At 46.4% G+C, this 288,358-nt stretch overlaps 1 protein-coding gene across 5 annotated transcripts; it reads left to right on the top strand.

The window, feature by feature from the left end:
* The first annotated feature begins 113,039 nt into the window (after positions 1-113,039).
* On the top strand, positions 113,040-287,601 carry LOC143957707 (cytosolic phospholipase A2 gamma-like). Of its 5 annotated transcripts, XM_077467401.1 has the most exons (19): positions 113,040-113,097; positions 113,179-113,236; positions 132,657-132,679; positions 159,589-159,673; positions 167,377-167,522; positions 169,937-170,138; positions 180,570-180,678; positions 200,272-200,412; positions 208,506-208,556; positions 211,654-211,689; positions 240,398-240,436; positions 250,140-250,178; positions 253,040-253,078; positions 260,733-260,771; positions 266,599-266,649; positions 270,479-270,553; positions 271,671-271,828; positions 280,127-280,298; positions 287,034-287,601. In XM_077467401.1, the coding sequence occupies exons 2-19, from the start codon at positions 113,222-113,224 to the stop codon at positions 287,210-287,212; spliced, it is 1,599 nt and encodes a 532-aa protein (XP_077323527.1). In that variant the 5' UTR covers positions 113,040-113,097; positions 113,179-113,221; the 3' UTR covers positions 287,213-287,601. The 5 variants fall into 5 exon arrangements, with proteins under 5 accessions (XP_077323527.1, XP_077323526.1, XP_077323528.1 ...); XM_077467400.1 differs by having other exon boundaries at positions 113,052-113,236; XM_077467402.1 differs by lacking the exon at positions 253,040-253,078 and having other exon boundaries at positions 113,052-113,236.
* The last annotated feature ends 757 nt before the right edge of the window (positions 287,602-288,358 follow it).

Raw genomic sequence — 288,358 nt, 5'->3', positions numbered from 1 at the left:
AGATGTGTAATTTGTGCTCCTAGAACACGTGATGGCGCTCCCTGCTTGTTGGGCCTCTCTATGTGGTCAGGCTGTGGAAAAGTCCCACACACGTGGTATCGTAATACTCAGGAGGAGTAGCAGAATATATTTTGGGGAATTATTTGTGGTATACACATGCCACGTGAGAGAAATAACCTATTACAATGACAATTTTGTGGAAAAAATTAAAATAAAATAAAAAATCTTCATTTTGCAAAGAATTGTGGGAAAAAATGACAACATCAAAAAGCTCACCATGCCTCTTACTAAATACCCTGGAATGTCTACTTTCAAAAAAGGGGTCATTTGGGGGGTATTTGTACTTTCCTGACTTGTTCGGGTCACAAGAAGTGAGATAGACCACCAGTACATCAGATGTGATCAATTTTGTGCGATTCGCACCACAGCTTGTAGACTCTCTAACTTTCACAAAGACCAAATAATATCCACGAATTTTGGTTATTTTTACCAAAGATATGTAGCAGTATAAATTGTGGCCAAAATTTATGAAGAAAAAATAATAATTTGAAAAATGTTATCACAGAAACAAAGAAAAATGTGTCTTTTTTCATTTATAGAGCAAAAAAAAAAAAAAAAACAGAGGTGATCAAATACCACCAAAAGAAAGCTCTATTTGTGGGGAAAGAATAACAAAAATTGTTACATAGTTAGTAAGGTTGAATAAAGACACCAGTCCATCCAGTTCAACCTGAGTGAGTGTCTACAATTGTCCCTATCCCTGTACATTGCACACTCACATCTGTCCCTACCCTCAAGGAGCCCACAATCCAAGGTCCCCATTCATATATTATGGCCAATTTGGGACAGAAGCCAATTAACCTACCTGCATGTCTTTGGAGTGTGGGAGGAAACCGGAGTACCTGGAGGAATCCCATGCAGGCACAGGGAGAACATGCAAACTCCAGGCAGGTAGTGTTGTGGTGTGGTTGGGATTTGAACCAGTGACCCTTTTTATTGTTAGGTGAGAGTGCTAACCACTACACTACTGTGCCTCCCCAACTGAGTAATTGTCATTCAAAGTGTGAGAGCACCGAAAGCTGAAAATTGGTCTGGGCAGGAGGGGTGTTTAAGTGCCCAGTAGGCAAGTGGTTAAAGGCTTATATGCATGGTATTGTCATAAAGTGTTTGGGACCCGGGTCCTGCCCCAGGGGACATGTATCAATGCAAAAAAAGTTTTAAAAACGGCAGTTTTTTGGGAGCAGTGATTTTAATAATGATTAAAGTGAAATAATAAAAGTGTAATATTCCTTTAAAGTTCATACCTGGGGGGTGTCTATAGCATGTTTCCTGGTCTCAGTCTGAGAGCAAAATTGCATTTCTAAAGGAAAAAAAGTCATTTAAAACTACTATAATGAATTATCGGGTCCCAACAATACACATAAAAATCAATGAAAAAAACGGCATGGGATTCCCCCACAGTCAATAACGAGACCTTTGGGTCTGGTACAAATATTAAGGGGAACCCTGAACCAAAACTGAGAAAAAAATTGCGTGGGGATCCCTCCAAATTCCATACCAGGCCCTTCAGATCTGGTATAGATTTTAAGGGGAACCCCGCACCAAAATTAAAAAAGAATGGCGTATGGGTCCCCCATAAAAGTCAATACCAGACCCTTATCCGAGCACGCAACCCATCGACGTCGCTGTGTGGCCCCGCCCCCCTCTGACACTACAGGAAAGCCATAGAGATGTCCCTAAGAAGACTTTGTGGGACAGTTTCATTTTTTTAATTTTTTTTATAAAAAGACTTGTCCCTAAGCCGTGTCACACGGGGGAGGCCCAGATCTGAGAGTCCTCTTGTTAAAGGCGAATTCCAGATTCCAATAAGCCCCCCCGCCCGCAGACCTCCACTACCACCGGGCATGGGTTGTGGGGATGAGGCCTTTGTCCCCATCAACATGGGGACAAGATGTTTTGGGGGGTACCCCAAAGCTCCCTCCCCATGTTGAGGGTATGTGGCCTGGTACAGTTCAGGAGGGGGGCTCTCTCTCTTCCCACCTCTTTTCCTGTGGTCTGCCAGGTTGCGTGCTTGGATAAGGGTCTAGTATGGATCTTTGGGGGGGACCCATATGGCATTTTTTTACATTTTGGCGCGGGGTTCCCCTTAATATCCATACCAGACCTGAAGGGCCTGGTATGGAATTTGGGGGGATCCCCACGCATTTTTTTTTCAATTTGGTTCCGGGTTCCCCTTAATATTCATACCAGACCCTAAGGGCCTGGTAATTGACTATTGGGGAATCCCATGTCGTTTTTTTCAATGACTTTTATCTGTATTGCCGGGACCCGACAATTCATTATAGCCACAAGTAGTTTTAAATTACTTTTTCCTTTAGAAATGTCATTTTGCTCTCAGACTGTTCTAAACATGGGAAACATGCGCCACTTTACAGGCATACTATAGAAACCCCCCAGGTACGATAGGTAAAGGAATATTTCTCTTTAAGCATTATTGCAATCACTGCTCTCAAAAAAAACAGCTGTTTTAAAAACTTTTTTTGCATTGATACTAGGAATGAGCTTCGAGTTCAGCGAACAATTTGGGGTGTTTGCGGCAAATTCGAAAAGCCGCGGAACACTCTGTACAAGCCCTCTAAAGCAGTAAAGGTTACTGAAGGGGATGTCGGCCATTGGGTGGTTGTCGTCTGGCATCCTTCGAGTTGTTAGGTTCATTGTTCGGGATGCTGCCAGAAGTGTTCTTGTCTGCATATGAGGCCATGTTTCAGGCAGGCTTTTCCTTTGCATTTCGAGGACTTGGTTTCTTCTTCCAGAGGGGGTCTGATGGTTTGCAGTCGGCTGATGTGCAATGCAGCAGTAATTCGTTTTTTTTTTGGATAAGAAAATCCAAGACCGACCAAGTCAGGTGGGGGGGCGGGGTTCTGGTGGAGTTGTTTAGTGTTACCGGGTCACTGGCTTGTCCGGTGCAGATTGTTTCACATTTTTGTAGTTGCACCCAGACAGGGTTGGACCCCCTGCTATTGCATGTGGATAGTTCAGCTTTGTCTCAGTATCAATTCTCGGCAGTGTTTAGGAGGTGTTTGGGGGTGTTGGGTTTTTGTCTGTCAGATTTTGCTTGTCATACCTTTCACATTGGGGCCTCAACAGAAGCGGCGCTCTGGGGTTTGAGTAGGGTTGCCACCTTTTCTTCAAGCCAAACCCGAACACTTTAGTGGCACAGGGCACATTTTTTTCTGTAGTATAAAGTACAGGAAAGAAGACCCAGGACAGCTTTAGGTGCCCTATGAAGAGTAGTAACTATGTACGCTACGGTAAACAGTGGGTGTGGCCAAACTACTCTTGCTGACATCATTGTTCCGCTCCCCCAGTTATGCCGAACCCATAGCTCCCAACTGTCCCTGATTTTGAGAGACTGTCCCTGACTTGGAACAAAGTCCCTCTGTCCCAGTTTTTGGTCTGATCTACAGAGTTGTATATAAAATGCACTTTTTATCTTTCGAAAAGTGTTTCCCAAAACCTTTCATCCAGTTTATAAATTGCTTCATTTTTAAATTTGAAAAGTCAATATAAAGGAATAGTAGTGGTAAAAAAAAAAAAAGCATGTGTGGATTTAACCAATCATTTTTCTGCGTAACTCTCCTTTAAGGGGACGTAGCATGGGGCATGGTATGGCATGGAGAGTGTCCTATGCCTACATACTTTTGCTAATAAGTGTCCCTCATTCCCATCCCCAAAAAGCTGGGAGGTATGCAAACCTGCCCCCAGATGCCACAGCTCCTGGACAGTAACAGATTTGTGTGTGAGTAGCCCACAGCCCAGTCTGAATATTGTGTCCGGGTTTCAGTCTGCCTGACACCAGGACACATTATTCAAAACTCGAACTGTCCAGGTGAGTCCTGGACAGGTGGCAACCCTAGGTTTGATTGAGGGGGCCTTGAGGCACATTGGTAGGTGAGGAACCCGGCGTTATCAACTGTATGTTCGTCCTCAGTTGTTATGAGTAAGTTAATTTATGTGGGGTTTGTGACTGTATGCTGTCCTGTCCCCTCTGTTTTCTTAGGGGGGAGGCTGGCTTGATGTGTGTGGTGTTGTTGTTGTTTTTTCTTTACAGAGATGGGCTCCTGCTTGATCTGGATATTGGGCCACTCGTGTCCACTGGGGAGCGAGAAGAGCTGATGTTCGGCCTGATGGACATCAATTGGGCATGACATTTGTAGGACTTAAGCCCAGTGAAAAGTATATCTAAAAACCTTCCGCCCCATGACCGTCACCCCTCCTCCAAATCCCATCCCACCTTAATAAATGACTGGACTAGGTTTTGGAGTAAATGGTCATCCGGCCATAATTTATTAACAAAATATACTTTAATCAAATATCATAAATAACTTTTTAAACGACTGTAAACATTCCCAACCTTTTTAAAACGGGTCATGGGTAAAACATAATGAACACACTGGTCACTGTGAATGACATACAACTTTTGACCTCTTGCCCTCTAGACGGAATCCCCTGTCTCGGAGGCTATACCCAAACCATCACAGTGACCTACCCCTTTTAACCCTTCCAGGTTAACCCTTCGTAACCTGGAAGTACCATTAACCACCCCCATCCCATTGATGGGTAATACAGTTTTTCTAACTTTACCTCACATTACCTCTTCAAAATCCCCAAGCACCGCCACAGCCCGAAAGTGGTAAAGCCTTACCCTTTTGAGCACCTCCAAATGCGCAGCCCTCCCTGAATGCCCTCTTGAAGGCCTAAAGCCCACAAGTCCGTGCCCACATCATTTAAGTGGACCCCATCGCTCCTCAAATACCGCCAGGTGTCTGTTTCCAACTCTCTATGTCTTATCGCAAGGCCCCCATTTCTAATGAAGAACCTGCTCACTTCTTTGTTCACCTTCACCCTGGCCTGGTCCACTTTCTTATCTGATACCACCCATCTCCATGACAACCTACCCACCATGTCGGACCAAACCATAACCATATTAGAATTAGCTGATTTTTAACCTCAAGAAATCACATTTTACATTCCTAATAAGGTCCCTCATGGACCTGGCCCCCATGTCATTTCCCCCCACATGTAATAGCAGCACATCCGGTGGCCTGTCAAGGCAAGAAAACCTGTGCACCTGGCCCAACACCCTGTTCCATCGCATGCCAGGAACCCCGATCTACCGAACCTGTGCTTCCTGCCTGGGTATGCGGAGTTGTCTGTCATTCGGCCGTATGTACGCTCTCTTCACTCCCCAAAAAACGTAAGAGTGGCCCAAGATCCACACCAGGCCCACTTCATAACCTACAGATAAAATTAGATTAACACACAGAAACCAACCATAAGAACCCTACATACCCCCCACAACCTAAGGAAAAAACATCAAGATTACCTCTAAGCTAGCAATTGTGGGTGGACATACAGTTTAAACCTATCCGAATCCCACCACCCAATTCTCCTATCTGCCTCGGCACTCAAACCTGCCCTGGATGCCTCCGTAGCTGCCCCAATCCTGAAGGAGTGAGATGAAAAATTTTTCTGGTCAAAACCCGCTTCCACCACACACGAACAACAGCGATAAACTGAAACCTGGATAGGGACGAGCCGTCCAAGTACATGAAAAAGGGGCCTGCGACCCACGGTCGTGCATCCAAAAATCGTTCCACTGCTTTCACTGGGCAGATGTCGGATTCCCCGATCCTAGCCACCCATACCTGTAATCCCCTGCCCGCTTGGTCTCTCTTAGACCACCGGATCCAGATTATAACCATGTCCCGGCCTAGCTCCACGTCCTCCCTTTCTAACCCCCCTACTGTCTGTTTCGACGGGCTGACCAGTTCGTTGATCCTGAACGCTGCCAAGGAACGCCAGGGCGGATGCCACCCAGAACAGAGCTTGTTCGTAACCCAAGCTACAGACCTTCCCCACTGCCCAGCACAAGCCCCGAAGTAAGTTAAAAGAGACTGGTCGTCTCCCATCCCTCTTCTTGTGTGCCCTCCAGTAGCCTTTTACCGCTTGCCTCAGCCAAAATTCCTTTGTGTAGTCCCATTGTCCCTGCCATTTAAATAAAAACGCCAATCCTGCCAATTTCCGATCAATTGTTGCCACCGATACCCCCTTTTCCATAGCGTTGCTAAGAAAGTAAAACACTGCCTGAGCCATGCCCGCATCTCCCAGGGCCATGCCGATCGCTGCCAAGCAAGCTGACCATTCCTGCCAAACCCTCGAGTAGGCACTCCATGTAGCCTTACTCACAGTCTGTACGATCCATCATGCCGCTATTCCAGAGCTATGTTCCACAACCACGTGGGGCAGTCGATCCCGTGGCGCTCCGCCTCTGGTGCCAGCCCCCAGAACTTGTCCCACTGAAAACGAGACAAAGCATCAGCTAGTGTGTAGTCCACCCCCTGGCAAATGCACAGCATAGATGAAAGCATTCACCTGTAAACACCGCAGCACCAGATGCCGTAAGAGCTTGACCACCGGCCCAGAGGCTGCCATCAACCGATTAACCACCTGTACCACACCTAGGTTGTCACAGTTAAACCTCACCTTCAGGTTATGGAAAGACTCTCTACCGCCACTACGATAGGAAACTGCTCCAAAAGAACCAGGTTTTTCAGCAGTCCTACCTTCGGCCACTCCGAAGGTCAACTAGCTGCGCACCATTGACCTTTATAGAAGACCCTGAAACCCGTGGACCCAGTCGCGTCCGTGAATAACTCTAGGTCACAGTTGCTGATAGGCCCGAACATCCAAATGGCTCGGCCATTAAAAGACTCCAAGAAACCCTGCCATACCTTCAGGTCCTCTCTGTGGTCCTGGTTGAGGGTGACAAAGTGGGTCTGAGCCCGGATACCCGCAGTAGCGGCTGCTAGGCGGCGACAAAACACACGGCCCATCAGAATAATCCAACAGGCGAAGTTCAGTTTCCCTAGTAACGATTGCAACTGACACAGTTGCAACTTGCGAACCCCGACCGTCCTGCGGATTCCCTCCTGAAGCCTCGTCAGCTTGTCCAACGGCAATCTGCATTCCATCCTTACTGAATTGATCACGATTCCCAAGAATGTGATACAATCTGTGGGCCCCTCCGTTTTTCCAGGAGCCAAAGGGACCATTCCGGCAGGTGTTGCAGCGTACCCAAGAGAACTGCACAGACATTAGTGCCCGCTGGACCAACACATAGGAAGTCGTCCAGATAATGGATGATCGAGTTGATGCCCGACACATCGCGGATGGCCCATTCCAGGAAAGAGCTGAATTTAAAGAAGGCACACAAAATCGAACAACCCATTGGAAGGCAGCGGTCCACGTAAAACCCCCCTCCCACGTGCAGCCCAGCAGTCGAAAACCCTCTGGGTGCACAGGCAGCAACCGGAAGGCCGATTCGATGTCTGATTTCTCCATCAACGTCCCCCGGCCATACCCAAGCCACCGCCGCATCAAAGGAAGTGTACGTCACCGCACATTCTTCTGGAGCAATGGCATCATTAAGGGAACCAATCTATACCTACGCTTCTTCTCGTCCTCCTTCTTCCGCTCCTCGGGCTTCCACCTGTCCAGGTTGAACTTCTCCAGTGGCAACAACGGTGAAGATTTTGACATACCTTTCCATATCTTTTCCTTCACTTCAGGCTTAAGATGCGCACGCAACAGGCCCTCGAAGCAGACATATACCTCACTCTTACCTCAGTCCGCGCTTTTTTCAGTAGGCTTTCTCCCCCCCTCGGACGTGGTTCTGGCCGAAGTCGTCAGCGCCTCAGAGGCTGTGCCCCCTCCGGAACTAGCCGCAGAAGCCTGCACCCTGGTAACCCCCCCAGCCATGGCTGCAGTAGGCCCAGTCGCCTGTGGCCATGCTTTAGCCGGCCCACCCGCTGCCCCACGTTCGCATCTCTGAACCAGCTCCTTCAGCCCTAGTAACAAATCCCCCAGGCCCTCTTGCCTTATCCGTGGTTCTTGCTCTCTTGCAACCGGGGGGTCCGCTGCCGTTCCCTCGGCTCTGTCTCCCCCCCCATAGCTCCTGAACCCTGAGGACTATCCCGTGACAGCAATACATATAACAAGGATGAAAAAGAATTAGAAGGATCACACTCACCAGGCTGCCCAGGACCGGGCCTCACAGACACCTCCTGCGGACCCACCATGGTCTTCTCCTCTGTCAGAATCTGACAATTCACCTTCGGATCTGCTACTGTCGACTTCCGGCTCCAGGCATGGAGTGCGACTCCCAGACGTGCCCACTCCCATGGTCAAGGGTCTGTGGTGCTGAGATTCCCTCTGCCTTTGTCCGCCAGCCCCGCTCCCGCACTTCGGTGAAGGGGTCCTGCGCCTCCCATCTGCCCGACTTCTCCCCACCTGTGTCTCCGTACTGACCCCCCCCCCGGCCTCCGGTCCACTGCTCTGTCCACCTCTAGGGTGCCTAGGACTGGGGGCCGTGCTGGGTGCTTGGTCCCCCAGCTGCTGGACCTCCTGCCCACGCCGCCTGGGCTGGCTGCCACCATCCGCCCCTCTTGCATCCATTAGCCGCCCCCCTGCATTGGCGCCACGCCGGGGGCAACCATTCCTGATCCGTGCCTGTCTCCCCCAGTGCCACTTCCTGGCCCTTCCTCCTCGCCACAGTCCGCCTGTCGTACCTGGTCTCCGCGACCCCCCCGGGGTGGAGGCTGGGGTCTCCTGTCAGTGCATGGAAGCTGCCACACTGATGTCCCTCCTAGACGTGCCTGGCGCCACTCTCTGGGGCCCCCCCGGGCTGGCATCTGGGCTCTATACCACTCGGGTGGGCAGGATCGCTGCGCCCGAGGTGCAGACATTGTTCCCCTGATGGCTCCTGTGCCCCCCTCTGCCGCCATGGCTGTAATCTGCTCTTGAAGCCATGCCGCACCCTGGCTAGCCACTGCCGCTCTCAGTTGCGCCATGAAGCCATCACTTGCTGCCATTGCTGTAACGCTGAGAAGCCGAGCGGGAGGGTGCGACTGATCTTTTCCTCTTCTGCTCTCCGAGTAATGGCATAGCATGCTACTATCACGTACCATGCCGTGGCTCCGCCCCCACGCCCCGCCCATCCCCAGGCTCTTAAATCGGTGCTTTAATCTGCTTAAAACAGCAACTGTGGTCTGATATAGTGGCTCATACACAATGGAGGTGGGCTAGGTCGGTTGCAGGCATTTACAAGTCAAGGGTTAAGGTAAATCTGGAGGTGGCAAGATTTCTGATGCGCAATGGAGGTTTGGCGGTGCGACACCACAAGTTGGAGGTTGAACCTTGGAGATATTTATGTGGGGACAGTGTTCATTTGAAAGCCGTTGGGATCGGCATGTGGTGTCTTGATTTGGAGGAGGGTATCCAGAGGGCCCTGAGGGTGTGGAGGTCCACTCAAACGTAATGTGTCATAGTGTAAGGACCCATCTAAGGTACGGCTCAAAGTTGGTATATGGGTACCTGCTAGTTGTCTCTGAGACAGTGGTTTCATGACTGGAGGCCTGAGAAGTGACTGGCAGGTACAGTTCTGGTTTTATGCCTATTGGGACCTTGTACTCTATTTTAGTGAATAAACAGTTATGTTTGAAACAGGTGATTATGTTACTTATTATGTTAATTAATTTGAGCTTTTTATTTGGTTAAAGGCTGCTATGGCCAATTTACTCCATTTCAGTGTTGTGTGATCACTAGAGGGAAGGATGGGGTTATTGGTATAACAGGTAACAAGCCATAGTTAATACCATAGTTAAGGATTTCTTTACTTCTGTGAGATTTCCACTTACTTTTTTGTTAATCCTACAGGACAGGAAGTGAAGGGAAATCAACCCAAAGATGACAAAGCATTTTTATATAAAGGGAAAGTTTGGCTAAATTTACCAAAGTACAATACGCTGTGCAATAAAAAAAATCAATGTGGGCAACTACTGCTAAGCCTCAATCTTAGACCAACTTTACTATTGGTGGCATCCTACACATGAAAAAATATGGTCCATCATAGAATCCCCTTACCCACATCCTGCTACCCTATCAAATTACCTCTTACTAACGACAGCTGGATACTCTATATCTCTTTGGAAAATGAACCCAATGATCTCTGCCTCAATGTTGGCCTGGAGAAAACTTTTAAATGCATACCTTCAAAACTCACCTAGTAGATCACTACCAATACCACTAACAGCCATAACTTCCTGCATCCCTGATTTGAACCTCTCCCAGTGGCACTCCACTGGTATCCTGACCATTGGCGACATGATAGGCCATGGTTCGCTGCATACATTTGAAGCTCTCCAAGATAAATTCAAACTCCCAAGCTCAGAAGCTTTCACATACACGAGAATCTCCCACTTCCTAAACATATCTAAACTGCCCTCCATAGTAAATATCATCGTACCACTATACCATGCCCCAGCAGAGGTATTTCCTTTATGTACTGGTGTCTTAGCGACACCCGACCCTACTCCCAAGAACATTCCTAAAGCAAATGGGCTGAAGAATTGAATGTCCCTCTCACCCAAGACCAGGGGCAACGAGTATTTACAGAAACCTTTAAAGCATCTTGCTGTACCAGCCACTGGGAATCCTACCAAAAGACCATCTACAGATGGTATTTAACACCCTACTGACTATCTAAAATGTACCCAGGCCACCCGCCATCCTGCTGGAGAAACTGTGGCAGTATAGGCTCCATCATACATACCCTATGGTTTTGCAAATCCTTAAGTTCCTTCTGGAACCAAGTATTCGCATTGGTCTCCTCCATCACTGGGACTTCATGGTCCCCAACTCCTGCACTAGCCCCCCTACACATAGGCATAGAAACATTTCCACCTCAATCTAGATGTGCAGTCCTCCACCTACTATATGCTGCCAAATTAAACATTACCAGACTGTCAGGAAGGGCAAGCCAGCAATCAAGATGGCGACCTTAGATGTCCCCCTGTTCTACATGTTCCACTGAAAAGGGCTGTATGGGAACATTTGCGTGCACCTGCGCACACACACATCTATGCACGCACCTGCACCTATGCTCACACGCCTGCGCACTAGTGTTGCAAAAATCGCTGACACTGGCGCACGCTGTTGTCCAGTTGACCCTACCTGGCTTGCTCCTGATGACCCCTGCTATCGTCCTGCGTCTGACCTCAGCCTGTTTTACTACCTTCCCGCCTGCTCCTTCTGCTACCTCACTGCCAGCCTGCTGCCAAACCTGCCTGTACCCAAGACCACGTTCCTGCCTGCTCCTCCTCCTACCTCGCTGCCTGCCTGTTGCCTGCACCTGACCCTGCTCCAGAGTTCATCTGCTTGGACTTGTTTGCTGATGCTTCCAGTCCAGCAGCTGCCTGCACCTGCCTGAGCTTCAGCTTCCTGTCTGACAGCTGTTCCTGAGTCAATTCCAGTTACTGCTGCAGTTCCGGTCCAGCTCGTCTACTAGCAACCTTACATGACACAGACTATGGAAAACGGCTACAATCCCCTCCATTTCAAGCACTATCGCTGATCTCAACTTTCAGTGTGAAATGGCAAGCATAATAGCTAAGAAAAACTTGCATGTAGGACAATTTATGGCTATGTGGTCACTAGGAATGAGCCCAATGTTTGAATCGAACGTAAGTTCAACTCGAACATCGGTGTTCGCCTATTTGCCGAATAGCGACCACTTTGGGGTGTTTGCGACCAAATTTGAAAGCCACGGAACACCCTTTAAAAGTCTATCGGAGAAATCAAAAGTGCTAATTTTAAAGGCTTATATGCATGATATTGTCATAGAAAGTGTTTGGGGACCCGGGTCCTGTCCCAGGGGACATGTATCAATGCAAAAAAAGTTTTAAAGCAGCTGTTTTTTCAAGAGCACTGATTGTAATGATGCTTAAAATGAAATATTCCTTTAAATTTCGTACCTGGGGGGTGTCTATAGTATGTCTGTAAAGTGGCGCATGTTTCCTGTGTTTAGAACAGTCCGAGAGCAAAATGACATTTCTAAAAAAAGTCATTCAAAACTACTCGTGGCTGTAATGAATTGTCGGGTCCTGGCAATACAGATAAAAGTCATTGAAAAAAATGGCATGGGATTTCCTCACAGTCAATTACCAGGCCCTTAGGGTCTGGTATGAATATTAAGGGGAACCCTGAACCAAAATGTAAAAAAAAAATGCGTGGGGGTCCCCCAAATTCCATACCAGGCCATTCAGGTCTGGTATGGATATTAAGGGGAACCCCACACCAAAATTAAAAAAAATCTGCATGGGGGTCCCCCTCAAAATCCATACCAGATTTTTGGGTCTGGTATGGACTTTAAGGGTAACCCCATGCCAAAATTTAAAAAAATGGCGTGTGGGTCCCATCAAAAATCCATACCAGACCCTTATCCGAGAACGCAACCTGGCAGGCCACAGGAAAAGAAGGGGCGACGAGAGCGCCTGAACCGTACCAGGCCATATGCCCTCAACATGGGGAGGGTGCTTTGGGGTACCACCCAAACCACCTTGTCCCCATGTTGATGGGGACAAGGGCCTCATCCCCACAACCCATGCCCGGTGGTAGTGGGGGTCTGCGGGCCGGGGGCTTATTGGAATCATGAATTACCCTTTAAACAGAGAACCCCCAGATCTGGGCCTCTCCCTGTGTAAATGGTAACAGGGTAGCCCTACCATTTCACAAAAAAAGTGTGAAAATGGTAAAAATGACAAGACGCGGCTTGGGGACAAGTCCTTTATTAATTTTTTTTTTTTTTAAATGGTCCCACAAAGTCTTCTTCTTCTTCTCTTGCTTCACCAACGGACCGAAAAGAAAAAAGAAAAAACGCGACCAACCTGCCTCCATGTAAGGTGCCAGGTTTACATCGCTGGGGCCACACGGTGACATCGCTGGGTGACACCGCCCCCCTCTGACGCATGGGGACATCCCTATGGCTTTCCTGTAGTGTCAGGGGGATCAGGGCCACACAGCAATATCAGCGTGTGGCCCCGTCCCACTCTGACACTATAGGAAAGCCATAGGGATGTCTCCGTGCATCAGAGGGGGGCAGGGGTCACCCGGTGAGGTCACCGCGTGTTTCCGCTCCCCCCTGACACTCCAGGAAAGCCATAGGGACAGCTAATTGACACCTAAGGCTCTGGTAATTGACTGTGTGGGAATCCCATGCTGTTTTTTTCAATGACTTTTATGTGTATTGCCGGGAACCGATAATTCATTATAGTAGTTTTAAATAACTTTTTTCCCTTTAGAAATGTAATTTTGCTCTCAGACTGGGACCAGGAAACATGCGCCCCCTTTACAGGCATACTATAGACATCCCCCAGGTACGAAGTTTAAAGGAATATTTCACTTTTATTGTTTCACTTTAAGCATTATTAAAATCACTGCTCCCAAAAACTGACATTTTTAAAACTTTTTTTGCATTGATGCATGTCCCCTGGGGCAGGACCCGGGTCACCAAACACTTTATGACAATATCATGCATATAAGCCTTTAAAATTAGCACTTTTGATTTCTGATATTCATGTCCCATAGACTTTAATGGTGTTTGAACAATTTTTTTTCCTGTTCGCATGTTCTGCTGCGAACTGAACCCCCGGGTTTTCGGATCATCCCTAGTGGTCACTCTGGTTACAACATCCAAAATGTACTGTTCAAGTATAACCATACCAATATGAAATGTTCATTGGTCATCGATGTCTTTATCTCTGGTCCTCTGGTGCCATTCTTCCTCCTCCTTCCTTATACCCCTATCCTTTACCCCCTCCTCCTTCCCACCCCTTCCCCATTTAGATCCTCTCCCTACTCGACTACTTTGGTTTACCCCCCCCCCCCCACTTAGAATATTACTGTTTGCATTTAACACATTATTACTTGTTAGAAGAGCTTCTTTCTAGTTGGAACATCTGTTTCTGTTACTGCAGTTATGGCTATAACATGTATGTACCTTCTCTGAAACTCCAATAAAGAACTATATTGGGGGGGGGGCGTGGCTACCGCACTTGTGGATGGACGTGTGAAGCAGTAGCTCCGTACCACCGAGAGCCTACATCGCATACCGGGACCGCTAGACAAGCTGAGACTGGCATCGCCGGGCACCGTAACCCCCACTCATCGCAGCGAGATGACCCGCAAACGTAAGGGTCTGCCTCAACTTAAAAAACTGCCTCAGTTCTTCCCGAGGAATCCCCGAGGCCTAATCCAAGATGGCGCGGGCGAAACCTCTCCCTCGGCTTCCAGCGGCTCCGGATCGGCAGCGTCCAGCCCAGGAGCGAATAAGCGATCGTCGAATAGATCGCCGGAGGCGTCCACCCCACTGTCCCTCAGCCCAGCGAAATCCAAGCTGCGGATGGCGGACCTTGTCAACGTGGAACAGGTTAGTGGAGACGGTGATCAACTAGAGGACACTAGGGAGATTACGGACACCATAGACTCATTTCCCACATCCAACCAGCCTGTGTCTGATACCACGCTCAAAGACATGTTAGTCTCACTGCGTAGCACCATACACGTGGATATTATGGACTGCATGAGGGGGTTCAAAGCAGACATCACTGCAATAGGGACCCGCATCGACCATGTCGAACACAAAATGGGGGAATTTGCAACCACCATAAACTCAGTGGTGGATGCGCATAACAACCAATCGGAAGAAGTGGAATGGCTTAAAATTAAGGTCGCAGACATAGAGGACAGATCTAGACGAAATAATCTCAAATTAAGAGGCGTCCTTGAACTGATCCTACCAGGACAACTACTGCAGTATGCCCAAGAATTGCTGGGAGCCTACCTTCCAGACCTATCGGTCTCCGACTTGGCCATAGACAGAATTCATCGCCTGCCAAAGCCTCCCCATATTCCGGACAACATCCCCAGAGATGTTCTCATGAGGGTCCATTTTTTTCAAGTAAAGGAGAAGTTTGCTTCAGCCTTTCGGACCACCAAACAACCGCCTGAGCACTATGCCAGTCTGCAGGTATTCGCTGACCTGTAGCAGCACACAATGCAGAAAAGGAAAGCACTACTGCCTATTACCAAAGCCCTCTGCAACCATGCTATCTTATACAGATGGGGATATCCATGTAAGCTCTCCATATCTAGAGAGGGCCAAACAACCTCGAGGATGGTTTGGACTTACTCAGGCTTTGGGATATCCTCCCTGCCCAAACAGAAGGTACTCCGACCCCACTGACCAAACCGCCAATACATGATACTTTGCAAGTAGTATCGCGCAAAAAGAAAGCTGCAAATCGCAATATATGAGTCCTGGTATGCGTTTTCACTTAAGTTTTCATCTTTGTTACATGTTTTTATTATGCTCTCGGTGATTGTTTGCTGAACTTTGTGAGCTCTTTGTCCCCCTGCTAGTTTTGTGTTAGGCAGGAAACCTGCCCACAGATTCTCAAGTGAATCGTCCTTTTTATACATGTGGCCCAAGCCACAGTTTCGAAACTGTTTTTTTCCTAGTTGCTTTTTCTCTTTTTACGTTTTTTTCTGCTTTTTCTCTTTTTGGACTTACCCCTGTGTTCCATGTCCTCTCCTTCTTTATGCCTCCTGTATCCCCGGAAGTCCACGCACTTTTTCTTGAGATGGAATCTGCGATATCGAAGTCTTGCTGTCCAGGAAAATACAACAAGCTGAACTTGCACGTTCGTGCTCATTTGGAGACGCTCCCAGGGCAGTGAAGGTATGCTGGCCAACATACACCTCATTTTATACTGACTCACGATGTTGAACTTTGTCTCATTTAATGTACACGGTTTGAATCACCCAGCAAAAAGGGCATCTGCATGGAAGGAGGCTCAGAAGCTCCGTGCAGATGTGCTTTGCCTTCAAGAATCACACTTCCTTCCGTCTGATCCACCGCCATTTCGTAACAAGCATTTCCCACACCTCTTCTGTGCCTCTGCCGCCCAAAAACGTAAAGGCGCCCTGATCGCTATTAGGGACATGGTTGCTTTTTCCCACATCCATACAGTGTCGGACCCGGAGGGCAGGTACCTTATTGTGGTAGGTTCACTCAACTCAAAAATCTATACTATTGTTAGCTTGTATGCCCCCCAATTCCCACCAGATAAGATTTTCAGCGTCTGCTCAAGAGAGTCAAGGAAATTCGTCAAGGAGCTTTAATACTATGTGGGGACTGTAACATTACCGCTGACTTTACTATAGATACTACTACTAGGTCCCGTAGACCCCTTCCCTCGTTGCAACGTTTACTTCATGAGGAGGGACTGTACGACATCTGGAGATGTCAACATTCTAATGAGAGAGACTATTCGTTTCATTCCTCCAGGCACAATACTTATTCAAGAATTGATATGATACTTGTGGATAAATTCTTGCTTCAGGCGGTGTCTTCCTCCGCTATCCACAGCATTTCTTAGTCTGATCATGCCCCAGTTTCTGCTGTGGTGGCGGAGGGGAACAACCGCCCTGTATCTGGTGTTTGGAGGACGAATACTGAGGTGTTTGGGTCTCCAACCCTTATGGGAGAAATCACTAACAGCCTTAAAGAGTTTTTTCTATTTAACACCAATTCGGTGTGTGATCCTATGGTTCTCTGGTGTGCACATAAAGCCTTTATGAAGGGTTTGTTACTACAGGCTAGTGTTAGACTTAGAAAAGCAAGATCTCTAAAACTGGATGGTCTCCTAAGGGATATCAAATTATTAGATACACAAAATAAAATAACCCCCTGCCCTACAATGCACTTCGGTCCGAACTAAGACTCTTATTGTTAGAAAACCACACCAAGACCCTTGCTTACTTTAAGCTGACACACTACTCAGCGGGTAATAGGGCAGGTAAACATCTAGCACGCCACTTGAAGGAACATAGAGCTCGAACTACCATCCCTTATTTAATCAATCCTGCAGACAAAAGTAAGATATATAACCCTAAAGATATAGCAGACTCTTTCGCCCAATATTATTCCTCCCTATACAATATTAATTTAGACCCCACAACCCCTCAGCCCACTGTAGATAATATTCAAAACTTTCTAGATGGCGTTTCACTTCCAAGGCTATCCGAAGACCAACTTCTTAGTCTCAATGCCCCAATAACGCAGACAGAGATCCAGAGAGTCATTGGGTCCCTGCCAATGGGCAAGTCCCCAGGTCCTGATGGCCTCCCAAGTGAATATTACCGTAAGTTTGCTGAAATTTTATCCCCTACCTTACAAGATGTCTATGCCCAGGCGACTGCTTCCTCCTCATTCCCCCCTGAGATGCTTAGTACCTATATTGTCACTATTCCTAAGCCAGGCAAATCCCCAGATACCCCACCTAATTTTCGCCCAATCTCACTTTTAAATACTGATGTGAAAATATATGCAAAAATTCTAGCCCAAAGACTACTTCCTATACTCCCCACACTTATTAACCCGGACCAGTCGGGGTTCACCCTGGGACGGCAGGCATCCGATGCCACTAGAAGGGTGATAGATATCGTGTGTCATGCGAGGATCTGTCGGGCGCCTTCTGTGCTCATCTCTTTGGACGCGGAGAAGGCGTTCGACAGAATACACTGGGGCTACATGAGGTCCACTCTCGCTAGATTTGGATTCGGGGGCCCTGTCCTGTCTGCTATACTTTCCCTATACTCAACTCCTTCAGCGAGGGTATATACATCTAATATTCTCTCCGAGTCCTTTGATATAACTAATGGTACAAGACAGGGGTGCCCCCTGTCTCCCTCTATTTTTAATTTGCTAATAGAACCTTTGGCTGAGAGGATCAGGGCCCACCCGGACATTCAGGGATTTTCCTTCCGAGACAAACATGATAAAATAAACCTCTTTGCAGACGATATCATCCTATTCATTACTTCCCCCATAACATCTTTATGACATACCCAATCTCTATTAGATCAATTTAGTAATATCTCATATTATAAAGTTAATGATTCCAAATCTCTTATACTCCCCTTAGTTATCCCACAGGAGCTTCAATTTAACCTGCAAAAACTCTCCCCATACTCGTGGAAATCAGATAGCATAACTTACTTGGGACTTCAGATAACAGCAGACCCTAACAGATTAGCAGATATAAATTACTCCATACTACTCCAAAAATTAACCTCTGAGACTAAGCGTATCGCTAAAACTGAATTGACTTGGTCGGGACGCTTAGCCTCTTTTAAAATGCTCCTGCTCCCGCAGATTCTATATGTGTTTCGCACCCTCCCCATACCACTTAAAGCCATCCATCTCAAGTCACTCAACACCCTTCTACAGGGTTACATATGGTGAGCACAAAAACCAAGGTGCTCTAAAACTCTCTTAATCAAAAAATAGGAGAGCGGGAGGTATGGGACACATCGAGCTACAGGATTACTTTAGGGCGAGTATGCTCACTCAACTCAAGACTTGGTTTGATGTGCAGTCATCTTCCCCTTGGCGAGACATTGAACAATACATGTCTACGACCAAAGACCTTCCTGCTCTCTTGTGGCTTGACCGCTGGAGGCCTTTCCCTCTACGACAACTACCTCTCACACTACAAGCCTCTCTTTGGGCGTGGAGGAGCCTCCCGCGGATTGGCACACTGGAGTTGGGGGTGATAGCGGTCCCCCTGGGGGTTGAGCTGCTCACTAAAGCAATTCCTAACCTCAATCTCCAAAGCTGGCAACTTAAGGGCATCACCCTAATATCTGACTTACTCTCTGAGGGACAGATTAAAGATTTCAAGGTACTTCAAGCTGAATACTATCTTGGGCGGAGTGAGATCTATAAATTTGGTCAAATATCCCATCTCCTGCGTTCACTACCGGTGCATCAGATATACCTGAACAAAGATGTTTGGAAATTCTGTATGAGTAAGAATGCAAATGTAAGGGGTGTCTCTTTCTTCTACGGCCTCCTCCAGCACAAGAACGTGTTCATTAGATCCTCCCCATATTTGAAGTGGGAAGGAGACCTGGGGAAGTTTTATTCACCAAAACAATGGCAACTAGCTGTTAACTCGATTTACAAGGCCTCCAAATGCGTAAATCATTGGGAGCTGTATAAAATAGCCCTGAGATGATATCTCACGCCATACCGGCTGTCTAAATTCTCCGATGGGTGTTCTAATCTGTGCTGGAGGGGTTGCGGAGGAGTGGGTACCCTTAAACACATATTTCGGTCTTGTAGACACTTGACTAGTTTCTGGAATAGTATATTTAGATTGATCTCCTCCATTACGGGTATTATATCATCCTCTGAGCCTGGACTGGGCCTAGTAAACCTGGGAATAGAACTCTTCCCTCCCCAATATCGTACGATTGTTACGCACATTCTACTAGCTGCCAGATCACTAATAACTAAAAAATGGAAATCTGCTGAAGTACCAAATCTCTAAGAAGTAATTGCGATTGTTAAAACCAACTGTGTATTTGAAACCCAATTGCTTCAAAGGTCAAATAATGGTATGAAACAAACTAACGTGTGGAAAGCGTGGAAAGTCCAATTCCATTAACAAGCCTCAATGTCCATAACAGATTTTGTCGTCCAGGTCCATCTCATTTTCCAGAACCCTCTTATCCTCACCCTCCCTTCCCTCCTTCTTTCCTTTTTTATCCCCTTTCTCCCCCGTCTGTAGACTAGCTGCTTCCCTTAATTTCTTTCCCTCCATGTAAATCATAGTATGATTAAGTTCGATGGTTACTACCTGACTCACCTTCCCTTCCTCTTTATACTCCCTTGTCTTCTTGTTATCCCTCTAACTCAATTGATGGAAAGTTGTTGAAGACTATCTTGATTTTATAGCATTTGATACAATGACATGTAAAGAGTATTGTTGTCGACCCTGTACTAGAGTGGATGAAAAATTTGTTTACCTTCTTTTTATTTTTATTTTATGGTCTAACTTGATTACCACTTGTTGTATTATTGTCTATGATGTCCTTCTCTTTTTTTTTTCTACAATGGAAAATGTATGTTCATATTTTTGAAAAACCCAATAAAAATATTTGAAGAACTATATTGAGAAAAAAAAAAAATCAATGTATGTATGTGAGTGTGCATTTGTCCTTCTGTGTGTGTCCCCCCAGGGATTCTCCTCTTCATATCCCAGCCCAGTATTTCTCATACACAGACACACACAGATCACTGCCATGCAAAGTTATTTATTTCTATAGAGAGAAAAGTAGAAGAAAGAATTACATTGTCTCAATAAACATGTTACAGGAGAAGATCACACATCTGATCTGATCAATATGAAGATTATTGATGAACCTCCAACTAATCAATGTCACTTTCCTGTGATCAGAAGAATGGAATTCCAGAATGTGTACAATGGATGATTTATATAGAACTAAACCTTTATATAAATAAACTGCAGGAGGTTTGAACCCAATTAAACTTTTCTTTTCCCAACCTGGCTATGGTGTCTATTTCTAAAACATTTGTTGCACGAATATCAGAAGTATTGGTCAAGTTGAACAAAATGTCCCGTATTTTTTTGCAATAGATAAATGTCTGTATCATTAGCTCCATCTAGTGGCCAAAATGCTGATTATTTTCCCCGTGGAGGTATTTCAGAAAAGCGCTGTATACTGCATGGTGGCCACTATATGGGGCTGACGATACAGGAATTTATCTGTTAGAAAAAATACTGGACATTTCCTTCAACTTGCAACGATGCTTCTGATTAGGGATGAGCTTCGAGTTCGAGTTGAACATTGCCTGGTTGCCTGTTCAAGAAACAGTGAACAATTTGGGCTGTTCGCGGCAAATTCGAAAAGCCGTGGAACACCCTGTACAAGTCTATGGGAGAAATCTAAAGTGCTAATTTTAAAGGCTAATATACAAGTTACTGTCCTAAAAAGTGTTTGGGGACCCGGGTCCTGCCCCAGGGGACATGTATCAATGCAAAAAAAAAGTTTTAAAAACGGCCGTTTTTTCGGGAGCAGTGATTTTCATAATGATTAAGGTGAAACAATAAAAGTGTAATATTCCTTTAAATTTCATACCTGGGGGGTGTCTATAGTATGCCTGGAAAGGGGCGCATGTTTCCCGTGCTTAGAACTGTCCCTGCACAAAGTGTCATTTCTGCAGGAAAAAAAGTCATTTAAAATCACTCGCGGCTATAATGAATTGTCGGCTCCCGTAATACAGAGAACACTTATTGAAATTCATTGATAAAAAAAAAACTGTGGGGTTCCCCCAAATTCAATTACCAGGCCCTTCAGGTCTGGTATGGATTTTAAGGGGAACTCCACGACAAATTAAAAAAAAAAAAAATCATGGAGTTCCCCCTAAAAATCCATACCAGACCCTTTATCAGAGCACACAACCTGGCAGGCCACAGGAAAAGAGGGGGGATGAGAGAGCGGCCCCCTTCCTGAACCATACCAGGCCACATGCCCACAACATTGGAAGGATGCTTTGGGGTCCCCCCCAAAGCACCTTGTCCCCATGTTGATGAGGACAAGGGCCTCATCCCCACAAGGGGACCCCCAGATCCAACCCCCCATTTCAAACGGGGGGCCCGGGATCTGGGGGTCCCCTTGTTAAAGGGGGCTTCCAGATTCTGATAAGCCCTCCGTCCACAGACCCCCACAATCACCGGCCAGGGTTGTGGGGATGAGGCCCTTGTCCCCATCAAATGGGGACAAGGTGCCTGGGGCATCCTCCCCATATTGAGAGCATGTGGCCTGGTACGGTTCAGGAGGGGGGATGCTCTGTCGTCCCCCCTCTTTTCCTGCAGCCTACCAGGTTGCGTGCTCAGATAAAGGGTCTGGTATGGATTTTGGGGGGAACTCCACACCATTTTTTTTTCAAATATGGCGTGGCATTATCCTTAAAATCCATACCAGACCTGAAGGGTCTGGCATGAACATTTGGGGGGAACCCCATGTCATTTAAAAAAAAAAAAGATGCAGGGTTCCCCTTAATATCCATACCAACCCTGAAGGGCCTGGTAATTGAATATGGGGGAACCCCACGCTTTTTTTTATCAATGACTTTCAATAACTGTTCTCTGTATTACGGGAGCCGACAATTCATTATAGCCGCGAGTGATTTTAAATTACTTTTTTTCCTGCAGAAATGACACTTGCAGGGACAGTTCTAAGCATTATTCTTATATTAGACCCCAGTATAATTTTATATTAGATATATTTTATATTAGACCCCAGTATACCAGGTAGGACAAATTATCTCCAGCACACCTTTCTCCTTCCTTACTCTGCACTGGGCAGAGGGTGTAGCACACAAGCACTTTAATGACCATTTTCCCATTTATTCCAATACAGATTTCTACCTTGGATTCTGCAGTCGGCGCAGGTCTCCAATCATTTTTTTTTTTACTACTACTTGGTTTCCATTTTTTATTTTTATTTCTATTTCAAAAAGAGGAATAGCGCCACATCTACACCTTTTTTCCAATCCATTCTCAGTATTATTATCACTGATCTTATTTTTTTTTTTATATCATTTTTCATGCACATTCTATGAGTTATATACATATATTTTTTTTAATTTGTTTTTTTCTTCTTTGGTCAATTTATTAGAGACTGTATCATTTTAATAGTAGTGATTATTATTATTATTATTATTATTATTATTATTATTATTATTATTATTATTATCATTGTCATTATTATTATTATTATTATTATTATTATTATTATTATTAATATTATTATTATTATTAGTAGTGTTATTATTATTATTGATTTGTTTATTTGTTGTATTGTTATTACAATGGAAACTCAGGTTGTATAATGTGTGGTTCAAGTTATACACATAGCATTTTTTATACAACTTTTCTTCTTAGTTAAAATAATACAGTCTCGCTAATAAATTTAACAGTAGTGTTGATTATTATTACTGTTATTGATTTTTTTTTGTTGCATTGCGAATTCAGGATGTATAATGTATGGTTCAAATTATACATGTATAATTATTTTATACTTTTTTTTTCTTTTTAGGTAAATTTATTACCAAGGCTATATTATATTACTAGTGATTATTATTATTATTATTATTATTATTATTATTAATTAATTGATTGATGTTGCATTGTTTTATAATTGTAAACTCATATTGTATAATGTATGGTTTAAGGTATATTTGACATGACATAATATATCATTTTTTTATACATTTTGTTTTTTAGAGCAATTTATTACTGAGACAGTATAATTGAAATAGTGATTATTATAAAGATTGCTATTATTATTATTATTAGTAATACATTTATTTTCTTGCATTGTTTTACGATTGTACAGTCAGATTGTATAATGTATGGTTCAAGTTATAAAAAAGTCATTTTATACATTTTTTTATAACATGTTTTTTTACATAAAAATAAAGCTTTATTGAACAATTCTCACAGGATACAATTAATCAGCATGTATAAAAATCCAAAACAAAAAATAATAATTTAAAGTGATTGTAAAGTCTCATTTTATTAGTTAAAAATAACAGACATGTTATACTTACCTCCTCTGTGTAATGGTTTTGCACAGAGCAGCTCCGATCCTCCTCTTCTTGGGTCCCCCGCTGGAGCTCCTGGCCCCTCCCTCCTGTTCAGTGCCTCCCCCCCCAGCAAGCAGCTTGCTATGGGGCACCCAAGCCGAGCCACAGCTCCCTGTGTCCATTCAGACATGGAGCCGCTGTCCGGCCCCACCCCCTTTCTCTGTTCATTGGCTGGCTGACTTTGACCTACAGCAGTGGAAGCCAATGGCGCCATGCTGTTGTCTTAGACAATGAAGAGGGAGAGTCCCAGGCAGCCAACATTGCTGGATGGAGAGGGGGCTCAGGTAAGTATTAGGGGGGCTCAGGTAAGTATTAGGGAGGCTGAGGTAAGTATTAGGGGGCTGAGGTAAGTATTGGGGGGAGTAGGTAAGTATTGCTTAAGTATTACTCATTTCACCCTCAGATCTCATAACTGTACAGCAAAATGACTCTTATCATTGGCGCACGGATTCCCTCAAATACTTAGGAATTAACCTAACAGCCTCATATTCAAGCCTCTATCAGGCCAATTTTCCTCCACTCTTCTGTGACATTCACTGACTCTTGCAACAATGGGACTCCATTCCATCACTTTCCCGGGCCGCATCAATCTCCTGAAGATGTCTATCCTGCCGAGACTCCTCTATCTATTTGAAACTTTTCTGATCCTTGTCCCAATGTCCCAACTTAAAACTACCCAAAGGTCATTCCTCAATTTTATTTGGCACTACAAAGCCCATCGGATAGCTAGTTCAGTCATGCTCTCCCCTGGATCCAGGGGTGGATTGGGAGCCCCAGATCTCATTAAGTATTACTTTGCTACCCATCTAAAACCGGTCATTGTTTGGTCACACGGAATGGCATCCAGCATTTGGTCAGAAATTGAGATGAGCATTACTACCCCGGTCCACCCCTGCTCTATAGTTTGGACGAACTTAGAAACATCCATAAACCAACTTAGAAATGTACAGTATGCCTACACCCAATGACCTTCACTCTTTCTATATGGAGGAAATGCTCACAGCGGTTTTCCCTTTCATCCCCATGTCCACCCCTATTAAATGTACTGTTTAACCCTGACATACCGGATAGTCTATGTTACACTCGGATGCTCCCTTGGACATAGGCTGGAATCTTTCAGCCCTGAAACATTTGTGTGCAGTGCAGTGCATTGCTGTCCGATGATTGGCCAAGCATGCACTATGACCCACATGCTTGGCCAATCACAGAGCTGGCAGCGAGGAGAGCCATAATTGGCCACAGGCAGAATGCCTGTGGCCAATTATAGCTCCAGGGGTTTAGTACACGCCCCACAGTATATATTGTTTATATCATTTTAGGTCTGATTAATACCCAAATATAACATGTAATAATTAGATCACCCAATATAGAAATTCCCCCTCCTTCCACTGGGCTAATCGCCATGGGATGGGGCCCTTTTTACCTCCCACCCCCATATTAAATTGTTTAATATCCCTGGCAGTTGCATGTGTCACGTTTTAGATAGGAGCAGTCGCTCCATCACCTTGGGAGCGGCGAGGCACAGCGCGGGTCTTCCTCCTCCCCTCCCTGCAGCCCCTCACAGATACTCTAGTCGGAGCGCAGGAATGAGCCCTGCTGCAAAGTATTGCATCAAAAATTGTAATTACACACCCCTGTTAACCACTTAAGGACCGCCTCACGCCGATATACTTCGGCAGAATGGCACGGCTGGGCACAATCACGTACCGGTACGTGATTCTTTAAGTGCCCAGCCGTGGGTCGGGAGCACGCCGCCAGCGGCGCGCTCCCGACCCGGTCCTGTGCTCCGTGACCGTGGCCGTGGGACCAGCAGACCCGATCGCCGCTGGTGTCCCACGATCGGGTCACAGAGCTGAAGAACGAGGAGAGGTCTGTGTAAACAAAAATCTCCCCATGCTTCCCTGTGTGGCTGTCGCCGATCGTCTCTTCCCTTTTATAGGGAAGGGCGATCAGTGATGTCACATGCCAGTCCACGCCCCCCCTACAATAAAAAAAACACATACGTCATACATAACACTACACTGCCCCCTAGTGGTTAACTCCTTCACTGCCAGTGTCATTTACATAGGAATCAATGCATTTAAATAGCATTGATTGCTGTATAAATGACAATGGTCCCAAAAATGTGTCAAAAATGTCCGATGTGTCCGCCATAATGTCGCAGTCACAATAAAAATCGCTGATCGCCGCCATTACTAGTAAAAAAAAAGAAAAAATGCTATAAAACTATCCCCTCTTTTGTAAACGCTATAACTTTTGCGTAAAGCAATCAATAATCACTAATTGTGATTTTTTTTTACCAAAAATATGTAGAAGAATATTAATATAAATGGTGCAGCGCAAAATACAAAAGTCCACACGTATTGGTCATATATGACAACAGAAGAGCATGTAGAGCGGGAACACCACGTGGAAAGACCGCTAATTGCTTGTATGTGACACTCCTTCCACCAGTAGGAATAAACTCTTACCAGCTCTGATGGAACTCTGAATTTTCAGATGGTCAAATGTGCGTGTTCACACTCTCGGTGTGCAGGAGTCTTTATTTCCACATGCGAATAGAGCAGTAGTCCGAATCCTTTGATCACATGCAGCCGACTCCAGAAAAAAACCCCAATTGATTCACTCCAGATGTTAGTAGGTAGGTATATGTGAACAGAAAAATCCAGGAACAACTCCAACGAAAGGGGAAAAACAAACAAAAAAAAAAAACGATTATTAAAATATTCATTTAAAAAATAAAGAGAATTAAAAAGTTTTTATATAGCACAAAAAAATAAAAAAATCTTTCAGTTTCAAAGTCCACAGTTCTGTCAATGAATTACTGAATAGCAGTGAATTGCTGTCAATACTGCTTTACACCACAAGATGCCAGTAGTGGGCAATAAGCATATCGAGACAAAAGCTGAGTCATTTACAGCACGAGATACACATATGCCGCGTACACACGAGCGGACTTTTCAACATCCAAAGTCCGACGGACTGATTCCGTCAGACTATTCGATCGTGTGTGGGCTGCAACGGACTTTTGATTCACCAAAGTCTGACGGACTTTAGAATATGGAACATGCTTCAAATTTTCCCGAAGGAACTCCGCCGGACCCGGTCCCCTTCGAAAACTCCGCTCGTGTGTATGCTACTCCGACGGACTAAAACCGACGCTAGGGCAGCTATTGGCTACTGGCTATGAACTTCCTTATTCGAGTCGGGTCGTACGTCATCACGTTCGAATCCGTCGGAGTTTAGTGTGATCGTGTGTGGCCAAGTCCGTTCGGCCGAAAAGTCTGTCAGAACTCCGTCGGAACTCCGGCGGAACTCCGGCGGAACTCCTTTGGAAGTCTGTCGGACATAAGTCCTCTCGTGTGTACGGGGCATTAGAATGAAATCAATGTGTAAAGCAAAAACAAACAGCACAGGGTGGACGGCGGGTGACGTCCACAATAAGCTCCTCCCCCGTACGTACGTTACGTCCTATCAGGACTTCGTCAGCGGTGGGTGGAGCTATACAGCGTCACCCTTCATACTAATATACTGCTCTGTTGCCATGGTGAGCCTGGAAGCTTATCAGACGGCGGTGGCCAGAAACGGAAGACCGCCGCCATGTTAGTGCCAGAAAAGCTTGCTTAACACCCGGGGACACCTAACCAGAGCGTCCATACACAGTGCACCGCCATAGATTTCTTAGAAATTACTTATAAAAAAGAAACAACAAAACAAGCATTGGTAACTGCATTAGCCAATTGTATATGCCTTGCTGAATAGTTACCATTGCCAAATTGCTATATAAGCATTATCTTATACAGTGTATATGTGTTAAAAAAAATTATAAAAAATTATAAAAAAATATATAATAATATATGTATATTTTTAACAGGTATATACAATTTTAATAAAAATTACTGTGGACACTTCACCCGCCGTCGAGAAAAAACAAAAAAAAACAAAAACAAAAAAAAAAACATCATAAATAAAAAACAAATATATCATTTATCAGAAATAAAACAATTTAAGTCGAAATCGACATTCAGTCCTCCCGGAATGAGAACCCTAGTCTCGTGAATCCAAAAAGATTCGCGCTGACTTAGGCTTCGAATAAAATTACCTCCCCTCCAATGTTTTTTCACTTTTTCCACGCCCCAAGACTTAAGGCATCGGGGGGTCCCTATCACGAAAATGTCTAAAATGTTTAGACACATTGTGGGAACGTAGGCCTTTTTTAATGTTGTTTACATGTTCTGCGACGCGGACTCCAAGGGACCTAGAAGTCCTCCCTATGTATTGGAGACCGCAATCGCATTCAAGCATGTAAACAACCCATTCAGGGTTGCAGGTTATGAGACTTTTAATTGGATACATTATCTCCGTAGTAGAAGCTCCTTACGTCTCTTGATATTAAATTTATTAAAAGTGCCCCTGGAATGGCGCAATTTTGTTGCGAAACGCGTAGGGCTGAACGGTACGCTACTTATCACCTCGTGTTTGTGACGGGTCCCAGGAGAACGGGTCTGTCTGTGTGCGTCCGGCCTTCGCCACGGACTTAAGGCTTATTTTCTTTTATATACCTGTAAGTGCATTTTTACTTTTTTTATCCTTATAAATAAAGGGTTTTACACTATTTCGAGCTCCTCTTTTTCCCTTTATGATCTTTGGTGCCCCTGCCTTTGAGTTCTTCCTCTGGACCTCAGAGTGAAGTATCTGGGAGTGAGTCCCCTTCTCAAGATCCTTTGGAGCAGTGGAATCAGGAGGATATCGAGGAACCCCTCCTTGGCTGGAAGTGGCGTCTAACTCCATAAGCCTCGTGTGACCTTCTGTAGTGGGGGGTCATGCCTATCTGGTAAGCAGTAAACCTTACCGTATGTTGGTGGTGGATTGAACACAACGTTTTCCAGTTTAGATCTAACAGTGAACCTCTATGAATATTGTGGTTTATCTATAGAAGATTTCTATGTACAGCTCTACGTCAACTATTTCGGTGGCTCTTATACACGGACTTATTATTTACACACTGGGTGTTTATGTTTTTCTTTAATTTTTCATGTTTTTAGAGGTTCATGCTAAGAAACTTTATTGTATATGCTAAATTATATTAGCTAGATTCTGGGTTTTGAAATATCTACACATGTGTTCTTTGTATCACGTATATATATAGGGTTGCTATACCCTGTATAATATTCATTCTAATATTATTGCACATTGCCTCTTTAGTTGCTAGCATTTGTTTAGCGCGGCTTATGATTCTTTTGTTTGATATTAAATTTACACTGTTTGCAGGCAGGACATTTGCCACATGCATAAAACCCTCTGAGAAAGGAAAAAATCCCATTTTCCTTCATAACGGGCGGATCGACTACACTTGGGGCCAATATGTCCCTCAGAGTGGGAGCTTTCTTATAGATAAATCTCAGACAGGGTGGTAGAACTGGGCCTAGAATACGGTCTTTCTTTAGAATATCCCAGTGTTTCATGATAATTTTCTCAAATTTTCTATATTGAGTGTTGTAATCCAAGATCATCCTGAATTCATTATTCTTAGGCTTTTTGCGATAATCATCGCTAGTCTTAGGAGGATTAGCGACCAAGGCCGCTCTATCTGAAATACCTACACTTAGTTTTTGGCTATCTATAATTTCTGGATTATATCCCTTCTGCAAAAAACGATTGGCCAGGACATTGGATTGTGCGCAATAATCCTCTATGCGGGAACAATTGCGCCTCAACCGAATGAACTTACCCCTAGGAATGTTACATAACCATGAGTGATGGTGCCAACTATCTAATGGTATGTATCCATTCCTGTCTGTCGGTTTGAAATAGTTTTTGTACGTCCTATTTTTGAAGAGGGATATCCCGGTAACGGCAGCAGCTGCTGGCACAACCGAGATATCTATCTCTTCAGGCGGTGTTCGGCTGTATGATAACGGTGGTCTCTTCGGTGGATTTGCCGCGCGATCACCGCTATCGGCGGCGGGAGAGGTGCCACCCCCCCTCCCACCGCCCTCCCGCACCTTCCGCCGCTTACCGGAGCCGTCGGTAGCGGCGGAGGCGATCGGGTCCTCTTCTTAGCTGGGCATAAAGACAAGTGAGGCTAAGATGGCCCCCCACTCGTCTCTATACCATAGGAGGGCGGAAGTGACGTCAAAACGTCACTTCCGCCCATACCTCTTAAAGGTATATTTTTTTTAAATGTTATTTTTTCTTTTTTTTTTTTTTTTTTTTTTGCATTTTAGCCCAAATATGAGCTCTGAGGACTTTTTGACCCCAGATCTCATATTTAAGAGGACCTGTCATGCTTTTTTCTATTACAAGGGATGTTTACATTCCTTGTAATAGGAATAAAAGTGATCCATTTTTTTTTTTTTTTTGAAAACAGTGTAAAAATAAATAAAATCAATTAAAATAAATAAGAAAAATGTTTTTTAAAAACACCCCGTCATGACAAACTTGCGCACAGAAGCGAGCGCACACGTGAGTAGCGCCCGCATATGAAAACGGTGGTCAAACCACACATGTGAGGTTTCGCCGCGATCGGTAGAGCGAGAGAAATAATTCTAGCCCTAGACCTCCTCTGTAACGCAAAAAATGCAACCTGTAGAATTTTTTAAATGTCGCTTATGGAGATTTTTGAGGCTAAAAGTTTGACGCCATTCCACGAGCGGGCGCAATTTTGAAGCGTGAAATGTTGGGTATCAATTTACTCGGCGTAACATTATCTTTCACAAGATAAAAAAAAATTGGGCTAATTTTACTGTTTATTTTTTTATTCAAAAAAGTAAATTTTTTCCCAAAAAAGTGCGCTTCTAAGACCGCTGCGCAAATACGGTGTGAAAAAAAGTATTTCAATGACCACCATTTTATTCTCTAGGGTATTAGAAAAAAAACAATATAAAATGTCTGGGGGTTCTAAGTAATTTTCTAGCAAAAAAAACTGTTTTAAACATGTAAACACCAAGTCTGAAAAAGAGGCCTGGTCCTTAAGTGGTTAAAGACCTCTAGATCTAGAAAAGTAATACTCAAAGGGTCTGCATTCCAAGTAAGTTTGATGTTCTTAGTGTTCCCATTGAGCCTGGACATAAACATCTTCAGGCTCAATAAGTCACCTTCCCACACCATGATCAGATCGTCTATATACCGTTGGTAGCATTTCAATTGTGTGGGTCTATTCTTAAAAAATAGTATCTTCCTCCCATAAGGCCATAAAGAGATTTGCAACACTGGGTGCAAAACGAGCACCCATAGCAACTCCACGGACCTGTACATAGAATTTATGATCATACCAAAAATAATTTTTTGTTAAACAAAACCCAAGAGCTTCCAAAAGAAAATTCTTTTGTGATGCTACTAGGTCAGAGCCTTCCAAGGCCCATCTCGCTGAGAGAATGGCCTCTCGATGACTAATAATGGTATACAGAGAGCCAATGTCGGCCGTGACTAGGAGACACCTATCACTGGCCTGCGTCGACTCAATAATCTGTATAGCATGTTTGGTGTCCTTAAGGTATGCCAAAGTTTTGCACACTAATGGTTTCAGAAAAAAATTGATATACTGACCCAACCGGGCGGTGACCGAATCAATGCCATTGACTATGGGTCTGCCCGGTGGCTTCTGGGCATCCTTATGGATGTTGGGTAAAAAATATATAATCGGTCTTCTGCACTCACTAGGGTCCAGGTAAAGGGATTCTTTTTTATTGAGAACCCCGCTATCCTTACCACGTTGTACAAAAGCATGTAGTTCATTTTTATATTGAAACACTGGATCATTGGTAAGAACTTGGTAGGTAGACCGATCGGCCAATAACCTATCCATTTCCTCCTTGTAGAATGTCTTACTCATGACTACCAGCCCACCCCCCCTTATCGGTGGGGCGAACGACCAGATCTTTATTTTTTTTACAAGGAAGCAATGCCTTTCTTAAGGAATAAAGGATCAAGTTTTTTTTTTTTTTTTCATGGCCCCAAGGTCACTGACCACCATATTTTTAAATACCTCCACATGCCTATGATCATTTTTGGGTGGGTTAAAAACCGATTTAGTGGCCAGATTAGAATATCTGACTCCTGGTACTGTTCGTACAGAGGTCAGGGGGGGTTACCCAGGTGTAGACAGAAAATATCTTTTGATATTAAGTGATCTTACAAATTTCTGTAAGCTGACATAGGTCTGAAATTTATTAAAATTTCTGACTGGAGCGAACTTCAGACCCTTGTCGAGAACCCTAAGTTCATCCTCCGTAAGGTCAATACCACTAATATTATAAATTCCTGTACCAATCACAGTTTTTGTCTTTTGTATTCTTCTTCCTGCCCTTCTTCCTCTCTTAACCTTCTTTTGCCCCCTTGTTTGTTGTTTGTAGGGGTTTGGCCCCACGGGTCTTGCCACTGAACCTGGCGCAACCCTAAAAAACCTTCTTCTTGAGTATTTGCTTCCTGTGTAAGAGGGGCAAAGCGGTTATATGTAGGAATAAGGGCCTGGTCGGAATGCCATTTGTTATTTACAGGAAAGTCACACCTTCCCCCTTGTTGGTTATGATAGGTGGCATGGGAATTTCCCTGAGAAGCATTATTACCACCATGACCCCTTGGGGGTTTGAAAAAAACCCTCTGTTCCTGCCACTGAGAAAATCCCCTCAGTGGTACATTATGGTGATTATATCCTCTCCCTCTACCCCATTTACCGGAATTGCCCCTACCCCTATGGTTAGGGTGACTCTGACCCCTCCCTGGGGCATTCCATCTATTCGGGGAATTAGATACAATCGGAGTGGAGACTAAAGGGACAGAGGGAGCCCTACTGGGGGGGACTACAGGTGTGTTTTCAACACCAGGGGACTTAGATTGCCACCTAAAGATCTCTCCACGTGTGAAGTCTCCCGAATCCCTGATGTATTTTGATTTCTTCTTATCTCGTGTTTCTTTATCCCATTTAGTCATTTCATTTTTCAAATCACCAGATAATTTATCAAAATCAGAAGATTTCTCAAAGGGCTCAATTTTATTTTTAAGGTCAGCTATCGATTGATCCAAGAGTTTCATTTTTGTATGTTTTCTAGCCAGTAGAAGATCTATAAGTTCCTGACCCTTATTAAGAAAGAAATTCTGCCATTCTAACATGGATTCCTCGTCCATAAGACCATCATTAGGTGGAATATCCCACCTTAACCTTCAGGGGATAAGTTTGCATTTACTTTATTGTTCAAATGATGCAATATCCCACCAAGTTTTAATTTTCTTTTCAAACAGGTATCCTAGTTTTTTGAAACATACAGATAAATCATCAGGATTAATAGGGAGGGGTACATCAGAGAAAACTTCATCAAGTTTCACCTCCCTCTTGTCAAGAAAATTAAATACATCCATGTGTGCTGCTAAAAGACGTATGCATTGGTAAACAGATATTTAAATCAAGAGAAAACAATCAGCGCTCACATGTATAATACAAAACAAACTAATTGCAAGCTGAACACCTAAAGGAGCAATACAAAAAACACCTTTTTTTTAACACATATACACTAAAATTGTCGCTCTATTTTTGTTTATAGCGCAAAAAATAAAAAATGCAGAGGTGATCAAATATCACCAAAAGAAAGCTCTATTTGTGGGAAAAAAAGGACACCAATTTTGTTTGGGAGCCGGGTCGTACGACCGCACAATTGTCAGTTAAAACGACGCAGTGCCGAATCGCAAAAAGGGGCCATGTCCTTTGGCTGCAAAATATTAAAAGACCCACACCAAAGAACAAGGCGGACCTCTCCTTCGTCCTCATCAGCTGGGATCTCCAAACCCACTATACCTTCAGTCCTCTCAGAAACCTGCACTGAGAGGAATGAAGGTGTAGAATTAGATGTGCCAAGTACTTGCGGACAATCTGCTATCACTACACCAACATCCGATTGTAACAGGCAAATTTCCCTACCCCAGTTGCTAAACCATCAAAAGAAATTTGGTCTCAGCCATCCATATGCTCAGTGGCTGAATGCTAGCCTGGCTAAATTGTTAGCACTCCTACTGTTGCCTTTTCAGCTGGTAGACTCTGCCCCCTTTCGTGAATTTATGGAATGTGCGGTACCTCAGTGGCAGGATCCCACCAACACCATTTCTTTTCACGGAAGGCCATTCCGGCTCTTTACCGGCATTGGCCTCGTTGGACAGGGCAGTCAGCGGAAAGGTGCATATTACCGCTGACTCATGATCCAGCAGGCATGGACAGGAACGTTACCTTTCTTTCACGGCACACTGGGTAACTCTGCTGGCAGCTGGGAAGGATGCAGGACAGGGTGCAGTATTGTTGGTGCTTGTTCAGCCACCACACCTCCAAAATGCTAGTAGTGGTGATTCTGCCATACCTCTCTCCTCCCTCCTTTTCTTCTTCCTCTATGGCCTCCTCCTCTGCAGATTTCTCCTCAGAACCAGTGGTGCTCCATAGGCATTCAAGGGGCTACACAAGCACTCAGGCAAAGAGATGCCATGTGGTGCTTGAGTTGGTCTGCTCTGGGGACAAGAGCCACACTGGGTCAGAGATTCTGTCAGCTCTGCAGGGGCAGATTCAGAGGTGGTTAATACCATGCCAGCTTCAGCCAGGAATGGTGGTTTGTGACAATGGCACCAACCTCCTCTCCACCCTCCGAAAGGGACACTTGTTCCCTGTTTGGCTCACATCCTTAATTTGGTGGTGCAGCGGTTCTTGTACAGGTACCCGGGCTTTCAGGATCTCCTGATGCAGGACAGTAAAGTCTGTGGGCATTTAATTCCAGTCATATAATTCCATTGCTCAGCTGGCTGACATTCAAAGAGAATGCAACCTGCCGAAGAACCACCTCAATTGTGATATGTCCACCAGGTGGAACTCAACTTGGGCAATGCTGCAGTGGCTGCACATGCAGCAGAGGGCCATCAATGAGTACCTGTGTGAGTATGGCACCAGGAAAGGGTCAGGGGAGCTTTATTTTTTGTTTGCCACGCCAGTGGCTACTGATCAAGGATGCATGCACTGTCCTGTCATGATTTGAGAAGGCCACAAAGTTGGTGAGCAGTGACAGTGCATGGATCAGTGATACTGTCCCTCTTGTCGTCCTGTTGGAGCACACGCTTTGTGGAATAATGGACAGGGCACCTGAGGCTGAACAGAGGGAGGAAGAGGAGGACTTCCTTACCTCTCAAGGCCCCCTTTATCCAGACAGTATTTCTGCGGGCCCGCTGATCACAAGGGAGGAGGAGAAGGAGGAGGAGGATTGTGTCAGCATGGAGGTGGAGCCTGGCACTCAGCATCAGCAGCAGTCTTCAAGGGATCGTTTTCAGTACCCAGAAACCCATGGACCTGTACGTGGCTGGGAGGAGGTGGCTGTGGATCATGTCATCCTTAGTGACCCAGAGGACTCTGGACCGAATCCCTTGGATTTGTGGTATCAAGGAGAGGGATCATTACTGGTTGGTAACCCTTCTTGATAGACATTACAAGGGTAAGGTTTTAGAATTTATCCAGCCTTCATAGAATGAGCAGAGGATGAAACATCTTTGGGAGGCCTTGCAGAAAGGTTTTTGCAATGCGTTTCTAGACCCTGGGAAGTTACAATTTCCTGGTCCTTCTGGACAACGTATTGCTGAGGCTTTGGTTAGTCACAGAAGAAGTGGTGGTGAAGGTGGCCGTCTGACACCGATGCATTTTGAAAATTCTTTAGTCTGCAACCCCAAGGTCTGATTCCAGCAACCATTGCCAGTGCCTGATTTACATGGTTCAGGAATACCTAGGGGCAAGATCAGACTTAGAGACCTTTCCAACTGAAAATCTACTGGGTTACTGGGTCTTGAGGATGGATCACTGGCCAGAGCTTGCAAAATATGCAACTGAGCTACAGGCCTGTCCTGCATCCAGCATTCTTTCTAAACGCACATTCAGTGCTGCTGGAGGCTTTGTAACCGATCACAGAGTGCGCCTGTCCAAAGACTCAGTTGATCGGCTCACCTTCATAAAAATGAATCAGTCTTGAATCTCCAGCTACCAAGCACCTGATGCTGATGTAACCAATACATTTTTCTATAAATGTGAGATCCCTTGAAGACTGCCTATGCTGAGTGACTATCCTGTTATGCTGAGAGACTATATTATTCTTCCTCAATGTTCATGTTGATAGCTTCTAAGAACATTTTTATTTCAGGGCACCACCAGGGGCATGTAATTACAATGTTTGCTCTAATATTTCACAGCAGGGCCTGTTCCTGCGCTCAACAAGAGTATCTGTGAGGCTTTACAGTGTTGTGCCACCACGGCCAACACCACCACCACCTAAGGCCCAATTTTTCTGCCCCTGTTTAACAGGGGGTGTATAATTACAATATTTGCTCTAATATTTCACAGCAGGGCCCGTTCCTGTGCTCAACAACAGAATATATAAGGGTTTACAATGTTTCTGAGACAAGGATTGTCTGTTCCAAGACTGTTTGGATTGTTTCCGAGACAAGAAAATTGGTTTGCACTGCGACAGTATGGCAGTGCTGAAAGTTTTGAACCGGTGTCTTGTCATATAACGTCCTCCATCCGATAGTGTCCGCTGCGTACTGCGCATGCACAGTACACAGCAACACAGATTCCGAAAATTGCCAAGGATGAACGGCGCCTGCGCCGTGAGTCCAGGTTCTAGCCCCACCATCCAAGTGGACATAGAGCAGGAATAAAAAAGAGCCGAGCGCAGCGAGGCCGAGCCCGAAGCGTGGCGAGCGAAGCTCGCCCGCGAGGGGCCCTCTAATATTCACAACCCTATGTCCGCTTGGATGGTGGGGCTACCACCTCCACTCACGGCGCAGGTGCCATTCAGCTTCGGAGATTTTCCGAAGCTTCGTCTGCTCCGTACTGCGCATGCTCAGTACGGGGCGGACACTATTTGATGGCCGGACACTATACGGCAGAACACCGGCTGTCTGCTGCTTCAATGCCGGTTGTATGTTTATTATGACATCTGGTGTTGTGCTGCTTATAGTTGTAAACTAATGTAATGTATGTCATTTTACAGTTTTCACGGTGCATAAGGAGTTAAAAGGATTAACCTCTGTGGCGTTCAACCCTACTGCAATAGCTTTGAGGCAAAAGAATGAAAGTACCGCACCCGTCAGAAGCTCTCCTCTCCTTATTTACTCAAAGCCAATGGGGCCGCTACACTTCTATATTTACCAAAAATATGTAGCAGAATACACATTGGCCTAAATTTTAAAGAACTTTGATTTTTTACATTTTTCATTGGATATTTTTTATAGCAAAAACGAAAAAATATTGTTTTTACTTTTTTCTAAATTGTCGCTTTTTTTTGTTTATAGCGCAAAAATTAAATATTGCAGAGGTGATCAAAGACCACCAAAAGAAAGATCTATTTGTGGTAAAAAAAAAAAGGGACATAAATTTTATTTGTGTGCAACGTCGCATGACCGCGCATTGGTCAGTTAAATCGATGCAGTACCGTATCGCAAAAAATGGCCTGGTCTTGAAGAGGGGTAAAGCTACCGGAGTTGAAGTGGTTAATAATGCAATTTCCTCCCCTTTTTATTTTATTACAGGTATAGTCATAGAGATAAAGAATTGCTAACATTCATTTGCTAATGATTTTCATTGTTTTGTTTTATTTTCAGTTAGTGTTAGTGATGGCCGAACGGTTCGCCCGGCGGTCGTTTCGCGGCGAATTTCCGACATTCGCGGTCCGCACGTTCGAACGCCTTTTTCCGTCGTTCGCCGCGGCGGACTTACGTGTTTAATGTATACAAGAACTTTAACCTTTGGTGACACGTTTATCATGTGATACAGGACAGCCAATTGAGACATGACAGCACATGGACACTTGTACATTCCCCCTAACCTATAAATACACCCGATCCGGTGGCCATTTTACATTCTTTCTTCTGTTAAGATAGGGACAGGTTCCTGTGTGGAGTAGGGAGAGATAAACCACTAGCTATTTGGTACACAAAAGTTCTTTTCAGGACTGGTATAGGTGTTAGGTGTTGATAGGTTTGCTGTGCTGCTGATTCTTGCAGCAGCCTGAGTGTCTTTTGTTAGTTTAGAGAAAGGGAAAGGACGGTGTATGCTACAGGGACAGCCAGATTAGTCTTTCATCATCATCATCATCATCATCATCATTAGCTGTTACTATCAAGGTCCACAAAAGAGCTGTTCCAGTAACCACTAATCGTTCTCTTTTTTTGCCAATTTGTATAGGGACAGGAAGGAAGCAGTGTTGTCAGGCAGTGAGGGTAATTTTAAAGACTTGCTGTTATTATTAGTTCCACAAAGGTTCTTTTCAGGACTGGTATCAGTGGTACAGTAATAGGCTTGTACATGTATAATATTCTTTCTTCCAAATATAGAAAGGATATTATACTTGACTGCTGCCCTTCTGCTGCAGTCTGCTAAACATTCACAACTCACTTGTTCCACAAAAGTTCTTATAAGGACTGGTAACTTGGTATAGGGTGCTACGGTACATAGGCTTGAGTGCGGTACAGTCTGCTGTTCTGTAAGGACCGCTATCGGTCCACAATAGATAGGGTTGACGTGCACCACTGCTGACCGCTGCCCTATACTGCAGCAGTCCTTCAGCGGTATAGGGACTGACGTACAGTCTGCTAATCACTAACACACAACCTGCTTGTTCCACAAAAGTTCTTATAAGGACTGGTAACTTGGTATAGGGTGCTACGGTACATAGGCTTGAGTGCGGTACAGTCTGCTGTTCTGTAAGGACCGCTATCGGTCCACAATAGATAGGGTTGACGTGCACCACTGCTGACCGCTGCCCTATACTGCAGCAGTCCTTCAGCGGTATAGGGACTGACGTACAGTCTGCTAAACACTAATACACAACCTGCTTGGTCCACAAAAGTTCTTATAAGGACTGGTAACTTGGTATAGGGTGCTACGGTACATAGGCTTGAGTGCGGTACAGTCTGCTGTTCTGTAAGGACCGCTATCGGTCCACAATAGATAGGGTTGACGTGCACCACTGCTGACCGCTGCCCTATACTGCAGCAGTCCTTCAGCGGTATAGGGACTGACGTACAGTCTGCTAAACACTAATACACAACCTGCTTGGTCCACAAAAGTTCTTATAAGGACTGGTAACTTGGTATAGGGTGCTACGGTACATAGGCTTGAGTGCGGTACAGTCTGCTGTTCTGTAAGGACCGCTATCGGTCCACAATAGATAGGGTTGACGTGCACCACTGCTGACCGCTGCCCTATACTGCAGCAGTCCTTCAGCGGTATAGGGACTGACGTACAGTCTGCTAAACACTAATACACAACCTGCTTGGTCCACAAAAGTTCTTATAAGGACTGGTAACTTGGTATAGGGTGCTACGGTACATAGGCTTGAGTGCGGTACAGTCTGCTGTTCTGTAAGGACCGCTATCGGTCCACAATAGATAGGGTTGACGTGCACCACTGCTGACCGCTCACCTATACTGCAGCAGTCCTTCAGCGGTATAGGGACTGACGTACAGTCTGCTAATCACTAACACACAACCTGCTTGTTCCACAAAAGTTCTTATAAGGACTGGTAACTTGGTATAGGGTGCTACGGTACATAGGCTTGAGTGCGGTACAGTCTGCTGTTCTGTAAGGACCGCTATCGGTCCACAATAGATAGGGTTGACGTGCACCACTGCTGACCGCTCACCTATACTGCAGCAGTCCTTCAGCGGTATAGGGACTGACGTACAGTCTGCTAATCACTAACACACAACCTGCTTGTTCCACAAAAGTTCTTATAAGGACTGGTAACTTGGTATAGGGTGCTACGGTACATAGGCTTGAGTGCGGTACAGTCTGCTGTTCTGTAAGGACCGCTATCGGTCCACAATAGATAGGGTTGACGTGCACCACTGCTGACCGCTGCCCTATACTGCAGCAGTCCTTCAGCGGTATAGGGACTGACGTACAGTCTGCTAAACACTAATACACAACCTGCTTGGTCCACAAAAGTTCTTATAAGGACTGGTAACTTGGTATAGGGTGCTACGGTACATAGGCTTGAGTGCGGTACAGTCTGCTGTTCTGTAAGGACCGCTATCGGTCCACAATAGATAGGGTTGACGTGCACCACTGCTGACCGCTGCCCTATACTGCAGCAGTCCTTCAGCGGTATAGGGACTGACGTACAGTCTGCTAAACACTAATACACAACCTGCTTGGTCCACAAAAGTTCTTATAAGGACTGGTAACTTGGTATAGGGTGCTACGGTACATAGGCTTGAGTGCGGTACAGTCTGCTGTTCTGTAAGGACCGCTATAGGTCCACAATAGATAGGGTTGACGTGCACCACTGCTGACCGCTCACCTATACTGCAGCAGTCCTTCAGCGGTATAGGGACTAAGAGTTTTGTCACAGGGTCATTTAAAAAATGACATGCAGAGGAAGAGGCAGGCCCTTCCGCAGGGGTGGTAGGGGTAGGGCAGGAGCAACAGGCTTGAGCCAAAGTGGGAAGTTGCAGAAGGTGCGTTCAATTACTTTAAAGGATGCACCAGACTTGGTTGAGTGGCTCGCTCAGCCTTACTCTTCTGCACCCTCCTCATCCTCTCGATCTGCACCCTCTTCTTCACTCTCTGCTATGTGCACCCCCAAAGACACTACCACCAACAACACGACCACCACCACCACCACCACATACCTTCCGCTTGAGTCACTGGAATTATTTTCCGATCCATATCAAGAGGACATTTCTGATGCGCAGCCACTCTTGGTATTGGATCAGGAAGAGGAGGTAGCAACAAGCGCTACTCAGCAGTCTGACGCCAGTACCCAGATCAGCCCAAGGAGGAGGTTGGTCCCCGGTGTTGCTGCCTACTCCGAGATCTCTACTTATAGCGGTGGGGAAGGTGACGTTGATGATGACGTGTCTAGTGATGTCACGTGGGTGCCCACAAGAGAGGAAGAGGAGGGGAGTTCAGAGGGAGATATGGACCAGCAGATAGGGAGGAGAAGCAGCAATGACTTACATTGCACAGCAGGGACAAAGCAGACTGCAAATGTATCAGGAGCGAGTCATCGACCATGTACGGTCACATCTGGCGCTCCCAGGACACCGGCACATGGCTCCGCAGTGTGGGCTTTTTTTAACGTGTCCGCTGCTGACAATAGCGTTGCCATCTGCAATCTTTGCAGTCAACGCGTTAGTCGCGGTAAGCCCAATACTCACCTAGGGACGACCGCCTTAAGAAGGCACATGAGCAGCCATCACCGAGCCCAGTGGGAGCAACGGAACACACAAAGCCACACTGCAGGCTCTCACCGTCCAGCCTCGTCTTCTACTTCTCCTTCTCCTCTCTCCTCACAATTGTCCTCCACTCCACCTTCCATCACGCCAAGCTCACATTTTTCTGCAAAAAGGCAGGCTTCCGTGGGCCTAATGTTTGAGCGTAAAAAAATGATGATGCCGGATAACCCTCTTGCCCAACGGTTGGCGGCTGGCTTGTCAGAACTCATAGCCCGCCAACTACTGCCATATAAACTGGTGGACTCGGAGGCCTTTCGCAAATTTGTGGCCATTGGAACACCACAATGGAAGGTCCCAGGAAGGAAGTATTTCTCAGAGAAGGGCATCCCAGAGCTATATGGCCATGTTCAGCGGCAAGTGAATGTATCTCTGGCACACAGTGTCGGTGCCAAGATACATCTGACCACAGACACGTGGTCTAGCAAACACGGGCAGGGAAGGTATATCAGTTTTACTGCCCACTGGGTGAACCTTCTGACGGCCGTCAAGCATGTAACCCGTGGCACCCGTGTAGATTTGGTTTTACCGCCACGGATTGCATGCAGGCCTGACTCTTCTTCTCCTCCTCCTACTCCATCCTCCTCCCTCTCCTCCTCAGCTGCCTCCTCCTTTTCCGCTGCTAGCGTCTCTTCCACTGCACCGCCCAAGCTCCCCAGAACCTATTCCACATGCCAGGTGAGACGTTGCCATGCCGTGCTGCGTCTGTTGTGCCTGGAAGCAAAGAGCCACACTGGCCCGGCACTCCTTTCAGCTTTGCGTTCACAGGCAGATGAGTGGCTAACACCGCTCAATTTGACAGTTGGTAAAGTGGTGTGTGACAACGGTGCCAATCTGCTTAGCGCATTGAAACAGGGCAAAATCACGCACGTGCCGTGCATGGCACACGTCTTAAACTTGGTCGTGCAGCGATTCCTTGTCAAATACCCTGGGGTCCAGGACATCTTGCGGCAGGCAAGGAAAATCTCGGCCCATTTCAGAAGATCTTACACGGCCATGGCTCGCCTTGCTGACATTCAGCGGCGACACCATCTGCCGGTCAGACGTCTTATTTGCGATTGCCCGACGCGATGGAACTCAACCTTCTATATGCTTGATAGGCTGCTCCAGCAGAAACGTGCAGTTAACGTCTACCTGTATGAACTCTGCGAAAGAAACGGTTCTGGGGAGCTGGGTTTTTTTTCACCGCGCCAGTGGCTGCTCATGCGCGACACATGCAGACTTCTGCGGCCATTTGAGGAGATCACCAAACTGGTCAGTCGCAGCCATGGCGCCATCAGTGACATGGTACCTTATGCCTTCTTTCTGGAGCGTGCATTGCGTCGTGTCATTGATCAGGCTGTGGAGGAGCAGGAGCGGGAAGATGAGGAAGTCGCAATGCTGGATGAATTCCCAGGGGGGGCTACTCTATCTGAGACAAGTCAACAACAGGAGTCTGATGAGGAGTCAGAGGAGGATGGTGCCGGGGCGGATGAGCAGGAGCAAGAAGAGCATGCTTTAAACCTTTCTGGGATCCCTGTTGTGCGAGGATGGGGAGAGGAGAATGAAGAGGACGACATTATCCTGGATGATGAGCAGGAGCCAGGCCACCACACCGCTTCCACTTTAGTGCAAATGGGGGCCTTCATGCTCCAGTGTTTTAATAGGGACCCCCGTATAAAAAGCATGAGGGTCAAGGACCAGTACTGGGTGGCAACGTACTTAGACCCCCGGTACAAACACAAAATGGCGGAAATGTTACCGCCGTCGCAGAGGGCTGTCAGAATGCAGCACTTCCAGGCCTTGCTTCGAGAAATGCTGCATTCTGCTTTTGCGTGCGCTGGCAGAGGAGCAATTCCCACTCCCAGAGAAGGATTTGCGGGTACCAATCCAACAGCGCCTGCAAGAAGAGGCCGGTTTGAAGATGTGTTGGTGACTTCGGATATGAGGTCATTCTTTCAGCCGACCCATCGACAGGTGTCATCCGGATCCAGCATCAGGGAACGCCTAGACCGTCAGGTGTCCGACTACATTGGGTTAACGGCCGATGTGGACGCTCTGAGGAGTGATGAACCCCTAGACTACTGGGTGGGCAGGCTTGACCTCTGGCCAGAGCTTGCCCAATTTGCAATCGAACTGTTGGCTTGCCCCTCATCCAGTGTCCTGTCCGAAAGGACGTTCAGCGCAGCAGGGGGGATTGTGACCGATAAGCGTACTCGCCTAGCTCACCACAGTGTTAACTACCTCACATTTCTAAAAATGAATGAGGCATGGATCTCGGAGGAATTCAACACATGTGACCAGTAGACCATGTATATGTCTATAAACTATTTTTTTAATCAAGCACACAGACCTTCTTAATTCATTTGGCTCACTTCCTTGACCCAAAAAAGCACACCGTACTATATGCCCCTACCCTCCTCTTTGAAGAGGTTGAGCGGTGTCATATTTCTACTGGGGCTGCTTATGATATCCCTGTGCTGTGCTGACTTCCTCCTGGGGGTTCTTATTATGAAGGGATCACACTATCCCTGTGCTGTGCTGACTTCCTCCTGGGGGTTCTTATTATGAGGGGATCACACCATCCCTGTGCTGTGCTGACTTCCTCCTGGGGCTGCTTACGGTGCTGCTGTCAGTGCTGTATGTCACGGTGCTGCTGTCAGCGCTGTATGTCACGGTGCTGCTGTCAGCGCTGTATGTCACGGTGCTGCTGTCAGCGCTGTATGTCACGGTGCTGCTGTCAGCGCTGTATGTCACGGTGCTGCTGTCAGCGCTGTATGTCACGGTGCTGCTGTCAGCGCTGTATGTCACGGTGCTGCTGTCAGCGCTGTATGTCACGGTGCTGCTGTCAGCGCTGTATGTCACGGTGCTGCTGTCAGCGCTGTATGTCACGGTGCTGCTGTCAGCGCTGTATGTCACGGTGCTGCTGTCAGCGCTGTATGTCACGGTGCTGCTGTCAGCGCTGTATGTCACGGTGCTGCTGTCAGTGCTCTGTATTACGGTGCTGCTGTCAGATGCCTCTATCACGGTGCATGTGTCATTCCGGTATGTCACGCTGCTGGTGATCATCTCCTGCACCCTCTTCTTTGCCTACCCTGGTCCCTGACCTTCCCTCTCCTCCATTGCCTTCATTAGCTCCATAGTCCTGAATTGTTAGAACAATTTCCCAAATAAAATAAAAATGCTTGTAGTTATCGATCCCAAATTCACCTCATACATGTATTATGTCATTGTCCAGATGGTGGGACTACGTTTTACCCCCTAATAATTACCACGTGGCCGCAAATTCGACATGAAGGTTTGCAAAGTTCGCCTCCCATTGAAGTCAATGGGGCCCGCGGCGAACGGTCGGTTTCGCGAACGTTTGGGTCCGTTCGCATTTCGCGTTCGCGAAACGTCCCGTCGGAAGTTCGTCCATCACTAGTTAGTGTATAAAAAACTTTTGGAATGTTTTACATTGGTAGTCTGGTGATAAGATGAACTGTCCTGGGCTCAGCTCAGAAGGCGTTCCGTGAATTTCAGACACCAAACCCTTTTTTTTTCTTAGAAGGTAAAATGATCCCCGATAAGAATTAATCTATTTCTCCATCCTGAGAACATTTCTCACAAGTCATTAATCTTTCCCTTTCATGCACACTGGGCGTGTTTACAGCGGCTGTTTTTGTCTTCAGACTTTTTCACCTCCATTACTAGTCAAAAAAAATAATAAAAAATGTCATAAATCAATAACCTATTCTGTAGATGTGATAACTTTTGCGCAAACCAATCAAAATACGCTTATTGCAATTTTGTTTTCCTTTACCAAAAACATGTAGAAGAATACATATCGGTCTAAACTGAGAATTTTCTTTTTTTAATTTGGGATATTTATTAAATATAGCAAAAAATAAAAAAAATATTGTGTTTTGTTTAAATGTCACCTTTTTTGTTTATAGCACAAAAATTAAAAAGCGTAGAGGTGATCAAATTCCATCAAAAGAAAGCTCTATTTGTTGGAAGAAAAGGATGTCAATTTTGTTTGGGTACAGCATCGTACGACCACGCAAGTCATTCAGAATTTTACAGTTTTATGGTATTTGTATTATTATTATTTTTATTTATTTTTTAACAGAGACCCTGAAGAATAAAATGGAGATCATTGTAATATTTTATGTCACACAGTATTTGTGCAGACGTCTTTCAAATACAATTTTTTGGGGAGAAAAAAAACATTTTAATGAATTAAAAAACGAAAAAGAAAACGCAATAGTTACCCCAATTGCATGGATGAGTGAGTTTGGGGTGGAGTAATTTGACTGGCCTGCACGGAGTCCTGACCTCAACCCGATAGAACACCTTTGGGATGAATTAGAGCAGAGAATGCGTCCCAATAACTTTGGTAATATAGTGTTGTTTTATTACTAGGTGATCCTGCCAGTAAGTCTATTATTTTTTCAAAAGTGGCAGTTAGAGGGTTTAGAAAAAACATTTAACACTAACAGCAGTGCTTACAACGGTCAGCGTTTATCCATATAGTTAGCTGGAGAACCCCCCTCCCCCACCATTGCCTCTTATTAGTGTTCACCTGTGTCATGGTGGAGTCCTCTAGTTCTCCCATATAGAGGAGTGTATGGCTCCCTTGGTCCGATGAAGCCAGATCTCCCAGTCTATGGATAGTGAAGGACCCACTAACCATGGGGTACTTTGATGCAGTAAGTGGGCTTAAACACCATTTAGCAATATGTTGTGACCATAGTTACACAGTTACATAGTTAGTCAGGTTGAAAAAAGACACAAGTCCATCCAGTTCAACCACAAAAATATATATATATAATAATAATAATAATAATAATATCATACCATCCCATATATCCAATTCTATAAACACAGTTGATCCAGAGGAAGGCAAAAACCCCAGCAGAGTCATGATCCAATTTGCTAAAGCAGGGGAAAAAATTCCTTCCTGATTCCCCGAGAGGCAATCAGATTTTCCCCGGATCAACTTTACCTATAAATGTCAGTACCCAGTTATATTATGTACACTTAGAAAAAAATCCAGGCCCTTCTTAAAGCAATCCACTGAGCTGGCCATAACCACCTCTGCAGGGAGTCTATTCCACATTTTCACAGCTCTTACTGTGAAGAAACCTTTCCGTATTTGTAGATTAAATCTCTTTTCCTCTAGACGTAAAGAGCGCCCCCTTGTCCTCTATGATGACTGTAAAGTGAATGACTCGACACCAAGTTCACTATATGGACCCCTTATATATTTGTACATGTTGATTAAGGATGAGCCGAACACCCCCCCCCCCCCCCCCGGTTTGGTTCGCACCAGAACCTAAACTTCGTGTGAACGTTAGAACCCTATTAGAGTCTATGGGACTCGAACGTTCAAAATCAAAAGGCTAATATGCAAGTTATTGTCATAAAAAGTGTTTGGGGACCCGGGTCCTGCCCCAGGGGACATGGATCAATGCAAAAAACTGAATTGTCGGCTCCCCGTAATACAGAGAACACTCATTGAAAGTCATTAATAAAAAAAATTAAAAAAAGCGTGGGGTTCCCCCAAATTCAATTACCAGGCCCATCAGGTCTGGTATGAATATTAAGGGGAACCCTGCATCAAATTAAGAAAAATTACATGGGGTTCCCACCAAATATCCATACCAGACCCTTCAGGTCTAGTATGGATTTTAAGGGGAACTCTGCTCCAAATAAAAAAAAAAATGGCATGGAGTTCCCCCTAAAAATCCATACCAGACCCTTTATCCGAGCACGCAACCTGGCAGGCCGCAGGAAAAGAGGGGGGGAGAGAGAGCGCCCCCCCTCCTGAACCGTACCAGGCCACATGCCCTCAACATTGGGAGGATGCTTTGGGGTCCCCCCCAAAACACCTTGTCCCCATGTTGATGGGGACAAGGAGCCTCATCCCCACAACCCTGGTCGGTGGTTGCGGGGGTCTGCGAGCGGGGGGCTTATCAGAATCTGGAAGCCCCCTTTAACAAGGGGACCCCCAGATCCCACCCCCCCATTTGAAATGGTAACGGTGTACAAAAGTACCTCTACTAATTCACAAAGAAAGTGTAAAAAATAGTTAAAAATCACACACACACCGTTGGGAAAAGTCCTTTATTAAAAAAAAAAAAAATAAAAAAAAAAGATTCCAGCGGTGGTAATCCACTCTTGCTATCCAGCGATGGATGATCATCTCTCTGGGGTCCAGTGATGGTTGATCCGATCCAGCGATGGGTGATCTCTCCCTCCAGTGCAGCGCAGTCCATCCTCTGTTTCCACCGGAGACACTGCGGGGATCCCAGCAGCCTGACACTTCTTATCTGAGGAGGGCGGGGCCACCCGTCACCTGACTCCGTCCCCATCTGACACAAGGGGAAAGCCATACTGTGATGTACGGGTGACATCCCCCTTAATCTCCTCTTATCAAGAGTGAATAAATTCAGTTCTTCTCATCTTTCCTCATAGATGAGCTCCTCCATGCCTCTTATCAGTTTGGTTGCTCTTCTCTGCCCTTTCTCCAGTTCCCCGATATCCTTTCTGAGAACTTGAGCCCAAAACTGAATGGCATATTACAGATGAGGTCTTACTAATGATTTGTACAGGGGGGGGGGGCAAAATGATATCTCTCTCTCTGGTGTCCATACCCCTTCTAATACAAGAATGGACTTTGCTCGCTTTGGAAACCGCAGCTTGGCATTGCATGTTATTATTGAGCTTATGATCTACCAAAATCCTAAGATCCTTCTCCACTATGTGTAGCACTTACCCCCGAAGGAGATGCTGAAATTTGATTGGGCTTACCAATTACCTCCTCCGGCTCGTACTCGTTGTCCTTGTCTAGAGGTTCCCGGGGTTGATGGCCCAGTAACTGCAGAGACCGACACTTGAATTCCTTGTTAGGATTTTTATTTTGCATGAAACTAATGAACAAACTCCGTCTCTAAGTTGGGAATAGAGGGTATCAGGGTAAAAATTATCTCAGCTGCTTGGAACTGCTGACTTCAAATAAAGTCTCTTTCTATGTACACAATCCAGGGAACAGCCACTCGCAACTGGATCCTTTAACTGTTTAACTGTTGGATAAATCCTTAAGTTTTGAGTTTAGCAGCCAACAGGTAATTCTAGCTTTTCAAAGTCTCTCACATAGACTTGGTTGAAAACTTAGTTACAACTCGGGGGGTAGAAGTAGGAACCTTTCTTACTGTACCAGAGTCTTTCAGCCGGTCCGGCGATACCGTAAGAATTGTGGATTCAATCAATATCCATGGCAGCTCTGCTTCCAGGTTCTTACCGAGTAGCCAGCCTTGTGCGTAGTTCTTACTGAAGAGTCCTCCCCTGGTCGTGTGTAGAGTTGCTGGGCCTCTCCAAAACCCGAGAAGGCACCAGAACACCTTAGAATCCTCCCTCCAGTTACTGTGCCTCGAACTAGCCAGTTTTGAGGCTCGGGAATGGATGGATCCGCACCCCAGGCCATGAGGGCCCCCGGGGGCTGGTCAGGAGGACCAGGACCACGGAGTCAGCAACAACTTCTGGAACGGAACCCAGAACCACGTGACTTCGGCACCTTAAGTACCCCATCCCGGACTACGCAGTGAGACAAACGCGCCCACTGATTGGTTCCGAGATAAGGATTAGTACCCAATGCGTCCAACCAGACTACGTTCTATAGCCTCCCACAGGTGAACACCCCACCTATGACCAGGCAGAACTTCTATACAGCCCAGCCAAACTGATGCCAAAGTGCAATTTAACAAAATGAACCCCAAAACTCACTACAGTTTAAACACATAGCATGTACTCGTTAGAAGTACCGCCGCTACATATGGATCCCCCCAGTAGTACCCCCCTATTCTTAGCCCCCAAGTGCAGAACTTTACATTTATCAACATTAAACCTCATCTGCCAAATAATCGCCCAATTAGACAGAGCATTGAGGTCGGCTTGTAAATTGGAGACATCCTGTAAGGACGTTATTCCACTGCATAGCTCGGTGTCATCTGCAAAGGCGGAAATGTTACTTTTGATCCCAGACCCCATATCATTTATAAAGATATTAAAAAGTAAGGGTCCCAGCAAAATCCAAGTATACCATGTCCACCACCACTCCTCTGTCCAAGTACACCACGTTCACCACCACTCCTCTGTCCAAGTATACCACGTCCACCGCTACCCCTCTGTCCAAGTATACCACGTCCACCGTCACCCCTCTGTCCAAGTATACCACGTCCACCGCCACCCCTCTGTCCAAGTATACCATGTCCACCATCACCCCTCTGTCCAAGTATACCATGTCCACCATCACCCCTCTGTCCAAGTATACCACGTCCACCGCTACCCCTCTATCCAAGTATACCACGTCCACTGCTACCCCTCTGTCCAAGTATACCATGTCTACCATCACCCCTCTGTCCAAGTATAACACGTCCACAGCCACCCCTCTGTTCAAGGTTTTACTTACCTCCTCATAAAAAGAAATCAGGTTTGTCTGACAACTTCTGTCTTTCATGAATCCATGCTGTCTTTTGCTTAAAATATTTTTCTTCAAGAACCCGTCTATGTGGTCTTTAATTAATCTCTCCAGTATCTTCCCAACTATAGAAGTTAAACTAACAGGTCTATAGATACTTGATAAAGATTTTGTTCCCTTTTTAAATATAGGCACCACATTGGCCCTCCGCCAATCCAGTGGTACTATTCCTGTCATTAATGAGTCCCTAAAAATTAGATACAATGGCTTTGAAATTACAGAGCTCAATTCTTTTAGGATCCGTGGGTGGATGCCATCAGGTCCAAGTGCTTTATCCACCTTTATTCTGTCTAAATATTTCTGGACCATATCACTTTTAGTGATGGCCGAACGGTTCGCCCGGCGGTCGTTTCGCGGCGAATTTCCGACATTCGCGGTCCGCACGTTCGAACGCCTTTTTCCGTCGTTCGCCGCGGCGGACTTACGTGTTTAATGTATACAAGAACTTTAACCTTTGGTGACACGTTTATCATGTGATACAGGACAGCCAATTGAGACATGACAGCACATGGACACTTGTACATTCCCCCTAACCTATAAATACACCCGATCCGGTGGCCATTTTACATTCTTTCTTCTGTTAAGATAGGGACAGGTTCCTGTGTGGAGTAGGGAGAGATAAACCACTAGCTATTTGGTACACAAAAGTTCTTTTCAGGACTGGTATAGGTGTTAGGTGTTGATAGGTTTGCTGTGCTGCTGATTCTTGCAGCAGCCTGAGTGTCTTTTGTTAGTTTAGAGAAAGGGAAAGGACGGTGTATGCTACAGGGACAGCCAGATTAGTCTTTCATCATCATCATCATCATCATCATCATTAGCTGTTACTATCAAGGTCCACAAAAGAGCTGTTCCAGTAACCACTAATCGTTCTCTTTTTTTGCCAATTTGTATAGGGACAGGAAGGAAGCAGTGTTGTCAGGCAGTGAGGGTAATTTTAAAGACTTGCTGTTATTATTAGTTCCACAAAGGTTCTTTTCAGGACTGGTATCAGTGGTACAGTAATAGGCTTGTACATGTATAATATTCTTTCTTCCAAATATAGAAAGGATATTATACTTGACTGCTGCCCTTCTGCTGCAGTCTGCTAAACATTCACAACTCACTTGTTCCACAAAAGTTCTTATAAGGACTGGTAACTTGGTATAGGGTGCTACGGTACATAGGCTTGAGTGCGGTACAGTCTGCTGTTCTGTAAGGACCGCTATCGGTCCACAATAGATAGGGTTGACGTGCACCACTGCTGACCGCTGCCCTATACTGCAGCAGTCCTTCAGCGGTATAGGGACTGACGTACAGTCTGCTAATCACTAACACACAACCTGCTTGTTCCACAAAAGTTCTTATAAGGACTGGTAACTTGGTATAGGGTGCTACGGTACATAGGCTTGAGTGCGGTACAGTCTGCTGTTCTGTAAGGACCGCTATCGGTCCACAATAGATAGGGTTGACGTGCACCACTGCTGACCGCTGCCCTATACTGCAGCAGTCCTTCAGCGGTATAGGGACTGACGTACAGTCTGCTAATCACTAACACACAACCTGCTTGTTCCACAAAAGTTCTTATAAGGACTGGTAACTTGGTATAGGGTGCTACGGTACATAGGCTTGAGTGCGGTACAGTCTGCTGTTCTGTAAGGACCGCTATCGGTCCACAATAGATAGGGTTGACGTGCACCACTGCTGACCGCTGCCCTATACTGCAGCAGTCCTTCAGCGGTATAGGGACTGACGTACAGTCTGCTAAACACTAATACACAACCTGCTTGGTCCACAAAAGTTCTTATAAGGACTGGTAACTTGGTATAGGGTGCTACGGTACATAGGCTTGAGTGCGGTACAGTCTGCTGTTCTGTAAGGACCGCTATCGGTCCACAATAGATAGGGTTGACGTGCACCACTGCTGACCGCTCACCTATACTGCAGCAGTCCTTCAGCGGTATAGGGACTGACGTACAGTCTGCTAATCACTAACACACAACCTGCTTGTTCCACAAAAGTTCTTATAAGGACTGGTAACTTGGTATAGGGTGCTACGGTACATAGGCTTGAGTGCGGTACAGTCTGCTGTTCTGTAAGGACCGCTATCGGTCCACAATAGATAGGGTTGACGTGCACCACTGCTGACCGCTCACCTATACTGCAGCAGTCCTTCAGCGGTATAGGGACTGACGTACAGTCTGCTAATCACTAACACACAACCTGCTTGTTCCACAAAAGTTCTTATAAGGACTGGTAACTTGGTATAGGGTGCTACGGTACATAGGCTTGAGTGCGGTACAGTCTGCTGTTCTGTAAGGACCGCTATCGGTCCACAATAGATAGGGTTGACGTGCACCACTGCTGACCGCTGCCCTATACTGCAGCAGTCCTTCAGCGGTATAGGGACTGACGTACAGTCTGCTAAACACTAATACACAACCTGCTTGGTCCACAAAAGTTCTTATAAGGACTGGTAACTTGGTATAGGGTGCTACGGTACATAGGCTTGAGTGCGGTACAGTCTGCTGTTCTGTAAGGACCGCTATCGGTCCACAATAGATAGGGTTGACGTGCACCACTGCTGACCGCTGCCCTATACTGCAGCAGTCCTTCAGCGGTATAGGGACTGACGTACAGTCTGCTAAACACTAATACACAACCTGCTTGGTCCACAAAAGTTCTTATAAGGACTGGTAACTTGGTATAGGGTGCTACGGTACATAGGCTTGAGTGCGGTACAGTCTGCTGTTCTGTAAGGACCGCTATAGGTCCACAATAGATAGGGTTGACGTGCACCACTGCTGACCGCTCACCTATACTGCAGCAGTCCTTCAGCGGTATAGGGACTGACGTACAGTCTGCTAATCACTAACACACAACCTGCTTGTTCCACAAAAGTTCTTATAAGGACTGGTAACTTGGTATAGGGTGCTACGGTACATAGGCTTGAGTGCGGTACAGTCTGCTGTTCTGTAAGGACCGCTATCGGTCCACAATAGATAGGGTTGACGTGCACCACTGCTGACCGCTGCCCTATACTGCAGCAGTCCTTCAGCGGTATAGGGACTGACGTACAGTCTGCTAAACACTAATACACAACCTGCTTGGTCCACAAAAGTTCTTATAAGGACTGGTAACTTGGTATAGGGTGCTACGGTACATAGGCTTGAGTGCGGTACAGTCTGCTGTTCTGTAAGGACCGCTATCGGTCCACAATAGATAGGGTTGACGTGCACCACTGCTGACCGCTGCCCTATACTGCAGCAGTCCTTCAGCGGTATAGGGACTGACGTACAGTCTGCTAATCACTAACACACAACCTGCTTGTTCCACAAAAGTTCTTATAAGGACTGGTAACTTGGTATAGGGTGCTACGGTACATAGGCTTGAGTGCGGTACAGTCTGCTGTTCTGTAAGGACCGCTATCGGTCCACAATAGATAGGGTTGACGTGCACCACTGCTGACCGCTGCCCTATACTGCAGCAGTCCTTCAGCGGTATAGGGACTGACGTACAGTCTGCTAAACACTAATACACAACCTGCTTGGTCCACAAAAGTTCTTATAAGGACTGGTAACTTGGTATAGGGTGCTACGGTACATAGGCTTGAGTGCGGTACAGTCTGCTGTTCTGTAAGGACCGCTATCGGTCCACAATAGATAGGGTTGACGTGCACCACTGCTGACCGCTCACCTATACTGCAGCAGTCCTTCAGCGGTATAGGGACTGACGTACAGTCTGCTAATCACTAACACACAACCTGCTTGTTCCACAAAAGTTCTTATAAGGACTGGTAACTTGGTATAGGGTGCTACGGTACATAGGCTTGAGTGCGGTACAGTCTGCTGTTCTGTAAGGACCGCTATCGGTCCACAATAGATAGGGTTGACGTGCACCACTGCTGACCGCTCACCTATACTGCAGCAGTCCTTCAGCGGTATAGGGACTGACGTACAGTCTGCTAATCACTAACACACAACCTGCTTGTTCCACAAAAGTTCTTATAAGGACTGGTAACTTGGTATAGGGTGCTACGGTACATAGGCTTGAGTGCGGTACAGTCTGCTGTTCTGTAAGGACCGCTATCGGTCCACAATAGATAGGGTTGACGTGCACCACTGCTGACCGCTGCCCTATACTGCAGCAGTCCTTCAGCGGTATAGGGACTGACGTACAGTCTGCTAAACACTAATACACAACCTGCTTGGTCCACAAAAGTTCTTATAAGGACTGGTAACTTGGTATAGGGTGCTACGGTACATAGGCTTGAGTGCGGTACAGTCTGCTGTTCTGTAAGGACCGCTATCGGTCCACAATAGATAGGGTTGACGTGCACCACTGCTGGCCGCTGCCCTATACTGCAGCAGTCCTTCAGCGGTATAGGGACTGACGTACAGTCTGCTAAACACTAATACACAACCTGCTTGGTCCACAAAAGTTCTTATAAGGACTGGTAACTTGGTATAGGGTGCTACGGTACATAGGCTTGAGTGCGGTACAGTCTGCTGTTCTGTAAGGACCGCTATAGGTCCACAATAGATAGGGTTGACGTGCACCACTGCTGACCGCTCACCTATACTGCAGCAGTCCTTCAGCGGTATAGGGACTAAGAGTTTTGTCACAGGGTCATTTAAAAAATGACATGCAGAGGAAGAGGCAGGCCCTTCCGCAGGGGTGGTAGGGGTAGGGCAGGAGCAACAGGCTTGAGCCAAAGTGGGAAGTTGCAGAAGGTGCGTTCAATTACTTTAAAGGATGCACCAGACTTGGTTGAGTGGCTCGCTCAGCCTTACTCTTCTGCACCCTCCTCATCCTCTCGATCTGCACCCTCTTCTTCACTCTCTGCTATGTGCACCCCCAAAGACACTACCACCAACAACACGACCACCACCACCACCACCACATACCTTCCGCTTGAGTCACTGGAATTATTTTCCGATCCATATCAAGAGGACATTTCTGATGCGCAGCCACTCTTGGTATTGGATCAGGAAGAGGAGGTAGCAACAAGCGCTACTCAGCAGTCTGACGCCAGTACCCAGATCAGCCCAAGGAGGAGGTTGGTCCCCGGTGTTGCTGCCTACTCCGAGATCTCTACTTATAGCGGTGGGGAAGGTGACGTTGATGATGACGTGTCTAGTGATGTCACGTGGGTGCCCACAAGAGAGGAAGAGGAGGGGAGTTCAGAGGGAGATATGGACCAGCAGATAGGGAGGAGAAGCAGCAATGACTTACATTGCACAGCAGGGACAAAGCAGACTGCAAATGTATCAGGAGCGAGTCATCGACCATGTACGGTCACATCTGGCGCTCCCAGGACACCGGCACATGGCTCCGCAGTGTGGGCTTTTTTTAACGTGTCCGCTGCTGACAATAGCGTTGCCATCTGCAATCTTTGCAGTCAACGCGTTAGTCGCGGTAAGCCCAATACTCACCTAGGGACGACCGCCTTAAGAAGGCACATGAGCAGCCATCACCGAGCCCAGTGGGAGCAACGGAACACACAAAGCCACACTGCAGGCTCTCACCGTCCAGCCTCGTCTTCTACTTCTCCTTCTCCTCTCTCCTCACAATTGTCCTCCACTCCACCTTCCATCACGCCAAGCTCACATTTTTCTGCAAAAAGGCAGGCTTCCGTGGGCCTAATGTTTGAGCGTAAAAAAATGATGATGCCGGATAACCCTCTTGCCCAACGGTTGGCGGCTGGCTTGTCAGAACTCATAGCCCGCCAACTACTGCCATATAAACTGGTGGACTCGGAGGCCTTTCGCAAATTTGTGGCCATTGGAACACCACAATGGAAGGTCCCAGGAAGGAAGTATTTCTCAGAGAAGGGCATCCCAGAGCTATATGGCCATGTTCAGCGGCAAGTGAATGTATCTCTGGCACACAGTGTCGGTGCCAAGATACATCTGACCACAGACACGTGGTCTAGCAAACACGGGCAGGGAAGGTATATCAGTTTTACTGCCCACTGGGTGAACCTTCTGACGGCCGTCAAGCATGTAACCCGTGGCACCCGTGTAGATTTGGTTTTACCGCCACGGATTGCATGCAGGCCTGACTCTTCTTCTCCTCCTCCTACTCCATCCTCCTCCCTCTCCTCCTCAGCTGCCTCCTCCTTTTCCGCTGCTAGCGTCTCTTCCACTGCACCGCCCAAGCTCCCCAGAACCTATTCCACATGCCAGGTGAGACGTTGCCATGCCGTGCTGCGTCTGTTGTGCCTGGAAGCAAAGAGCCACACTGGCCCGGCACTCCTTTCAGCTTTGCGTTCACAGGCAGATGAGTGGCTAACACCGCTCAATTTGACAGTTGGTAAAGTGGTGTGTGACAACGGTGCCAATCTGCTTAGCGCATTGAAACAGGGCAAAATCACGCACGTGCCGTGCATGGCACACGTCTTAAACTTGGTCGTGCAGCGATTCCTTGTCAAATACCCTGGGGTCCAGGACATCTTGCGGCAGGCAAGGAAAATCTCGGCCCATTTCAGAAGATCTTACACGGCCATGGCTCGCCTTGCTGACATTCAGCGGCGACACCATCTGCCGGTCAGACGTCTTATTTGCGATTGCCCGACGCGATGGAACTCAACCTTCTATATGCTTGATAGGCTGCTCCAGCAGAAACGTGCAGTTAACGTCTACCTGTATGAACTCTGCGAAAGAAACGGTTCTGGGGAGCTGGGTTTTTTTTCACCGCGCCAGTGGCTGCTCATGCGCGACACATGCAGACTTCTGCGGCCATTTGAGGAGATCACCAAACTGGTCAGTCGCAGCCATGGCGCCATCAGTGACATGGTACCTTATGCCTTCTTTCTGGAGCGTGCATTGCGTCGTGTCATTGATCAGGCTGTGGAGGAGCAGGAGCGGGAAGATGAGGAAGTCGCAATGCTGGATGAATTCCCAGGGGGGGCTACTCTATCTGAGACAAGTCAACAACAGGAGTCTGATGAGGAGTCAGAGGAGGATGGTGCCGGGGCGGATGAGCAGGAGCAAGAAGAGCATGCTTTAAACCTTTCTGGGATCCCTGTTGTGCGAGGATGGGGAGAGGAGAATGAAGAGGACGACATTATCCTGGATGATGAGCAGGAGCCAGGCCACCACACCGCTTCCACTTTAGTGCAAATGGGGGCCTTCATGCTCCAGTGTTTTAATAGGGACCCCCGTATAAAAAGCATGAGGGTCAAGGACCAGTACTGGGTGGCAACGTACTTAGACCCCCGGTACAAACACAAAATGGCGGAAATGTTACCGCCGTCGCAGAGGGCTGTCAGAATGCAGCACTTCCAGGCCTTGCTTCGAGAAATGCTGCATTCTGCTTTTGCGTGCGCTGGCAGAGGAGCAATTCCCACTCCCAGAGAAGGATTTGCGGGTACCAATCCAACAGCGCCTGCAAGAAGAGGCCGGTTTGAAGATGTGTTGGTGACTTCGGATATGAGGTCATTCTTTCAGCCGACCCATCGACAGGTGTCATCCGGATCCAGCATCAGGGAACGCCTAGACCGTCAGGTGTCCGACTACATTGGGTTAACGGCCGATGTGGACGCTCTGAGGAGTGATGAACCCCTAGACTACTGGGTGGGCAGGCTTGACCTCTGGCCAGAGCTTGCCCAATTTGCAATCGAACTGTTGGCTTGCCCCTCATCCAGTGTCCTGTCCGAAAGGACGTTCAGCGCAGCAGGGGGGATTGTGACCGATAAGCGTACTCGCCTAGCTCACCACAGTGTTAACTACCTCACATTTCTAAAAATGAATGAGGCATGGATCTCGGAGGAATTCAACACATGTGACCAGTAGACCATGTATATGTCTATAAACTATTTTTTTAATCAAGCACACAGACCTTCTTAATTCATTTGGCTCACTTCCTTGACCCAAAAAAGCACACCGTACTATATGCCCCTACCCTCCTCTTTGAAGAGGTTGAGCGGTGTCATATTTCTACTGGGGCTGCTTATGATATCCCTGTGCTGTGCTGACTTCCTCCTGGGGGTTCTTATTATGAAGGGATCACACTATCCCTGTGCTGTGCTGACTTCCTCCTGGGGGTTCTTATTATGAGGGGATCACACCATCCCTGTGCTGTGCTGACTTCCTCCTGGGGCTGCTTACGGTGCTGCTGTCAGTGCTGTATGTCACGGTGCTGCTGTCAGCGCTGTATGTCACGGTGCTGCTGTCAGCGCTGTATGTCACGGTGCTGCTGTCAGCGCTGTATGTCACGGTGCTGCTGTCAGCGCTGTATGTCACGGTGCTGCTGTCAGCGCTGTATGTCACGGTGCTGCTGTCAGCGCTGTATGTCACGGTGCTGCTGTCAGCGCTGTATGTCACGGTGCTGCTGTCAGCGCTGTATGTCACGGTGCTGCTGTCAGCGCTGTATGTCACGGTGCTGCTGTCAGCGCTGTATGTCACGGTGCTGCTGTCAGCGCTGTATGTCACGGTGCTGCTGTCAGCGCTGTATGTCACGGTGCTGCTGTCAGCGCTGTATGTCACGGTGCTGCTGTCAGCGCTGTATGTCACGGTGCTGCTGTCAGTGCTCTGTATTACGGTGCTGCTGTCAGATGCCTCTATCACGGTGCATGTGTCATTCCGGTATGTCACGCTGCTGGTGATCATCTCCTGCACCCTCTTCTTTGCCTACCCTGGTCCCTGACCTTCCCTCTCCTCCATTGCCTTCATTAGCTCCATAGTCCTGAATTGTTAGAACAATTTCCCAAATAAAATAAAAATGCTTGTAGTTATCGATCCCAAATTCACCTCATACATGTATTATGTCATTGTCCAGATGGTGGGACTACGTTTTACCCCCTAATAATTACCACGTGGCCGCAAATTCGACATGAAGGTTTGCAAAGTTCGCCTCCCATTGAAGTCAATGGGGCCCGCGGCGAACGGTCGGTTTCGCGAACGTTTGGGTCCGTTCGCATTTCGCGTTCGCGAAACGTCCCGTCGGAAGTTCGTCCATCACTAATCACTTTTGAGCCATTGTGGATTTGGGGCTGTTTCACTACCACCCCCATTATGGACATGAGCTCCCCCATGCTCCTTTGTATACACAGAGCTGAAGAAATTATTTAATAAATTAGCCTTCTCTTTGTCCCCAGTCACCCACTCCAGATTATTTTGTAAAGGGCCTACATGCTCAGACGTGACCTTTTTACTATTAATATATTTGAAGAATTTTTGGGGGTTTGTCCTACTATCTTTTGCAATCTGTCTTTCATTTTGAATTTTTGCATCCTTGATTTCCTTTTTACATATTCTGTTATATTCTTTATAACATTTACATTACAATAGTGTTCCTTAATTTTTATATTTTTTAAAAGCTCTTTTCTTATAGTTTATAGCTTTTTTAACTTTGGCCGTGAGCCACATAGGTTTTATTTTTAGTTTTTTAAACTTATTGCCCATGGGAATATACTTTGCAGTGAGATCACAAACAGTCTTTTTGAAGAATTCCCATTTCTGTTCTGTGCCCATTGATGCCCATATTCTCTCCCAGTCTAAGTCCTGGAGAGCGGCCCTCATCCTTGCAAAATTTTCTCTCTTGAAATTAAATATGGGAAACAAATCCCCATATTTTTTTTAAATGTTCAGGTGTTTTAAATAGCCTTGTAGGAGGTGAATGTCATTTTTGCATGTGTGCGCTGTAATATTTTGTTCTGTTTATATGGTCTTATGGCTGCACCATCTTTAATGCATCTTTTAGGGTGTGCCCCTTAAACCTATGTTTGTGACTTTTTTTATGTCACATTTTATGTCGTATTTGCACAGCGGTTTTTCAAACACAAAATGTGCAAAAATACAATATACAGTGGGGGGAAATAATGATTTGATCCCCTAATGCTTTTGTAAGTTTTCCCCCCTACAAAGAAATGATCAATTAAATACATACATTGAGTTTTTGACACAGCAGTCTAGGACTGATAGACCATTAACTAAATTCCAACAATTATTAATAGAAGAACAAAAACCGACCCATAAACTAAAAAAAAAGATGATACTTGGTTTTTCCTTTTTTAACGATTACACTCTGATTTATATTTTCTTTGATCCTTTCTGTGTTCCTTAGGTTGGATCTTGAGCACTGAAGCTCTTTCTTCATTACCCTCATTTGGTTTATTTGCAATAGCGTTGTCCCATCTAGGGGATTTATACATCTCCAACGGCCCTTATTAGGCTTGTTTGTGAAACTTAAAGTTCGGGTAAGGCCCCCTTCTCCCTTCTCTCCTTTTTTCTTCTTTTTTTCTTTTTTGAACTATATAAATTAAAAAATACATTTTTTTTTTTTTTTTTTTTTTAGGACTTCAACTCTACTGTTGTTCACTTCTCTATTGGTGCCTCTGTATCCTATATTTGTCTTTGCTTTTAATAGGGTAGGTAAATTTAGAAGGCCCTGGTGGCCTCTTGCTGTGTTTGAGTATATCCCGTTTTGGGTTCTTTGCTTCTTGATGTATATACCCCACAAGGGTACACTGAGTATTGATAAAATTACCTTATTTGTTTGTTTTAGACTACCCCCTGCAGTTGCACCTAGGTGGTCCTGCCACTTGGGGGCTCGTGCGCTGGTTCCGCGCCGGGTTTGTCCCTTCCGTACTGGCTCTGGAGGTATGTACTTGGCCCCCATGGGTTACATGTATTATCCATCTAGGATGGAAACTGTGGGACATTTGGCGGTTTATAGCACTGTTGGGATTACTTTGATTGATGCAGTACTTACTGGTGCTTATTTAATTTTTTACTAAATAGTTTTTTTCTTTCTTCCCTTTTTCTTTTTATTTTAGAATTTGTCTTCATATGGTGGTCTCACTCCATTTCCCCTGATGAAGCCGTTTGTACGGCGAAACATGTAGGGAGGATTTTGACCCATCTGCACACCCAGGCCTATATCATCTGGGCCCTACCTCATTGGATGTGCTTTTGTCTATTTATGATTGTAAAAATCTTTATGATACCATTGTGACTTTTGTATTTTGTTTTATTATGTATTAAAATTGTTCTTTTTAAATATATTTCCTTGTCCTTGATGAATCTAGGCACCATAATAATCCCCTTCCCCTCCAACTACCTTTTTTGTCTCTAAAAAAAAATGTAAAATGTATAAACTTCTACTTCCCGCGGGACCCCTTAATGAAATACCAAATATTAGGAAATGGGAAAGTCAAATAGAGAGTGCGATATCACTAGTAGAATGGGATAAAGCATTTTTACTAACACATAATCCGTGGCAGTCAAGCATCAAGAACGCAATTATAACATTTTGATGAGATGGTACTGGAGCCCAGGAGATTTGAATAAGGTGAATAAAGCCAATATAGAGAAATGTTGGAGAGGGATAAAGGAACAAGGACACCTATTTGGTACGAATGTCATGTGGTGAAGGAATTCTGGTGTAAAATTTTTGAAATATACAAATTGGTGTCTGGAAATGAGATGCAACCAAGTGTAAAGGTCTCGATATTGTCTATAATACCGGGATCATTGAAATCTATAAAGACGGATATCTTATGATAAATGCAGCTAGGACAAGAATAGCTTGAAAATGGAGAAAAACAAATGTCCCTACAATAACTGAATGGATAAGTGAAATATACGAAATACAATATATGGAAGAACAGATAAGGAGAGAAGGGTTGGAAAAAGATCAAAAGCCCATAATGTGATATCAATGGGATAAGATTCCGACCTCGATAAAAATGATACAATTTTTGTGAATGGGAACAAACCACCCCATAGAGAGGGGGAAAGAATTTTTTTTTTATGAATGGGAAAGATAGTGGAAAATGATATGGATGGAAATAAATATAAGAGTAATTGTATAGAATGTATCTAAAATAAGTAAGATAGGGATGAATGGAGTATGGACATGGTAAAGAAACATATATCAGATTGTTCAGATTAAAATAGGTCATTAGAAAGTAGGACAGAAAGATGATATTTTAAGGAAAGGATGATATATAATAATATAAAGTTCAACTTGATGATGAAAGATATTTATATGTATTTGTATACCGTATATACTCGAGTATAAGCCGAGATTTTCAGCCCCTTTTTTAGGGCTGAAAGTGCCCCCCTCGGATTATACTCGAGTCACCGCCGTCTGCCTACACGATCAGCGTATCGTGCAGACAGACGGCGGCCATTCCACTATTCAAAAGCCGCGCCTCCCTGTCTGTGATAGGCGGAACACTCAATTTCCCAGCAGTCAGTGGTCCGCCTATCACGGACATCCGCTCATCCTCATACTACGGACGAGGATGAGAGGATGTCCGTGATAGGCGGGACACTGACTGCTGGGAAATTGAGTGTTCTGCCTATCACAGACGGAGGCGCGGCTTTTGAACATTGGAATGGCCGCCGTCTGTCACAGACGAGAAGAGGTGCGGCGATCCTGGCATGTTTTTACATGCAGATCGCTGCAGAAGGACAAAGGCACAGGACACAGGTAGGACGGACACAGAGGGATGGACGGACACACAGGGATGGACGGACACACAGGGATGGACGGACACACAGGGATGGACAGGCATGTCTCACCCTCGGCTTATACATGAGTCAATAAGTTTTCCCATTTTTTTTGTGGTAAATTAGGGGCCTCGGCTTATATTCGGATCGACCTATACTCGAGTATATACGGTAATAGTTTTACAAAATAATAAGGAGGATTGAAAACAGAAATGATCAGTCTATCATTTTTATCATAGGTGTATTTTATATGATGGAGACAGAATATCAACCAAAAATCCAGAAAAAAAAAACACACATGATATAAATGTTATACATTGAGATGCAGTTCAATGAGTGAAATAACTATTTGATCCCCAAGCAAAGCATGACTTATGCCCCGTACACACGATCGGAAATTCCGCCAGCAAAAGTCCGATGTAAGCTTTTGCTTGGAAATTCCGACTGTGTGCACGCTCCATCGGACTTTTGCTGGCGGAATTTCCACCAGCAAAAGATTGAGAGCGGGTTCTGTATTTTTTCGACGGAAAAAGTTCCTATTAGAAATTTGGATCCCTTGTTTGCAAGCACAGAGGTAAGACGTTTCTTGCCTCTGGTTGGTGACCAGTAGGGATGAGCCGAACACCCCCTGGTTTGGTTCGCAGCAGAACATGCGAACAGGCAAAACATTTTTACGAACACCGTTAAAGTCTATGGGACCCCAACGTGAAAAATCAAAAGTGCTTATTTTAAAGGCTTGTATGCAAGTTCTTGCCATAAAAAGTGTTTGGGGACCCGGGTCCTGCCCCAGGGGACATGTATCAATGCAAAAAAAGTTTTAAAAACGGACGTTTTTTCAGGAGCAGTGATTTTAATAATGCTTAAAGTGAAACAATAAAAATGAAATGTTCTTTTAAATATGATGCCTGGGGGGTCTCTTTAGTCGGCCTTAGTACCGCATCTTTCCCATGTTTAGAACATGTTTAGAACAGTACCACAGCAAAATTACATTTCTAAAGGAAAAAATGTCATGTAAAATTTCTTGCGGCTGTAATGTATTGTCCAGGAAATATACTGTAGATAAAAATCATTGAAAAAAAAAATTATGGGTCCCCCCAGTCCATTACTGAGCCTTTTGGGTCTGGTATGCACATTAAGGGGAGCCCCACACCAAAAATACCAACAAAAAAAAAAAGGTGTGGATGCACCCCCAAAATCCATACCAGGCCCTGCAGGTCTGATATGGATATTAAGGGGAACCTCGCACCAAAATTTAAAAAAAAAAATGGTGTGGGAGTCCCCCAGGCACTATATACTCTGAACATTAGTATTTATACTATACGGCCTGCCCTATACTGTATACTCTGCAGAAAATTGGGCCTTAGGTGTTGTTGGTACCAGAACACGCTGTAAGCCCTCACAGTTACTCTTGTTGTTTGCAGGACAGGCCCTGCTGTGAAATATTATATCAAAAATTGTAATTACTTGGACATGTTAAACAGGGGCAGAATAATTAGGTCTTGGGTGGTGTTCGTGGTGCCCTAAACCAAAAATATTGTTGAAAGCTAGCATCATCAAGATGGAGGAGGAATAGGGTAGTCTGTGGACAGACGCACTCTTTGATCCATTACAAACCCTCCAGTGCTGAATGTGTGTTCAGAAAGCAAACTGGATGCAGAACAAGCCAGTAGCTCAATTGCATATTGAGCAAGTTCTGGCCAATGGTCCATCCTCAAGAACCAGTAAACCAGTGGATGCTCTGTTGGAAAGGTCTCCAAGTCTGCTATTGTCCCTAAATATTCCTGCACCATGTAATGCAGACGCTGGCGATGATTGCTTGAATCGGTCAGACATTGGTACTAAGGACTGAAAAATTGTTTAAAGGCATCGGTCAGCCGGCCACCTTCTCCACTGCTCTTCCTCTGACTGAACTAAGCCTTAGCAACACGTTGTCCAGTACCAGAAAATGGTAACCTAACAGGGTCTGGAAATGCATTACAAAAACCTTTCTTCAGGGTCTCCTGAAGATGTTTTATCCTCTGCTTCCTCTGTAAAGGCAGGAATCAGGATGCGTTCTGCAACTTTACCCTTGTAACGTGTATCAAGAAGGGTTGCCAGCCAGTAATGATCCCTCTCCTTGATACAAAAAATCATGGGGTTCTAGGATCACATTATCCGTAACTACCTCCTCCCAGCCACGTACAACTCCTTGGGTTTCTGGGGAATGAAAACTATTCCTTGAAGGCTGCTGAGTGTTATCCCCTACATTCATGCTGACACAATCTCCCCCTCTTCATCCTCTTCTTCCTGTGTGTTTAATGGGCCTGCGGGAATGCTATCTGAATAAAGGGGGGCCTTGAGAGGAAAGGAAGTCCTCCTCTTCTGCCTGATGTTCTGCCTCAAGTGCCCTGTCCATGATTCCACAAAGTGTGTGCTCCAGCAGGAAGACTAAAGGGACAGTATCACTGATGCATGCATTGTCGCTGCTCACCATCCTTGTGGCCTCCTCAAATGGTGACAGGAGAATGCATGCATCCTTGATCAGTAGCCACTGGTGTGGCAAAAAGAAACCAAGCTCCCCAGACCCTGTCCTTGTGAATACTCTCACAGGTACTCATTGATGGCCCTATGCTGTGTCTGCAGCCACTAGATATATGCGATTAGTTTCGTACAAATCGGAAATTCATACATTCGTACGAGTCCGAAATACGAATTTTTATGCATACCAATTCTGTACGAAATACAAAATTTTGTTTAGGAATTTTGGATCCAAATTCATAACGAACATTCAGAATTGTTAAGAAAAGTTAACAAACCTAAAAGTTAAAAACCCAAGAAGTCAGCACAGCACAGGGATGGTAGGAGCCCCTCATAATGGGCACAATGGGTGTACAGACCTGGGAACTCAGCACAGGGATGGTGGGAGCCCCTCATAATGGGCACAACGGGTGTACAGACCTGGGAACTCAGCACAGGGATGGTAGGAGCCCCTCATAATGGGCACAATGGGTGTACAGACCTGGGAACTCAGCACAGGGATGGTAGGAGCCCCTCATAATGGGCACAATGGGTGTATAGACCTGGGAACTCAGCACAGGGATGGTAGGAGCCCCTCATAATGGGCACAATGGGTGTACAGACCTGGGAACTCAGCACAGGGATGGTAGGAGCCCCTCATAATGGGCACAATGGGTGTACAGACCTGGGAACTCAGCACAGGGATGGTAGGAGCCCCTCATAATGGGCACAACGGGTGTACAGACCTGGGAACTCAGCACAGGGATGGTGAGAATCCCTCATAATGATAAATTCATCATAACGAAAATTCATAATTGTTACGAAAAGTGCAGGATTGAGGGGTCCAGGAAGTCAGCACAGCACAGGGGATGGTGGGAGCACCTCATAATGATAAATTCATCATAATGAACATTCATTATTTTTACGAAATGTTAAAGAAACTAAAGGTTAAAAACCCAGAAAATCAGCACAGCATAGGGATGGTGGGAGCCCCTCATAATGATAAATTCATCATAAAAAAACTTTTGTTATTTTAACGTAAAGTTTACAAATCTAATGAAAATTCATATTTCGTACCAATCCGGATTATGAAATACTTTTTTTAATACGAAACGGAATGAAACAAAACAATTTTTTGACGGTGCGCATGTCTAGCAGCCACTGCAGCATTACCAACGTTGAGGTCCACATGGTGGGCATGTCACAAATGACGCAGTTGGTGGGCAGGTTGCATTTCCTTTGAATGTCAGCCAGCCGAGCACTGGCATTGTATGACTGGCGGAAATGACCACAGACTTTTCTGGCCTGCCTCAGGAGATCTTGTAAGCCTGGGTACCTGGTCAAGAACTGCTGCATCACCAAATTAAGGACGTGTGCCAAACATGGAACAGGGGTCGAGTTTCCTTGTCGGAGGGCGGAGAGAAGGTTGGTGCCATTGTCTCATACAACCATTCCTGGCTGAAGCTGCTGCCTCAACCATCTCTGAGCCTGCCCTGTCCAACGAGGCCTAGGAGGCAAAAACATTGCCTTCCACATGCCGATAGTGAACCAGAATCAGGGATGTCTTTACCGCGGGGCATACGGGGCAGCTGTCCTGGGCCCAATCATTGTTAGGGGGCCCAAACAGCTGCCTGCCGCCCGCTGGGGTTCCTCCACCTCTGGCACTGGTCACGCTAGCAGCTCGCTACTGTAATCCGGGAGAGGAGCACTGCTTCTGTATTTACAAGTGACAGCGCTCCTCTCCATGCGGCCATTCAGACCCCTCCCTGCTCCACACATCGATGTCTGTGAGAGCAGAGGAGGGAGGGTGGGGCATCTACTGTATACATGCGGAATCTCCTCCAGAGACCGGCAGCCTGCACAGACATGCACGGCTCTTCTGCCAAACCACTCTGTTTGGGTGAGGTGAGCTCTAAAAACATTATTCCGAGGGGAGGAGAGCTTTTTTCTCTGGGGGGGGTTGGAGTCAGACTTGGATGTACAGCACACTCCATCAACCATGCATTATGCACATAGTACACCCCTTAATGCTGCACTCTGAACATGTAGCTCACCCCTCAATCCTGCACTCTGCATGTAGTGCACCCTTTAATCCCACACTCTGCATGTAGCGCACCGATCAATCCTGCACTCTGCATATAACGCACCCCTGAACTCTGCACATAGCACGCCCCTGAACCCTGTACTGTGAACATAGCGCACCCCTCAATCTGGCACTCTGCACATAGCGCACCTCTCAACTCTGCATGTAGCTCATCCCTCAACACTGCACTTTGTACATAGCGCACTCTTATGTATATAGTTCACTCCTGAACTTCTAGTATGTAATAATGCCTCAATGCTAGTGAAGTTTGGCCACACCCTCAATTTGATGCAGAGATAAAAAAAAGTGTAGTAACCTCTGGCAACCAATCCGTGAACATTAATGACCTGCTTTAATCTTTAGCAACCAATCAGTGACCAAAAATGGTTTGTAGTAACCGCTACAAACCAATTATCAGTAATGCTGTATGGTAACCTCTAGCAACCAGTCAACGGTAATGATGTGCAGTAACCACTAGCAACCAATGAGCAGTAATGATGTACAGTAACCTCTGTCAACCATTTAGCAAGCAGAAAGTATGTGTTGTAACCTCTAGCAACTAATCAGTGAGCAGTAATGATATTCTGTAACTTCTGTTAACCAATCGCAGTCGCTGCCTGATCTGCTGCAGTAAACTGATTTGGGGGAGCACAAGGAAATGTCTGCCCAGGGTCAAATCAATATTAAAGACAGCCCTGGCCGGAATGGCCTTCCATGAAAATAAATGGAGTTTTGAAACCTGCCACGAGGTACAGCACATTCCACAAATTCACGAAAGGGGGCAGAGCCTACCAGCTGAAAAAGCAGCAGTTGCAGAGCTAGCAATTTTTCCAAGCTAGCATTTAGACGCTGAGCATGTGGATGGCTGGGACCAATTTTTTTTTATGGTTCAGCAACTGGGGTAGGGAAATTTGCCTGCTAAAATCAATTGGTGATGTACTGCTAGCAGATTGGCTGCAAGTACACCTATTGCTATACCTTCATTCCTATCAGTGCATGTTTTTGAGAGGACTGCAGGTATACATTTTCTATGATGTGGCTCTTTCAAGTACTGTTGCCAATGGACTGCATGGCAGGTCGTCATATATCTTGTCAAGCATGTGGTGCCCAAGCGGCTGCTGTTTTGGCTACACTTGATCGGCTTCAGACATAGGTTGCAAACTGCAAAGGTGCGATCTGCTGCACCCCATGTCGAAAAAGGCCCACACCAAGGAACTTTTAAAATTCAGCGGGAAATTAGCAACGCCCTGTACCTGTGGAGCTCTGCAATGTGATGCAATAGGGTGGCTGCCCTTAAGCTGCTCCCTAGAGGACATCCTGCCTTGTTGGAGTTGTGCCACAGTGATTTTACGGGCGGGAGCATTGTCATTCAAAGACAGGCAGGTCACTTCCGGCTTTCGGCTGCTTCACAAAACCCGGAAGTGACGTCGGCAGCTCCGTTCCTCAGCCCGAGAGGAGCTGCAAGATAGTGAGGTGAGTGGCATAATTGCTGTCTCTGGGAAAAAAATGAAATAATGAATTTACAAATAATAATTAATTACCAAATGCACCCCGGCCGGCCTAAGCCTTTACTAGACCACTCTCTGCTGTGTGCTGTGCAGGAATTATTATTAGAGCAATAAGCAATTTGTAAAAGAAACAAATAATTTCATGCTTCTTGCAGGAGGATCACATCATGCCATTTGGTATTCTTATTCAGCAAAGTGCAAAGTAATGGTCTGCTCTGTTGCTTGTTACTCACAGTTAATTTGCTGGCAAAGACATTTTTATAAACCTTTTTTGTATTTTAGTGTAAATATGAGATCTGAGGACTTTTTGACCCAGATCTCATATTTAAGAGGACCTGTCATGTTTTTTTCTATTACAAGGAATGTTTACATTCCTTGTAATAGGAATAAAAGGGACACCATTTTTTTTTTTTAAACTGTGAAAAAATAAATATAATAAATAAGAAAAAAAAATGTTTTTTAAAGCACCTAGTCCCGACGATCTCGTGTGCATAAGCGAACGCATACATGAGTACTGCGCCCGGCCGCCCGCATATGAAAACGGCGGTCAAATCACACATGTGAGGTATCGCTGCGATCGTTAAACTGAGCTCAATAATTCTAGCCCTAGACCTCCTCTATAACTTAAAAGATGCAACCTGTAGAATTTTTTAAACGTTGCCTATGGAGATTTTTGAGGGTAAAAGTTTGACGCCATTCCATGAGCGGGCACAATTTAGAAGCGTGACATGTTAGGTATCAATTTACTCGGCGTAACATTATCTTTCGGAATATATCTAAAAATTGGGGTAACTTTACTGTTATCTTATTTTTTTATTAGGTGGATTACATAAGGGGCGTGGTTTATGAGAAGTGGGATGGGCCAAAAATGATGGGTGGGGTCATGATGGGCGGGGTCTGGCACCCCCCCATCCAAAATCTTCACCAGCCGCCACTGCAGCCAAGCAAGTCTTCAACAGGTCCACAGTTGACCAAGGCGAAGGCAGAGAGGGACTGAACTGAACAGCTTAAGTAACCAGCAGGACTGACGAACAGAATATCATCATTAGTTGAGTCACGATGGAAAAGATCGGAGCTGGCAATTAACCAAAAGCTGAGCTGCATGCTCTTAGAAGCAAGGGCTGAGCCCAGCCCTGACACAACAGCACCTGAAGGACATCATAGAACAAGGAAGACTTCTCCTTGTTCCTCATCTGGGATATCTAACCCTACTATACTGTACCTCCAGTCCTCCCAAAAACCTGCACTGAGAGGAATGAAGGTATAGGAATAGGTGTCCCAAGTACTTGCAGCCAATCTGCTAGCAGTACACCACCAATTGATTTTAGCAGGCAAATTTCCCTACCCCATTTGCTGAACCGTAAAATGAAATTTGGTCCCAGCCATCCACATGCTCAGCGTCTAAATGCTAGCTTGGCCAAATTGCTAGCACTGCAACTGCTGCCTTTTCAGCTGGTAGACACTGTCCCCTTTTGTGAATTTGTGGAATGTGCTGTACCTCAATGGCAGGTTCCGAAACACCATTTATTTTCATGGAAGGCCATTCCGGCTCTCTACCGGCATGTGGAAGGCAATGTTTTGGCATCAATGGACGGGGTGGTCAGCAGTAAGGTTTATATCATTGCTGACTCATGGTCCAGCAGGCATGGGCAGGGACATTGCCTTTCCTTCATGGTGCGCTGGGTAACTGCTAGCAGCTGGGAAGGATGCAGGACAAGGTTCAGTGTTGGAGCTTGTTCCGCCATCACGAAGGCAAAATGCTAGTAGTGATTCTGCCGCAGATCTCTCCTCCACCCCTCCTCTTCTTCTTTCTATATGGCCTTGTCTGAAGATTTGTCCTCTGAACTAGCAGTGCTCCGTAAGCATTCAAGGGCAAGCAGTCATGCTAAAAGATGCCATGCAGTGCTTGAGTTGGTCTGCCTAGGGGACAGGAGCCACACTGGGGAAAAGATTCTGTCAGCTTTGCAGGGGCAGGCTTAGAGGTGGTTGACTCCATGCCAGCTTCAGCCAGGAATGGTTGTATGCGACAATGGCACCAACCTTCTCTCCATCCTCCAACAAGGATACTTGACCCATGTTCCATGTTTGGCACATGTCCTGAATTTGGTGGTGCAGCAGTTCTTGACCAGGTACCCTTACAAAATCTGAGGCAGGCCAGAAAAGTATGTGGTAATTTCCCCCTGGACATAGAATGCCAGTACTTGGCTGGCTGACATTCAAAGGGAATTCAACCTGCCCACAAACCGCCTCATTTGTGACATGCTGTCATGAACAGGTGTGACCAGATTGTGTGGACTGCAAAGAGGAAACCAAAACGCATGTAAAGTGAATAAGAATAATGTTTACTTAAGATAAGTGATATAAATAAGTAAACACCCCATATACAAATAGTTCTCAACCAACCAACAGAAACCCACAGCCAACAGATAATATATACGGTCAAAGGGAAGCACCAAAATCAAACACGTTAGCCAGGCCAGGGTCGTAAACAGGGGATCAGCAAATGAACAAGGGCAGGACAGGAGAGGGAGATAATGGATGGGATCAGGCTACAAGGGAACAGGAACACAGGAGGGACAGAATCAGGATGGAATTGGGTACAGGCTCAGGTTACAGGGTTCAGGATACAGGTCACAGGTACAGTTCAGGGCACAAGGAAGACAGATACCAAGGCAAGCATGTGAGGGCTTTCCGGTATTTATGGGTCTGCCAGTGATTGTCCTTATGTAGCACCTGAGCACAGGGAGTGTTGTCTGCTCCATACTGCCAGGATCCATCCACTGGTGGACATCAGTACTGCGGCCCAATGATGACATAACACCAACAAGGAAAGACTCTCCTGACAGTTCCAAACTGCCAGGAGACACCTGCTGGTGGTCCTCAGTACTGCACAACAAATGATAGATCTGTCAGGGATGCACTGCCCGCTCCAGAAGACGTGCACCTATGCGCACGCGCAAACCACAGACTTTGTGCATAGATGCGCGCACACGCAAATCACAGACATCGCGCACAGATGCGCAGACTGGCAAATCACGGACTTTGCGCACAGATGCATGCAATCACGGATTGCGGTCCTTGCGCACGCATGTTATTAGCATGCATTGGCGCCCAAACAGTCTATAAAAGATGCTTTCAGTATGCCGCACCTTGTGATTTGATCTGCTCCTGTTACCCGTTTTCCTGACTCTGTGCCTGTATCCTGTTCCTGTGTTTGACCTGGCTTCCTGACCTTGCTTCTGTCTCCAGTCCCGACCTCGGCTTGTTTGACCCTGCTATTTCGTCTGCCTGTTTACTTGTTGCCAAGACCCAGCCTGGACTCCGACTACTCTCTGCCTGCCGTCTGCCTGTTTATGCTGTTTACCCTAATATGTATGACCCGGCTAGTCTGACTCCACTTCTGCCTGTATCTGCCGACTTGCACCCGCTGTTCTGCAAACTTGCTCCTGTCCACCGGTACCCATTGCTCTGGAAACCTGCATCTGCGGATCTGCATTCATCGCACTGGCTGGCCTGCATCTGCTGCTCCCCGTGTCTGCTGTTCCAGCTTCCACTCCAGCTCCAAGCAGTAAGGACCAAACAGGCACCTTTACCTCACCATGCTCCTACCACCACTGTCTCCACTCCAGTGGTCTCCAAGCCGGGGTGGTACGGGAGATCTCCCTCCGCATGTCAGGCTCACATATGAGGTACGTTACAGTATCAAACCGCCATGCCTGAGCCTGCAGGAGGGACCTCGCCTATAGACGATATCAGTCAACATCTTACAGCCCTCAGACCGGGTCATCACATCATCCTCATCTGGAATTATACAGTTTCCTGAGCCTAGAGTACCTGTTCCGGAGAGGTTCTCTGGGAACCAAAGCAAATTTCGTGCATTCCGCAATTCATGTGAACTTTATTTTTCATTGGTACCCCAGACTTTTTCATCCAAAACCACCAAAGTGGGTTTTGTTATAACTCTACTGCAGGGAGAGCCTCAGGCCTGGGCTCACCACCTACTTGAAGTTCGCCATGAAATTTTGGACTCTCTGTCATCCTTCCTTGATGCCATGGCCCGACTCTATGATGACCCTCAACAGACTTCTACCGCTGAGGCTGCCCTCTACACACTCTGGCAAGGCCACCGAGTGGTCGAGGACTTTGTGACCGATTTCAGTTGCTGGAGCACAGATACTCAGTGGAACGAGGCAACCCTCCGACATCAGTTCCGCCTCGGCCTTTCTGAGGGTTTGAAGGATGAGTTAGCCTGGATTGGGGTCCCTGACACTCTAGAGACTTTAATTACAGTATCTATCCAGATTGACCGATGTCTCCGGGAGCGCAAGACCGAAAGATCTACTCAGCAGCTCTGCCCAGCTTGGATGCTACCCCGGATGCCAGCTCCAGAGTATCCCATCAGTGCCAGTCCAGCTTCAGCTAAGACTTTGCCTCTTATCCAGACTTTTGTTCCTGCTACACCAAAGCAACTTGGACTGATTAAGCACTCCCTGTCCGCCCAAGAATGACTTCACCGGCAACAGAATTACTTCACCGGCAACAGAATTACTTGTGCCTGTATTGTGGGGAAGTTGGCCATTATGTCTCTTCTTGTCCTGCTAAATTGTGCAAGGTCCTGGTTACCTCTTCTCCAAACCAGGCACCTCCCTCTACCAGTGCCACTCACCTGGCTCTATCTATCTCATTCCAGTTTCCAGGAAGGACATTACCAGTGACTGCGATAATAGATTCAGGGGCTTGTAGTTGTTTCATCGACTTAGACTTTGCAGCACAACAACACATCCCACTCCAACCTAAGACCCAGGGACTTTCCATCTTCCTGGCAGATGGATCCCATAACAAGTCCGGAGTGGTGACCCAAGAAACCTCTCCTCTGCCTGTAATCACCTCCGTGGAACATAAGGAACTATTAAGTTTGGATGTCATTGCCTCTCCCATGTTTCCAATCATCTTGGGCCTTCCTTGGCTTCAGGCACACAATCCACAGATAAATTAGAGAACCGGAAGTATCAAGTTTCAATCACCTTACTGCCTGCATCACTGCCTGCCTTCCTGTCCCAGCAGCTCTGGTCCTCTGCTTTGCCTGGAACCAGATCCAGAGATACGTTCTGCTGTGCCCGAACAGTACCATGAATACTTGGATGTCTTTAGCAGACGAGGGGCTGAAGTTCTTCCACCTCATCGTCCATACGATTGTCCGATCGAGCTTCTTCCTTGTGCAGAAATTCCTTTCAGACGGATTTTCCCCTTATCTGAACGAGAAGTTGGAGTATTAAAAGACTATGTTGATGAGAATCTCAAGAAGGTATTCATCCACCCTTCCACTTCTCCAGCAGGGGCAGAAATCTTTTTTGTGGAGAAAAAGGATAATTTTCTTCCGCCCTGTGTTGATTACCGGGAATTAAATAAAATTACGGTCAAGGAACGGTACCCTCTGTCCCTGGTACCTGAACTTTTTCAAAGACTCAGGACTTCCTCTGTGTTCACCAAGTTAGACCTGCGGGGGGCGTATACCCTGGTCCGCATCCGTGCAGGAGATGAATGGAAGACCGCCTTTTGCACTAGATTTGGTCATTACGAGTATCTATTAATGCCGTTCGGACTATGTAACGCTCTTGCTACCTTCCAGCATCTAGTTAATTATGTTTTCAGAGATTGTGTGGACATTTATGTAGTTGTCTACTTGGATGATATTTAGATTTTTTCCTCATCTCTTGAGCATCATCGGAAACATGTCAAGGATGTACTCTGTCAGCTCCGCCAACATGGACTATTCGCAAAGCCGGAAAAGTGTGAGTTTGAGCAACAGAGTATCCAGTTCCTTGGTCTAGTGATCTCAACAGAGGGATTCAAGATTAATCCGCAGAAAGTTTCAGCCATTCTGGATTGGCCTGCACCTTCGGACAAGAAGGGGGTGCAGCGCTTTATTGGCTTTGCAAACTTTTATCTGAGGTTCATCAAAGGATTCTCCACCATCATTGCCCCAATTATGCAGCTAACCAAGCAAAATGTCCAGTTCCATTGGATCCCCGAGGTGCAGGCCGCCTTCACAAACCTAAAAGGACTTTTTACATCGGCTCCTATTCTGAGGCATCCTGATCCTACCCTTCCTTATCTACTCGAGGTAGATGCTTCTGAGACTGCGGTTGGAGCTGTCATCTCCCAACACCAGGGCCCCAAGGACTTGAAACACCCAATAGCCTTCTTCTCCCATAAACTTACCCAGTCTGAGAAGAACTATGAAGCTGGGAACCGGGAGCTTCTGGCCAGTAAATCTGCCCTTGAAGAGTGGAGGTACCTATTGGAAGGAGCAGCGCACCCTATACTCATCTACACAGACCACAAAAACCTACAGTATTTGAGAGCTGCCAAACATCTGAGACCACGCCAGGCACGATGGGCATTGTTCTTCTCTAGGTGTTTCATTTCACATAACCTACCGGCCAGGCTCCAAGAACACAAAACCGGACACCCTTTCCCTAATGTTTGATGATCCAAATGAAGTTCCAGTCCCTGACACCATTCTATCAGAAGGTAACTTCTTACTTTTGCAAACTGGTCTAATGTCTGGCTTGAAGCAAGCCTCTGTTGGTGTGTCCGGTTCACCCGAAGTTACCCTATCACCCCGGGATGGATTGCTGTGGAAAGAGGAAAAGATCTTTGTGCCCGAAGAAGTCTGGGTCACAGTGTTAAACTTGTGCCATGATCATTCCCTGGCAGGCCACTTCGAAGTGCATAAGACTTTGGAACTGGTTCAACGCATGTTTTGGTGGCCGGATCTTGAGAAAAATTTCAGAGACTATATAAGTTCTTGTGCCACCTATATCCGTAGCAAGACCACTAGAAGCAAGGCCTGGGGCCTACTCAGACCCCTACCAGTTCCTGATCGTCCCTGGAAGATGATTGCCATGGATTTTATAGTGGAATTTCCCCCGTCAGAAGGTTGCTCAGCCATTTTTGTTGTGGTTGACCGTTTATCTAAGATTATCTTTATCTATTTTTTACCACTGAAGAGCACACCCTCTGCCATGGAGACAGCCCAGGTCTTCATTAAGGAGTTAGTCAGGTTACATGGGATCCCTGCAGATATTGTTTCAGATAGAGGGGTGCAGTTCACCTCTCGCTTCTGGAAGGCCTTATGCAGTGCCCTGAAGATTGAATTGTCCATGTCCTTGGCTTACCAGCCTCAGACCAATGGGCAGACCGAGAGGATGAATCAAACACTCAAGCAATATCTCTGATGCTTTACCTATTTTGTGCAAGACAATTGGGTAGCATTACTACCCCTTGCAGAATTTGCCTTCAATAATGCTCCACCCGACCTCATTCCAGATTCAACGGCCCCAGCGGTTCAGAGTATCATCGATTTTTTTACCCATAACAGCAAGATATTGCAGGAAGCCATGTCCAGGGCACAAGCAACCAGTAAAAGAATGTTTGATAAGAGGAGAGGAGAATTATGCCTGAAACAAGGCGAAGCCATCTTAAGATGGCTTGACCCGCAAGGAAATTGGCACCCAAATTCATTGGTCCCTTTCTGGTGAAACGGAAATTAAATTAAGTTTCCTATGAGCTTGCCTTGCCAGAATCATTGAAAATCCACCCGGTATTTCATGTATCGTTGTTAAAACCTGCGGTGACAGATCCCTTTCCCAGACAGGGGATCGGGACCACCTGAACCTGTGGTCATTGACGGAGACAAGGAATTTGAAGTGGAGGCCGTCTTGGGTTGCCGAAGAAGAGGGAACCAGCTTCAATTCTTGATCAAATGGAGGGGGTACGGTCTGGAAGAGAACTCCTGGGAACCCCAACGAAATGTTAACGCCCATAAATTGATTCATGCTTTTTTTTGCAGTCACCCCCATAAAAGAGTTCTCCTGAGCACCCGGAGGTTGCCCTTAAGGGGGGGGCACTGTCGGGGGGGCACTGCCCGCTCCAGAAGACGTGCGCCTATGCGCACGCGTAAACCACAGACTTTGCATATAGATGCACGCACTCGTGAATCACGAACATCGCGCACAGATGTGCGCACTCGCGAATCACAGACTTCGCGCATAAATGTGCGCACTCGTGAATTGCGGTCCTTGCGCACGCATGTGCACATGCACATGCATTAGCGTGCATTAGCGCGCATTGGCGCCCATTGGCGCCCAAACAGTCTATAAAAGATGCTTTCTGTATGCTGCCCCTTGTGGTTTGATCTGCTCCTGTTACCCTTGTTCCTGACTCTGTGCCTGTATCCTGTTCCTGTGTTTGACCTGGCTTCCTGACCTTACTTCTATCTCCAGTCCCGACCTCGGCTTGTTTGACCCCGCTATTTAGTCTGCCTGATTACCTGTTGCCAAGACTCAGCCTGGACTCCGACTACTCTCTGCCTGCCGTTTATGCTGTTTACCCTGATGTGTATGACCCAGCTAGTCTGACTCCGCTTCTGCCTGCAAGCCTGCATCTGCTGACCGGCACCCATTGCTCTGCAAACCTGCATCTGCAGATCTGCATTCATCGCACCGGATGGCCTGCATCTGCTGCTCTCCGTGTCTGCTGTTCCAGCTTCCACTTGGCAATACAGCTCTAAGCAATGAGGACCAAACAGGCACCTTTACCACGTGCTCTTACCACCACTATCTCCACTCCAGTGGTCTCCGAGCCGGGTTGGTACGGGAGGTCTCCCGCTGCATGTCAGGCTCACATACGAGGTATGTTACAAGATCTTACCAGCGCACTGACCCTTTCCTGACAGTACCCCCCCTTAAAGGAGAGGCCTCTGGACACTCCAACTAGTTTTAATTGTCCATAGTTTATGGCATCAAGCTGGTCATCAGGCACATCCGGGCAGACAGCGGGCTCCGGGTCATTGAGCTGAGCAGTGGGCTCCCTACTGGCAAGCTGTGTAACAGGCACTGACTCGGCAAGCAGAGTAACGGGCATAGGTTTGACAGACTGGGGCACCAATATCAAGACAACAGGCTGGAAGGCAGGCACCTCAGACTGGACAGCGGACACTGAGACATCAGACCGGTCAGCAGGTACAGGTGCTGGCACATCAGGCAGAACAGCAGATGCTGGCACAACAGGCTGAACAGCAGATGCATCGGACTGGATAGCAGGTACTGGAACTTCAAACCAGGCAGCCAGTACTGGAACTTCAGACTGGGCAGCAGGCACAGGCGCTGGCACATCAGACAGAACAGCAGATGCTGGCACAACAGGCTAAACAGCAGATGCATCGGACTGGATAGCAGGTACTGGAACTTCAAACCAGGCAGCTGGTACTGGAACTTCAGACTGGGCAGCAGGCACAGGCACTGGAACAACAGGTAGAACAGCAGGTACTGGCACAACAGGTTGAACAACAGGTACATTGGACTGGACAGTAGTTACTGGAGTGTCAGGCTGGAACATGGACACTGGGATATCAGGCTGAGCAGCAGGCACTGGGACCTCAAACTGGACAGTGGGCACAGGCATTGGCACATCAGGCTGGGCAGCAGACAGGAACACATCAGGCTGGGCAACAGACAGGAAAACTTCAGGCTGGGCAGCAGACAGTGGCACATCAGGCTGGGCAGCAGACGGTGGCACATCAGGCTGGGCAGCAGACAGTGGCACATCAGACTGGGCAGCAGACGGGAACACATCAGGCTGGGCAGCAGATGGTGGTACATCAGACTGGGCAGCAGAGGGGAACACATCAGGCTGGGCAGCAGACGGTAGCACATCAGGCTGGGCAGAAAACAGTGGCACATCAGGCTGGGAAGCATGCCGTGGCACATCAGACTAGCCGGCAGGTATTGAAACTTCTAGGAGTGGAACATGGACAAAGGAACATCAGATTGGGGCCCAGGAACTTCAGGCGGACACACTTCCCAGAAACCCAAGGAGTTGTACGTGGCTGGGAGGAGGTAGTTACAGATAATGTGATCCTTAGTTATCCTGAGGACCCAGAATCGAATGCCTCTGCAAACTTATGCTGCATAGCCTCCCTGATTCTGAAAAGTCTGCAAAAGGACCCTTACAGAGCTCATCCTAACTTCGCAGAGGGAGCAAAGGATGAAACATCTTCAAGAAGCCTTGAAGAAAGATTTGTATAACGCATTTCCAGACCCCGGAAGGTTACCAATTCCTGGTGCTGGACAACATGTTGCTGCGTCTTAGTTCAGTCAGAGGAAGAACGGTGGAAAAGGTGGCCGGATGACCGATACCTTTTATAAAAAAAAAATTCAGTCCTTAGCGCCAAGGTCTTTTTGGTTTAAGCAACTGTCGCGAGCGTCTGCATTATATGGTGCAGAAATATTTAGGGACAATAGCATACTTGGAGACCTTTCCAACAGAGGAACCAGTAAACCAGTGGATGCTCTGTTGGAAAGGTCTCCAAGTCTGCTATTGTCCCTAAATATTTCTGCACCATATAATGCAGACGCTCGCGACAGTTGCTTAAACCAAAAAGACCTTGGCGCTAAGGACTGAATTTTTTTTTTTTAAAAGGTTTTTTAGTCCACTCTTCTTTATAGATGATCTTCTAAATATTTAAAGTTTCTTGGCTGTCATTTGGCAACGCTAAGTTACAGCTCCCTCCATAAATTTTCTATAGGATTAGGGTCTGGAGACTTGCTAGGCCACTCCAGGACCTTTAAAGGGCTTCTTCTTAAGCCTTAACTCCTTTGTTGTCTTGGCAGTATGTTTGGGTCATTGTCATGACCCATCTTCAGTTTTTTGGCCAAGGGAAGAAGTTCTTCATCCAAGATTTTACAAAACATGACCCTGTCCATTGGGCCCTCAATGCGGCAAAGTTGGCCTGTACCTTTAGCAGAGAAACAGCCCCAAAGCATCATGTTTTCACCTCCATGCTTAACAGTAGAGATGGTGTTCTTTGAGTCACTGTGTCACCATTGTTCTTCCTCCAAACACGGCAAGTCATACGAGAAAGTCCTGAGTCAGTTTCTCAGCCTATTACTCCTTTTGAGAGCTTATGCGCCAAGACCGCACCCCAACAACATGTAATTTCCTTGGTTAATGCCTTTTTCTTCTCAAATAAGCCCTCTAATGCTGGGAAGGCTCACACAGCCTGGGAAAAAGATCTCGATACAATCCTTTTATGAAGAATGGGATCACATTTTCATGAACACCCACAAAGGGTCTGTTAATGTTACAATGCAGGAAAGTTGTTGCAACCTCATTTTGAGATGGTATTGGAACTCCCGCTCTACTACTTAAAAATTAACTCAAACCTTCCTACGTATTGTTGGCAATGGTGCCAAGCTGATGGAACTTATCTTAACTTGGATGGAGATGCTGCTTATCTGGTGGGATTGCCCTCAGATACAACCCTTCTGATCTGATGTCCACCCTGTAATTTCTCAAGTGACAACATACACTTTAGACTCCTCCTCTGCGCAATTCCTTCTTCACCACACTTTTCTCTCCCAGAGAGCCTATTATAAATCGCACGCCATGCATATGGTGAATTCAGCTAAAATGTATATCTAGATCCACTGGGGTACGACCCACACCCCCTCCCCACACCCCCTCCCTGTTAGAATGGTTTACACAACTTTGCAAAATTGCCAATATAGAAGAAATCATTCACCTGGCAAAAGATTCCCCTTCCAAATTCACATCCACCTGGGCCTGTTGGTTCTACTTTCAAACTACTGACCAATATAAGCAGCTCATAGATAATACCGTTTGACTCTCACTTAGGTCAGTAGACTTTTCACCTGAAGCAGATTTAACTGGAGAAGCTTCTTAGTGACATTTTTACATGACTAACGAGCCTCATCCCTCTAGTTAGGTTTGCCACCTGTCCGGGATTCACCTGGACAGTTCGAGTTTTGAATCATGATTTGGGGTTTCAGTCTGCCTGAAACCCAGACACAATGGGGTTTATTTACAATCCTATAGTGTATGCTAATTTTTTATTTTTTTTTGCTGTGTAACCATAAAATGTCCATCCAAAAATGGAAGCCTTCCCAAGGGGATTAGAAGAAAAATCCATCAGGAGCCCCAGAGTATAAAAGTGTAGCAATATGGTTACATTGAATGAAGGTACAACTAGCAACTAGCATCCGGGGTAAAGCGTCCCTCAGACCATCCCCCGCCGGCTCTCACCGCTGTCAATCTGCAATTGCAAATGGGAAGACTACCCTGCAGTAGAGCGATCAGAAAGCGAAGCTTGAAGAGCTTGTGGAGCGCAGCGTGGAAGAGATGACGTTGATGGCGGTGTGGAGGATGATGAGTTGGGAGGATGTGAGTTGCTAGATGTTGTACCTTCATTAAATGTAACCATATTGCCACACTTAGAGGCGCCTCTCTTTTCTTTTATATTCAGTTATGACTTGACGCTACTTGTATATCAAGACATCGTCAAAATTTATGAAATTGTTTTGCTTGTCTTGCAAAACACTTTAAAACCAAGGTTTTACTGTATATATATATATATATATATATTTTTATTATTGTGAATCCTTCAAATACCTTCCCTATAGACAAGTTGGGACTTCCCCAGATCTCCAATCCTAGTAAGTAGCTGATCAATATTTACCGTTTCTTGTTTTAATAATGTCATTGCATTAGCGGTTCTTCCCTCCGTATCCTCTTGTATGTACACTGGTTCTCATGCTGATCCTTGTACAATATCAGTCCTACATCTGAGATGTTTTTGCACTGCATGTAAACTCTGGAAGAATGAAAACTACAAGCCGACAGCCGCAAAGGCTGCTGGACCTATTCGTTTTCCATTCACAGAGGACTGTGAAGGAGCGACGTGGCCAGGTGGGAGGAGCAGTGTCTTTTTTGAATTGTGGCACTGGGAGAAGATCCCCGGTCTAATGTCACAGCGAGGATCAGTAAGGGGGGTGTAGCATGTTATGAAAGGTGAATGTATCTATTAACTATTCCCCGCCATGTAAGTGAATGGGGCTGTTGATTACACTGATAGGTGCTCAGTGGTGCCTCAGTGGTGCCTCAGTGGTGCCTGCGCTCGCTGGCATTCCTAATAACCATTGAAAACAGGAAGCTGTATAATGACCGTAGCATTATTGTCATTATACATGATGGCCGGCCTCTGCCAAATGGGTAAATGTTCCGGTGTTTGTCTGAATTCCTGAACAGCTAAGGTTTGGTCTGTACTTGTGTTCGGAATGAAAGTTCATCCATAGTTCTCCTTGGTACAGAAATAGAGGGAGATCTTCCAATGGGCACTCCAGTTCTGGGAGACAACCAGGAATTCTCTTCCTTTTTAAGTGATTTCATTTGAGGGGTGTTTGTACTTTCCTGGCTTGTTAGAGTCTCAAGAAATGAGCAATGCTGTCAGTACATCAGGTGTGATCAATTTTCAGAGATTGGCACTATAGATTGTAGACTCTATAACTTTCACAAAGACCAAATAATATATAACAATTTGGAATATTTGTACCAAAGATATGTAACAGTATAAAATGTGGGCAAAATTTATGAAGAAAAATTACTAATTTGCAAAATTTCTAACAGAAACAAAGAAAAATATATTTATTTTCAGAATTTTCAGTCTTTGTTCATTTATAGCGCAAAAAAAAAAAAAACGAGCGGTGATTAAATACCTCCAAAAGAAAGCTCTATTTGTGTTAAAAAAGGACAAAAATGTTATATGGGTACAGTGTTGTATGACTGAGTAATTGTCATTCAAAGTGTGAGAGCACCGAAAGCTGAAAATGGGTCTGGTTAGGAAGGGGGTTTAAGTGTCCAGCGGTCAAGTGGTTAAGGAAATTAGAATTTTTACACTTTTTATTGGATATGTTTTATAGCAGAAAGTAAAAAATGTTTTACATTGGTAGGCTGGTGATAAGATGAACTGTCCTGGGCTCAGCTCAGAAGGAGTTCCGTGAAGTTCAGACACCAAACCCTTTTTGTCTTAGAAAGTAAAATGATCCCCGATAAGAATTAATCTATTTCTCCATCCTGAGAACATTTCTCACAAGTCATTAATCTTTCCCTTTCATGCACACTGGGCGTGTTTACAGCGGCTGTTTTTGTCTTCAGACATTTATTTTCTACAGACAATAAACTCCCCAGAATATTATCCTATGTGTCCATGCCCACATAGACTGGCATCAAATGTTTTTGGCTTTTAAATAAAAACTAAAACTAAAACTAGGGGGTCACTGGTCCCAAAATAGTGTCAAAAGTGTCCGATCCGTCCGCTGATCACCGCCATTACTAGTAAAAAAAAAAACAATTCATAAATCAATAACCTATTTTGTAGACGTGATACGTTTTGGGAAAACCAATCTATATACGCTTTTTCTTTTTTTTTTTTTATTTGGGATATTTATTATAGCAAAAAGTAAAAAATATTGTGGTTTTTTTTTTTCAAAATTGTCATCTTTCTTTGTTTAACCACTTGCCGACCGCCGCACGCCGATGTACGTCGGCAGAATGGCACGGGCAGGCATAAGCACATACATGTACGTGATTTGCCTCCCGCGGGTCGGGGGCCCGATCGGGCCCCCGCCCGGTGCCTGCGGCGGTCGGTTTTCGTTCGGGAGCGATCCCGGACGAGGGGACGGCCATTCATTCATGGCCACCCCCTCGCGATCGCTCCCGACGAATGGAAATCCCCGGTGACATCACTTCCTCTCCTGTAATGTAAACACAGGAGAGGAAGTGATGTATTCTCTCCTCCGTGTCGGTATTTTTCGTTCCGACACGGAGGAGAGCGGATCAGTGAGTTGCACCAACACATCCCACACACAGTAGAACATGCCAGGCACACTCACACCCCCCCTTTACCCCCCGATCACCCCCCCAATTACCCCTGCCCCCCAGTCACAGTGACACCAATGTCATTTTTTTTTTTTTTTTTTTTTTTTTTGCATTGGTGTCATTTGTGACTGTAATAACTGTTAGGGCAGTTAGGGTTAGCCCCCTTTAGTTCTAATGTACCCCCCTAACCCCCCCAATAAAGGTTTAACCCCGTGATCACCCCCCGTCGCCAGTGTCACTAAGGCTGGGTTCACATTGCAGCGGTTTATGAGAACGAATGTGATTCGCACCGCACTGCAGTGCAAATCACATCCGATCTCTGTGCGATTCGAGTTCAGCCATTCGCCGCACCCGCCGCACCCGCCACACCCGCCGCACCCGCCGCAAATTCGCACGGGACCCTTTTTTTGGCCCGCAGCAGAATCGGATCGCATGGGTGTTCACACCATGCGATCCGAGTTTGCAGATCGCACTGCGATATGCGAACTGATCTGGGGGTGTCAGTAACATTTCACTGACACTCCCAGCAGTTCGCATAGGGCAGTGTGAACTGCCGCCGGGAGGCATGCGATGCGGGAACCCGCCGCGGATTCGCGGCGTTTCCGCATCGCTCCAGTGTGAACCCAGCCTAATAAGCGATCATTTTTCTGATCGCCGTATTAGTGTCACAGGTGACGCTAGTTAGGCAGGTAGGTATTTAGGTTCGCCGCAGCTTTTTATAGCGCTAGGGACCCCCATATACTACCGCATAAAGCCCCCTGATTGCCCCCTAGTTAACCCTTTCACCAGTGATCACCATATAACTGTTACAGGTGACGCTGGTTGGTTAGTTATTTTTTTATAGTTTCAGGGCACCCGCCATTTATTACCTAATAAAGGTTTAACCCCCTGATCACCCGGCAGGTGTCATTTGTGACTAATAACTGTTAGGGCAGTTAGGGTTAGCCCCCTTTAGTTCTAAGGTACCCCCCTAACCCCCCCAATAAAGGTTTAACCCCGTGATCACCCCCCGTCGCCAGTGTCACTAAGGCTGGGTTCACATTGCAGCGGTTTATGAGAACGGATGTGATTCGCACCGCACTGCAGTGCAAATCACATCCGATCTCTGTGCGATTCGAGTTCAGCTATACAGATAGTATGGCTGAATTCGTGTCGCACCCGCCGCACCCGCCGCAAACTCGCACGGGACCCTTTTTTTGGTCCGCAGCAGAATCGGATCGCATGGGTGTTCACACCATGCGATCCGAGTTTGCAGATCGCACTGCGATATGCGAACTGATCTGGGGGTGTCAGTAACATTTCACTGACACTCCCAGCAGTTCGCATAGGGCAGTGTGAACTGCCGCCGGGAGGCATGCGATGCGGGAACCCGCCGCGCATTCGTGGCGTTCCCGCATCGCTCCAGTGTGAACCCAGCCTAATAAGCGATCGTTTTTCTGATCGCTGTATTAGTGTCACAGGTGACGCTAGTTAGGCAGGTAGGTATTTAGGTTCGCCGCAGCTTTTTATAGCGCCAGGGACCCCCATATACTACCGCATAAAGCCCCCTGATTGCCCCCTAGTTAACCCTTTCACCAGTGATCACCATATAACTGTTACAGGTGACGCTGGTTGGTTAGTTATTTTTTTATAGTTTCAGGGCACCCGCCATTTATTACCTAGTCTCACTAGTGTACCCCTAAATTTAGGGGTGTCTACTTTCTAAAATGGGGTCATTTGGGGGGGGGGGTTTGTGCCATCTTGGCATTTTATGGCCTTCAAAACTGTAACGCCCTTAGAAAGCCTGAAGGCGGTGCTTGGTTTTTGGGGCCCCGTACGCGGCTAGGCTCCCAAAAAGTCCCACATATGTGGTATCCCCGTACTCAGGAGAAGCAGCAGAATTTATTTTGGGGTGTCATTTCACATATGCCCATGGCATGCGTGAGCAATATATCATTTAGTGACAACTTTGTGAAAAAAAAAAAAAGTTTGTAATTTTCCCGCAACTTGTGGCAAAATATAAAATATTCCATGGACTCAACATGCCTCTCAGCAAATAGCTTGGGGTGTCTACTTTCTAAAATGGGGTCATTTGTGGGGGTTTTGTGCCATCTTGGCATTTTATGGCCTTCAAAACTGTAATAGGTAGTGAGGCGTGAAATCAAAAATTTACGCCCTTAGAAAGCCTGAAGGCGGTGCTTGGTTTTCGGGGCCCTGTACGCGGCTAGGCTCCCAAAAAGTCCCACATATGTGGTATCCCCGTACTCAGGAGAAGCAGCAGAATTTATTTTGGGGTGTCATTTCACATACGCCCATAGCATGTGTGAGCAATATATCATTTAGTGACAACTTTGTGTAAAAAAAAAAAAAAAATTTTTTTTTTGTCATTATTCAATCGCTTGAGGCAAAAAAATAAAATATTCAATGGGCTCAACATGCCTCTTATCAATTTCCTTAGGGGGTCTACTTTCCAAAATGGGGTCATTTGGGGGGGTTTTGTACTGCCCTGTCATTTTAGCACCTCAAGAAATGAGATAGGCAGTCGTAAACTAAAAGCTGCGTAAATTCCAGAAAACGTACCTTAGTTTGTAGATGTGACAACTTTTGCGCAAACCAATAAATATACAATTATTGACTTTTTTTTTACCAAAGACATGTGGCTGAATACATTTTGGCCTAAATGTATGACTAAAATTGAGTTTATTGGATTTTTCTAATAACAAAAAGTAGAAAATATCATTTTTTTTCAAAATTTGCGGTCTTTTTACGTTTATATCGCAAAAAATAAAAATCGCAGAGGCAATCAAATACCATCAAAAGAAAGCTCTATTTGTGGGAAGAAAAGGACGCAAATTTTGTTTGGGTACAACATTGCATGACCGCGCAATTACCAGTTAAAGCAGCGCAGTGCCAAAGTGTAAAAAGACCTCTGGTCATTTACCAGCAAAATGGTCCGGTCTGAAAGTGGTTAAAGAACAAAAATTAAAAACCGCAGAGATGATCATATACCACCACAAGAAATCTCTATGTGTGGGGGAAAATTATAATTTAATTTGTGTACAGCGTCGCACGACCGCGCAATTGTCCTTCAAAATGTCACAGCCCTGAAAGCTGAAAATTGACCTGGGCAGGAAGGGGATGAAAATGCCCGGTATTTAAGAGGTTAATGCATTGAATATAAACCATGAGGCTTTACAACCCCTTTATCCTCCCTGGTGTGGCTCGGGGTGGATTTTCAGTACCAAAAGCGGTAACCCCGAGCCGCACTCGGGATCGCAGTATCCTGGTACATGTTACTTACCTTGTCCCCAGGATCCTGCGATGTCCCCTCTCTGTGTGCGGCGGCTGTGTCTCCGCTCCATTCATCACAGAGCCGGGCTCCGTTCTCTGCCAGCGCTGCGACGCACAGGGGGGAGGAGCACGGCGCCAAATTCAAAAAGTGAAACACACACAATACATACAGTACAATGTAATCTTACAGATTACAATACTCTATCAAATCATTTCACATCCCTTTTGTCCCTAGTGGTCTGTCCAATGCCCTGCATGCACTTTTATATTATAAATACTGTTCTTTCTGCCTGGAAACTGGAGATTGTCCATAGCAACCAAAACCGTCCTTTTACAGCAAAAGAGGTTTTAGACCAGCTAGAAAACAGCGATAATAAATTAGAATCACTCGCAGAATTGAGCGATAGTGATTGGTGGGGAGATCCGTCATCAAACACTGAAAGTAATGACAGCGACAATTCTGCAAGTGAGCAAATCTCCATGTTTTTGATTTGATTACATTATTGAATAATTGTTATTATTATATTATTATTATTTGTTATAATTATTTATAGTTATTTATTATATTATCATTTATGATTTCGTGCTTCAAACTTTATTATACTCGGGATGTGTACTACACTCTTGTTTGAACAGATTTAAGTGAGTTATTCCTAAGAATTACAGGCCTACAATATAAAACACCAAATTTAAATGCAAAAGAATTGTACCACTTTGAGCATCAAAAATCTGAAATAATCATACCGCCAGGGGGGTTAAGTACTTCAACCCCAGAAGATTTGGCTGCTCAATGACCAGACCACTTTTTGTGATTCGGCACTGCGTTGATTTAACTGACAATTGGGCGGTCATGCGATTTTGCACACAAAGAAAATTGACGTCCTTTTTTCCCCCACAAATAGAGCTTTCTTTTGGGGGTATTTGATCACCTCTGCGGTTTTTATTTTGTGCGCTATAAACAAAAGAGCAGCAACAGTTTTGAAAAGAAACACAATATCTTTTACTTTTTGCTATAATAAATATCCCAAATAAAAAAAACAAAAAAACAAAACATTTTTTTTCTCAGTTTAGGCCAATATGTATTCTTCTACGTATTTTTTTGGGGGGAAAAAATCGCAATAAGCGTATATTGATTGGGTTGCGCAAAAGTAGTGTCTACAAAATAGTGGATAGATTTATAGCATTTTTATTATTATTATTTTTTACTAGTAATGGCGGTGATCTGCAATATTTAAACGCTGATTAGTGCTATAAAAATGCACTGATTACTGTATAAATGTCACTGGAAGGGGTTAACGCTAGGGGATGATCAAGGGGTTAACTGTGTTCCCTGGGTGTGTTCTAACTGTGGGGGGGGGGGGGGTGGAACTGACTAGGGGAGGAGAGAGATCGGTGTTCATACTCAGTAGGGATGAGCCGAACACCCCCTGGTTCGGTTCGCATCCAGAACATCCGAACGGATCAAACGTTTGCGTTAACATTCGAACACCATTAAAGTCTATGGGACTCGAACATGAAAAATCAAAAGTGCAAATTTTAAAGGCTAATATACAAGTTATTATCCTAAAAAAGTGTTTGGGGACCCGGGTCCTGCCCCAGGGGACATGTATCAATGCAAAAGAAAGTTTTAAAAATGTTGTTTTTTTCGGAAGCAGTGATTTTAATAATGCTTAAAGTGAAAAAATAAAAGCAAAATATTCCTTTAAATATCGTACCTGGGGGTGTGTATAGTATGCCTGTGAAGTGGTGCGTGTTTCCCGTGTTTAGAACAGTCCCTGCACAAAATGACATTTCTAAAGAAATAAAAGTCATTTAAAAGTGCTTGCATCTGTAATGTAATGTCGGGTCCCAGCAAAATGGATGAAAATTAATGAGAAAAACAGCATGCCCCAGCCCATTACCAGGCCCTTTGGGTCTTGCATGGATATTAAGGGGAACCCCGAACCCAAATTTAAAATAAAAAGGCGTGGGGCCCCCCGGCATTATCTATCAAGAATTGTAATTACATGCCCCTGTTGAACAGGGTCAGAAAAATTGTGCCTTTGGTGGTGGTGCGGTTGTGTTGCCCCAACACTGTAAGCCTTCACAGTTACTCTAGTTGAGCGCAGGAATGAGCCCTACTGCAAAATATTAAAGCAAACATTGTAATTACACACCCCTGTTAAATAGGGGCAGAAAAATTGGGCTTTAGGCACTGGTGCTGGTGCCACAACACTACAACTCCTCACAGATACTCTAGTTGAGAGCAAGAATGAGCCCTGCTGCAAAATATTACAGCACAATTGTAATTACACGCCCCTGTTAAACAGGGGCAGAAAAATTGGGCTTTAGGCGCTGGTGCCCAGAACCAAAATTTTTTGTAGAAGCTATCAACATGAACATTGTGGAGGAATGGGATAGTCACTCAACATAACAGGATAGTCACTCAGCATCAGCATAGGCAGTCTTCAAGAGATCTCACATTCATAAAAAAAGAATCGGTTACATCAAAATCAGGTGCTTAGTAGCTGGTGATCCATGACTGATTCATTTTTATGAAAGTGAGCCGAACAACTGAGTCTGTGGACAGGCGCACTCTGTGATTGGTTACAAAGCCTCCAGCAGCACTGAATGTGCATTCAGATGGATGCAGGACAGGCCAGTAGCTCAATTGCATACTGTGCAAGCTCTGGCCAGTGATCCATTCTCAAGACCCAGTAACCCAGTGAATTTTCGGTTGGAAAGGTCTCCAATTCTGATCTTGCCCCAAGGTATTCCTGCACCATGTAAATCAGACTCAGGCAATAGTTGCTGGAACCGATCAGACCTTGGGCCTGCGGACTAAAAAATTGTCTGAAGGCATTGGTCAGACGGCCACCTTCTCCACCGCTCCTTCTGTGACTGACCGAAGCCTCAGCAACACTTTGTCCAGGAGGACCAGAAAATTGTAACCTCCCAGACTCTGAAAACGCATTGCACAAACCTTTCTGCAAGGCCTCCCAAAGATGTTTCATTCTCTGCTCCCTCTGCGAAGGCTGGATAAGTTCCACAACCTTAACCTTGTAACGTGGATAAAGGAGGGTGCCAGTACTGATCCCTCTCCTTGATACCACGAATCTGAGGGTCCTTTTTCAGGCTTTGCAGGATCAGGGAGGCCATGCAGCATAGGTTTGCTGAGGCTTTCGGTCCGGAGACTTCTGGGTCACTAGGGACGACATGATCCACTGCCACCTCCTCCCAGCCACGTACAAGTCCATGGGTTTCTGGGGACTGAAAACAATCCCTTGAAGACTGCTGCTGATGCTGAGTGCCAGGTTCCACCTCCAGAATCTCTGCTCCAGTGTGGCTTCTGTACCCAGAGCAGACCAACTCAAGCATGGCATGGCATCTTTTTGCCTGAGTGCTTGCATAGCCCCTAGAATGCCTACGGAGCACCACTGGTTCCAAGGACAAATCTGCACAGGAAGAGACCATGGAGGAAGAAGAAGAGGAGGGGTGGAGGAGAGAGGTGTGGCAGAATCACCACTACCAGCATTTTGGAGGCGTGGTGGCGGAACAAGCTTCAACATTACCGCACCCTGTCCTGTATCCTTCCAGCTGCCAGCAGGGTTACACAGTGTGCTGTGAAATAAAGGCAACGTCCCTGTCCATGCCTGCTGGACCATGAGTCAGTGGTAATATGCACCTTACCGATGATCGCCCTGTCCATCGAGGCCAAGATATTGCCTTTAACATGCCTGTAGAGAGCCGGAATGGCCTTCTGAAAATAAAATTGGTGTTTGGGAACCTGCTACTGAGGTAATGCACATTCCACAAATTCTTGAAAGGGGGCAGAGTCTACCATCTTAAAACGCAGCAGTTGGAGTGATAGCAATTCAGCCAAACTAGCATTCAGCAGCTGAGCATGAGAATGGCTGGGACCAAATTTCTTTCAATGGTTTAGCAACTGGGTTAGGGAAATTTGCCTGCTACAATCGGATGTAGGTGTACCGCTAGCAGATTGCCCGCAAGTGCTTGAGGCACCTAAATCTACACCTTCATTCCTCTCAGTGCATGTCTCTGAGAGGACTTAAGGTATAGTGGTGTTGGAGATCCCAACTGATGAGGAGCAAGGAGAGATCAGCCTTGTTATCTGGTGTGGGTCTTTTAAGTACTGTTGCCAACAGACTGCATGGGAGCTCGACATATGTCTGGTCAAGCATGTGGTGCCCAAGCGGTGGCTGTTTTGGCCACGCTTGATACGCTTCAGACATATGTTGAAAACAGCAACGGTGCAATCTGCTGCACATGTCTCGAAAAAGGCCCACACCAAAGAACTTTGGAAAAAATGCGTGGAGTCAGTAGAGCCCTGCACATGTGGAGCTTTGCGGTGTGATGCAGTCGGTTGGCTGTCCTTAAGCAGGCCCCTGGAGGGCATCCTGCCCCGTGGGATATGTGCCTCCTCTGTCTCCTCCTCCTCCTCCACCTCCTCTCTTCTATCAGGCACCCACATAGAGTAAGTGACCTCATCATCCCCTCCCTCCTCGCCACTGGAGCAAACCTGGCAGTATGCTGCAGCTGGGGGAACATAACTGCCAGTTTCTTGTCCTTCTTGGGCACCCCCTCTCTCTGGGCTCACGTTACTGCCTTCATCCTCAACCTGGGTACCATCATTGGAGCCTTCAAAATGATGCGCATCCTTCTGCAGCATGTACCTGACACTGTGGTCGAACAGTTTCCGGGGACTCCTCAGGACATGATAGCGGGGCTGGCAAAGGAGTGACTGATGCCATTGAGCCGATGGCAGCTTTGACAGCTGCACTGACAGCCAAAATTGTCTTAGCCTGGGTGACAGAGGATGAGGAGGATGAGGACGACTTTGTGATCCACTCTACCAACTCTTCTGTATGTTGTGGCTCAACACGACCAGCTTTTGAATAAAAGGACAAACGTGCCCCACGGCCACGTGCTGAGGATTCACCGTGTCCACGACCAGCACTGTCAGGGTAGCCTCAGAAATTTTAGGGCCCCGTAAACAGCTTTAGGAATGGGCCCCCGGGGGCCTGATCACAAACATTCCTCAGGGCCAAATCTGCCCACTGGCCAACCCCTGAGTCCTTTGGTGCAACCACTTTTATTTTAACACTATTTTAATGCTGGATGTAGATGGCGATGCATCATGGAGAGGGATGGATGGGTGGTGCTGGGCATGGATGGGGATGCATGGTGGAGAGGGATGGATGGTGCTGGACGTGGATGGGGATGCATTGTGGAGAGGAATGGATGGATGGTGCTGGAGGTGGAAGGGGATGCATTGTGGAAAGGGATGGATGGATGGATGGATGGTGCTGGGTGGAGCTAGGGGTGCATTATAGAGAGGGATGAATGGTGCTGGGTGAGAATGAGAGGGCATGGTGGAGAGGGATGGATAGATGGATGGTGCTGGATGGGTATGGGGGTGCATGATGGAGAGGGATGGATGGTGCTGGGTGGGGATGGAGGTGAATGGTGGAGAGAGATGGATGAATGGATGGTGCTGGGTGGGGATGGGGGTGCATGGTAGAGAGGGATGGATGGTGCTGGGTGGGGATGAAGATGATTAAGTTGAATTGTGGAAAATGAATGAGGAAGACTCTGGGTGGGGATGACTTAGATAATGAAGAGGAGGCCCATATCACTGCTGACAGCAGACGTTAAAATACTAGCCCGGGTATTAGCTAACAGATTGGCAAAGGTAATCCACAAAATAATACACAGGGATCAATCTGGGTTTATACCCACAAGATCCACAGCTCAAAATATTAGGAGGCTCTTTCTAAACCCGCAACTCCCAGTAAGCAACACTGGCAATAGGGCAATTTTTTCACTGGATGTAGCTAAGGCCTTTGACAGTGTCGAATAGCCTTTCCTGTGGAAAGTTTTGGAGCATGTGGGACTAGGGGATAACTTTATTAGATGGGTGAGGCTCTTATACGCCGAGCCCTCGGCTAGGATCAGAATAAATGAAGAACTCTCAGAGCCCTTTCCATTATTCAGGAGCACTAGGCAGCGGTGCCCCTTGTCGCCCCTGCTGTTTGCCCTGGCCCTGGAACCCCTGGCGGCAAGAATTCCGAGGGACACCAACATCGTAGGATTTCAGAGGGGGATGGGAACCGACAAAGTGTCAATGTATGCTGACGACACTCTGTTGTATCTGGGAGACACCCAGGGTGCACTACAGACAGTCATGACCCTAATCAGGGCCTTTGGGAAGCTGTCTGGCTTCTCCATTAATTGGGGAAAGTCACTAATGCTCCCATTGGATCCCCTGGAAACCCCGCTGCCAGCATGTGTGGGAATGGTACAAATAGTGTCCTCCTTCAGGGCCAGATTAAGACCATCATGGGCCTGTTGCTAAGGATTTTGGTGGGCCCTTTTATGAAAATGCACACAAGGGGGAGGAGAGAGGAGAGAGGAGAGAGGAGAGAGGAGAGAGGAGAGAGGAGAGAGAAAATGGGGGGATGAAGGTGGTGAGAGAGAACAGGGTGAAAGAGAGGGTATGAGGGGGTGCAGCACAGCATAGTACATTACATGGGGGATAGCACAGTACATTGCAGATACAGCACATTTAATGGTGGGCAAAGCACAGCAAATTACATGGTTGGCACTGCCCAATACAGCACATTACAAGGTAGGCACAGTACATTATATGGTGGGCACAGCACATAACATGGTTGGTACAACACAGCACATTGCACGGTGGGCACAGCACATGACAAGGTGGGCACTGCATGACACAGCACAGCACATTACACTGTGAGCACAGCACATTAAATGGTGGACACCGCATATGACATGGTAAGCCCTGCACAACACAGCACATGACATGGTGGACACCGCATATGACATGGTGAGCCCTGCACAACACAGCACATGACATGGTGGACACCGCATATGACATGGTGAGCCCTGCACAACACAGCACATGACATGGTGGACACCGCATATGACATGGTGAGCCCTGCACAACACAGCACATGACATGGTGGACACCGCATATGACATGGTGAGCCCTGCACAACACAGCACATGACATGGTGGACACCGCATATGACATGGTGAGCCCTGCACAACACAGCACATGACATGGTGGACACCGCATATGACATGGTGAGCCCTGCACAACACAGCACATGACATGGTGGGCACAGCTGAGGACATTACATAGTGAGCACTGCACAGCCCATTATATGGTGGGCACAGCATATTATATGTTGAGTACTGCACATGGCATAGTGGGCACTGTATGAGATCGTGGGCACTGCACAGCACATTAAATGGTGGAAACCGCACATGACACGGTGAGCCCTGCACACCACATTCCATTGGGCACATTGGTGGGCACTGCATGACACAGCACAGGCAATTACATTGTGAGCACAGCATATTAAATAGTGGACACCACACATGACATGGTGAGCCCTGCAGAGCACATTCCATTGTGGGCACTGCACAACACATGCCATGGTGGACAATGTACAGCACATTACATGGTGAGTACAGCACTTTACATGGTAGGCACAGCATGGCGCAGCACATGACATGGTGGGCACTGCACAGCAATTTACATGGTGGGCACTGCATGACACAGCACATTACATGGTGGGCACTGCATGGCATAGTACATTTCATGGTGGGCAATGCAACTGCACATTACATGTTAGGACTGGCATATTACATGGTGGGCACTGCTGAACAGCACAGCACATTACACAGTGGGCACAACACACTACATGCTGAGCACAACACATGGCAGGGTGGGCACAGAACAGCACATGACATGGTTGGAACTGCACATGACATGGTGGGTAGTGCATGGAGCAGCACATTACATGTTGGGCACCGCACATTACATGGCGGGATCACTGCATGGCACAGCACATGACATGGTGGACACAGCAAATTATATAGCGGGCATTGCAAGGCACAGCATATGACATGGTGGGCACTGCATGGCACAGGACATGACATGGTGGGCACTGCACATTACATGGTGGGTACTGCAAGGCACAGCACGAAATAGTGGACACTGCACATCACATGAAGAGCAATGCAACGCACAGAACATTACATGGAGGGCACTGCACATTACATAGTGAGCACTGCAATGCACAGCAAATGACATACTGGGCACAGCATATTACATGGGGGCACTGCAATGCACATGACATGGTGGGCACAGCACGACATGGTGGGCACTGCAATGCACAGCACATGACATGGTGGGCACAGCACGACATGGTGGGCACTGCAATGCACAGCACATGACATGGTGGGCACAGCACGACATGGTGGGCACTGCAATGCACAGCACATGACATGGTGGGCACAGCACGACATGGTGGGCACTGCAATGCACAGCACATGACATGGTGGGCACTGGACACAAGAGAGCACACTACATGGGGGGCACTGGGTACAAGAGAGCACATTACAGGGGGAAGCAGAAGTGTGTTCCCTAGCACAATAATTACACAACACCTCCCTGACAAATTGACTAACCTTATGTCAGCAGCATGGGAGATGTCCTTCCTCCCGGGCTCCTGCTGTGAGGAGAACATCAGCGCCCCTCCTCCAGACAGCTCCCAGACAGAGGATCTGTGTGAGTGGAACAGATCCTGTGATAGGAGTCAGACATCTGCAGAGACTAACACTTGTCTCCTCCATGTGTGCCGGGCACAGAGGGCCCCTCTTCCTTCAAGAAGGCTACAGATATTGATAAGCCACTGGCATGGGCCTATATTGAGGGAGGGGCCTGGAGCTTCAGCTCCACAAGCCCCTATGTTAATCCGGCCCTGACCTCCTTCCGCTACCTGGGCATCCAAGTGACTTCTGACCCAGTTCAGTATATACAGCTAAATTTGATCCCTCTCCTAAATAAATTCTGGGAGAAATGCAAGGTGTGGTGCAAACTTCCCCTATTGGTAGTTGGGAGGGCTAACCTTATCAAAATGGTATGGGCACCGCAACTGCTCTATATATTTAATAACTCAACATTGTGGATACAACGAAAACGGTTTAACAAAATAGAATCCCAATTTAGAGAACTCATCTGGCGCAAGAAAAATGCTAGAATAAGATTATCAAAGCTGCAGCACATCAAAGGTGGGCTTGCTGTTTCGTACCCAAAGGCATACTACCTGGCTTCTCAACTGCAACAACTGGGGGGCTGGGGACTGTTGGAACAAGAAGACCTTATCGGTAGGCTCTTGGACTTATTAGGCGAGAGTGTGTCTGCACTTACCAGGTTAGAGGCAGGATATATGCATTTAGACTCTGGGGCACCCACGGTGAAATTATTAATAGGCATGGCCGAACGGTTCGCCCGGCGGTCGTTTTGCGGCGAATTTCGGCTGTTTGCCGTCCGCCCGATTGGCGGACTATTGCCGCCCTTCGCCCGGCGGACTTCCGTGTTTACTGTGTAAAAGAACTTTGACCTATGATGACACATCCATCATGGGGTACAGGACTAGGGATGAGCCGAACACCCCCCGGTTCGGTTCGCACCAGAACTTGCGAACGACCCCCGCGTTCGGTACGAACGTTAGAACCCCATTGAAGTCTATGGGACTCGAACGTTCGAATTGGAAAGTGCTAATTTTAATGGCTAATATGCAAGATAGTGTCCTAAAAAGGGTTTGGCGACCTGCCTCCTGCCTCAGGGGACATGGGTCACTGCAAAAAAAAGTTTTAAAAACTACCGTTTTGGCGGGAGCACTGATTTTAATGACGATTAAAGTGAAAAAAAAAAAGTGAAATATTCCTTTAAATATGGTGCCTGGGGGGTGTCTATAGTATGCCTGTGAAGTGCCACGTGTTTCCCGTGTTTAGAACAGTCCCTGCACAAAATGACATTAAACGGAAATAACACCATTTAAAACTGCTTGCGGTTTTAATGTTATATCTGGTTCCTGCAATATGGTTGAAAATCATTGAGAAACATGGCATGGGTAGCCCTCCCTGCCCATTACCAGCCTATTTGGGTCTTGTACGCATATTAAGGGGAACCCCGTACCCATATTAAAAAAAGGAAATGCGTGTGGCCCCCAGGCCCTATATACTCAGAACAGTAGTATACAGGCGGTGCAAACAAGACAGGGACTGTGTAGGTTTGTTGTGTTAAGTTGAATCTGTTTGTAATTTTCAACTGGTACATTTTTAAAGTGTAGCTCCAGTCAAAAAAAACTATCTTTAAGCTTTTTGGAAAACATAGGGAAGGGTTATCACCCCTGTATAATTTGTTTTGTCGGCCATCTTTTTTCATCTCACTTGCTGCTGTCTCCTTGCGTTTGCAAGTAGGAGATGTTTGTAAGTTGGATGTTTGAAAGTAGGGGCCTGCCCTATATTATAGCGGTATGTACTGGGTACAGAGCACGCAGACAGCACGCACTATCTCCTAACACTACTGACTGCAAGCTCTATTATTAACCACTTGTTAGCCCAATGTTTGCATAAAGTGAAAGATGAAGTTATGCTGAGTAAATAGATATCAAACATGTCACTCTTCAAAATTGCACATGCCCGTGGAATGGCGCCAAACGTCGCTACTTAAAAAATCCCCATAGGCGACGCTTTAAATATTTTTTTACTGGTTACATGTTTTGAGTTGCAGAGGAGGTCTAGGACTAGAATTATTGCTCTCACTCTAACATTCTCGGCGATACCTCACATGTGTGGCACATGCGAGCACATGGGGACATGGGCGCTTTAATTTTTATTTTATTTTTTTATTGTTCATTTTACTTTATTTATTTTAGTTTGACATTTTTTTTCCCAAAAATATATTTTTGATCACTTTTATTCCTATTACAAGAAATGTAAACATCCCTTGTAATAGGAATATGGGGTGACAGGTCCTCTTTACAGTGAAATCTGGGGGGTCAATATGACCCCACATCTCACCTCTAGGCTGGGAAGCCTGAAATAAAAAATAAAAAAAAGATTCTGGCTTTGATCGTACTGGCGAGTTGGTAGAAGCACCGGAGGGCGGTGAGGGGTGGGGGGCGTCTATGGCTGGGTATTTCAGGGTATCACCGAGTATGGCTGGGTATCTCTGAGTATGGCTGGGTATGGCAATTTATGGCAGGGTATTACAGAGTATTGGCGGGGTATTGGCGGGGTACTACAGAGTAATAGCAGGGTACTGCACTGCAGAGTAATGGCAGGGTACTGCACTGCAGAGTAATGGCGGGGTACTGCACTGCAGATCTCTTTCCCCTCCGCTGTACCGATCGGTACAGAAAGGGGAGGTAGGAACAGGCGTCATAACATGACGCCGGTTTGTTTCCAAGTGATCACTCCGTCATTTGACGGAGCAATCACGTGGTAAACGGCCGCTATGAGCGGCCGTTTACCGTGATGCGCCGGGTCCTATGGACCCGGCGGTCACGGATGCTCTCGAGTGCGCACACCTCGGGGCACGCGAGAGCAGAATTCTGGGAGGCCATTAATTAACGGCCTCTCTGAGTTAAACAACCGCCCTGAAGCCGTTAATCGGCAATGGGCAGTTGTTAAGTGGTTAAAGCTAGATCACTAGCTATATAGGTGAGGTGAATATAGTGGTGTATACTGCAGTCAGGGCACAGACAACAACCACTACACAGCAGCAAGATAGGAAATCAGCCAAAAACGATTGGTGTGTACTGTGTTGAAGGTACACAGAACACCCACTGCTTCAGATGCAAAGTAACACACTACAGGAGGCCGCCTTAAAGGCGGCCTTATATAGTGTGGGGCGTGCACTACACAGCCTGAGCTATGATTGGCCACAGGCAGGATGCCCGTGGCCAATCATGGCTCTCCTCGCTGCCGGCGCTGCGATTGGCCAAGCATGCGGGGTCACAGTGCATGCTTGGCCAATCATTGGGCAGCAATGCACTGCGCCAACGCAGTGCATTGTGGTCCGCGCGCGCGTCACTCGAATTTTGACGCGAACGGCCAAAACGTTCGGAATTCGCCGAACGGCCGAGCGGCCAATGTTCGAGTCGAACACGAAGCTCATCCCTATACAGGACAGCCAATTGAGACATTACAGCACATGGACACTTGGACATTCCCCCTAACTTATAAATAGACCCGATCCGGCGGCCATTTTACATTCTTTCTTCTGTCACAATAGGGAGAGGTTGCTGTGTGGAGCAGGGAGAGACTGCAGTGACCCAAATCGCTAGCTATTTGGTCCACAAAAGTTCTTTTCAGAACTGGTATAGGTGTTAGGTGTAGTTCAGGATATAGGTTTGAGGCGCTGCTGTGCTACTGATTGTTGCAGCAGCCTGAGTGTCTTTTGCCAGTGTAGAGAGAGGGACAGGACGCTGTGTGCTGCAGGGACAGTCAGTTTAATCATTAGCTGTTACTATTAGGTCCACAACAGTGCTATTCAAGTTATTGTTCCAGCAGCCTCTGTTTTGTCAGTTTATATAGGGACAGGCAGGAAGCTGTGTGTGAGGCAGTGAGGGACAGTCAGTTTAATCAGTAGCTGTTACTAGCTGGGTCCACAAAGGTTCTTTTCAGGACTGGTATGGTAATAGGCTTGTACGCGTATAATATTCTTTCTTCCAAATATAGAAAGAATATTATACTTGACTGCTGCCCTACTGCTGCAGTAGTCCTTTATTAGTATAGGGACTGAGGTACAGTCTGCTAATCATTCACAACCTACTTGTTCCACAAAGGTCCTTATAAGGACTGGTAAGATCTAGGGTACTACAGTACATAGGGTTGAGTGAGGTACAGTCTGCTATTCCTTAAGGACTAGTATAGGTCCACAATACATAGGGTTGAGGCAGTGGCGTAACTAGAACCTTAAGGGCCCCGATGCAAGAAACCATGAAGGGCCCCCTGAACCCCAGCCAGGGCCCTTCCCTCCAAGTCCGGCGCTGGAACTCCAGGGCATGGTCACAGGTATGACCTTTCTGAGCTTTGTAGTTACATCACTGGTATCAGTAGTTTTTTTTATTTTTATTTTTTACATTTTTAGGTGCCCCATTGGGGGCTGTCCCTAGGCAGGATGGGGTCCCTGTCCCCAGAAGAGATGAAGTCCTTTTCTCCAGGGCAGATGAAGTTACTGCCCCAGGTGAGAAGGGGTCCCTGTCCCCACGTGAGAAGGGGTCCCTGGCTGAGGAGAACAGACATCGGACTGAGCGGCAATGCATGGAACAGGAGAGGGGTACTCTGAGGAGCCGGCCGAGGACACAGGTCATGCGGGGAATGCACAACTAAAGAGCAACCAGTGTGATAGTCGAGCATGGAGCTCTGCTAGTCACCCTCCACCTCCAGCCACCCGTGTGCATGGTGCACTGGTACCCCTAGCTGCCTATGCTGCTGCCGGCCATATGTAGAGGGGGCTGCATGGGCCCCCTGCATCACAGGGCCCAGTTGCGGTCACGACTGCTGCACCCCCTATAGTTACGCCCCTGGGTTTAGGTGCACTACTGCTGACTGCTGCCCTACTGCTGCAGTAGTCCTTTATCAGTATAGGGACTGAGAGTTTTGTCACAGGGTCATTTAAAAAATGACAGGCAGAGGAAGAGGCAGGCCCTTCCGCAGGGGTGGTAGGGGTAGGGCAGGAGCAACAGGCTTGAGCCAAAGTGGGAAGTTGCAGAAGGTGCGTTCAATTACTTTAAAGACGCACCAGACTTGGTTGAGTGGCTCACTCAGCCTTACTCTTCTGCACCCTCCTCATCCTCTCGATCTGCACCCTCTTCTTCACTCTCTGCTATGTGCACCCCCAAAGACACTACCACCAACAACAACACCACCACCACCACATACCTTCCGCTTGAGTCACAGGAATTATTTTCCGATCCATATCAAGACATTTCTGATGTGCAGCCACTCTTGGTATTGGATCAGGAAGAGGAGGCAGCAGCAACCGCTACTCAGCAGTCTGACGACAGTACCCAGATCAGCCCAAGGAGGAGGTTGGTCCCCGGTGTTGCTGCCTACTCCGAGATCTCTACTTATAGCGGTGGGGAAGGTGACGTTGATGATGACGTGTCTAGTGATGTCACGTGGGTGCCCACAAGGGAGGAAGAGGAGGGGAGTTCAGAGGGAGATATGGACCAGCAGATAGGGAGGAGAAGCAGGAATAACTTACATTGTACAGGAGGGACAAATCAGACTGCTAATGTATCAGGAGCAAGTCATTGACCATGTACGATCACATCTGGCGCTCCCAGGACACCGGCACATGGCTCCGCAGTGTGGGCTTTTTTTTAACGTGTCCGCTGCTGACAATGGCATTGCCATCTGCAATCTTTCCTGTCAACGCATTAGTCGCGGTAAGCCCAACACTCACCTAGGGACGACCGCCTTAAGAAGGCACATGAGCAGCCATCACCGAGCCCAGTGGGAGCAATGGAACACACAAAGCCACACTCCAGGCTCTCACCGTCCAGCCTCGTCTTCTACTTCTCCTTCTCCTCTCTCCTCACAATTGTCCTCCACTCCACCTTCCATCACGCCAAGCTCACGTTTTTCTGCAAAAAGGCAGGCTTCCGTGGGCCTAATGTTCGAGCGTAAAAAAATGATGACGCCGGATAACCCTCTTGCCCAACGGTTGACGGCTGGCTTGTCAGAACTGATAATCCGCCAACTACTGCCATATAAACTGGTGGACTCGGAGGCCTTTCGAAAATTTGTGGCCATTGGAACACCACAATGTAAGGTCCCAGGAAGGAAGTATTTCTCAGAGAAGGGCATCCCAGAGCTATATGGCCATGTTCAGCGGCAAGTGAATGTATCTCTGGCACACAGTGTCGGTACCTAGATCTGACCACAGACACATGGTCTAGCAAACACAAGCAGGGAAGGTATATCACTTTTACTGCCCACTGGGTGAACCTTCTGACGGCTGTCAAGCATGTAACCCGTGGCACCCGTGTAGATTTGGTTTTACCGCCACGGATTGCATGCAGGCCTGGCTCTTCTTCTCCTCCTCCTCCTACTCCATCCTCCTCCCTCTCCTCCTCGGCTGACTCCTCCTTTTCCACTGCTAGCGTCTCTTACGCTGCACCGCCCAGGCTCCCCAGAACCTATTCGACATGCCAGGTGAGACGTTGCCATGCCATGCTGCGTCTGTTGTGCTTGGAAGCCAAGAGCCACACTGGCCCGGCACTCCTTTCAGCTTTTTCGTTCACAGGCAGATCAGTGGCTAACACCGCTCAATTTGACAGTTGGTAAAGTGGTGTGTGACAACGGTGCCAATCTGCTTAGCGCATTGAAACAGGGCAAAATCATGCATGGCACACGTCTTAAACTTGGTCGTGCAGCGATTCGTTGTCAAATACCCTGGGGTCCAGGACATCTTGCGGCAGGCAAGGAAAATCTCGGCCCATTTCAGAAGATCTTACACGGCCATGGCTCGCCTTGCTGACATTCAGCTGCGACACAATCTGCCGGTCAGACGTCTTATTTGCGATTGCCCGACGCGATGGAACTCAACCTTCTATATGCTTGATAGGCTGCTCCAGCAGAAACGTGCAGTTAACGTCTACCTGTATGAACTCTGCGGCAGAACTGGTTCTGGGGAGCTGGGGTTTTTTTCACCGCGCCAGTGGCTGCTCATGCGCGACGCATGCAGACTTCTGCGGCCATTTGAGGAGATCACCAAACTGGTCAGTCGCAGCCATGGCGCCATCAGTGACATGGTACCTTATGCCTTCTTTATGGAGCGTGCATTGCGTCGTGTCATTGATCAAGCTGTGGAGGAGCAGGAGCGGGAAGATGAGGAAGTCGCAATGCTGGATGAATTCCCAGGGGGGCTACTCTATCTGAGACAAGTCAACAACAGGAGTCTGAAGAGGAGTCAGAGGAGGATGGTGCCGGGGCGGATGAGGAGGAGCAAGAAGAGCATGCTTTAAACATTTCTGGGATCCCTGTTGTTGTGCGTGGATGGGGAGAGGAGAATAAAGAGGACAACATTATCCTGGATGATGAGCAGGAGCCAGGCCACCACACCGCTTCCACTTTAGTGCAAATGGGGGCCTTCATGCTTCAGTGTTTTAATAGGGACCCCCGTATAAAAAGCATAAGGGTCAAGGACCAGTACTGGATGGCAACGTACTTAGACCCCCGGTACAAACACAAAATGGCAGAAATGTTACCGCCGTCACAGAGGGCTGGCAGAATGGAGCACTTCCAGGCCTTGCTTCGAGAAATGCTGCATTCTGCTTTTGCGTGCGCTGGCAGAGGAGCAATTCCAACTCCCAGAGAAGGAGTTGCGGGTACAAATCCAAAAGCACCTGCAAGAAGAGGCCGGTTTGAAGATGTGTTGGTGACTTCGGATATGAGGTCATTCTTTCAGCCGACCCATCGACAGGTGTCATCCGGATCCAGCATCAGGGAACGCCTAGACCGTAAGGTGTCCGACTACATCAGGTTAACGGCCGATGTGGACGCTCTGAGGAGTGATGAACCCCTGGACTACTGGGTGGGCAGGCTTGACCTCTGGCCAGAGCTTGCCCAATTTGCAATTGAACTGTTGGCTTGCCCCTCATCCAGTGTCCTGTCTGAAAGGACGTTCAGCGCAGCAGGGGGGATCGTGACCGATAAGCCCACTCGCCTAGCTCACGACAGTGTTAACTACCTCACATTTCTAAAAATGAATGAGGCATGGATCTCGGAGGAATTCAACACATGTGACCAGTAGACCATGTATATGTCTATAAACAATTTTTTTAATCGAGCACACAGACCTTCTTTCTTCATTTGGCTCACTTCCTTGTCCAAAAAAAGCACACCGTACTATATGCCCCGTACCCTCCTGTTTGAAGAGGTTGAGTGGTGTCATATTTCTACTGGGGCCGCTTATTATGAGGGGCTCCCACCATCCCTGTGCTGCGCTGACTTCCTCCTGGGGCTGCTTATTATGAGGGGCTCCCACCATCCCTGTGCTGTGCTGACTTCGTCCTGGGGCTGTACCTCTGCTGTGCATATTATGAGGGGCCCCCACCATCCCTGTGCTATGCTCATTATGAGGGGCTCCCACCATCCCTGTGCTGTGCTGATTTCATCCTGGGGCTGCTTATTATGAGGGGCTCCCACCATCCCTGTGCTGTGCTGACATCCTCCTGGGGCTGCTTATTATGAGGGGCTCCCACCATCCCTATGCTATGCTCATTATGAGGGGCTCCCACCATCCCTGTGCTATGCTGACTTCCTCCTGGGGCTGCTTACGGTGCAGGTGTCAGTGCTGTATATCACGGTGCTGGTGTCAGTGCTGTATATCACGGTGCTGGTGTGAGTGCTTTATGTGACGCTGCTGATGTCAGTGCTCTCTATCACGGTGCTGGTGTCAGATCACTCTATCACGGTGCAGGTGTCATTGCTGTATGTCACGCTGCTGATGTCAGTGCTCTCTATCACGGTGCTGGTGTCAGTGCTGTATATCACGGTGCTGGTGTCAGTGCTTTATGTCACGCTGCTGATGTCAGCACTCTCTATCACAGTGCTGGTGTCAGATCACTCTATCACGGTGCAGGTGTCATTGCTGTGTGTCACGCTGCTGATGTCAGTGCTGTATGTCACGCTGCTGATGTCAGTGCACTCTATCACGGTGCAGGTGTCAGTGCTGTATATCACGGTGCTGCTGTCAGTGCTTTATGTCACGCTGCTGATGTCAGTGCTCTCTATCACGGTGCTGGTGTCAGATGACTCTATCACGGTGCAGGTGTCATTGCTGTATGTCACGCTGCTGGTGATCATCTCCTGCACCCTCTTCTTTGCCTACCCTGACCTTCCCTCTCCTCCATTGCCTTCATGCGCTCCACAGTCCTGAATTGTCACAACAATTTCCAATATAAAAAAAGAATGCTTGTAGTTGTCGATCCCAGATTCACCTCATACATGTGTTATGTCATTGGCCATGTGGTGGGACTATGTTTGCACAGCTATTAATTATTTTGTGGCTTCAAATTTGACCTGTAGGTTTGCAAAGTTCGCCTCCCATTGAAGTCAATGGGGCCCGCCGCGAACGTTCTGGTTCGTGAACTATCGGCCGTGTTCGCGGTCCGCGTTCGCGAAACGTCCCTTTGGAAGTTCGTCCATCACTAATTATTAAACACATTGTGGGCCTACGTCAAAAAGCTGCTGGGGATACAAGGTTTTCTGACCCATACACCCATATGGCATAACAGACAATACAAAGAATTATTGAAACTTAAGGGGTTTAAGAAATGGGAAGAGGCAGGTATTAAATATGTCACCCAGCTTTTCAATTGTCCCACTCTTAAATCATTTCTAGAAATCCAGGGGGAGTTTGGGCTTGCATGCACCAATTTCTATAAATATTTACAGCTACAACACGCTATGCAGGACCAGGCCAGAATCACTAGTATAGCAGGTAGACCACCCACTAATACAAAACGTTCTTATGGGAAGGGACAAAAAGGGATGATATCCCACTGTTACGGTCTTCTTCTAAACAAACTACAGGACCCCTCCAAACTACCCTGCAGAAAGGGGTGGGAAAGTGACATAGGACCCATTGATGGAGAGACGTTGGCGAAATGTGTCGGCGTCACAGAGGCTATCCCACTTGTACTTATTACATAGATCATATAGGACCCCCCTGCAACTTTACAAATGGGGACTCAGAGACTCGCACCTGTGCCCAAAGTGTGAACGTGACAATGGGGATCTCCTTCACATGCTTTGGAAATGTCCTAAACTCTTCAGGTACTGGAGGGAGATTATTGACAGAGTATCCGAGGTTTTTACTACATTAATACCACAGAACCCGACCATATGTTTACTGGGGGCATTGGAAGAGGAAATGCTGGGCTCCTTAACCCACACGGCGATACTACACCTATTCTATGTGGCGCGTAAATTGATAGCACAAGTGTGGATAACCCAGAGGATACCTCATAAGAAAAAAAAAATGGATGGAGGGTGTAAATAAATTATTAATAAGAGAAAAACTAACATACCAACACAGAATAGCCCCATGTAAATTCCAAGCTATGTGGCGGCCATGGTTGGAAACCCCTGGCTTAGCCCCCCATCAACTAATCCACGACAGACTATTGTTGGGGTGATGAAAGGTGAACGACAACGTGATAGTGGATACCATATATGGGGGACCTCACAAAACATAAAACAATAACGTAAGAGGTCAAGGGGTATCATAAACACAACCTTAAGCCTTAAGATATTGTTGGACTGGACTGGCTTTGAAGTTCGTCACGGGTTGTTTTTTCTTTTTTTTGTATATTGTAATTCTTTTGCTTTACTTTTATGCCATGATACTGGCAATGTTAAACAGAGAAAGTTTTGCACAGACCCTTTTACTGCAATGCCTTAGATGTATACTCACCCTTGGTTGGTTTATCCTGATTTCACTGATCTATGACTGTACATTGCTTACTATGATTGTACTATCGGACCGTGTTGTCGGATAATCCGACTGTGTGTGGTATGCATCGGACTGTTTCCGTAGTGCTTGAGTAGTTAACCTGGAGGCCCGATGTCATAGCGAACTCTAATATGTGGCATAAGTTTGGGAGGGAGGTCATAGGGGAGGTGAGGAATAGGAGAATATCATCTGCAAATAGGCCGCATTTATGTGTTTGGGGGCCACAGGGTACCCCTTTTATGTTTGGGTTTTGGAAATTTGAGATGGCTAGGGTTTTAATTGCTAGTAGAAAAATAAAAAAGGCGAGACTTTATATGAAGCATACAGTCAATAGTGAGGGGGTCAAGAAATGATATATTTATTATAAGACATGAGGAAAAATTCTATACAAATAGGTACATGGGTCACAAAAATTAATCTATATTGTATGTATTTATATTATATCTGTATTATACATTGCATAAACAAAGGCTCATAGTTCATCTATATTACATATTTCAATATTGTATCAGTATTACACATTGCATGTACAGAGGCTCTATGCATTTCGTGGAGTATTTATATCCACTCTTCAGGAGAAACAATATGTGCTATCTGAAATTAAGCATAATACGTTTCAGGTCAATGCTTTAAAAAAAAAAAAAAAAATTATATTATATATATATATATATATATATATATATATATATATATATATATATATAACTTGGGAATTAACCCTGTTTATAAAAATACTCACACCACCCATGCAGTGAGAGCGCAATAGTGATAGCTGGAGGCTTCCCAAGGGGCATCTTTTCCCGGGAGCTGTGCTGGCGTTCCGGCGCACGTAAAAACCCCCACATGACAACACCCGGGGCGGACAGAACTCCAAAGGGTGGTGGTCCCTGAGAATGGTTATAAATGTGATTGAAGACATCTAAAGGGTTTCTAGAAAAAATGTGAGGGTGAATAAAGTGACATGTGAAAAATGTATTTAACCACTAGAGATCTGCGCTGTGCCCCCCATCAGTGCCACCCATCAGTGCCACACATCAGTGTCCACAGTCTGCCTCAACAATGGGTGCTGCACCCTAGTGCCACATATCCGTGCCCATCAGTGTCATCTACCAGTGCCCATCAGTGCCCATCAGTGCCGCCCATCAGTGCCCAGCAGTGCCACCTATCAGAGCCACCTATCAGTGCCCATTAGTCCCAGGTACCTATCAGTGCCCCTTAGTGCCACCCATCAGTGCCACCCATCCGTGCCATCTTATCTGTGCCCATCTTTGCCGCCTTATCTGTGCCATCAGTACTGCCTTATCTGTGCCTATTGGTGCCACCTTATCTGTGCCTATTAGTGCCACCTTAACTATATCTATCAGTGCCCACCAGTGCAGCCTATCAGTGCCCACCAGTGCCGCCTCATCAGCGCACTTCAATGAAGGAGAAAAATGACCTGTTTGCAAAATTTTATAACAAACTATTAAACATGATTTTTATTTATTTTTTTATTTTGCATCTTTTTTTGTTTGTTTAGCAAAAAATAAAACTCCCAGCTGTAATTAAATACCACCAAAAGAAAGCATTCATTTGGGTACAGTGTTGTATGACCGCGCAATTGTCATTCAAAGTGCATCAGTGCTGAAAGCTGAAAATTGGTCTGGGCAGGAGGGGGGGTTTAAGTGCTCGGTAAGCAAGTGGTTAAAAAAATGAATAGTAAAAATGGAAAGGACTCCTTTATTGTGGGGTTTTTAGGCAGCCAAGCATAAGAAAAAAAAAAAAAAAGGGGAATAGTAATAAATAGACAATATATGAAAAATCTATATTTATTAATATGTAGAAAAAACCCTTTACATGATAATTAAAACATGAGTTCCAGTGGGAAATTAATAATAAAAAGAAACAGATACATATTATCAGACAACGGTTTCATATTAACATTATATAATAAATGTCAAAATTGTGAACCAATCGCAGCCGTGACGCATTTCAACCCACACTGGGGTCTTCTTCAGAGGGACTTTCTGCCCATAAAATGTATCCAAAAAAGAAGAAAAGGAGTTTATTCCCACATGAAGAACCTCTTACATAAAAAGAAAACCCCCAACCAGGGTTCCGGATTACTCCACGAACGCCACAATCAAGAACGGGCCGAAGCCACAGTATGGCTTTCGCGAGGTCACACTTGTAGGGCCCCACCCCCTTCCAAAATGGAAAGAGAGAGGGCACAACCACCCAGTGGTGCGGGTATAGGCGGGTACCACACTGCTCCAAAGGCCAAAACTATAGACCGTGACTTAGCCTGGGATAGGTCTCAATCAGCCGCGCAGACGCTGAGTGTATGTGTAGTCCTCCTGCTGTACTGCTGGAGAAATTAAAATGAGTGAAACAGATTGAACAGACTAATTGAATAGAGTAGCATGTTAAGACCAACTGCAATAAAATTATACTGATTACTATAGTCAGATACCAATTTAAATCACCCCTTGCGGGGTCTCTCTTGATTGATCTTTGTGAGATCCTCGCTGGCAACATCCAGTGATGAGGGTTCAAAAATCCCCTTACTTAACATCTATTTAGCTGTTCAGCCTTTGTTTAATGGTTGTGTGGGATATCAGATGGATTTCATTTGATGTAAGATATTCTTGTTTATATGTATGATCTCTATTTGCTGCTATGTTTTATAATTGCAAACTATTATCATTTTGTGTACTAATAATTAATACATATGCTATTACAGACTTTTGACTCTTTATGCTTGAATAGAACCCCTGAGGAAGGGCAATATGCCGGAAATGTTGGGACAAGTCAATAAGAGTTGTCACTTATATATCTCCATCCATCTATACTTACATGGATTTGTATATATTGCAAATGATCGTTTCTAGTTTTTAATAACGAAATTGTTTGTACAATAATGAAGACATTTGTATTTTTATACTCAGGAGATTCTAGTCACTGTTTAAAGTCCCACTCTCTAGGGGGTTGTTACTTCTGTCTGTACAGGTCATCCGTTAATGCCCCATACACACGATCGGACTACCCGGCAGACTTAGTCCAGCGGACCAGAGTCCACCGGACAATTCGACCGTGTGGTAGCTGCAGTGGACTTTTTCCTCCCCGAAAGTCCGGCGGACTTTGAAAGAAGTCTTGACGGGCTTCCAAAATGAATGGACTTGCCCACACATGGAGTAAAGTCCATATATTTTGAATGTGACTTGAGGTACGAAGGGACTAGCGAAGGAAGTCAATGTGACCGCCTCCATTGGCGATATTGACACCTTGCTAGCCCCGTCGCCTGCCAAAGTCCATACCAGACCCTTATCCAAGCACACAACCCAGCCAGTCAGGAAAGGGGGTGGGTGAGTGAGCGCCCTCCTCCTGATCTGTACCAGCACGCGTGCCCTCAACATGGGGGGTGGGTGCTTTGGGGAAGGGGGGCGCCCTGCGGCCCCCCCACCCCAAACACCTTGTCCCCATGTTGATGAGGACAAGGGCCTCTTCCCGACAACCCTGGCCATTGGTTGTCGGGATCTGGGGGCGGGGGGCTTATCGGAATCCGGGAGCTCCCATTTAGATGTCGTTGCCATCCGGGGGTCTTCTTCCAACTTCGTAGGTCTTCTCCCGCTCTTCGCTTCTTCTGCTGGGCTCCTCCGCTATCTTCTTCCAGCTCTTTTACTAGCGTTGGCCCCGCTACTAGCGTCTTCTTCTTCCGATGTTGACTGAACGCTCTCTCCGGCTGTAATGCCCGGGACACATTGCACGGCGACTTATATAGGCATAAGGGGCGGGGTCACCGGTTGATGCCACATGGTGACCCCACCCCGTATGTTGTCACAGTCCTGGGGGATGCTGGGACTGTGAAATAATAAGGCAACATATCCCTGGCATTACGGGGAGAAGGGGAGAAGGAGGCCCCCCACCCGCAGACCCCGACAACCAATGGCCAGGGTTGTTGGGCGCCAGGTGTCCCCCTTCCCAGAAGCACCCGCCCCCCATGTTGAGGTCATGCGGCCCGGTATGGTTCAGGAGGGGGGGGGGGCGCTCGCTCGTCCTCACCCTCTTTCCTGACTGGCCGGGCTGCGTACTCACATAAGGGTCTGGTATGGACTTTGGGGGGACCCCCACGCAGTTTTTTCGGCGTAGGGGTTCCCCTTAAAATCCATACCAGATGACGGGGCTAGCAAGGTGTCAATCTCGCCGATGGAGCCGGCGACATTGACTTCCTTCGCTAGTCCCGTCGTTCCTCAAGTCATGTTCAAAATGTATGGACTTTACTTCATGTGTGCGCAAGTCCGTTCATTTGAAAAGTCTGTCCAAAAGTCTGGCGGATTGTCCGCCGGATCTAGTCCACCGGAAAAGTGCAAGTCCGCTCGTTCAGAAAGTTCCGGCGGACCTTCGCCGGAAAGTCCGGCGGAAATAGTCTGATCGTGTGTACGTGGCATTAGCCCTTGTATACACGGTCGGATATTCCGACAACCAAATCTGTCAGATTTTGTCCGACGGATTTTGTCAAAAACTGTCACATACACATGGTTGGACAAAGTAGTCAGAAAATCCGATCGTTCAGAATGTGATGACGTTATTTCGTTACGACGGGACTACATTCAGGCTAGTAGCCAATAGCTTTGGTGTAGGAATTTGATCTGAGCATGCGTGGCATTTTGTCCCATCGGAATTCTCTAGACAAGGTCCGATCGGATCATGTTGTCGGAAAGATTTATAGCCAAGCTGGAAAACTTGGTCCGTCGGATATTCCGATGGAAACAGTCCGATGGAGCCCACACAAGGTCGGATTATCCGACACAAGGGCTAAGAGTTACACAGGAGCACTGGTGCTAAACTTAATGCTATAGAGATATACCATGTGTTGGACAAATTTCATATCTAGGTTCCCCAATGCTAGATCTATCCTTAAAATATTTTGTTTAATTTTAATTTTTATATAATTTGTATTATGTCTTCTGTCTACCTTACTGTAGCTGATGGAACAAAGACCATGTTCAGTAACTGGATACGGTAGTCAGCCAAGCAAATTTCAGAGAGCCAGAGATAAATGTAGCAGTAAAGCAAGTAGGATCAGGAGCCAGAAGGAACGCAGCTGAAGAAGTCTTCAACTGGAACGCAGGAAAAAGTCACTGTTGACAAAGGTGAAGGCTGAGATCAAGTGAGCTGGATGGCTTTAAGTAGGCAGGACTGACGAGCAGAATCAACAACAGCTGGGTAACTGTGGAGAGAAATGGAATCTGGCAAATAGCAGACAGCTGAGCGGCCAGCTCAGAGAAGGAAAGGCTGAGCCCAGCTCTGACACACCCCCACCTCCATGAATGAACCTCATCTCCCCACCTCTATCCATAAGCCTTCCCTCTACACCTCCATCAATGTGTTATTTCTCCCTACCTCCATCAAAGAGCCTTCCCTCCCCACCACCATTAACGAGCCTTCCCTCCCCACCGCCATCAATGAGCCTTCCCTCCCCACCGCCATCAATGAGCCTTCCCTCCCCACCGCCATCAATGAGCCTTCCCTCCCCACCGCCATCAATGAGCCTTCCCTCCCCACCTCCATCAATGAGACTTCCCTCCCCACCTCCATCAATGAGACTTCCCTCCCCACCTCCATCAATGAGCCTTTCCTCCCCACCTTCATCACTGAGCCTACCCTCCCCACCTCCATCAATGTGTCATTTCTCCCTACCTCCATCAATGAGCCTTTGTTCCCCACCTTCATAAATTAACATTTCCTCCCCATGTCCATGAATAAGACTTCTCTCCCCACCTCCATCGATGAGCCTTCCCTCCCCACCTCCATCAATGAGCCTTCCATCCCCACCTCCATAACTGTGTTTTGGCCAGCCATGGTATCAGGGAATTAGTAGACCAGACTGTGTGGATTGCACAAAGAAAACCCAGAACGCATGTAGGTGAAGTAATAATAGTGTTTATTATAATAAGTGACAAGTGACAAGAAAGTGAAAACACGCAACCAACCACAAAATCACAAACAAGTAATATATACAATAAATGGGAAATACCAGAGTCTTAAACAAAAGCCAGGCCGAGGTCATACAGAGGGTAATCGGTAGATGGGTAAGGATGGGGATTCAGTAGGAGAGGCAGATGGATGGATGGGCTGCAGAGCAGGGATCCCAGGCAAACAGGAGATAGGAGGGACAGGTCCAGGATGAGCTCGGGATCAGGAGAGATCAGGTCGGGTCAGATGCACGCTCAAGGTCAGAGTACAGGCAACAAGGTCAGGGCACATGGAGACCAAGGCAACCATGTGAGGGCTTGCTGGGTATTTATAAGACTGCCAGTGATTAACCTCATGTAACAGCTGAGCGCAGAAGGTGCCGTCTGCTCCACACTGCAGGAGTACACCCGCTGGTGGACACTGGTACTACAGCTCAAGGATCCAACAGTGCCACCAGCAGGTAAGCCCTCTTATTATAGGCCCTGGGTGTTAGAAGACACTGGTACTGTGATCCAAGAGACCAACAGCGCCACCAATGGCTGGACCTTTTCATGACACATGGCCATCTCTAGTATTCCTTTTTTGTAGCACTTTCGGCCTGTCCCGACCACTGCAAACCAGGAACATCCAACAAGAGCTGCAGTTTTGAAGTTGCTCTGACCCATTCATGTAGACATTGCATTCTGGCTCTTGTCAGAACCTTACACTTCTAAATCCACAAAAAAAAAAAAATACTCCAGCGCTCAATGCAAAGGTTTCGGTGAGTAATGCTTCCTCAGGAGCAGCCCTCCACAGATCGGGGAATCTTCAGTAAACTGCAAAAAACACACACAAAGGGAGCGCAAACTCCTTGTGCATTACCACCAAAAACATATTATAATAACACCACAGCCACATAGGTAACTACTACCACCACTACATAGAGGTGTAATCCCCAAACAAGTGAAAAATTGATAAAACACTAGCCAAGTTGTTAATCCCTCAATGTGTCGTATGGGTTATATTGCTCTCACCACTCACTAGTGTTTCTCTGGCTTACTGTGTTTACCGGCAAACCCAAGAATTTATCCAATGGTATGCTCAGCTGGTCACAGTGGCAAACAGAAATCAGATAGTCTCTGATCACCTCTATGGTCTTGGAGGACCAGAACAAAGTCATGACATCACTTTCTGGTTTAGTACGGAAGTAAACATTTTCTTTTTCTTTTTTTTAAAGCAAAAGATTACATTTTTTGTATCTTTACTTTTAAAGGTAAAGGAGATATTTGGGGTTGAATAGACCCCAGATCTCTTCCTAAAGAGGACCTACCATCCCTTATTTGTATTACAAGGTATGCGTACATTCCTTGTAATAAGAATAAAAGTGATCAAATAAAAAATAATAATAATAAAGCGCCACTATTCCTCTGCACTCGCGCTCAGAAGCAAAAGCATATGTAAATCTCGCACACGGTATTTGCAAAACACATGGTGAGAGCAATAATTATAGACCTCCTCTGTAACTCTAAACCAGTAACTTTTAAACATTTTTTAAGTGCCAAAGTTTGTCGCCATTCCACGAGCATGCACAATTTTAAAATCGTGGCATGTTAGGTATCTATTCGGCGTAACATTATCTTTCACATTTGACTATGAAATAGTTTCATATATTGTGTTTTTCTTGCATTAAAATTCATTAAAAAGTTTATTTATCATTAAAGTTGATTTTTTTTCCAAAAAAGCTGCGTTTAAAAAACCACGGCAAAAAATACCGCGTGACATAAAATATTGCAACAATCGCCGTAGCAAAAAAATACCGGCAAACCCGAGTATACCGATTTAAACTATGGATTTTCATATATCATTTACACATTTTTTGTTGTCTATGTTGCTGTTTTCAAATCTTTATCACATTGCAGCCTGCAGTTCCATGGAAGAGTTATTGTTTAAAAAGCCTCACCAACAGCATCTGTGGTGTTCTGATAACCTCACTGGAGGAGTCTGGAAACCATCCAATCATATTACATCAGATAAGGGTTATAAAAGACTCAAAACTCCACACGTTCCAATAAACCTTCCCGACCACACTTCTCCCATCATCTGATTACTGGTACAGCCATCTCCATCCCGTCTTCTGTATATCTGAGCTCATCCTCTTCACAAGTCTTACTACTGCATTCTGTTTTATCAGATTTATACGTTGGGAGACAATCGGTGACCTACCTTCATCTCCAATGGCGTCCATTGAGGTGAGTGACTTTCTATTCATTTCCATCAGTGATATACCAAATCATTTCAGTATTGCTCTACTTCAACTGTTACAGTGATTACGCCGTCATGCAATGCTGTATCCAAATCACATTTATATTAGACGTGTGCGGTTCGTTTAGTTTCCAAATTAAAATTCAGACAAATTTCCATTATTCGGGAATTCGGATGTATCCGAATTTCCAGATTAGAATAGTACCAAATTTGAATCTATCTGAAATAACGAAAAAAAAAAAAAATTCAGACGAAATTCAAATTTGAAACGGTTTTCAAATTCGAATAGTTTTCCAATTTCCAAAGACAATAAAATAGTATACAAAATAAAGGAATAGAAAAATAAAAATATTTTTTTTTTCTGTTCTATTCCTTTATTTTCTATTCTTTTTTATTCTTTTTGGAAAACTATTCGAAATAGATTTGAAAATGAACAAACAAAACCAAAAACGAATGAAACACGTTTAACCCCTTGCCTACTGGGCACTTAAACACCCTTCCTGCCCAGTCCAATTTTCAGCTTTCGGTGCTCTCACACTTTGAATGACAATTACTCAGTTATGTAACACTGTACCCAAATTAATTTTTTGACCTTTTTTTCACACAAATAGAGCTTTCTTTTGGTGGTATTTGATCACCTCTGGGGTTTTTTATTTTTTGCGCTATAAATTAAAAAAGACCGGAAATTTTGAAAAAAAATAAATAATTTTCTTTGTTTCTGTGATAAAATTATGTAAATTATTAATTTTTCTTCATAAATTTTGGCCACAATTTATACTGCTACATATCTTTGGTAAAAATAACCCAAATTAGTGGATATTATTTGGTCTTTGTGAAAGTTAGAGAGTCCACAAGCTATGGTGCAAATCATAAAAAATGTATCACATCTGATGTACTGGTGGCCTCTCATTTCTTGCGACCCGAACAAGTCAGGGAAGTACAAATACCCCCCAAATGACCCTTTTTTGGAAAGTAGACATTCCAAGGTATTTAGTAAGAGGCATAGTGAGGTTTTTGGTGTTGTAATTTTTTCTCCACAATTCTTTGCAAAATTAAGATTTTTTTGTTTTTTTATTTTTTTCCCCACAAAATTGTCCCTGTAATAGGTTATTTCTCTCACATGGCATGTGTATACCACAAATGACACCCCAAAATAAATTCTGCTACTCCTCCTGAGTATTATGATACCACATGTGTGGGACTTTTTCACAGCCTGGCCACATAGAGGCCCAACATGCAGGGAGCACCGTCACATGTTCTAGGAGCATAAATTACACATCTAACTTGTTGACTACTTATTACACTTTTGAAGGCCCTGGAGCACCAGGACAATGACACATGACACTGACGTGGCACTGATGGCAGATGACACTGATACGTGGCATGTGACACTGATGTGGCAGTGCTGACAGATAGCACTAATACGTGGCACTAATACGTCACTAATACTGATGACACGTGACACTGAGACGTGGCACTGGGGACGTGGCACTAGGGACAAATGGCACGGATAGGTGGCACTGGGGACAGATGACACTGACAGGTGGCATTGGGGACAGGTCACACTGGGGACAGATGGCACTGATTTGTGGCACTGGGGACAGGTGGGCATGTGTGCGTGTGTGTGTGTTTTACTCTGTGTGTGTGTGTACTCACTGACGCTGCAGCTGCAGCATGGAAGCTCTCCCTCCTCACACGCTGTCTGTGTGAGGAGGGGAGTCGGCGATGAGAGATGATCTCATATGTTTACATATGAAATCACCTCTCATTGGACAGGCCGATCGAGTGCTAAATGGCCGCTGTGATTGACCATTTAGCATGATCTGGGATTGGCTGTGTCTGAGGGACACAGCCAACACAGAACTTCCCCGATGCACGCCCGTGGCGGCACAAAGAGGGGAAGTAAATGGGAGGACATCCAGGGATGCCCTCCCGGCAGATAGTGTCTGCTCTGTAGCCGTCTCTTGGATATAGAGCGGGCGTGAAGTGGTTAACTAAACAAATTAATGTAAATAACAAATTGAAACAAGTTTTTTTATGGGGTTTGATCACCTGTGTTTTTTTTTTTTTTTATTTATTATATCAATGAAAAAAATTGAGAAAGAAAAACAATATTTAATATAAAATACTGATACATTGTACACTCATCACACCCATACATTGTACACTCATCACGCCCATACATTGTACGCTCATCACACCCATACATTGTATACTCATCACACCCATACATTGTACGCTCATCACGCCCATACAGTGGGTACATTAACTATAGCGCTGCGGCTTTAAGACCCCTTTCACACTGGGGCGTTTTTCAGGCGTTTTTCAGGCGCTTTAGCGTAAAAAAAAGCGCCTGTAAAGCGCTTGAAAGAAGCCTCATCTGCAGTCCCAATGTGAAAGCCCAAGTGCTTTAAGAACCCTTTCACAATGTCAGCGCCCGAAAAACGCTCGTAAAGCGCTGCTTAAATGAGCGTTATTGGGGCGCTTTTAACCCCTGCTAGTGGCTAAATAAATAGTTAAAAGCGCCCACAAAATGCTGCTGCCAATAGCGTTTTTCAGGCGTTTTTCTGGCGTTTTACAGGCGCTTCCCATTGATTTCAATGGGAAGGGGCGCTTTAGGAGCGTTGTATTCACCGCTCCAAAAGCGCTGCAAAGAAGCTGCTTGCAGGACTTTTTTTTGACGCCCTGCCAGCGCAGCGCCTTGGTGTGAAAGCACTCGGGCTTTTACATTTGGATTGCAGTTGCGGCTTCTTTCAGGCGCTTTTTTTAACGCTGAAGCACCTGAAAAACGCCCCAGTATGAAAGGGATCTCGGTGTGAAAGCACTCGGGCTTTTACATTGGGATTGCAGTTGCGGCTTCTTTCAGACGCTTTTTTTAATGCTAACACGCATGAAAAACGCCCCAGTGTGAAAGGGGTCTAATTAGCACTAATTGCCATGAATTAGCACTAATAGCATTAAAACGGTATTCACTATAGCGCTGGTGAGAAAATACTCCCAAAATCGAATTTGCTATAGTTCCCTGAAGCGAAAGTGCGCCCAAATTCTTACTCTGCTAAAAGCTGGAGAATTGCACATGGAAATAATGTTTAGTGCATGATATAATTGCTTAAATAGTACTGAAATATGTGGTTTATTATTTAATGATAATCTGCTTTTAAACTGTGTGAAAAAGTAATTTCTACACTGAAATATATTTAAAAGTCTGAGAAGAGATAACTTCCCCATCTCTGTACAACTAGGTGCCAACACAACTGAGCATGCTCAGTCCTGCAAATATCTCTAATTTTAGCTCCAGTGTCTTTTTTACCAGGCGCTATAGTAAATACCAAAATTAGCGCTGGGCTAAAATGTGTTTTTGAGAATGAAAATTGGTGCAATGCAAGTTTCAGCCATTGATTCTAATGGTACAATAAATAAATACTTTTAAGGTTGAAATGAAATGTATCTTTCTCTGAAATAAATGTTCCTTGCAACATTGTTGAAACTTCTATTTTTTTTTCTTATCTATTTTGTTTTTAAGAACACTAGAATGTGGAATGTTTTGATAAAATATATTTTTCTCTGTCACTTTCACTTGTTACTCTCCATCTCAAAACAATCTTTACCCAAAACTCACACCGGTGTCTTTACAAAGCACAAACAATACCATTGCTGTTGCAAATTTAAAATGAGTCACAATTTTCTATGCTTTTTATTATTTTCAAATATTCAGAATTTGATCCCAAAAAAATGTGATATGTGTACCAACATCAGAAATCAAAATGTAATTCCCAAAATGTGAGGGTAATATCACTATTCTACACTCACCCACAAAGAACCATCAACTATCACTAAATAAATCAAGAAGAATAACTCTTGAGTAATGTAATTCCATCACCTGTCCAAATAAATGCAGTATTTATGAGCATTTATGTGTAGGAGATTTTCACATGTGGCCGCTCTGTGGCTTAGGTGTTAGAACTTCTGCTTAGTATCCCTGAGTGTCTGGGTTTGATTCCCAAACATGTTGCTTCATTTAGATGAGTTGTCTCATCTCCCAGGTCCTAAAATTATGTCTAAATGTAGTATTTATGTGTAGGAGGGTTCCACCACTATTGTAAATCTTGCCAGATACACTGTCTAGCCAAAATTATTGGGACACCTGCATTTACACACACACACGACCTTTAATGGCAGCAAAGTCTTAGTCCGGGTTTAAAATTTGATTTGGCCCACCCTTTGCAGCTAGAAAAGCTGCTGGGAAGGCTGGGAAGCCTGCCCACCGGGTTTAGGAGTGTGTCTATGGCAATGTTTGACCATTCTTCCAGAAGTGCATTTGTGAGGCCAGGCACGGATGTTGGATGAGAAGGCCTGGCAAGCAGGTTCTACTCTAATTCAGCCAAAAGGTGTTCTATCGGGTTGAGGTCAGGACTCAGTCCGGTGCAGGCCAGTCAAGTTTCTCCACCCCAAACTCGCTCATCAATGTCTTTATGGACCATGCTTTGTGCACTGGTGTGCAGTCATGTTGGAACAGGAAGGGATCGTCTCCAAACTGTTCCCACAAAGTTGGGAGCATGAAATTGTCCACAATGTCTTGGTATGCTGACACCTTAATGCTGCGTACACATGTAGCCGACTATCCGGCGGACTTCCCGCCGGACTGTCCGTCGGGCTTTCCGAACGGGCTACTTGCCCACACACAGCACTTTTTCAGTGGACTAATACGGCGTACTAAGTCCGCCGTACTATCTGCTGTACTTTTGAAATGAACGGACTCGCCCACACACGCAGAGGAAAGTCCACTCATTTCGAGCACGTCTCCAGGTAGGCGGGGCCCGCGAAGGAGATGTCGCTGGCCCCGCCTCTGGTATGGACTTAAAGGGGAACCCCAAAGCCGAAAAAAATCGGCGTGGGGGTCCCCCCAGGTCCACATCAGACCCTTGAACGAGCGCGCTACCCGGCCGGCCAGGAAAGGGGGGACGAGCAAGCGCCCACACCCCTCCTGAGCCATACCAGGCCGCGTGCCCTCAACATGGGGGGCCCACCCCAAAGCCCCTTGTCCCCATGTTGATGAGGACAAGGGCCTCTTCCCGACAACCCTGGCCGTTGGTTGTCGGGGTCTGCGGGCGGGGGCTTATTGGAATTCGGGAGCCCCATTAATAAGGGGGCCCCCGGATACTGGCCCCCCACCCTATGTGAATGAGTATGGGGTACAATGTACCCCTACCCATTCACCTGTAAAATAAAGCTAAAAAAAACACAACACACAAGATAAAATAGTTTATTGCACAGCTCCGGGGTTCTTTCGTCTTCGGGGGTCTTCTTGCCGGACTCTTCTGCTATCTTCTTCTAGCTCTTTTACTAGCGGAGGAGCCCGGCGTTCTACCTCGCCGCGGCCTCTTCTTCCGACTTCGGGGGTCTTGTCCCCCTCTTCGGTTCTTCTGCCGGGCCACCGCGCCTTCTTCTAGCTCTTTTACAGGCGGTGGCCCGGTCTTCTGTCGTCGCCGCCGCCGCCGCCTTCTGTTCTTGGGGATGAATTAGAGTGGAGACTGTAAGCCAGGCCTTCTCATCCAACATCAGTGCCAGACCTCACAAATGCACTTGGAAGAATGGTCAAACATTGCCATAGACACACTCCTAAACCTTGTGGACAGCCATCCCAGAAGAGGTGAAGCTGTTGCAGCTGCAAAGGTTGGGCCAACTCAACATTGAACCCTACGGGCTAAGACTGGGATGCCATTACAGTTCATGTGCGTGTAAAATCAGGTGTACCAATACTTAGGCCAATATATTGTATATTGCGTGTGACACTGAGCATGGCTATGAGCTTGTTCACACCACAGAGATGCAGGGAACATGTGTGAGGCTGCCTGCTGGCTAAGTGGGTAGCAATTCTGTCTAGTAGTACTGGAGTTGCTGGTTCAATTCCCCAACATCCTAATGCTTGTGTTGAAGTTTATATGTTCTCCCTGTGTGGGTTTCTCACTACGATCCAAAGACATGCTGGCATTTTATTTGTCTCCTGTCTAAATAATCTCTAATGTAAGAAAATTTATTTTGGACTTTAGATTGGAAGCTCATTGCAGCCAGGGACTGATGTTAATATTTGTTAGCACTAATCATGCCCAAAGACTTGGACATTTAAAATTGTAGGGTTTACACTGCACAGGTACATATGTTTAGAAAACTGTTGCTTTGTTTATGTGCATGCAAATGGGATTTGATCTTTGGCCTGTAGTTAGAGATTGGATGCACATAGCCAAGGGCTAATGCAGTTGCAAATAGTATTGTGTTCCTGTCCATCAGATGCAATCACTTTAGACATGCACAAAGAGTTAGATTGAAATATACTGGTGGGCATGTACTTCTATTGGGCGTGTACTTCTATTGGGCGTGTGTAAGTGTGCTAACAATACAACCTCTCTTATATAAAGGACTGCAGTAGGTGGGGTTCGTTTGGCCTGAGAAGGTCAGGTTTCTTGCTGTGATTTGGGGGGGAAGAAGGAATGAGATTGTGCCTATTGACAAATGCCCAACTAGGGCTGTTTGCTGAAATTCTTGTGCATTTTTTTCCATCAAAAGTGGGTTTATGTGGCCATGCTGTGAATGTTGTGTGTGTATTGTTCCTGTCTGATTGTGCAAACATGGTTTGGGAGCATGTGCTGACCTTTTACTCTTTGATCTCATTGCTTAATCGTGTACATAGACATGCAGCTTCCGGCAGAACATGGTCACCAATGTATGTGTGTGGATTGTGGCTTGGTGGTGGGTGTTATGTTTTGAATAAGCGCCTTTTTTAATATTATGTTGGACAGCTTTGTAAGAATGACTGGTATGTTTCTATATTCAGATAAAATGTGATTTGTTGCCTGTTATACACTGAAAGTAAAGCTGTGTCCATTCTAAGGTTTAGACAAATGTTAGATTGTAAGCTATGAGCATCACCCCATACATCATACACTCATCACACGCCCATAGATCGTACGCTCATCACACGCCCATAGATCGTACTCTCATCACACGCCCATAGATCGTACGCTCATCACACGCCCATAGATCGTACCCTCATCACACGCCCATAGATCGTACGCTCATCACACGCCCATAGATTGTACGCTCATCACACGCCCATAGATCGTACGCTCATCACACGCCCATAGATCGTACTCTCATCACACGCCCATAGATCGTACGCTCATCACACGCCCATAGATCGTACGCTCATCACACGCCCATAGATCGTACCCTCATCACACGCCCATAGATCGTACGCTCATCACACGCCCATAGATTGTACGCTCATCACACGCCCATAGATCGTACACTCATCACATGCCCATGGTGCATGGTAGTGGTAAAAAAAATGGGCCTTTGGTGGTTGTGGTAGTGGTGGTGCTGGTGCCACAACACTGTAAGTCATCACAGTTATTCTTGTTGGGTGCCGGAATGGGCCCTGCTGTGAAATATTATATCAAGAATTGTAATTACACGCACCTGTTGAACAGGGGCTGAAAAATTGGGCCTTAGGCACTGCTTGCTGGTGCCACAACACTGCAGCACCTCACAGAAACTTAAGTTGGAGAGCAGGAATGAGCCCTGCTGCAAAGTATTGCATCACAAACTGTAATTACACGCCCCTGTTAAACAGGGATTTAAAAATAAGGCCTTAGCCACTGGTGGCGGCACCCAGAACCAAAAATGTTCTTCCAAGCTATCAGCAGTAAACATGTGCAAAAGGAAAAAAATTAGTTTAGTTTCGTTTTCATTTTAATTCGTTAATTCATTAATTTCGTTTAGTTATATTCATTAAATTTGTTAAATTCGTTTTCGGATTTCGTTTCGTTTTCTACATTCGTAAATATTTCAACCAAATTCGTAAATATTTCAAACGGATTCGAAAATATTTTGTGACCCGAATTTAGGGCCATGTATCTCGGGGTCACTTGGTGCTAGAAACCCTAAATTTGGAGATGTTGTAGTGCTAGGTCTACTGTGTTTGCATACCTAATTTGGGGTTTCTAACTATAAGTGGCCCCGAGATACGTGACCCCAAAGTCAGGTCGCAAAATGTCATTCTCTGCTGCAGAAAAGTACTTGGCATATTGCCCATATCTGGGGTCACTTGGTGGCAGGTGACATGGCAAGTGGACAATCCACAACTTGGTCACATGGCACTCGTGTCAGGTCACGTAGCACTCATGGCAGGTCACGTGGCAAGTGAAGAATACACAACTTGTGGCAGGTGAAGTGGCAAGTGGACAAATACAATACACAACTTGTGGCAAGTGGATAATGACAAGTATGAAAATTAATTAATTTTAAATTTGGATAGAAAAGATTATAATAAAATAGAAAATAGACTAGAAAAACAATAGAACAGAATAGAATCTATTATATTTTATTCTGTTCTATTGTTTTATATTCTATTAAAATCAAAATCATTATATACTACATTTGAATTTCGGAAGATGGCTATATATATATATATATATATATATATATATATATATATATATATATAAATAATTTCTTTTCAAAATTCAAATTTCGTATAGAATGAATTTGAATAGAAAAGATTAGAATAGAAATGGAGACTAGAGTAGAACAAAATAGAATATAGATACTATCTATTTCATTTTAAAAAAAATTGCAGATTATCATTTGTTTTAATAAGATCTCCTGCAGACTATTAGCATCTATTTCATTTTTTGCAGATCTCCTGCAGACTATTAGTATCTATTTAGTTTTTTCAACAGATCTCCTGCAGACTATTAGCATCTATTTTGTTTTCTCACCAGATCTCCTGTAGACTATTAGCATCTATTTCTTTTTTTAGCAGATCACCTGTAGACTATTAACAGCCATTTCACTTTTTTTTCAGATCTCCTGCAGACTGTTAGAATCAATTTCATTTTTATTTTTTGCAGATTACTATTTATTTCCATCAGATCTCCTGCAGTATATTAACATCTATGCCATTTTTTTGCAGATCTCCTGCAGACTATTAGCATCTATTTCATTTTTATTTTTTGCATTAGAACAGCCATTTCCTTTAGTTCAGCAGATCTCCTGCAGACTATTAGCATCTATTTCATTTTTTTTTTGCAGATTACTATTTATTTCCATCAGATCTCCTGCAGACTATTAGCATTTATATATTTTTTTTGCATATCTCCTGCAGACTATTGGTATCTATTTCATTTTCCCATCAGATCTGCAGACTATAAGCATCTATTTATTTTTTGCTGGTCTCCTGCAGACTATTAGCAGCCATTTCCCTATGTATAGAGATATAAGCGGTGATGTCTTTCTTGTTGTCTCTTCCTCATACCGTTCCTCCATTCATAAATGAAATAGATGCTAATAGTCTGCAGGAGATCTGCTGAAATAAAGGAAATGGCTGCTCTAATGCAAAATAAGAAAATAAAAATGAAATAGATGCTAATAGTCTGCAGGAGATCTGATGGAAATAAATAGTAATCTGCAAAAAAATATGAAATTGATTCTAACAGTGTGCAGGAGATCTGCAAAAAAAAAAAAAGTAGTGAAATGGCTGTTAATAGTCTACAGGAGATCTGCTAAAAAAATAAATAGATGCTAATAGTCTGTAGGAGATCTGGTGAGAAAACAAAATAGATACCAATAGTCTGTAGGAGATCTGCAAAAAAATGAAATAGATGCTAATAGTAACAAATAGTAATCTGCAAAAGATATTAAAAATGAAATAGATAGTATCTATATTCTATTCTGTTCTACTGTTTTTCTAGTCTATTCTCTATTTCTATTCAAATTCATTCTATACGAAATTCGAATGTCGGAAAAAAAAAATTATATATATAATAAAACCACCATCTTCCGAAATTCGAATTTAGTATATAATGATTTTGATTTTATTAGAAAAGATTTTAATAGAATATAAAAGAATAGACTAGAAAAACAATAGAACAGAATAAAATATAATATATTCTATTCTGTTCTATCATTTTTCTAGTCTATTTTCTATTTTTTTATAATCTTTTCTATCCAAATTTAAAATTAATTAATTAAAAATTTGAATTCATACTATTCGAAATTCTAATTTATTCTATTTGAAATTTGAATTTCAGAAGATGGTTGTATATTCTTTCTATTTTTTTCTATTAAATTATATTTTTTTCTAATCTTTTCTATTTGAATTATAAATTTTGGAAGATGGTTAGTTACTTATATACATCTGTCACATCAACTTCTCATACTTGCAGTGTACAGTGCAAAAAACACACACATCTTATTTTATTTATATTTATCACATCAATGAAGTTGTCAGCATACCTGAATGAAGAAGTCACGGATGTCGATCGCAAGGCAAGTACATATGCTGTATGTCATTGTCCACTTGCCATGACACCTGCCACGAGTGCCACATGACCAAGTTGTGGATTGCCCACTTGCCACGTCACCTGCCACAAGTTGTGGGGTTCCTAGCACCAAGTGAGCCCGAGATATGGACAATATGTCAAGTACTTTTCTGCAGAAGAGAATGACCTTTTGCGACCCGACTTTGGGGCCACATATCTCGGGGCCACTTGTAGCTAGGAACCCCAAATTTGTTTGTTTTTTAACCAAATTCGAAAATATTTCTACCGGATTCGAAATGATTTCAACTGCATTTGAAACTATTTCAACCGGATTCGAAAATATTTTGCAACCCAAATGTAGGGCCATGTATCTCTGGGTCACTTGGAGCTAGAAACCCCAAATTTGGAGAGGTTGTAGTACTAGTTCTACTGTATTTGCATACCAAATTTGGGGTTTAGCTAGCTACAAGTGGCCCCAAGATACGTGGCCCCAAAGTCGGGTCGTAAAATGTCATTCTCTGCTGCAGAAAAGTGCTTGACATTTTGCGACCCGACTTTGGGGCCCGGTAACTCGGGGTCACTTGGAGCTAGAAACTCCAAATTTGGAGAGGTTGTAGTGCTAGTTCTACTGTGTTTGTATACCATTTGGGGTTTCTAGCTACAAGTGGCCCCAAGATACGTGGCCCCAAATTCGGGTCGCAAAATGTCATTTTTCAAATTTGATTCGAATTTCGTTTGAATTCGTTAGCATTGTAATTCGGTAATTTGGATGCATCTGAATATCCGAATAATGAAAATTAGTCCGAATTTCGATTCGGAAACGAAACGAAATGCACATGTCTAATCAGCAGGATCATTGAGGAGGAAGAGAATAGCCAGTCAGAATAACAGGATAGTCACTCAGCATCAGCATAGGCAGTCTTGAAGGGATCTGACATTTCAAAAAATAAATTTCGGTTACATCAGCTTCAGATGCCTCAATCAACCAAGATCACCCTGTGATCGGTTACAAAGCCTCCAGCAGCACTGAATGTGTGTTCCAAAAGAACGCTGGATGCAGGACAGGCCAGTAGCTCAATTGCATACTGTGCAAGCTCTGGTCAGTGATCCATCCTCAAAACCCAGAAACCCAGAGGATTTTCGGTGGGAAAGGTGTCCAAGTCTGATCTTGCCCCTAGGTATTCCTGCACCATGTAAATCTGGCGATGGTTGCTGGAACCGATCATACCTTGGGGCTGCGGACTAAAAAATTGTATGAACACATCGGTCAGACGGCCACCTTCTCCACCGCTCCTTCTATGACTGACTGAAGCCTCAGCAACACGTTGTCCAGGACCAGGAATTTGTAACCTCCCAGTCTCTGGGAATGCATTGCACAGACCTTTTTGCAAGGCCTCCCGAAGATGTCTCATCGTCTGCTCCCTTTGCAATGTCAAGATAAGGTCTGCAACCTTACCCTTGTACCGTGGATCAAGGAGAGTTGCCAGCCAGGAAAGATCCCTCTCCTTGAGCCACTGAATACGAGGATCCTTCTGCAGGCTTTGCAGGATCAGGGAGGCCATGTAGCGTAAGTTAGCTGAAGCATTCAGTCCGGATTCCTCTGGGTCACCAAGGACGACATGATCTGCAGCCACCTCCTCCCAGCCACGTACAAGTCCACAGGTTTCTTGGGACTGTAAATGATCCCTAAAAGACTGCCGCTCTTGCTGAGTGCCAGGCTCCACCTCCATGCTGACACTCCTCCTCCTCTTCCAGTGTGATCGGTGGGCCAGCAGGAACACTGTCTGGATAAAGGGGGCCTTGAGAGGCAAGGAAGTTCTCCACTTCCTGCCTCTGTTCTGCCTCAAGTGCCCTGTCCATTATTCCATGCAGCGTGTGCTCCAACAGGTGGACAAGAGGTACAGTGTTACTGATGCATACACTGTCACTGCTCACCATCCTCATGGCCTCCTCAAATGGTGACAGGACAGTGATTGCCCCACTGGCGTGGGGGAAAAAAACAAGCTCCCCTGACCCTGTCCTGGTGCAGTAGTCGCACAGGCACTCATTGATGGCCCTCTGCTTCTTGTGCAGCCGCTGCAGCATGGCCAACGTTGAGTTACACATGGTGAGCATGTCACAGATTAGGCAGTTCTTGGGCAGGTTCAATTCCTTTTGGAGGTCAGCCAGCTGAGCACTGGCATTATATGACCAGCGAAAATGCACACAGACTTTCCTGGCCTGCCTCAGGACAGCCTGTAAGCCCAGGTACCTGCCCAAGAACCGCTGCACCACCAAGTTAAGGACGAGAGCCACACAGGGCACATGGGTCAGTTGTCCCTGTCAGAGGGCAGAGAGGAGGTTGGTGCCATTGTCGCAAACCACCATTCCTGGCTTAAGCTGGCATGGCGTCAACCACCTCTCAGCCTGCCCCTGCAGAAATGACAGAATCTCTGCCCCAGTGTGGCTCCTGTCCCCCAAGCACACTAGCGCAAGCACGGCATGGCATATTTTTGCCTGCGTACTTGCGTAGCCCCTTGAACGCCTATGGAGCACTGCTGGTTCCGAGGACAAAGTACAGGAAGAGGCCATGGAGGAAGAAGAAGAGGAGGGGGTGGAGGAGAGAGGTGTGTCACAATCACCAGTAGCAGCATTTTGGAGGCGTGGTGGCAGAACAACCTCCAACACTACTGCACCTTGTCCTGCATCCTTCCCAGCTGCCAGAAGAGACACCTAATGTGCAGTGAAACATATGCAATGTCCCTGTCCATGCCTGCTGGACCATGAGTCAATGGTAATATGCACCTTACCAGTGATCGCCCTGTCCAGCAAGGCATGGGCATTGCCTTCCACGTGTTGGTAGAGAGCCGGAATCACTTTCCATGAGAAAAAGTGGCATTTGGGAACCTGCTACTGAGGAACTGCACATTGCACAAACTCATGGAAGGGTGCAGAGTCTGCCAACTGAAAAGGCAGCATTTGAAGTGCTAGCAATTTAGCCAAGCTAGTATTCAACCGCTGGGCATGTGGATGGCTGGGAGTGAACTTCTTTTGACGGTCCAGCAGCTGGGGCAGGGACATTTGCCTGGTACAATTGAATGTCGGTGTACCGCTAGCAGATTGCCCGCAAGTACTTGGCTGTGACACACCTAATTCTACACCTTCATTCCTCTCAGTGCAGGTTTCAGAGAGCAGAAGGTATAGTGGGGTTGGAGATCGCAGCTGATGAGGCGCAAGGAGAGGTCCGTTTTGTTCTTTGGTGTGGGTCTTTTAGGTACACTTGCCAATGAACTCGACATATGTCTGGTCAAGCATGTGGTGCCCAAGCCGCTGATGTTTTGGCCATGCGAGATACACTTGAGATATATGTTGCAAATAGCAGCAGGGCGATCTGATGCACTCGTCTCAAAAAAGGCCCACACCAAAGCATTTTTGGAATAACGCGTAGAGGCAGCACCCTACACAGGCAGAGCTCTGTGGTGTGATGCAGTCAGTGTGCTGCCCTTAAGCTGGCCCCTGGAGGGCACCCTGCCTCATTGGAGATGTGCCTCCCCCTCTCTCCTTGTCAGGCACCCATGTGGAGTCAGTGACCTCATCATCCCCTCCCTCCTCATCACTGGAGCAAACCTGGCAGTATGCTGCAGCTGGGGGAACATGACTGCCAGATTGCTGTCTTTCTTAGGCATCCCCTCTCTCTGGGCTCACATTACTGCCTTCCTCTAGCTGGGTATCATCATCAGAGCCTTCAAAACGCTGGGCATCCTCATGGAGCATGTACCCAACACTATGCTCAAACAGTTCGGGGGACTCCTCAGGAGGACATGGTGGGTCTAGGGAAGGAGTGACTGATGCCATTGAGATGAGGGAAGAGGCTGCATTGGCAGCTACATTGCCAGTACCCTGAGCCTGTGTGAGAGAGGATGAGGAGGATGAGGATGGCTTGGTCATCCACTCTACCAAGTCTTCAGCATGTTGCGGCTCAACAAGTCCAGCTGCCGAAAATAAGGACAAGCGTGCCCCATGGCCATGTGCTGATGAGGATGCTCCGTTTACCATGACCAGCACAGTTGCCTCTAGACACACAGCTTGCTTGCCCTCTTTTATTGGCTCGTGACTGTTTGCCTCTCCTTGTTGGCCTTCCAGACATACTAATGGCCTGGAGGGAGATGTAGCTGCACAAAGCTGGGATGTATATACTGATTATACTGCAACTAGCAGAATCAACTGCCTGCCTGTAGTATTATTACTATGAGAACACCAGCAATTGGGGTAGCTTTATGCATACACTGTGCAGATGCCACAATACACTGACTGTAATTGCTGCAGCTGCCTGCCTGTGATATAGGATCTGAAGAACACCAGAAATTGAGGTAGCTTTAGGTGCACACTGTGCAGATGACAATACAGCAACTGCAATTACTGGAGCTGCCTGTGGTATAGGATCAGCAGAACACCAGCAATTGGGGTATCTTTAGGTGCAAACCGTGCAGATGACACAGTACACTGACTGGAATTGCTACAGCTGCCTGCATATAGAATCAGCAGAACACCAGCAATTGGAAAACTTTAGGCGTACACTGTGCAGATGACACAATACAACGACTGTAATTGCTGCAGCAGCTGCCTGTGGTTTAGGATCAGCAAAACACCGGCAATTAGGGTAGCTTTAGCTGTACACTGTGCAGGTGGCACAATACACCGACTGCAATTGCTACAGCTGCCAGTGGTATAGCACAAGCAGAACACCAGCAATTGGGGTAGCTTTAGGTGTACACTGTGCAGGTGGCACAATACACCGACTGTAATTGCAACAGCTTCAAAGGAAATTTAGACACTGTCTCTCCCTCTATCTCTCTCTTAGCCGTTCCAACACACTAAGCAAGGCCGCCATGCAGGCGGCCTTATATAGTGTGGGGCGTGTACTAAACTCCCTGAGCCATAATTGGCCACAGGCATTGGCCAATTATGGCTCTCTTCGCTGACAGCGCTGTGATTGGCCAAGCATGTGGCTCATAGTGCATGCTTGGCCAATCATCAACCAGCAATGCACTGCGATGCCGCAGTGAATTATGGGCCATGGCGTGCCACTCAAATTTGGCACAAATGGCACTTAATGTTCGGATTTTGTCGAATGGGCGAACCGGCGATGTTCGAGTCGAACATGGGTTTGACTCGAACACACAGCTCATCCCTATTCATCACACCCTTACATTGTATACTCATCACACCTATACATTGTACACTCATCACTCTTATCGCCACTCCCCCCCAATCTACATGCAGGGTGTCGGACGCATGGATTCCAATGGGTGTTTTTTTTTTTAATCACACGATTAGAGCCTGAGGCTCTAATTGGCTTCAAAGCAGGGCAGGCTCGGACACAGAACACTGCACCCTGATCCCACCCGGTTGTGTGACATTAATATTCGCTATTGTCTTCCTTCCTCCACACCAATGAGAAAGCGGGTCGTGAGACTCGATTGGCTTAGAGGAGAAGTGATCGTATTGGCCGTAATTGGGTAGGATGTACAGGGAGATGCAGGAGAGGGCCGTCCTCATCAGAGCGATCTCTCTGCATCGCTGCCAACACAGCCAACCACAACAAGCCAGAGCCCGACCACATGAGTTCCACCCACCATGACCCACATGAAGGGTATGATAGGAATTGTTGCCCGCCCGCTCCCCCCCAAAAAAAGGGGAGCACCAGCCGCCACTGCTACTTACTAATTACTGTATAGATGTATGTAGGATTAATTAATTATTATGAGCAGAAATATTACTACTACTACTACTAATATTGTGTCATTTGCCAGCAATTTAAAATGTATACATTTTGTACTTTGTAAATGTCACTTTTGCCACAACACAAATAAAACAGAACAAAAAAAAAAAACTTAAAAGAAAACACTTTTGTGTAGAGACCCAACCTCTCCTCCCAAAATACACACTAGCCCTGAGCTTAGTACGGATTTGAAGGGGGTACCTTCCACATAAACAATAAAGTGCGAGATCCCCGGGAAATCCATGCCAGAGACTTTGGTTCCGACACAGATTTTAATGGAGGTGTGGTGACTTGTTGACACATCATTTTGAGTGGGAAGGGAATCATCTCCGTTGGCCTCGGTCATGGCAGGTTTGTACTGTCATGTACCTGGTTGGAGGCCGAAATGCAGAGAGGGCTCCCCTTGCGGCTGAGTGCAGTACACCCCTGCAGTTGGGAATGGAGGGTGTAGTGCCCAGAGAAGCACAGGTTGCCAGATGGATTCTGGAGAGAAGAGCTGGTGGGCACCTGAAGGACACCGGGTAATACAGGAAACACAGCTGAGCTAAAGTCTATAAGAATCCTCGGTAATACTTGGCAAGGTGTGCACAAGGAACAGTAGTGGAAGCCAGGCCAGGGGTCAAACACAGTAGATCCGGCAGGAGGAAGAGGCAGGTAGCAGAAACAGGGACAAGCCAAAGGTTTGGTATCAGAAAGCAGGCAGGAACAGGTAACCATAGCAAAGTCCATGATACTAGCCAGGATCAGGTATTGGAGAAGCAAGTCGGTAAAGCAAGCTAGGGAGTCAAACCAGGAGAGCAGATCAGACAAGTCAGGAACAAGCCGGGTCACAACAGGAATCCAAATAGTAATAGCATGGAGGTTCAGGAACACAGGAAGACTGACAAACCAGCAGCAGACTTCCTTATATAGGCCCATGTGACCTGCTAGTAGAGATACTGGGTCCTAAAGTCCTTCTCCTGCCAGAGATCCTGGGTCTTAAAGTCCTTCTCCTGCTGTTGGTTCCCTGACAACTGGCACTATTGCCAGTTCTCCTACGTCCATTTCCCTGACAAGGACATTACGCAAAAATAATAATTGGAGGCCCCTCTAACAATCTATACCAGACCCTGAGGATGCATTCACATATATGCATTTCGGAAGTGGCCAGACAAAACACAGGACAAACATGCTAATATGGGGTAATAAAATGCATGAAGCTTTATCCACCAAAAAAGGTTCAGGAGCTTCTTTGGCGCATGTAGGGAAGTCCATTATAATGAATAGGCTACCTTATGAGTGCCATATAAAAACATGAAAATATGTGCAGCCATGCGTGTGAATGTGGCCTGGCTGGCCAGGAAAACATGCTTGTAACTGTCAGTGCCTTGCAATGACTCACTGGGACTTGTAGTTCCATAGCAGCTGGAGGGCCACAGGTTGAGCACCCATGTCCTACACCTTTCCTTGTCACCCATTGAAAGACCAGTCTGGGGGATGACAGCTCTTATATACAAGGGGAGCAGGGTCTCCCAGGTGATGTCACCCTCACATTTGTGTAAATCTTTTATTCTATCTTTTCATGTGACAACACTGAAGAAATGACACTTGTCTACAATGTAAAGTAGTGAGTGTACAGCTTGTATAACAGTGTAAATTTGCCGTCCCCTCAAAATAACTCAACACACAGCCATTAATGTCTAAACCGCTGGCAACAAAAGTCAGTACACCCCTAAGTGAAAATGTCAAAATTGGGCCAAAGTGTCAATATTTTGTGTGGCAACCATTATTTTCCAGCACTGCCTTAACCCTCTTGGGCAAGGAGGTCACCAGAGCTTCACAGGTTGCCACTGGAGTCCTCTTCCCCTCCTTCATGATGACATCACGGAGCTGGTGGATTCCGTTTGAGGATGTCCCACAGATAATCAATAGGGTTTAGGTCTGGAGACATGCTTGGCCAGTCCATCACCTTACCTCAGCTTCTTTAGCAAGGCAGTGGTGGTCTTGGAGGTGTGTTTGAGGTCATTATGTTGGAATACTGCCCTGCGGCCCAGTCTCTGAAGGGAGGGGATCATGCTCTGCTTCAGTATGTCACAGTACATGTTGGCATTCATGGTTCCCTCAATGATCTGTAGCTCCCCAGTGTCGGCAGCACTCATGCAGCCCCAGACCATGACACTCCAACCACCATGCTTGACTGTAGGCAAGACACTTTGTATTCCTCACCTGGTTGCTGCCACACATGCTTGACACCATCTGAACCAAATAAGGGTTGTGGGAAAGAGGCCCTTACCTTCTTTAACATGAAGTTGAGCCACTTTACCAGGGGGTCTGGCCTGGCATTGTTCAGGAGGTTTCCTCCCTGTCCGGTCTAGCACAGCCAGGGTGCATGCTCAGATTCAAGGTCTGGTTTGGATTTTTAGGGGGACGCCTCACTGAGGTCTCCCTTAAAATCCATAGCAGACCCAAAAGTTTATTTGTTATTTTTTTTACATGGGGTATTCTTTAACCCTTTTACTGCCATGTAAATATAGCATACAGAGCTACAGCACTGCTTCCAGCTGGCCAGGTCTGTATGCTGTACTGACCTGACATTCCTTCTTCTGCTATAAACTCATGATCACTCCCAGGACCATGAACCAAAAGCAGAACTGTTCATTATACTCTGCCGAGCAAAATAATAGCTCTGATTAGAAGCTACTAAGCCAGTGATCAGGGCTATTCACCTAAAATACCTCCCTCGCTTCAGCTTTGCTGCTTCTCCGCTTCAAATACCCTTCAGCACTGGTCACCACTGATCCCTCCACCCCCAGTACCCCAGTAATGACTCTGTCCTCCAGCAACCAAGGACACTGGTCCCTAATTTGTTACATTAATAGGTCAATAAGCTGATCCCCAATGGCATGATTTTCTGAATCATCTAGCTGTGTCTCAAGCTTGCCATCAGTAGAAGTGACTGGGTGGCTTTAAAGTTGCCTGAATCACTTCTACTGATTAGAAGAATATTGGAAGAGTAATTTTAATGTTCCCGGTTGCTTTGGGCGGTCAGAGGGGGAGGGTTTTGTGTAAACTCATTTAGTGTACTTTCGGGTTCAACGTTCTCTTGCTTTCGAGATCATTCTGAGTTCCTTTACATGAAGCTCCTGCCAACTGCTTTGGAATTTCCATTGGCTTGTGGAGATAAAATGAGAGGAACAAAATCTGATGTCTATGAGCCTCAAACTGCAGAACGTCCTCTGGGGGCTCACAAGAATTTTTCATTGATTCAGATTTTTTTTTTGTTGTTGTATAGTTTCTATCACCAGAATTGCTTCTGAACCTCACAATGTGTCTTTTGTGTTCCCACAGGAAAATGTCGACATTGTAGACAGGTAAGTCAAGTCTTTTAACTTTTTTAAATTTTTTTGTATATTTTATTTAAAAAAATAATAATTTAGAATAAGAGGCAATACATGTGGATACATAGAATAATATCTCATACATAGATCAATAATAAAGTAACAATTAAGGTGAAACATGTATTAGACTGATATAGGAGAAGAGTTGTTGAATGCCAGGGACGTCAATCCCAGCCCGTACCAGGCTACCGGCCAATTGTCGGGAAACATAAGTGATAAACCGATCTGTTTAGTATCGATACCCACACCCTCCAACACCCCTCTGGGGATCACACTGTGCCCGAGGAGGCTGGCCCTGGTCTTAACCGACAATGAGCATTCCCTCTAAATATGAGAGTTGAAAATATTTTTTGGGCACCAGGAACTGAGCTAAGAGCTGTAGAGTTGTCAATCTTTGATCTGGCCTTTAGTGCCTGAGCTGGTCAGGTACACCTCTAGATCAACTTAAGCATTGAGATATAAGTGATGGAGCTAAGTCCAAGGCGGACTAACATGAGGAGAAAGAAAGGGAAGAATAAAGGCTAGAAAGAGATAGAAGAAGAGGGGGGGGGGGGGGGATTGGAGAGAAAAAGAGGATAGGAGCACCACTACTCGGTCAGATATGGTTTTATGTGGAGAACGTGGAGGGACCAAAAGGAGTGCCATTGAAAGGAAAACACCAGGCTTTTTCCAGGCCCTGGCAATTGTGAGTTTAGCTCCCAAGAGCACGAACTGTGCTAATTTACCAGAGGGATTAGAGATTTGTGGGATTGATTCATTTAGGAGGGCCACCATGGGAGTCCTGGGAATTCGGGAGCCCACTAACTTATCAACTATATTAAAGATTTTTTTTCCAGAAAGTACGAATCTTCGGGCACTCCCACCAAATATGTGACATTGTGCCTGTAAGTTGGCAGCCCCTGAGGGCTGGCAGTAGGGAACATTGAGGCCAGTCTGGAAGGCGTATAGTACCATCTGGTTATCACTTTTAAGCTGGCTTCCATTAATGTGGTATTAAGGATGCCCTTGAAAGATTTAGAGTATAGTAAATGTCATTTCTCCATGTTCCAATGGAATTGAAAGTCCAATTCCCAGGCTTCCATGAAGAACGTTTTAGAGGTGGATGAGACAAGTGACAAATAGATTATCGAGACCCCCCCCCCCCTTTGTCCATGGCTTGACCGCACCACATTTCATATTCAGTGAAGGTCGGAGGGAGGGGTTGTATTTACATAGGGAGTGCAGGAAATTATATATTTGGTGAAACCGAAATAGTTCAGAGTTTGGGAGGTCGAGTTTTTTGTGCAGCCGTGAAGAAGTGTCCTATCCTGTAGAGGCCATTCTCTACCCACCATTTAAAGGCTAAGATGTTTCTGCCTGGGTGGGAAGTTTGGATTATTGAATATGTGAGTCAGGGGTTTACACGCTGATACTAGTGAGGCTAAAGAATGTAAGGAGTCCCAGATGGCGAAGGAGTGAGACAGGGTAGGGGCAAGGATTGGAGGTCTATTTTTTGGAGAGGTCCAAAGCAAGAAATCCAGAGTGAAGTTAGGGACTGCTTCTTTTTCTATTTGGACCCAGTCAGGCTTTTCAAATCTAGAGTACACTATTGACAGTCGGGCTAGCCTACCCGCTTGATAATATTTGGAAAGGTGGTGGATTCCCAAGCCTCCTTTTCTCCTGTGTGCGTATAGGGATCCTTGGGGGTATCTGTAACCTGCCTTGCATCACGTGAACTTCAGAATCTTACTTTGAAGAGTTTTGATATGGTCCTTCCGAATGGGGATAGGAAAAGAGCAAAAGAGATACAATATTCTGGGGAGTAGCGTCATTTTAATTGAATTTATCCTTCTCAGCCAGGAAATGTTATGTTGAGCCCAAGTGTGTAAATCTGTTTCTAGTTTGCGGAACATGGGTGGGTAATTGTGACTATACAGGTTTTCAATTTTGGCTGTTAGGTTAATTCCTAAGTATTTGATAGAGGAGTCACTCCACTTAAATTGAAAGGACTTTTTTCAGAAGATTCACTGTGTTAATTTCAAAAGAAACATTTAGAGCCTGAAATTTGGAATAATTCACATGGAGGCCCGACATCCGAGCTCCAGCCTGGCTTTGTCAAGTTGTGGGATCATGGAGGGGGAGGGGTTTCATTTGTGGCGCGCCCTAAGTTTTGTGTACTCAGTCTCTAATCTTTTGATATCTGCTTCCCTTTCCCTCTTAATGGTAGGAGCCATTCTCATGATCTCCCCTCTAATGAAGGCCTTATGAGCTGCCCATAACGTTTCAGCTGAAATATCCCCCTGGTCATTAAATCGGAAATATTCTTTGAGGGATTTTTCCAACATCGTTACTCGGATAGGGTCAAAGAGAATGGACTCGTTGAGTCTCCACTGTCTCTGATCCGGTCTGCAATGATGGGAGCGGATTGTCAGGACTACCATGGAATGATCGGACAGAGTGGGGTCAGCAATATGAGATTTCACAATAAATGGAATAGATTGAGTGTGAACCAGGAGGGAATCAATCCTGGCGTAGGAGCTGTGCGGGTGAGAAAAGTGGGTATAGTCTCCTTTGTTGGGGTTCAGCTCCCTCCAGACATCCGCCAACCCTTGGACATGAATACGTTTTGCTATTTTAAGGCTTTCGTTGGTTGGGCGAGTAAGCTGAGCGTTGAGAGGTCTAGATTTATCTATCCCTTGGTCAAAAGCCACATTGGAGTCACCCGCAAAGATGACCATGCCCTCGAGTGACGGGGAGAGGGTTTTTGAAGAGACGTCTGAAGAAAGCTGCTTGCCCCTTATTAGGGGCGTAGTAGGAGATCAGGGAGTAGAGCTGACCATCTATTGTTCCCTTGACCATGATGTATCTACCTCCTGGATCTTTAGTATCTGAAATCCAATTGAAGTTGCATGTTTTAGCTATCACAACTGGCACCCCTTTGGTTTTATTTTCTGTATCACCATGTAAAATTTTGGGAAGTGGGAATGGAGAAACTTGGGGCAGTATCTAGTGGGGAAATGGGTTTCTTGCATTAAGACAATATCAAGTTTTGAAGATTTGTAAGTGTTAAAAACTTTCTTACGCTTGAGGGGGGAGTTTAAGTCCTGTACGTTATGGGTAACAACCCGTAATACGTTGTGTGTGAGACCAGCCATGGGTTTGGGAGGAGGGTGAGCTGAAAAATCCATCACCACTTACCTTCATCACGGTCAGCTGGGCATAAGCTGAGAGGGGGCATATTATGCGGATCCCGCAGGTAGTGTCCATCTGCTTCGGCCCACCATGGAATAGGCCTGTAATTGAAATTAAGTGTGAGTGGTGCTCCAAAAAGAGAGAGAAAGAGAGTAGAGAAGAAAAAAGAGTCCAGAAAGAGAGGAGTTTTCTCCAAGGGTGTCGAGGACCCCAGGGAGAGAAAAGTCCCCAGTAGTCATCTCACTGAATGTCGTGAGACATTGTAGGAAGGTCAAAATACCAACCACAATGGTTGGACGTCCTATCCCCCCGACAACTGAAGGCGTCAAAGGGATAGGAGGAGGCACATGTGTGCCACACAGCACCCTGAAACCTGTAGAGCTGTGCTACTTACAGAGAAACCAGTCAATAATAATGAAAAAAAAAAATAACAAGCATAGCTAATAACACCACCCAGGGGGCTTACCAAGCCTCATAAACTTTACCACCCAAAACTCCCCCCAGGGGGAGGGGGAAAAAGGGGGGGGGGGGGGAGAGGGAAGGAAAACAAGCACGCCATCCCTAGAGGGACTGACTAATTAGCATGGGGATCTGTCCTGGCGCACCCATTCCCATGTGTTGGGAGAGAACCAGAGTCTTAGGACAAAAAAAGATATAAGTGAAGAGTCTGGTCTGAGAGTCAATCTTAGGTATCAGATGGAACCCGGATTCATGCAGGTCCGTTGTGAGAAGATCTTCTAGACTTGGTCTCCAGAGAGAGCTTTTCGCAGGAGGACGATAGGGAAGGAAGGGGTTTCTGTGTCTATCTCCTGAGATATTACTTTTAAGTTGAGGAGTAGCTTCTCACCCGAAACAAAATTGGAAAAGGAGTGTTGCTGGCCCTTGTGGGAGAATTTTACCGCAAATGGAAAGGCCCAATTGTACTTAATGTCCCTCTGGGTCATGGCAGACAAGAGTGGCTTCAGGGTTCTTCTTCGTTGTATGGTGGAGGGAGAGAGGTCTGCGAAGGTTTGAATGGGGTGACCTTGCAGGTGACCTGGGGGAAAGCCCAGGCTTGTTTCATGCCAGTTTCTTTGACAGCATAGTAATGCAATTTAGCAATGATGTCCCTGGGAGAGCCATCCTTCCTGGGGGGGGGGGGGGCAAGGCTATGTGTACTCTGTCCAGCTCCAGGTGAGACGGTGGGATGTTTGGGATGAGTGACTTAATCTTAATCAAGTCCTGTGTGGCTGTTGTGACATCAAGAATCAATTACGGTAGGCCTCTAATCCTGAAATTTAGCCTCCTGGACCTATTTTCCAAGTCGTCTATACATGAGAACTCAGTGTCTAACTGGTCTTGCAACATTTGGATAAGGTCAGAGTTCTGGTGGGAGACTGCTGCTGTCTGATCTAGCTTGTCTTCTATGGAATCCATCCTGGAGCCAATATTCTGGAGGTCTGCTTTGATTTCTCCTGTAAAAGTAGCCACAGTAGCAGCCAGTCCCCTTTCCAGGAGTGTTAAATAGATCTTCCACCGAGAACTGAGAGGTGTGGGTGGAGGGGCCATGAGGGCCGGAGGCAACCATGGTAGGTGTCACTGCTGGGGAGAAGGCCTGATCCCCGAAAGAATGACTGAGCAGGGACTCTATGGAGGCTGGGGAAGGAGTGTGAGCCTGTGCTCCTGTGATGTGGGCCCCACAGGTAAATTGAAGCAGAGCAGGGGCTATTACACACCTGTGGTCTGGTGTGGTTTCTGTGAGGGAGAGAGAAGGCTGTGAGGCAGCAGTCGCCATGACGGCCATCTTGGTACCCTCCGGCTGTGAGGCAGCAGTGAATTCCTGGTCCAGGCTCCATCTGCCACTAGGTCTGGACATGCAGGGGAGCTCTCCTGAGTGGGGAGGTTATAGGTACCTTGCAGGGTGCTTTTTAGCTGAAGGCAGAGAGGATGTAGTGCGACTTCCTTGCTTATTGTGGTCATCTTGGTCCACCTGGAGTGAGTGGCGCCGGGGGAATGGGACTGAACAACCGGCCGATTCTGTGGAGGAGACGCCTGGGAGCGATCTCAGGTGTGCGGGGGCCAGGAGCGGCGATCAAATAGTGCTGGAGCAGGGCTGGGTTGTGCGCTGTGGCTGCGGCGTGGTGCGGAGCTCTGGGCTTAAGAAGCCATCTTGGGGCTCTCGCGCATGCGCCATTTTTTTTTGTATATTTTAAATAGAAAGAATTCAATATTTTACATTTGAACATACAAGTAATGTTAACATTCACTGTAACAAAAAACAAAAAACATATCCAGTAAAAGAACATTAACCACTTCAGCCCTGGAAGGTTTTACCCCCCTTCATGATGATGCCATTTTTTGCGTAACGGCACTGCCTTACTTTAATTGACAATTGCGCAGTCGTGCTATGGTGCACATAAATAAAACCAATGTCCTTTTCTCCCCACAAATAGAGCTTTCTTTTGGTGGTATTTGATCACCTCTGCGGTTTTTATTTCTTGCGCTATAAACAAAAAAAGAGCGACAATTTTTGAAAATTAATTTATATTTTTTACTTTCTGCTATAAATGAAATCCAATAAAAAAAATGTAAAAAATGGAATCTCTTTAATTTAGGCCAATCTGTATGCTGATACATCTTTTTGGTAAAAAATAAAAAAAAATCCCAATAAGCGTATATTGATTGGTTTGCGCAAAAGTTATATCATCTACAAACTATGGGATATATATTTTTTATTTACTAGTAATGGCAACAATCAGCGACATATAGTGGGACTGCGGCATTGCGGCGGACAAATCAAACACTAAGTGTCACTTTTTTGGGGGACCAGGGACACTAATACAGTGATCTGTGCTAAGAAAAAATGCACTGTTACTGTACTAATGACACTGGCAGGGAGGGGGATTGACATCAGGGGTGATAAAACGGTTAAATGTGTCCCCTGGGGATGCGTCCTAACTGTGGGGGGAGGGGGCTTGTACTGTAAGAATACAGATCTGTGTTTCTGCTTATTAGAAACGCAGGATCTCTGTCTTCTTCTGTCACACAACGGAGATCTGCCTTGTTTACATAGACCACCGTTCTGTTGGCCTAAAAAGATCGGTGGGCTCCAGTGGACAACGGGTCTGCTGGACCCGCTGATTGGCTCCCACTGTGTCCAATCGCCACGGAAATGGGTTGCCGATGGCGTGCCCCAGACCCAGAAGAAGGAATCAAGTACAAGTATGGGAATTTGTGCTTAAGGGCTGCCCTCCCTAGTACCTGTATACACTCAGCCTCCTGCTCATACCTGTATGCACTTAACCGCCTACACCTGTGCACACTCAGCCTCACTCACACCTGTGCACACTCAGTCCCCCCTCACATATGTGCACACTCAGCCCCCCTCACATCTGTGCACACTCAGCCCCCCTCACATCTGTGCACACTCAGCCCCCTCTCACATCTGTGCACACTCAGCCCCCCCTCACATCTGTGCACACTCAGCCCCCCCTCACATCTGTGCACACTCAGCCCCCCCTCACATCTGTGCACACTCAGCCCCCCTCACATGTGTGCACACTCAGCCCCCTCACACCTGTATGCACCCAGACATCTTACACCTGTTTACAAACCTACAATTGTACGCACTCAGACCCCTCAAACTTGTACGCACTCAGCCCCCCTCACACTTGTATGCACTCAGCCCCCCTCACACTTGTATGCATTCAGCCCCCCTCACACTTGTAGTCACTCAGCCCCCCTCACACTTGTACACATTCAGACCCCCCACACCTGTACACACTCAGTCCCCCCTCACACCTGTACACATTCAGCCCCCCCTGTACACACAAAGCTCCTCTCACACCTGTACCCACATATGTCCCCACACCTGTATACACACTCCTGTTTAAACATGGCTCTCCCACACCTGTACATTTCAACTCTACAACTGTACACACACTCCTGTATGCACACTGCACCCCACACCTGTAAACACACACTGTGTGCACACACAGCTTTTCTCCAAATCTGTATATGGGCAACTCCCCCCCTCACACACCTATATGCACACATCCCCCCAAATCTGTACACACATAGGTCCCCCTACACCTGCACACACACTTGTGTATACATATGGCCAAGGATGAGCTGAACACCCCCCTGTTCGGTTCGCACCAGAACCTGCGAACAGACCTAAACTTTGTGTGAATTTTAGAACCCTATTAAAGTCTATGGGACTCGAATTTTCCAAATCTAAAGTGTTAATTTTAAAGGGTAATATGCAAGTTACTGTCCTAAAAAGTGTTTTGGGACCCGGGTCCTGCCCCAGGGGACATGGATCAATGCAAAAAAAAGTTTTAAAAATGGACGTTTTTTTCAGGAGCAGTGATTTTAATAATGATTAAAGTGAAACAATAAAAGTGTAATATTCCTTTAAATTTCGTACCTGGGGGGTATCTATAGTATGCCTGTGAAGGGGCACATGTTTCCCATGCTTAGAACTGTCCCACAAAGCACAAAGTGTCATTTCTGCAGGAAAAAAAGTCATTTAAAATCACTTTGAATTGTCGGCTCCCGTAATACAGAGAACACTCAATGAGGGGTTCCCCTTAATATCCATACCAGACCTGAAGGGCCTGATAATTGAATTTAGGGGAACCCCACGCTTTTTTTTTTTTTTATCAATGAATGAATTGTCGGCTCTGTAATACAGAGAACACACATTCAGTGTTCTCTGTATTACGGGAGCTGACAATTCAAAGTGATTTTAAAAGACTTTTTTTCCTTGCGAAATGACACTTTGTGCAGGGACAGTTCTAAGCACGGGAAACATGCGCCCCTTCACAGGCATACTATAGACACCCCCCAGGTACAAAATTTAAAGGAATATTACACTTTTATTGTTTCACTTTAATCATTAAAATCACTGCTCCTGAAAAAACTGCAGTTTTTAAAACTTTTTTTTGCATTGATCCATGTCCCCTGGGGCAGGACCCGGGTCCCCAAATAATTTTTAGGACAGTAACTTGCATATTAGCCTTTAAAATTAGCACTTTAGATTTGTTCCGCCTTTTCGAATTTGCCGCAAACAGCCCAAATTGTTCACTGTTCGCTGAACAGGCGAACAGGCAATGTTCCAGTCGAACACGAAGCTCATCCCTACACATGGCTCTTCCACACTTGTATATACATACAGTATCACCCCTACACCTGTACACACACTCCTGTATACACACAGCATCCCACACCTGTAGACACAAACACTGTATGCACACACAGCTTAGCCCCAAATCAGTATATGGGCAATTCCCCCTACACCTATACGTACACAGCCCCCTCACAGCTACATACACTCAGCCTGCCTCACACTTATACACCTTCAGCCCCCTCACACCTGTACACACCTTCAGCCCCCCACACCTGTACACACTCAGCCCCCACACCTGTACACACTCAGGTCCTTGCACCTGTGCACATTCAGCCCCCCTGCCCACACCTGAACACACTAAGCCCTCATGTCTGTAGGTACTTAGCCCCCCTCACACCTGTATACCCTTAACCTTACAGTGCCCACACCTGTACACACTCAGCCCTACGGTGTCCATCCCTGTATACACTGAGCCCCCTTACACCAATACATATTCAGTCCAAATCTACACCTGTACATGCTCAGCCCCCCCTCATACCTGTATGCACTCAGCCAACCTCACACTTGTACGCACTGAGCCCCCCTCACACTTGTACGCACTCAGTCTCTTTCATACTTGTACGCACACAGTTCCCCACACACTTGTACGCACTCAGCCCCTCTCACACTTGTACGCACTCAGTCCCCCACACACTTGTACGCACTCAGTCCCCCTCACACTTGTACGCACTCAGTCACCCTCACACTTGTATGCACTCAGTCCCCCACACACTTGTACGCACTCAGTCCCCCACACACTTGTACGCACTCAGTCTCCCTCATACTTGTACGCACTCAGCCCCTCTCACACATGTACGCACTCAGCCCCCCTTATACTTGTACGCACTCAGCCCCCCTCACACTTGCACACACTCAGCCCCTCCATACCTGTATGCATCCAGCCCCCTCACACCTGTACATGCACAGCCCCCCTGCCCACACCTGTACACACAGACCCATTACACCTACACACATAAAGCCCCCCACATCTGTACACACTAAGCCCCCTCATACCTGTATGCACTCAGCCCCCCTTATACCTGTATGCACTCACCCTTCCTCACACCTGTACGCACTCAGACCCCCTAACACTTGTGTGCACTTAGCTCCTTACACTTTTACTAGAGCTGCACAATTCTGGATAAAATGAGAATCACATTTTTTTTTTTTGCATAGAATAAAGATCACAATTCTCTCATAATTGTGGCTTAACATCATCTTTCACATTACACAAAAAAATTTGGCTACTACTTTTATCGTGGTGTACACAATACAGTGCAGCTATAGTACAGTTGATGCTACTTTTCTCATGGTGTACACAGTACACAATCTAGTGTAGTGTGGTGTTGCAAAACACAATCCCTATCATGTCTGGAAGGCCACCAAGGAGAAACAGACGCTCACAGGCCACTAAAAGAGGGCAAGCAGGCTCTGTGTCTACAGTCAACAGTGCTGGTCCTGGACATGGTGCATCCTCTGCAGGTGGCTGTGAGGCACGCTTGTCCTTTTTTCTGCTGCTGGGGCAGGGACAGAAAAATTGGACCTATGGTGGTGGTGCCACAACACTATAACCCCTCAAAGATACTCTTGTTGGGCGCAGCTGTGAAATATTAGATCAAAAATGTTACTTACATGCCCCTGTTAAATAGGGACAGAAAAATTGGGCCTTAGGCAGTGGTGGTGGTGACCTAAACCAAAAATATTGTTGGAAGCTAGCATCATCAATATTGAGGAGGAATAGGATAGTCAGTCTTCAAGGGATCCCACATCCATAGAAAAATCAATCAGTTATAGCAGCATCAGGTGCTTGATAGCTGCTGATCCAAGACTGATTCATTTTTATGAATGTGAGCCTATCAACGGAGTCTGTGGACAGGCACACTCTATGATCCGTTTGTTACGAACCCTCTAGCAGCACTGAATGTGCATTCAGAAAGAATGCTGGGTGCAGGACAGGCCAGTAGCTCAATTGCATTTTGAGCTAGTTCTTGCCAGTGGTCCATCCTCAAGACTCAGTAACCCAGTGGATGCTCTGTTGGAAAGGTCTCCAAGTCTGCTCTTGCCTCTAGATATTCCCGCACCATGTAATGCAGACACTGGCGATGGTTGCTTGGCGCTGAGGACTGAAAAATTGTCTAAAGGCATCGGTCAGCCAGCCACCTTCTCCAGCGCTCTTCATCTGACTGAATGAAGCCTCAGCAACACGTTGTCCAGCACCAGGAAATTGTAACCTCCCAGGGTCTGGAAATGCATTGCACAAACTTTTATTCAAGGCCTCCTGAAGATGTTTCACCCTTTGCTCCCTCTGCGAAGGCAGGATGAGTTCTGCAACCTTACCCTTGTAACTTGGATCAAGAAGGGTTGCCAGGCAGTAATGTAAAGTAACCACGAATCCTAGGGTCCTTCCGCAGGCTTTGCAGAATCAGGGAGGCCATGCATTGTAAGTTTACAGAGGCATTCGATTGTGAGTCCTCTGGGTAACTAAGGATCACATGATCTGTAACAACCTTCTGTCAGCCACGTCCAACTGCTTGGGTTTCTGGGGACTGAAAACCATCCTTTGAAGACTGCTGTTGGGTGTTATCATCCACCTCCATGCTGACACAATCCTCCTCCTCTTCTTCCTGTGTGTTTGGTGGGCCCACAGGAATACTATCTGAATAAAGGGGGATTTAAGTGGTAAGGAAGTCCTCCTCTTCCTCCGGCTGTTCTGCCTCAAGTTCCCTGTCCATTATTCCACAAAGCATGTACTCCAACAGGAAGACAAGAGGGACAGTATCACTGATGCATGTATTGTCGCTGCTCACCATCCTCGTGGCCTCCTCAAATGGTGACAGGTCAGTGCATGCATCCTTGATCAGTAGTCACTGGCATGGCGAAAAGAAGCCAAGCTCCCCTGACCCTGTCCTGGTGCCAAACTCACACAGGTACTCATCGATGGCCATCTGTTGTGTGTTCAGCTGCTGCAGCATTGCCAATGTTGAGTTCCACCTGGTGGGCATGTCATAAATGAGGCGGTTGATGGACAGGTTGCATTTCCTTTGAATGTCAGCCAGCCGAGCACTGGCATTGTATGACCGGCGGAAATGACCACAGACTTTTCTGGCCTGCCTCAGGAGATTTTGTAAGCCTGGGTACCTGGTCAAGAACTGCTGCACCACCAAATTTAGGACGTGTAACAGACATGGAATAGGGGTCGAGTTTCCTAGTCAGAGGGCGGAGAGAAGGTTGGTGCCATTGTCGCATACAACCATTCCTGGCTGAAGAAATAGAAATTCTAGGAATGGTCTGGGAATTTTAAAGGCTAATATGCAAGTCCTAAAAAGTGTTTGGGGACCCAGCTCCTGCCCCAGGGGACATGTATCAATGCAAAAAAAAGTTTTAAATGGCAGTTTTATTGGGGAGCAGTGATTTTAATAATGCTTAAAGTTAAACAATAAAAGTGTAATATTCCTTTAAATTTCATACCTGGGGGGTGTCTATAGTATGCCTGTGAAGGGGCGCATGTTTCCCGTGCTTAGAACTGTCCCTGCACAAAGTGTCATTTCTGCAGGAAAAAAGTCATTTAAAATCACTTGCGGCTATAATGAATTGTTGCCCCAAATTCAATTACCAGGCCCTTCAGGTCTGGTATGGATATTAAGGGGAACTCCACCCCAATTTTTTTTTTTAAAAAATGGCATGGAGTTCCCCCTAAATATCCATACCAGACCCACATGCCCTCAACATTGGGAGGATGCTTTGGGGGTCACAGACCCCTCAAAGCACCTTGTCCCCATGTTGATGAGGACAAGGGCCTCATCTCCACAACCCTGGCCAGTGGTTGTGGAGGTCTGCAGGCGGGGGGCTTATCAGAATCTGGAAGCCCCCTTTAACAAGGGGACCCCCAGATCCCGCCCCCTTGTTTGAAATAGTAAGGGGGTAAAAAAGTACCCCTACCATTTCACAAAGAAAGTGTAAAAGAATGTTAAAAAAAGACAAACACACTTTTGAAAAAGTCCTTTATTAAAAATAAAAACAATTTAAAAAGATTCCAGCGGTGGTAATCCACTCTTGCTATCCAGCGACGGATGATCATCACTCCGGGTTCCAGCAATGGCTGATCTGATCCAGCGACGGGTGATCTCTCCGCCCAGTGCAGAGCAGTCCATCTGTCCTCTGTCTCCACTGGCGGAGACACTGCGGGGATCCCAGCAGCCTGACATTTCTTATATGAGGAGGGCGGGGCCACCCGTCACCTGACCCTGCCCCCCTCTGATGCAAGTGGGGAAGCCTGGCTTCCCCAATGATGTGTGGGTGACCCTGCCCCATCTGATGTAATGCAGTTTTCCGAAAGGCCCCTCCTTCCCCAAAGCACCCCCCATGTTGAGGGCACGTGGCCTGGTATGGCTCAGGAGGGGGGGGGGGCGCTCGCTCGTCACCATCCCCTTTCCTGACCGGCCGGGCTACATGCTCGGATAAGGCTCTGCTATAAAATTTGGGGGGACCCCCACATTGTTTTTTAGGCATAGGGGTTCCCCTTTAAATCCATACCAGGTGACAGGGCTAGCGAGGTGTCAATCTCGCCGATGGAGGCAGCGACATTTACTCGCTTCGCTAGTTCTGTCTACCTGGAGCCACGTTAAAAATGAACAGACTTTATTCCATGTGTGGGCAAGTCCGTTCATTTCCAAAGTCCGGCAGTCTAGCACACAGATGGGTGGATTGTCCGCCGGACTGGCGGTCATGTGTGTGCAGGTCCGCTTGTTCCGACAGGTTGTCCACCGGACTAAGTCCGCCGTATAGTCTGATTGTGTGTACGCGGCATTATACTGGAACAATAATTATGTTTCCTGCAAAAATTATAGATAACTAAGCACGTCATTTACCATACTTGCCAACTGTCCAGAATTTCCTGGGACATTCCCGGGATTTTTATCGTTTTCCCGGGAAATGTCCCGGGAAATTAGTTTTTTTCAGATTTTTTGCTGCCAGCCGCTAGAGGTCCGTGGCTGGCCGCCATTTTCAAGAAGACCACAGGAAGTAGGCTGGCCTGGGTGGCTACAATATAAATTGAGCTGCGGCACTGCCCACCCCCTGCCCCACTCCGCTCTGCCCCGCTCCGCCCCCTGGACACTGTATGTAAGGACGGGTTCCGCTGGGGACACTGTGTGTAAGGAGGGGCACTGCTTGGGATACTGGATGTAAGGAGGGGCTCTGGTGTGGACACTGAATGTAAGGAGGGATTCCGCTGGGGGCACCTGATGTAAGAAGGGGCTCCTCTGGGGAAACTAGATGTAAGGAGGGGCTCCAATGGGGACACTAGATGTAAGAAGGGGCTCCTCTGGGGAAACTAGATGTAAGGAGGGGCTCTGCTGGGTACACTGGATGTAAGGAGGGGCTCCGCTGGGGACACTGGATGTAAGGAGAGGCTCCGCTGTGGACACTGGAGGTAAGGAGGGGCTTCGCTGGGGACCATGGAGGTAAGGAGGGGCTCCGCTGGGAACACTGGATGCAAGGAGGGGCTCTGCTGGGGCACTGGATGTAAGGAGGGGCTCTGCTGGGGACACTGGATGTAAGGAGGCACTCTGCTGGGGACGCCTGATGGCATTTGGTGGCAGGCGATGTGACAAGTGACACACTCGGGGCTCCCACTGATTCTACATTATGGTAAGTTGAACTATTTCATGTTATATTACAATGTAATAATAGAAATAATGCACTTCAGTCACCCTGACACCATAACAACCATGGTGCCGTAATGATTGAAGCGCTAACACCAGGTGTTTGAAGTATCTTTATCTGCTGATTGTTACATTTTCTGAAATACACATATTTCTATTGTGGTGTAGGATCAGGGCCTGCTGTCCCTCCATCCCTCTTTCTTTCCTTCCTTCGCTCTATTTTTCCCTTTTTTTTTCTCCCTCCATCCCTCGTTCATCTCAGACTCTAACTACACCCCTTTGAGTCATGCCCCCTTTAAGCTATGCCCAATATTTAGCTTAAACTATGCCCCTTTTGTCACCGCAGCACGCTTAGCGTGCCACATTTTTTTAATCCACTATGTCACACCTACAAATGAATGCCCCGCCCCCTAATTATGATAAGACTCCACCCACAGACAAAAAAGTGTCCCTATAATTTTTTTTACAATGTTGGCAGCTATGCATATACATTAATAAGGGCTCTATTTGAGCACCAAAATGGCAGCATACACACTTCCTGTGGTCACAGGAAGTGGCCTCACATAAGGCACTTATATTGTTGAGTGTAAGGATAAAAAATGAGTAATGAGATGGTGACATGGACACTTTCTACGAAAGCAGTAAGTCACCATACACTGAGCACACACATCGTTGGGTGTAGTGAGAGGAAACAGGAAGCCACTGAACATAATATACACACTCCAAAAAAGTCTATAGGAGTACTAAGATGGCGGTATCAACACTTCCGGTTTCTGCGGAAACAGGAAGTGGTTGAATTTATACTGCACATACAATGAGAGGAGTAGGAGTAACCGGGTGTAGTAGGCGGGTCTTAACACATAAAAGGTAACCAGTCACCGGTGCCCCCAGCTTCTGAAGTGGGAGGGGCGAAATTCATCAAGCGCAGGAGACCTTGTGACGGTTGTTTGCACACCAAGGTGTTTTTTTTTTGCATGTTTTTTATCTTCTGATGTAAGTGTAATGATTTTGGCTTTTAACAAATAAATTTAGCAGTATTACATTATATATCCTTTTATCTTCATTGCCATACGTTTATAATATGGATATCCGGCCACCGGGAGAGTTTGGAAGGTGATATGTTCATCTATGTTCATTCAAAAAAAGAAGGGGATGGTAAATATGATATATTGGCATTTCCTTGAATGCTCTCTATGCATTGCTTTTATATGGATTTGGAAGGGGAAACCTTTGCAAAAAAAATGACACGGGCCCCACCCAAAATCTATACCAAGAGCCTTTGGATCCAGTATGGATTTTAATGGGAAAACCCAAGTATAAAATAATGATTTGTGGTCCCTCACTAATCTGTACCAGACTCTTAATCTGAGTACGCAGCTTGGCAGGTCAGCTTCTCTTCCTGAAGAATACCAAGCCACATGACCTCAACATGGGGGGGGGGGGGGTCCATGTTAATGAGGACAAGGGGCTTTTCCCCACAACCCTGGCTGATCCTCAAATTTCAAATTTCCCTGTTGGAGCACACGCTTCCTGGAATCATGGACAGGACACAAGAAGGAGAAGGCACAGCAGTTTTCAAGGATTTCAGTCCTCAGAAACCCAAGGAGTTGTACGTGGCTGGGAGGAGGTAGTTATGGATAATGTGACCCAGAATCAAATGCCTCAGCAAACTTATGCTGCATGGCCTCCCCGATTCTTCAAAGTCCAAAAAAGGACCCTAGGGTTTGTGGTATCAAGGAGAGGGATCATTACTGGCTGCAACCCTTCTTGATCCATGTTACAAGGGTAAAATTAGAGAATTCATCCTGCCTTCACAGAGGAAGCAGAGGATAAAACATCTTCAGGAAGCCTTGAAGATACGATTGTGTAACGCCTTTCCAGACCCTGGGAGGTTACCATTTCCTGGTGCTGGATAAAGTGTTTCTAAAGCTTTGTTTGGTCAGAGGAAGAGTGGTGGAGAGGGTGGCTAGCTGACCGATGCCTTTAAACTATTTTTCAGTCCTCAGCGCCAAGGCCCGATTCAAGCAACCATCACCAGCGTCTGCATTATATGGTGCAGGAATATCTAGGGGCAAGAGCAGACTTGGAAACCTTTCCAACAGATCATCCATTAGGTTGCTGGGTCTTGAGGATGGACCACTGGCCAGAACTTGCTCAATATGCAATCAAGCTACTGGCCTGTCCTGCATTCAGTGTGTTTTCTGAATGCACATTCAGTGCTGCTGGAGGGTGTTTGTAATGGATCAAAGAGTGCGCCTGTCCATAGAGTCCGTTGATAGGCTCACATTTAAAAAAATGAATCTATGAATATGGGATCCCTTGAAGACTGCCTATGCTGCCTATTCTATTCCTCCTCAATCTTAATGATGCTGGATTCCAAAAATACTTTTGGTTTAGGTCACCACGACCACCACCCAAGGCTAGGGATGACCCGAACACCCCCCGGTTCGGTTCGCACCAGAACCTGTGAACGGACCGAAAATTTGTGCAAACTTTAGAACCCCATTAAAGTCTATGGGACTCGAACGTTCAAAATCAAAAGTGCTAATTTGAAAGGCTAATATGCAAGTTATTGTCCTAAAAAGTGTTTGAGGACCTGGCTTCTGCCCCAGTGGACATGTATCAATGCAAAAAAAAGTTTTAAAAATGGCCATTTTTTTCGGGAGCACTGATTTTAATGACGATTAAAGTGAAAAAAAAAGTGAAATATTCCTTTAAATATCGTGCCTGATGGGTGTCTATGTTATGCCTTTGAAGTGTCATGCATTTCCCGTGTTTAAAACAGTCCATGCACAAAATGACATTTCAAGTAATTTAAAACTGCTTGCGGTTTTAATGTAATGTCTGCTTCCGGCAATATGGATGAAAATCATTGAGAAAAATGGCATGGGTAGCCCTCCCTGCCCATTACCAGCCCCTTTGGGTCTTGTACGGATATTAAGGGGAACCCCCAGGCCCTATATACTCAGAAAAACAGTATACAGGTGGTATTTGTAAGCTTTTTGGAAAACATAGGGAAGGGTTATCACCCCTGTATATTTTTTTTGCCGTCCGTCTTTTTTCATCTCACATCCTATTGTCTACTTCCGTTTGCAAGTAGGAGATGTTTGTAAGTTGGATGTTTGAAAGTAGGGGCCTGCCCTATATGCTCTGCATAAATTTGGGCCTAAGGTGTTGGTGTTGCCACAACACTGTAAGCCCTCAAAGTGACTTTTGATGGGCGCTGGAACGCCCTGCTGTGAACTATTATATCAAGAATTGTAATTACATGCCATTGTTGAACAGTGGTAGAAAAATTGTGCCTTTGGTGGTGGTGGTGCTGGTGCCAAAACACTGTAAATCCTCACAGTTACTCTTGGTGGGTGCTGGAATGGGCCCTGCTGTGAAATATTATATCAGGAACTGCAATTACATGCCCCTGTTGAACAGGGGAAGAAAAATTGGGCCTTAGGCACTGGTGCCATGACACTGCACCACCTCACAGAAACTCTAGTTGGAGAGCAGGAATGAGCCCTGCTGCAAAGTATTGCATCAAAAATTGTAATTACATGTCCCTTTTAAATAGGGGCTGAAAAATTGGGTCTTAGGCACTGGTGCTATGACACTGCAACCCCTCACAGATACTCCTGTTTGAGCGCAGGAATGAGTCCTGCTGCAAAGTATTGCATCAAAAATTGTAATTACACGCCCCTGTTAAACATGGGGCTGAAAAATTGGGCCTTAGCCACTGGTGGCGGCACCCTGAACCAAAAATGTTCTTCCAAGCTATGAGCAGGATCATTGAGGAGGAAGAGGATAGTCAGTCAGCATAACAGGACAGTCTCTCCACCTCCATGCTGACATAATCATCCTCCTCCTCCTCTTCCTGTGTGATCGGCGGGCCAACAGGAACACTGTCTGGATAAAGGGGGCCTTGAGAGGCAAGGAAGTCCTCCTCTTCCTGCCTCTGTTCTGCCTCAAGTGCCCTGTCCATTATTCCATGCAGCGTATGCTCCAAGAGGTGGACAAGAGGTAAAGTGTCACTGATGCATGCACTGTCACTGCTCACCATCCTTGTGGCCTCCTCAAACGGTGATAGGACAATGCATGCATCCCTGATCATGTCCCACTGGCGTGGGGAAAAAAAAGTGCTCCCCTGACCCCAGTGCCTGTGGCCAATTATGGCTCTCTTCACTGCTGTGATTGCCCAAGCATGCGGGTCTTAGTGCATGATTGGCCAATCATCAGCCAGCAATGCACTGCAATGCCGCAGTGAATTATGGGCCATGAGCGCCACTCGAATTTGGCGCGAACGTCCCATAATGTTCTGGTTTCGCTGAATGGGCATGGGTTTGACTCGAACACTCAGCTCATCCCTACCCAAGGCCTAATTTGTCTGCCGCTGTTTAACAGGGGTATGTAATTACAATTTTTTTTTTATATAGTATTTCACAGCAGGGCCCATTACTGCATCCACCAAAAGTAACTGAGGACTAGTGATGGACGAACTTCCGACGGGACGTTTCGCGAACGCGGACCGCGAACACGGCCGATAGTTCGTGAACCGGAACGTTCGCGGCGGGCCCCATTGACTTCAATGGGAGGCGAACTTCTCAAACCTACAGGTCAAATTTGCAGCTACAAAATAATTAATAGCTGTGCAAACATAGTCCCACCACATGGCCAATGACATAACACATGTATGAGGTGAATCTGGGATCGACAACTACAAGCATTCTTTTTTTATATGGGAAATTGTTGTGACAATTCAGGACTGTGGAGCGCATGAAGGCAATGGAGGAGAGGGAAGGTCAGGGTAGGCAAAGAAGAGGGTGCAGGAGATGATCACCAGCAGCGTGACATACAGCAATGACGGCAGCACCGTGATAGAGTCATCTGACACCAGCACCATGATAGAGAGCACTGACATCAGCAGCGTGACATACAGCAATGACACCTGCACCGTGATAGAGTCATCTGACACCAGCACCGTGATAGAGAGCACTGACATCAGCAGCGTGACATAAAGCACTCACACCAGCACCGTGATATACAGCACTGACAGCAGCACTGTGATAGAGAGCACTGACATCAGCAGCGTGACATACAGCAATGACACCTGCACCGTGATAGAGTCATCTGACACCAGCACCGTGATAGAGAGCACTGACATCAGCAGCGGGACATAAAGCACTAACACCAGCACCGTGATATACAGCACTGACAGCAGCACCGTGATAGAGAGCACTGACATCAGCAGCGTGACATACAGCACTGACACCTGCACCGTGATAGAGTCATCTGACACCAGCACCGTGATATACAGCACTGACAGCAGCACCGTGATAGAGAGCACTGACATCAGCAGCGTGACATACAGCAATGACACCTGCACCGTGATAGAGTCATCTGACACCAGCACCGTGATATACAGCACTGACAGCAGCACCGTGATAGAGAGCACTGACATCAGTAGCGTGACATACAGCAATGACACCTGCACCGTGATAGAGTCATCTGACACCAGCACCGTGATAGAGAGAACTGACATCAGCAGCGTGACATAAAGCACTAACACCAGCACCGTGATATGCAGCACTGACAGCAGCACCGTGATAGAGAGCACTGACATCAACAGCGTGACATAAAGCACTAACACCAGCACCGTGATATGCAGCACTGACAGCAGCACCGTGATAGAGAGCACTGACATCAACAGCGTGACATAAAGCACTAACACCAGCACAGTGATATACAGCACTGACAGAAGCACTGTGATAGAGAGCACTGACATCAGCAGCGTGACATACAGCAATGACACCTGCACCATAATAGAGTCATCTGACACCAGCACCGTGATAGAGAGCACTGACATCAGCAGCGTGACAGAAAGCACTAACACCAGCACCGTGATATACAGCACTGACAGCAGCACCGTGATAGAGAGCACTGACATCAGCAGCGTGACATACAGCAATGACACCTGCACCGTGATAGAGTCATCTGACACCAGCACCGTGATAGAGAGCACTGACATCAGCAGCGTGACATAAAGCACTAACACCAGCACCGTGATATACAGCACTGACAGCAGCACCGTGATAGAGAGTACTGACATCAGCACCGTGATATACAGCACTGACACCTGCACCGTAAGCAGCCCCAGGAGGAAGTCAGCATAGCACAGGGATGGTGGGAGCCCCTCATAATGAGCATAGCACAGGGATGGTGGGAGCCCCTCATAATGAGCATAGCACAGGGATGGTGGGAGCCCCTCATAATATGCACAGCAGAGGTACAGCCCCAGGAGGAAGTCAGCACAGCACAGGGATGGTGGGAGCCCCTCATAATAAGCAGCCCCAGGAGGATGTCTGCATAGCACAGGGATGGTGGGAGCCCCTCATAATAAGCAGCCCCAGGAGGATGTCTGCATAGCACAGGGATGGTGGGAGCCCCTCATAATAAGCAGCCCCAGGAGGATGTCTGCATAACACAGGGATGGTGGGAGCCCCTCATAATAAGCAGCCCCAGGAGGAAGTCAGCACAGCACAGGGATGGTGGGAGCCCCTCACAATGAGCATAGCACATCGATGGTGGGAGCACCTCAAAATATGCACAGCAGAGGTACAGCCCCAGGAGGAAGTCAGCACAGCACAGGGATGGTGGGAGCCCCTCATAATATGCACAGCAGAGGTACAGCCCCAGGAGGATGTCAGCACAGCACAGGGATGGTGGGAGCCCCTCATAATAAGCAGCCCCAGTAGAAATATGACACCGCTCAACCTCTTCAAAGAGGAGGGTACGGGCATATAGTACGGTGTGCTTTTTTTTGGACAAGGAAGTGAGCCAAAAGAAGACAGAAGGTCTCTGTGCTCATTTAAAAAAATTGTTTATAGACATATACATGGTCTACTGGTCACATGTGTTGAATTCCTCCGATATCCATGCCTCATTCATTTTTAGAAATGTGAGGTAGTTAGCACTGTTGTGAGCTAGGCGAGTACGTTTATCGGTCACGATCCTCCCTGCTGCGCTGAACGTCCTTTCGGACAGGACACTGGATGAGGGGCAAGCCAACAGTTCGATTGCAAATTGGGCAAGCTCTGGCCAGAGGTCAAGCCTGCCCACCCAGTAGTCCAGGGGTTCATCACTCCTCAGAGCGTCCACATCGGCCGTTAACCCGATGTAGTTGGACACCTGACGGTCTAGGCGTTCCTTGATGCTGGATCCGGATGACACCTGTCGATGGGTCGCTGAAAGAATGACCTCATATCCGAAGTCACCAACACATCTTCAAACCGTCCTCTTCTTGCAGGCGCTGTTGGATTGGTACCCGCAACTACTTCTCTGGGAGTTGGAATTGCTCCTCTGCCAGTGCACGCAAAAGCAGAATGCAGCATTTCTCAAAGCAAGGCCTGGAAGTGCTCCATTCTGCCAGCCCTCTGTGACGGCGGGAACATTTCCGCCATTTTGTGTTTGTACCGGGGGTCTAAGTACGTTGCCACCCAGTACTGGTCCTTGACCCTTATGCTTTTTATACGGGGGTCCCTATTAAAACACTGGAGCATGAAGGCCCCCATTTGCACTAAAGTGGAAGCGGTGTGGTGGCCTGGCTCCTGCTCATCATCCAGGATAATGTCGTCCTCTTCATTCTCCTCTCCCCATCCACGCACAACAGGGATCCCAGAAAGGTTTAAAGCATGCTCTTCTTGCTCCTCCTCATCTGCCCCGGCACCATCCTCCTCTGACTCCTCTTCAGACTCCTGTTGTTCACTTGTCTCAGATAGAGTAGCCCCCCCTGGGAATTCATCCAGCATTGTGCCACCCTCATCTTCCCGCTCCTGCTCCTCCACAGCTTGATCAATGACACGACGCAATGCACGCTCCATAAAGAAGGCATAAGGTACCATGTCACTGATGGCGCCATGGCTGCGCCTGACCAGTTTGGTGATCTCCTCAAATGGGCGCAGAAGTCTGCATGTGTCGCGCATGAGCAGCCACTGGCGCGGTGAAAAAAAACCCAGCTCCCCAGAACCTGTTCTGTCGCAGAGTTCATACATGTAGACGTTAACTGCACGTTTCTGCTGGAGAAGCCTATCAAGAATATAGAAGGTTGAGTTCCATCGCGTCGGGCAATCGCAAATAAGACGTCTGACCGGCAGATTGTGTTGCCGCTGAATGTCAGCAAGGCGAGCCATGGCTGTGTAAGATCTTCTGAAATGGGCCGAGAATTTCCTTGCCTGCCGCAAGATGTCCTGGACCCCAGGGTATTTGACAAGGAATTGCTGCACGACCAAGTTTAAGACCTGTGCCATGCATGGCACGTGCGTGATTTTGCCCTGTTTCAATGCGCTAAGCAGATTGGCAACGTTGTCACACACCACTTTACCAACTGTCAAATTGAGCGGGTGGTAGCCACTGATCTGCCTGTGAACGCAAAGCTGAAAGGAGTGCCATGCCAGTGTGTCTCTTGACTTCCAGGCACAACAGACGCAGCACGGCATGGCAACGTCTCACCTGGCATATCGAATAGGTTCTGGTGAGCTTGGGCGGTGCAGCGGAAGAGACGCTAGCAGCGGAAAAGGAGGAGTCAGCCGAGGAGGAATAGGAGGAGGATGGAGTAGGAGGAGGAGAAGAAGAAGAGTCAGGCCTGCATGCAATCCGTGGCGGTAAAACCAAATCTACACGGGTGCCACAGGTTACATGCTTGACGGCCGTCAGATGGTTCACCCAGTGGGCAGTAAAAGTGATATACCTTCCCTGCCCGTGTTTGCTAGACCACATGTCTGTGGTCAGATGTATCTTGGCACCAACACTGTGTGCCAGAGATACATTCACTTGCCGCTGAACATGGCCATATAGCTCTGGGATGCCCTTCTGTGAGAAATACTTCCATCCTGGGACCTTCCATTGTGGTGTTCCAATGGCCACAAATTTGCGAAAAGGCCTCCGAGTCCACCAGTTTATATGGCAGTAGTTGGCGGGCTATGACTTCTGACAAGCCAGCCGTCAACCGTTGGGCAAGAGGGTTATCCGGCGTCATAATTTTTTTATGCTCGAACATTAGGCCCACGGAAGCCTGCCTTTTTGCAGAAAAACGTGAGCTTGGCGTGATGGAAGGTGGAGTGGAGGACAATTGTGAGGAGAGAGGAGAAGTAGAAGACGAGGCTGGACGGTGAGAGCCTGGAGTGTGGCTTTGTGTGTTCCGTTGCTCCCACTCGGCTCGGTGATGGCTGCTCATGTGCCTTCTTAAGGCGGTCGTCACTAGGTGAGTGTTGGGCTTACCACGACTAATGCGTTGACTGCAAAGATTGCAGATGGCAACACTATTGTCAGCAGCGGACACGTCAAAAAAGCCCACACTGCGGAGCCATGTGTCGGTGTCCTGGGAGCGCCAGATGTGACCGTACATGGTCGATGACTCGCTCCTGATACATTTGCAGTCTGCTTTGTCCCTCCTGTGCAATGTAAGTTATTCCTGCTTCTCCTCCCTATCTGCTGGTCCATATCTCCCTCTGAACTCCCCTCCTCTTCCTCTCTTGTGGGCACCCACATGACATCACTAGACACATCATCATCGACGTCACCTTCCCCACCGCTATAAGTAGAGATCTCGGAGTAGGCAGCAACACCGGGGACCAACCTCCTCCTTGGGCTGATCTGGGTACAGTCGTCAGACTGCTGAGTAGCGGTTGTTGCTACCTCCTCTTCCTGATCCAATACCAAGAGTGGCTGCGCATCAGAAATGTCTTGATATGGATCGGAAAATAATTCCTGTGACTCAAGCGGAAGGTATGTGGTGGTGTTGTTGGTGGTAGTGTCTTTGGGAGTGCACATAGCAGAGAGTGAAGAAGAGGGTGCAGATCGAGAGGATGAGGAGGGTGCAGAAGAGTAAGGCTGAGTGAGCCACTCAACCAAGTCTGGTGCATCCTTTAAAGTGATTGAACGCACCTTCTGCAACTTCCCTCTTTGGCTCAAGCCTGTTGCTCCTGCCCTACCCCTACCACCCCTGTGGAAGGGCCTGCCTCTTCCTCTGCCTGTCATTTTTTAAATGACCCTGTGACAATACTCTCAGTCCCTATACTGATAAAGGACTGCTGCAGTATAGGGCAGCAGTAGTGCACCTCAACCTATATATTAGCAGACTATACCTCACTCAACCCTATGTACTGTAGTACCCTAGACCTTACCAGTCCTTATAAGGACCTTTGTGGAACTAGTAGGTTGTGAATGATTAGCAGACTGTACCTCAGTCCCTATACTGATAAAGGACTGCTGCAGTATAGGGCAGCAGTCAAATATAATATTCTTTCTATATTTGGAAGAAAGAACATTATACGTGTACAAGCTATTACCATACCAGTCCTGAAAAGAACCTTTGTGGACCTAATAGTAACAGCTAATGATTAAACTGACTGTCCCTGCTGCACACAGCGTCCTGTCCCTTTCTCTACACTGACAAAAGACACTCAGGCTGCTGCAACAATCACTAGCACAGCAGTGCCTCAAACCTATATCCTGAACTACACCTAACACCTATACCATGATACCACTCCTTAAAAGAACTTTTGTGGACCTAATAGCTAGCGATTTGGGTCACTGAAGTCTCTCCCTGCCCCACACAGCAACCTCTCCCTATAGTGACAGTAGAAAGAATGTAAAATGGCCGCCGGATCGGGTCTATTTATAAGTTAGGGGGAATGTCCAAGTGTCCATGTGCTGTAATGTCTCAAATGTCTCAATTGGCTGTCCTGTACCCCATGATGGATGTGTCATCATAGGTCAAAGTTCTTTTACACAGTAAACACGGAAGTCCGCCGGGCGAACGGCGGCAATAGTCCGCGGATCGGGCAGATGGCGAACAGCCGAAATTTGCCGCGAAAAGACTGCCGGGAGAACCGTTCGGCCATCCCTACCCCTCAGTACAGACACCCCCCCCTCAGTGCAGACCCCCGTCATTACAGACCCCCCCCTCAGTGCAGACACCCCCCTCAGTGCAGACCCCCAGTGTAGACCCCCCTAACAGTACAGACACCGACCTCAGTGCAGACCCCCCTTAGTTACAGACCGCCAGTGCAGAGACCCCCCAGTGCAGACACCCCCCAGTGCAGACACCCCCCTAAGTGCAGACCCCTGTGCAGACACCCCCCTCTGTGCAGACACACCCCCAGTGCAGACACCTACCCAGTGAAGACCCCCCAGCAGTACACATACCCCCCAGTGCAGACACCCCCCCAGTGCAGACCCCCCAGCAGTAAAGACACCCCCAGTGCAGACACCCCCCCAATGCAGACCGCCCAACAGTACAGACACCCCCCCAGTGCAGACACTCCCCTCTGTGTAGACACCCCCCTCCGTGCAGACCCCCCTAGTGCAGACACCCCCCTTACATACCTCAGAACAGCAGACAATCATACACACACACACACACACACACACACACAGTAGTGTGTGTCCCTCAAGCATGGCTCCTCCTCTGTGGATGTAAACAGAGAGGAGGGGGAGGCGGCTTTGTTCTGCTCCACCGATGGACACAGCCAAAGTGTGGGACAGTGCAGCAGGCGTTGTTAGCGGTGGCGCTACCCACTGGTGTCACCCCTCTGGCGGGTGTCACCCGGGTGCACCGCACCCCCTGTACCCGCCTAGCAATGCCACTGATCTCAACCTTCACATGAGTTTCATGGGCAAATCGTTCTCTGGTCCGTCAGTTCTTTAAAGGAGCCATCAGGCTTAGGCCTCAAAGAAGACCTAGGTTTCCCAAAATGGGACCTACCACTTGTTTTGGATTTTCTCTCCAATCTCGGATCAGATCCTGACAAACTTCTTTCCACAAGAGACCTCACACTCAAGACTACTTTTCTGGCAGCTGTGACTTCGGCCAAAAGAGTGTCCGAAATTAGAAATTTAGGTTCAGAGGAGCCTTTTCTGACTTTTTTTTCCTAGACAGATCAGTGCTGATTCCCATGTTAGGGTCAAACTCTAAAGTGACCTCAGTCTTCCATGAAAACCAACTTCTCACTTTTAAGTCGACAAACAATCAAGATGTTCATCCTCTTGAAGTAGGCCACACTTTGAAACAATACCTGGAGGTTACAGCTCCTTTCAGACAATCAGAGTTTCACTTCGTCCTTCTCCATGGTAAAAACAAAGGAATGCGGGCCTCGGTCAGATCAATTTTTCGTCCTGGATTGTACAGACCAGTCAGAGGGCATACAGGGCAAAGGGCTTGGCTCCTCCAGAGGCAGTGACAGGTCATTCGACCCGGAGTATCTCGACTTCTTGGGCAGTTTCTCGGCATGTCGCGCCTGAAATCATTTGTAGAGCGGCCTCTTGGTCTTCTATCAACACATTTGTTTCTCACTACTGTTTTGAACCAGCTGCTCTGTCATCCATTAATTTTGGTATACAAGTATTGTCGGTTGACAATGTTAAATACATTTTGGTTTCTTTGCTCAACATTTTGCCCACCCGGGTGTGTATGGTGAGTTATTTCTCACATGTAGGCTGCCATGTAGTCTGTCAGGAAAACAGAAAATTTATATCAAATACTTACCTTAATTTTCCTTTCCTGATAGACTCCATGGCAGCAGGAGTTCCCTCCCAAATGTCTGGAGTAGGCTAGTTACAGAACATGGATGGCAGCATAGAGCAAAGATTTATGGGAGAGGGGTCCTATTGGGTAGTTATGGAGGCGGGGCTAACCCACACGTTGCTGCCATGGAGTCTATCAGGAAAGGAAAATTACGGTAAGTATTTGACATAAATTTTCAATTTTTTTTTTTTTTTTATATATATATATACACAAATGTTTTGCCTTACATTTTTATTTTAAATTGAATGGGTTGTTTTACAAGGTGACCGTTTACAATCACTTTAATTATATTCTGTTTATAATTTGTTTTTGTTTTTTCACTTTACAGATCAGAAGGGGAAATCAAATCCGTCAATGCAAGGAAGATAAAAGTAAAGGAGACGCTTTCATCCTTAGGCATAACTGTCGGACAGGTAAAGATTTTCTAGTATTTGTCTTGTGAACTTAATGCTGAAAAACAAGAAAACAGCCGTGTAAATTGACCAAGTGACCTTCGTATAAGGCTTGATTCACACTAATCCGTTTTTTTGATGCATTTTGCTATTTGCAGAAATGCAGGGAAATTTTTTAACATGGGTTCCTATGGAACATGTTCACATCAATGCCTTTTTGTGCCTCTGTGTTTTTGGAAAGGGTCGGGGACTTTTTTCCCGCAAAATGCAGTGTTTTCCATGTAATAGAATTCAATGGACCCACATCCAAAATGCAAGTTCTGCATTTTTACCGCAAATTTTTTCATTTTTTTTCTTTCTTTCTTTTTTTTTTTTACACTGTATATAGCTGGTTGCTAAGGAAGGGGCTGGGAAGCCGGCTGCCGCGTCCTTAACAACCGATGAGTCATCAGCTGTCAGCTGGCTTCCCAAAAAAAAAAAGTGAAAAAAAAAAACAGCGTGGGGTCCCCCCCAGGTCCATACCAGGCCCTTGGGTCTAATATGGATTAGGGAGGCGACCTCCACACACCAAAATGTAAAACAAAATTGTATTGGGTTTCCCCCTTAAATCAGGTCAGGAAAGGGAGGGGATGAGCGAGCACCCCCCCTGAACCATACCAGGTCACATGCCCTCAACAAGGGGGATGGATGCTTTGGGACGGGGGGCTCTGTGCCCCCCACCCCAAAGCACCTTGCCCCATGTTGATGGAGACAAGGGCCTCTTTATGACAACCCTTGCCCGGTGGTTGTCGGGGGTCTACTGGCGGGGGGGCTTACCGATATCTGGAAGCACCCTTTAACAAAGGGTTGCCCAGATCCCGCCCCCATGTGAATGAGTATGGGGTACATTGTACCCCTACCCATTCATAAAAAAAAGTAGTATTGTGTTAAAAAATACAGTAGACAGTTTTTGACAAGACTTTTATTAAAAATCTTCTTCTCTGCTTCTTCCTGCTGCTTCATCATCTAGTCTTCTCCTTCTCCCGCTGCTTCTTCTGCCGCTCCTCTTCCTCTGCCGCCGCTCCTGCCGACAACCCTCCTCCGATGCTGCATCCCGCTGATCTGGCAACACCAATGTCCTGCATCTTTTAAATAACGATGGGGGCTTGGCAATCAGATTATGTCATCTGGAGGCCACGCCCCCTTGTGATGTCACAGACCCATCATGCCTGGGCTGTGACGTCACAAGGGGCGTGGCCTCAGGATGATGTAATCCAATTGCCACGCCCCATCGTTATTTAAGAAGTGCAGGACATTGGCGCCGACAGATCAGCGGGACGTAGCATCAGTGGGAGCGGAGGAAGAACACCGGACAAAGAAGACAGAAGAAGAGTGGGAGAAGAAGCAGGGGGAGAAAGAGAAGACCGGAGGATGAAGATACGGGATAAGATGGAGGAAGACCGGAGGATGAAGTGGAGCAGAAGAAGACAATTTTTAAAGTGATTGTAAACCCTTTGACCTACAGGTAAGCCTAGATTAAGACTTACCTGTAGGTTCAAGAAATATCTCCTAAACCTACACGGATGCATAGTAGTCCATTATGCTTTGCCTTTGCAGGCAATGAAAGAGGAAGTAAATGCATCAGGGTTTACTTCCTCTTTAATAAAAGACTTGTCAGACTTGTCACTGTATTTTTAATTTTTTTTAAGTGAATGGGTAGGGGTACAATATATCCCATACTCATTCACATGGGAGGGGCGTGATCTGGGGGCCCCTTTGTTAAAGGGGACTTCCAGATTCTGATAAGCCCCTCCGCCCGCAAACCCCAACAACCACCGGGCAAGGGTTTGTCGGGAAGAGGCCCTTGTCTCCATCAACATGTGGGAAAGGTGCTTTGGGGCAGGGGGCCCCTGCCCCCAAAGTACCCATTCCCCATGTTGAGGGAATGTGGCCTGGTATGGTTCAGGAGGGAGGGGGGGGCGCTCGCTCATCCCCTCCCTTTCCTGCCGGGCTGCATGCTCGGATAAGGGTCTGGTATGGATTTTGGGGGGACCCCCATGCCATTTTTTTTAATTTTGGTGTGTGGGGGTCCACTCTGAATCCATACTAGACCCAATGGCCTGGTATGGACCTGGGGAGGACACCATGCTGTTTTGTTTTGTTTTTTCTCCAATTTTTTTTTTGTTTGTTTTTTTAGCCGGCAATTCTTTTTTTTTTTTTTCTTTCAGTGGGAAGCCTGTTGACAACTGATGGCTCATTGGTTGTTAAGGACATGGCAGCCAGCCCCCTTCTTAGCAACCAGCTATATACAGTGTAAAAAAAAAGCAAATTGCGGTAAAAACGCGTGTCTAAAAACGTGGCAAGCGACACAAAAAGCACTACAGAAATGCTGAAATGCAACATGCATAGATGCCTGTGTAGCACCTGAAAAAAACGGCCCCTTTCACTCCAGTGTGAAAGCCGAAGGGCTTTCACACTGGAGCGGTGCGCTAGCAGGACGGTGAAAAAAGTCCTGCTAGCCACATCTTTGGAGCAGTGAAGGAGCGGTGTATTCACCGCTCCTAAGCCGCTCCATGCCATTGAAATCAATGGGACAGCGCGGCAATACCGCCGGCAAAGCGCCGCTGCAGGTGGTTTTAACCCTTTTTGGGGCGCTAGCGGGGGTTAAAACCACCGCGCTAGCGCCCGCAGACCGCCCGCAGACTGCCGCTAAAACGACGGTAAAGCGCCGCTAAAAATAGCGGCGCATTACCGCCGACGACAGCACCGCCCCAGTGTGAAAGGGGCTTTAGTGAGCTTTCCCTTCAGCCTTCTACTATTAGCTTCATGCACACTGGATGTTTTTGCAGTTGCTCCTAGGGGCATCTGACATTTTTTTTTTCTGCCACTAAACACCCCTTCATATCGGCCTAAACTGAGGAAAAAAATGTTTTAATACATTTTTGGGGGATATTTATTATAGCAAAAAGTTAAAAAAAATATTTTTTTTTTCAAAATTGTCGCTCTTTTTTATTTATAGCGCAAAAAATAAAAACCGCAGAGGTGATCAAATACCACCAAAAGAAAGCTCTATTTGTGGGGAAAAAAGGACATCATTTTTGTTTGGGTGCCACGTCACACGACAGCGCAATCGTCCATTAAAACAACGCAGTGCCGAATTCCAAAAAGTGCTCTGGTCAGGAAGAGGGGTAAATCCCTCCGGGGCTGAAGTGGTCAAAGAGAAGGGCCGCCCAAAAAGAAAAATTAAAAGCCAGAAAATGGACACTTACTTGTCCAGGGTGCCGGCAATGGCAGCAGCCGAAGTTGAGCCAATCGCTCGTCTCTCGGCTGCCTGTGCCGCCATCCTACGTGAGGGAATCAGGAAGTGAAGCATTGCGGCCTCACTTCCCAGTTCCCTACTGCGCATGCGCAAGTCGCGCTCTGCATCCTCACTGGTTCCCGCTGTGTTCTGGGACCTGTGTGTTTCCCAGAACACAACGGGGGGGGGGGGGGGGGGGGTGGTGACGCGAAGGTGACTCCCGCTGGAGTCTATTCCCAGAAGTTGGTGCAGATACCTGTATTATACAGGTATCTGCACCCCCCCCCCTTCCCCTGAAAGGTGCCAAATGTGACACCGGAGGGGGGAGGGTTCCAAAAAGTGGAGGTTCACTTTCTGTGTGAACATCCGCTTTAAGTCTTCATCCTTCCCTGGGAGATCTCCTGAGAGTCAGTTGGTAGGACTGGTGTAATAGTTAGCCTGGAGGGGCTAGTGAAAGGGGCAGCTGCAGCCAGGTGGGTTGGCAGTACCTGGAGAGGTGGTTCTGAGATCAGTAGCCACATAGGAGAAGTAAAAGCTGTTTTCACTATATCTTTGCTACACAACGAGGGGGCTAAAAGTTCCTGCCTGTAAAGGGCTATTGCTAAAATTCTGATTGGGAGCCTGTCAGAATATTCTACAGCTGGAGCAAGCAAGTGTGTGCAGGAGGCAAGTGAAGGACACTGTATATAGACTGTATGAAGGAAGATGTTCCTGAAGCCGTTGCTGAAGTTTTGGTGAAGTCAAGTGGGCATCACATAACCTCCCACCCTTAACCAAGTTATTTACCCTCAATAAATGACAAAAACAAAGTCACAGACTCTGGAGTGCCCGTATAAAAATGTGGGTGTGTCTGGCCGTGCAGGGTGGGGGGGGTCGAAGTTAATCAGCAGTTCCTACAAGGGCGTGCTACATTTTATAAAAGCTTTAGACACTTTTACAAGCGTCAGGCATTTTTTTTCTTCAAAAACGCTGCTGGCTTCTAGGAGAGTTAAATAAACGTCCCGTGTGTATAAGGCCTTAGTCCCTTGTACACGCGGTCGGACATTCCAAATACATTGGATTTTGCCTGACGGATTTTGTCCAAAACTGGTGTTGCATACACACGGTCGGACAAAGTTGTCGGAAAATCCGATCGCTCAGAACGCGATGACGTTATTTCGTTACGACGGGACTACGTTCAGGCTAGTAGCCAATAGCTTTGGTCTAGGAATTTGATCTGAGCATGCGTGGCACTTTGTCCGATTGGAATTCTCTACACATGATCGGAGTATGTCCGATCGGAGCATTTTGTCGGAAAATATTTCTGGCAAGTTGGAAAATTTGGTCCGACGGATATTCCCGTTGGAAACAGTCCGATGAAGACCACACACAGTCGGAATATCCGACAAAACGCTCCGATCGGACACATTCCGACGGAATCTCCGACCGTGTGTACAAGGGCAAAGTCTAATCCTGCGTACACGCGATCGGATCTTCTGAGGCCGCGTACACACGCGCGGACTGTTTGCCCAACCTTGTTCGTCAAACAGTTTCGGCAAACAGTCCGCTCAAAATTTGCATGAGCGGACTTGCCCACACACGAGCGGACTGTTTCAACGAACTGTTTGCCAAACAGTCCGCTCAACTTTTGAAATGAACGGACTCGCCCACGTAAGGCGGAGGCAAATCCGCCCATTTCGAGCGCGTGTACAGGTAGGCGGGGCCCGCGAAGGAGACGTCGCGGGCTCCGCCGCCTGGAATGGGCTTAAAGGGGAACCCCAACGCCGAAAAAAATCGGCGTGGGGGTTCCCCCAAAGTCCACACCAGACCCTTGTCCGAGCACGCTACCCGGCCGGCCAGGAAAGGGGGGCGAGCGAGCGCGCCCCCCCTCCTGAGCCGTACCAGGCCGCGTGCCCTCAACATGGGGGGGTGCCTTGGGGAAGGGGGGGCCGCGCGGCCCCCCCACCCCAAAGCACCTTGTCCCCATGTTGATGAGGACAAGGGCCTCTTCCCGACAACCCTGGCCGTTGGTTGTCGGGGTCTGCGGGCGGGGGGCTTATCGGAATCCGGGAGCCCCCTTTAAGAAGGGGGCCCCCGGATACCGGCCCCCCACCCTATGTGAATGAGTATGGGGTACAATGTACCCCTACCCATTCACCTGTGAAATAAAGTACAAAAAAAAAACACAACACAGGGGAAAAAATATTTTATTGCACAGCTCTGGGGGTCTTCCGTCTTCGGGGGTCTTCTCGCCGGACTCCTCCGCTATGTGTGTGTAGCTCTTTTACTAGCGGAGGAGCCCGGCTTTCTTCCTCCCCGCCGCCGGCCTCTTCTCCCGACTTCGGGGGTCTTGTCCCCCTCTTCGGTTCTTCTGCCGGGCCACCGCGCCTTCTTGTAGCTCTTTTGCAGGCGGTGGCCCGGTCTTCTGTCGCCGCTGCCTTCCGTTCTTCTGTCGCCGCCTTCGGTTCTTCTGCCGGGCCACCGCGCCTTCTTGTAGCTCTTTTACAGGCGGTGGCCCGGTCTTCTGTCGCCGCTGTCGCTGTCGCCGCCTTCCGTTCTTGTTCTTCTTCTTGTTCTTCTTCTTCTTCTCCAGGCGATGTTGACACGTCGCTCCCTCCGGCCGGAATGCCAGAGCCGCGCTGTGCGGCCAGTTATATAGTGACAATGGGGCGGGGTCACATGGTATATGTCACATGGGTTGGTCACATGGGTTGATGTCACATGGGGACTATGACATCGTAAGGGGGCGGGGTCACCATGTGACCAACCCATGTGACATATACCATGTGACACCGCCCCATTGTCACTATATAAGTGGCAGCGGAGCGTGTCCCTGGCATTCCGGCCGGAGGGAGCGACGTGTCAACATCGCCTGGAGAAGAAGAAGAACAACAAGAAGAAGAACAAGAACGGAAGGCAGCGACAGCGGCGACAGAAGACCGGGCCACCGCCTGTAAAAGAGCTACAAGAAGGCGCGGTGGCCCGGCAGAAGAACCGAAGGCGGCGACAGAAGAACGGAAGGCAGCGGCGACAGAAGACCGGGCCACCGCCTGCAAAAGAGCTACAAGAAGGCGTGGTGGCCCGGCAGAAGAACCGAAGAGGGGGACAAGACCCCCGAAGTCGGGAGAAGAGGCCGGCGGTGGGGAGGAAGAAAGCTGGACTCCTCCGCTAGCAAAAGAGCTACACACAGATAGCGGAGGAGTCCGGCGAGAAGACCCCCGAAGACGGAAGACCCCCGGAGCTGTGCAATAAAATATTTTTTCCCCTGTGTTGTGTTTTTTTTTTGTACTTTATTTCACAGGTGAATGGGTAGGGGTACATTGTACCCCATACTCATTCACATAGGGTGGGGGGCCGGTATCCGGGGGCCCCCTTCTTAAAGGGGGCTCCCGGATCCCGATAAGCCCCCCGCCCGCAGACCCCGACAACCAACGGCCAGGGTTGTCGGGAAGAGGCCCTTGTCCTCATCAACATGGGGACAAGGTGCTTTGGGGTGGGGGGGCCGCGCGGCCCCCCCTTCCCCAAGGCACCCCCCATGTTGAGGGCACGCGGCCTGGTACGGCTCAGGAGGGGGGGCGCGCTCGCTCGCCCCCCTTTCCTGGCCGGCCGGGTAGCGTGCTCGGACAAGGGTCTGGTGTGGACTTTGGGGGAACCCCCACGCCGATTTTTTTCGGCGTTGGGGTTCCCCTTTAAGCCCATTCCAGGCGGCGGAGCCCGCGACGTCTCCTTCGCGGGCCCCGCCTACCTGTACACGCGCTCAAAATGGGCGGACTTTCCGAGCGGGAACAGTCCGCTCATTTCGAAAGTACAGCGGACAGGCCCACACACGGGCGGACTGTTCGCTCAAACACAGTTTCAGCGGACAGTTTTTCGGAATTTCCGAAAGACTTTGTCCGTCCAACTGTCCGCTGAAACTGTCCGCTGAAAGCCCACACACGAGCGGACTGTCCGCCCAAACACTGTTCAGCGGACAAGGTTGGGCGAACAGTCCGCCCGTGTGTACGCGGCCTGACAGAAAATGTTTTCAATGGGAGCTTGTTGCCGGAAATTCCGGCAGTAGTAGTAGCAGCCAATAGCTTTGGTCTAGGAATTTGATATGAGCATGCGTGGCACTTTGTCCGATCGGAATTCTCTACAAACGATCGGACAAAGTCCGATCGGATCATGTTGTTGGAAAATTTTATAGCCAAGCTCTAAAACTTTGACGGTCGGACATTCCGACGGAAACAGACCGATGGAGCCCACACACGGTCGGATTATCCGACAACATGGTCCGATCGGACATTTTCCGTTGGAATGTCCGACCGTGTGTATCAGGCCTTAGATAACTCCACACGGATGTTGGTTTATTCCACACTTGTCCCCCACATGATGCCGTGTTGTTTATTCATTTCTTACCAATGTCCAATACATATTCCATCTGTAACATAACAACAATGATAATTTGTTTTTTGTTTTTTTCCTGAAGCATTCCGACCCTCCTGTAATCGCGGTCTTGGGATCGGGGGGTGGACTCCGTGCCATGGTTGGTTTAATGGGATCGATTTCCAAACTGTCTGAACTCAACCTTTTGGGTGCCGCTACATACATAGCTGGAGTATCTGGATCAACATGGTATATATACATTATAACAATTTATACAGCAGTTACCTGAATAATCTATTGTTGTTTAGCCACATTGCCCCCCCCCAGGACATTTTTTTTTTTTAAATCATACTTTTTTGAGGCTAAAAGTTACTTTAAACCATATACATACTGTATATATTTTTTTCAAGAAAATAATGTATGAAATAGTGTCTGGAAAATAATGGCTGCTACAATTTTTTTTTTTTTAATGTCAAGTGATATTTATTTATTATTATTATTATTATTATTATTATTATTATTATTTGTTTATTAAATGCATATTTACACTAAAATATTTTGTTTATGTGCAAAAAAAAAGGTATTATACACAATTTGTTTGGTAAAATAATGGGGTTGCATCGAGTAAAGTTAGTCAGTAAGGTTGAATAAAGACACCAGTCAGGGGCGGACTGACCATTCGGCCACTCTGGCACTGCCCGAGGGCCCCAGGCCACTCGGGGGCCCCATCAGGGTTGCCAGCCTCAGTAAAACCAAGGAAAAGTATGTAAAAATCTGTGTTTTATTTACATCTGTCTCTGAAATGTCCCTTACCGACATCCTTTTGGTCTAAAAATCGAGAGATTATAGCTGCTCCACCTCTCCAGTACCTTCTCAGCCAATAGAAACATGTCTGTGTATACTGTGTGTTTGTGTATACTGTGTGGCCCCATAATCTTTGATTACCTGGGGGCCCCATGAGTTGTCAGTCCGCCCCTGACACCAGTCCATCCAGTTCAACCTGAGTGAGTGTCTACAATTGTCCCCATCCCTGTACATTGCACACTCACATCAGTCCCTACCCTCAAGGAGAGCCACAATCCAAGGTCCCCATTCATATACCACGGCCAATTTTTTTGGACAGAAGCCAATTAACCTACCTGCATGTCTTTGGAGTGTGGGAGGAAACTCACGCAGGCACGGGGAGGACATACAAACTCCAGGCAGGAAGTGTCGTGGTTGGGATTTGAACCAGCGACGCTTCTTACTGCTAGGTGAGAGCGCTATCCAACTACACCACTGTGCCAAAACTTAAAATTGCGCACATCTGTGAAATGGCAGAAAAACGAAGGTACCAACAATTTTTCATAGTTAAGGCTTTGAAAGCCTTTATGGGTCTTCAGATTAGAGTTAACTATGAATTATATCCCTAGAATTAGGAATTCCTCACATGTGTGGCACAGTTTCTGTTTACATACATATGCAGGGGATGCGCTTTAATATATATATATTTGTTTAAATATATATATATATATTTTTTTAACCATTTAATTTTCTTATACTTTACATTGTAGCTCTTTTACTGTTACAAGGGGTCTAACAAGTCCTTTATGATAGCATAAGCAAGTGACAAGTCCTCTTTATGGAGACATCAGGGGTCTATTTCACCCCCATTGTTTCCCTTGCCTTCACTGTAGCTAATCAAGTACAGATCAAGCTTTATTATCTGCATTCCCTACTACAGTAGCCAGGGGAGGGCTGCTTTGAAACCAAAGTGATGAAATCACCACCACTTTCAGCTTCATTACTTGCAGGGGAGATCAGGGAATGGTTGTTTCTCCATCTCCTCCTTAAAGTGGTTGTAAACCCTTACAAACCACTTTGACCTACAGGTAAGCCTAGATTAAGGCTTACCTGTAGGTCCAAGAAATTTCTCCCACACCTATACGGTTTAGGAGATATTTGCCCGAAGACGGGCACCGCTATCTACGGCGCATGCGCCGTAGACAGCGGCGTGCAGGCGCACTGAGCGGGGCATCGACGATGACGGCAATGCCGCGAGTCTCGGCTCCCGTGCGCATGCGCGGGAGTGACGTCATCGCTGCTCCGGCGAATCACAGCGCCGGAGACAGCGAGACCCACGGAGACCCACCAAGAAGATGGACGCTCGGAACTACAGGGGACAGCGGTGACTTCGCTGGCTCCTATGTCAGGTAAGTGACACATAATGGGCTACTATGCGATGCGATGCGATGCATAGTAGTCCATTATGCTTTGACTTTGCAGGGAATGAAAGAGGAAGTAAACTCATCAGGGTTTACTTCCTCTTTAATGGATGATGCATTTTTCAGTGGTCTTGGAGGAATGGGAGAACAAGTAATCCACCAAGGGGGTGCCAGTGAAGGAGAGCTGCCCTTCTGACCACTGTAAAAGTGATCGGGAGGATGTAGAGACGCCTGGATCACTTTTACTAAACAGATGAACACTGGATTAAAAAAAAAATGACAGCTGACTTACGCAGCTGCAGCCATGAGATTGTTTGTTTCAACCACTTGAAGTCTGGAACATTTCATCATGGCTTCAGGACGTCAAGCGATTCGACAACAAATGTAGAACAATTTTCATGCAGAATGTTAAATTGATAACTTGCCTATCACATCCAACTTACAACTTTGACGTTGCAGGTGTATGTCCTCTCTGTATTCGGAAAAAAACTGGTCAGACTTTTCAGTCCTTAAAGATCTGGAGAATCGGTTACGTGAGCAAATAAAATGGGAGACTAAACGGAACTATCCATGGGAGAAGATAAAAGAGAAATTCCTTGGAAAATCGTACTCTCTGACAGATTTCTGGGCCTATACGTTTGTCTTCCATGCCTTGAATTCAGTAAGTCCCACCCGGGTCCTCTCTGAGATTTGAAACCCAGGAGAACCTTTAGCTCTGGGGTGACTTATCTTTAGCTTCTCGATTAATGGAGATGGCACAGTCTTTGTTTTCTCTGCCCGTCCCAATCAAATTCTTTATGTTCTTGCTGTTTGTCTACATTTCTACAACCTGCTTTACTCTCAGATGTTATCATTGGAAACAAAGCATGCAGTGCTACTACCTCCCCTAATCACCCAACTCGGCTCTGAAGCCGGTGTCTGGCAAAATGGTTGCCGAGACCTCATGAACACTTGATCCAGAGATAGAAGCCGGCACAACGGCATGCATCAGCGACGTGATAAGATTTATGTAATGCAGAGTATTACATCCAGGGATAAGTGCAGAACAAAAACCCCAAATAGATCCGAGAGTGTTTTTTTTTTTTGCCTACAACCCTATATGTATAAGGGGAGGTGTCTCCAAAAGGACCCACCAGGAGTTGACTCCCGCAAGAGGCTTACCATGAATTCTTTATTGAAAACAATAATAAAAATGGACATAAAACTCAAACAGTCAGATGGTGAGTGGACCATATGGTGGAACCTCCACCTAAAAGCATTCCCCCTCGAAAAAACACAAATCCCCCTGTTAAAAATGTTACCACAGAAACTACCCTCCTATCCTTTCAATTACCCCCACATTACATCCCAGCAATATACGCTCAGGGTGATGATGAAGAGAGGCACGGAGCAATGCCGAAGGTATTCGGCGGAGGGCCGGCATGACAGGGGTTAATGGGGCGGAGCCAGGTAAGGGGTGAATGCCTGGGGCTGGCCGGCTTAGAGTATGGGCGGGCTCCAAACTTAGCTAGGCAGGAAGAGGAAAGGGAGGGGCCAGTCTGCATGTGGAGCCGTGAGGGTAAGGAGCTTCCCACCCACCCCGCCCTAAGATTGGAGGAGATGGTGGTGATGGTAGGGAGAGGGGGGGGCCGAAATACTGGTTGGTGGTTGTTTGGCGGGGTGCAAGGTACTTGTGAAGGTCATATGGGCACCTAAAGGGCATGGTTTAGGGACCGGTCTGAGGGCGGCTCCCAGTTGGTATATGGGTACCTGCTAGTTGTCTCTGAGTCGGAGGCTTTAGTGACTTGAGGCCTGAGAAGTGGCTAGCAGGTACAGTCATGTGTTATGCCTATTGGACCTTGTGCCCCATGGTGGTAATAAAACTGAAAAAAAAAAAAAAAAAAATATATATATATATATATATATATATATATATATATGTATATGTAAAAAGGTTATTACGTTATTTTATGTTAATTATAAAATTTATATATTGGTTAATAAAAATAAGAATGGCTGCTGTGGCCAATTCACTCCACCCATGTGTTGTGTGATCATTAGGGGGTGGGATGGGCTATTGGTAACGGGTTCAGCCATAGTTAATACCATAGTCATGGTATGTTTTGGCTTATCAGCTATTGTCTCACATAAGGCAAATTCTTTCCCGTTGAGTCCCGGAGAGGTACACGCAGGACTGTAACAGGAATAAATCACCTGTCAGCACTGATAGTCCTCCCGCATTGTCAATTCCAATTCTACCCTACTATACTGTATACTCGACGCCATCTGCTAAAAGCTGAGTCAAGCCGGCAAAGTCCTTAAAGCACGTCTCCATCCAGAATAAATTTCCATATAACGCAGCTGATAGGACCTTAGGCTAGTGCAGGTGGAGTAATGCGGGCAGAAGTAGTAGAAGACCGTGCAGAGATCTATAGCCATGGTGCTGTTGTGGCACTGTTTATTGGTGGTGGTGGTGGTGGGTGGGGGGGGGGGGGGTAGTGTGGTTTTAACTGTGAGGGTAGGTGAGTGGTCTGCAGGAAGGATGGGGGGATTGGAGTAGGAATAGGGGGAGTGTGGGAGGACTTCTTTTGGGGAAGAAAGGCTTTTGAGTGGGGGTTCCATCCTGGTCCACACATCATCTGAATTGAGTTTTGTGTCCATTTCATTATTATTGTTATAAAGAATTTGTGGTAAACCTCTTGCGGGTGTCATATCCTTGGTGGGTGCTTTTGTACACCCACAAATAAGTCAACATGTTTCGGCCATCCAGGCCTTATTCATGACTGTCATAACTAAGGTCTGGATGGCAGAAACATGTTGATTTGTGTCTGTAATACTCTACATTGCATAAATCTTACCCTGTTTCCCCAAAAATAAGACCCAGTGTGATTGTCGGTGATGGCTGCAATATAAGCCCTACCCCCCCAAATAAGCCCTAGTTAAAGTCCTTGTTGGTCTTATTTTCAGGGTAGGGTTTATTTGGGGGGGGGGGGGGGGTCGGGCTTATATTGCAGCCACCACCGGCAATCACAATAGGTCTTATTTTCGGGCAAACAGGGTATCACGCCACTGATGCATGCCGTTGTGCCGGATTCTTGCTGTTGATCGGATGTTATCAGTACTAGCAAAGTGTGTCATGTTTTAGGACTAGAGATGACTTGAACTGCCCTGGGTTTGGATTGGACTTTTTTTGGTGAACTTCAAAAGAAGGAAGTACGCTGAACCTGAGCCCCGTTCAAATCAATGGGAGCCAAATCTGTCAATTTAACAAAAATGTAAATTTATCCTGTATGCTTTCTTTATTTGTAAATGTTACTGTTGATTTAGCACATCCTACAAGAATGGAAATAGAATATTTGCATTTGGTCCAAAATACATAACAGACCCTCTGAGCCAGGTAGGGATTCTAAGGGAGTACCTCACAAAAAAATGCATGAGGTCCCCTTAAAAATCAATGCCAGACCCTTCATCTGAGCAAGCAGCTGGGAAAGGGCGGGGGGGGGGTGGGGGGGACTTGCACCCCCCCCCCCTGAATAATACCAGGCTACACGTCCTCAACATGGGGGGGTGGGTAACTTGGAACCCCCCCCCCCCAGGCAAAGCATTTGCTGCCCACATTGATGATCACAAGGAGCTCTTCTCCACAACCCTCACCATTGCTTGTGGGAGTTTGCTGGTGGTACACAAAAAAAAACTAACTAACTTAGAAACGCAGATACCCAAACATTTGGCAAGTCATTTATTTGAAGAAAAAGAAAAAAAAAACACAACTTTAGAAAAAGTCCCTTATTATAAATTTATCATCAATCATGATGCCCGCTGACTCGCTTAAAAAGAGCTTGAGAGCTCCACAAGCTGACATCAGTGGTGACATCAGTAGTGACATCAGTGGTGACATCAGTAGTGACATCAGTGGTGACATCAGTGGTGACATCAGTAGTGACATCAGTGGTGACATCAGTGGTGACATCAGTAGTGACATCAGTGGTGACATCAGTTGTGACATCAGTTGTGACATCGGTAGTGACATCAGTGGTGACATCAGTGGTGACATCAGTAGTGACATCAGTGGTGACATCAGTAGTGACATCAGTGGTGACATCAGTTGTGACATCAGTTGTGACATCGGTAGTGACATCAGTGGTGACATCAGTGGTGACATCAGTAGTGACATCCGTGCCTAAATATGATTACTACTATCACCACCCCTTTGCTTATGTGGACAAGGAATCCCAGCCATGTGCCTGTGGGTAGGTGCAGCTGGGGCGGAGGCAGCAAAGACACAAGTCCAAAAAGGTTAGCGATGTCATTCGAAATAGGGTATCATTGCAGTCCGATGCTTTGAAGTCTACATTATCTCACAAAAATAAGTACACCCCTCACATTTTTGGAAATCTTTCCTTCTATCTTTTCATGTGACAACACTGAAGAAATGACACTTGTCTACAATGTAAAGTAGTGAGTGTACAGCTTGTATAACAGTGTAAATTTGCCGTCCCCTCAAAATAACTCAACACACAGCCATTAATGTCTAAACCGCTGGCAACAAAAGTCAGTACACCCCTAAGTGAAAACGTCCAAATTGGGACCAATTAACCATTTTCCCTCCCCCCGGTGTCATGTGACTCTCATACTGGTCACTGGAAGTACAACATGGCACCTCATGGCAAAGAACTCTCTGAGGATCTGAAAAAAATAATTGTTGCTCTACATAAAGATGGCCTAGGCCAGTGATGGTGAACCTTGGCACCCCAGATGTTTTGTAACTACATTTCCCATGGTGCTCGACTACACTGCAGAGTGCATGAGCATCATGGGAAATGTAGTTCCAAAACATCTGGGGTGCCAAGGTTCGCCATCACTGGCCTAGGCTATAAGAAGATTGCTGAGACCCTAAAACTGAGCTGCAGCACGGTGGCCAAGACCATACAGCGGTATAACAGGACAGGTTCCTCTCAGAACAGGCCTCACCATGGTCCACCAAAGAAGTTGAGATCACGTGCTCAGCGTCATATCCAGAGGTTGTCTTTGGGAAATAGATGTATGAGTGCTGCCAGCATTGCTGCACAGGTTGTAGGCAAGGCAGGACTTAGGGTGGTGGGGGCCCCTGGGCTTGAGTCACTTTCGGGCCCTATCTTCTATACATTACCATATTTATTGGTGTATAACACACGCCCCAGTGTCATTTGCAGCCTTGTCATTGTAATCTTGAAGTTTAAAAATGGCACCACTAAGATACAGAGTCCTGGGTCCTCTCGGGGGGCTCTTGGGTCCCCTCGGCGGCTCTCAAGTCCCCTCAGCGGCTTATGGCAGCTCTCTGGTCCTCTTGCAGTCCCGAGCAGAGCCGAGAGTACTCAGCTCAGCTCACAGTCATGCCTAGTCCCTGCGTTATCTCCATCATATGGCGAGACTGGGCATGACTGTGAGCAAAGCCAAGTACACATCGCTATATATCTCAGTGGGGCCCCCTATTGGGCGGGGCCCATGGGCTTGAGCCCAGTCAAGCCCAATGGTAAGTCCAGCCCTGGTTGTAGGGGTGTGGGGGGGGGGGTCAGCCTGTCAGTACTCAGACCATACGCCACACACATAGTAGGTGAGGTTGAAAAAAGACACAAGTCCATCAAGTCCAACCTATGTGTGTGATTATATGTCAGTATTACATTGTATATCCCTGTATGTTGCGGTCGTTCAGGTGCTTATCTAATAGTTTCTTGAAACTATCAATGCTTCCCGATGAGACCACCGCCTGTGGAAGTGAATTCCACATCCTTTTGCCGCTCTTACAGTAAAGAACCCTCTACGTAGTTTAAGGTTAAACCTCTTTTCTTCTAATTTTAATGAGTGGCCACGTGTCTTGTAAAACTCCCTTCCGCAAAAAAGTTTTATCCCTATTGTGGGGTCACCAGTCCAGTATTTATATATTGTGGGGTCACCAGTCCGGTATTTGTATATTGTGGGGTCACCAGTCCGGTATTTGTATATTGTGGGGTCACCAGTCCGGTATTCATATATTGTGGGGTCACCAGTCTGGTATTTATATATTGTGGGGTCACCAGTACAGTATTTGTATATTGTGGGGTCACCAGTCCGGTATTTATATATTGTGGGGTCACCAGTCCGGTATTTATATAATGAAATCATATCCCCTCTCAAGCGTCTCTTCTCCAGAGAGAATAAGTTCAGAGCTCACAACCTTTCCTCATAACTAATATCCTCCAGACCCTTTATCAGCTTTGTTGCCTTTCTTTGTAGTCGCTCCATTTCCAGTACATCCTTCCTGAGGACTGGTGCCCAGAACTGGACAGTATACTCCAGGTGCGGCCGGACCAGAGTCTTGTAGAGCGGGAGAATTATCATTTTATCTCTGGAGTTGATCCCTTTTTAATGCCAATATTTTGTTTGCTTTGTTAGCAGCAGCTAATCCTAGATCCCCCCAGAGGTTCTCCTCCTAGTGAGTAGAATGCATTATTTTACATTTTTCCACATTAAACCTCATTTGCCATGTAGATGATGCACAAGAAGACCCGCAAACAGTTTGATGAAGACAAGCAGACTAAGAACATTGATTAAAATCTTGTACCTTATGGCTCAAATTGTATGGGTACTGCTTTGCTCATGAAACCCATTAGTTGGTTTGCTGGGTCTCTTATTTGTGCCACCTTTGTGAGGTGACTATGCTACGAGGCTCCCTATGGACTCTCTATGGGTCCACTGACATTGGTTTATTAATCTATCAAAGAAGTAGAACACTGCAACAGAGTTAAAAAAAAAAAAAAAAACCTGCAAAACAATAGCACAATGTGCCAGTATGCAACGCATACTAGCACATTATGAAATACTTACCTTAGAACAAAGCCCTCCAGTGGCGCGCTGCCATTCTTCTGGGTTCGGCTCCGGCACCGGAGCCGCAATTATGTCACACCCACTCATGTGTGTGTGAGCCCTCGGTTCCAGCATGAAGCTCTGAAGGTCCAGCACAGCATGCCAGACCTTCAGAGTGCATGTGCCAGTTTAGGAGGTATTCATTTTACCTACAGGTAAGTCTTATTATATGACGACATCTGCCTAGTGACGAAACGCGCGGGGAGGAGCGACGTGGTGAAGTCACCGCGCTGTTCTCGCTTTCCGTTTGCACGGATGTGTTTGTAGCATTTGCCGGCTGGCATATACAATTTTTTTATGGAAACTTTTTTTAGCTTACCTGTGTCTAACAGATTTTTTTTACCAATAAAAACCATCTGGTTTTACCCACGGCAAATCTTTTTGCTTTTTCCCCTATGGGCTTAATACTTACGCATTGATTGTACATTTGTGGCCACCTGTCGGAGTACAGACTCCAATAGAGCCTGCAGGAACGCCTGGCTAGACCGGTCATCGGAGGGGTTGGGAGGACCTAAATGCCCAGGTGGGGTATAGGCCACTAACTCCTACAGCTTGTCCAGCTGCCATCGGAGGTGTGAGGAGGACCCAAAGGCCCATGCCGGGTATAGGCCACAAGCTTCCACAGCTTGTCTAGCTGGTAAGCCTTTAATCTATACGGTGGTGGATTCACAGTGCTTCCAATTATAGACGATCCGCCACAGGGTGTCCCTTATCTCACATTTCCCGTTGGAATATTTTTTTATGGAAAAGACTTTATGTATTCTACAATTTTGCAAAAAAAATATTTTTCATGGAATATCTGTTTATTATTGAGTTACCGGTTATTGGACTATTTTTTGTGTTTTGTTTTTTTCACCGGCCTTTATCTATTTGCACAGTTTTTTCTTTGCAGGTTAAATCACTATTATACCACATACGCACGGTCAGATTTTCCGACAGGAAATGTTCGATGGGAGCTCGTTGTCGGAAATTCCAACTGTGTGTGTGTAGGCTCCATCAGACGTTTTCCATCGGAATTTCCGACAAACAAAATTTGGGATCTCAAATATTCTGACAACAAAATCCGTTGTTGTAAATTCCGATCGTGTGCACACAATTCTGACACACAAAGTACCACGCATGCTCGGGGTCGAGCAGAAGAGCCGCACTTTTACGTCACCGCGTTCTTGGCGTTCGGAAATTTCCGACAGCATTTGTGTGACCGTGTGTGTGTGCGCAAGACAAGTTTGAGCTGACATCCGTCGGCAATAAATCCAGGATTTTGTCGTGTGTACGAGGCATTGGGCCGCTTTCACACGGGGCAGATCAGTACTGATCCGCCCCGTGGACAGCCGCCTGCTGAGCGGGGGATCGCTCCATCTATCCCCCGCTGAGCAGGAAGATGGCACGTTCGCCTCTGCACACTGCGCAGGGACGGACCTGTGAGAGGCTGGGGGAAACAGGGGGTGCACGAGGAGCACTGAAGGTGGAGTGTCACAAGTGTGGAGTTTTTTACACTTCTTGAACACTGCATGAATTTTGAGGACTGTCACTATTGGATTATACCCTTGGAGTACACCACTAATAACACTGAACCTTCGGAGTACCCCACTAATAACACTGAACCTTGGGGTACACCACTAACAACACTGAACCTTGGGGTACACCACTAACAACACTGAACCTTGGGGTACACCACTAACAACACTGAACCTTGGGGTACATCATTAATATCACTGGACCTTGGGGCACCCCACTAATAACACTAAACCTTTGGGTACAGCACTAATAACACTGAACCTTGGGGTACATCATTAATATCACTGGACCTTGGGGCACCCCACTAATAACACTAAACCTTGGGGTACAGCACTAATAACACTGAACCTTGGGGTACATCATTAATAATACTGAACCTTGGGGCATCCCACTAATAACACTGAACCTTGGGGTACACCACTAATAACACTGAACCTTGGGGTACACCACTAATAACACTGAACCTTGGGGTACACCACTAATAACACTGAACCTTGGGGTACACCACTAATAACACTGAACCTTGGAGTACATCATTATTATCACTGAACCTTGGGGCACCCCACTAATAACACTGAACCTTGAGGCACCCCACTAATAACACTAAACCTTGGGGTACACCACTAACAACACTGAACCTTGGGGTACATCATTAATAACACTGAACCTTGGGGTACACCACTAATAACACTGAACCTTGGGGTACATCATTACTATCACTGAACCTTGGGGCACCCCACTAATAACACTGAACCTTGAGGCACCCCACTAATAACACTAAACCTTGGGGTACACCACTAATAACACTGAACCTTGGGGTACATCATTAATAACACTGAACCTTGGGGTACACCACTAATAACACTGAACCTTGGGGTACACCACTAATAACACTGAACCTTGGAGTACATCATTATTATCACTGAACCTTGGGGCACCCCACTAATAACACTGAACCTTGAGGCACCCCACTAATAACACTAAACCTTGGGGTACACCACTAATAACACTGAACTTTGGGGTACATCATTAATAACACTGAACCTTGGGGTACACCACTAATAACACTGAACCTTGGGGTACATCATTACTATCACTGAACCTTGGGGCACCCCACTAATAACACTGAACCTTGAGGCACCCCACTAATAACACTAAACCTTGGGGTACACCACTAATAACACTGAACCTTGGGGTACATCATTAATAACACTGAACCTTGGGGTACACCACTAATAACACTGAACCTTGGGGTACACCACTAATAACACTGAACCTTGGGTTACATCATTAATAACACTGAACCTTGGGGTACACCACTAATAACACTGAACCTTGGGACACCCCACTAATAACACTAAACCTTGGGGCACCCCACTAATAACACTGAACCTTGGAGTACACCACTAACAACAATGAACCTTCGGAGTACCCCACTAACAACACTGAACCTTGGGGTACACCACTAACAACACTGAACCTTGGGGTACATCATTAATATCCCTGGACCTTGGGGCACCCCACTAATAACACTAAACCTTGGGGTACAGCACTAATAACACTGAACCTTGGGGTACATCATTAATAATACTGAACCTTGGGGCACCCCACTAATAACACAAAACCTTGGGGTACACCACTAATAACACTAAACCTTGGGGTACATCATTAATAACACTGAACCTTGGGGCACCCCACTAATAACACTGAACCTTGGGGTACACCACTAATAACACTGAACCTTGGGGTACATAATTAATATCACTGGACCTTGGGGCACCCCACTAATAACACTAAACCTTGGGGTACAGCACTAATAACACTGAACCTTGGGGTACATCATTAATAACACTGAACCTTGGGGCACCCCACTAATAACACTGAACCTTGGGGTACACCACTAATAACACTGAACCTTGGAGTACATCATTAATATCACTGAACCTTGGGGCACCCCACTAATAACACTGAACCTTGAGGCACCCCACTAATAACACTAAACCTTGGGGTACACCACTAATAACACTGAACCTTGGGGTACACCACTAATATCACTGAACCTTGGGACACCCCACTAATAACACTGAACCTTGGGGTACATCATTAATAACACTGAACCTTGGGGTACACCACTAATAACGCTGAACCTTGGGACACCCCACTAATAACACTGAACCTTGGAGTACCCCACTAATAACACTAAACCTTGGAGTACCCCACTAATAACACTGAACCTTGGGGTACATCATTAATAACACTGAACCTTGGGGTACACCACTAATAACGCTGAACCTTGGGACACCCCACTAATAACACTGAACCTTGAGGTACACCACTAATAACACTGAACCTTGGGACACCCCACTAATAACACTAAACCTTGGGGCACCCCACTAATAACACTGAACCTTGGGGTACACCACTAATAACACTGAACCTTGGGGCACCCCACTAATAACACTGAACCTTGGGGTACACCACTAATAACACTGAACCTTGGGGTACATCATTAATAACACTGAACCTTGGGACACCCCACTAATAACACTGAACCTTGGGACACCCCACTAATAACACTGAACCTTGGGGTACACCACTAATAACACTGAACCTTGGGACACCCCACTAATAACACTGAACCTTGGGGTACACCACTAATAATACTGAACTTTGGGGTACACACAATGGTAATGTTTATCTCTTTCATCTCCAGGTCAATGAAGGAAAGCTGTCCAGTCACAAAGAAATGTGTGAGAGCGGTGAAGACCCGTATCCCATCTACTCTACTGTGAGACAGCATCACATACATGAAAAGAAATCAGGTGATTTTACTAGAGCGGCATTCTTAATATCTCCTCACTATATGACATATATGATTCCTTTATGATGAGGAATAATGAAATGTGTAATATATCCACACCATGGATGTGGGATCTAGTTGGTTTGGATCAGCAGCTGTACACATATATCACAATATATGTGAAAATCAATGTCAATATAATAAAGACCGCACTGAAAAAAAAAGTTAAATATGGGCAAAAAAAAATGAAATCTTTAAGTTCTTCTACATATTTTTGGTTCTGAAAAAAAAAAATCGCAATAAGCATATATTGTTTGGTTTTGCGCAAAAGTTATAGCGTCTACAAAATAGGAGATATATTTTTGGCATTTTTATTATTATTATTATTTTATTTTATTTTTTACTAGTAATGGTAGCGATCTGTGATTTTTAGCAGGACTGCGACATTGCGACGGACAAATCGGAGACAATTGACACTATGTTAGGACCAGTGACATTTATATAATGATCAGAGCTCAAAAATAGCCACCAATTACTGTCACTGGCAGGGAAGGGGTTAACACTAGGGGGCAATAAAGAGGTTAAATGTGTTCCCTCATGTGTGTTTCTAACTGCGGGGGGGGGCGGGGGGTGTGACTGACTGGGGGAGGAGACTGGTTACTGTTCCTAACTAGTCTCTACTCCCCTGACACGATGGAGATCTGTCTGTTTACATTGACAGATCTCCGTTCTGTCCTTCTCAGGAGCGATCGCGGGTCACCGGAAGCCATGCACATTGGCTCCTACGTCACGCCCCTTATACCCCTTAAAGCACCCGCCGTACAGCTACAGTGATTCGAGCAGGAGTGCCGTACTGTCACCATCAAATGATGGGCGGGCAGTTAATAAAGTGACAATACAACCAATAAAACAAATGAATATTTTAAAATATGTTCAAAGAAATTCACCAGGATACTGTATACATCTACTCACCATTTGTTCTTGCAGTAGATATTTGGGTTGCTCCCAAAAATAGTCATCTTGGATAATTGTTAGAGATCAATTGGTTTCTCCCTAAGCCCTTGTACACACGGTCGGAGAATCCGTCGGAATGTGTCCTATCGGACCGTGTCGTCGGATAATCCGACTGTGTGTGGTATGCATCGGACTGATTCCGTCCGAATATCCGTCGGACCCAATTTTCCAACATGTTGGAAATATTTCCCGACCAACTGGTCCGATCGGACATACTCCGATCATGTGTAGAGAATTTTGATCGGTACACACGGTCGGAGATTCCGACGGAATGTGTCCGATCGGAGCGTTTTGTCGGATATTCCGACTGTGTGTGGTCTCCATCGGACTGTTTCCGTCTGAAAATCCGTCGGACCAAATTTTCCAACTTGCCGGAAATATTTTCCGACAAAATGCTCCGATCGGACATACTCCGATCATGTGTAGAGAATTCCGATCGAACAAAGTGCCACGCATGCTCAGATCAAATTCCTACACCAAAGCTATTGGCTACTAGCCTGAATGTAGTCCCATCGTAACGAAATTACGTCATCACCTTCTGAAAGATCGGATTTTTCGACAACTTTGTCCGACCGTGTGTATGCAACAGTTTCGGACAAGATCCGACGGACAAAATCCGACGGGCAAAATCCAACGGATTTGGTTGTGGAAATCTCCGACCGTGTGTACAGGGGCTTAGTCTGGCCTTGTTGCACTTTTCTCTTCTACCGCTAGGTGGCTGGGTACCTGGTGGTACTAGATACAAGAAGGGCAATGCAAGGTCAGATTATGGGTATATAGGGTGTCTCAGTCAATGAGCAGGGGTTTTGTTGGATCCCTTGGCCTGCTTGGAGAGCCTATATATTTTGGTGGATTCAGGTGATCTATGTTCTGTGTCACCTGGATGGCTGTCTGGGTGGACGTGTGTTGTATTGCCCCGGGCTGCTCGGCTCGAGTTTGGGCCTATCCCAGGCACATCTGGCTTCTAGGATGTCTGAGGACCTATCCAGAAGCAAGAGAGCAACGCAGGGTTGGGATTGTGGCTTGCAGTCCAACCAGAAGTGACAGTTCTGATGGCCGGAGAACCTGTCGTGGTTGGAGGTAGAAAGGAAGCTGTTGCCACTAAGGGACCATCCACCTTATTACCAGGGGCCGCAGTGAGTAGCTGAAGCAAATACCGGAGCAGTATTCTCACCGAACGGGCACGGTGAAGAATCTGGAAACTTCAGCAGGTATCAAGCCAGGAACCCAACCAGCGGAGGTGATGCTTGCAGAGCAGCCTTGCGTGTCAAGCCAGGGACCCAACCAGCGGAGATGATGCTTGCAGAGCAGCCTTACGTGTCAAGCCAGGAACCCAACCAGCGGAGATGATGCTTGCAGAGCAGCCTTGTGTGTCAAGCCAGGAACCCAACCAGCGGAGATGATGCTTGCAGAGCAGCCTTACGTGTCAAGCCAGGAACCCAACCAGCGGAGATGACGCTTGCAGAGCAGCCTTGTGTGTCAAGCCAGGAACCCAACCAGCGGAGGTGATGGTTGCAGAGCAGCCTTGTGTGTCAAGCCAGGGACCCAACCAGCGGAGATGATGCTTGCAGAGCAGCCTTGTGTGTCAAGCCAGGGACCCAACCAGCGGAGATGATGCTTGCAGAGCAGCCTTACGTGTCAAGCCAGGAACCCAACCAGCGGAGATGACGCTTGCAGAGCAGCCTTGTGTGTCAAGCCAGGAACCCAACCAGCGGAGGTGATGGTTGCAGAGCAGCCTTGTGTGTCAAGCCAGGAACCCAACCAGCGGAGGTGACGCTTGCAGAGCAGCCTTGTATGTCAAGCCAGGAACCCAACCAGCGGAGGTGATGGTTGCAGAGCAGCCTTGCGTGTCAAGCCAGGGACCCAACCAGCGGAGATGATGCTTGCAGAGCAGCCTTACGTGTCAAGCCAGGAACCCAACCAGCGGAGATGATGCTTGCAGAGCAGCCTTGTGTGTCAAGCCAGGAACCCAACCAGCGGAGGTGACGCTTGCAGAGCAGCCTTGTGTGTCAAGCCAGGAACCCAACCAGCGGAGGTGACGCTTGCAGAGCAGCCTTGTGTGTCAAGCCAGGAACCCAACCAGCGGAGGTGATGGTTGCAGAGCAGCCTTGTGTGTCAAGCCAGGAACCCAACCAGCGGAGGTGATGCTTGCAGAGCAGCCTTGTGTGTCAAGCCAGGAACCCAACCAGCGGAGATGATGCTTGCAGAGCAGCCTTGTGTGTCAAGCCAGGAACCCAACCAGCGGAGATGATGCTTGCAGAGCAGCCTTGTGTGTCAAGCCAGGAACCCAACCAGCGGAGATGATGCTTGCAGAGCAGCCTTGTGTGTCAAGCCAGGAACCCAACCAGCGGAGATGATGCTTGCAGAGCAGCCTTGTGTGTCAAGCCAGGAACCCAACCAGCGGAGATGATGCTTGCAGAGCAGCCTTGTGTGTCAAGCCAGGAACCCAACCAGCGGAGGTGATGCTTGCAGAGCAGCCTTGTGTGTCAAGCCAGGGACCGAGCAGGCCAGTGGGGTTAAGCTTGAAAAGTATCTTGAGTGCCAAGCTAGGGACCCAGCAGAGAAGCGGGGGTGACGCTTGAGGAAGATACTACAGTGAAGATTGGAAGAGCTCAAGGGATTCAGTGGCAGTAAATAAGTGGGTCTAGTGAGAGACCGGGAGCTCAGTGGGCTGAAGAACTACAAGAAGTGATTGTAGCTAAAGTGAAAGAACTGTTACGTTTGTGTTAGAAACTGTTAAAGACTGTTGCCATAGGAGACAGCATTCCTGCATGTGCAGATGTGGCGCCTTGCTGGATGCCTTTCCCTGCATGGCTGTTCGCCTATTGAAGTCTTGGAGTCTGAAAATTGAACTTGCACCTACCTAAGGGTGTCCTGGCCCTAATCCTCTCCCCCCCCCAAAAAAAGTTTAAGAGAAATTAAACTCTCTTTTGCACTCAAGAAGTGTCTGGCGCCCAATGACTTTAATCATCTTGCACACACCATGCCTCACAACCCGCTGTACACAGAAGGATGTCAGCTGTCTCTGGCCCTGGAAGTTCTCATTAGACTGAAGGAGGCCTGGGACCTTGCTACACATGTATATATAGTGTCAGGATCCGAGGGGTTAAACAGGCAGCTGTGAGACAGTTTTGTCAACTTAAAAATTGGCTTTATTCAGCAGAACGCCAAAACAAACACAAGAAACAACAGGCTTGCCTTGCAATACACCTGGACATATCCCGAAAAAGTTCAGTGTCTGCAGCCATAGGCTGGTGTGCTCAGTACACAGCTCTAAGCCCTTGTCATTAAACCTGGACTATGAAAAACTCATTACTTGCTGTAGAACAGAGTATTTGTTTGGTGTAGAGTGAAGTATACCTATTTGATCCTGCCTTCAGCTGTCCCTCCCATCTTCTTTGTGCCCCATCATAGCCTGAGATTGTGTAGACCAGCTGTTGTCATCTACTGAGCATGTTCCAGTTTCCTTCTAAGTGCAAGTGTAAGCCCTTGTACACACGATCGGAGATTACGACAACGAAATCTGTCAGATTTTGTCCGACAGATTTTGTCCGAAACTGTTGCATACACACGGTCGGACGAAGTTGTCGGAAAATCCGATCGTTCAGAACGTGATGACGTTATTTCGTTACGACGGGACTATGTTCAGGCTAGTAGCCAATAGCTTTGGTCTAGGAATTTGATCTGAGCATGCGTGGCACTTTGTCCTATCGGAATTCTCTACACATGATCGGAAGTATGTCCGATCGGAGCATTTTGTTGGAAAATATTTCCGGCAAGTTCGAAAATTTGGTCCGACGGATATTCCGACGGAAACAGTCCGATGGAGACCACACACAGTCGGAATATCCGACAAAACGCTCCGATCGGACACATTCCGTTGGAATCTCCGATCGTGTGTACAAGGGCTAATCCCAGCAACACTCTTTTATGCAGTTTAGCACAATCCAGCAAAGGACCTTTTCACGCAGTGCGCTGCTGTGTCTTTCATCCCTACTCAAACATCTCTCCCAGCGGGATCATCTCAGAGGCAAGAGGTGTCCTTCCAGCATCAATCTCTGATAGCAACACACCAATTCCTCTCCCACCATGTGGCTAATAAACAGACCTAAAAGGGAAGTACTTGCCCAGTTTTTAACCCTCTCCAGGCTGACTCTTCACAATATATATGTAGAGCCGGTACTCCTAACGAGTATGCGCTATATGTTCAAATTTAGTTTTTGCCCAAAAGTGTCCCACACACACAAACGGGACCTTCAATATCATGGGATCTTACAGCTGTACCTCCAGTAATGTGGTGGACCTCATCCAATGCAAAAGGTGCAGCAAAGGATCTTATGTTGGTGAAACAGGACAGAAGTTGCAAACGAGGATGAATTTACACCGACACACCATCAAGGAACATAAAGAAGACAGTTTCTGCACACCTGAGGGACATCACTTCTCACAACCCGACGACCACACTATAGGAGACCTCAATGTTTTAGTTCTTAAAGGGAACTTCAGAACTACCCAGGAAAGGAAAACCTTTGAACTAAGAATGATAATTCTTTTTGACACAAAAAAATAATAGCCTGAATTTAGATATAGGTTTCCTTTAGCCCTGTACACACTATCAGATTGTCTGCTGAGTTTTTCCTTCAGATTTACCAAAACCATGTAGTAGAAGGGCCGGCCTGATTGCATACACATTGAAACTCCTAAGGTTTGACCTCATATTATATGGTTTTGGTAAATCTGAAGGAAAAACTCAGCAGACAATCTGATAGTGTGTAGGGGCTTTACCCATTATACTAGTTTTACAACCCCCTCTGTGACTAGCACCCCCACCCCTCCATTCCAAAGCTCTCCTTCTGTCTTATCTCACTAACTCTACTGTTATCTTTATTGCCATTGATTTGTATGTGTTTTTTTTTTTTTTGTTTTTTGTTTTTCTCTCCTTTCCCTCAGAGGTGTTTTTTTTTTTTTTTGTTTTGCTTTTACATTCTGCTTAAAAAATTGTAAATCAGTACTGCTTGGACCTTGAAGAAGGGGACATACCCCGAAAGCTTGTCCTGAAAAATTGTATGTTAGTGCAAATAAAAAAAGTATCACGGACAGTACTCAATTTTCTCTGTCACAATTGCAGTAATACGGCTACAATCACATTAAGCCCAAAACTGTAGTAAGTTTTGGGGTTAATTGTGTTAAATTGTAATTTGGCATCAGTTTGGCTGGACTGCATAGAAGTTCTGCCTGGTCATAGGTGGGGTTTTACACCTGTGGGAGGCTATAGAACGCAGTCTGGTTGGATGCATTAGGTACCAATCCTTATCTCGGAACCAATCAGTGGGCGCGTTTGTCTCACTGCGTAATCCGGGAAGGGGTACTTAAGGTGCTGAAGTCACATGGTTCTGGGTTCCGCTCCAGAAGTTGTTGATGACTTCATGGTCCTGGTCCTCCTGACCAGCCCCCGGGGGCCCTCATGGCCTGGGGTGCGAATCCATCCATTCCCGAGCTTCAGAACTGGCTATTTTGAGGTGCAGTAACTGGAAGGAGGATTCTAAAGTGTTCTGGTGCCATTTCGAGAGGTCCAGCAACTCTACTCATTACCAAGGGAGGACTCTTCAGTAGGCGAGCCACGCACAAGGCTGGCTGCTCGGTAAGAGCCTGGAAGCTGAGCTGCCATGGATATTGTATGAATCCACAGTTCTTACATTATTGCCGGACCGGCTGAAAGATTCTGGTACAGTAATAAAGAGAGCAGTAGTTTATTGTTGTTTGATTGCTGGCAGAGCTGGTGGTGTGAGAAACTGGTACCTGTAGCAGCAGTGCTGTTGAAGAGTAGCCAGGTGGGCTTGTATATTCAATTGTGTCTGGATGATGTTTAAACCCCTGCGTGGGATTCCTGAGTGGACTTTTGTTTTGTTTTTATCATTTAATAAACGTGGGCTACCAGGCCCTTAACTATAAACACCTGTCTGATGTGGACTCACTACATGAAAATGCATCCACCACTGAGATGAACAATCTCCCATGCCACAAGTGGTGGAGAATGCGGGCATGTAGATGGTGCAATCCGAGTCCTTGCTCCATGGTGAGTTGCATCAGGGACTACTGCTAGCTGTGTGTGGCAGCCAGGTGAACAGCATTATGCAGAAGTTCATTTGATGGACTGTGTGACATGCAGGCTGTGTACCTGTGAAAAGAGAATCAAACATACATTTTTTTTTCTCTGAACTGTTACAAGTATGGGGTGGTCAAAACAGAAAAAGGAAGCAATCCTTGCTAAAGCCAGGGAACGGAAAGGGAATTTCACCACATGCCCCAGCCACACCAGAGAATTTGTCTGCATGTGAAATCTCTGTGACCTGGGGTAAATTAATCTTGTCACCCCCAGTTAAAAGGGAAGTTAAAAAGGTTGTCCCTGGCAACAGGAATCCAACTAGACAACAGTGTCTGGAAAAGAGTAAGGTTGTCCATGGAAGCCACCTCCAGGCCCACAGGGATGTTGCGGATCTAAGGAGTCTGTCTGCTGATGGTCGTGACCAATGGTATCCCATGACAACAGAGAGCCTGGCATTGAGGAGTTGGCAAGTACGTAAAGCTCAAGGTCCAATACCATGCGTGGAGTGTGGCCAAGCGGGGAATGGAATTTTTACTAGCCCAAGGTTATGAAAAAACCCCTGAAGAGTCTGGAAAGGCAGCAGTGTCATCCTGTGGCCACACAGAGGCAGTAGCTGGTATTGATGCAGCTTAGAGACAGTGCGCTCAAGTGAACGCTATCATGCCAGCCACTGTTTCAATTTGGGAGATTGAACCTAGTGAAATGGGAGTTTGTCCAGTGGGGTGATCCGCAGTGCAAATGGACATAGACTTGCTGCATTGTGCTACCCAGAGCAGTGGGGAGGCACATGGGGAAGCCCAGCTGACAGCAAAGTTAAAGACTCAAATGGAAATGGGGACTATGTATGTGCCTGCTATATTCCAGCAGAGTGCTGGAGAAGCTAAACTAGGGGTTACCAAAACTGCCATGGTGCCATGTTCCCTAGTGACAGGTGCTGCAGAGTTGCCCAGGGAAACTTTAGAGGAGCTCGCAGTGACTAGCAGAGAGTTTTCCAGGTCAGCTATGGAGCTGCCCAGTTAGGTAAGAGTGCCCCTTTACAGAGAGCGGGCACTGCGAGGAGACACTCAGAGGTTGTGGTGGTTCACAGACAACCCACAAAAGCAGTAGCTAGGTTTCCATGTAATGAGAATATTGATGGTCATGCCAACAATAGTGTTGGCCAATGTGATGTTATTGGTGATGATGACATTGAAAAATGTGTTTCCTGTAATGTCATTAATGAGTCTCACAGTGAGAGTGTGGGTGCAGCCCCACAACCCTAAGTGTAACCCAGTGGGCAAGGGATTAATTCAGCCTGCAAAAGCTGAGTGTGCAAAGCTTGATGTGTCAGTAGCGCCACCAGAGAAAGGTGGTCAAAATGGTGTACTGCACGTGGCTTTAGGTGACGAAGCATCACCCCAATGCAACATTGGTAAAAGTGCGGTGTCACAAAATCATATGTATAGAAGTGACGAATGTGCAGTTGTGGCTAATCAATCCCAGGTTCCTGTGCGGCCTTCTACAGTAGGGGATGCAACGCTGTGGAACGCCCATGGTGGAACCACAATGGACTGGGACAGCTGGGCCAAACAATTGCTAGCCATTCTGGGTAAGGTTAGCTTAAGTAACAAGGGTGTGGATACAACTGCTATGCCAGACAGGGGGGTCGTAGAGCGACCGGTGGTTGAGGACGCTTTGGTCCCTGCAAAGGTTGCTTCCCTCCAGTCTGAAGAAACAGTTAAGGGCACTGGCATCGCAGATGTGTTGTCCACAACCCAGCAACTAAATAATGTTGAAGGTCAAAGTGATAGTGTGACTTGTAATGACCTGCAGCGGCTCACTGACACTGGTGCAGAAGGGATAAGTGTGAGACATGTATCTAACAGCGCTCCAGGGGAGCAACAGGCTGTGATGATGGGTACCTCCAAGGAGGTGGAGGTCTCTTCAAATGTCTCACCTGCTCAACCTGCAGTGGATGAGCCCCTCCATGTCTTGGACAGGGGAAAAGTCTGGTATTTAGACATGGGATGTTTAGAAATGACAGAAACCTTACTGAAAATGCTAGACTTTGTAAAACCGCACTCACTGTACACTTGGGTGTCTCCACCGCATTTGGACCAGGTGGTGCTGTGGAGTACCAATGGGTGGAACCAGGTGGTACAAGCAAAGTCTTGATCAAGAAGGGTATTGGTGAGACCAATGCCTATTAACAGTGTGGCAAATAGTCTTGAGGTTCTCGGAGAGGGTACCTTCAGTTACTGAGTGGTATGGAAGGCTCTTAGGAGAACTGTTGGAGATATCAAAGGTCTCTCCAGCTGGTGTAGGGACTAGAAACATCTCTGTTGGTGTCGTCTGAGGTGCGGCCGAGCAGAAGTCAGAGGGCGTGGATACTGTCTCACCCGCTAAACCTCAGGAGAAAGAAGGGCCCAGATTAGACGCAGCACTAGCAGAGATGCTTTCCATCACTCGGAAAGAGGTACAACTTAAAGTACCTGGACACACTGAGAGAAAGTACTAATGTTGGTTGCTGCAACAATGTGTACACCAGAAAGAAGTGGTTTATACTTGGATCAGTGTAAGTCCTTAGAACAATTACCCATGGAGTGTTGGACAACAGGTGAGGTGGAGCTGTTCTATGGTCCTGTGGGGTATAGTCACTCTCCTGTGTGTGGTCCCTCCTCAGGTTTTACCCAGGAATTTGTAATGCAGACGGATGCTTCAGAAGTGGGATTAAGTGCAGTGGTGTCCCACGTGGTGATTGGGGAGGAATAGCCCATAGCATTCTTAAACAGAAAATTGATCCCTGCTGAAAAAATATGCACCATTGTAGAAACAGAATGTCTAGTCGTGAAAGCGGCTCTTGAAAGTTTAAAATGTCAGTTGGGGCGATAGTTTGGGCTCCTAGCGGACCATGCCGACTCAAATAGATGACCCAAAATAAGGAGGAAAATACAAGTTTACAGTATGTTTGCTCAAAGTGCTCAACCCCCCCCCGCGGGGGGGGGGGGGGGGGAGCGTGACGACTGAGCCCGGAGATGGCTGCCTAGTCTGCTAGCTCTGTCGCTCACTCAGGGGACACGGAGAATATAGGAGCCGGAGGAGACAAAGAACGCCGCCAATCTCGCTAACGACACTCCGAGACTCTTTAGGAATGCCGCGGGAATGAAAAGAGCCACTGCCGCAGCTCCACAAGCTATCCGGCTTCTTTACACAGGAGCAGCATAGCCACAACATGGTGGAGTTGGCCACGCAAACGAGGGCAGCAGACAGGCCGTGGCAGGAACCTCAACTCAGGACTAGCAGGGGGCTGACTCACGGAGCCCACATAATGGATCATCCTCAGCGGCATCCATGCCGACCACCAGGAGCCCGGCTAAAACTAGGCATACACCTCCTCCCTCACGACGGACTGCAGTCCCCTGAAATGGAGGTGAGTGAAGGCACTGCACGTCAGAGGCCTGACATCCCCGCTGCGCCTGATCTCATGGCCAGTTTCCCAACCACAGGTCAGTCTGTCTCCGACATTGTACTTAAAGAAATGCTATTATCCCTCAGATCATCAATACAATCTGATATGATCCACACAATTAAAAAATGCCAAACAGAAATCCACAGAATAGGCGACAGGGTGGATCGGGTGGAACAGGCACTGGGAGAACATGCTAGCTCCTTTATCAAAATGGTGGACACACACGAAACCCACCAAGATGACATCTCCTGGATCAAAGACAAATTATTAGACCTCGAAGACCAATCCAGGAGAAATAACCTAAAGATCAGGGGTGACCCAGAAACCATAATGGCCACACAACTCCTACAGAATGCTCTAGACCTGTTCTCAGCCATACTGCCAGCTGCGACCGCTTTAGAACTAACGATAGACAGGATCCACAGAGTACCCAAACCCTCATTGCTCGCGGATGAGATTCCTAGAGATGTACTATTAAGGCTACATTTCTACAAAACAAAGGAGTGTATTCTTGAATCCTTCCGAAAAGCAGATCATCGCCCAGAGCAATACGCAGCTATGCAATCACTCCCAGATCTCTCCAGATACACCCTTCAAAGACGTCGTAATTTGGCAATGATTACCAAAGCCCTACATAACCATAGCATCCTCCATAAATGGAAATACCCGGCGACACTTTCTATTAGCCATAACGGCACCAACATAACTGTATCTACCTTGGAAGATGGTTTGGTAGCATTACGACAATGGGGGATAATAGCAGAAATACCGCCACCCTCCACGCAACTGGGAAGCCCTAGAAGAATGGCAGGTGGTGGCCAGGAAAAACAAGAAGAAAACCAACACGGATTATGGAGAGAAGAGGGGGCGGTGAAGAGCACAAGGGGAGAGGCAGAGGGCACAGGGAGAGAGAGGCAGAGGGCACAGCAGAGAGCATGGGGGAGGTGGATATCACAGGGAGAGAGGCAGAGGGCACAGCAGAGAGCATGGGGGAGGTGGATATCACAGGGAGAGAGGCAGAGGGCACAGGGAGAGAGAGGCAGAGGGCACAGGGAGAGAGAGGCAGAGGGCACAGCAGAGAGCATGGGGGAGGTGGATATCACAGGGAGAGAGGCAGAGGGCACAGGGAGAGAGAGGCAGAGGGCACAGCAGAGAGCATGGGGGAGGTGGATATCACAGGGAGAGAGGCAGAGGGCATGGGGGAGGTGGATATCACAGGGAGAGAGGCAGAGGGCACAGCAGAGAGCATGGGAGAGGTGGATATCACAGGGAGAGAGGCAGAGGGCACAGGGAGAGAGAGGCAGAGGGCACAGGGAGAGAGAGGCAGAGGGCACAGCAGAGAGCATGGGGGAGGTGGATATCACAGGGAGAGAGGCAGAGGGCATGGGGAAGGTGGATATCACAGGGAGAGAGGCAGAGGGCACAGGGAGAGAGGCAGCGGGCAGGGAGAGAGAGGCAGAGGGCACAGGGAGAGAGAGGCAGAGGGCACAAGGAGAGAGGCAGAGGGCACAGGGAGAGAGAGGCAGAGGGCACAGGGAGAGAGAGGCAGAGGGCACAGCAGAGAGCATGGGGGAGGTGGAGAGCACTGGGTGGGTTAGAGAGCATGGTGGTGGTGGGGGGTGGGGGCGGTAGATATAAGCAGGATAGGAGGAGGGGTGGGGCGGCTGCATATAGAAGTATTATTCTCTCCATCTTCCTCCCGCAGTACCTGCAAGAGGGAGAGGAGAAGCATTCAGAGGCTGCGGGAGGAAGATGGAGAGAATGATTCTTCTATATGCAGCCACCCACCCCTCCTCCTATTCAGATTACAGGTGGCCACACTCACATTCCCTCTGATCCGAGGCTGCAACAGTCTCCTCTCCCCTTTGTGGTCACGTCCCCCCCCCCCCGGCTCCAACGGCTAAACTATACTGGCGGCCGCGGAGAGGTGTCTCCTCTAGCCCCTCCCCCCTTCATGTTTCAGTCCCCCTGGTGCCGATGGCTGAGCCTGGGCTGAACATGCAGCCGGGCGGCCGCAGAAAGGTTAGGGAACTGGCGCAGGCTTAAAGAGCAGCCTGCCTTGGCCCTGCAAGTAAGGACATGCGGCCCGTTGGCCCTGGCCCACCGGGCAAATGCCCGGTTTGCCCTATTGCCAATCCGGGCCTGCATAGACCCCAATGGTTACTTTCTCAACAACCTGAATTTGCATTCTTGCTCGTGACTGTTGTATAACAGATGTGATCCCAATAATTACGGTACCTAAAACCCAACCCTTTTCCTTATTCTTATTAAATTGAGACCACGCCGAGGTTGGAGTAACAAAGGCCGCAGCAGCCTACTTTAATTTAAGAAATATTTTCAAATTAACATATAAAATATTAAATATAACATCTGTAAATTGAACCTTCAACATGGCGTTGGTCTGTGCAGGCAGTTCGTATCCATCTGTATAAAATAACCAAATGACACTGCGGTCCCTCTCCAAATCTATTAATAGGCCTCAAGCCGACAAGCTGGCTCAAAGACAACCAATGACCGCAGTGCCCCCATTACCACTTCCTCCGTTATCCAGAAACCACCATCAGCAGCCATACCAGCCACAGTTCCCGAAATATTTCTTCTGACACATATCTCCTTCCCCTGCACAGACCAAACCCCCGCCACAGCCACCACATATCCTCTTCCACCAACCTGCCAGAAACTAAAGAAAAACAACAACCTACACAAAAAAACAACAACAACACAAGTCTAAATGACTATATAAGGGAGGGTGGGCGGGGATTTCTCCCCACGCTCTGGTGACTCACAGTGCGCGGAGGAGACCAAAACACCTCCCCTCCCCCCCCCCCCCCGGGCCGTTTTTAATATTGATTGGACCCTGGGCAAAAATGTTCTTGGGGGGGCCCCCCTCCATGCAATTTCACTCTCCACCTGCTCTGAGACATATATTAAATAGCAGCTAGACTTAAAATCAGTTCTGACAACAAAATCCGTCATATTTTTTTTTCCGACATGGATTTTGTCCGAAACTGGTGTTACATGCACACGGCCGGACAAAGTTGTCGGAAAATCCAATCGTTCAGAACGTGATGACGTTATTTTTCGTTTACAACGGGACTACTTCCAGGCTAGTAGCCAATAGCTTTGGTCTCATAATTTGATCTGAGCATGCGTGGCACTTTGTCCGATCGGAATTCTCTACACATGATCGGACAAAGTCCGATCGGATCATGTTGTCGGAAATTTTTTATATCCAGCTCTCTATAATAAGACCTATAATAAGGCTTGCCCATAGGTAAAATGAATAATCTCCTATACCTGTACGGTTTAGGAGACATTCACTTTGCATTCAGCGGCGTATGCGCTATGAAAAGCCCAGGTGAAGGTCCGTCAGAGACACTGTATCAGATCAGGCAGAAATTGTGATTGGTTGCCAGTGCTTACAGCATATCATTACTGCTTACTGACTGGTTGCTAGAGGTTACAGTAGACATCACTGCTCACTGATTGGTTGCTAGAGGTTACAGCACATCATCTCTTCACTGCAGGGGAGCATCATATGCATATGAATGCCGCCTTTATTTACATATCAATGCTGCTGGCCACAGCTATTTACTTAGTAATGCTGCCGCTATTTACATATGATTGCTGGTTATTTACATGTACACACAGAGTCTGCAGGTGAGTCATCTGTACACATTAGGGCAGAGCTGGGCATTAGTAGCAGTACTTCACACTGAGATATCGGGACACAGCACAGGACTAAAACCCCAAGGGACAAGGGAATTTAAACTGGGGTAGTTGGCAAGTATGAGGCAGGTGCTTTGGGCCCCACAACAATGACAGGGCCCAGGGCAGCTGCCCCTTTTGCCCTGCCTTAAAAACGGCCCTGCTCCCCCCCTCCCCCTTTGGCACCATAGAACCACCCCTCTCTTTCTCTGCTCTCCTCTGTTGACCCCGTCATGTCCGCCCTCCGCATATTCCTTTTATGCATTGCTGCGGGCTTTTTCTTTTCAGTTGTAAAATGATGTCTTTCATGCATCAATGTTTGATCCTGAACTACACTTGCCTTAATTGTATTGTATCAAGCTTTAATAAACCTTTGATTGTGAAAAAAAAAAAAAGAAAAAAAAAAAAAAAAGAGAAACAATATGTCCTTGTACTTATAATGCCGCGTACACACGAGCGGACTTTTCAACATCAAAGGTCCGACGGAATGATTCCGGCAGACCATTCGATCGTGTGTGGGCTGCAGCGGACTTTTGATTTGCAAAAATCCGACAGACTTTAGAAATGGAACATGTTTCAAATTTTTCCGCCGGAACTCCGCCGGACCCAATTCCTACCGAGAAATCTGCTCATGTGTATGCAAGTCCGACGGACAAAAACCGACGCTAGGGCAGCTATTGGCTACTGGCTATGAACTTCCTTATTCTAGTCCGGTCGTACGTCATCACGTTCGAATCCGTCGGACTTTGGTGTGATTGTGTGTGGCCAAGTCCGTTCATTTGGAAAGTCCGTCAGAACTCCGCCGAAAGTCAGTCGGACCTAGTCCCTTGAAAAGTCCGGTCGTGTGTACGCGGCATTAGCCCTTGTACACACGGTCGAACATTCTGACAACAAAATCCGTCAGATTTTTTTTCCGACACGGATTTTGTCCGAAATTGGTGTTACATGCACACGGCCGGACAAAGTTGTCGGAAAATCCGATCGTTCACAACGTAATAACGTTATTTCGTTTACGACGGGACTACGTTGCGGCTAGTAGCCAATAGCTTGGTTCTCGTAATTTGATCTGAGCCATGCGTGTCACTTTGTCCGATCGGACAAAGTCCGATCGGATCATGCTGTTGGAAAATTTTTATGTCCAGCTCTCAAACTTTGTTGGTCGGACATTCCGACGGAAAAAAAAGGTCAGATGGAGCCCACACAAGGTCGGATTATTCCGACAACACGGTCCGATCGGACATTTCCCCGTCGGAATGTTCAACCCGTGTGTACAAGGGGCTAAGGGTGTACAATCATATTCTCTGTAGTGTTCAATATTATCTGAAATAAACCAATTTGTAGTGTACTATCCTCTTAATCAATCACGTGTCATTGGGCGAAGGTGTGCGATCTCATCCAGCGATCCATGTTAAGGTATTGATTGTTACTTCACAAAGGACGTTTGTTTATATTTTTCACCATTTTCCATCTTCTGAAAACATATTGATTAGGAGACGTACTTCTCATAATGATTACAGTAAGACATAAACTTGATAATAATAGTCTTATTGAGCCATGATTGGGTCTTCAGAGAGAGTACGATGTCTCACAGGTACATAAATGGAAAAGTGATTTCACCTTTTATAGTCATTTCTAAGCCCTTGTACAAACGTCGGATTTTGTCCGTCGGATTGTGTCCGAAACTGTTGCATACACACGGTCGGACTAAGTTGTTGAAAAATCCGATCTTTCAGAACGTGATGACATAATTTCGTTACAATGGGACTAGTAGCCAATAGCTTTGATGTAGGAATTTGATCTGAGCATGCGTGGCACTTGGTCCGATCAAAATTCTCTACACATGATCGGAGTATGTCCGATCGGCCCAGTTGGTCGGGAAATATTTCCAACATGTTGGAAAATTGGGTCCGACGGAGATTCGGATGGAATCAGTCCGATGCATACCACACACAGTCGGATTATCCGACGACACGGTCCGATAGGACGCATTCCGATGAATTCTTCGACCGTGTGTACACGGCATAAAAGTGTCCCAAAAGTAAAAACTGTTCTATCTTATAAAAATAGTGAGAAGACATAGCTTGACTTCTTTTCTTTGATTTCAGGAGCCGTGTAGGAACATACTAGAATGTTGACTCTTGGTTAAAGCGGTTGTATACCCTTTTAATTTTTACCTACAGGTAAGGCTATATAATAAGGCCTATAATAAGGCTTGCCCATAGGTAAAATGAATAATCTCCTATACCTGTACGGTTTAGGAGACATTCACTTTGCATTCAGCGGCGTATGCGCTATGAAAAGCCCAGGTGAAGGTCCGTCCAGACGCTGCCGGACCTTGCCGGGAAGAAGATTCCGGCACACAGGGTGACGTAGTCGCGGCTCCGGCCAACTCCGTGTCAGCTCCCTCGGTGTGGACTTGGATCAGATGCCAAGGTCTCGTTCTAAGGTGAGTATTTCATAATGGGCCAGTATGCCTTTGCCTTACGGGTTTTTTGTTTTAAAAAAAAAAAAATGTCTGTGTGGGTATACAACCGCTTTAACTGCTTCCAGCCCGGCCTATAGTACAATGACGGCCGAGCGGGAATGCTGCCTTACTGGGCGGACATCATATGATCTATCGCCCGCTCTGCCTGTTGGAAGACAAATCAGTGTACCGGTCCTTTGCCAGTACCATGTGATTGCTGTGACCAATCACAGCAGATTACATGACAGTTGTACACATGGAATGGCTTTTATTCATAGCCATTCATTGTGTAGTGTTGTGTAGACATGTGCGATTCGTTTCGTACGAATCTCAAATTCGTACGAATTTCCCAAAATTTGTACGTTTGGAAGGATCCGAAATACGAATTGCCATGCGTCCAAATTCTGTACGCAATACGAACTTTTGTTTACGAATTTCGGATTTCGGATCAGTTGTCGTCGCATCGACGACTCAGTCATTATGCTTATTATGAGGGGCTCCCACCATCCCTGTGCTATGCTGACTTCCTCCTGGGGCTGTACCTCTGCTGTGCTCATTATGAGGGGTTGCCACCATTCCTGTGCTGTACTGACATACTGAGCACAGCAGGGGTACAGCCCCAGGAGGAAGTCAGCATAGCACAGGGATGGTGGGAGCTCCTCATAATATGCACAGCAGAGGTACAGCCCCAGGAGGAAGTCAGCACAGCACAGGGATGGTGGGAGCCCCTCATAATAAGCAGCCCCAGGAGGATGTCAGCATAGCACAGGGATGGTGGGAGCCCCTCATAATGAGCATAGCACAGGGATGGTGGGAGCCCCTCATAATGAGCATAGCACAGGGATGGTGGGAGCTCCTCATAATGAACATAGCACAGGGATGGTGGGAGCCCCTCATAATATGCACAGCAGAGGTACAGCCCCAGGAGGAAGTCAGCATAGCACAGGGATGGTGGGAGACCCTCATAATATGCACAGCAGAGGTACAGCCCCAGGAGGAAGTCATCATAGCACAGGGATGGTGGGAGCCCCTCATAATATGCACAGCAGAGGTACAGCCCCAGGAGGAAGTCAGCACAGCACAGGGATGGTGGGAGCCCCTCATAATATGCACAGCAGAGGTACAGCCCCAGGAGGAAGTCAGCACAGCACAGGGATGGTGGGAGCCCCTCATAATATGCACAGCAGAGGTACAGCCCCAGGAGGAAGTCAGCACAGCACATGGATGGTAGGAGCCCCTCATAATAAGCAGCCCCAGGAGGAAGTCAGCACAGCACAGGGATGGTGGGATCCCCTCATAATAAGCAGCCCCAGGAGGAAGTCAGCATAGCACAGGGATGGTGGGAGCCCCTCATAATAAGCAGCCCCAGGAGGAGCAGGCGAAAACTGGACCAGTGGTGCATGGCAGACAATCCGCTTCTCTCTTTCTCATCTAATGAAAATTCGTATTTCGGATAGGAAATTCTTCAACGGAATCTGTATTTCGGATAAAAACCAAACTTCTTCCAACAGCATCGACTGTCATATTGAGGTATATTTTTGCCTTTAAATTCATCGTAACGAAGGTTCATACAAATTAACAAACCTAACGACAATTCGTACTTCATACGAAACAAAACTGAATTTCGGACACGAAACACGAAGTACGAATTAATTTTAATACGAACCGTAACGGAACAGAACGAAACAAATTTATTGATGGCGCCCATGTCTACTGTTGTGTTGATCTCTGTGATTGGTCACAATTATCACATGGTACAGACAGGGCCAATCACAGTGCATCCGTACTATGTGATAACTGTGGCCAATCACAGCTTCATAATAATACACACTGGATCAATATCACTGTTATAAGCGATCAAAGTGTGTGTAAAAAAAAAAAATCCTGATCACTTCACCATAGTAGTGCAGTGACACTATAGTAAGACTGGACTGCTGTGGTCACAGTACAGACAGTCTCTGGGTTACAAGCAAGGTATGTTCTGTTGGTTTGTTCTTAAAGGGGTTGTAAAGTATTTTTATTTTTTTTTAAATAACAAACATGTTATACTTACCTCCACTGTGCAGCTCGTTTGGCACAGAGTGGCCCCCGAACCTGCTCTTCTGGGGTCCCTCGGCAGCTGTTTCGGCTTCCCCCCCCCGCAAGTACTTCTCACGTTCATGCGAGCTCCCTCGCATGGTGAGAAGTGTTTGCGGGGGAGCGCTTCCGTGATACAGCCGGCGGCTATAGCCGCTCGCTGTATCACTCGGCCCCGCCCCCCCCCCCGACGCGCCGCGTCATTGGATGTGATTGACAGCAGCGCGAGCCAATGGCTGCGCTGCCTTCAATCCATCCAATCCAGCCGATCAACGGCCAGGCTCAGCGGTGAAGAGGATGTCGGAGGCGAGCGAGAGACTTTCGAGGGGTCAGGTAAGTAAAACTGGCGGGCTGGGGGGGGGGGGGGGCGGCACTGTCAGATGTTTTGTTCGCGTTAATGCATATTCCACCAGAAAAGTCCGGTCGTGTGTGGGCGGGTCCGCTCGTTCGGAAAGTCCGGCGGACCCCCTGCTGCAAAGTCCGGCGGACCCCCGCTGCAAAGTCCGGCGGACCCCCGCTGCAAAGTCCGGCGGACCCCCGCTGCAAAGTCCGGCGGACCCCCGCTGCAAAGTCCGGCGGACCTCGGCTACAAAGTCCGGCGGACCCCCGCTACAAAGTCCGGCGGACCCCCGCTGCAAAGTCTGGCGGACCTCGGCTACAAAGTCCGGCAGGTTCTGCCGGACTGAGTTTGCCGAATAGTCCAATCGTGTGTATGAGGCTTTAGTGTGTAGAGGACACATCTCTGGATTGACAATAGCTGGAGGAAAATCTATTTTCATCTAATCTTATCTCGTTTTAGATGCTTGGTTTGAGTTCACTCCACACACATCTGGATTCCCCGCTTACAAATGTTATATAAATACTGAGAATCTGGGAAGTAAGTTCAAAGAAGGACATTTATTGGAGAAGCAGCCTGAACGCGACTTGAGTTATCTTCAAGGTGAGCCCAATCAGAAATGGTCATTAACCGACGAGGCAAAAAAATCTTACCTGTGCAATTTATCATCAGACTAATTCATTGTTACAGTGTAATCATTTATATGTGGAGCACTACCCCCGCAGGAGACACCGGTAGATTTGGGTCTTCTGCTCATGGTCCAGCCTTGTGTGAGGCCTCAGCCTTACTGACCCTACCTGTATACCTTTCTGTAAACCTCAGAGGACACACAAGAATTACATAGACTCAAAAAAAATATATAAAAGACTAGAGATTTCACAATGGAAACATTTGTTTAGTTTCAGATTAGTCTGTTACGTTAATAATTTTGGTTTGCCATATTCATTATGTTACAGCGATCCTTTTTTTTAGGAATGCTTTCGTTTATTCAGATTAATTTGTTATATTCATTATTTTTTTTAGTTAAATTTGAAAATGAATTTGAATTTAAAAATGAATTTGAAATAGAAACATTACAATAAAAACAGCAAGGTGTATACGTGAAATCAGATGACGATTCTTACTTAGGCTACTTTATAAAAAATAGAATAAAATAGAATATAATAGAAAATAAAATAGAATAAGACAGAAGAGAATAGAATAGATCATAATATAATACAGCTGAATAGAATAAAATGGAAAATTAAGGAATATAATATATTCTATTTTATTTATTATTTTATCATCTATTTTATTCTATTCCATTATATTATTCTATGAAGTAGGAATCATTATCTTATTTCACTTTTTTACCTTACTGTATTTATTACAATATCCAAATTCCATTTTTTTTTTCCGAATTCTAATTTATTTTCAAATTCAAACTCATTTTTCAATGTTAATTATTTTTTTTATTTGAATTTGGATATTTTTTTTCATTATACTTTATTTCCATTTTTTTTTCCGAATTCTAATTTATTTTCAAATTCAAACTCATTTTTCAATGTTAATTAATTTTTTTTAAATTTGAATTTGGATATTTTTTTTTCTATTATACTTTATTTCAGATGTATTGAAATTCCTTACTATTGTGATTTGGAATTATTTTTTTTTAATTTGAATTTGGATATTTTTTTTGTTCATTATACTTTATTTCAGATGTATTGAAATTCCTTACTATTGTGATTTGGAATTATTTTTTTTAAATTTGAATTTGGATATTTTTTTTGTTCATTATACTTTATTTCAGATGTATTGAAATTCCTTACTATTGTGATTTGGAATTAATTTTTTTTAAATTTGAATTTGGATATATATTTTTTTTTCATTATACTTTATTTCAGATTTATTGAAATTCATTACTATTGTGATTTGGGAATTAGGATACATCCAAATCTCAGAATTTAGATTTGTAACTACATTTGCAGGTTAAAGTTATAAAGTATCAAAAAGTATATTGGCAGATTAAATTCAACCAACAGGAACACAAAAGGGAATGCACAAAAAAAAAAAAGCTCCAACGAGTCCCTTCAAATGTCAGCATTTACCCCCAAGGACCTAAACGGTAGCTCTCCATATGAGACAAATTACCCCAAGTGGCCAACAAAGTACCAATTGTGGATTAACTATGCCACTTGAGACAGACAAAGACCCTATGTTTTTCGGGCCTGAGAGATTATACCGTAAAGCTGAACACAGATCTGCCCTCAGGATAACGTATTCTGAGATTAGTCTTTGAGGTGATCTTCTGCCGAATACGTTGGGGCCTTTTGAGACGTTGGCATTCAGAAAAATAAGGGTATGTCTATTTGTTTGGGTGTAAGTACCAAGGAAGGGGAGACTTTAGATGGAGTTTGATACTTTGAACAAAGGCAGACCCAGTTGCAGCAGTAAGGGGGTGTTGGGGTGTGCACAGTGCAGAGCTCTGGGGAGAAGAACAGGTACCTTGGCCTTGTTGGGTCTAGTCTAGCAACAGAATGAGTAGTTAGCACAATAGTGGGTGCAGGGCTTATACCTGCAGCTTTTTGCAAGTGAGAACTGACAGCGTCAACAATGATTCAGCTTAACTGCGGGCCTTTGACCACTTACCGATCCCTGTCCTTGCAATTCTCCTGTAGCAGTTGGTTGGATGGGGGGGCATTTTCTCGCAGTTGATCGTCCCTGATGGCAGACGAGATGGCATGTACCTTGGCGATTCCCTCCTGTGCTTCCCCATCAGGCCTAGGTGGTGGTGGCCTCTATCAGACTGACATTGAAGAGTAGTCATCAGAGCAGTTGATGGTACAGCAGGCTCAGCTCGGTGCAGCCACATGATTCAGGATACAGCAGCGTCCAATGAAACTCCCCAACTACCCTCCCTCCGTCCCAGGATTTTCCTTTTATGGGACCCCTCCTGCTCTCAGATATCCCTGGGTATCATAATTGGTTTTCCAGTGATGGCCGTGGCTCAGGTTCTTCTCCAGACTACATTTTCCAGAGTGCTACAGCCAAGTGCCACGCATGCTCAGATCAAATTCCTACATCAAAGCTATTGGCTACTAGCCTGAATGTAGCCCCATCGTAATGAAATTACGTCATCACGTTCTGAAAGATCGAATTTTTCGCCAACTTTGTCCGACCGTGTGTATGCAACAGTTTCGGACACAATCCGTCGGACTAAATTCGACGGGCAAAATCCAACGGATTTGGTTGGCAAAATCTCCGACCGCGTGTACAGGGGCTCAAGGCTGAAGGGAAAAAATTGTGACCCTTGTCCAAGCTAGCAAACAGCTAAAGTTCAGCTTGGGAGGCTTGACCCTAGAATTTACAATATAAAATAATAAAAAAATAAATTAGTGATTTTCCCTTATGGATATAACCCTGATATAGTATCTACAATATCTTAATACAAACAGATATATTCCACAAAGCAAAAGGTTGCAAAAACATAGCAATCCAAGGTAAATATTCAGTGATCTATAAAATGCTCAACAAGTCACAAAGGTACATATATAGATCATGAGTGTTCAACCTGTGGCCCTCCAGCTGTTGCAGAGTAGTGATGGGCCAAACGCCCCCATGTTTCACCAATGAGGATGCCTGATCAGGGAAAAACTTCAGACCTGAGCCAAAAACCCTAATGAAGTCTATGGGACCGAACTTAAAAAATCAAAAGCGACTATTTTTAAGGCTTATAAAGTCAGGTCCATAAATATTGGGACATCAACACATTTCTAATCTTTTTGCCTCTATACACCACCAATGGGACAATTGGCTGCTCAGCTGTTCTAATGGCCAGGTGTGTGTTATTCCCTCATTATCCCATTTACAAGGAGCAGATAAAAGGTCCAGAGTTAATTTCAAGTTTGCTATTTGCATTTGGAATCTGTTGCTGTCAACTCTCAATATGAGTTCCAAAGAGCTGTCACAATCGGTGACGCAAGCCGTCATTAGGCTGAAAAAAACAAAACAAACCGATCAGAGAGATAGCAAAAACATTAGGTGTGGCCAAATCAACTGTTTGGAACATCCTTAAAAAGAAAGAACGCACCGGTGAGCTCAGCAACACCAAAAGACCCGGAAGACCACAGAAAACAACTGTGGTGGATGACTGAAGAATTATTTCCCTGGTGAAGAAAACACCCTTCACAACAATTGACCAGATCAAGAACACCCTCCAGGAGGTAGGTGTATGTGTGTCAAAGTCAGCCATCAAGAGAAGACTTCACCAGAGTGAATACAGAGGGGTCATCACAAGATGTAAACCATTGGTGAGCCTCAAAAACAGGAAGGCCAGATTAGAGTTTGCCAAAAAACATCTAAAAAAGCCTTCACAGTTCTGGAACCACATCCTATGGACAGATGAGACCAAGATCAACTTGAACCAGAGTGATGGGAAGAGAAGAGTATGGAGAAGGAAAGGAACTGCTCATGATCCAAAGCATACCACCTCATCAGTGAAGCATGGTGGTGGTAGTGTCATAGCGTGGGCATGTATGGCTGCCAATGGAACTGGTTATCTTGTATTTATTGATGATGTGACTGCTGACAAAAGCAGCAGGATGAATTCTGAAGTGTTTCGGGCAATATTATTGGCTCATATTCAGCAAAATGCTTCAGAACTCATTGGACGGAGCTTCACGGTGCAGATGGACAATGACCAGAAGCATTCTGCGAAAGCGACCAAAGAGTTTAAGAGAAAGAAGTGGAATGTTCTGCAATGGCCAAGTCAATCACCTGACCTGAATCCAATTGAGCGTTCATTTCACTGGCTGAAGACAAAACTGAAGGGAAAATTCCCCAAGAACAAGCAGGGACTGAAGACAGTTGCAGTAGAGGCCTGGCAGAGCATCACGGGGGATGAAGCCCAGCGTCTGGTGATGTCTATGTGTTCCAGACTTCAGGCTGTAATTGACTGCAAAGGATTTGCAACCAAATATTAAAAAGTAAAAGTTTGATGGATGATTGTTAATCTGTCCCATTACTTTTGGTCCCTTAAAAAGTGTGAGGCACATAAACAAACTGTTGTAATTCCTACACCATTCGCCGGATTTGGATGGAAATACCCTCAAATTGAAGCTGAAAGTCTGCAGTTAAAGCAAATCTTGTTTGTTTAATTTCAAATCCATTGTGGTGATGTATAGAGCCAAAAAGATTACAATTGTGTTGCTCTCCCACTATTATTTATGGACCTCACTGTAAGCAAGTTATTGGCCATAAAAGGGGGTATGGAGTTTCGGGTACTTCCCTGGGGGACATGCTTAAAGTGAAACAATAAAATTGGTAAATTCATTTAAATATAGTGCCTGGGTGGTCCTCTTAGTCTGCCTGTAAAGTGGTCCATCTGTACCATGTATAGAACCTGCTGCAGCAAAACTGACATATATAAAGAAAATAAAATTCCAATTAAATATATTTTCCCTGCTGCGAGCCATTGCCAGTAATACAAACATATAAACAAAAAAAAAACAGGGTGGGGATCCCCCAATGCACACCAATCCCATGAGGTATTGCAAGGCAAAGAAGTTACAAGCATGACTTCCAAAGGTCTCCCAAAGACAGAGGCATGATGGAACTTGTAGTAGGGCCACAGGTTGAGCACCCATGATGTAGATGATATATTATCATATTATTGTGTGGAATATATCTGAAAACTTTAACTTAAAAGTGTATCCTTCAAAATATCTATACAAAAAAAAAAGGAGAGTCGCCCTGGGATTTTAAATGAGGTGGTCACAGTTAGCCACTGAGTAACACAAGTAATAGTAGTATAAATGTTTATTAAAATAATTGTACATACACGGATAATATAGCATACTGGCTCAGCCAATAGATTTGCACAAAGTCAAAAGAATAAATCAAGTTGTCAGGTCACCTTGAGGCGAGGTGACAGGTGCACACCGTAGGGATCAGGAGTGCACCGCAAGGTTGTGGACCCTATGGCTGACTGCTGCAGATGGGGGACAGATCCCACCGGGGTTAGAGCGTAAGATTCCCTGGGGCGCGGAGTCTAAGAGCCAGCAGGTGTTCACCAGAGCCGAGAGTGGTGAGGATGGACTTGGCTGCAACTGGCTCCAGGTCGCGACCCCCAGGGTCCCCCAGCTCACACCCACAGTAGGCAACAGGAGGATAGGGATGGTGAGGGACAAAGCCAAGGTCGGGACCAGAAGCAGACAAGAATAGTCGGGGACACGCCAAAAGGTCAGGATCACAGGCAAACAGGGATAGTCAAAGACACGCCAAAGTCGGTAACGGAAACCAGTAGACACGCACACGGCAGGTAACAGGAAGCTAAACACACAAAGGAATACACAATGGTTGATCAGCACTGATGGCCTGCAGTGCACAGGTTATTATAGGGCTCCCTGATAAGGCCTGGGGTGGAGCCATGCTTAGAGGAGAGGTTATAAAAACCACCAGGTGGAAGTGGCTGACCTCTTAGTCTGAACACATGAGGGGAGGTAAGCAAACACAGGAAGATCACTGCATAACCATGACACAAGTTGATACAAACATTATACAATGCAGTATATACCAATGCACGCATCAGATAACCCGACGCGCGTTTCACAAGATCATTGCTCGCTCATCAGGGGTGGATGCAGATGAAGTGTATCTAAATAGACAAAAAGATGTGTCTCAGTGGTAAATGTCAGAACAATGGCGGAATGGGCCAGAGCAAAACAGCCCAATACTTACCAATAAACGAAACCAGAGTCTCCATCGCCGAACCCTCAAATGGACGGCAGCAGCCAGAGTGTGGCACTGGAGCTGAGGGGGGAGAAGACCAACACAGGTAATGGAGCAATGGAGACTCTGGTTTCGTTCATTGGTAAGTATTGGGCTGTTTTGCTCTGGCCCAATCTGCCATTGTTCTTACATTTACCACTGTGACACATCTTTTTGTCTATTTAGATGCACTTCATCCACATCCACCCCTGATGAGCGAGCAATGATCTCGTGAAACGCGCTTCGGGTTTTCTGATGCGTGCATTTCTATATACTGCATTGTATAATGTTTGTAACAACTTGATTTATTCTTTTTACTATGTGCCAATCCATTGGCTGAGCCAGTATGCTATATTATCCATGCATGTACAATTATTTTAATAAACATTTATACTACTATTACTCGTGTTACTCAGTGGCTAACTGTGACCACCTCATTTAAAGTCCCAGGGCGACTCTCCTTTTTTTTTTTGTATAGATATTTTGAAGGATCCACTTTTAAGTTAAAGTGTCCAGATATATTCCACACAATAATATGATAAGATATCATCTACATCAAGGGTGCTCAACCTGTGGCCCTACTACAAGTTCCATCATGCCTCGGTCTTTGGGAGACCTTTGGAAGTCATGCTTGTAACTGCTTTGCCTTGCAATACCTCATGGGATTGGTGTGCATTGGGGGATCCCCACCCTGTTTTTTTTTTTTTTGTTTATATTTTTATATTACTGGCAATTGGCTGCAGCAGGCAAAATCTATTTAATTGGCATTTTTTTTTCTTTATATATGTCAGTTTTGCTGCAGCAGGTTCTATACATGGTACAGATGGACCACTTTACAGGCAGACTAAGAGGGCCACCCAGGCACTATATTTAAATGAATTTACCAATTTTATTGTTTTACTTTAAGCATTATTAAAATCACTGCACCTGTAAAAACGATATTTAAAGCGGGAGTCCGCCGGGAGTGCGCGTTTTTTTTTTTTTTAAAGCCATCAGCTACAAATACTGCAGCTGCTGACTTTTAAAATAGTGACACTTACCCGCCCAGCGCGCCCGCGATGTCGGCACCCGAAGCCGATCTCTCGATCGTCTCTCGGGTGCTGCCGCCGCCATCTTGGGTATGGGAATCAGGAAGTGGAGCCTTTCGGCTTAATTTCCTGGTTCCCTACTGCACATGCGCGAGTCGCGCTGTGCAATAAGGATGGATCCCGCTGCCTCTGGGATCTGTGTGTTTCCCAGCAGGCAGCGGGGGACTTTCGGAAAGGGGCGTAATCTACGCCCCTTTCCGCAGAGAGCTATCCAGGAAGTGGGTGCAGATACCTGTACTGTACAGGTACCTGCACCCCCCTCCCCCCTGAAAGGTGCCAATTGTGGCGCCGGAGGTGCAGTATATACCAATGCACGCATCAGATAACCTGACGAGCGTTTCACGAGATCATTGCTCGCTCATCAGGGGTGGATGCGGATGAAGTGTATCTAAATAGACAAAAAGATGTGTCACAGTGGTAAATGTACCAACAATGGCGGAATGGGCCACAGCAAAACAGCCCAATACTTACCAATGAACGAAACCAGGGTTTCCATCGCTGAACCCCCAAATGGACAGCAGCAGCCAGAGTGTGGCACGGGAGCTGAGGGGGAGAAGACCAACACAGGTAATGGAGCAATGGAGACTCTGGTTTCGTTCATTGGTAAGTATTGGGCCGTTTTGCTCTGGCCCATTCTGCCATCGTTCCGTTATCACCAGCATCAGCCATTCTTTTCATATCTTCACCATCATGTGATACATACGTTCTTGACAGTTGGAGAGAAAACCCATAGATGAAGAATATGAATGTGTATATGGGCTATGTGACTAATAAATACCATACACTCATCTACAATTCATAACTGTGATCCTCATTATATTCAGCACTAATGCGTCTTTTTTCTTTTTTTTTTCTCTGCAGGATTGTGGGGCAGTGCACCCGGTGCTGATTGGTTTTGGTTGTTCTTTCATGGTAGGTGTTCAGGCATGTACTGGCCATCGGGACTACCGGGAGTTTCCCAGGGGGCTGATGGCTCAGTGGGCCACTCTGATGTAAGGGGGGTGGTGATGGGCCACTCTGATGTAAGGGGGTGCTGATGGGACACTCTGATGTAAGGGGGCTGGTGATGGGACACTCTGATGTAAGGGGGCTGGTGATGGGACACTCTGATGTAGGGGGGCTGGTGATGGGACACTCTGATGTAAGGGGGCTGGTGATGGGACACTCTGATGTAAGGGGGCTGGTGATGGGACACTCTGATGTAAGTGGGCTGGTGATGGGACACTCTGATGTAAGGGGGCTGGTGATGGGACACTCTGATGTAAGGGGGCTGGTGATGGGACACTCTGATGTAAGGGGGCTGGTAATGGGACACTCTGATGTAAGGGGATGGTGATGGGACACTCTGATGTAAGGGGGCTGGTGATGGGACACTCTGATGTAGGGGGGCTGGTGATGGGACACTCTGATGTAAGGGGGCTGGTGATGGGACACTCTGATGTAAGGGGGCTGGTAATGGGACACTCTGATGTAAGGGGGCTGGTGATGGGACACTCTGATGTAGGGGGGCTGGTGATGGGACACTCTGATGTAAGGGGGCTGGTGATGGGACACACTGATGTAAGGGGGCTGGTAATGGGACACTCTGATGTAAGGGGATGGTGATGGGACACTCTGTTGTAAGGGGGCTGGTAATGGGACACTCTGATGTAAGTGGGCCGGTCTGGATGAAGTCCAGGGCCAAATTTCTGTCCCAGTCCAGCCCTGTAGATGTTCAACATATACTGGTCAAATCTCCCTCGACGAACCTCGCCTCCAACCCCTCTCTAACTAACTGATGCAACAATTAATAATAATAATAATAATAATAAAACTGAAACCCCTATGCCAGCTTTATTTGATGTGACCACCCCCTGCCTTCAAAACAGCATCCATTCTTCTAGGTAGACTTGCACACAGTTTTTGAAGGAAGGTAGGTTATTCCAATCATCTTGAAGAACTGAGCACAGATCTTCTGTGGATGTCGGCTGCCTCCAATCCTTCTGTCTCTTCATGTCATCCCAGACAGACTCCATGATGGTGAGATCAGTTCTCTGCGGGGGGGCCAAACCATCACTTCCAGGACTCCTTGTTCTAATGCTGAAGAATACAGGCAGATCATGCCATATCATCAGGGAGGTGTGTGGTTGGCCCCAAATTTATTCTGCTGCAGAACATCAACCCCAAACATGCAGCCAATGTCATTGGGAACTAAAAAGAACAAGAAGTCCCGGGAAGTGATGCTTTGGCCCCCCACAGAGCCCTGATCTTACCTTAATGAAGTCTGTCTGGGATGACATGAAGAGACAGAAGGATCTGAGGCGGCCGACACCCACAGAAGATCTGTGCTTAGTTCTCCGAGATGAACGTAGAACACCCAACCTGCCGAGTGCCTTCAACAACTGTGTGCAAGTCTACCTAGAAGAAGGCCAACATTGATTGGATTTGGATTTCTCATGATTTGCTTTCCATTTTGTTAATTGATGAAAATAAACTATTAATACATCGATTTCTGAAAACATTCTTCATTTACATCATTTCTTCACACCTGCCCAATGACTTAATTTACATTCACATTACATTCTAGAAGAACTCATTTCTTGGTTGTCACTCTAATGGGTTCAACGTTTTCTGAGGTCCTAATCTAGTTATGTAGATGAGGTCCTATGTGTTGTCATGTGTTGATGCCCCTTACTTTGCGTTAAACAACCAATTCAAAATAAATGGGCTGAAACTCACAGCAACGCATGCAGAAATGGGGCAGGCTTCATTTTATGGCAGGGCAAAGCCCGGGGCACCGTGCTGCACTGCAGTGTATAGGCCTTTGGGAGGTGCACCAAAATAAATGGCACCAGTGGTGGGACAAGGTCATCCAGCACCCAGGGCAAAGATGCCAAACTGCGCCCCCCTTTCCCTTAGGGTTAGGGTCAGGGTGCCCCCTACCCCTGCAATAAATAAACCATTGTGCCAGGGGCAGCCTCCCCTCCTGATCACCCATTGTCCCGGCCCTGAACGGCACCATCTCTCAAACACAAGATGATATAACTTCCAATCCGTGTGCGGGATTTCAGTCATCCCAGCACACAGGCACCATGCCGGAAATTTATACTGAGCTGCACATGCTCAGCGTACATTTGAAAGAAGTCTCTTCTGCAATAAACAGCCTCTGCTTGCTCACAATTTGTTCAATGAAAGACTTTAGTCCCACTTTAAGGGGTCCAATTTGCCTAGTATACAGTAGTCCACGTACAGATTCATTCAAAATGTCCATATGGTGTTCTTTGTATGTTCAAGAGCCTCCCGCCCCCTGCCCCCCACCCAACCCTCCCATACCTCTGTTCAAAACACATACCTGCCCAGCAGTTCCAATGTTGTCCTTCAGTGACCCGCTATTCAAGCAATGGCGGCTGTTTTTCTTTTGGAGAGGGGTGGCAAACAACCCCCCCCCCCCCAAGCCGCTGGTGGAGCAGCACTAGCACAACTGCCCCTACTCCCCCCCCCCCGGGACGCGGCACTAACACCCCCAGCGGACCCCCACATGGCACAGTGTCTCCTCTCTCCTCCTCCCAGCGCTAGGCGTCCAATAGGATCGCCTGACTGTTTGGCCAATCAGGAAACTGGTTTCATACCTTCCCCCCCGATTGGCCGGAATGAGGATCAGTGTTTCAACATAGAATATTCATTCGCTGTTGTCACACCTGGGTGGGATCAGAGCGCATCCTCTGCGCCCCGAGCCCACCCTATTTTGAAACCTATTATTATTTACTAATCAGGTGCTTAACAAGAAAACCACCTTCACTGTAATTCATACATCTGGTGCCCTGAAATGGGCCTGATGCATGAATAGGGGGCCATGGATAGAATCCATTGCATATATGGTGACAGGGAATGGGAAAAGAAAAGAAAACAGAAAAACCACCCCCTTCAAAAAAATATAAATACTATATAAATACTGTCTATTGTTGTATTTTTAAATTGTATTTAATGTTCTTTAATTCAAGATAATATAACAGAATGTATTGTTTTACAGACATGTACCATAAATTCATCCAGTGGCTGATTGGAGGTAAGAAATCAACTTTAGACCTCTTGGTAAATCCAGATTACTGGTAAAAATTTAAATGTTGGGTACTTCCTGTGATCACCTACCTGTCTATTTCCTCATGACACATCACAGGCTAACAGAGGACTGAATTAAAATTGGACTTGAAAAAGTTAACATTAATAAATCTCCGGGACCAGATGACTTGCACCCGAGGGTACTTAGGGAACTCAGTCAAGTAATTGCCAGACCATTGTTCCTAATTTTTACTGACAGTCTATTAACTGGAATGGTACCAGCGGATTGGAGAAAAGCCAATGTAGCACCGATATTTAAAAAAGGCCAGACGTGGTGTATCCAGATAAAGGAAGGCCCGTAGATGTGGTGTATCTAGATAACGGAAGGTCCGTAGAAGTGGTGTATCTAGATAACAGAAGGCCCGTAGACGTGGTGTATCTAGATAAAGGAAGGCCCGTAGACATGGTGTATTTAGATAAAGGGAGGCCCGTAGACATGGTGTATCTAGATAACGGAAGGCCCGTAGATGTGATGTATCTGGATAAAGGAAGGCCCATAGACGTGGTGTATCTAAATAATGGAAGGCCCATAGACGGGGTGTATCTAGATAAAGGAAGGCCCGTAGATGTAGTGTATCTGGATAAAGGAAGGCCCATAGACATGTATCTAGATAATGGAAGGCCCGCAGATGTGGTATATCTAGATAAAGGAAGGTCCGTAGATGTGGTATATCTGGATAAAGGAAGGCCCATAGATGTGGTGTATCTAGATAAAGGAAGGCCCATAGATGTGGTGTATCTGGATAAAGGAAGGCCCGTAGATGTGGTGTATCTGGATGAAGGAAGGCCCGTAGACGTGGTGTATCTAGATAAAGGAAGGCCCATAGATGTGGTGTATCTGGATGAAGGAAGGCCCGTAGACGTGGTGTATCTAGATAAAGGAAGGCCCGTAGATGTAGTGTATCTGGATAAAGGAAGGCCCATAGACATGTATCTAGATAATGGAAGGCCCGCAGATGTGGTATATCTAGATAAAGGAAGGTCCGTAGATGTGGTATATCTGGATAAAGGAAGGCCCATAGATGTGATGTATCTAGATAAAGGAAGGCCGTAGACATGATGTATCTAGATAAAGGAAAGCCCGTAGACATGATGTATCTAGATAAAGGAAGGCCGTAGATGTGGTGTATCTAGATAACGGAAGGCCCATAGATGTAGTGTATCTGGATAAAGGAAGGCCTGTAGACATGGTGTATCTGGATAAAGGAAGGCCCGTATATGTGGTGTATCTAGATAAAGGAAGGTCCGTAGACGTGGTGTATCTAGATAAAGGAAAGCCCGTAGATGTGGTGTATCTAGATAACGGGAGGCCCGTAGATGTGATGTATCTGGATAAAGGAAGGCCCGTAGACTTTGTGTATCTGTATAAAGGAAGGCTCGTAGACGTGTATCTAGATAAAGGAAGGTCCGTAGACTTGGTGTATCTAGATAAAGGAAGGCCCGTAGACGTGGTGTATCTAGATAAAGGAAGGCCCGTAGATGTGATGTATCTGGATAAAGGAAGGCCCATAGACGTGGTGTATCTAGATAATAGAAGGCCCATAGATGGGGTGTATCTAGATAAAGGAAGGCCCGTAGATGTGGTGTATCTGGATAAAGTAAGGCCCGTAGACGTGATGTATCTAGATAAAGGAAGGCCCATAGACGTGGTGTATCTAGATAATGGAAGGCCCATAGACGTGGTGTATCTAGATAATGGAAGGCCCATAGACGTGGTGTATCTAGATAATGGAAGGCCCATAGACGTGGTGTATCTAGATAATGGAAGGCCCATAGACGGGGCGTATCTAGATAAAGGAAGGCACGTAGATGTGGTGTATCTGGATAAAGGAAGGCCCGTAGACTTTGTGTATCTGTATAAATGAAGGCCCGTAGACTTTGTGTATCTGTATAAATGAAGGCCCGTAGACGTGGTGTATCTAGATAAAGGAAGGCCCGTAGACGTGGTGTATCTAGATAAAGGAAGGCCCATAGACGTGGTGTATTTAGATAAAGGGAGGCCCGTAGATGTGGTGTATCTGGATAAAGGAAGGTCCGTAGACATCGTGTATCTAGATAAAGAAAGGCCCGTAGACGTGGTGTATCTAGATAAAGGAAGGCCTGTAGACGTGGTGTATCTGGATAAAGGAAGGCCCGTAGACGTGGTGTATCTGGATAAAGGAAGGCCCGTAGACGTGGTGTATCTAGATAAAGGAAGGCCCGTAGACGTGGTGTATCTGGATAAAGGAAGGCCCGTAGACGTGGTGTATCTGGATAAAGGAAGGCCCGTAGAGGTGGTGTATCTAGATAAAGGAAGGCCCGTAGACGTGGTGTATCTGGATAAAGGAAGGCCCATAGGGGTGGTGTATCTAGATAAAGGAAGGCCCGTAGACTTGGTGTATCTGGATAAAGGAAGGCCCGTAGACGTGGTGTATCTGGATAAAGGAAGGCCCGTAGACGTGGTGTATCTGGATAAAGGAAGGCCCGTAGAGGTGGTGTATCTAGATAAAGGAAGGCCCGTAGACTTGGTGTATCTGGATAAAGGAAGGCCCGTAGACGTGGTGTATCTGGATAAAGGAAGGCCCGTAGACGTGGTGTATCTGGATAAAGGAAGGCCCGTAGACGTGGTGTATCTGGATAAAGGAAGGCCCGTAGACGTGGTGTATCTGGATAAAGGAAGGCATGTAGATGTGGTGTATCTGGATTTTGCAAAAGCATTTGACACATTTCCCTATAAACGTTTAATGTACAAAATAAGGTGCGTTGGCATGGACCATAGGGTGAGTACATGGATTGAAAACTGGCTACAAGGGCGAGTTCAGAGGGTGGTAATAAATGGGGAGTACTCGTAATGGTCAAGGGTGGGTAGTGGGGTCCCCCAGGGTTCTGTGCTGGGACCAATCCTATTTAATTTGTACATAAATGACCTGGAGGATGGGGATGGGGGAAACAGTCCAATCTCTGTATTTGCGGACGATACTAAGCTAAGCAGGGCAATAACTTCTCCACAGGATGTGGAAACCTTGCAAGAAGATCTGAACTACATGGCAAATGAGGTTCAATGTAGAAAAAGAAATAAAATAATGCATTTGGGTGGCAAAAATCTGAATGTAATCTATAGACTGGGGGGAGAACCTCTGGGGGGATCTAGGATGGAGGAGGATCTGGGGGTCCTAGTAGATAATAAGCTCAGCAATGCCAAGCTGCTGCTAACAAAGCAAACAGAATATTGGCATTAAAAAGGGATCAACTCCAGAGATAAAACAATAATTCTCCCGCTCTACAAGACTCTGGTCCGGCCGCACCTGGAGTATATTGTCCAGTTCTGGGCACCAGTCCTCAGGAAGGATGTACTGGAAATGGAGCGACTACAAAGAAGGGCAACAAAGCTGATAAAGGGTCTGGAGGATATTAGTTATGAGGAAAGGTTGCGAGCTCTGAACTTATTCTCTCTGGAGAAGAGACGCCTGAGAGGGGATATGATATCAATATACAAATACCTGACTGGTGACCCCACAATAAGGAGAAAACTTTTTTACGGAAGGGAGTTTAACAAGACTTGTGGCCATTCATTAAAATAAGAAGAAAATAAATTGAACCTTAAACTACGTAGAGGGTTCTTTACTGTATGAGAGTCAAGGATGTGGAATTCCCTTCCACAGGCAGTGGTCTCAGCGGAAAGCATTGATAGTTTCAAGAAACAATTAGATAAGCACCTGAACGACCGCAACATACAGGGATATACAATGTACTTTGCGGTTAGGGGGGCCATTTTAAGAAACATTTTATCAAGAATTTTTGAACTTAAACTAAAAGAAGATTTCCTTTGATTTACTGCCTGGGTTTCTTTTAGCTGTCTCCTAGGTTCTCCAATGGGCTTTTCTTTTTGGACCTTTTCTTCAATAGTGCAAATGTAATTTATTTGATACATGAGGTGACAATCTCTTCTTCATCTAACTATTATGTTGTGGGTCTGCTACACACACCTTGTTTTTGTTGTTAATGTATGTAATGCATTACTGACAAAAATATTCATCATTTTCAGCACCATGAATTAATTCTGTGGAGTCATGAAAATGGAGTGATTGTGGCAAATTATAAAGCACTGTGGGAGTTATTTACCAAAGGCAAATCCACTTTGCACTAGAAACAATTAAAGGGGCTGTAAAGATTTGTTTTTTTTATTTTATAAATGGGTTCCTTTAAGCTAGTGCATTGTTGGTTCACTTACCTTTTCCTTTGATTTCCCTTCTAAATGTTTTTTTTTTCTTTGAACTTCTCACTTCCTGTTCCTCCTCAGTAAGCTGTTCAGTAAGCTGTTCTGGCTGACTAAACACCGCTCGGATGATGGTGTGAAGTTTACTGAGGAGAAACAGGAAGTGAGAAATTCAGACAAAGAAAAAAATAAAAACATTTAGAAGGGAAATCGAAGGAAAAGGTAAGTGAACCAACAATGCACTAGCTTAACCACTTCCCGACTGCCGCACGACGATGTACGTCGACAGAATGGCACGGGCAGGCATAAGGGCTTACATGTACGTCCTTGCCTTCCCGCGGGTCGGGGGCCCTATCGGGCCCCCGCCCGGTGCCTGCGGCGATCGGTATTCGTTCGGGAGCGATCCGGGATGAGGGGGCGGCCATTCATTCATGGCCACCCCCTCGCGATCGCTCCCGACGAATAGAAATCCTTCGTCACATCACTTCCTCTCCTGTAATGTAAACACAGGAGAGGAAGTGATGTAATCTCTCCTCCGTGTCGGTATTTTTCGTTCCGACACCGAGGAGAGAGGATCGGTGAGTTGCACCAACACGACACTACACAGTAGAACATGCCAGGCACACTCACACCCCCCCTTTACCCCCCCGATCACCCCCCCAATTACCCCTGCCCCCCAGTCACAGTGACACCAATGTCATTTTTTTTTTTTTTTGCATTGGTGTCATTTGTGACTGTAATAACTGTTAGGGCAGTTAGGGTTAGCCCCCTTTAGTTCTAATGTACCCCCCTAACCCCCCCAATAAAGGTTTAACCCCGTGATCACCCCCCGTCGCCAGTGTCACTAAGGCTGGGTTCACATTGCAGCGGTTTATGAGAACGAATGTGATTCGCACCGCACTGCAGTGCAAATCACATCCGATCTCTGTGCGATTCGAGTTCAGCCATACAGATAGTATACAGATAGTATGGCTGAATTCGCATCGCACCCGCCGCAAATTCGCACGGGACCCTTTTTTTGGCCCGCAGCAGAATCGGATCGCATGGGTGTTCACACCATGCGATCCGAGTTTGCAGATCGCACTGCGATATGCGAACTGATCTGGGGGTGTCATTAATATTTCACTGACACTCCCAGCAGTTCGCATAGGGCAGTGTGAACTGCCGCCGGGAGGCATGCGATGCGGGAACCCGCCGCGGATTCGTGGCGTTCCCGCATCACTCCAGTGTGAACCCAGCCTAATAAGCGATCGTTTTTCTGATCGCTGTATTAGTGTCACAGGTGACGCTAGTTAGGCAGGTAGGTATTTAGGTTCGCTGCAGCTTTTTATAGCGCCAGGGACCCCCATATACTACCGCATAAAGCCCCCTGATTGCCCCCTAGTTAACCCTTTCACCAGTGATCACCATATAACTGTTACAGGTGACGCTGGTTGGTTAGTTATTTTTTTATAGTTTCAGGGCACCCGCCATTTATTACCTAGTCTCACTAGTGTACCCCTAAATGTAGGGGTGTCTACTTTCCAAAATGGGGTCATTTGGGGGGGGGTTTGTGCCATCTTTGCATTTTATGGCCTTCAAAAGTGTAACGCCCTTAGAAAGCCTGAAGGCGGTGCTTGGTTTTCGGGGCCCCGTACGCGGCTAGGCTCCCAAAAAGTCCCACATATGGGGTATCCCCGTACTCAGGAGAAGCAGCAGAATTTATTTTGGGGTGTCATTTCACATATGCCCATGGCATGCGTGAGCAATATATCATTTAGTGACAACTTTGTGAAAAAAAAAAAAGTTTGTAATTTTCCCGCAACTTGTGGCAAAATATAAAATATTCCATGGACTCAACATGCCTCTCAGCAAATAGCTTGGGGTGTCTACTTTCTAAAATGGGGTCATTTGTGGGGGTTTTGTGCCATCTTGGCATTTTATGGCCTTCAAAACTGTAATAGGTAGTGAGGAGTGAAGTCAAATATTTACGCCCTTAGAAAACCTGAAGGCGGTTCTTGGTTTTCGGGGCCCCGTACGCGGCTAGGCTCCCAAAAAGTCCCACATATGTGGTATCCCCGTACTCAGGAGAAGCAGCAGAATTTATTTTGGGGTGTCATTTCACATATGCCCATAGCATGTGTGAGCAATATATCATTTAGTGACAACTTTGTGAAAAAAAAAAAAAAAAATTAAAGTTTGTAATTTTCCCGCAACTTGTGGCAAAATATAAAATATTCCATGGACTCAAAATGCCTCTCAGCAAATAGCTTGGGGTGTCTACTTTCTAAAATGGGGTAATTTGTGGGGGTTTTGTGCCATCTTGGCATTTTATGGCCTTCAAAACTGTAATAGGTAGTGAGAAGTGAAATCAAAAATGTACGCCCTTAGAAATCCTGAAGGCGGTGCTTGGTTTTCGGGGCCCCGTACGCGGCTAGGCTCCCAAAAAGTCCCACATATGTGGTATCCCCGTACTCAGGAGAAGCAGCAGAATTTATTTTGGGGTGTCATTTCACATATGCCCATAGCATGTGTGAGCAATATATCATTTAGTGACAACTTTGTGTAAAAAAAAAAAAAATAATTTTTTTTTGTCATTATTCAATCGCTTGAGGCAAAAAAATAAAATATTCGATGGGCTCAACATGCCACTTATCAATTTCCTTATGGGGTCTACTTTCCAAAATGGGGTCATTTGGGGGGGTTTTGTACTGCCCTGCCATTTTAGCACCTCAAGAAATGAGATAGGCAGTCGTAAACTAAAAGCTGCGTGAATTCCAGAAAACGTACCTTAGTTTGTAGATGTGACAACTTTTGCGCAAACCAATAAATATACAGTTATTGACTTTTTTTTTTACCAAAGACATGTGGCTGAATACATTTTGGCCTAAATGTATGACTAAAATTGAGTTTATTGGATTTTTCTAATAACAAAAAGTAGAAAATATCATTTTTTTTCAAAATTTGCGGTCTTTTTACGTTTATATCGCAAAAAATAAAAATCGCAGAGGCAATCTAATACCATCAAAAGAAAGCTCTATTTGTGGGAAGAAAAGGACGCAAATTTTGTTTGGGTACAACATTGCATGACCGCGCAATTACCAGTTAAAGCAGCGCAGTGCCAAAGTGTAAAAAGACCTCTGGTCATTTACCAGCAAAATAGTCCAGTCTGAAAGTGGTTAAAGGAACCTATTTAAAAAATAAAAAACAAAGCTTTATAACCCCTTTAAAAGTGCACATGAAACTGCACTGAAAGTGCACTTGTAGTGCAAAGTGGATTTTCCTTTAGTAAATAACCCCCATTGTCACTAGGGATGAGCCGAACACCCCCCCGGTTCGGTTCGCACCAGAACCTGCGAACAGACCTAAAATTTGTGTGTACTTTAGAACCCTATTAAAGTCTATGGGGCTCGAACGTTCAAAATCAAAAGTGCTAATTTAAAAGGCTAATATGCAAGTTACTGTCCTAAAAAGTATTTGGGGACCCGGGTCCTGCCCCAGGGGAACATGTATCAATGCAAAAAAAAACTTTTAAAAACTGTAAATTTTTTGGGAGCAGTGATTTTAATAATGCTTAAAGTGAAACAATAAAAGTGTAATATTCCTTTAAATTTCGTACCTGGGGGGTGTCTATAGTATGCCTGTAAAGGTTTCCAGACCTGAAGGGTCTGGTATGGATATTTGGGGGGAACCCCACGTCCTTTTTTTTTTCAAATTTGACGTGGGGTTCCCCTTAATATCCATACCAGACCTGAAGGGCCTGGTAATTGAATTTGGGGGAACCTCATGCTTTTTTTTATTTATTTTTTTATCAATGACTTTCAATGACTATTCTCTGTATTACGGGGAGCCGACAATTCATTATAGCCGCGAGTGCTTTTAAATGACTTTTTTTCCTGCAGAAATGACACTTTGTGCAGGGACAGTTCTAAGCACGGGAAACATGCGCCCCTTCACAGGCATACTATAGACACCCCCCAAGGAATATTACACTTTTATTGTTTCACTTTAAGCATTATTAAAATCACTGCTCCCGGAAAAATGGCAGCTTTTTGAATTTGCCGCAAACACCCCAAATTGTTCGCTGTTCGGCGAACGAGGGAACAGGCAATGTTCGAGTCGAACATGAGTCCAACTCGAAGCTCATCCCTAATTGTCACTGTAAACCACCAACTTACTACAAATTTGCTATTGAGCATTGAAAGAAGAAGGCACACATTGTTGAGTAGAAAACATTTTACTCAAAGCACATTCACATGTGCTTTTCTAATACTTTACAACTTTTTTTTAAATAAAAAAATACACAATAAAATGGTACAATTTTGTTATTTTTTTATATTCTGCCTAATCACACCCCTGCCTACAACATACCCCCAGGTAGTGTGCCTCCTCCAACCCAACCTTGCTCTTTTCCGGGTTCACTGTGAATCCCGCCCTTCGGAGGGCATCCAAGACTAACTGGACCTTCGGTAAGTGACTCTCCCAGTCCTCCTGACTAAAGATGACAATGTCATCAAGATAGGCTCCTGAGAATTCCTTATGAGTTCTCAAGATGAAGTCCATGGCCCTCTGGAAAGTGGCTGGGGCCCTATTTAACCCAAATGGCATTCGGGCATACTGCCATAAGCCCTTGGGTATAGCAAATGCAATTTTTTCTTTAGCCTCTGGGGAAAGCAGGATCTGCCAGTATCCCTTGGTCAAGTCAAGAGTGGTGATGTACCGGGCCGGTCCTAGTCTCTCGAATTAACTCATCGACCCCGGGCATGGGATACGCATCTGGCTTGGAGACTTCATTTAACTTGCGAAAGTCCTTGCAGAACCGCCAGGTTCCATTTGGCTTGGGTACAAGGATTATAGGGCTGGACCAGCTACTTGAGGACTCCTCAATGACCCCAAGGTCCAACATACTCTTAAGCTCAGCCGAGACAATATTCCGGCGAGCTTCGGGTATGCGGCAGGGTTTGAGGTTTACTCGAACGCCAGGGTCTGTAATGACATTATGTTCAATTACCGAGGTTAGGCCCTGTAGGTTTGAAAAAATGTCTTGATTCCTCTGCAAAACTCCCAGGACTCCTGTTTTTGAGAAGGGGAGAGAGCTTCCGCAATCCCTACCTTCCTAATCTGGTCATCAGGGTCTTCCGGGGCTTTCAGACTGACTGTCAAAACCTGTCTATCTTTCCATGGTTTGATAAGTTGACCTGGTAAATCTGGTAGGGTTTACGTTTGGTGGGCTGATGGCCTTTATAGTTGACCTTGCCCACCCTCTCAACTATCTCAAAGGATCCTTGCCACTTGGCGAGAAACTTACTCTCGACGGTAGGCACTAAGACCAGCACCGATCCCCAGGTTTAAACTCTCTAATCTTGGCAGATCGGTTGTATACACGACTCTGGGCATTTTGCGCAACCTGCAAATGTTCCCGTACTATGGGCCTAATTTTAGTTTTTCAGTCCTGCATTTGCAACACGTGTTCTACCACACTCCGATACGGGGAAGCTTCTTGTTCCCACGTCTCTTTCATTATATCCAGTAGTCCACGGGGGTGTCTCCCATAAACCAGCTCAAAGAGGGAGAATCCCATGGAGGCCTGGGGTACCTCTCTTATGGCAAACAACAAGGGAGGCAACAAGCAATCCCAATCCCAACCATCCTCCTCAACTGCTTTCTTTAGCATTCCCTTTAAGGTTTTGTTGAACCGCTCCACTAACCCATCAGTTTGTGGGCGATACACTGAAGTCCGCAAGTGTTTAATCTGAAACAGGTTACAGAGTTCCTTCATCACTTTTGACATGAACGGGGTACCTTGGTCTGTCAAGATCTCGGATGGAAGCCCTGTTCTCATGAACATCTGAAACAACTCCTGTGCGATGACCTTGGATGAGCAATTTCCTAAAGGGACCGCTTCCGGATACCTGGTGGCATAGTCAAGGACAACTAAAATGTATTGGTGTCCCCTAGCTAACTTAGGCAAGGGGCCCACCAAATCCATGGCTATGCAATCAAAGGGAACCTCGATAATTGGAAGCGGTACCAGCGGACTGCGAAAATGGGGTATTGGAGCGGTTCTTTGACAGGTAGAGCAGGACTCACAGTAGTCCTTAATTTCTCGATATACACCAGGCCAAAAAAACGGTGTAAAACCCGTTCCTGAGTTTTAGCCGATCCAAGGGGACCCCCAAGTACATGACTATGAGCCAAATGCAACACTCTATACCTAAAATGTTTAGGTACCACCAGTTGTTCCAACACTTCTTGATTGACCTTAGTTACTCGGTACAACGAGTCATGATTCACAGCAAAATGAGGGAACTTCACGTCTGCCCCAGGGTGCTGTGGTTCACCGTTTAAGACCGTGGCCTGTTCCCTGGTAGGGATCAAAGTGGGGTCCCTCATCTGAGCATTAGGGAAATCTTCCCGGGAGCCCCCGAGATCTGACATGTCTGGCTCAGAGGAGGTACTTTCCGCTTCCAATCCCGGGGACTGGGCTCGCTTTCTGCAGGTTCAGCAACCTGGTACTGATCCTTAGTAGCAACCTACTGTAACACAGTATTATTCACCACCTCTGTGGGTTCTTGTTTTTTGGGGGAAACCCCCGAACCTTTGAGCTTTTGCTCATACAAGTCCCAAAACATGGGGCAGTCTCGCCCAATTAGTAAATCATGAGGTAATCCCGGAACCACCCCCACTTTTAGTGTAGCCGTTCCTGCTGATGTGCACAGGGTAACACAGGCCACCGGATAGTTTTTAACATCACCATGCACACAGATGACCCCAACCTGTTCCCTTGGTACCAGCTTTCTTGGCAACCCGTCTGATCGGAGTAGGGTAACGACACTCCCAGAGTCAAGGAGTGCTACCACCTCCTGTCCATTGACCTGCACCACACACTCATGCGGATTTAGGTTGGTTGCAGCACATAATGCATGGATATACATGGAGCGACGGCGACCCATGTCGCACGCCATTGGTTCTTCCCGACTTGGGCACTGGGCCACCAGGTGACCCAGTTGATGGCAGGACCAACAACAGCGAACCTCACGGGGTTCCCCCTGTCGGTTCCCTGGAAGCTTAGGGCCTGGGGTGCTCCTGGTAATTGTATTATCCCTCCGAGCAGCCACTATGCGATCACCGGGAGGCACACTGGTGCTGGAACGCACTTCTTTGAAATGTGCCAGCTCTCTTGTGACAGAGGGACTCTCCTGGAACTTTTCTGCACAACTGTAGCACTCAACAGCTGTAGCCATCTCATCCAGGGACTGAGGCTCGGACTGAGCCACCCATCGGTGGAGCTCCCTGGGTAGTCCATGCAGGAAACGATTGAGTGCGACTCTTTCCACAATCTGAGTGTGTGTCTTTTCCTCAGGGTTCAGCCAATCTTGGAACAAGTGCATCAGGTGGTAGAGCTGCGCACGGGCAGGCTTAGCTGTGTCAAAGTGCCAGTCATGGACTCCGTTCGCCCTTAAAGTGACAGTCACTCCCAGCCTTGCTAGGATTTCTGCTTTCAGGAGCTTATAATCGCATGCTGATTCAGGAGCCAAGTCACAGTACACTTGTTGGCGGTCTGCGGTCAGGAAAGGAGCCAGTACGTCTGCCCAGTCTTTATCAGGCAGACCCTCCCTTGCTGCAACCCGCTCAAACGTAGCTCGGTATGCTTCCACGTTGTCTAAGGCCGTCATCTTTTGCAGTGTCCGCTGCACTGCCTTCCGGGGGTCACTCTTTACAGCGGGTCACCTTTCCTCATTTCAGCCTGCTGGGTCACCACCTTTTGCAATCCCGCTATCTGTTCACTCAGTAAGCGATTTGTTTCCTGTTGTACAGCGACTGTTTGCATCAGCATCTGCTCCTGCCGAGCCTGGGCCTCCTGATGGCGGGCCTGCGCTTGTGTATTAGCCAGTACCAGCTGCTTAACCACATCCTCCATGGCTTGTTTAGAAGATTTCACAGTCTGTGCAGCTTTAACCCAGGACATGGGATTAGACTGGACCCCTCAAACTGCCCGCATTCTCCACCAATTGTAGGGGATCAGAGGGGTGAAGAGCTGGCTCAGAGGCAGTCCAGTAAAATAAAAGTGGCTTTATTCAGCAAAATAGCAAAAAAAAAACATAAGACCAGACAGACTTGTCTTATCACACGGATGTGCACACAGGTACAGCTCACAGTTCAGCAGCCCCACAGGCTTACAGATAACTGTTCATGGCTCCAAACAGAGCTACAGTCTTTTTGTGGTTAAGCTCACCCAACAGGTACACCATCCAGCAATGGACATTTCCACACAGCGTGCTGCTGTGTCTCTCTCTCCTACTCAACAGCTCCACACTGATACTTTCAGCCCACCTGATCATAAGCAGGTGTGAAGGGGAAGTACCTGCCTTCTTCGATTAACCCCTTCTTAACCCTACCCCAGGCTGACCCACTACACCAGGAATTTAAACTGTTCACAATGGAACTCACACTTCTCCAATTTACAATAGAGATTGTTCTCTCTTTGTTTCTAAAGCACACGACCGACATCTGTGTGGTGGCTCTCCAGGGACTTGGAAAAATGAGGATATCGTCAAGATAAACCACCACACATAACTGCAACAAATCTCAGAGGACATTGTTAATAAATTCCTGGAAAACTGCAGGAGCGTTGCAAAGGCCAAATGGCATTACAAGGTACTCATAATGGCCTGTTCTGGTATTAAATGCAGTTTTCCAATCATTGCCCTCCTTAATCCTCACAAGATTGTATGCCCCTCTCAAATCAAGCTTTGTGAAAACCGTTGCTTCCTTGAGGCGTTCAAATAACTCCGCAATCAACGGACTCAGATAGGCATTCTTAATTGTGAAACCAGCACCAGCAGGAGACGAGGATTTGTGTATGAAACCTCAAGACTGTGTCTGCAACATACTCCTCCATGGCCCTATCCTCCAAGACCGACAAAGGGTAAACCCGGCCACGAGGAGGTATGGCACCAGATTGAAGGTCAATAGCACAATTATACAACCAGTGTGGAGGCAAACTACCAGCTTGAACTTTGTAAAAGATGTCGCTAAAATCACGGCACTCCTCCAGCAGGGAGGAGAGGGAAGAGGTGTACAGGACCCTGTCTACCTTCTGGAAGCATGTCTTACTGCATTGTGGTGACCAGGAGAGAACCTCAGCATGGAGCCAATCCAAAAGAGGGGTTGTGCCTCTGTAACCAAGGATAACCAATAACCAGGGGAAACCTGGGTGAGGAAATAACTTGGAATTGGATTATCTCATCATGAAGAGCCCCTACGGCCATGGACAATGGAACCGTCTCATGAGTCACATGGGCAGGCTGTAGAGGTCTCCCGTCAAGAGCCTCAATGGCAAGTAGAGTGTCACGCAGCTGCAGCGGAATCAAGTGCTTTGATACAAAGGCAGCATCAGTTAATAGGCCTGCAGCCCCAGAATCGATTAGAGCCTGAATCTCGACAGACGACTCAGCCCAAGAAAGGGTAACCAGAACCAGGGGCTTATCCTTCTGGATAACTGGGGATGAAACAATGCCAAATAAGGTCTGTCCATGACAGGACCTCAAGGTCCGGGCGTTTCCTGGACGGGTAGGAGAAGACTTCAAAAAATGACCTGCCTGGCCGCAATAAAGGCACAGTTTCTCCCTCCTCCTAAAGGCTCTCTCATTCGCAGAGAGACGTGTGAAGTGCAAGTTCATGGGTTCACCTTCACTGACTGACTCAGTACCAGGAGGCATGGGAGGTGAGGGAGGCACAGGTGGGACTGCAAAGCTCTGAGACAAATGTACAGGAGGCTTCCACAAGCGCTCCTTAAAAGAGAGTATTTCTCTGAGCCTGGAGTCTGGAAGATGGCAAACGAGATCAAGCTCTCCAGCTCAGTGGGTATATCTCGGGCTGCTATCTCATCCTTGATGGAATCCGAGAGACCATGAGAAAAAGCAGCCACGCGGGCCTCATTGTTCCAAGCAACCTCTGCTGCCAGACTACAGAATTCAATGGCGTAATCGGCAACAATTCTCGTACTCTATTTGATGGACATGAGGCACTTGGCAGCAGAAGCGGAGCGTGCGGGAACGTCAAATACCCTTTTAAAGGAAGCCACAAAGTCTGGGTAACTCAGGACAATATGTTTTTGTGTCTTCCATAGAGGGTTTGCCCAGGCCAAAGCTCTCTGAGAAAGCAAAGATATCAAAAAACCTACTTTGCTTCTGTCCATGGAGAATGCCTGGGGCAGCATCTTAAAGCATATCTCAACCTAGCTGAGAAACCCTCTGCATTGGACTGGATTGCCCCCAAATCACTGGGGAAGCAGAGTGGAACCAGGCATACCTCTTATAGAGGTAATACACGAGGCGGGTGCCTGCACAGAGACTGGCGCAGCAACAGGGATGGCCTGCAACTCAGGTTGTACCGAGCAGCCACAGTGGGAGATTCCAGGTGAGCCGTGCGACTCAGGAGCATTTGTAGCGCCATGGCAAACTGATCCATGCGGTAATCCTACTCATCCAATGTGGAAAAAATATTACCAACAAGTGGATTGATTGTATCTTCTGAATTCATGGCCTTCGCCTACTGTCAGAAACCATGAATCAGACCGAGACAGAAGTACAGTTAAATCACACTTGTTTAATAATAAAAGCAAATAAAACAAACGTAGACAAAACAAATTTCGGAGAAAAAAAAAGAGGATAGAGATTGGAGTGGGACTTTGAGTGAGGCATATCAAAGAATAATTAACTATTCCTTTACTTAATAGATGCATTTCATTTAATTTTAATTTCATGGCATAGCACCAAAGTAATACTCCATAATCCCAAACTTATATCAATGATCAATAATAATAATAATAATCTCTGTGGAGGGAAGTGTGACGGTGTGGGGACTGAGCAGTGTGTCGGTGTCTGAAGAATTACCACATCGTCAGTATCCAAGATGACGATACCAATGAAACCTATTTGATGATGGGGATTTTCTTGGTGTCCCTACCGGAGCATCCATATTAAACTGAATAAGGGGTGATTTGAGAAGTGCTTACAACAAACCCTTATGAGGGTAAGTGCGTGACTATAGGGGGCGACACAGAGCATGAGGTTCCTCTTACAAGATTGCTGTGTGGTGAACCTGTTTAAAAGGATCCAGTGGTAGTGATGGCCGAACGGTTCGCCCGGCGGTCGTTTCGCGGCGAATTTCCGACTTTCGCCGTCCGCGGGTTCGAACGCCTTTTTCCGTCGTTCGCCCCGGCGGACTTACGTGTTTAATGTATACAAGAACTTTAACCTTTCGTGACACGTTTATCATGTGTTACAGGACAACCAATTGAGACATGACAGCTCATGGACACTTGGACATTCCCCCTAACCTATAAATACACCCGATCCGGTGGCCATTTTACATTCTTTCTTCTGTCACTGTAGGGAAAGGATCCTGTGTGGAGTAGGGACAGAGAAAACGCTAGCTATTTGGTACACAAAAGTTCTTTTCAGGACTGGTATAGGTGTTAGGTCAGCAGCCTGAGTTTCTTTTGTCAGTTTAGATAAAGGGACAGAGCGCTGTATGCTGCTATTTTAGGGACAGCTCAGCCAGATTAGTCTTTCTTCATCATCATCATCATCATCATCATTAGCTGTTACTATCAGGTCCACAAAAGAGCTGTTCCAGCTAATCGTTCCAGCCTACTCTTTTTTGCCAATTTGTATAGGGACAGGCAGGAAGCAGTGTGTCAGGCAGTGAGGATAATTTTAAAGACTTGCTGTTACTATTAGTTCCACAAAGGTTCTTTTCAGGACTGGTATCAGTGGTACGGTAATAGGCTTGTACACGTATAATATTCTTTCTTCCAAATATAGAAAGAATATTATACTTGACTGCTGCCCTTCTGCTGCAGTCTGCTAATCATTCACAACTCACTTGTTCCACAAAGCTCTTTATCAGGACTGGTAACTTGGTCTGTCTAGGGTGCTACGGTACATAGGCTTGGGTGCGGTACAGTCTGCTGTTCTGTAAGGACCGCTATCGGTCCACAATACATAGGGTTGCCGTGCACTACTGCTGACCGCTGCCCTATACTGCAGCAGTCCTTCATTGGTATAGGGACTGACGTACAGTCTGCTAATCACTAACACACAACCTGCTTGGTCCACAAAAGTTCTTATAAGGACTGGTAACTTGGTATAGGGTGCTACGGTACATAGGCCTGAGTGCGTTACAGTCTGCTGTTCTGTAAGGACCGCTATCGGTCCACAATACATAGGGTTGCCGTGCACTACTGCTGACCGCTGCCCTATACTGCAGCAGTCCTTCAGCGGTATAGGGACTGACGCACAGTCTGCTAAACACTAACACACAACCTGCTTGGTCCACAAAAGTTTTTATAAGGACTGGTAACTTGGTATAGGGTGCTACGGTACATAGGCCTGAGTGCAGTACAGTCTGCTGTTCTGTAAGGACCGCTATCGGTCCACAATACATAGGGTTGCCGTGCACTACTGCTGACCGCTGCCCTATACTGCAGCAGTCCTTCATTGGTATAGGGACTGACGTACAGTCTGCTAATCACTAACACACAACCTGCTTGGTCCACAAAAGTTCTTATAAGGACTGGTAACTTGGTATAGGGTGCTACGGTACATAGGCCTGAGTGCGTTACAGTCTGCTGTTCTGTAAGGACCGCTATCGGTCCACAATACATAGGGTTGACGTGCACCACTGCTGACCGCTGCCCTATACTGCAGCAGTCCTTCAGCGGTATAGGGACTGACGTACAGTCTGCTAAACACTAATACACAACCTGCTTGGTCCACAAAAGTTCTTATAAGGACTGGTAACTTGGTATAGGGTGCTACGGTACATAGGCTTGAGTGCGGTACAGTCTGCTGTTCTGTAAGGACCGCTATCGGTCCACAATAGATAGGGTTGACGTGCACCACTGCTGACCGCTGCCCTATACTGCAGCAGTCCTTCAGCGGTATAGGGACTGACGCACAGTCTGCTAAACACTAACACACAACCTGCTTGGTCCACAAAAGTTTTTATAAGGACTGGTAACTTGGTATAGGGTGCTACGGTACATAGGCCTGAGTGCGTTACAGTCTGCTGTTCTGTAAGGACCGCTATCGGTCCACAATACATAGGGTTGCCGTGCACTACTGCTGACCGCTGCCCTATACTGCAGCAGTCCTTCATTGGTATAGGGACTGACGTACAGTCTGCTAATCACTAACACACAACCTGCTTGGTCCACAAAAGTTCTTATAAGGACTGGTAACTTGGTATAGGGTGCTACGGTACATAGGCCTGAGTGCGTTACAGTCTGCTGTTCTGTAAGGACCGCTATCGGTCCACAATACATAGGGTTGACGTGCACCACTGCTGACCGCTGCCCTATACTGCAGCAGTCCTTCAGCGGTATAGGGACTGACGTACAGTCTGCTAAACACTAATACACAACCTGCTTGGTCCACAAAAGTTCTTATAAGGACTGGTAACTTGGTATAGGGTGCTACGGTACATAGGCTTGAGTGCGGTACAGTCTGCTGTTCTGTAAGGACCGCTATCGGTCCACAATACATAGGGTTGCCGTGCACTACTGCTGACCGCTGCCCTATACTGCAGCAGTCCTTCATTGGTATAGGGACTGACGTACAGTCTGCTAATCACTAACACACAACCTGCTTGTTCCACAAAAGTTCTTATAAGGACTGGTAACTTGGTATAGGGTGCTACGGTACATAGGCTTGAGTGCGGTACAGTCTGCTGTTCTGTAAGGACCGCTATCGGTCCACAATAGATAGGGTTGACGTGCACCACTGCTGACCGCTGCCCTATACTGCAGCAGTCCTTCAGCGGTATAGGGACTGACGTACAGTCTGCTAAACACTAATACACAACCTGCTTGGTCCACAAAAGTTCTTATAAGGACTGGTAACTTGGTATAGGGTGCTACGGTACATAGGCTTGAGTGCGGTACAGTCTGCTGTTCTGTAAGGACCGCTATCGGTCCACAATAGATAGGGTTGACGTGCACCACTGCTGACCGCTGCCCTATACTGCAGCAGTCCTTCAGCGGTATAGGGACTGACGTACAGTCTGCTAAACACTAATACACAACCTGCTTGGTCCACAAAAGTTCTTATAAGGACTGGTAACTTGGTATAGGGTGCTACGGTACATAGGCTTGAGTGCGGTACAGTCTGCTGTTCTGTAAGGACCGCTATCGGTCCACAATACATAGGGTTGCCGTGCACTACTGCTGACCGCTGCCCTATACTGCAGCAGTCCTTCATTGGTATAGGGACTGACGTACAGTCTGCTAATCACTAACACACAACCTGCTTGTTCCACAAAAGTTCTTATAAGGACTGGTAACTTGGTATAGGGTGCTACGGTACATAGGCTTGAGTGCGGTACAGTCTGCTGTTCTGTAAGGACCGCTATCGGTCCACAATAGATAGGGTTGACGTGCACCACTGCTGACCGCTGCCCTATACTGCAGCAGTCCTTCATTGGTATAGGGACTGACGTACAGTCTGCTAATCACTAACACACAACCTGCTTGGTCCACAAAAGTTCTTATAAGGACTGGTAACTTGGTATAGGGTGCTACGGTACATAGGCCTGAGTGCGTTACAGTCTGCTGTTCTGTAAGGACCGCTATCGGTCCACAATACATAGGGTTGACGTGCACCACTGCTGACCGCTGCCCTATACTGCAGCAGTCCTTCAGCGGTATAGGGACTGACGTACAGTCTGCTAAACACTAATACACAACCTGCTTGGTCCACAAAAGTTCTTATAAGGACTGGTAACTTGGTATAGGGTGCTACGGTACATAGGCTTGAGTGCGGTACAGTCTGCTGTTCTGTAAGGACCGCTATCGGTCCACAATACATAGGGTTGCCGTGCACTACTGCTGACCGCTGCCCTATACTGCAGCAGTCCTTCATTGGTATAGGGACTGACGTACAGTCTGCTAATCACTAACACACAACCTGCTTGTTCCACAAAAGTTCTTATAAGGACTGGTAACTTGGTATAGGGTGCTACGGTACATAGGCTTGAGTGCGGTACAGTCTGCTGTTCTGTAAGGACCGCTATCGGTCCACAATAGATAGGGTTGACGTGCACCACTGCTGACCGCTGCCCTATACTGCAGCAGTCCTTCAGCGGTATAGGGACTGACGTACAGTCTGCTAAACACTAATACACAACCTGCTTGGTCCACAAAAGTTCTTATAAGGACTGGTAACTTGGTATAGGGTGCTACGGTACATAGGCTTGAGTGCGGTACAGTCTGCTGTTCTGTAAGGACCGCTATCGGTCCACAATAGATAGGGTTGACGTGCACCACTGCTGACCGCTGCCCTATACTGCAGCAGTCCTTCAGCGGTATAGGGACTGACGTACAGTCTGCTAAACACTAATACACAACCTGCTTGGTCCACAAAAGTTCTTATAAGGACTGGTAACTTGGTATAGGGTGCTACGGTACATAGGCTTGAGTGCGGTACAGTCTGCTGTTCTGTAAGGACCGCTATCGGTCCACAATACATAGGGTTGCCGTGCACTACTGCTGACCGCTGCCCTATACTGCAGCAGTCCTTCATTGGTATAGGGACTGACGTACAGTCTGCTAATCACTAACACACAACCTGCTTGTTCCACAAAAGTTCTTATAAGGACTGGTAACTTGGTATAGGGTGCTACGGTACATAGGCTTGAGTGCGGTACAGTCTGCTGTTCTGTAAGGACCGCTATCGGTCCACAATAGATAGGGTTGACGTGCACCACTGCTGACCGCTGCCCTATACTGCAGCAGTCCTTCAGCGGTATAGGGACTGACGTACAGTCTGCTAAACACTAATACACAACCTGCTTGGTCCACAAAAGTTCTTATAAGGACTGGTAACTTGGTATAGGGTGCTACGGTACATAGGCTTGAGTGCGGTACAGTCTGCTGTTCTGTAAGGACCGCTATCGGTCCACAATAGATAGGGTTGACGTGCACCACTGCTGACCGCTGCCCTATACTGCAGCAGTCCTTCAGCGGTATAGGGACTGACGTACAGTCTGCTAAACACTAATACACAACCTGCTTGGTCCACAAAAGTTCTTATAAGGACTGGTAACTTGGTATAGGGTGCTACGGTACATAGGCTTGAGTGCGGTACAGTCTGCTGTTCTGTAAGGACCGCTATAGGTCCACAATAGATAGGGTTGACGTGCACCACTGCTGACCGCTCACCTATACTGCAGCAGTCCTTCAGCGGTATAGGGACTAAGAGTTTTGTCACAGGGTCATTTAAAAAATGACATGCAGAGGAAGAGGCAGGCCCTTCCGCAGGGGTGGTAGGGGTAGGGCAGGAGCAACAGGCTTGAGCCAAAGTGGGAAGTTGCAGAAGGTGCGTTCAATTACTTTAAAGGATGCACCAGACTTGGTTGAGTGGCTCGCTCAGCCTTACTCTTCTGCACCCTCCTCATCCTCTCGATCTGCACCCTCTTCTTCACTCTCTGCTATGTGCACCCCCAAAGACACTACCACCAACAACACGACCACCACCACCACCACCACATACCTTCCGCTTGAGTCACTGGAATTATTTTCCGATCCATATCAAGAGGACATTTCTGATGCGCAGCCACTCTTGGTATTGGATCAGGAAGAGGAGGTAGCAACAAGCGCTACTCAGCAGTCTGACGCCAGTACCCAGATCAGCCCAAGGAGGAGGTTGGTCCCCGGTGTTGCTGCCTACTCTACTTATAGCGGTGGGGAAGGTGACGTTGATGATGACGTGTCTAGTGATGTCACGTGGGTGCCCACAAGAGAGGAAGAGGAGGGGAGTTCAGAGGGAGATATGGACCAGCAGATAGGGAGGAGAAGCAGCAATGACTTACATTGCACAGCAGGGACAAAGCAGACTGCAAATGTATCAGGAGCGAGTCATCGACCATGTACGGTCACATCTGGCGCTCCCAGGACACCGGCACATGGCTCCGCAGTGTGGGCTTTTTTTAACGTGTCCGCTGCTGACAATAGCGTTGCCATCTGCAATCTTTGCAGTCAACGCGTTAGTCGCGGTAAGCCCAATACTCACCTAGGGACGACCGCCTTAAGAAGGCACATGAGCAGCCATCACCGAGCCCAGTGGGAGCAACGGAACACACAAAGCCACACTGCAGGCTCTCACCGTCCAGCCTCGTCTTCTACTTCTCCTTCTCCTCTCTCCTCACAATTGTCCTCCACTCCACCTTCCATCACGCCAAGCTCACATTTTTCTGCAAAAAGGCAGGCTTCCGTGGGCCTAATGTTTGAGCGTAAAAAAATGATGACGCCGGATAACCCTCTTGCCCAACGGTTGGCGGCTGGCTTGTCAGAACTCATAGCCCGCCAACTACTGCCATATAAACTGGTGGACTCGGAGGCCTTTCGCAAATTTGTGGCCATTGGAACACCACAATGGAAGGTCCCAGGAAGGAAGTATTTCTCAGAGAAGGGCATCCCAGAGCTATATGGCCATGTTCAGCGGCAAGTGAATGTATCTCTGGCACACAGTGTCGGTGCCAAGATACATCTGACCACAGACACGTGGTCTAGCAAACACGGGCAGGGAAGGTATATCAGTTTTACTGCCCACTGGGTGAACCTTCTGACGGCCGTCAAGCATGTAACCCGTGGCACCCGTGTAGATTTGGTTTTACCGCCACGGATTGCATGCAGGCCTGACTCTTCTTCTCCTCCTCCTACTCCATCCTCCTCCCTCTCCTCCTCAGCTGCCTCCTCCTTTTCCGCTGCTAGCGTCTCTTCCACTGCACCGCCCAAGCTCCCCAGAACCTATTCCACATGCCAGGTGAGACGTTGCCATGCCGTGCTGCGTCTGTTGTGCCTGGAAGCAAAGAGCCACACTGGCCCGGCACTCCTTTCAGCTTTGCGTTCACAGGCAGATGAGTGGCTAACACCGCTCAATTTGACAGTTGGTAAAGTGGTGTGTGACAACGGTGCCAATCTGCTTAGCGCATTGAAACAGGGCAAAATCACGCACGTGCCGTGCATGGCACACGTCTTAAACTTGGTCGTGCAGCGATTCCTTGTCAAATACCCTGGGGTCCAGGACATCTTGCGGCAGGCAAGGAAAATCTCGGCCCATTTCAGAAGATCTTACACGGCCATGGCTCGCCTTGCTGACATTCAGCGGCGACACCATCTGCCGGTCAGACGTCTTATTTGCGATTGCCCGACGCGATGGAACTCAACCTTCTATATGCTTGATAGGCTGCTCCAGCAGAAACGTGCAGTTAACGTCTACCTGTATGAACTCTGCGAAAGAAACGGTTCTGGGGAGCTGGGTTTTTTTTCACCGCGCCAGTGGCTGCTCATGCGCGACACATGCAGACTTCTGCGGCCATTTGAGGAGATCACCAAACTGGTCAGTCGCAGCCATGGCGCCATCAGTGACATGGTACCTTATGCCTTCTTTCTGGAGCGTGCATTGCGTCGTGTCATTGATCAGGCTGTGGAGGAGCAGGAGCGGGAAGATGAGGAAGTCGCAATGCTGGATGAATTCCCAGGGGGGGCTACTCTATCTGAGACAAGTCAACAACAGGAGTCTGATGAGGAGTCAGAGGAGGATGGTGCCGGGGCGGATGAGCAGGAGCAAGAAGAGCATGCTTTAAACCTTTCTGGGATCCCTGTTGTGCGAGGATGGGGAGAGGAGAATGAAGAGGACGACATTATCCTGGATGATGAGCAGGAGCCAGGCCACCACACCGCTTCCACTTTAGTGCAAATGGGGGCCTTCATGCTCCAGTGTTTTAATAGGGACCCCCGTATAAAAAGCATGAGGGTCAAGGACCAGTACTGGGTGGCAACGTACTTAGACCCCCGGTACAAACACAAAATGGCGGAAATGTTACCGCCGTCGCAGAGGGCTGTCAGAATGCAGCACTTCCAGGCCTTGCTTCGAGAAATGCTGCATTCTGCTTTTGCGTGCGCTGGCAGAGGAGCAATTCCCACTCCCAGAGAAGGATTTGCGGGTACCAATCCAACAGCGCCTGCAAGAAGAGGCCGGTTTGAAGATGTGTTGGTGACTTCGGATATGAGGTCATTCTTTCAGCCGACCCATCGACAGGTGTCATCCGGATCCAGCATCAGGGAACGCCTAGACCGTCAGGTGTCCGACTACATTGGGTTAACGGCCGATGTGGACGCTCTGAGGAGTGATGAACCCCTAGACTACTGGGTGGGCAGGCTTGACCTCTGGCCAGAGCTTGCCCAATTTGCAATCGAACTGTTGGCTTGCCCCTCATCCAGTGTCCTGTCCGAAAGGACGTTCAGCGCAGCAGGGGGGATTGTGACCGATAAGCGTACTCGCCTAGCTCACCACAGTGTTAACTACCTCACATTTCTAAAAATGAATGAGGCATGGATCTCGGAGGAATTCAACACATGTGATCAGTAGACCATGTATATGTCTATAAACAATTTTTGGAATCAAGCACACAGACCTTCTTAATTCATTTGGCTCACTTCCCTGACCCAAAAAAGCACACCGTACTATATGCCCCTACCCTCCTCTTTGAAGAGGTTGAGCGGTGTCATATTTCTACTGGGGCTGCTTATTATGAGGGGTTCCCACCATCCCTGTGCTGTGCTGACTTCCTCCTGGGTGTTCTTATTATGAGGGGCTCCCACCATCCCTGTGCTGTGCTGACTTCCTCCTGGGGGTTCTTATTATGAGGGGATCACACCATCCCTGTGCTGTGCTGACTTCCTCCTGGGGCTGCTTACGGTGCTGCTGTCAGCGCTGTATGTCACGGAGCTGCTGTCAGCGCTGTATGTCACGGAGCTGCTGTCAGCGCTGTATGTCACGGAGCTGCTGTCAGCGCTGTATGTCACGGAGCTGCTGTCAGCGCTGTATGTCACGGAGCTGCTGTCAGCGCTGTATGTCACGGAGCTGCTGTCAGCGCTGTATGTCACGGAGCTGCTGTCAGCGCTGTATGTCACGGAGCTGCTGTCAGCGCTGTATGTCACGGAGCTGCTGTCAGCGCTGTATGTCACGGAGCTGCTGTCAGCGCTGTATGTCACGGAGCTGCTGTCAGCGCTGTATGTCACGGAGCTGCTGTCAGCGCTGTATGTCACGGTGCTGCTGTCAGCGCTGTATGTCACGGAGCTGCTGTCAGCGCTGTATGTCACGGAGCTGCTGTCAGTGCTGTATGTCACGGAGCTGCTGTCAGCGCTGTATGTCACGGAGCTGCTGTCAGCGCTGTATGTCACGGAGCTGCTGTCAGCGCTGTATGTCACGGTGCTGCTGTCAGCGCTGTATGTCACGGAGCTGCTGTCAGCGCTGTATGTCACGGAGCTGCTGTCAGCGCTGTATGTCACGGAGCTGCTGTCAGCGCTGTATGTCACGGAGCTGCTGTCAGCGCTGTATGTCACGGAGCTGCTGTCAGCGCTGTATGTCACGGTGCTGCTGTCAGCGCTGTATGTCACGGAGCTGCTGTCAGCGCTGTATGTCACGGAGCTGCTGTCAGTGCTGTATGTCACGGAGCTGCTGTCAGCGCTGTATGTCACGGAGCTGCTGTCAGCGCTGTATGTCACGGAGCTGCTGTCAGCGCTGTATGTCACGGTGCTGCTGTCAGCGCTGTATGTCACGGAGCTGCTGTCAGCGCTGTATGTCACGGAGCTGCTGTCAGCGCTGTATGTCACGGAGCTGCTGTCAGCGCTGTATGTCACGGAGCTGCTGTCAGCGCTGTATGTCACGGAGCTGCTGTCAGCGCTGTATGTCACGGTGCTGATGTCAGTGCTCTGTATTACGGTGCTGCTGTCAGTGCTCTGTATCTCCTGCACCCTCTTGTTTGCCTACCCTGGTCCCTGACCTTCCCTCTCCTCCATTGCCTTCATTAGCTCCATAGTCCTGAATTGTCAGAACAATTTCCCAAATAAAAAAAAAATGCTTGTAGTTATCGATCCCAAATTCACCTCATACATGTATTATGCTATTGTCCAGGTGGTGGGACTACGTGCTACCCCCTAATAATTACCCCGTGGCCGCAAATTCGACCTAAAGGTTTGCGAAATTCGCCTCCCATTGAAGTCAATGGAGCCCGCGGCGAACGGTCGTTTTCGCGAACGTTTGTGTCCGTTCGCGTTTCGCGTTCGCGAAACGTCCCGTCGGAAGTTCGTCCATCACTATCCAGTGGCGTAACTAGAACCTTCAGGGCCCCGATGCAAGAAAATATGAATGGCCCCCCTGAACCCCAGCCAGGGCCCTTCCTTCCGAGTCCGGTGGTGGAACTCCAGGGCGTGGTCACAGGTATGACTTTTGTGAGCCCTGTAGTTCCACCACTGGCATCAGTAGTTTTTTTTTATTATTTTATTTTTTATTTTTAGGTCCCCCCATTGGGGGACTGTCCCTAGGCAGGATGGGGTCCCCGTCCCCAGAAGAGATGAGGTCCTTTTCTCCAGGGCAGATGAAGTTACTACCCCCAGGTGAGAAGGGGTCTCTGTCCCCAGGGGAGATGGGGGTCCCTGTCCCCACATGAGAAGGGGCCCCTGTCACCAGGGGGAGATGGAGGGGGTAAGTAATGGTGTGTGGGGTCCTCTCACTCACCATGACCAAGCTGCAGGCCACGCACTCATCCATGTTGGCCTGGGCTCCATCCAGTGTGCTGGACGGGTGATCAGCATATCTCCCAGAAAGATCTTTCATCATCTGTGTATGACGGGGAGGAAGGGGGCTGGCAGACAAGCCTGCAGTGTCCTCCGGGGGGCTCTCATAGGGCTGCACTGCATCTGTGTGCTTAAAATTTGTTTACCCGGGAGAAGTATGCAGTGCAGTGTGGGCCAGACTCGGGGGGGTGGGACTCTGGCTGGGGAGAACAGACATCGGACTGAGCGGCAATGCATGGAGCAGGAGAGGACACAGGTCATGCAGGGAATGCACAACTAAAGAGCAGCCAGTGCGATAGTCGAGCATGGAGCTCTGCTAGTCACCCTCCACCTCCAGCCACCCGTGTGCATGGTGCACTGGTACCCCTAGCTGCCTATGCTGCTGCCAGCCATCTGTAGAAGGGGCTGCATGGGCCCCCTGCAGCACAGGGCCCAGTTGCGGTCGCGACTGCTGCACCCCCTATAGTTACGCCCCTGAAAGGATCTCTCCTCTTGTTTCTGGGAATTTTGTGGAGCACTACTCTGCACTCCAAGAATCACCTATCTTTGGGACTTTATGGACTTTTCTTATTCCCTCTAATTTCTATGAAGTTTCTGTTCATGTAATTTATTAGATTTATTTAGTAGAGCTGTTAATATAGTGGCTTTGTTTGCGACTTTGGTCGGAATATTTTTACTATATATGTGCACAATCAATAATATATAGAATAGTATAATCATTAGATTTACATAATAATATTCATATAAAAATGTTTAATATAATTAGTCACTGGACATGATGGTACAATCAATACAAAATCAATCAAACGGTAAATATGATTGGTACAATTCATAAGGAAAGTACATAGGAGACTACAGCAAACAAATTTCTGGCTATTTGTAGTTGGGGCATCCATTAGATGCTAACTCAATGCGTTTCATGGTTTTAAACCAATTGTCAAGAATTGGGAATTCTAAGGATATTGGGGCAGTTGCTGAGGCTGCTCCCTTGATATCCACACCCAAAAATGTTTGTTGAGGGGACTATTGCGGTACTAAATAAATCATAAAAGACTTTGTTATAAAAAATTACAAGTAATTTAATAAGGACAACAAAATGAAATCCCTCAAAACTTTCATGTTGCTAAAATCATATACACCACAATTTAATAAACTACCGAAGGGTAACCCCGTAAGGTTTCTATTGAAGAGGGGTACAGAAACGTTTCCTCTACCGGTTTCGCGGCGAATCGCTTCTTCAGGAGGATAGTCCACAAAGGAGGAAGCAGTAGATCACAGGACCCATCGGTTTCCTCCCACGGCAGATGTGGGGGGTTGTAAAGGACTCGTTTGTGCTATATTATCCAGTGCACACCACCCATGTTCATAGAGGGAGATCGAACAGGGCAACACCATAGTAGCCAAGGAATACAAATGTATAGAGAATTCCCAATTCTTGACAATTATCAATTGGGATGATGGTACTGTTATATGTATTAAGTATATTTTGTATTTGAGGCTATACTCAGTCTATGGCTATGGTTTTAAACGAATCGTCAGGAGTCAGGTGCATGTATATATACTGAAATAATGAAAAGATCTGTTAGTCTAGGAAGCCCTCTACACAAGTAAGAAGTAAGTAAAAAGAAAAGATATAGCTTCGATAGTACTCACAAAAAAACAAAGTTGGTCACAGCTCCTAGGGTGGGATTAGTTGGTGGTCTGGGTTGCACATAGTCTTAAATGGGGTTGAGGCAGAGACCATCCCCCAAATGGGTGGACCCCAGACCAGGGGGGATCGGTGGCCATGATTACCGAAACACCGCTATGCACCATCACTTGGGAATGTACAAACATGCCGCAGTAGGTACCCGATTCTGAGTCTGGGATCCAAATGGGTGGACCCCAGACCAGGGGGGATCGGTGGCCATGATTACCGAAACACCGCCATGCACCATCACTTGGGAATGTACAAACATGCCACAGTTGGTACCAAATTCTGAGTGCGTAAAGGTTTTTGACTAGTGAAGGAAGGTGTAAACTCAAAAATTTCACACCAGAGGGATGGTGCGTATTGATATAAATGAGGTAAAATCAATTATAAAATGTAAGTATAGCCAAAGTTCGGAAACCGGAGCGGATAGTCGGACAAGCCAGAAAGCCAGGAAGCCAGGAATAAGCATAGTGGAACAGCAAGTAGGATTTGGAGCCAGAAGGAGCGTCAGCCAAGCAAGCCTTTAACAGGAATGCAGGAGATAGTCTCTGTGATGTTGACCAAGGTGAAGGCAGAGATCATCTGGGCTGGACGGCTTAAGTAGGCAGGACTGACGAGCAGGATCATCAACAGGTGAGTCACTGTGGAGAGATAGGAGCTGGCAATTAGCCGACGGCTGAGCGGCCAGCTCTGAGAAGGAAGGGCTGAGCCGAGCCCTGACAAGCCCCTAGACCAGTGATGGAGAACCTTGGCACCCCAGGCATTTCCCATGATACTCCACTACACTGCAGAGTGCATGAGCATCATGGGAAATGTAGTTCCAAAACATCTGGGGTGCCAAGGTTCACCATCACTGATCTAGACAGTGAGAACCCTGTGTGATAGTTACCCCTTCTGACACCATGACACGGCGCTGCCCTTTCATGATAGATAGATAGATAGATAGATAGATAGATAGATAGATAGATAGATAGATAGATAGATAGATAGATAGATAGATAGATAGATAGATTACTGTTTAGTTTATTGTTCTATCTTAACTGGCAATAATTAATATTTAATAATATGATGTTTAAAAATGTTACTAAACTGCACTTCAATAGAGGCATAGACATTTATTCTGTGTGTTTCACTTTATGCAGATGAGTCAAACGAGATGCCCAGCCCGGAAGGGAATCTAGGTAGGTAACGCTGTGGATGACATGACACAATTAATATAATGCGGTAATTTGTACAAATCCAAGTTGTGAAGATCTATCTAAGCGAACTAGAGACCTATCACAGAGAGATCTCAATAAAGTGGTAACTCGGGGCACATATATGGGCGATGACATAGAATTCTAGATCACCAATAAATGGCAGTCAGACACTGCAACACCAAATGTACTAAAACCCCAGCATCTACAGACACCACCGATCTAGCATTTACCTATCTAGCCCTGTAAAAAAAAATGGATATACTATACCTTTTTTTTTTTAAGCCGCTCCGACATGATCTAACCTGATCCCACGCTGAGCTTTCACCCGCGGCTTCACTGCGAGGCGAGTGCGGAGGACAAGGACGGCAACGAAAGCCCCATAGTGAGTCTACGTGTCACATCAATTCCTATTCATTTCACAGCCGATGTCAGCCGTGTCCTCTGCAGAGCTTCCGCCGCTGGAGATCGGGCTGGATCAGGTTAAAAAAAGGTATGTTTATTCATTTTTTTTTTTTCTTTACAAATCTAGACTGGTTAGTGTTCGATCAGCGGTGTCTATAGATGCGGGGATTTTATTTTCTAGCATGGACTTCCACTTTCTCCACCAGACCAAATTTTGAAATTTTTGGTGTTTATGCAGCTAAAACTATTTGACCACTTTTATTTGATTAACCCAGTTATACCAGAATGTTTTTCACACCTTTATGTATTATCAAGTATGAGTTGTTTGGTATTTTTAAGTGTACCTTGAATATGTATTTTTATTATACAGTAGTTATAAACCTCTGACATGAAAAATGAACAAAAGATATCCTATGTAGTAGTGTGTCCATCCAAAGCACCGAGTGTGTTTTCTCCCTGCTGTCTAGTTCCTCAATCTGACATTAACTGATGCTGGGGAGGAACTTACTGACATCAATAGTAACACTGGTACTAATCAGTGCTAATACTATACACTGTCACTGTACTAAGGACACTGGCTGGGAAGAGGTTAACATTGTGGGCAATCAAGGGGTTAAATGCGTGCCTAACAATGTTTACTGCATGCTGTTTTTACTAAGCAACGTGGTGGTTTTTAACCACTTAGCGCCTGCCCGCATTGCCCTGCAAAGAATGTCCGCTGTAGACAAAGTGACGTACCTGTCCGGCACCGCATACTTTCTGGGATAAGGGCTCACGTGCATGTGTGCCCCCCCCCCCCCCGGCCGGCTCCCGCTGAGATTGTACACAGCAAGAGCCTGTCAGCAAGTCCTGCCCAATGGTTCATAGCCGGGACCTGCTGATCAGCTGTGTCCAATCACAGCCCAGAGCCCTGTGTTGAAATTCATGTGTGTAGCGGATGACATTTTGGACAAAATGTCACACGCATGTAAATTTAGTTTTTGCTTCAGAACAGTAGGGGTTCTGAGGGTTAATTACATAGGTTGGCCTTGACATCAGTCTGGCCGGGCTGTGTTGGAAGTTCTGCCTGGTCAAGTGAGCAGTGAGGTGCACATGACAGGCCAGAATCAGGCCTGGTTGGACATTTTGAGTATCAACCTTCTCGGAACCAATCAGTGGGAGTGCCGGGCTCTGCTGGGGAGTCTGGGAAGGGGTACTTAAGATGTGTGGGTCACGTGTTTACGGAGAGGAGTTTGTGAGGCCCGTGTGGTCTGTTCTGGTTCCAGGACCGGGGTAGCCCCCTGAGGGGTCCCGGTCACGGGGTGTTCGACACCCCCAACATGTTCCTGTTAGATGCCCCTAATGAGGTCTGAGGTAGGGATCCATCTGTTCCCGAGTCTCGGAAGCTGTCGGTCCGAGACGCAGTAACTGAGGGAGGATTCAAGATGTCCGGGTGTGCTCTCGGCTTGGAGGGGCACCACAGCTCGTGGAAGTGACCGGGGGAGGACCTTTCGGAGGAGGGCCGGCAAGTGGCATCCTGGGAAGTGCCTGGTTACTGAGTTGGGAAGGACATTGACAAATTCACGTTTTTCCAGTACCATTGAGGAGACAGAGAACGTTCCAAGGTCTTAGTTACAACTTGTACACGTTCATAGGATTGTTTCAAGTTTTAATCAACGTGCTGACTGCCATGATCTCTGGCTAGAGATCTGTTCAGCCTTGAAGTACCCAGCTGCGAGTGGCTACTCTCTGGGTGGAATTAGAGACTTTGCTAGACCTGCAGTTCAAGGTGCCTGAGTTCTTCACCCGTGCCCTCTGTTCCCACAAGAGACTGTGTTATTGGATGTTACTACTGCAAAATAAAACCTTTTAAAAAGGACTTTATCCGTGTCAGCGTTCAAGTCGTTGGGTATCAATCCTGGGAACCCCTAGACATGGAAGAGCAGGCGAAGAGGAGGTAACTGGTAAGCCTAATATGTCAAGGCCGCCCTGCAAGGGTTTTGGCCACTACATGTGGGGGCTCGTCCGGGATTTACTGTTACCTCAAGAATGTTTTTGAGCTGCGCCACAAAGATCACTGCCATTTTGGAGAGACTTTCACTGAGGTGCGTAAGCATGGGAGGAGCCTGTATCAAAAGCCCGTGAAAATACACAGGAGCCAGCGCCCAGTGGGAGGAGTCTAAGCTGATCTTTTCCCGGCACGAGGCACCGCGGAGTGTGCGTTGTGGAAGGAAGAGGCGAGTCCAGTTTTCTCGGAGTTGGAGAAAAAAATTCCTCGGAAAGGAACCGTGTAACGGGAGTGCAACTTGTTCCAGGACCCAGGATGCCTGTTGGAAGGGGTCCCGTTGGAACACAGCCACTCGGTTCGGTGTTTACGGACATGGGCATTCGCTTGCTGCCGCAGGGGCGGTTCATACTCTACACTACTGGAGACATTGATGGCCTGGGTATGCAGTGTGGGAAGTGCGACGGCCTGGTCGACAACCCTCGGGCATTCTCTAGCTGCAGAAAGTGTGAAGTGTATGTTTTCAAGGTGGAGCAGTCGATTGGGTCACCGAGGGCCTATGGCATGGACTGGGCCACGGGTATGATAACCGATGAACCGGGTGTTTTCACTCATTTGGTGATGCCTTCCACAAAGGTGACACCTGTCGTTGTTGATGTTCCTGGAGGAGATGCTGCTACGTGTATTACGGAAACTGCGGAGGAAACCACTCTTGAACAGATCGACACTGTTTCTACCACCCTTTCGGAAGTCACCATGCCTCCCCTAGAGAAGGTAAAGTGTACAAAGTCCTCCCATCCAGCTGGATCCAATAAGCGGAAGAAGGTTGCTTCAGGGAAAAAGTCTGACCGTGAGTACATCCTTGTCTAATTATTTACCGGCAGAGGAATACAGAGATTCAGAGTTAGAGACACTGTCGGATCTGGAAGATGGGGACATTTTTGGGGTATTGTCAGAAGGAGTCGTTGTGGGCAGGGGGAGATTTTTACCCTAGTTGTTACCTAGACGATTGGGACATCATCTAAATGACTGGGGGGGTGTGTAGCGGATGACATTTTGGACAAAATGTCATACGCATGTAAATTTTGTGTTTGCTTCAGAACAGTAGGGGTTCTGAGGGTTAATTATGTAGGTTGGCCTTGACATCAGTCCGGCTGGGCTGTGTTGGAAGTTCTGCCTGGTCATGTGAGCAATTAGGTGCACATGACAGGCCAGAACCAGGCCTGGTTGGACGTTTTGAGTATCAACCTTCTCGGAACCAATCAGTGGGAGTGGCGGGCCCCGCTGGGGAGTCTGGGAGGGGGTACTTAAGATGTGTGGGTCACGTGTTAAGGGAGAGGTGTTTGTGAGACCTGTGTGGTCTGGTCTGGTTCCAGGACCGGGGTAGCCCCGTGAGGGGTCCCGGTCATGGGGTGTTCAACATCCCGCAGGTAGGGATCCGTCTGTTCTCGAGTCTCGGAGCCGGCTAGTCTGAGGCACAGTAACTGAGGGAGGATTCAAGGTGTCCGGGTGTGTTCTCGGCTTGGAGAGGCACCACAGCTTGTGGAAGTTACCGGGGGAGGACTCTTCGGAGGAGGGCCGGCAAGTGGCATACTGAGAAGTGCCTGGTTACTGAGTTGGGAAGGACATTGACAAATTCACGTTTTTCCAGCACCATTGAGGAGACAGAGAACGTTCCAGGTACTGAGGAAAAAGGTTCCTGTTCACTCTTAGTTACAACTTGTACACGTTCATAGGATTGTTTCAAGTTTTGAGTCAACGTGCTGACTGCCGTGATCTCTGGCTAGAGATCTGTTCAGCCTTGAGGTACCCAGCTGCGAGTGGCTACTCTCTGGGTGGAATTAGAGACTTTGCTAGACCTGCAGTTCAAGGTGCCTGAGTTCTTCACCCATGCCCAATAAGTCAAGGTTGCCCTGCAAGGGTTGTGGCCGCTACATGTGTTTCTCATCCCTGAGAAACTCGGAAATCAACTAGTAAAAACAGCAGACAGTACACACATTACACATAGTTAGGCAAATATTTAACCCCTTTATCACCCTAGATGTAAACCCCTTCCCGGCCAGTACAGTGAGAGTGCATATTATTAGCACTGATAATTGTATCAGTGTAACTGGTGATGTCAGTGGCAGTTAGTCAGTATTAGTAGTAGCCATTAATAATATATAAAAAAAACAAAAAAAAAAAAAAAACTCCAGTATATATCCCATAGTTTGTAGGTGCAATAATTTTCATGCAAACCAATCCATATATATACCTATTGGGAATTTTTTTTTTCTTTATGAAAACATGTAGCAGAATAAATTTTCCCCAAAATTTATAAGGGAATTGAATTAAACAAATATGTATTTATATATTGGAATTTTTTTTTACAGCAGAAAGTGAAAAATATTGTTTTTTATTTCAAAGTTTTCAGTCTTTTTCCATTTTTATCGCAAAAAAACAAAAAACACAGTGGTGATCAAGTATCAGTTCTATTTCTATGGAAAAGAAAATACAAAACATTTTGTTTGGGTACAGCATTGCATGGCTGCGCAATCGCCAGTTAAAGTAGCGCAGTACTGAACAGCAAAGAAGGGCCTGGTCAGAAAACCTTTTAATATAACTCAAATATTTTAAAAAAATGCACTTACAAAGCACAAAAGGAAAAATCAGCCTTAAGTCTGCTGCGCCGGCCGGACGCAAACGTCTCGTCGTTCCTGGGTACAAATCCTTCGCAAGGGGTGACGTCAGCGCATTGCTCATCCCTACGCGTTTCGTAAAAAAAAAATTACGTCATCCAGGGGCACCTTTTTTTTTGTTTTTATATTTGAGTTATATTAAAAGGTTTTACACTATTGGAGCTTCATTTCTTTTTCATGGAATTGGCATATATGACCCAACACATGGGAAATAACTAAGGATACTTGTTTGACAACCTGGTCATGATATCGGTGGAGGGAGGAGAACAGCTGAGACCCTTCTGAAGTGGGAGATAATCTATTGTTCTATGCTGTTTGTGACCCTCTGTAGTGGGGTGGGGGGGGGTCATGAAATTCTGGTCAGGAGTAATTTTGGCTGTATGGGGGTGGATCAAGCACTTGCCACACAGTGATGACTCTTGATTTATATTGGACTTTGTAGAAATGTAAACGTTTATACAACTACACATTGGGTGTTCACTATTTTATTTTATTGTTGTTCACTGTGATTAATCATCCTACAACCCTAATTCTTTAGGATTTGGGGTGTTATAGGTCTATTTTCTGCACGTTTATATTGAAATTGTGTTCAATGTTTTTTTTTCACTTTATAGAATTTCATGTGGGTTTTACGGTTTAGCGCAGCTTATTTAATTTTTTATGTGTTTTTTTTTTCTGTATTGATTTTGATCTTGATTGATTTTTACCGTTTATAATGTAATACAGTCAAGCCGCAGCTGAACAAGGTTCCATTGTGGACAATTCGTTTATTATTCCTTTATCAGTTTTTTCTTTTTCTATTTACATGCAGGCATGTACTGGCCATAGGGACTACTAGGAGTTTCCCGGTGGGCCCGATGGCTCAGTGGGCCACACTGATGTAAGGGGGCTGGTGATGGGACACTCTCATGTAAGGGGGCTGGCAGGGGCGGACTGACCATTCAGCCACTCGGGCACTGCCCGAGGGCCCGGACCACTAGGGGGCCCCCATCAGGGTTGCCAGCCTCAGTAAAACCAAGGACAGTATGTAAAAACCTGTGTTTTTTTTTTTTTTTTACATCTGTCTCTGAAATATCCCTTGCTGACATCCTTTTGGTCTAAAAATCCTGAGATTATAGCTGCCCCACCTCTCCAGTACCTTCTCAGTCCAATAGAAACATGTCTGTGTATACTGTGCGTACATGTATGTGTATACTGTGTGATTGTATACTGTGTGGCCCCTTAATCACTGATTGCCTGGGGGCCCCATAATCTCCTATTGCCCGGGGGCCCCATGAGTTGTCAGTCCGCCCCTGGGGGCTGGTGATGGGACACTCTGATTTAAGGGGGCTGGTGATGGGACACTCTGATGTAAGGGGGGTGCTGATGGGACACTTTGATGTAAGGGGGTGCTGATGGGACACTCTGATGTAAGGGGGCTGCTGATGGGACACTCTGATGTAAGGGGGTGCTGAGGGGACACTCTGATGTAAGGGGGTGCTGATGGGACACTCTGATGTAAGGGGGTGCTGATGGGACACTCTGATGTTAGGGGGTGCTGATGGGACACTCTGATGTAAGGGGGCTGGTGATGGGACACTCTGATGTAAGGGGGCTGCTGATGGGACACTCTGATGTAAGGGGCTGCTGATGGGACACTCTGATGTAAGGGGGTGCTCATGGGACACTCTGATGTAAGGGGGCTGGTGATGGGACACTCTGATGTAAGGTGGTGCTGATGGGACACTCTGATGTAAGGGGGTGCTGATGGGACACTCTGATGTAAGGGGTGCTGATGGGACACTCTGATGTTAGGGGGTGCTGATGGGACACTCTGATGTAAGGGGGCTGGTGATGGGACACTCTGATGTAAGGGGGTGCTGATGGGACACTCTGATGTAAGGGGTGCTGAGGGGACACTCTGATGTAAGGGGGTGCTGATGGGACACTCTGATGTAAGGGGGTGCTGATGGGACACTCTGATGTTAGGGGGTGCTGATGGGACACTCTGATGTAAGGGGGCTGGTGATGGGACACTCTGATGTAAGGGGGCTGCTGATGGGACACTCTGATGTAAGGGGCTGCTGATGGGACACTCTGATGTAAGGGGGTGCTCATGGGACACTCTGATGTAAGGGGGCTGGTGATGGGACACTCTGATGTAAGGTGGTGCTGATGGGACACTCTGATGTAAGGGGGCGCTGATGGGACACTCTGATGTAAGGGGTGCTGATGGGACACTCTGATGTTAGGGGGTGCTGATGGGACACTCTGATGTAAGGGGGCTGGTGATGGGACACTCTGATGTAAGGGGGCTGCTGATGGGACACTCTGATGTAAGGGGCTGCTGATGGGACACTCTGATGTAAGGGGGTGCTCATGGGACACTCTGATGTAAGAGGGCTGGTGATGGGACACTCTGATGTAAGGTGGTGCTGATGGGACACTCTGATATAAGGGGGCGCTGATGGGACACTCTGATGTAAAGGGGCGCTGATGGGACACTCTGATGTAAGGTGGTGCTGATGGGACACTCTGATGTAAGGGGGCGCTGATGGGACACTCTGATGTAAGGGGGTGCTCATGGGACACTCTGATGTAAGGGGGCTGCTGATGGGACACTCTGATGTAAGGGGGCTGCTCATGGGACACTCTGATGTAAGGGGGCTGCTCATGGGACACTCTGATGTAAGGGGCTGCTGATGGGACACTCTGATGTAAGGGGGCTGCTCATGGGACACTCTGATGTAAGGGGGCTGCTGATGGGACACTCTGATGTAAGGGGGCTGCTCATGGGACACTCTGATGTAAGGGGGCTGCTGATGGGACACTCTGATGTAAGGGGGCTGCTCATGGGACACTCTGATGTAAGGGGGCTGCTCATGGGACACTCTGATGTAAGGGGGCTGCTGATGGGACACTCAAAATGTAAGTGGGCCGGTCTGGATGAAGTCCAGGGCCAAATTTCTGTCCCAGTCCAGCCCTTTTTACATGTCAAAGAATAATTAACTATTTCTTTAGCGAATAGATGCATTTAATTTTAATTTTAATTTCATGGCATAGCACCAAAGTAATAGTCCATAATGCCAAACTTATATCAGTAATCAATAATATACAGAATTGTGTAATCATCAGGTTTACATAATAATATTCATATAAAAATGTTTAATATAATTAGTCACTGGACATGATGGTACAATCAATACAAAATAAATCAAACGGTAAATATGATTGGTACAATTCATAAGGAAAATACATAGGAGACTACAGCAAACACATTTCTGGCTATTTAGTAGTTGGGGCATCCATTAGATGCTAACTCAATGCATTTCATGGTTTTAAACCAATTGTCAGGAGTCAGATGCATGTGTATATATACTGAAATAATGAAAAGATCTGTTAGTCTAGGACAGTGATGGCGAACCTTGGCACCCCAGATGTTTTGGAACTACATTTCCCATGATGCTCAGCTACACTGCAGAGTGCATGAGCATCATGGGAAATGTAGTTCTAAAACATCTGGGGTGCCAAGGTTCGCCATCACTGGTCTGGGAGGCCCTCTACATGGATAAGAAGTAAGTATAAAGAAACATATAGCTTTCGATAGTACTCACAAAAAAAAAAAAACGAAGTTGGCCACAGCTCCTAGGTTGGGATTAGTTGGTGGTCTGGGTTGCACTTAGTCTTAAATGGGGTCGAGGCATAGACCATCCCCCAAATGGGTGGACCCCAGACCAGGGGGGGGATCAGCAACCATGATTACCGAAACGCCTCAATGCACCATCACTCGGGAATGTACAAACATGCCGCAGTAGGTACCCAATTTTGAGAATAAGAAAATATGTGATGATTAAGTGAAGTTCAGAGGGAAAATGTGTAAAGGTGTATGACTAGTGAAGGAAGGTGTAAACTCAAAAAAGTTCACACCGGAGGGACGGCACGTATTGATATAAATGTGATACAAATGAGATAAAAAAATCAATTATGAAGTTTATAGCCAAAGTTCAGAAACCGTAGCGGATAGTCAGACAAGCGAGAAAGTCAGGAAGCCAGGAATAGTATAGTAATAGTAGGCAGGACTGAGGAGCAGGATCATCAGCAGGTGAGTCGCTGTGGAGAGATAGGAGCTGGCAATTAGCCGACAGCTGAGTGGAACAGCAAGTAGGATCTGGAGCCAGAAGGAGCATCAGCCAAGCAAGTCTTTAACAGGAACGCAGGAGATAGTCTCTGTGATGTTGACCAAGGTGAAGGCAGAGATCATCTGGGCTGGACGGCTTAAGTAGGCAGGACTGACGAGCAGGATCATCAACAGGTGAGTCACTGTGGAGAGATGGGCGTTGGCAATTATGCGACAGCTGAGGGGCCAGCTCAGAGAAGGAAGGGCTGAGCCCAACCCTGACAAGCCCCTAGACCAGTGAGAACCCCGTGTGATAGTTACCCCTTCTGACACCTCGACAAGCCGCTGCCCTGTCACAATAGATAGATGTATAGAACACTAAACTAAACATGAAACTAACTATGAAACAGTAATCTACCTTAACTGGCAATAATTCATATTTCATAATATGATGTTTAAAAATTTTACTAAACTACACTTCAATAGAGGCAGAGACATTTATTCTGTGTGTTTCACTTTATGCAGATGAGTCAAACAAGAAGACTAGACGAAAACGGAATATAAGTAGGTAACGCTGTGGATGACATGACACAATTAAAATAATGTGGTAATTTGTATAAATCAATAAAGTGGTAACCCGGAGCACATATACAGTGGTGTGAAAAAGTTTTTGTCCCCTTCCTCATTTCCTGTTCCTTTGCATGTTTGTCACACTTAAGTGTTTCGGAACATCAAACCAATTTAAACAATAGTCAAGGACAACACAAGTAAACACAAAATGCAATTTGTAAATGAAGGTGTTTATTATTAAAGGTGAAAAAAAATCCAAACCATCATGGCCCTGTGTGAAAAAGTGATTGCCCCCCTTGTTAAAACATACTATAACTGTGGTTGTCCACACCTGAGTTCAATTTCTCTAGCCACACCCAGGCCTGATTATTGCCACACCTGTTCACAATCAAGGCATCACTTAAATAGGAGCTGCTTGACACAGTAAGGTCCACCAGAAGATCCTTAAAAGCTACACATCATGCCGAGACCCAAAGAAATTCAGGAACAATTGAGAAAGAAAGTAATTGAGATCTATCAGTCTGGAAAGGGTTATAAAGCCATTTCCAAAGCTTTGGGAATCCAGCGAACCACAGTGAGAGCCATTATCCACAAATGGCGAAGACATGGAACAGTGGTGAACCTTCCCAGCAGTGGCCGGCCGCCCAAAATTACCCCAAGAGCGCAGCGACGACTCATCCAAGAGGTCACAAAAGACCCCACAACAACGTCCAAGGAACTGCAGGCCTCACTTGCCTCAGTTAAGGTCAGCGTTCATGCCTCCACCATCAGGAAAAGACTGGGCAAAAATGGCCTGCATGGCAGAGTTCCAAGGAGAAAACCACTGCTGAGCAAAAAGAACATCAAAGCTCGTCTCAATTTCTCCACAACACATCTTGATGATCCCCAAGACTTTTGGGACAACATTCTGTGGACCGATGAGACAAAAGTGGGAACTCTTTGGAAGGTGTGTGTCCAAGTATATCTGGCGTAGAAGGAACACTGCATTTCATAAAAAGAACATTATACCAACAGTAAAATATGGTGGTGGTAGTGTGATGGTCTGGGGCTGTTTTGCTGCTTCAGGACCTGGAAGACTTGCCGTGATAAAAGGAACTATGAATTCTAGATCACCAATAAATGGCAGTCAGACACTGCAACACCAAATGTACTAAAACCCCAGCATCTACAGACACCACCGATCTAGCATTTACCTATCTAGCCCTGTAAAAAAAAAAAAAAAATGAGTATACATACCTTCTTTTTTTTTTTTTAAGCCGCTCCGACATGATCCGACCCAATCCCACACTTAGCTCTCAGCCATGACTTCGCTGTGTAGGCGAGTGCGGAGGACACGGATGGCAACGAAAGCCCCATAGTAAATGTACGGGTCACGTCCCTTCCTATTCATTTCACAGCCGGTGTCGGCCGTGTCCTCTGCAGAGCTTCCGCCGCTGGAGATCGGGCTGGATCGGGTTCAAAGAAAGTATGTTTACGCTTTTTTTTTTTTTTTCTTTACAAAGCTAGATGAGTTAGTGTTCGATCGGTGGTGTCTATAGATGTGGGGATTATAGTTTTTAGCATGGACTTCCACTTTCTCCACCAGACCAAATTTTGACATTTTTGGTGTTTATGCAGCAAAAACTATTTGACCACTTTTATGTGATTAAGCAGGTTATATCAAAATGTTTTTCACACCTTTTATGTATTAGCACTAGGGATGAGCTTGATGTTCAAGTCGAACGTACGTTTGACTTGAACATCGGCTGTTTGCACGTTCGGCGGCCATGATTCCCGAAAAACACCGCTATGCACCATCACTTGGGAATGTACAAACACGCCGCAGTAGGTACCCAATTCTGAGTGTGTAAAGGTGTGTGAATAGTGAAGGAAGGTGTAAAATCAAAAATCTCACACCAGAGGGATGGTGCGTATTGATATAAATGAGATAAAATCAATTATAAAGTGTAAATATAGCCGAAGTTCGGAAACCGGAGCGGATAGTCGGACAAGCCAGAAAGTCAGGAAGCCAGGAATCAGCGTAGTGGAACAGTCAGCAAGACTGAAGGAGCGTCAGCCAAGCAAGTCTTTAACAGGAACGCAGGAGATAGTCTCTGTGATATTGTTGGCCATGATTACCGAAACACCGCTATGCACCATCACTTGGGAATGTACAAACATGCCGCAGTAGGTACCCAATTCTGAGTGTGTAAAGGTTTTTGACTAGTGAAGGAAGGTGTAAAATCAAAAATCTCACACCAGAGGGATGGTGCGTATTGATATAAATGAGATAAAATCAATCATAAAGTGTAAATATAGCCGAAGTTCGGAAACCGGAGCGGATAGTCGGACAAGCCAGAAAGTCAGGAAGCCAGGAATCGGCGTGGTGGAACAGCAAGTAGGATCTGAAGCCAGAAGGAGCGTCAGCCAAGCAAGTCTTTAACAGGAACGCAGGAGATAATCTCTGTGATGTTGACCAAGGTGAAGGCAGAGATCATCTGGGCTGGACAGCTTAAGTAGGCAGGACTGACGAGCAGGATCATCAACAGGTGTGTCACTGTGGAGAGATAGGCGTTGGCAATTATGCGACAGCTGAGGGGCCAGCTCTGACAGGGAAGGGCTGAGCCCAGCACTGACAAGCCCCTAGACAGTGAGAACCCCGTGTGATAGTTATCCCTTCTGACACCATGACACGGCGCTGCCCTGTCACAATAGATAGATAGATCAATAGATAGATAGATAGAACAATAAACTAAACAGTAATCTACCTTAACTGGCAATAATTAATATTTAATAATATGATGTTTAAAAAATGTTACTAAACTGCACTTCAATAGAGGCAGAGACATTTATTCTGTGTGTTTCATTTCATGCAGATGAGTCAAACGAGACGCCCAGCCCGGAAGGGAATCTAGGTAGGTAACGCTGTGGATGACATGACACAATTAATATAATGCGGTAATTTGTATAAATCAAGTTGTGAAGATCTATCTAAGCGAACTAGAGACCTACCACAGAGAGATCTCAATAAAGTGGTAACCCGGGGTAGATATATGGGTGATAATAACATAGAATTCTAGATCACCAATAAATGGCAGTCAGACATTGCAACACCAAATGTACTAAAACCCCAGCATCTACAGACACCACCGATCTAGCATTTACCTATCTAGCCCTGTAAAAAAAAATGAATATACTATACCTTTTTTTTTAAGCCGCTCCGACATGATCAGACCCGATCCCACGCTGAGCTCTCAGCCGGGGCTTCGCTGTGTAGGCGGGTGCGGAGGACACGGACGGCAACGAAAGCCCCATAGTGAGTCTACGAGTCACATCACTTCCTATTAATTTCATAGCCGGTGTCGGCCGTGTCCTCTGCAGAGCTTCCGCCGCTGGAGATCGGGATGGAACGGGTTCAAAAAGGGTATGTTTATTCATTTTTTTTCTTTACAAATCTAGACGGGTTAGTGTTAGATCGATGGTGTCTATAGGACGGCAATGAAAGCCCCATAGTAAGTGTACGGGTCATGTTACTTCCTATTCATTTCACAGCCGGTGTCGGCCGCGTCCTCTGCAGAGCTTCCGCCGCTAGAGATCGGGCTGGATTGGGTTCAAAGAAGGTATGTTTACGCTTTTTTTTTTTTTTTCTTTACAAAGCTAGATGGGTTAGTGTTCGATCGGTGGTGTCTATAGATGTGGGGATTGTAGTTTTTAGCATGGACTTCGCCCTTGTACACACGATCGGAGATTCCGACAACCAAATCCGTCGGAGTTATTCCGACGGATTAATTCCAGACGAGGTCCGGAAGTGGTGTCGCATACACATGGTCGGAGCAAGTTGTCGGATTTTCCGGTTGCCAAGAACGCGGTGACGTAAGCCGCGTACGACAGGACTAGAAAAGGGAAGTTCAGCACCATGTCCGGCACCCTTTGGGCTCCTTCTGCTGATCTCGTGTTTATCGCGTGTTAGTAGAAGTTTGGTGATAGACGATTCGCGCTTTTCAGATTAGTGATTCAGATCACTACCGCTCTTCGGTTTCTGCTTGTTTGTGCGTATCTGATAATCAGTGCGTGTAGTCATTAAGTATTTGTTTATCATTGTGGACTATATCTTGGTATAGTACGCTTTGAAAGGCATTTCTTATTGTCTGCTTGCTTCTGCTATTCAGGTCGTTCTTTCAGGCCTTGCTGTTTATCGGTGCTTTCTGTTGTACGTTCTGACCAGCCGACCGTTTTCAAACCATGTTTCGTCTATGTACTCATCGTACAGTTCGTGCTGTGCAGGGGCTTCGTGTTGAGGTTCTTACTTTGACACAAGCCCAGTCCATGAACAGGGAGGGGAGGCGTTTGTGGACCAAGAATTGGTTGCGCCAGTGTGACCAGTTCTCGCACATGCCTTTGCTCCGTGAGATCCGGAAGAATAATCCTGATGATTTCAGGAATTATCTCCAGATGACGGACCCCGTTTTTCACCGTCTGCTGGCTTTGCTGACCCCTTATATCACCAGGCAGGATACCTGCATGCGGCAAGCCATCACTCCGGAGCAGCGGCTCATCGCCACCTTGCGCTACTTGGCGACTGGGAGAAGCCTTCAGGACCGCAAGTTCTCTACAGGCATCTCCCCCCAGGCTCTTGGGATCATTATTCCAGAGACCTGTTCTGCCATCATTCAGGTCCTGCAGAAGGACTATATGAAGGTAAGTTTTATCCTTTAACATCACATTCTATGTATTTCATGATTTCTAATGTCTTGCATTTCTTTCCTCATTCCCTAATTACCATCATTGCAATATGTTCTAATTCATATACTCTGCCCCTTTGTCCTCAGGCATATTTGCCTCACTAACTTCCCCACCATGCTCTTCTTGGCCCATAAAACTATAGTCTAGTCACTTACCAATGTCTTTTGTCAGCTCCGTAGTATTGCTTTCCCCTAAACACCCCCAAAAATGTCTACAAATGTGATGTGTGTGCTTCAATTCATGCAGAGTGACTTTTTTTTTTTGGTTGTGCCAAACTCATTAGGAACCCCCCTCCCCCCATCTGCTGACTTTACCAAACCCAATACACACTATATCTACCTTTTTGATGGTCACATTTATGGATAAATTCACCAAAGCATGTAGTGCAAGGGCCTGCCTCAATACTTTCAAATGCTATCATTTTTTAATTTTTTCCCCTATTATTATCTTGATATGTAATAGCAGAATGTCAAAATGTGCTTCCATTTTGTTTTCTTTTTGTTATTATGACACTTCTTACCTGTCCGGTGGGCTGCCAATAGTGTAACTAAGGAGGGGCTTCCCAAAGTATCACACATTATTTAGGCATTCAGCTTTCAATCAAGTGGAGAGGGTTACCTGTCCAAAACATCCCCCCCTCATTTTTTAGCAAGGGCCCATCAGATGGGGGGGGGGGGGGGTGATGACTCTGCTAAAGGAACCTTATAGTTTAGGCTTTAAATACTCAGTTCCCAAAATGTTATACTAATCTTGGCCATAAATGTTGGTGTCTAATCTGCTTGTAATGTTGATTTGTCAAATTACGAATTTTTGGTCTTGTTTCACTCCACAGTGTCCTTCAACGCCGCGGGAATGGCAGACTGTGGCCTCCCACTTTGCCAGTCGTTGGGACTTTCCCAATTGTGGAGGTGCAATTGATGGGAAGCACGTCCGCATCGTCCCACCACCCAACTTGGGGTCGTACTATTTTAACTACAAGGGGTTTCATAGTATTGTGATGTTGGCGGTGGTGTCTGCGACCTATGACTTCTTGTATGTGGACGTGGGGCAAAATGGGCGGATGTCGGATGGTGGAGTGTTCTCACGGATGGAGTTCTACTGGCGTCTCCACAGTGGCAGTCTGGGCTTGCCAACCCCAGAGGAGAATCAGGAAGGACTCCCGTTCGTCTTTGTCGCGGATGAGGCGTTTGCCCTGGCGAACTATCTGATGCGGCCTTTCCCGATGAGGACCCTCACCCCGGACCAGAGTATGTTTAATTTCCGCCTGTCCAGAGCCCGAAGAGTGGTGAAGAACACCTTTGGAATACTGGCCAGCCGGTTCCGCCTTTTTTTAATGCCTATCCACATGGCGGAATACAAACTCAATCACATTGTGCTGGCGTGCTGTGTTCTTCACAATTTCCTAAAAAGACATTCTGCAAACTATGCGGTCTCAGTTGCCCAAGAAGCAGACTTGCTTGAAAATGATAACCTCACGGGCCTTGAAGCTGCTCGTCCTGGCTTGCCCCCCCCCCCCCAAAGCGCCCGTGAGGTTAGAACCCAATACATGGACTACTTTGTGGGTAGGGGGGCCATTGATATGCCAGACAATGTCTGAGCGGCATTTTAGGAATACATTTTTCTTTTAAACTCCAAGATTTGTTTTCATTTACTGCTTGGCTTGGTTTTAGGTGTCTCCTAGGTAAATTTATGTTTTTTTCTTGTTGTGCCTTTTTCACCAACAGTGCAAACCCAAGTTCTGAGCGAGATGAGGGGACAGTCTGTTCTTCAGATAATCTTATTATGTTGTGGGTCTGCTACACACACATCTTGTTTTTGGTAACTAATGTATGTAGTGCATTACCGACCAAAATCGTGCTTATTTTCAGCACCATGGCAGGAAAATGGCATGATTGTCCAAATTTACACCTCACTGTGGGTGTTTTTTACTAAAGGCACATCCACTATGCACTACAAGTGCACTGCAAAAGTACACCTGAAACTGCACTTGGAGTGCAAAGTGGAGTTGCCTTTAGTAAATAACACCCATTGTCACCGAAAATAACAATTTTACTCCAAATACATCTTTTGTGCAATGAAAAAGGAAGCCACACATTGTTGATAATTTTACTTTTTAATCCAAGCACATTCACATGTGCGTTTAGAAAAGGGTTCTACAACAAACCAACAAATTGGGTGTATCAAAAACAGTCTTTCGGGTAATTTTTTTTTCACTTTGTGTTTTTGTGTAAACAGGCATGTATCAAAGCGTAACATACAGAACACAGGAACTTACAAAGTTCAACTTTGAAAAGTGAAGACAATATCAGACATGAGTATGTACAAACTGGGCTGATATTGCCGTCATCACATGGGGTGTGACCCCTGGAAAATCCAAATTTGGAAGATGCACACAGTGTGTAAACATGTGCTATCTCCCATCATGGGGGATCAATGTACCTGTTTTGGGGCTGCAACCCCTTCATCTCAGCCACTTTACACAAAACACGTACATTGATCCCCCATGATGGGAGATAGCGCATGTTGACACACTCTGTGCATCTTCCAAATTTTGATTTTCAAAAAATACAAAAATTGTGGTTTAAAATCCAAAAAATAAAACCCTAGCTAGTTTGGGATGTTTCACACTCTCCCCTAAACATCAATGATGTTCTTCATTTTATTTTTAACATCATTGATGTTTTGCTGTATATTTTCTAAATTCCGATTGCACCCATTATCTCCCCAATCAGGATCTGGGCACTTTCACTGGAAAAATGGGATTCTTCTTCCACATCACCTACAAAACAAAGCAAAAAAACACATCATGTATTATAAATATGGTGACATGCATTGATGAGCTTACCGGAAGCTGTGTTACCGACACTCACCTGTTGTGGTGACAATTTGTCCAACTTCAACAATCTCTCCTTCCTCCTCCTCCTGCTCCTCTGCTTCTGGTTTTGGAATTTTGCCTTCTTTGGGAGGGGTGGGGTCCCTGAGGTCCTTGGACTTCCCGAGTCTTCTCTCCCCTATGAGAATGTAAAAAAAGAATAATTAGCACACAGAGGGCAGAAATAGGAATATGAAACATTGCTTGGAAGTGTTGTACAATTGTTTTTTTTGAGAGAACATTATTGGTGGACACTTTGTTAAGTTGGAATACTTACCTGCAGAACAATGTTTCTTACGAACAAATTAAACCATGAACTTGAAAGTGGCCATTTTAAAATGCACAACATGAAATCAAAGCACATGGAGCAGTATGCAAGCAAGAATAATCATATGAACACACGACAACTACTTACTTTTTTGAAGAACACGCTTGATCCTTCTGTACTGCTCGTGCTCCCTCGGTTTCAGGTCTGACCAGCGTTTTCTCAGTTGATCCATGGATCGGCGTACCCCAAAATTCTTCTGAAGACTCTTCACAACTTTATTCATGATCTTGGCCTTTCTGATATTTGGGTTTGGGTAAGGTCCATACTTCCCATCACAGTCGGTCCTGTTCAATATGTCCACCATCTCCAACATCTCTCCAAAAGACATATTTGAGGCCTTAAATCTTCTCTTCCTGGATCGGGACATTTCAGGCTCCGGGCTTTCCTCACCGTCCTCCTCGTTAGTGGAACTATTATTAGTGCGCACCTGCGTTCTCTCCGCCATGTGCTCTCCCCACTGCTCCAAAAGCGAAGGGGTCGGAAATAGTCTAGAAAGAACGTCATGGGCAGGCGGAGTTTCACGCATGGGCACTGTATATAAAACGCAACACGCGTGTGTCGTCCGTACGATCTGTGAACAGAGGGAGAAGCTGACGCGACGATCATGCAAACGAAGGTTAAATTTTGAACTTGGTACATCACTAGGCTATACTGCTTCTAGATTGAGGTCTGCATTAGTGGAGTTTAGCCTGACATTAGGGTTTGTCTTGTGTTGTGTCTTGCAGACATTATGGATGGGTTCAATGATCATAGCTTCCTCCCTCTGTTCATCGATAAATACAGAGAGATGCCCTGCCTGTGGCAAGTGACACACCCTCAGTACAGTAACAAACTAAAGAGGCAGGCAGCAATGGACAAACTGGTTGAGTTTGTAAAGCCAGTGGTCCCCAGGGCAGACGTCAACTGTTTAAAAAAGAAAATCGGTGGCCTGAGGAGTACATATCTGAAGGAGAGAAAGAAGGTGCTGAAGTCCATGCAATCTGGTGCTTCAGCAGATGACGTTTAAGTCCCCACCCTGTGGTATTATAACAGGATGCAGTTTCTGTCAGACCAGGCTGAGGTCAGGGAATCCCTCTCTACTCTTCCTTCCAGGCGTCCATCTTTGCTACATTCCACCCCTGCTGACTCTTCCGATGCCCAACCTGGGCCTTCCACTCAGGAAGAACTGGGGGAGCCCAGCTTGAGCCAGGTATAGTATTGTTGTACATATTTTGGTTGTATAAATGAATGATGTTAACTTGATTTTTGCTCACTAATTGCTGATTTTAAAAAGCGTTTGACACATCAATAGACAGTAGTGGCCAAAACCTTGGGGACAAGAAAGAAAAATGTTGGGCACACAATGATAGTCTTTTCTATTGGTTAACAATTTGCAACAGTCTTGATGTGAAAATTGTGTGTGTTTGATGAACCAAAAAATAAAACGATGTCCCTTTTTGATACACAGGAAGACCTCAGCCAGGAGGAGGGTGTGGAATGCAGCAGCCAGGAAGTGGCTGTGGGAAGTGGCAGCCAGGAGGAGGCGGGGGTAAGCGGCAACCAGGAGCCTCACAGAATGCCAGGTCCCTCCCCTCCGCCTTCCATCCAAAAGGGCGAGAAAGGGGGGGAATGTGGAGGAGTCGCCCTGAGGCTGATTGGTGAGGCATCAGCGGCCCTCCAAGCCAAACCCACCTATCAAGAGGCCTTTGCCGCCTTGGCTGCGTGTAAGCTTGAGAAAATGGAGGAGGGGCAACAGATCTTGTGTGAGGAGCTAATTATACACACCCTCAACAAGGGTCTGTTGGGCCAAATGACACAAACAACACACTTGTGTGATTTGGCCCATGCCCCTCCTCCTCCTCCTCCTTCTGCCACACCTCCAGCCCCACAGCCACAGCCTGGAAGGAAGTGTGGAAGGAAGACCAGAGTGTGATTACCTGGGTTTAGTCTGGTCTGACAGAAGATGCAGCCTCTTGTAGTACCACAATTCTGAGTGTGTAAAGGTGTGTGAATAGTGAAGGAAGGTGTAAAATCAAAAATCTCACACCAGAGGGATGGTGCGAATTGATATAAATGAGATAAAATCAATTATAAAGTGTAAATATAGCCAAAGTTCGGAAACCGGAGCGGATAGTCGGACAAGCCAGAAAGTCAGGAAGCCAGGAATCAGCGTAGTGGAACAGCAAGTAGGATCTGGAGCCAGAAGGAGCGTCAGCCAAGAAAGTCTTTAACAGGAACGCAGGACATAGTATCTGGAATGCTGACCAAGGCGAAGGCAGAGATCATCTGGGCTGGACGGCTTAAGTAGGCAGGACTGACGAGCAGGATCATCAACAGGTGAGTCACTGTGTAGAGATAGGCATTGGCAATTATCCGACAGCTGAGGGGCCAGCTCAGAGAAGGAAGGGCTGAGCCCAGCCCTGACAAGCCCCTAGACAGTGAGAACCCTGTGTGAGAGTTACCCCTTCTGACACCATGACACGGCGCTGCCCTGTCACAATAGATAGATAGATAGAACAATAAACTAAACAGCAATCTACCTTAACTGGTAATAATTAATATTTAATAATATGATGTTTAAAAATGTTACTAAACTGCACTTCAATAGAGGCATAGACATTTATTCTGTGTGTTTCATTTCATGCAGATCAGTCACACGTGACGCCCAGCCGGGAAGGGAATCTAGGTAGGTAATGCTTTGGATGACATGACACAATTAATATAATGCGGTAATTTGTATAAATCAAGTTGTGATCAGCCGGGGCTTCGTTGTGTAGGCGGGTGCGGAGGACACGGACGGCAACGAAAGCCCCATAGTGAGTCTACGGGTCACATCACTTCCTATTCATTTCACAGCCGGTGTCGGCCGTGTCCTCTGCAGAGCTTCCGCCGCTGGAGATCGGGCTGGATCGGATTCAAAAAAGGTATGTTTATTCATTTTTTTTCTTTACAAATCTAGACAGGTTAGTGTTAGATCGATGGTGTCTATAGATGCGGGGATTTTATTTTCTACCATGGACTTCCACTTTCTCCACCAGACCAAATTTTGACATTTTTGGTGTTTATGCAGCTAAAACTATTTGACCACTTTTATGTGATTAACCAGGTTATACCAAAATGTTTTTCACACCTTTATGTATTAGCACTAGGGATGAGCTTGATGTTCGAGTCGAACGTACGTTTGACTTGAACATCGGCTGTTTGCACGTTCGGCGAATACCGAACGTTATGGGCCGTTCGCGCAAAATTCGTGTGGTGCTCACAGCCCACAATGCACTGCGCCATCGCAGTGCATTCCTGGCTCATGATTGGCCAAGCATTCACTGTGATCCCGCATGCTAGGCCAATCACAGCGCCAGCAGCGAAGAAAGCAATAATTGGCCTCAGGCAAGATGCATAGCTATAAGGTCGCCAGTGCGGCAGCCTTGTGTAGTGTGTTCCGGCGTGCAGGGAAAGAGCAGCATAGGCAGGGACAGTGTGCTCTTTTCTCAGGCATCTGCAGTAGTTAGTGGGTGTTGTGTGCCTGCAGCCCAGCACAGTATACACCTGTATCTACCCTTTATTGCTGGTGTTCTCTCATACAGGCATCTGCAGTGGTTGGTTGGTGTTGTGTGCCTCCAGCACAGTATACACCTGTATCTACCCTTCCTTGCTGGTGTTCTATCATACAGGCATCTGCAGGAGTTAGTGGGTGTTGTGTGCCTGCAGCCCAGCACAGTATACACCTGTATCTACCCTTTATTGCTGGTGTTCTCTCATACAGGCATCTGCAGTGGTTGGTTGGTGTTGTGTGCCTCCAGCACAGTATACACCTGTATCTACCCTTCATTGCTGGTGTTCTATCATACAGGCATCTGCAGGAGTTAGTGGGTGTTGTGTGCCTGCAGCCCAGCACAGTATACACCTGTATCTACCCATTATTGATGGTAATCTCTCATACAGGCATCTCCCGTAGTTAGTTGGTGTTGTGTGCCTCCAGCACAGTATACACCTGTATCTACCCTTTATTGCTGGTGTTCTCTCATACAGGCATCTGCAGTAGTTAGTGGGCGTTGTGTGCCTCCAGCACAGTATACACCTGTATCTACCCTTTATTGCTGGTGTTCTATCATACAGGTATCTGCAGGAGTTAGTGGGTGTTGTGTGCCTCCAGCACAGCACAGTATACACCTGTATCTACCCTTTATTGCTGGTGTTCTATCATAAAGGCATCTGCAATAGTTAGTGGGTGTTGTGTGCCTACAGCACAGCACAATATACACCTGTATCTACACTTTATTGCTGGTGTTCTCTCATGCAGGCATCTGCAGGAGTTAGTGGGTGTTGTGTGCCTCCAGCACAGCACAGTATACACCTGTATCTCCCCTTTATTGCTGGTGTTCTATCATAAAGGCATCTGCAGTAGTTAGTGGGTGTTGTGTGCCTACAGCACAGCACAATATACACCTGTATCTACACTTTATTGCTGGTGTTCTCTCATGCAGGCATCTGCAGGAGTTAGTGGGTGTTGTGTGCCTCCAGCACAGCACAGTATACACCTGTATCTCCCCTTTATTGCTGGTGTTCTATCATAAAGGCATCTGCAGTAGTTAGTGGGTGTTGTGTGCCTACAGCACAGCACAATATACACCTGTATCTACACTTTATTGCTGGTGTTCTCTCATGCAGGCATCTGCAGGAGTTAGTGGGTGTTGCGTGCCTCCAGCACAGCACAATATACACCTGTATTTACACTTTATTGCTGGTGTTCTATCATACAGGCATCTGCAGGAGTTAGTGGGTGTTGTGTGCCTCCAGCACAGCACAGTATACACCTGTATCTCCCCTTTATTGCTGGTGTTCTATCATAAAGGCATCTGCAGTAGTTAGTGGGTGTTGTGTGCCTACAGCACAGCACAATATACACCTGTATTTACACTTTATTGCTGGTGTTCTATCATACAGGCATCTGCAGGAGTTAGTGGGTGTTGTGTGCATCCAGCACATCATACTCCTGTATCTAACCTTTATTGATGGTGTTCTACCATAGAGGCATCTGCAGTAGTTAGTGGGTGTTGTGTGCTTCTAGCACAGCACATTATGCACCTGTATCTACCCGTTATTTCTGGTGTTCTATCATACAGGCATCTGCAGTATGATAGAACAGGCCGTTTGCAAGTAGGAGACGTTTGTGAGTTGGATGTTTGAAAGTAGGGGCCTGCCCTATATGCTCTGCAGAAATGGGGGCCTAAGGTGTTTCCACAACACTGTAAGCCCTCAAAGTGACTCTCGGTGGGTGCAGGAACGGGCCCTGCTGTGAAATATTATCTGAAGAATTGTAATTACCTGACCCTGTTAAACAGGGAAACACGTGGCACTTCACAGGCATACTACAGACACCCCCCAGGCACCATATTTAAAGGATTATTTCACTTTTTTTTCACTTTAATCGTCATCAAAATCAGTGCTCCCGAAAAAACTGAAGTTTTTAAAAACATTTTAGGCATTGACCCATGTCCCCTGGGGCAGGAGCCAGGTCCCCAAACCCTTTTTGGGACAATATCTTGCATATTAGGCATTAAAATTAGCACTTTCAATCCGTTTGAAAGTTCTGGTGCGAACCGAACCGGGGAGGGGGGGTTCGGCTCATACCTAATTATCACGTATGAGTTGTTTGGTATTTTTAAGTGTACCTTGAATATGTATTTTTATTATACAGTAGTTATAAACCTTTGACAAGAAAAATGAACAAAATATAACCTATATAGTAGTGTGTCCATCCAAAGCACCGAGTGTGATTTCTCCCTGCTGTCACTGGTACTAATCAGTGCTAATACTATGCACTGTCACTGTACTAATGACACTGGCTGGGAAGGGGTTAACATCGTGGACAATCCAGGGGGTTATAATGTGTGCCTAACAATGTTTACCATGTGCTGTTTTTACTAAGCTACGTGGTGGATTTTAACCACTTAGCGCCTGTCCGCATTGCCCTGCAAAGAATGCCCGCTGTAGACAAAGTGACGTAGTCAGGGCGTGACACAGTCAGGGCGGTGTGTGTGTGCCCCCCTACCTGCAGATAGAAAATGACATACATGTACGTGATTTAGCACAGCAGGGCTGCCCTGTTGCAGTATAATTGTGCTGGGCAGTCCTGAATAAAGAGATACAAAGTAACATTGTTTATAAACATTGATCAGACAGGAGATAGAGAGATACTAAGTAACATTGTTTATAACCACTTCAGCCCAGGAGAAGAATTTACCACCTTCCTGACCAGAACACTTTTTGTGATTCGGCACTGCGTCGCTTTAACTGACAATTGAGCGGTCGGGCGACGTGGCTTCCAAACAAAATCCACGTCTTTTTTTCCCCCACAAATAGAGCTTTCTTTTGGTGGTATTTGATCGCCCCTGCCGTTTTTTATTTTTTGCGCTATAAACAAAAAAGAGCAACAATTTTGAAAAAAAAAAACGCATTATTTTTTACATTTTGCTATAATAAATATCCCCCACAAAATATAGAAAAAAAAATATTTTTCCTCAGTTTAGGCCCATACGTATTCTTCTACATACTTTTGGTAAAAAAAAATTAAAATTGCAATAAGCGTTTATCGTTTTGCGCAAAAGTTATAGCGTCTACAAGGTAGGGGATAGTTTTATGGCATTTTTATTAATTTTATTAATTAACCTTTTTTTTACTAGTAATGGCGGCGATCAGCAATTTTTATTGTGACTGCGACATTATGGCGGACACATCGGAGATTTTAGACACATTTTTGGGACCATTGTCATTTATACAGCAATCAGTGCTATACAAATGCAGTGATTCCTGTGTAAATGACACTGGCAGTGAAGGGGTTAACCACTAAGGGGCAGTGTAGGGGTTAAATATGCCCTAGGGGTGTGTTTCTAACTGGGGGGGGGGGCGTGGATACATGTGACACATCACTGATCTCTGCTCCCTGTGCCAGTCACTAGGCAGGAGGGGGAGATGCTTGTTTACATTAGCATCTCCCTGTTCTTCCTCCCCGTTAGACGATCACGGGCGTGTGCGCGCCCACAGGCCGCCTCTTAAAGGGCCACATACAGGTACGTTAGTTTGCCTGTACGAGCCCTTCTGCCGAAGTATATTGGTGTGAGGTGGTAAGCAAGCGTTTAAACATTGATCAGACAGCAGATAGATACAAAATAACATTGTTTATAAACATTGATCAGATGGGAGATGGAAAGGTACAAAGTAACATTGTTGGACAAACTCCTATCTGACATAATGCAGCAGGGATGTGTAGTCAGGGGAGGCATCCCGTACATCCCGTACATCGCGTACATCCCATACATCTAGTACATCCCATACATCCAGCACATCCCATACATCCCGTACATCCAGTACATCTCGTACATCCCCTACATCCAGTACATCCAGTACATCCCATACATCTAGTAAATCCCATACATCTAGTACATTCTGTATATTTAGTACATCCCGTACATTCCAGACATCCAGTATATGCCGTACATCCCATACATCCCATACATCCAGTACATCCCGTCCATCCCATACATGTAGTACATTAGTACATCCCGTACATCCCCTATATCCCGTACATCCAGTACATCCCCTACATTTAGTACATCCAGTACATCCCGTACATCCAGTACATCCAGTACATCCAGTACATCCCATACATCTAGTACATCCTGTACATCCCGTACATCCCATACATCTAGTACATCCCGTACATCCCATACATCAGTATATCCAGTACATCCCGTACATCCAGTACATCCCGTACATCCTGTACATCCTGTACATCCCGTACATCCAGTACATCCCGTACATCCCGTACATCCCGTAGATCCAGTACATCCAGTACATCCCGTACATCCCGTACATCCTGTACATCCTGTACATCCCGTACATCCCGTACATCCCGTACATCCTGTACATCCCGTACATCCCGTACATCCCGTACATCCTGTACATCCTGTACATCCAGTACATCCCGTACACCTAGTACATCCCATACATCTAGTACATTCCGAACCTTCAGTTCATCTAGTACATTCCGTACATCCCGTACATCCTGTACATCCCGTACATCCTGTACATCCCGTACATCCTGTACATCCCGTACATCCAGTACATCCCGTACATCCCGTACATCCTGTACATCCTGTACATCCAGTACATCCCGTACACCTAGTACATCCCATACATCTAGTACATTCCGAACCTTCAGTTCATCTAGTACATTCCGTACATCCCGTACATCCCGTACATCCTGTACATCCCGTACATCCTGTACATCCCGTACATCCCGTACCTTCAGTTCATCTAGTACATTCCGTACATCCCGTACATCCTGTACATCCCATACATCCCTTACAACACATACACCCCATACATCTTCATATGACATTTGATAAACATTCCCTCCATTCAGAAATACATTTCCAGAAAACTGTCTTTTATTCTTCTGTACATGTGACATTTGGGGTGATACTGATGGCATCTTCTTTCACTTCATACAGAAATGGCAAAGAACCCACACCTTCGTACATCCTGGTGGGATATAATAAAAGGTATGTAATGCAGGAGAAATGATTTATTAGATGAAGCATTATTAATGTTACCTCGTTATCTAGAACAGGGGTCTCCACATTTGCAATACAAGAGACACATATTGTATTACACATATTTGCAGGCTGAAAAAATCCCCATCAGTCACCACATACATCACAGGGGGGTATGATCTCCATGTATAAATACATAAGGGGGGATATGATCTCCATGTATAAATACATAAGGGGGGATATGATCTCCATGTATAAATACATAAGGGGGGATATGATCTCCATGTATAAATACATAAGGGGGGATATGATCTCCATGTATAAATACATAAGGGGGGATATGATCTCCATGTATAAATACATAATGGGGGATATGATCTCCATGTATAAATACATCACGGGGGGATATGATCTCCATGTATAAATACATCACAGGGGGATATGATCTCCATGTATAAATACATAAGGGGGGGGGGGTATGATCTCCATGTATAAATACATAAGGGGGGATATGATCTCCATGTATAAATACATAAGGGGGGATATGATCTCCATATATAAATACATAAGGGGGATATGATATCCATGTATAAATACATAAGGGGGGATATGATCACCATGTATAAATACATAAGGGGGGATATGATCTCAATGTATAAATACATAATGGGGGATATGATCTCCATGTATAAATACATAAGGGGGATATGATCTCCATGTATAAATACATAAGGGGGGATATGATCTCCATATATAAATACATAAGGGGGATATGATATCCATGTATAAATACATAAGGGGGGATATGATCACCATGTATAAATACATAAGGGGGGATATGATCTCAATGTATAAATACATAAGGGGGGATATGATCTCCATGTATAAATACATAAGGGGGGATATGATCTCCATGTATAAATACATAAGGGGGATATGATCTCCATGTATAAATATATAAGGGGAGGATATGATCTCTATGTATAAATATATAAGGGGAGATATGATCTCCATATATAAATACATAAGGGGGGATATGATCTCCATGTATAAATATATAAGGGGATATATGATCTCCATGTATAAATACATAAGGGGGGATATGATCTACATGTATAAATACATAAGGGGGGATATGATCTCCATGTATAAATACATAAGGGGGGATATGATCTCCATGTATAAATACATAATGGGGGATATGATCTCATGTATAAATACATAAGGGGGGGTATGATCTCCATGTATAAATACATAAGAGGGGATACGATCTCCATGTATAAATACATAAAGGGGAATATGATCTCAATGTATAAATATATAAGGGGGATATGATCTACATGTATAAATACATAAGGGGGGGGTATGATCTCCATGTATAAATACATAAGGGGGGATATGATCTCCATGTATAAATACATAAGGGGGGATATGATCTCCATGTATAAATACATAAGGGGGGATATGATCTCCATGTATAAATACATAAGGGGGATATGATCTCATGTATAAATACATAAGGGGGGATATGATCTCCATGTATAAATACATAAGGGGGATATGATCTCCATGTATAAATACATAAGGGAGGATATGATCTCCATGTATAAATACATAAGGGGGATATGATCTCATGTATAAATACATAAGGGGGGATATGATCTCCATGTATAAATACATAAGGGGGGATATGATCTCCATGTATAAATACATAAGGGGGATATGATCTCCATCTATAAATACATGATGGATATACTGTACAGGTCTTACTAATGATTTTGCTTGCTTTAGAAACTGTAGCTTGGCTTTGCACGCTTTTATTAAGCTCATAATCTCCTAGAACACTCAGGTCCTTCTCCACCATCGACTGAAGAACCCAAAACTCAAGTCCAATAAGAGCACCAAACAAACTTCCAAGAGTTTAAAGTGTAAGTTCATTAAGGTGTAAGGTGAACTTTCACAAGACCCCGTCCTCATTTCCCCCCCCCCCCCCCCCCGCTGACCGATCTCCCATTCTGAGCCCTGCTATTAGCCGCCTCACGGCTCCGGGGCTTAGAAATGCCCTCGGCATTCATGAGTCTTCTACCTGGCTGAGAGGACGGGCTACGACGGTCCTGATTGGTCGGTTGCCCATGTGAGGGCACCAACCGATTAGAAGGCTCCTAAACATCCCCCCTGGCAGGGAGTATGTTTAGGAGATTAAGCTCTGAGGGGGGCTATAGCAGGGTTCAGAACGGGATTGCAGGTCACCGGGACTAAGGGGGAGGGGAGGGGTGAGGAGGAGGTCCTGTGTAAGTTCACCTTACACATTTTTTTGTAAAGGTGAACTTACCCTTTAAGGTTTTTAATAACTATTGATTTTTATCAGAAAAAAAATTCAAGTACTTTTTTGGGGTGGCAAGAACTTTTCCCCTTCACCGGGGATTAGGAATTCAAACTCAGGTAAGAAAATGCCAAGTATATCTGCCATCTACTGATGTAAACGTATTCAGGGAGTTAGGCCAATGTAAGTTAATGCAGAAAAGGTTTCCCCCCCCCCCCCAACATGCCCGAGGAGAAGATATTAAAGTGATCTGGGGATATCCTTATATTAGTTTTCTAGCCCTCATGAAGGGGACGTTTCGGACCTTCAAAGTCCTTTTTGGATTGGGTCCCACCGACTTTTACTGGAATAGTCAGTGGTGAGGAGCTTCAATTGTATTTTTTTTTTTCCATTATACTACAAGCCAAGGAGATCCTGTGGGGTGTAGAAGCCCACCTGCCCAGGGTACATCAACCTCAATACTATAAGACAGTAATACCGATGAGATAACCCTACACGCTGTTTTTTTTTAAAATTCTTTGTTTTTCATTGCCGGCATTCTTTTTGTTTACATTCAGCTGTCAGTGAGGAAGCCCCCCGCTGACAGCTGATTAGTCATCGGTTGTTAAAGTGGTTGTAAACCCTTACAAACCACCTTGACCTACAGGTAAGCCTAGATTAAGGCTTACCTGTAGGTCCAAGAAATATCTCCTCCCAAACCTATACGGTTTAGGAGATATTTGCCCGAAGACAGGCACCGCTGTCTATGGCGCATGCACCGTAGACAGCAGCGCGCAGGCGCACTGAGCGTGGCATCGTCGATGACGAAGATGCCGCGCAATGCCGCGCGTCTCGGCTCCCGTGCGCATGCGTGGGAGTGACGTCATCGCCGCTCCGGCGGATCACAGCGCCGGAGCAGCGAGACCCACGGAGACCCACCAAGAAGATGGAGGCTCGGAACTACAGGGGACAGCAGTGACTTCGCTGGCTCCTGTGTCAGGTAAGTGACACATAATGGACTACTATGCGATGCGATGCGATGCATAGTAGTCCATTATGCTTTGCCTTTGCAGGGATTGAAAGAGGAAGTAACACCCATCAGGGTTTACTTCCTCTTTAAGGACTGGCTACCTGGCCCGCTCCGTCACAACCGTTTATTCTTCCCACAGAATTTGAAATCGGTCGATATTTTTTTTTAACCAATCCGAATTCGAATTATTCTGAAAATGTGGAATTCGTTAGAAAACTCTAAACGAAAAAAAAACAATAAAAAACGAAACGACATCCGAAAGGAATCAGCAAAACAAAACTGGTAACACAAGAAATCTATCCGAAACTAAACACAGCACATTTTTCTGTGGTGCTCATGTCTATTTGGGGGGTCCATATTTACGGGGATAATGTACGCTGCTTTGCACAAAGTTAACACTGCGATCATTTCCTCTTGTCTGACAATGCTTCGGGTTGCTTTAAAGAAAATGTTATTTTTTTTTGTTTTGTTTTTGTTTTCTCTGAACGTCTATGTTGATACTATAGTGACAAAGAACATCGCATATTGTTTAGCGAAGTGGGAATGGGGAACGACAAACAATTTCCTCTACCAATGCAAAGGTGAGTGTACCGTATGTGTGACATTGTGACAAAGAAACGTTCTTTAACTGACAATTGTGCGGTCGTGCGACGTGGCTCCCAAACAAAACTGTCGTTCTTTTTTTCCCACAAATAGAGCTTTCTTTTGGTGGTATTTGATCACCCCTGCGGTTTTTATTTTTTGCGCTATAAACAAAAATATTGTGACAATTTTGAAAAAAACGCATTATTTTTTACTTTTTGTTATAATAAATATCCCCCAAAAATATATAAAAAAACTTTTTTTTCCCCTCAGTTTAGGCCGATACGTATTCTTCTACATATTTTTTGTAAAAAAAATCGCAATAAGCGATTATTGATTGCTTTGCGCAAAAGTTATAGCGTTTACAAAATAGGGATAGTTTTATGGCATTTTTATTAATCATTTCTTATTATTTTTGTTTTTACTAGTAATGGTGGTGATCAGCGATTTTTATTGTGACTGCGACATTGTGGCGGACACATCGGACATTTTTGACACATTTTTGGGACCATTGTCATTTATACAGCAATCACTGCTATATAAATGCAGTGATTCCTGTGTAAATGACACTGGCAGTGAAGGGGTTAACCACTGGGTGGCAGTATAGGGGTTAAGTGTTCCTAGGGGTGTGTTACTAACTGTGGGGGGGGGTTGGGCTTTCATTTAGTGAACACTGATCTCTGCTCCAATCACATGGAGCAGAGATCAGCGTCACTAGTTGCTAGGCAGAATGGAGAAATGCTGTTTATACGGCATTTCCTCCATTCAGCCGTCCTGTGAGACGATCGCGGGTATGCCCGCAGCAATCGAGTCCGCGGGTCCCGCGACCGGACTCACGGGGGTCCCGACCAGCGCGGGAGCACGCCGGCGGCGGCGCGCTCCCGATGGCAGGGCGGTATTGAAGATTGGACGTACATGTACGCCAATATGCCTGCCCGTGCCATTCTGTCGACGTACATCGTCATGCGCTGGTCGGGAACCGGTTAAAGGAGGGGCAAGGTAGGGGTTGGGTGGGGCAACTGGTGGCGAGTAACTCCTAAGGCCAGGCTAGTACATCAGGACTTGAAATTTTAAACCCTGATATTATTTTTATTATTATTATTATTTATTTCACAGATAAAATCCCAGAAGACAGCGACCTCGTTGATAAAGAGCTCATCCATCTGGTCGATGCCGGGTTGGAAATTAATACTCCGTACCCGTTAGTGTTGCCTCCTCTTCGCAAAGTAGATCTGATTTTATCTTTTGACTTCAGTCTTGGAGATCCATTCAGGGTAACCACATTTTATTATCATTCAATGCAACTCGCCAACAGCAGATATAAAACCGATTGAAAACACAAGTGATGAAATAATTATGGCCAAGGAGCTGAACTGCCCTGGGTTCAGTTCAAGTGGTGTTCTGCAAACTTCAAATATATTTAGAATAGATAAATACTGTTGCGCACAACCTCGCCAGATGAATTAGGTTTAACTATAGAAAGCTGCTCTTTACCTTTTTGAGAAAGTCACGTGGTATGTGACGCAACGCGTCAGGGAGGAGTCTAGGTGTCGATCGTCGCTTCCGGTCGCGGCCGAGGCCCGGAAGTACCATTGTTTACATCTGCGAATTACTGGATTAAAAATGTAAGTGTGGATATTTTATTAATAAAGTGGATTTAACTATACTACACATTGGCGGCCCCCTTATTCTCTTATATATAACCCGGATTGTGAATTTTGGAGGAAATAAGCTGGTGATCCGGAGGTTGTATTTTTAAAGAGGTGGAAGATTACTTACCAACCACCCCTCAAGCGTGATCCGGTCCTTAGGGACCTTGATTAGAGGTGAGAGGCTGGGGGAAACAAGGGGTGCACTTGAAGCACTGAAGTGTGGAGGAACGGTGTTACCTACACTCGGTTTTCACATTGCGTGATTACCATCATCTTTTGGACTGATTGCACATTTTTTGGAGTGGACAGTTTTCATTTGCACTTTGCACTGGATATCTGTTTTTGAGTAACCTAAGTTCTTTAATATGTTTATCCTTTTGGTATGACTGTATGTTATGCGATTCACACCATCGCACTATCGCAGGGATTGATTGATTGATGCAATTATTATTACTTTGTCATACTGATACTTTTATGCACTTTACTATTGTTGTTTTGTCATATTGATACTTCTATGCACTTTACATTTTTTGCACTATTTTTACATTTTTTGCACATTTTTTAATGCACTGTATGAATTTTTAATTATAGATGTTATTTATTTATATTAATATATTTACATATTTTGGAGAATTCACATTTAGTAGTATTTATGTATTTTAGTTAGCGCCACATAAATTACCCCCCGTATCAGTTCAAATATATTTAGACGCCAAACCCTAACCCCACTGAAATCAATGGGAGCCAAATCTGTCATACTAAAAAAATAAAATAGGCTGGTGACAGATACTCGGGTACTCTGATGGGCTGGTGACAGGTAATCGGGTACTCTGATGGGCTGGTGACAGATACTTGGGTACTCTGATGGGCTGGTGACAGATACTTGGGTACTCTGATGGGCTGGTGACAGGTAATCGGGTACTCTGATGGGCTGGTGACAGATACTTGGGTACTCTGATGGGCTGGTGACAGATACTTGGGTACTCTGATGGGCTGGTGACAGATACTCGGGTACTCTGATGGGCTGGTGACAGATACTTGGGTACTCTGATGGGCTGGTGACAGATACTTGGGTACTCTGATGGGCTGGTGACAGATACTTGGGTACTCTGATGGGCTGGTGACAGATACTCGGGTACTCTGATGGGCTGGTGACAGATACTTGGGTACTCTGATGGGCTGGTGACAGATACTTGTGTACTCTGATGGGCTGGTGACAGATACTTGGGTACTCTGATGGGTTGGTGACAGATACTTGGGTACTCTGATGGGCTGGTGACAGGTACTTGGGTACTCTGATGGGCTGGTGACAGATACTTGGGTACTCTGATGGGCTGGTGACAGATACTTGGGTACTCTGATGGGCTGGTGACAGATACTCGGGTACTCTGATGGGCTGGTGACAGATACTCGGGTACTCTGATGGGCTGGTGACAGATACTTGGGTACTTTGATGGGCTGGTGACAGATAATTGGGTACTCTGATGGGCTGGTGACAGATACTTGGGTACTCTGATGGGCTGGTGACAGATACTTGGGTACTCTGATGGGTTGGTGACAGATACTTGGGTACTCTGATGGGCTGGTGACAGATACTCGGGTACTCTGATGGGCTGGTGACAGATACTTGGGTACTCTGATGGGCTGGTGACAGATACTCGGGTACTCTGATGGGCTGGTGACAGATACTTGGGTACTCTGATGGGCTGGTGACAGATACTTGGGTACTCTGATGGGCTGGTGACAGATACTTGGGTACTCTGATGGGCTGGTGACAGATACTTGGGTACTCTGATGGGCTGGTGACAGATACTTGGGTACTCTGATGGGCTGGTGACAGATACTTGGGTATTCTGATAGGCTGTTGACAGATATTCAGGTACTCTGATGGGCTTACAGCCAGGTACTCTGGTGGTCTGGTAACAGGGACTCAGGTACTCTGATGTACCGGTGACAGATAATCAGGTATTCTGATAAGCTTACAGCCAGGAACTCTTGTACTCTGATGGGCTTGCAGACAGGTACTCTGGTACTCTGATTTGCTGGTAACAGGCCAGTTACAGAGCCCCCCGCCCCAAAAAACCCACCCCCCCATGTTGAGGGCATGTGGCCAGGTATTCAGGAGGGGCACTCGCTCATCTCCCCTTTCCTGACCTGCCAGGCTACATGCTCAGATAAGGGTCTGGTATGAATTTTGGGTGGACCACACGTCGTTTTTAGTTTTTTAATTGTGGTGTGAGGTTCCCCTAAAAATACATACCAGACTTGACTATTTATTTACTGGCAAATGTTTTTTTTTTTTTTGTCAGTGGAGAAGCCCCTTGACACCTGATGACTTATTGGTTGTTAAGGACACCACGGTCGGATTCCTGACCCCGCTCCTTAACAACCAGCTTTTACCGCTCCCTGATTGGGTAAAGATTTGCCCAATCATGGTGTAGAATGCACTGTGAAGCACACAGTGTATTTGTAGAGCATTCGGCACCCAGCATTCGGGTACCCGCCAAACACCCTGCAAATTCGGGTGTTTCCCAAACAGGGTGAGCAAACAAGCAGGACAAAACTCTGGATAGCCGCACACTGGAAAAAGACTTGAAATCCCATCTTTAATTGAAACAACGTGGGTCACATCAAAACAAAGTAAAAAAAAAATCACAGCAAAAGGAATAACAGGGTACAGCAAAATTCTGACGCGTTTCACACTGCAATCAGTGCTTACTCATAGCTTTTTGACAATTATCCTACAAATGGCCAGAATTGAGAATAGCCCCCTGTTCTGTTTGTATCTTTTAAAATACTTTGTAGTAAATCAAGGAAGTAGAACTCCCCATAGTATATTAATACTGTATGCTTTTCCTAAACAAGAATGCTGCATATACAAGCCAAAAAAATACAAGGCATACAAAGTACTACAAACATGAAAACCACACACATGCACATACTATCTAACCTTTCTACAAATGAGCATTGACAATGGTCTGTATGCGATAGGGATACACTAACAAATCACATAGCTTGGGTTATAGTAGCTTCATGATCCCTATAAACAGCAAGGACTCCAGGCTATTTGAGCAATTGCAGAATTTGGGCTCTCTCCTAGTGTAGATTTATCGTCATCCCCAGGTGACGTTCCTTCTCTAGCACAGACTTTCCTTTGTTTTCTTTTTCTTGTTATGGAGCTCCTCTTTCAGATGATGCTGCTAGCCTTTTATTTAGAAAGTTTGGGTAGACATTCCCACATGGGTATGTCCCTTTACCTCTTCCTTTCTGCATCAGTTTCTATGAGAGAAGCATTTGCTTTTTAAAATTATTTTATTGGTATAGAAAGAAGAAGATAACAAAAAAGTACAGTAGCAGTCTCATGCCGCGTACACACGATCGGAATTCTCGTTGGAAAAAGCTCTGATGGTTTTCCTGTCGGAATTCAGCTAAAACTATCTTGCCTACACAAGGTCACACCAAATTCCGACCGCCAAGCACTCGGTGTCAAGTACCTGGTGGTTGAGCCCACGGATGCTGGGAGCGGCAACTCGTATTCCTCCGGCTCAGGAACTCCTGGTAGAGAGGACAGAGGTTCGAGAGCGCGGAAGGGGCACAAGCGCCTAGCAGGACACTGGTGCAAGGGCTAGTCCAGCTCCAGAAACTGAGGAGGACCAGATGCAGGCTGGAACTTGGGTCAGCAGGAAGCAGGAGCTGCAGGAACACACACACACTGGAGAGGCGGGGAAGGTGTATTGTAGTACGGTTCACTCTGCAGATCTTCAAGCAGGTAGAGTAGAATACTGGAAGGCAGGACCAGTAGAGGAACAGCAGGCTAGACGTAGTCGTGGACAGGCTGGGTCAGGAACAGGCAGGCAGGTAAGGCACCGAATCAGCAGGCAGGAGGATCGTCAGACAAGCCGGGGTCGTAGGCAGACAGCAAGCACGGAGTAATCAGGGGTAAGCCGAGTCACAAGAGTAAGCAGGAATCAAACAGATACAGGGGGGGTCTCTTCAGGAACGCTGTAGACCGGACAGCAAGGAGGCAAGGTAACAGGTCCCTTTTAATAACCCTTTTGGTGCCAAGAGCTGTCACACCGCGCTCACGCGTCCGTGCGCGCACAAACCTCTCCGCGCACCCACGTACGCCCAACATCACCAACGCGCACCCGCGTGCGCCCACCAGCGTTAACGTGCACCCGCGTGCGCCCACCAACATTAATGCGCACCCGCGTGTGCCCATCAGAGCAACCACGCACCCGCGTGCGCCCTCCTGCGTTAGCGCGCACCCGCATGCGCCGACTGGCACTTTTACCAAGGACTTTGCGGATAGAACCTCCAGGGACAGTCGGACGACCGGGATGACCTTCTTGACACGCGGTGACGTAAAACACGTATGACAGGACTAGAAAAAGGAAGTTCAATACCTAGTAGCCAATAGCCTCCATCTCGTGGTTGAATCTGAGCATGCATGTGTTTTTGAGCGTCAGAATTGCATACACACGATCGGAATTTCCAATAGAAAGTTTTTCCATCGGGAAAATTGAGAACATGCTATCAATTTTTTGCTGGCGGGAATTCGGCCAGCTAAATTCTGATGGAGCATACACACGTTCGCATTTTCCGATGAAAAGCTCTCATCGGTCTTTTGCTGGCCAAAATTCTGATCGTGTGTATGCGGCATTAGGTTATAGAGTGAATAATATCACACCAGTTTCGCGGGTACGCAGTCCATAGTAGTTTGGTGAGAAAAATACACATAACAGACAAATAACATGCAGTAGTTATTAGTTAACTCTATGCATGGGGATGTAATCAATCCCAAGTGGTAAGCTATAACAAACATGAGGGGCAGAGAGGGAGGGATTACTCCTCATGGTGATTAAACACCTTTGGGATGCATTGTTATCCAAATGTCAAGAACTATTAAGGTTTTTAGGTAGGGGTATTGGGCTGGACCATTTGGGAGGACAACATAGGCTGCTGGTAGAGATTAAGTGCAGCAGTGACTGCATGAAATGAGGTGCTGCCACCGTTGCATGCATTCCATTGAATGAATGGGCTGCCCCCCTTTGGAGTAGTCTGTGTTTTTGTGTGAAAAAGGATGTCAGAGAACCATCGTAACTAACGTTTGTTCCCTCATGCCAGCCGCCAATCTTCATTCCTCCAATACGAACGTGCATACGCCATGTCGTAGGCAAGAACAAACAAGTCCCAGACCAAGCACGCGCACTGGTGCACCCACAAGAACAGGTGTGCATGAGCACGCGCACACGCCAACGATTCAGGGCACACAGCGCCCTATTTACAGGAAGAGCTTACTCAGTGTCAGTGCTAGATTGCCTTTGGCTCTTTCCTCTGTACTCATTGCTGTCTTGCCTTGATTGATCCTGATCCTGAACACCCAGCTTCGTTTGACCACTCTCTCGTATTATCCCTGCATCCTTGTCTGCCTCTGCTACCTGCATCGACCCCAGCTTGGAATTCTGACTACAGTTCTGTCTCCCAATATAGTACCCCGCCTGCCAGTCTGTATCCAACCTCTTCCTGTCCCGACTACGAGCCTGCCTTCCGATTGTGTAATTCACTGCCAATCTGTTGCCGACACCTGCCTGCTCCTGACTCTGCAAGTGACCCTGTCAGACTTCTCCCAGACTAATCCGGTGATCAGTGTCTCACCTCCTCCGTGAAGGCTCCGGTGTTCCTGATCTTCAGCCACCTTTCTACAGGAACCTGCACCCTTCTATTGCACTAGCAGTTCCTGTCTCAACCTCCAGGGGTGCTAGGACAGGGACCGTGCAAGAGGCCGTCCTCGTCATTTCAGTCTCCACTGCAAGATACGTAGTAGGTAGTAGTAGGAGGCCGGTGGGGAAATTAGGAGGGGAGGGGGGATGGAGGAGGTGGGGATAGGTCCCAGTGGGCGGGTTGTATTAAATAGGCTTAGGGGGTCTTCATTCAATGTTCTCTAGAGACATAGGGAGGGGGGTTATGGGGACAGTAGCATTTGATCAAAGTCAGAAGGGAAATAGTGATCCATAGCGGTTTTATTTTCTGATAGAGTAGCTTCCTTTTTAGCATTGATCACTTTAGCATGGATCATGGCCTTGGTGACCCTATTTTTGGTTTCAGTGATGTTAAGGTGTGGAGATTTCCAGGCCTCCGTGATGGTTTGCTTCACTGGGGTAAGAACCTGCAAGACGAGTTAAAATTTTGGACAGTTTACTTCCGGAGGCCTTTTATTACGTAGGGCTGTGGGCGGGTTAGTGTCCAGCGGCCCTTTGAACAATGTTGAAAGAATAGGAAAAATTTCCGTCCAGGACGTTTGGGCCAGTGGGCAGGTCCACCAGATATGGAGGTGCGTACCGGCATCTGGGCAACCTCAGAAGCATTTGGGGGGGGGGGGGGTATGTGGGTTGGAATTTGGCAATCCAGGCAGGGACCAGGTACCAGCGCATAAGAACCTTATAATTTGTTTCCAACGCCACTATGCTTTGCAACGCTGGCTTGGTGGCTTCCAACATCTCCGTCCAGTCCTCGTCGTCGTCAAGAGAGAAGCATTTTCTAAGGCAAACTCTGGCACTATAGTATCATACAGTAGATGACTTGCGTTAGTTCAAATATGTCAAAGGGTTAAGCTGTTCTTGACATGTATTGCTGTAGCCTGAGTGTAGTATTTGACCACAACTCCCATAAAACAATGGGAGCAGCTAAAATGTGTACATCAAATCTTTTACATTTGCCCAATATACAACAATAGTGTCTAGTTTTCCACTGTATTAGAGGGCAGCATGCGCAAGCATTGTTCCAGTGGTAATTGTATGAGAAATGTTCATACAAGAAGATGTTTATTCCTAAACCAAACAGATTTTATATGTAACTCTGGAAAATCACCAGATCTGTGCTATAATATATACAGTATATTTACTATGTGTGTGTATATATATATATATATTACAAATAATACAAAAAAGTTAGCGCTACTCCTTGACATCAAATATACATTAAACTGTGAATTAATTAAAGTGCTAGTGCAAACATATAATTCGTAATAGCACAATCATAAATAAATAAAGTCCATCTGTGCAAATAAAGTGCCAAAACATGTTCAATTCCTGCTATTGAGGATTCCAGTGCCACTCTGTGCCCCCCTCTTGGGTCCCCACTCACCAACAGTAGTCTTTAAAACCGCAGAGTCTTTATCCTACATCAATGGCTTGGATATCTCCTCCCAACAGTAAGCTTTCAAAAGCCTCAAGATTAGTATCCTATATCTATGGCTTGGGTATCTCTTTCCTGTTCCTCCATTGTAATGGTATGGATATATAATATACCAATGAAGAGAGAGAGAGATATATAGTGTAATATTGCTAAAGTGTATTATAAAATCACAAACAAATGCACTTACATCGAAGCAAGGGAATATAGGTATAAAATCACCGCCTTGGTGTGCTATCAGCTGTCACTGTGTCTCTTGTAGCTAGTTCCCTCTTGACGCGTTTCGTCCCTCCCACTGGGCGTCTTCAGAAGCTTCTGTTTGTATTTGTTTTTTTTTTATATAATAAACCTTAGCAATATTATGTATAGGAGTAATGCTAGGTTTAAATTGTTTGTATTATTTCTATTAGTTTTGGGGTTTTATACCTTACACGATAGCAGCAGCTCCATAACTTAATTTAATTTATTTATTATCAATCGCATTTATTTATTACCCATTGTATTCACATGATACCATAGCGCTGGCTTTTACACCACTTTCACATATATATATATATATGTTATGATTGTATGTCAATCATAACACACATCCCCAAAAAAATTACATTTTCAGCATGATTAGTGATATTGTTTATGAATTGAACCCGGGGTTGTTCCATTGTCACTATTGATGTACAATGGGCACAATTTAATATAATGTTTTTTTTTTTTTCTTTGTTTTATTAGACTGTGAAAAAAACAGCCGAATACTGTAAGGAGAACAAAATTCCATTTCCAGAAATCCCTGAAGAAAGTTTTGAGCGCCCTCCAAAAAAAAGTTGCTACATCTTCAAAGGCGATGGAAATGAGACGCCCGATGTGATGCACTTTCCTCTGTTCAACATCCAGACTTGTGGAGGTGAGTTTACAGAGAAAAATTGTGTAATGTAGTAGACTTGTGCACAACGGAAAATTTCGTTCAGTTTCGGTTCGTTGTCATTCGTAAAATACATCATTTCGTTCTGTTATATTTCGTTATGCTACGTTAATAAGTTTTCGGATAATTAGTTATTATTCGTAGAGTGTCGAATTCATTTGTTCGTATTCGTTGAAATTCGCTATTTATGTATGTATAGACATTGGTGATAATGATTCGTAGTTTGGAAAGTCGTTTGTTTATTGAATCTTTTAACACACACAATGACAACGTCTCTTCTCCTCGGCTCAAATACAATACAACACCCTTCTAACTCAGTTCTCAGGAATGCACTTTGCCAGTAATCCAACCTCCGGCACAAAATTAATTAGCTGATTGGACTATAAGATTTACTTTGAGATGACCTTTTGTTTCATTAGATCTTTAAAGAATTACCGAATCATGTCGAATTCATTCGTTATATTTCTTTCGTATACGTTGTTATTCGTTATTTTTTTATTAGGACATTCAGATGCAGTCGAATGTCCGAAAGATGCAAAATTCATCCGAATTTCGATTTGTTACGAAACGAATTGCACAAGCCTATAATGTAGCTTGTGTGTTCACTGAATATCAGGATCGGGATCTGAACCCACGACCTCTGCTGCACCCGGTGGTGCCTTTGAGAGGTTGGACATCTCCCCCTTGAATCCCTTAGAACAATAATGCCTTGTATATTTTTTTCTGGTAAACCTTGAACTCTTTGCTCCCCTCATGAACTTCCTGTTTAAGTCATGTCTCTGCACCTCCTGTTTGCCAGATTATTGTGCTCTCTTCAGCTGATATCTTGCTCCTTTGCATACCTGCAGCATTCCTTATCTCCATTATCATATGTTATTGACCTTTGGCTTGTTCCTTGACTGCGCTCCTGCTTGATCGCAACTTGTTACCGACCTTTGGCTTTTTTAATAACTACCCTTCTGCTTGATCCCTACCTGCTATATCCGCTAGTGGGACCCCTACTTGCTCACCTCCTGGTGAGGTGATTCTGAGGACTGTGACCTGGTAGTAACACGCAGCAAAACCTATCTCTACCATCAGGAGCTCTGGTGAGTACCGGTTAATGCTTAGACTCCGCACCTTGGGTGAGTTCTCGTCATCTACCAGGGCGACCTCCTTGTGTACTTATCCAGCTGGTTGGTGGGAGCCTCTCTACTGCTATAGATACTGGTCTCTGAGCCTGACCCCCGACCGTGACATTGAGTTGTACCTAGTAGATAGTAGATGGAATGTCTCCAAAGGGATTAATGGCAGGGTAGTTAGAGATAACTCTTTGGTGTGTTGGGAGATTTCCTTCCATACTCTTAGAGAAGCATTGATTGCGCCCCCAATGGGTAGTTGGATGGTTCGTAGTTGACCCAGGTAGTGGCCAGGACTAGCTTAGGGTCCGAGGCAAATGCAGTGGTCTCTATCTGTTTCCAGGTGGGGTGATGGTCAGTGGACCACCAAGCTTTTAGTTGGTCCAATAATGTAGCCCTGTAGTATGCTTGGCTATCCGGTGTTTCTAAACCGCCTTGTTGTATGGGGGTCAGGAGTATATTCTTCTTTACTCTGGGGTGTTTGTGTTGCCAAATAAAGGCGTTGACAATTCCCTGGAGTTTCTTTATTTGGGTTTGCACAATCGGTAGGGGGATTGAACGAAAAAGGTATAGGATATGTGGAAGCAAATACATTTTGGCCTGGGAAGTCCTACCTGGGGTGCATAATAACTCTTTAGAGAGATGTGTTAGCTTGCCTGCGAGGTCCTCCAGGTTGGTACGTAACAGGATAGAGCTAGGAAATGTTAATCAAATTCCTAGGTAGGGTAGAAAGGAGTTTGTGGCCCACGCAAAGGGGGTGTTGGTTGAGATTAGAGTGGTCGTCCAGTCATCTAGGCCTAGGTTGAGCATAAGCTGATGAGGAAAAAGAATGGGACGCTATGAATGTGCATTGACTACTGAACTTTGAACAGAAGGACCATTCCTGATCAATGCACTACCCATCATATTGAAGATGCCCTTCAGTGTCTGTCTGAGGCAAGGTGGTTTAGTGTGCTGGACCTGATATTACCAGATCCCTATTCACCCCGATGATAGGGAGAAGATGGCCTTTATTTTCTCCCTGCAGTTCTACAAGTTCAACAGTATGCCACAGGGATTGTCAGGAGCCCCAGCCATGTTCCAGTGGCTGATGGAGCATACAGTCGGTGATATGAACTTAATTGAGGTCCTGGTGTACATGAACAACATTATTGTCTTTGGAAGGGCCCTAGAAGAGCACAAGGCAATGCTTGAGAAAGTCTTTGAGAGGCTTTATAAAGAGGGGCTGAAGTTATCATAAGAAAAGTTCCAGTTGTAACAAACTTCTGTCACCTACATGAGGCATGTCGCTTCTGTGAATGGCAATGCCACTGTCAGGTTTCTGCAGCAAGGAGACCAGACATGTAGCTACACATAGAAACTGTGAGCAAACAAACAAGTATATATCCCTAAAAGTGAGATTTATTAACAATGAACACAGCAATAAGCAAACACAGTGAACATAAACAAGCCCAGCAAACAGAACCAAACCCCACTGACAAAATCACTAAAGAACTAAACTACAGTACAACTATATACAAGGTACTGACAAGAGTACAGGGGATGTGGGAATACCAGGTAGCAGAGGACAAACTGGGTACTAATCAGGGAGCCGGAGCAAAGCAGAGGAGGACAGGAGCAAGGCAGAAGGGTGAAGGCTGGATCAGGCTATAAATCGGGAACTCTGGCAACAAGGAGGCAAACAGAATAGTGACATGATGGGGAAATGGAGGAACAGCCTTAAATAGCCACCTAATGGCTGAACCCAGGTGTGGATGATTATTACAGCCTGCTGGCTCTTGGAAGACAACTGCTGATGGACACTGGAGCTGTAGCAAACAGCCCAGAGCAGCCCAGTGCCACCAGCAGGTGAACTCAATCCTAACAGCCACTGACCTGAAGAAGCTGGAGGTGGTCACTACTTGGCCCTGTGTCACGTACCTGGTGGTAGAGCCTGACCTGCAGGAAGAGGCCTCTCTTGCTGCTCCGACTCGAGGGCCCTGGTAGAGTATACAGGTAGCACAAGAGTCCGGAGTGGCACGAGTGCCTGGCAGGATCAACAGCAGCAGAGGGATCTGGAGCCCAGGAAGAACTTGTAGCAGGACCACCAGCTGGATCAGGAGACGGCTGGAACCAGGAAGGAACAGGATCAGCAGGCAGGTGCCGCAGGCTGGAGCAGAGCGGCAGGTGGGTAGCTGGACCCGGAACACAGATGCAGGAACTCAGGCAGAAGCAGGACTTCAGGTAGGAGCTGGAACCACAACTGGAGGTAGAACAACAGACGGGCACCAGGAACAGGATGCTGGCAGCAGAGAAGTCAGACAAGCCGGGTCGGAGGTCAGGCGGTCAGCGATGGTACCAAGGATCAAGCAGGTGGATAGTCGGACAAGCCAGGTCGGTAAACAGGCAGGCAGCAGAAGTACCAAAGGATTAAGCAGAGGGGAAGTCAGACAGGCCAGGATCAGGTGCAGGCGGATAGCAGGAGTGGTAGGTAGACAAGCCGGGTCAACAAAGTCACAGAAGGCATGTTCTCAGGATCAGGATACTCGCACGCTGTAGATCAGACAGCAAGAACTGAATGTGACAGACCGAGTTAAATAGCCCACCTGGCGCCAACAGGTGCATGCACGCGTGCACAAGCGTGCGCGCGCGCAACTGGGCGAATGCGCGGCGGAAGGTCCAGACTGATCCCCGCTGGCAGGATCTTCCTGACACCCCGGCTGAGGACTGTGACAGAGCTGCAACCTTTCCTTGGGTTCTGCTCCTATTACTGGAGGCTCAAGGAAAACATTGCTAGGATTGCCTGGTCACTTAATGAGTTGCTTCATACTGAGGTGGAGGAGGAAGTTCAAAAGTTGAGTCAGGTGAGATAAGGGGCTCAGAAGCCGAGGGAGCCTTTACAGGAGCAACAGACCCTTTGATGTGAAAAAGCTTTTCAACATGTCGGGAGAAGCCTCAGTACTGGCCTATGCAGACTCGGCCAGGCCCTATGACCTACTCTACTCTACTTCATGTAGATGCTAGCCAAGAGGGGCTGGGTAGAGTTCTGTACCAAAAGAAGGTGGGCTCAGGACCATAGCATATGTGAGTCAAAGCTTGACCCAGTCCAAAAGGAACTATCCTGTACACAAGTTGGAGTTTCTGGCTCTCAAGTGGGCTGTAGTAGACAAATTGAGAGATTATTTGTATGATGTCAGGAAACATATGCTGATGCTCTGTCATGGAGGCCCCACAGATCAGTCAGAGAGTCTGAAGACTTGACCTATGTGACCTCACAAGGAGTGCAAGCTCTGTGACAAGGCATTGCCCAGAGAATCAAAGGTGCTGTTGGAGCCAAATCTATAGGAGCCACTGCCTCCAGGGTGCCAAAGTGTTACCGTGGCTTGACTAAAGTGAGACGTGAAGAGCCTCCTCAGCTGTCCAAGAAGTATCTGAAGAAAGATCTGACTGAGGATTTGATTTGTCAGTTGACTTTGGAAGCATTGACCAAACAGAGCCCTATTCTACTGCTGAAGAGTACTATTATAGACTCCAAAATAGTGCTCCGGAATGGAACCGACTGTAAATGAAAGATGGACTGTTGTACAAAAGGGACCCCTCTGAGGACTCTGAAGAAAAGTGGCACCAACACCAACAGACTGCTGGCTGCACCCCATGTTGAACATGGCCACTTATGCCCAGAAATTACCTTTAGATTAGTCAGAGATAGGTTCTATTGGCCTAATATGAGGACTGAAGAAGAAAGCTACTGTCACTCCTGTTTACCGTGCATCCAAAGGAAGACCTTTCCTGTCAAAGCTGCACCCATGGGATATTTACAAAGTCAAGGGTCTACGAAGCTAGTTGTCAGAGAATGGTTCATAGAAGGATTAGCACACCGGCAAATGCCCAGCAAAAACTGAAGATTGGCACATGGAAATTTCCCAATTCACCAATGCATGCACAGGCAAGATTGGAGGGGAGAACTCATGTGCCGCGTGACAGACCCAGGCACCCAGTGGCATGAGCCATTAGTTGCTGGATGATCTTCAACTTCCCCTGTGAGTTCCTGTGTTCCTGTTCCTGATATTATTGGATTTCCTGTTACCTTTGACCTGTCTTGTCTGCATTCCTGGCTTTGACCCTTAGCTTGTTCCTGTGACTCAGTTTCTACCTGCTGATCCATGTATGACCCCTGGCTTGCTCTTCTGACTCTACTTCTGCCTGATTACCAGTGTATGACCCTGGCTGTCTCCTGACTCTGCTTTTTGCCTTTCACCTGGATGACCTTCTGTGCATGACTTCTGGCCTGGCTCCTGACTCTGCTCCTGGCTCTCCGATCTGTGCCTGGAACCGGATTCTGGTGAGAGAAGCAATGTCTTGGTGGCGACTGACTATTTTACAAATAACGCTCAAGCTTATCCCACCAGGGACCAACAAGCCACCACAGCAGCGACAGTCGTAGTGGAGAAGTTTTTTGTGTACTATGGTCTGCCTACAAGAATACACTTGGCAGAGACTTTGAGAGCAAACTTTTGCACCAGCTATGCTAGCTTCTGGGCATAAAAAAATCCAGGACCCCTTTATATCACCCAGAGGGAGACCCTCAGCCTAAGAAGTTCAACTTTACTGAACATGCTAGGAAGTTTACTGTCTGAGAAGAAACAGCACTTGGGCAATCACATTGCAGCCATCGTCCATGCATACAATGGCACAACGAATGATGCCACCAGGTAATCTCCCTACAGACTAATTTTTGTCAGAATGGCCCGACTTCCAGTGTTGACCTGGTTTTTGGAATTTCCACAGACCAGACTTCCCTAGCTTCCTATAAGAGATATCCTTGACAGATTCCAGAAAAACCTAAAATAAGCTTATGAGAAAGTGATAGAGAATGCTACTACTCGAGAGCAGAGGAACAAAAAAATTTGGACCTGAAAATAAAAATGCAGGACCTTCCGCCGTGAGATTGTGTGTGTTGCTGAGGAACTTGGGGGTGCCTGGGAAAAACAAGTTGACCGATTGCTGGCGACCCCAGCCATACATCATCTGCAAGCATCTCTCTGGGTTGCCAGTGTATCACATTCGCCCTGAATGAAATGCAGGCCCTCTGAAAATGTGTCAACAGAACCATCTACTGCCCCTTTCCAATGCCGCTTGAATACCTCAGACACCGGTCCCATTGAGCAATGAATCCAATGGTAAAAAACAAACAAACAAAAAAAAAAAACAATTACTTTTTTATTTAAATAAAAGCTTTACCTTTTAGTTATGTTTTAAGCTACTGAGCTCTGTAAACAGGCTTTTTACAGCAAAAAATCAAACAGTAAAAGGAAAACTTGTGAAAACAAACCAAACGCTCCACCTTCTGGTTAGATATATAATTACATGATATACACATTTAATTTAAAAACATGAACAAACCAGCAATAAATTCCTTTTTAAACAGATATTACTTTCCACATGCACACCGGGGAGATATGAGAAGGAAGGCAAGCTCTATATTTTCAGAAATGAGGTGGGGGGGGGGGGGGGGGTTCCTTTGAACTTTCAGCACGGACATGAACTGAACTAAAGCTCAGAAATGTAGACTTTTTCTTGTTATTATTCAATGATACAATCTAATGCACTTTTTTTTCAGATGTTCATAAAATAGTGAGGTTAAGCATAAAGTATGCCACAAGTGTTCTTTCGTATGATGGCTCCAAGATGGACGACCTGCTAGACATCGCTAAGAAAAATGTGGAAAGCAGCCTGGACCTGATCCGAGACCAAATACAACAATGTGTTCAGAGGTCTAATAAGAAGGAAATGTCATAGACATGCAATTGGCGCGGTCCAAGTATTATGATGAAATGTCTTTTACAGTATATATAGATACATAAGTATATGTTTCAGCTTCTGCTTATCAGCCTTAAAAGTATAATCAATAGATATGTGTGAGCGCACCCCCTCCCTGCTATGGAACGGAAACTACTGAGAAGTTTGCACCTGCTGACGAGACTACATGCAAGAGATAACATCCGAGTTTCGGAAGCAAGATACCCTCCTTATATTGACATGATTCAAATGATATATATCGCTTATAGGTTGTCACAATACGTTTTGTGGTTTGCATGCTCCTGCCTTATCTGATAACGACGTATCCGGCTATGGGTATGAAAGTTGTAAAAGAGGAACATTAAAAGATAAGTTACTTTCACATTGAACTGTGTGTGTCGGCGTGAATTTACTTTGAGTGCCATCCCAACTAATTTGACCAGGAAAGCAGATGTAAGAATATTGGGTCGGTTCATTCCAAATCGATTTTGCCACCCAACGTGGGGGCTCAAGGTTGGGTCAACGGGCTAGCCGATCCAGAAGGAGACTTTGAGAAACCACCACGGGCAGGTCGGATGAATGGTGCACTCTTTTAAAAAGGAAAAGGGGCTTGTTGAAAGACCACGGACTACTGTCCGTAGCAGATGCTTGGTACAAGGTTGAAAAAGCCATTCATGAGGAAGGGTGGACAGAAAAAGAAACAAATCAACATGGTTTTATTGTGTACGTGTTTATTAAACCAGAGAAGAGGAAGTCAAAATTCGAATTAACTAACCAACCACTGCCCTATGATGGCGTCTGGTCCTCCGGAAATGGAGACCACCTTTCATCCAACGCCCCTTCTGAACCTTCTTCACCACGTTTGGTGGTAGATAAGACATATCTGTCTCCACACCCCTCTTCACCAGGTGACCACCATACACACTTGACACCACCCACACCACCGCCCTCACCAGAATATGTACGCATGTACCCTGTGATAGACCAGTCTACTGGGTCATATTATAAATCACCCCAACATATACCATTCATGTTACATACTGACGAGGACCCCCTGACAATGGAGCCCAAGCCAGTGTTGTCCATACCCCTCCTCCATCTCCCACAGAGAACCGGGGGACTGAGGCAGCCAGACCCCCTCCCCAG

This window comes from Lithobates pipiens, unplaced genomic scaffold, assembly GCF_037356315.1.
Source record: "Lithobates pipiens isolate NorthernLeopardFrog02 unplaced genomic scaffold, aLitPip1_a1.2 Scaffold_55, whole genome shotgun sequence".
Taxonomy (NCBI): Eukaryota; Metazoa; Chordata; class Amphibia; order Anura; family Ranidae; genus Lithobates; species Lithobates pipiens.
Note: the sequence above shows the minus strand (reverse complement) of the source record. Positions and strands in the feature narration are given on the sequence as shown.

Excerpts from the sequence above, each read along its gene's own strand:
- LOC143957707 (XM_077467401.1), top strand. Across the intron at positions 200,413-208,505 it reads CGACTTGAGTTATCTTCAAG|GATTGTGGGGCAGTGCACCC; the intron begins GTGAGCCCAATC and ends TTTTCTCTGCAG. Across the intron at positions 270,554-271,670 it reads TTTCCTCTACCAATGCAAAG|ATAAAATCCCAGAAGACAGC; the intron begins GTGAGTGTACCG and ends TTTATTTCACAG.